This window comes from Phocoena phocoena, chromosome 3, assembly GCF_963924675.1.
Source record: "Phocoena phocoena chromosome 3, mPhoPho1.1, whole genome shotgun sequence".
In the NCBI taxonomy this organism is placed as follows: domain Eukaryota; kingdom Metazoa; phylum Chordata; class Mammalia; order Artiodactyla; family Phocoenidae; genus Phocoena; species Phocoena phocoena.
The window spans coordinates 157411867-157674767 of record NC_089221.1 but is presented as its reverse complement, the minus strand read 5'-3'; the positions used below and the strand labels follow the sequence as shown (position 1 = coordinate 157674767).

Sequence of the window (262901 nt, the reverse complement as noted above, 5' to 3'; positions counted from 1 at the left end):
AACTTAAAAGCTTTTGCACAGCAAAGGATACCATAAACAAAATGAAAAGACAACCCACAGAATGAGAGAACATATTTGCAAATGATGCGACCAGCAAGGGATTAATCTCCAAAATATACAAATAGCTCATGCAGCTCAATATCAAAAACCAAACAACCCAATCAAAAAATGGGCGGAAGACCTAAATAGACATTTCTACAAAGAAGACATACAGATGGCCAAAAGACACATGAAAAGATGCTCAACATCACTAATCATTAGAGAAATGCAAATCAAAACTACAGTGAGGTATCACCTCACACCTGTCAGAATGGCCTTTTGATATTTTTAACAAACACCCCCAAATCAAATTCTTAATGAAGTCTTTTTGACCTTGGACTAACTTTGAGATTTTCCCAGAGGGACCCTGAAATAACTCAAAAGACTTTTTCTCTCTCCTTATAAAAAAGAGAGATTAAACTAATTCAGTCTATTTGATATATTAAATTATATGGGAAGCATTGTCAAATAAGTGATGCTAAAACTTCTTTAGGTTATATTTGTATGGATGTATGTTATTAATATGTATTCCAGAAATTGTATGAATTCCTAGAAATCTGATGTGTCCTAGTATAGTGTTATATGTCATAATTGTGGTTATTATCCTAAAATGTATGTCACAGAAATAACCAAATTTCCTTATCAATTGCATTGTAATGAACTTTCATCAGATTTTTAACCATGGCCTTTTTAAAGTTCCTTTGTCATTTATTGACAGTTACTGTTTTATTCATATGCTTGCAAAAGTGCTTGTCTTCAAAGAGCTTCTTGGAAAGAACTTTGACAAGTTCTGATAACTTTCAGATATCACTGAACTGGGTAAGAATTTACAGAACTCTAATGGAGACACTGATGGATTTATAAAACTGGTAAGAGAAGATCAAGATCAATGAGAATTAATTAAATGTGACTGAATGAACTAATGAGAATGATCATAATTTTCCTGTCTTTTTCTTGAAAACATCACTGGTTCTTTAATTTTTTGTTTCTCCAAATTTACGGAAACTTTTTCTCTTAAGCAATTTTTTAACTTACGGTAATTTTGTAAATTATACCATTGTAAATGGAATTGAAACATTCATTTTTTTCCCTACCTGACCCCCCTAGAATTCAGAAACTCTTATTGAGTATTCTTATTTTCGTGGCAATGAAGTTATTTGCATAAGTTCAATAAGAATCTGTCCTCCTGCAACAGGACACAATGGAAAACACTGGTTATATTACCAAGGCATTGATTGGAATGTCATATTTGAGAATGCACATAAACTCAGATATGATCCAACAGCTTTAAGAAACTAAGGTTGACTTTATAGAGCCAATAAAGCCCCTTGGAAACTCCCTGGGGCCTTGCTTACAGGGTTCCTGGAAGCCATACCAGGTGAATAAAGAAGGTCACTTCCTGGCAGCCCTAGGAACCTTAGGATATTTGGGGGGTCTCAAGAAGAGAAGAATTCACCCAAATTTGTAGGTATTGCAAGAGAAGTCTGATGGTGAGCCTTGGCTTGGCTTCTTAGCCTCAAGAGACTTTTAAGAGTCCAATCTGAGATTGTTTATGAAAAGGTCCAGCAAAGCAGACTTTAAAAGAGCCTGTATAGTCATCACTATTCTTGCTGCACTTACGTAAATAATCCGGCCATGTTGGAAACTTTGCAAACAAATTTACAAACAAATTTGTCTTACTTTGGTTATCTATGGTGGAAATGGGGTGATTGTAGAGAAGAAAATCATGTTTCAGTAGAAAACTATAACACACTGCCATTGTTATCTGATTCTAGTCTTATTCATTGCCTTTGAGGTTTTGTTATCTACCTATCCACCTATAAACTGAACCGGATCCTGATTTCTAGTTCTCTCCAATATTTGACTACAACTCTCCAAACTTACATTTCCAATTTTCTTCCACCATTTTCACTTGGAATCACTTTAAAAACTGCCCTTTTCCTGAAGCCCTGCAAACTGAAGCTGGATGACTTGATATAAACTTCAGAGAAATCTCCATGGCAGAACACACGTAGACAACCTTGCCTGTTGCTGTGTGGCACACTCAGGATGTTCACTGGAACATCCAATGACATCATTGGATACATTCAAACTGCAAAACATGCTTTGAGTCCAACATCTAGAAATCTTCTCAATTAGCTATCCTCAGGACTCAGAAACTGGATTTATAATTTGCTCCAACCATTAATTTTGTGGGGGGGGGGGTTGTTTTGTTTCAATGGAAATACCTCTTATTAAATACTTGATTGCTTGCACTAGAGGCATAGCTTTGGGAGCTCACCAGCAATACCCCCTCCTGAAATGAGACACACCGTTTAACTGAACTGATCTATTCCCAAGACTAAGAAACCAGTTCCTTGAGGTGAAACAACCTGACAACTCAGCTCTGGACAGTGAAACTTCATTGGGGAAGTTTCAAATGTGGTGTCAACTACAAGTTGGCACTTGCCATTGGCACTTGCCATTTACCTCTACAAGGATTAAATCATGAGCTGCTGTAGCTGCTGACCTTCAACACCCCCTGAAAGGAATTCTGGGTGGAGGCCAGGAATGAAGCACTCTGTGCTCTAGGAAAAACTGGCAGAACAGGTCTTCAGATAATTTTCAGGAGAAGATTTAACGAGCCCAATTCTTGCATCTCCTCATATCTAGAAAACACTAAAATCCTTCATGGTGACGTCTGCTCCTTATGACCAGTAGCAACCTTCTGCAAAAATTGTGTGCTTGAGTGCATGTACTCTCCCTTCACCAAAATCACATATATACTGACCTTCCCCCACTACCTCTTCAGAGCAGTTTCTCAGAGCTATCAGAAATGCTGTCTCCAAGGCTATAATCTTCATTATGCCCCAAATAAAACTTAACTCACAACTCTCACGTTGTGCATTGTTTTCAGTCGACAGTGGAAATAAAGGGGAGCAGAATGGGCCACCCAAAATATGCCTCTTTGGCATAAGGATTATGCTGAACTGATAACTTTGTGAAACAGCTTACATAGATGTTCTGAAAACAAAATAGAAGTTACCCTTTTGTGAGGGACATTTACTTTAGAAAGGGTGCCTGTACCAGAAAGAGAGCTACTACCAGAGACAACTTTATACCTGAGAGTCTTAGCTGCATGGCAAGGCAACTTTGTTTGCTCTTCTCACCTTCTCATCAATTGCCTTCCCACCTAGAAGCCCCAGACCCTGTCCCTTTCTTTAGCTCAGGATGGTATATAGTCTCAAATCCTGGCTGCCTTTTGAATCTCATATTTTTGTGGGGCTCCCATACATACATACATATGTAATTAGTTTTTTTTTCTTCTGTTAATCTGTCTTTTATTACAGGGCGGTCTCAGCCAAGAACTAAGAAGGGTAGAGGAAAAATTATTTCCCTCTTCTATAATAAAATATATTTAAATTTATAATGTAGTAATGAAAGTTAACAGATAATCATGATTGCCTTTTTATTTAATATGATTACAGCTCTTGCTACATCAGAACTCTTTTTTTCTGGATATCTTTGATAACTGAGGTATCACAGTTTCTTCCAGCAGTCACATCTTTGTAGAGTTAATTACTAACTCATATTCATGGGAGACGGGAATAAATTTGAGATTCTATTTTAAAATTCAGTTTCATATTTTAAATGTTCTAAGTAAATAAGAACTTATACCAATATTCCTTCTATTATTTTGGGTAAATTTTTCTTGAATGATTAGAAAACAACCATTTGCAATACTTTGGAGCAAAACATGCTCCTTCGTTATCAATAATCCTCTAAAGACTGTTTAACTGCTCTTTCCACAAAATCTCAAAATTTAATTTGTTTGTTCAAACCATCACAAATCTTATGGCTAATAAGGAGGTAAACAAGAGCAGAAAGTGTTCACCATGAGGGTCTGACCCTGGCTCTAAGAACACTGTTATCTGAGGAGCTTGAGCAGTCTGACACCTTCTAATGGCTTCATAAAGGAGAGAGTTCATGTTTTTCTTTAAAACTTATCCCAGGCCAGCCCCGGGCCCCAAGGCTGTTAGCAAGGAGAATGCAGGAGACAAAGCATAATCATAAGTTACACATACCCTATTTGCCTGCAAATTGAGTACTTAAACAGCTGGTATGCAAAGAAAGTCATCTATGCTCTATCTCCTTTATTAGTGGTCAGGGAGAAATTACCCTAAAGCAAGCATTTTTAGGGTTCCCAATGATTGTGGCCATGGATGGTCACCAAGAACTGTGTTGTCTGCATAACAGTTTTGTCTGTTTCCCTTCAAGAGACCTAGATAAATCAATATCTTTAGATTATAAATATCCTGGTGAGAAAGCATCTTGCTTCCTGCTGTACCTTCTGCTCAACCCAGTCTCTGCATTTGTCCTAAATATCTCTCCTATTTCTCATTTTTACTCCCCACGGAACTTGAATATTTCACAGAGGCTCTTTTGCAGGACCTGAAGTCTAGTTGGCCAAGAATGTCACTTGGCCAGGGGAGACCTTCAAGATGGTGGAGGAGTAAGACATGAAGATCACCTTCCTCCCCACAAATATATCAGAAATACATCTACATGTGGGATAACTCCTACAGAACACCTACAGAACGCTGGCAGAAGACCTGAGACTTCCCAAAAGGCAAGAAACTCCCCACGTACCTGGGTAGGGCAAAAGAAAAAAGAATGAACAGAGACAAAAGAATAGGGATGGGACCTGCACCAGTGGGAGGGAGCTGTGAAGGAGGAAAGGTTTCCACAAACTAGGAAGCCCCTCCACTGGCAGAGATGGGGGGGGTGGAGGGGGGCGGTGGTGGAGGGGAAGCTTTGGAGCCATGGAGGAGAGCGCAGCAACTGGGGTGCAGAGGACAAAGCAGAGAGATTCCTGCACAGAGGATCGGTGCCAACCAGCACTCACCAGTCTGAGAGACTTGTCTGCTCACTCGCCAGGATAGGTAGGGGCTGGGAGCTGAGGCTCGGGCTTCAGAGGTCAGATCCCAAGGGAGAGGACTGGGGTTGGCTGCGTGAACACAGCCTGAAGGGAGCTACTGCGCCACAGCTAGCCAGGAGGGAGTCCAGGAAAATGCTTGGAACTGCCTAAGAGGCAAGACACCATTGTTTCAGGGTGCGCGAGAAGAGGGGATTCAGAGAACCGCCTAAACGAGCTCCAGAGACAGACACGAGCCGCGGCTATCAGCGTGGACAAGGAGATGGTCATGAAACGCTAAGGCTGCTGCTGCAGCCACCAAGAAGCTTGTGTGCAAGCACAGGTCACTATCCACACCTCCCCTCCCAGGATCCTGTGCAGCCCGCCACTGCCAGGGTCCCGTGATCCAGGGACAACTTCCCCAGGAGAACACACGGTGCACCTCAGGCTGTTGAAACGTCACACTGGCCTCTGCCGCCCCAGGCTCGCCCGGAATTCCGTACCCCACCCCCACCCCCCACCCCCCACCCCTGCGCCTGAGTGAGCCAGAGCCTCCTAATCAGCTGCTACTTTAACCCCATACTGTCTGGGCGGGAACAGACGCCCTCAGGTGACCTACACACAGAGGCGGGGCCAATCCAAAGCTGAACCCCAGGAGCTGTGTGAACAAAGAAGAGAAAGGGAAATCTCTCCCAGCAGCCTCAGGAGCAGCGGATTAAAGCTCCACAATCAACTTGATGAATGCTGCATCTGCGGAATACCTGAATAGACAATGAATCATCCCAAAATTGAGGCAGTGGACTTTGGGAACAACTGTAGACTTGGGGTTTGCTGTATGCAACTGACTGGTTTCTAGTTTTAGGTTTTTCTTAGTTTAGTATTTAGAGTTTATTATCATTGGTAGATTTGTTTATTGATTTGGTTGCTCTCTTCCTTTTTATATATATATAAATATATAGATTTGTTCCTTTTTCTCTTTTTGTAAGAGTGTATGTGTATGCTTCTTTGTGTGATTTTGTCTGTACATCTTTGCTTTTACCATTTGTCCAAGGGTTCTGTCTGTCCGTTTTTGTTTTTGGTTTTGTTTTTTAATATAATTTTTACCACTTCTGATCATTGGTGGATTTGATTTTTGGTTTGGTTGCTGTCTTCTTTCTTTCGTTCTTTTTTTAAATTACTTTTTAATTTTTAAATTTTCAATAATTTTTAAAATTTTCTATTTTAATAACTTTATTTCTTTTTATTTTCTTTCTTTTTTTCTTTCTTTTTTTCTCCCTTTTCTTCTGAGCTGTGTGGCTGACAGGGTCTTGGTGCTCTGGCCGGGTGTCAGGCCTGTGCCTCTGAGGTGGGAAAGATGAGTTCAGGACATTGGCTCACCAGAGACCTCTCAGCTCCATGTAATATCAAACGGTGAAAGCTCTCCCAGAGATATCCATCTCTATGCTAAGACCCAACTCCACTCAACAACCAGCAAGCTACAGTGCTGGACACCCTATGCCAAACAACTAGCAAGACAGGAACACAAACCCACCCATTAGCAGAGAGGCTGTCTAAAATAATAATACAGTTGCAGACACCCCAAAACACACCACCAGACGCAGCCCTGCCCAACAGAAAGACAAGATACAGCCCACCAACCAGAACACAGGCACCAGTTCCCTCCACCAGGAAGCCAACACAAACCACTGAACCAATCTCACCCACTGGGGACAGACACTGAAAACAATGAGAACTTCGATCCTGCAGTCTGTGAAAAGGAGACCCCAAACACAGTAAATTAAACAAAATGAGAAGACAGAGAAATATGCAGCAGATGAAGGAGCAAAGTAAAAACCCACCAGACGAAACAAATGAAGAGGAAATAGGCAGTCTACCTGAAAAAGAATTCAGAATAATGATAGTAAAGATGATCCAAAATCGTGGAAATAGAATGAAGAAAGTAAAAGAAATGATTAACAAGGACCTGGAAGAGCTAAAGAGTAAACAAACAATGATGAACAACACAATAAAAGAAATTTAAAATTCTCTAGAAGGAATCAATAGCAGAATAACTGAGGTAGAAGAACAGATAAGTGACCTGGAGGATAAAATAGTGGAAATAATGACCACAGAGCAGAATAAAGAAAAAAGAATGAAAAGAATTGAGTACAGTCTGAGAGACCTCTGGGACAACGTTAAATGCAACAACATTTGGATTATAGGGGGCCCAGAAGAAGAAGAGAAAAAGAAAGGGTCTGAGAAAATATTTGAAGAGATTATAGTTGAAAACTTCCCTAACATGAGAAAGGAAATAGTTATTCAAGTCCAGGAAGTGCAGAGTCCCATACAGGATAAATCCAAGGAGAAACACGCCAACACACATATTCATCAAATTATCAAAGATTAAATACAAAGAAAAAATATTAAAAGCAGCAAGGGAAAAGCAACACATAACATACAATGGAATCTCAATAAGGTTAACAGCTGATCTTTTTTTTCCTCTCTTTTTTTTTTTTTTTTTTTTGAGGTACATGGGCCTCTCACTGTTGTGGTCTCTCCCGTTGCAGAGCACAGGCTCCAGACATGCAGGCTCAGCGGCCATGGCTCACGGGCCTAGCCACTCCGTGGCATGTGGGATCTTCCCTGACTGGAGCATGAACCCATGTCCCCTGCATCGGCAGGTGGACTCTCAACCACTGCGCCACCAGGGAAGCCCAACAACCGATCTTTCAGCAGAAACTCTGCAAGCCAGAAGGGAGTGGCAGGACATATTTAAAGTGATGAAAGGGAAAAACCTACAACCAAGATTACTCTACCCAGCAAGGATCTCATTCAGATTCGATGGAGAAATTAAAACCTTTACAGACAAGCAAAAGCTGAGAGAATTCAGCACCACCAAACCAGCTTTACAACAAATGCTAATGGAAATTCTCTAGGCAGAGAACACAAGAGAAGGAAAAGACCTACAATAACAAACCTAAAACAATTAAGAAAATGGTAATGGGAACATACATATCAATAATTACCTTAAATGTAAATGGATTCAATGCTCCAACCAAAAGAAATAGACTGGCTGAATGGATACAGAAACAAGACCTGTACATGTGCTGTCTACAAAAGACCCAATTCAGACCTAGGGAGACATACAGACTGAAAGTGGGGGGATGGAAAAAGATATTCCATGCAAATGGAAATCAAAAGAAAGCTGGAGTAGCAATTCTCATATCAGACAAAATAGATTTTAAAATAAAGACTACTGCAAGATACAAAGAAGGACACTACATAATGATCAAGGGATCAATCCAAGAAGAAGATATAACTGTAAATATTTATGCACCCAACAGAGGAGCACCTCAATACATAAGGCAAATGCTAAGAGCCATAAAAGGGGAAATCAACAGTAACACAATAATAGTAGGGACTTTTAACACCCCACTTTCACCAATAGACAGATCATCCCAAATGAAAATAAATAAGGAAACACAAGCTTTAAATGACACATTAAACAAGATGGACTTCATTGATATTTATAGGACATTCCATACAAAACACAGAATACGCTTTCTTCTCAAGTGCTCATGGAACATTCTCCAGGATAGATCATATCTAGGGTCACAAATCAAGCCTTAGTAAATGTAAGAAAATTGAAATTGTATCAAGTATCTATTCTGACCACAATGCTATAAGACTAGATATCAATTACAGAAAAAAAAAACATAAAAAATACAAACACATGGAGCCTAAACAATATGCTACTAAATAACCAAGAGATCACTGAAGAAATCAAAGAGGAAATCAAAAAATACATAGAAACAAATGACAATCAAAACATGATGACCCAAAACCTATGGGATGCAGCAAAAGCAGTTCTGAGAGGGCAGTTTATAGCAATACAATCCTACCTCAAGAAGCATATCAAATAAACAACCTAAACTTACACCTAAAGCAATTAGAGAAAGAAGGACAAAAATAACCCAGAGTTAGCAGAAAGAAGGAAATCATAAAGATCAGGTCAGAAATAAATGAAAAAGAAATGAAGGCAACAGTTGCAAAGATCAATAAAACTAAAAGCTGGTTCTTTGAGAAGATAAACAAAATTGATAAACCATTAGCCAGACTCATCAAGAAAAAAAGGGAGAAGACTCAAATCAACAGAATTAGAAATGGAAAAGTAGAAGTAACAACTGACACTGCAGAAATACAAAGGACCATGAGAGATTACTACAAGCAACTATAAGCCAATAAAATGGACAACCTGGAAGAAATGGACAAATTCTTAGAAAAGCACAACCTTCCGAGACTGAACCAGGAAGAAATAGAAAATATAAACAGACCAATCACAAGCACTGAAAATGAAACTGTGATAAAAATTCTTCCAACAAACAAAGGTCCAGGGCCAGATGGCTTCACAGGCAAATACTATCAAACATTTAGAGAAGAACTAACACCTATCCTTCTCAAACTCTTCCAAAATATAACAGATGGAGGAATGCTCCCAAACTCATTCTACAAGGCCACCATCACCCTGATACCAAAACCAGACAAAGATGTCACAAAAAAAGAAAACTACAGGCCAATATCACTGATGAACATAAATGCCAAAATCCTCAACAAAATACTAGCAAACAGAATCCAACAGCACAGTAAAAGGATCATACACCATGATCAAGTGGGGTTTATCCCAGGAATTCAAGGATTCTTCAATATATGCAAATCAATCAATGTGATAAACCATATTAACAACTTGAAGGAGGAAAACCATATGATCATCTCAATGATGAAAAAAGCTTTTGACAAAATTCAATACCCATTTATGATAAAAACCATGCAGAAAGTAGGCATAGAGGGAACTCAACATAATAAAGGCCATATATGAAAAACCCACAGCCAACTTTGTTCTCAATGGTGAAAAACTGAAAGCATTTCCTCTAAGATCAGGGACAAGACAAGGTTGCCCATTCTCACCACTATTATTCAACATAGTTTTGGAAGTTTTAACCACAGCAATCAGAGAAGAAAAAGAAATAAAATGCATCCAAAATCGGAAAAGAAGTAAAACTGTCACTGTTTGCAGATGACATGATACTATACATAGAGAATCTTAAAGATGCTACCATAAAACTACTAAAGCTAATCAATGAATTTGGTAAAGTAGCAGGATAGAAAATTAATGCACAGAAATCTCTTGCATTCCTATACACTAATGATGAAAAATCTGAAAGAGAAATTAATGAAACCCTCCCATTTACCATTGCAACAAAAAGAATAAAATACCTAGGAATAAACCTACCTAAGGAGACAAAAGACCTGTATGCAGAAAACTATAAGACACTGATGAAATAAATTAAAGACTATACAAACAGATGGAGAGATATACCATATTCTTGGATTGGAATAATCAACGTTGTGAAAATGACTATACTACCCAAAGCAATCTACAGATTCAATGTAATCCCTATCAAACTACCAATGGCGTTTTTCACAGAACTAGAACAAAATTTTCACAAGAAGTTTTGTATGGAAACACAAAAGACCCTAAATAACCAAAGCAACCTTGAGAAAGAAAAACGGAGCTGGAGGAATCAGACTCCTGGACTTCAGACTGTACAACAAAGCTACAGTAATCAAGACAGTATGGTACTGGCACAAAAACAGAAATATAGATCAATGGAACAGGATAGAAAGCCCAGAGATAAAACCATACACATATGGTCACTTTATCTTTGATAAAGGAGGCAAGAATATACAATGGATAAAAGACAACCACTTCAATAATGGTGCTCAGAAAACTGGACAGCCTCATGTAAAAGAATGAAAATAAACACTCCCTCACACCATACACAAAAATAAACTCAAAATGTATTAAAGACCTAAATGTCAGGGCAGAGATTATAAAACTCTTAGAGGAAAACATAGGCAGAACACTCTATGACATAAATCAAAGCAAGATCCTTTTTGACCCACCTCAAAGAGAAATGGAAATAAAAACAAAAATAAACAAATGGGACCTAATGAAACTTAAAAGCTTTTGCACAGCAAAGGAAACCATAAACAAGAGGAAAACACAACCCTCAGAATGGGAGAAAATATTTGCAAATGAAGCAACTGACAAAAGATTAATCTCCGAAATATACAAGCAGCTCATGCAGCTCCATGTCCCAAAAACAAACAACCCAATCCAAAAATGGGCATAAGACCTAAATAGACATTTCTCCAAAGAAGATATACAGATTGCTAACAAACACATGAGAGGATGCTCAACATAGCTAATTGTTACAGAAATGCAAATCAAAACTACAACGAGGTATCACCTCACACGAGTCAGAATGACCATCATCAAAAAATCTACAAACAATAAGTGCTGGAGAGCGTGTGGAGAATAGGGAACCCTCTTGCACTGTTGGTGGGAATGTAAATTGGTACAGCCACTATGGAGAACAGTATGAGGTTCTTAATAAACTAAAAATAGAGCTAACATACGACCCAACAATCCCACTACTGGGCATGTACCCTGAGAAAACCATAATTCAAAAAGAGAAATGTACCAAAATGTTCATTGCAGTACTATTTACAATAGCCAGGACATGGAAGCAACCTAAGTGTCCATCGACAGATGAATGGATAAAGAAGCTGTGGCACGTATATACAATGGAATATTACTCAGCCATAAAAAGAAACGAAATTGAGTTATTTGTAGTGAGGTGGATGGACCTAGAATGTGTCATACACAGAGAAGTAAGTCAGAAAGAGAAAAACAAATACCGTATGCTAACACATATATATGGAATCTAAAAATAAAAAAGAAATGGTCTGACAAACCCAGGGGCAGGACAGGAATAAAGATGCAGACCTACTAGAGAATGGACTTGAGGACACGGGGAGGGGGAAGGCTAAGCTGGGACGAAGTGAGAGAGTGGCATTGACATATATACACTACCAAGTGTAAAATAGATAGCTAGTGGAAAGCAGCTGCATAGCACAGGGAGATCAGCTCGGTGCTTTGTGACCACCTAGGGGGTGGGATAGGGAAGGTGGGAGGGAGATGCAAGAGGGAGGATATATAGGGATATATGTGTACATATAGCTGATTTATTTTGTTATACAGCAGAAACTAACACAATATAAAGCAATTATACTCCAATAAATATGTTTAAAAAAAAGTGTACAGATAAGAAAAATTAAAACTGGCCCTCATCGCAAATGACTTGATTTTCTATGTAGACAATGTGAAGAAATCCATAAAAAGGACATTTTGTGGCATTTTCTTACCCTTGCCTCTTCCCCTTTCTGGCACAGGACAGCTCAATCAAATGGAACCTGCTCTATTCCCAGCTCCTCCCTTTGGATTAAAAAGAAAACACTGGAAATGGCTTGCAACATTCTCGCTTGTCTGGGGGTTGCCTGAGGGAGTGGTTTCTGTCTATAATGACTTGAAGTACTGAAGGAAACGGTGGCATAGTTGGATGCCTGGTTGGAGGCTGCTGAGAGAAGTAGTTGGCACTGTGGTGCCTTAGAGCTGCAAGAAGTCTATAGTTACATGTGTGCCTTGGGGCAAGAGAGTATAGGCAGAGGAACACAAGAGAAATGCTAGGATTCTGAGAAGATGCAGGGGAGAAAATATTAGGTAATCAAAGGCATTTAAAAGCAACTGTATTTACCAGGAACTGGAACAAAAGAAAACAGCAACCCCAGAAAAGGTTTAAAAGCACCTGGCCTCTATGCCAAGCTGATAAGTAAAGGTCTACCCTTTTATGAAGTCTGTCCATAAAGACTTGGAGAGGTGACTATTTTTACATGCCCAAATCTCAACAAAAGATCACAAAGCACACAAAGAAAAGGGAAACATAGCCCATTCAAGGAAACAAAATTAATCTCCAGAAACTGACTCTAAAGAAACATAGGTCTCTGAGTTACTAGATAAAGAATTTAAATCAACTGTCTTAAAGATGTTCAATGAGTTAAAAGAGAACACAGATAGTTGACTAAACAAAGTCAGGAAAATGATGCATGAACAAAATGAGAATACCAACAAAGAGACAGAAATTATAAAAAAGAATGTAACAGAAATTCTGGAGGTAAAGAACACAATAAATGATTTGAAAAAATTTACTAGAGGGGTTCAACTGCATACTTGAACAGGCAGAAGAGAGAATCAGTAAAGTTAAAGACAGATCATTTAAAATTATCTAATCAGGAGCAAAAAGGGAGGAAACAAGAACAAAGAACATGAACAGAGCCTAAGGAACTTGTAGGACACCATCAGGTGGACTAACATTCACACTACTGGAGTTCCAATAAAGAAGAGAGAGAGAAACGAGCAGACATTATTTGAAGAAATAGCAACTGAAGACAGCCAAAATTTGAGGAAAGAAATAGACATACAAATTCAAAAATTTCAACAAATTCAATCTAAGATAAATCCACAGAAACTCACACCAAGACATGTGTGAGTCAAATGTCAAAGACAAAAAGAGAGTCTTGATAGCAGTAAAAGAAAAGCTACCCATCATGTAAAGGGAGTCTTTATAAGATTATCGGCAGATTTCTCAGCAGAAATTTTGCAGTTCAGAAAACAGTAGTATGATATATTCAAAGTGTTGAAACACAAAATACAGTATCCAGAAAAACTGTCAGTCAAAAATGGAGAACTTTTGACATTTCCAGATAAACAAAGGCTGATGGCATTTATTACCACTAGATCTGCCCTACAAGAATGCTAAAGGAAGTCCTTCAAGTTAAAATGAAAGGACACTAGACAGTAACTTGAAGCCATACAAAAGTAATGAGTTATGTGGTAAAGGTAATACGGACAAATATTAAAATCTGTATTATCGTAATTCTAGTTCATAACTCCACTTTAAATTCTTTTATAGGATCTAAAAGATAAATGTAAAAATAATTGTACATTTATCTTAATGGGTACAATATAGAGAGATATAATTTGTGAAATCAATATCATAAAATGCGGGTGGAACTGTAAAGGTGTAGATTTCTTGTATGTTATTTAAATTAAGTTGTTATCAGCTTAAAATAGATGTTATAACTTTAAACTGTTTTATGTAATCCCAATCACACGTATAAATAAAATATTCTTAGAATATACAAAAAATAAATGAGAAGAGAATCACTTCTCATTTTTTCACAACAATTTTTATAGTGAATTTTTTTCACTATAAAAATTAATGAAACACAAAGAAAGGAAGAAAGAAAGGAAATGAGGGACAAAAAACTACAATACAAATAACAGAAATATTACAATACAATACCAGAAAACAAATAGCAAAATGTCAATAATAAGTCCTCTCTATCATTAATTACTTTAAATGAAAATGGATTACACTTCTCTATAAAAAGACATAGATCGACTGAATGGATACAACAACTGGATTTGACTCTTGCTGTCAACAGGAGAATCACTTTAGATCTACAAATGTACAGAAGTTAAAAGTTAAAAGATGGAAAAGGATGGTCCATCAAGTACTAACCAAAAGAGAGTAGAGGTGGCTATACTAATAACAGACAAAATAGAATTTAATTCAAAAACCTTCACAAGAGACAAAAAAGAACATCATATAATGAAGAAAAACTTAATTCACCAAGATGTAAGAATTGTAAATGTACATACACCAAACAGCAGAAATTCTAAGTATATGAAGCAAACACTGACATAATTGAAGGGAGAAATAGGCAAATCTACAACAGTAGTAGAAAACTTTAATACCGCAGTTTCAATAATGGATAGCTGGACAAAATCTCAATAAGGAAATAGTAAGCGTGAATGATACTGTAGACCAACTGCACATAACAGATATGTATATATAGAATACTCCACACAACAGGAGTAGAATACACTTATTTCTCATGTACACATGGAAAATTCTCCAGGATAGATCGCATGTTAGGCTATAAAACGAGTCTTAAATTTTTTTAAAGACTGAAATCATGCAAAGTATCTTTTCCAATCACAAAGGAATAAAATTAGAAATCAATAGTAGAAGAAAGAGAAAAACTAGAAAATCCACAAATATATGGAAATTGAACAAAACATTCTTAAACAACCAATGGGTCAAAAAAGGAATCAAAAGTGAAATGAGAAAATATCTTGAGACAAATGAAAATGTAAATGCAACATAACAAAACATATGGAATGCAGCAAAAGCAGTGCCAAGGGGGAGGTTTATAGGTGTAAACACTTACACTAAAAAAGAATGACACTCTCAAATCAACAACCTATATTTTCTCCTTAAAGTACTAGAAAATGAAGATCAAACTAAACCTCAAGCTAGAAGAAGGGAGGAAATAAGAGCAAAAATCAATGAGATAGAGAATATGAAAACAATAGAAAAAATGAAATAAAGACTTTTAAAAAAAAGATAAAATTGACAAACCCTAAGATAGACTAAGAAAATAAAGAGTGAAGACAAAAAATCAGAAATGAAGAGGGGACATTACAAATGATACCAAAGAAATTAAAAGGATTGTAAGATACTATGAACAATTGTACAAAACAAGCTGGATGATCTAGAAAAATAGATAAATTCCTAGAAACACACAACCTACTGAATCACAAAGAACTAGAAAATCTGATCAGACCTGTAACTAGTAAGGAGGTTGAATCAGTAATCAAAAACCTCTGAAGGAAGAAAAAAAACAAAAACAGAACCACAAGACTTCACTGGTGAATGCTAGCATACATTTAAAGAAGGATTAAGACAAATTCTCCATGAACATTCAAAAAATGAAGAGGAGAGAACACTCTCAAACTTATTCTATGAGGCCAGCATTAACTTGATATAAAAGGCAGACAAAAGCACCACAAGAGAGCTACAGACCAATATCCCTGATGAATACTGATGCAATAACCCTCAGCAAGATACTAGCAAACTGAATTCAACAGTACATTAAAAGGATTATACACTAGACCAAATGGGACTCATTCCTGGAATGAAAGGATGGTTTAACATTCATAAATTGATCCATCTCTAAATTAAAATAATGTAGGGAGGAAAAACATGTGATCATCTTAATGCAGAAAAACCATTTGACAAAATTCAACACCTTTTCATGATAAAAAAAAAAAAGGCCAACAACAACAAAGTAGGAAACTACCTCAACATAATAACAGTGATATATGAAAAACTCACAGTGAACATCATACTCAATGATGAAAGACTGAAAGTTTTTCCCTCTAAGATCAGGAACAAGACAAGGATTCCCACTTTCACCACTTCTATTCAACATGGTACTAGAAGCTCTAGCCAGAGCAATTAGGTAAGCAAAATAAATAAAATTAATCCAAATTGGAAAGAAAGAAATAAAATTATCTCTGTTTGAAAATGATAAGATCTTATATGTAAGGAACCCTAAAGATTCCACAAAAAGATCTGTTAGAGCTAATACATGAATTCAGCAAAGTAGCAGGATACAAAGTCAACACACAACAATCTGTTGCATTTCTATACAGTAACAATGAACAATCTGAAAAGAACATTATGGAAACATTCAGTTTACAGTGGCATCAAAAAGAATAAAATACTTAGGAATAAACTTTATCAAGCAGGTGAAAGACTGTACAATGAAAACTAAAAAAACCTTGTTGAAATAAAGAAGACATAAATAACTGGAAACATATCCAATGTTCATCGATTGAATGATCTAATATTTTTAAAATGTCAATAATGCCCAAAGCAACTGACAGATTCGATTCAATCCCTATCAGTATCCCAATGACATTTTTTTTTTGCAGAAAATAAGAAAACCTATCCTAAAATCCAATGGCAGTTAAGGGACCCCAATAGGTAATGCAATCTTGAAAAAGAACAGAGCTAGAGGATTCACACTTCCTGGTTTCAAAACTTACTGAAAATCTACAGTAATCAGAACAGTGTAGTACTGGCATAAAGACAGACACATACACCAATGGATTAAAATAGAGAGCCCAGAAATAGACTCTTGCATATATAGTCAAATCATTTTTGACAAGGGTGCCAAGACCATTCAATGGGGAAAGGACAGTCTTTCCAACAAATGATGCTGGGAAAACTGGATATCCTCATGCAAAAGAATGAAGTTGGACCCTTACTGAACACCATATACAAAAGTTAACTCAAAATGGACCTAAGACCTAAGTGTAAGACCTAAAACTATAAAACTCTTAGGAGAAAACATTTAGGGTGAAATCTTCTTGTCATTGAACTTGGTAATTATTTATTCACTATGGTACAAAAGTTGTAAGCAACAAAAGACAAAGTGGACTTTAGGTAAATCTTTAAAAATTTGTGTATCAAATGATAATATCAACAAAGTAAATTGGCAATCCACAGAATGGAAGAGAATATTTGCAAATCATACATCTAAAGAATTGATATCCAAAATATATAAAAAATTCCTAAAACTCAACAACAACACAAACCACGTGATTCAAATATGGGCAAAGGAGTTGAATAGATTATTTCTCCAAAGAAGATATACAAATGGCCAATAAATTCATGAAAAGGTGCTCAGTATCACTGATCACTAGGGAAATGTAAATCAAAACTATGATGAGATACTACCTCACGCCTATTAGGATGGCCTAGTATCAAAAAAAAAAAAACAACAACAGAAAACAGCAGATGTTGATGAGGATGTAGAGAAGCTGAAAACCTTCTGTGCTGTTGGAGGGAAAGTAAAATGATACAACCAATGTGGAAAACCCTAGGGAGTTCCCTCAAAAAATTAAAAATGTAATTACCATATTCCACTTCTGGGTATATAATCAGAAGGATTGAAAGCAGGGTCTAGAAGAGATAAATGTACACCATGTTCATAGCAGCAACATTCACACTAGCTAAAACATGGAAGCAACCCAAGTGTACATCAATGGGTAAGTGAAATGTGGTATATACATACAATGGAGTATTATTCAGCCTTCAAAAGGAAGGAAATTCCGCCATATGCTATAACATGGATGGATCTTGAGGACATTACGCTAAGTGAATAAGCCAGTCACAAAAGGACAAATATTGTATTATTCCACTTATATGAGATACCTAGAGTAGTCAAATTCATAGAGACAGAAAGTAGAATGGTGGGTGCCAGGGGCTGAGGAGAGGAGAGAATGGTGAGTTAGTGTTAAATGGATATAAAATTTCAGTTTTATGAGATGAAAAGAGTTCTGGTCATGAATGGTGGTGATGGTTGCAATCATTATGAATATATAACTACTGAACTGTATTCTTAAAACACTTAAGATGATAAATTTATTACTACAAAAATAAAATTGAAGAAAAAAATTATCTATCAAGCCATGAAACAACTGGAAGAGCCTTAAATTATTACTAAGTGAAAGAAGCCAATCTGAAAAGTCTATATACCGTATGATTCCAACCATATGACATTTTGGAATAGGCAAAACTATGGAGATAGTTAAAAAGAAAAGGAAAAACAAAAATCCTTTCAGTGGTTGCCAGGGGTTAAGAGAGAGGGAGGGATGAATAGGTAGAGCACAGAGGATAGGAGAGTGGTGTGGGGCTGTTAATGGAGCCACGTTAGTGGGGTGGGGTTTGGGAGGAATGCGGATGGGAAGAGCTAAGGGAGAAGCCTCTCTGCTAACAGCAGAACCCTACCAGCCCAAGAGAGCACAGAGCCTGCGCCCACCTTGGCTCCCTTCCCACCTCCATTCCTGCCTTGCCAGGTGAACCAATGAGGGGATGCAGTGGGGTCAGCTGCTGATGTGGCAATGTAAGGTCACAGTGCCCAGGACCCAGGCGGTTGGGCTTAAGGATTGGTTGAGTGGCCATGTTTACTGAGTCTGCAGAAGGTTAGTGTGTGTGTGTGTGTGTGTGTGTGTGTGTGTGTGTGTGTGCGTGTGTGTGCGTGTGTGTGTGAGCTGGACGGGGAGGCAGTTCACTTTTGGAGATGTTCGGTTTTTAGATGAAGTGTTTTGTGTTCAAGTAAGATCTAAGGGGTGGGTGTCCAGTGTGCGGACACCATTCTCTGGAGATGGGGAAAGCAAGGAGGGCTGGATTTACCAGCATGTCTCCGTCACCATGTCCGTGAGACTCGCTGAGAACTAAGAGGGTAGTGTCTGCTGTCCACGTGCTCCAGTTTGAGCTCCTCCCCCACCACAGGAATGGTGCTGTGGTGGAACAAGTCGGAATCCTTGATACGTGCCCACAATCAGGTTTTCCCGGCAAACTACCTGGGCTTGTGTCCATGTCTGATGCAGCACTGACACGGTTAGTAGAAACGCACACACCCGCAAGGTATGGAGTTGCCTCCACATTGAACTGGTTCAGAGGGCTCTAGTCTTAATGAAGTCTTTGCGGGCACACAGCCGGGACAGAGAAGGGCAGTTCTGTCCTCCCCCAAACACCAGGAAGGTGGCAGGGCCCTCACCCCCTCCCCCAAACAAAATAATGAAACAGAGAGCGCCTCATCCAGTTCTGCTTTTTATTGATGTGTGTATACATATGAAGGGAGTCCTGAAAGACTGAGAGGTGCGGTCCCGCAGGGCCAGGCGTTCAGCGCACCTGGGCCAGGTTGTGTTTTTTGTACAGCAGCGCCCGCCTCTTCTCGCGCTCTCTCACGAAGGCGCGCAGACTTGCGGTGGGGAAGGTCACGGCCGCAGGCTGGGAGCTGGCGGGGCCCTCCTCGGTCAGCCACGGGCACTGCAGGCAGCTGGATGCGGACGGGCGGCCCCTGGAGCGCGCGGGAGGGTGGCGTTAGCCGTGCTCCCGCCCACGACGGGCAGGTCAAGTCATAGGGGGATGGGCCAGGCAGGGTAGGTAGGGGTGCCTACCAGGGGTGCGCGCACAGCGTGCTTCGGAGGAAGGCCACAGCGCCCCCGGACAGCCCCGCGTAGCAGCGGCTCAGCTGGATGAGCCCCTTGCGCAGCCCTTTCTGCAGGTCTCGCATTCCCTCGCTGCTCACCGGGTACTCAGCGCTCAACCTGAGTGGGTGGGGGTCAAGTGACTGAGGTCACCCTCAATGGATGGGAGTCACAGGGACCTGGGGTCACCCTCAGAGTACCCCAGGCCTGCCCTTCCAGCCAGCCCTCCCAGTCCACAGGGCACGTGGAGACTTACATAATGAAGGCCGTGACACCTATGGCCCAGATGTCGGTCTGCGCGAGGGCACCCTGGCCCTCTAGGAGCTCCGGAGCTGGGGACAGCATGGGTGGGGGTCACAGGTGAGGGGCTGGGTGTTTGCAGTGGAGGAGGCAGGGAGACAGGGCTGGGAGAAGGGCTTGCTCCTGCCACACCCCTCCCCCAGATCAGGCTTGGTGTCTGTGCCCTGCGCACCCATGGTCTCCATGTAGTCCTTGAACCTCTCCGAGGGCAGGACCCTCTCCTGGGCGGAGCTCTGGGCATTTCCAAAGTCGATGACCTTGAGCAGGTTGTACTCTGTGACAATCACGTTCTCAGACCTCAGGTCTAGATGCAGGATACCCTGGGCGTGCAAGTACTGGGCAGCACTTAGCATCTGCCACAGATAGTCCTTCACCTCTGATTCCGAGTAGGAGGGCCTGGGGGCAGAGGGCCAGTTAGGGGGCATGTGGGGAGGGGCACCCAGGCTTTGTCCACAGCTGAGGGGCCACAGGGAAGCACCAGACTTTCCTGCTGGACTTAGGAGGGAAGGCCCAGCTCTGCTGAGCCACCCTGGTTGGCTGGCCGGTGCAGGCGGGGCCAGGAGGCGGGCCGGAGGTGGACCACAGTGCTGGCGGCCAGGTCCTGAGCCCCCAATCCAGGCCAGGCCCCGCCCTCTCACCTCTCGGCCAGACAAGGGAGCAGCTCAGGCCCAGAGCACAGCTCCAAGATGAGGACCAGGTGTCGGGGGCTGAGGTAGGCAGCCTGCAGCTGTGCCAGGTGGGGGTGGCGCAAGCCCTTGAGGGTCTCGTATTCCCGCAGCACGGCAGTCCTGTCCTCAGGGTGGCAGGGCATGATCTTGGCAGCCAGCACGCGTCCACTGGCCTTCTCCCGGCACTGCCGCACCACGCTGAAGCGGCCCCTAGGCGGGAAGCACGGGCCAGGCTGGTGAGGAGCCAGCCCGCCCGGTGGCCCAGGCCGGACCCCAATCTCAGAGAAGCAAGCCCAGGGGGAAGGTCCAGGAGGGGGTGGCAGATGCGCTGAGGCAAATGTAGGTGGAAGTGATCAGAGGGGAGAGAAGATGGGGCTGGGGTGGGAGCATGAAGAGCTAGTGGGGCCATGATGCTGCCACGCGCTCTCCCCGGAGGGCCCGTACCTTCGGATCTGTGTCTGGAAGGCGAAGGTCTGCTTGCTGGGGAGCAGCTGGGCTGGCCCTGAGGCACCGCTCTCCTCTTCAGAGGCTGTGGGAAGGGGAAGCCGATGACTGGTGGAGGGCACCCCTGCAGCCCCATCTCCCCCAGCCTTTTCTCCCATCACCCCTTCCCAGGCAACCAGACAGGGGGGCCCTCTTTGAACCCCCGAACGCTCTGACCTCTCATTCCTCAGGCCATTTGTGGGTGGGGGGCCTAGCAGGCAGAACCAACCATCCCAAGTGAGCGTGTGACTCACTGAAGTGGCAGGGCGCATTCCGTAGAGCCCTGCAGAGTGGCTCACCCAGGTGGCTGGGCCCTCCCAGGAGGACCTGCTCCGAGGGGCTGCTGTAGGGGCCCATGCCCGCCTTGCTGACACAGGCCGTCCGGAAGGTGTACACCCCGCCCCGAGAAAGCTTGCCAGTGAGGTAGCAGCAGTCAAAGATGTCCGAGGCCAGCGTGCTCCAGCTGCCGCCTGGGCCACACAGGAGCGGGTGAGAGGCAGCCCAAGGCCTCCCCACTCCATGTCAGGGTGGAGAGGCCCGCGCAGGCCCCCCAGGGGCGCAGAGCAGCCAGGCGCTTCCCCACGGTCCCCCCACAGTGACCCTGGGGCCCCCCAGGATGTGAGGATTCAGGAGTGGCCCCATACCTTCCAGGCTGTACTGTACAATATAGGTCACAGGGCCATATGACTCCACAGGCTTCCAGACCAGCAGCACCCCGTCCGCATACACCTCCCCGATGTCCGGGCGTGGGGAGGAAGAGGGGCGCTCTGCAGGGCCCACAGACAGCAATCTGAGGTGGGCTCCCAGGGGCTCTCTAATGAAGCTCTGAGCCCCAGCCAGCCCTGCCTCATCTTCCTGCAGCCTTCTGCCAGGCCCCTGAGCCCACCCTCACTTGGTCCAGTTCATTCAGAGGTCCCTTCCAGTGCTGACTAGTAGGAGGGGCTCAGCGCCTCTCCTCTGAGGGGCCTCAGGAGGTGTCTGCCCTACCCAACCCCGCCAGGCTCCCCTCCCACAGGTGCCCACCCAGGAACCCCATGGAATGGCCCTTGCTCACAGCCCGCCACCAATCCCAGCCTCTAGTCAGAGGGGCCTCTATTTTGCTGGGTTGCGGTGCAGGGCTTGTGGGGGTTCGCCCCCTCTGGGGACCAGGTCAGAGGTCTGAGAGCTAGGCCTGCAGCCTCTGTCTTGGCTCCCCCAGAAACACACCCCAGCGCTGTGTTTTGAGAGCCTGGTTTGACTATAATAGACATACAAAATGGGAAGCCGCCTCTTCCTGCATTTGCTGGAGACACAGGGAGGGAGGTACCGTGGGAAATGCAAGGAGAGGAGCACCCAAAGAGGTGTCAGGGAGAGGGCCTGGCCAGCTGTGTCACCCTGCATCCCCTCCCGGATGCCTCCTGCGTCCCCTCCCGGGAGTCCCGGTCTGCAGAGCCGGCTACTGCCTTCTGTGACCCCTCCAGGCCCTGGTAGTGCCCGGATGTGGATGCCTGGGTGGTGAGCATCACGTTCCTTGGGCCCTGCCCGGCCTACGCACCTGCCTTCCGGAGAATGGCCGTGGTGGCCGCCGTCCCCAGCACATTGCGCACACTGCACGTGTACATGCCCAGGTCCTCGGCAGTCACCACCAGGATGGTCAGAAGCTGGAAGTTCTTGAGCGTGGAGGAGATGAGGAGGCGGCTGCTGCTCTCAAGAAGAGCCCCGTCTGCAGCAGGATAGAGTGGACCTCGAGAGAAGCTCCCCACAGGTGGCCTGCCTCATGGTCACACCCGGGGCCCACACCCTCTCTGAGCCTCAGTTTCCCTCTGTACAATGAGAGTAATGCCCTAAAGGAGCACCCCCTGCCTCCCTGCCCCTCAGCCTCAGGAGAGCTCTTTACCTTTACTCCAGGTGGCCTGTACAACTGGCTGGGCCGACACCTGGCAGGCCAGAGTCACAGATTGGCCCAGGACCACCATCTCATCCGAGAGCTCCCTTAGGAACGATGGTGCTGTGGAAGGGAGGTGAGGTGAGCTTTCAGAGGTGACCCTAAGCCTGAGAGCAAGGCCTGGACTCCGCCGTGGGGATACAGATGAGCCCCACCCCCAACCGGCTCATCTCCAACACCAGAGCCTACTCCAGGAAGGCTTCCAGGACTGCAAGGCCGTGACTGCTGGGGCGCCAGAGTCCCCCTGTGTACTCAAGACCCCATGGGTGTGAGCTTCCCCCCGCCATGCACTGTCTTGGCAGGGTTCCCTTTCCCCACAGTAAGGTCCCTTGGGCTGCAGTGGGGGCCCAGCCCCTGGGTAGTATACCCACCTCGGTCCCTGCTCTTCAGGCCTGATAGGCGGAAGGAAGCTAGGCCTGCCTTCTTCCTGGGGGGGCCCTCCTTCTCCAGACCTGCAGTATGGAAGTGGCCATGAGAGGTCACACGTTAGGGGCCTGGCTCCTCTGGGAGCATGGGAGGAAGGCTCTGGGGCCCCTTGTAGCCAACTGTGGGATTCCCATGTGGCAGAAAAGCCCAGATCCCAGGGAGTCTTATTGAAAACGAGCTACACCTGCTGCAGAGGGCACCACCCTCCCTACCCCATCAGCATCAGCCCATCCCAGGCAGGGCCACCACGGGCAGGTAAGGGCAGCAGCTCAAGGGACCACAGGTGCCTGGGGAGGCGTGGCTGAGGGCCCAGGGCTCAAGGATCAGGGAGGGCTGGTCTGGTTCCTACTTCCGCAGGGGTGTAACTGCAGTTGAATTACAACTGGGCCTCACATGCACATGGGGAGGGATCGAAGCTGCAAAGGTGACCTCGAAAACAAGCCACTGTGTCCCGGGAGGTATGGGCAGCACCGGGACAGGGGAGGGCTTCCTGCATCACTCAGGTGAGCTCCTGAGCTGTCCTTTTGGACAAGGAGACCCAAGGTGCAGAGCGGGGAACATGGATGTGCCCAGTCCTGGGGCAGGGTGGGGGTAGTAACCTTCGGGCCTGCCCCTCAGGAGGCGGGAGATGTGGGCCACCGAGGCCCTCACTCTCTGGCGTAGCCCCAGCTCTGTGGACTCCTCCAGCAGTGATTGCCTCCCGGGGAAGTGGAAGAGCCTGCTGGAAGGGGGTGACCACTTGCGCTTCCTGCTACCAGCAGCCTCCCCGAGCAGGGCCTCCATGTCCTCTGGCTCCTCTGTGATCTCCAGGCTTGCTGGCGGGCCCAGAATGCCCGGCCATGCGGCCTCTGGGAGCTCAGCCAGCTCCTCCCCAGCCTCAGACTCAGGGGAGGGTGGCAGCTCTGGCTCCACAGGCTTGGGGACCTTCTTGAAGGTCATGAACTCAAATGGGAGGTATTTGATGTCGTACAGGTCAGACAAATTGAGGTAGGCAGGATCCACCTCCGAGATGTCCAGAGACACAGTGTCAGCCGCTTCCAGGTCCCTGGACAGGTCCCGGATCTGTACGAGCGACACCTGAGAGCCCCCACTTAAGTCTTCCCGTGAGCTCACCTCCTGGGAGGCCCTCGGGAGGGCCCTGCCACCCTCAGGTAGAGGCACTGTGCTGGCCTGGGGTGGTGGGCTCTCGGCCCCTGCCTCCTCCTCTTCCGAGGACTGACAGGCAGCCCAGGACATTCTGGCCCACAGGGGCCCCTGACCCAGCATGCCACCGGCATCCCCACCAAAGGCAAAGGTGCCGTAGCCCACCACCCCCGCGTAGCCCCCTTGGAATCCCAGGGAGAACTTCCGTGTGGTCGCCAGCTTCTGAGGCCACTGTGGGCTGGGCGAAGACTGGGACAGGCCCTCTGTCTCCTGGGACAGGCCCTCTGTCTCCTGGGACAGGCTTTCAGTGTCCAGGGAGGGGCCGGGCTCCATGCCCATATGGGAGGCTGGCTCTGGGGGTTTGGGTGGATCAGGCCTCCCGGCAAGAGGGGTGTCCTTCAGCCCTCTCTCAGAGTCTGACTGGGAGCTTGCTTGGGCTGGGGAGGGGGAGGCCTGTGACTCTCCTGAGAAGAAAGGGCTCGGGGATGTCAAGAGCGGCTCTGTGCAGTGCCCTGGAGGGAAGGAGCCGGGAGGTTGTGGTGCCAAAGCAGCAGGGGTGCCACAGTCCTGGGGGGCAGGACTCCTCTGGGGTTGAAAGAAAGGGTCAGCCTGCCCTCCACAGCTATCCTGCAATGACCCCTCTTGCTGAGCGGAGCACCCATCACCACCGGTGGACGGAAGTGGCCTCAGCCCCTGCAGCGGTCCCTCTGGATGTTCCTTCTCCCTGGCATGTGCATCCCCTCCCGGGATGCTCTCTCCGTGAGCCCCCTGAAGGCTCGAGGGGCCCAGAGCGGGACACTGCCCCTTGCTGCAGGCCTTGGCAGAGGGGCTGGCTGTGTTCTGCCCGTCAAGGTCCAGGGAGCGGCTGAAGCCAGAGGCCTCTTGGGTGCTTGCACTGGGCATCCGCAGGGAGGTCTCAAAGGAGGGTGCTTCGGCCATCAGGGTGGCATGCTCCTCCCTGGCAGCCTCCTCCTCCAGCGCACGGTGCTCCCACAGTGGCTCTCGAAGGCCGGGCAGGACGCCCGAGAAGTAGCCACCCTTGAGAAGGTGCCGCCGCCGGGCGGGGTGCCGTCTGCTGCCTGCGGACAGGCCCCCTAGCTCTGGGCCCTCGCCCACCTGCTGGTAGAACAGGCTTCGGATGACACTCTGCCGGGGCACACAGCCCAGGGCAGCTGGTGGCTGTGCACCCTGGGGTGACGCTGCGGCGGGTGGGCAGGCCTCGGCCTCCTCAGGCAGGCTGGCGGAAGGCCGCAGGAAGCCCCGGGGGTGCAGCAGCGGGGAGTGGGTCACCGGGGAGGGGGGCAGCGACTTGGCCCGGGCGAACGGTGCCAGCTCGTTGTCGGAGGAGGAAGAACTGCTGGAGGAGGCACTGACATCACCACGCAAGTGCCGGGCCACCCCGAGGGATGGGCTGTCGGGCGGGCCCTGGAGCAGCTCCGGGATGGAACGCATCACCAGGATGGACTTGTAGCTCATCAGGGAACGCTGGGGTTGTGGAGGACAGGGGTTCGTCAGCTGGCTGCCCGCTGCCTTCCCAGCTCTCGGTGGGCCCAGAGGGACGCTCAGGAAATGGTGGGCATTAAAAGACGTGGGCCCAGGGCTCTGCCAGTGTGTCCCCATCTTGGCAGGGATGTTGCATGTTGCCCCACATCACCCCGGTGTCTCAGGTAGCAAAGACCTGAAATGAAGGATGCCCAGCCCCACTTCCCTGCTCTCCCAGACCCAGAAGGGGCACACACAGCCAGCCAGCTCTCTGGGTCTCATTCCCCTCTCTGGCCTCCCACGCCCTCCACAGGGCAGCACAGCTCACCTGCCAGCGGCTGCGGGCCAGGAGGAACTTCAGCTGCTTGCTGTTGATGAAGTGGGCCTCCTCCGCAGGCACAGACTTCTGGGGGAGCCCAGGCGAGAGAGGCATGTTGCGGGGAGACCCTGGTGCACCCTGTGGCCCAGGCAGGCCCCCATTCCTCTTGGCCTCAGTTTCCCTCCCCGTGAGCCAGGCCAGCCCGTGTTTAGCCTACTCACCAGGAACCAAGGGTGGGCAAGGCACTTGGCGGCACTGGGCCGGGCCCTGTGGAGAGAGGAAGGATGGGATCAGTCCAAGTGGTCACTGGGGCAAGAATGAGGACCTCAGGCAGAGGGAAGGGCATGTGTACTCACTCCACGGCCTTCTGCAGAGCAGCCTTGATAAAGTCCTGGGCATCCTCACTGAGGTGGGTGGCCATGGGGCTACTCCAGGACACCCGCCCTTCCAGGACATTCAGAAGGGTTGCTCGGTCACTCTCGCCAGCAAATGGGGACGAGCAGGTCAGGCTGAAAGCAGAGACATGACTAGCCTTCAGTCGTGACCTGAATTTCTGGGTCCATGGGAGGCAGGGTGCCAGGACAGGGAGTGCTGGGTCTCATGGGGATGGTGGTGGCTGGGGGCTCCCAGCCCTGACTAGAGATGCCTCTGAACACCACTGTCATCCAGCCCTGAGAATTCCAGCATATGTCTCAGATTTGCCCAGAGACCCAGGCTCAGCTTGGAGCTGGGATCCAGGCTAAGCCTGGAGTGGGTATCTGGTCCCAGGCTGGGTGAGGCTCCAGGCTTGGTCTGGGATAGGGATCAAGGGTCAGCCTGGGGTAGGGATCCAGGCTCAGCCTGGGGCAGAGATCAAGGGTCAGTCTGGAGGGGGCACCTGGCCTTAGCCGGGGGTGGAGGGATCAGGGCTCCACCTGTAGAGGAAATCCAGGCTCAGTCTACACCACCAGCGTCCTCAGGGCAGCAGTAACTGTTATAAGGGGCTCTGGACAAATTACCTACACCCTTTAGGGGAATAGCTCAGTGCTCTGCCCCGTGACCCAGCAGAGCTCCTCTGTGACAGGGTGTGTGTGAAAAGCACTTGGCAGAAACCCCTTATCGGAGTTGGCTGACTGCACGTTCCCAAGATAGTTGCCCCTTAGGTCTCGGGTCTCTGATCTGAGGAGCAGCCAGCAGTTCAACAGCTTCCCGTGGGCCTGCTGAGGAGGGGTCTGGGCCGGCTTTGGAGGAGACAGCCGACAGGAGCCGGGGTCTGCTCACCTGAGGTAGGAGATGACCCCCATGGCCCTGCAGGAAAAAAACCACCACCGTGAGTCACCCCAGACCTGGCCTGGTGAGGGGGAGGAGGAGGCAGAGAGCGGGTGCCCCCCACTCACCAGATGTCAGAGGCCTCGCTCACAGGGGTCTGCTCGATGATCTCAGGGGCCACAAACTCAGGGGAGCCGTATTTGCTGTACTGTGGCTCTGCCGGGGTGATTTTTTGGGCAAAGCCAAAATCGCAGATTTTAATGTCTTCCCGAGCAGGATGCACCATCAGGATGTTGGGGGGCTGTCGGGCAGAGTTGGGAGTGGGTGAGGCCGTACCCTAAGGAAGTGACTTCCAGGGCTGCCGGGCCTGGGGAGGACACTCGAGGGTCTTTGAGGGGCTGCCCCACAATGATGGTGAGGCCAGCATGGGGTAGTGGGCAGCCCCGGGGACAGGTTTCAGTGCCATTTGGGGACAGCTTCTGCTCCATCGGACCTGCACCCCACCTGAAGGGGTCGTCATAACATAGTGAGCTCCCTGTCCCCAGAGGTGAGGAAATCCTGACAGGAAATTTGGATGTGTTGGGCCTGCACCCTCTCAGCCTATAGGCTCCAGGCTCCCACCTGCCCCTCACTGGGCTCTGGGGGCGCCAGGGAGCCACATACCTTTATGTCCAGGTGGAGGATGCCTTGGCCGTGCAGGTAGTGCAGCCCCTCCACCAGCTGCTGGATGTAGACCTTGACCTGCGGCAAAGGCTGGTGCTCAGGTGAGCCAGCCTCGAGAACCCCCTCTACTTACCTCCCTGCCTGCTCCCACCTACACTGCCTCCAATTCCCTCCAGACCTGAGCCTGGGACGGTGGTCCCGCAGGGCAGGTTACATGCAAAGCCTCACGGACCCCTGTAGCTGGGGGATTCCTCTGAGCCCCAAGGCGGGGCAGGTTTGGGTGTGTGGAGCAGCCTGTGCAAAGCAAGAAGCGACTGGGAGAGCAGGCGAGGCCTGGCCAGCTAGTTCAGTGCAGTCTGGGGTGGGGAAGAAGCGAGCCCCGGGCACGGGAGGGCTCTGAAAGCCCGACAGGAGCTGCGACACCCTGTGAGGCCCTGGAACACCCTAGAAGGTCTCTGAGGTGGGCAGTACTATGCTGGGGGGCTAGTCTGAGGGACAGGTGGTCTGGGCAGGGGAAGCAGGAGGCCTGGCCAGGCATGCAGGCTGCCCTGAAGCTGGGTGGGCAGCCCAGGCAGCACAGTCACCTCGGCCTCTGTCACCACACTCTTCTTGAACAGGCGGTCCAGCAGTTCCTCCGACGAGCACCTGGGACTGTCAAGGAAAGCTCTAGGGTCTGGAACCCTCATGGCCTCACACCACCTGGGGGGAGTCTTATCTCGGGGCGGGGGGCGGGGGGAGCTATTCTAGGGAGGCTGGTGCTTGCAGTTGAGGAGGATGTGAGGGACAAGATGCCCCAAGTAGAGGGGCTGAGGCCAGTGGGCAGCAGCAGACTGGGAGTGGAGGTATCCTCTCCCCTCTGCACAGAGCCCACGTGTGCCCCCTCCCCCCGCAGGGGACGCTGACTGGGGAGGTGGGGGTGTGGTGAGCACACACGACATTCAGAGACCCTCAGCTGGGCCACGATTGTGGCAGATGGATCAGGTAGGGTGTGTGCCCCTCCTTGGAGCATGGGTAGGCATCCGAAGCAGCGTCAGCGCTTGGGGCCTGCAGAAGCCAGGTAAGAAGTCCAAACTTCCTGCTGGAAAGGCAACGTGGACAGCGGGAGGAGCCCACAGGCGCACGTCTTGGACCTTCTGGATGCAGCCCTGCCCAAATTCCTGGCCCAAAGGCCTAGGAGCTATGAGGTCTGTGCAGTGTGTTCGGGGTCGGGGAGGGGGTTAGTCACAAAGCATCGAAACGCCAGCGTTACCGGCTGCCCCCATGAGGCAGGCAGGGCTGGGGTCACCAAAACCACAGACCCCACGCAGCCCTCCGGACCCCTGTGTATCTGGGGCACATCCCCCTCCCCCCACCACCTTGCACCCTTGGGGTGAGACGGGATACAGCTCCAGGATGAGGATCAGGGTCTTTCGGGTCTCAAACTGGTCCAGCAGTGCAGTGACCAGCGGGTGGCTCAGCCCTGCTAGGATGTCCCGCTCCCGATAAGCCTGGACACGTGTCCTGCTCCGCAGGGGAATGAACTTGGCGGCGCAGGACATCTGGTTGCCCTTGTGCTGCACCCTCTTCACGAAGCCGAACACACCCCTGGGAGGAGGGTACAGCGCGTTGGGGGTGGGGTTCCTGGGCGACGGGGTTTGGAAGGGGGCAAAGCTCCTGAGAAGGGAGGTTCCGGGACAGCAGGGGCTGGGGCAGTGGGTACTGGAGGGGGCGGAATTCCTGGCAGGTGTGGGGCAGCAGGTACTCTGCGGGCAGGGGCTCCGGAAAGAGGTAGGGTTCACAGGAGGCAGGGACTCCAGAAGGTGAGGGCTGGAGGAGGCAGGTACTCGGTGGAGGTGGGGTTCCGGGGGGCAGGGTGGGCTTCTGCTAGTGCTGAAGTGGGGATTGTAGGGGTGCAGTGGAGGGGAAGGCTGGGAGCTCCTGGATGGAAACTCTGGGGTAGGAACTCCGGGAGGCTGAGGATGAGGGTCTTAGGGGGTGGGGGTCCAGCGGGTGAGGCTCCTGGGGCTGGGATGGGGGGCGGGCAATACCTTCCAATTTCCTCCTTGACCTCGTAGAAGGAGTGCAGTTTCCTCCTAGAGCTTTGCTCACTGTCGCCTGTAGCCAGGGAGGGGGAAGCTGTAGGTGTGAGCAAAGATGACCACCCCGTCTCTCTGTCCCCCCAACTTTATAGTGCCCGAGCCTGTGGGAGCTCACAGGACCCCCATACCCACAGCCCCACACGCCTGCATGGAGCCAAGACAGGCCTGGGAAGGGGTCCCCCCACTCACCCCCATGGACCAGCAGCTCTGCCTTGCATAGCACCTGGCCGCCAGCGTTGTGGGCCAGGCATGTGTAGACACCAGCGTCATGCTGGGCCACATCCCTTAGTACCAGGGAGTATGTGGTCCCTTCCTGCTGCTGGCTGAGCCGGGGGCCATCCACCAGCTGCGCACCGTCCTGGAGACACAGGAGGGCAGGGAGGCCATCAGCCCACCATGGGTGACCCCAGCACCACGGCCCAGCATGACCTTCAGGGAGTGCTGTGTCCAGTCCAGTGGGGTTTCACACACTCCCCCTCCCGCCGGCAGGCCCCCAACCCTGTCCTGTCCCTACCTTATACCAGGTCACCGTGGGCTGCGGGTTGCCCTCAATGACAGCCTGGAATTGCGCCACGCTGCCCCTCTGGGCATGCACATCCTCAATGGTGACCTGCATGGATGGGGGCCCTGGGGGTAGGGGAGGGAGCCGTTGGGAAGGAGCCTGGCTCTGTCCCACCACAGCCTGTCCTGTGTTGAAATCTTTGATCCCTGGCCTACTTTCACAGAGACCCAGACCCAGGTGGGCTGGCAGTAACCCCAGGTGTGTCCTGGTACCCTAGGTGGGCAGAGAGGCCCCGAGATATACCCCAGGGTGAAAGAGCCCACCTGCCTCCCAAGTGAAGGTGACCCCATCCTGACTCCCCCCAGGCCCCTGATGGTCCGGAAGTGCTTCCTTCAGTCTAACCCCTGTCTCTCCTGCTTCAACCTCGGCTCTCTGAGGGCAGGCTGCACAGAATATGCTAACTCTGAGTGGGGAAAAGGTCACTGCTGCCTGCATCTCCCCTCCCAGTGATGCCTTCTGAGGGGACACAGGGAGAGGGGGAGCAGGGGCCCTGGCCACAGTAAGGCTGGGACATGCCAGGTGGCTTTGCAGGCCCCTCCATGCAAATGTCCCCCCTTGCCCAGGGCATGGTGGGCACACGTGTAAAGTGCCGGGCCCCCACCTACGTGTGGCATACATGTCGCTGGCCTGGTACACATATGTCCTGTGCTTGGTCTCTGTGAACACGTGGCTGTGGATGTCCCAGAGCTCCGTTGCACCTGCCCTGGGACAGGCAGCGCCCTCCATCCTGGGGCCATGGAGTGGAGTTAGCGGTCTGCCCCACCCTTCCACTTTTGGGGTATGGGAGGCAGACCTTCAAGATAAGATGGGGGCTGCAGCAGACTCTTTGGGAGGGGATGTACAGAAAGGGGCCCCAGCCCTGGGTGAGAAGGGAGCTCCCCCAACTTCCCTTGCTCCAGGGGTGGCCTCTCCTCCCTGCCCTACCCTTGGGCTTAGGGTGGGGCTGGTATAGAGAGTGCAGGGGTGCTGTGATTCCACCCCTTACTCTCCTGTCCCCGTGCCCGACCCTGCCCCCAGGATGTCCCCTCATCCCCCAGCCAGCTGGGGAAGTTACCGGATGGGCACCATGCGTTCCTGGACCTCAGCGTGTGCCCGAGAGTTCTGCTCCAGGCCCTCGTGGGAGAGACGTTGCGGTACCTTCTGGGGCTCTCCTGGTGGGAGGCAAGGGGCACAGTGAGACGGAGCCTGGGATAGGGCTGGAGACAATTCCTCATGACTTGCCTCTGCATCGACCTCCAGGGCCCAGAGGAGGGGAGAACAGCCAGAGTAGGGGCTCCAAGAGCACAGGATCCTTGACCGCAAACCTAGAGCTCCAGCCATGCAAGTGCACTTCAGCCCCCTGGGCTGGGGGGAGGGGCCCCATAGCACATTCCCAGGGGTCTGGTCTGCCTGGGGCACTGCTCACTTACTGTTCCTTCCTATTCCCCTCGTCTTCCTGGTCTCCCTCCTTCTCCTCTCCCCCCTCCCCTCCCCTCCCCCCTCCCCTTCTCTCCCCTTTCCCTCCTCTCCCCCCCTCCCCTCCTCTCCCTCCTTTCCCTCCTCTCCCCCTCCCCTCCTCTCCCCCCCTTTCCCTCCTCTCCCCCCTCCCCTCCTCTCCCCCTCCCCTCCTCTCCCCCCTCCCCTCCTCTCCCCCCTCCCCTCCTCTCCCCCTCCCCTCCTCTCCCCCTCCCCTTCTCTCCCCCTTTCCCTCCTCTCCCCCCTCCTCTCCTCTCCCCCCTCCCCTTCTCTACCTCTTTCCCTAATCTCTCCCCTCCTCCTCCTCTCACTCTCTGTTCCCTCTTCCTCCTCACCTTCCCAGGAGCACAGGGTACCCAAGCTGTCCCCTGAGGGCTGACCACAGGAGGCCTTTGGCTCCTGGGACAGACATGCTTAGGGTGGGAAGGACCTCCCAGAACCCATCCACCCCTCTAGCTTCACAGGCTGAGTGAGGGGTGGGCCTTGTCCAGGGTCCCCAACATGTGGAACCATCAGAATGTCGGGGGTCCCCAGGCTCTGCTAGTTCACCCCCATGGGATGGGCACCCAAATTAACCAAGGTTGGTGTCAGAACAGAGGGGAGGTTAGGGGTGGGGGGGTGGTCCTGGAAGCAGGTGGTACTTTGCCTTCAGCCTGCTGCCAGGCCTCACCGGATGCATCCCCAGCCTCCACTCCTGGGGGATTCTGGCCGGCCTCCTGGAGTTCAGGTGGCCCCCCAGGTCTGGGGCCGGGGCTGGTATGTTCCCCTGTGGTGGGTCCCGGAGCCTCAGGGCACATAAGTGTCCTCTGGATGGATATGGTCTCCTGGTCCACTTGCCCCAGAGCACCTGGGGGTGCGATGGCAGCATCTGTAGGAAAGGCAGGTCCACGCATAGGAGTAAGGGTTGGCCTGAGCCCGGGGAGTGGGATACTGCCCAGATGAGCCAACCCCAGCCAACCCTTCCCACCTTCCTGCTCCAGCCACACATTGGGTGCAGGAAGGGCCGAAGGTGGAGGCCCCTGAGAGAAGAAGGGATCCAGAGACTGTGCCAGGGGAGATGGCACTCCAGGCAGCAAGCTCAAGACTGGTCCACCCGCAGGGTGTTACACACATGCCCTCACAAGAATGTCAGTTCCTACAGGGGCAGCTGGGCCTGGACTCCCACCCATCACTCTGGGTGGCCCCTCAGTCTCAGCTAGTCTCATCCCTTCATCCTGGGGCTGGCCTTGCTCTGTAGCCCACTCTGGATCCTAGGGTACTGGGTCACCCAGGCTCAAGTGGACCCAGCCCCACAGTCTAGGGAAGCTAGGGACAGCCAGATGTCAGATCAGGAGCCATGAACTCCTCAGAGGGTAGGCTGCATTCCTGCCCTCCCAGGGCAGCCCCTGTCCTCCACCCAGCAGCTTTCTCCCCTCCACCTGCAGCCTGGCCTGACCCAGACCATTACACTCTCACCTGGTGCCAGCCCCGGGAACCTTCAGACCCTCCTGTGTCTCGGCTTCCTGCCCTCAGCCTTCAGTGCAGCTCCCTCCTCCACCTGGCTGCCATCCCCGTGTGGCCATTCAGAGATGCCCACCACTCCATTTCTAGAAGGTCCCCCTTTATGGAGCTCTCCCCTGCCCCAGAACCTCTCTCCTGTTGATCTTCTGTATCCTAGGGCCCACCAGGCTGAAGAGGCAACTGGGCAGGCTGCCATCTGTTTGCCCTCTATGGCGTTGGGGCAACCATCCTGTCTTTCCCCACTCCAAGGAGGTCATCAGGACCCCTGACACATCACACCCCCACGTCTGTCCTGACAAAGGACCCAGCTGCACAGGAGGCCCCCAGCAGGAGCAACCGCTATGCGCTGCCCCAGCCACACTGTGTGCACCTGTCACCAGCCCCTTAGCCCACATGTGAGCAAGCTGGCCAGGCGAACTATCACGTCTCCACCCGGGATCCCCAGGACTAGCCAGGACCCACAGGTCGATGCTGAGGGTCCACACAGGGCTGTCGATGGAAAGGGCCTGGGCTGTCCACTGGTTGGTCTCCAGGGCCAGGTCAGGAGGGCCCCTCCCTCCCGAGTCATCGGAGTCACCAGGTGGAGAAGCAAAAAAGAGCAGAGCAAAGACAGTGCAAGGAACCAGTTTATTAGCATCATCAGCGCCGACTGACGCAGGCTGCTTCCCACACAGAGACCCTGGTCCACCCTGTAGAAAAGGTCTAGGAGGGTCTGTAGAGCTGGGCCCCACACAGGCCTCCTGGAGGCCAAGAAAAAACGTTCACGGGTAAGATGTGGCTTGGGGGAAGCCCCCTATCGAGAGGGAGGCTGGAACCCCCAGCCTGGGTGAGAGGCAGGGCTGTGCCAGGCCTGGCCACTGGGACGGGGGCCTAAGCCGGGGCAGACAGGGCCCATGTGGCAACCACTGCCTCATGAACGGAGCAGGAAAGATGCCCAAGTGCCTTCCCTGTGTCTGGAGCCCCCGAACCCAGAGCTGCAGTCTGCGAGTCACTCTGGCCAGTGCTCTCAGAGCAGCTTTGGTACACTCTGAGATCACAGATGTGTGTAATGTCCTCAGCTGAAGACCGAGTCCTGTGAGGTAGGAAGCACCCAGGGAGGAAGGGGAGGGAGGTGTCCTGAGTTGTTGGAGAGCCAGGGCAGGGTCAGAGCACACGTGTCCGAGGGGTGCCAGCTCTGGGACTCTCTCCTGAGTTGAAAACCCAGGGCAGCTGTGAGGTGAGTTGATGCTGGTGCCAGGCAGGGTCCTCAGCCCCAAAGCCATTTGCCTCTTTCTGCTGCCCCCTGCAACCATGGCAGCTTAGTCAGGGGTGTCCCAGCCCCAAGAGTCTCTCATCTCAATCCTAGCCACCCAGCTCCTGATGGTCCTGGCCTCAGCCCTGGGAGGGGCTAGGGTCCACGTCCCCATCCGGGCAAATGTGCAGGGTGACAGTCTCCCCCACTGTCCCAAAGCTGACCGTCTGGGTGGAAACCTCCGTTTTGAAGCTGCTCTGGCCACTGTCCACAGAGCGCTGAACCTGAGTGCAGAAGGACGGCTTCCGGGACATGGTACCTCCAGCCCGGGCCTCCTGAAAGCAGAAGGAGATGCCCCTGGGGCCAAGGTCCTGCGGCCCTGATGGAAACACCTCCCGGGAGCTGGGCATGCGTGTGAAGAAGCCAGGGGAGGTTCGGGAACCTGGCGGGAGCCCCACGTTGAGCAGGACGGGCTGCCCCACGGTGGGCTCGCTGATCTCTCTCTGAAGCACTGAGATTTCGCAGGGTGGGTCATCGGAAGCACTGGGCATGGGGCCGCTGCAGCCAAAGGTCTCCCCTTCCTGGGGCACGTAATCCTCCAGGTCAGCCAGTGTGAGTGCACGGCCGTTGTGTGTGAGGATCTTGGGGTCCCGGCCCTGAAGACCATCGGCACTCAGGGGATCTTCTATCTGGTAGGTACCTCTTTCCTCCGTCTCCTCCAGGGGTGCCTCCTCTTCAGCAGCCCAGGGAGGGGAAAGCTCAGGGGTCTCTGGCCCCGTTTCCACATGGAAGACTAGGGGCTCGCCAACACTGGCCATGGCTGGGGGCTCCTGGGTCAACAGCTTGTTGTTGGAGTTATTTGTATTGGGGTCTCCTCCAGGCATCCTGCCAGGCAGTGTGGAGAGAAGCCCCTCCGAGCTGCCAGGCGTCTCTCTGGCCAGAGACGCGCCCGTCGAGCCAGTCTTCTTCACCCGAACTTCAATGGTCTCCTCGACCTCCACCCATTTGGGTTGGGGCCCAGCGTCCCCAGGCAGGGCTGACATGTGGGCCTCGGGCTCCGTCACGTACAGAGTGGGCACAGTGGGCCTCCAGCCTGGCTCTGCCTCGGGCCTGCAGGATTGGCTGGCTCCTGGCGAGGGCAGCAGCTCAGGGGCCAACAGGCCTGGCTTGGGCAGGCTGGCAGGGTGATAGGAGTGGGAGGGAGACTTGCTGGGGGACTGGCGTCGGCCACGGGGGCTCTTCACCACAGTGGTAATCGTCTCCTCTCTGTGGGGAGAGGGCCGAGAGGAGATAGGCACAGAGACCCACAGCCTCACCCAGCACCCTTGCCATCAGCACATTCGCGGGCCAGTGAGAGAGATCAGGTTAATGTACAAGCAAACAAGTGGCGAAATTGCATAAACTAACTCCTACACGTGGGCTTAAGCCGGATCTCCAGATCCCCATCCAGAGAACCAAAGAAACAAAGCACAGAGTCTCATCTGGCCAACTTCAGGCTCTAGTGTACAGATCTCAAAATGAGGGTTGAGGCATCAGGGGAGGCCCATGCTATATCACGCAGGTACCTCCAAACCCCAGACTGGTTTGTAACGTCATGTGTCAATCTCCCCTCCCTGTTTATGGCTGTCTCATTTTGGAGACACCAGCCCTCCTTACAGAGCTAATGAAGGGGTGCAAGCCACACAGCCCTCCTTGTTGATCCCATCAGTGCTTTGTGCTTTGTAACATGGCAGGAGGGTGGTGGGGGTTAGAGGGGCTCTCAGACGGCAGGCGCCTCAGTGATCCTCGGTTAGGGACAGGCTGGGCAGCTGATGCCGCAGGCGCAGGAGGAATGTCAGAGTCTTGACCTGTGGCCTGTGCTCATGGCCTGCAGGTCTGGGGATGTGAGGCCCGGCAAGGACACCTGGCTCTAGGCATGGCTTGGCCAGTCATGGGCTGTGTGACCTCAGACAAGTCCGCCTCCCTCTTGGGCTCCATTTCCCAAAACAGGAGGGGGATGGAAGGGGAAGAGGAGATAGAACTCAAGTCCATTTCCTCGTGAGTGTGCATGGGGTGCTGGCCAGGGACCTTGCAGCAATTCTGGGGGATGGGTCTGACCCCCTTTTACAGGTGCAGACAAGGATGAAGAGGGCTCGAAACTTGCCCAGAGCCAAGAGTCAGAAGCCCACCAGTCAGCCCAGGCCTTCCTATGCCAACCAGTACGCCTGACCTTGCCAGGTGCTGAGGGTGCAATGGGTAATAGGCAGGGAGCAGGAACACATTTAGTAACACACAGCTCTCCTGGGCCCCAGGACCTGCATTTCCTCTCGGGCTCAGGCAGAGGGACCTGGCATGCATATGGTGACAACTCAGTGCTGTCACCAGCTGCCTGCAATGACTAGGACTTTGTCTGTCTCTTGTTCAGCTTTGCTTTTGTCTAACTCACAGCTCCATACAGGAGCAGTTACTCCCAGGCATGGGCCCAGAGATGTGTGGCCACACCTTGGGGTACATAGCAAGTACAGATCCTGCCTCCTCCAACCCTCACCCGGTAGAGGGGAAACACCATGCCCCCTTGACTCATGGGGAAGCTGAGGCACGGAGACGTGGTCTACTCAGGGCCACAGGCCTGCCTTCCTGCTTCACGCAAGACTCAGTGGCACTAGGCTTGTCCCTGGGTCAGAGACTGCCCAAACCTGGGCAAGGCCCCATCTGCTGTCCTCACACTGCCTGATTTGCTGAGCCGAGACAGTGAGTCCAGTGGAACTGGACAGCTGGATCACTCCTCCTAAACGCACCCCCATGCTCCTCTCACTGCTGCCCCCACGAGGGCATGTAGGCACCCTGCTCTGAGGCCACTGGCACAGCACTTGAGGCTGCCAGGTGGCAGGGGTCTCTCTGGTACCCCTTGGCTCCCTAGAGCCCCTCACCGTGCCGCAGGCGCAAGTGCCCTTGCTGGGATGCTGCGCCAGGCAGTTGCCTCTCTCCATTCCTCAAGATGAAGGGGTACACGCTTCCTTGCAGGGTGAGGGTTGCTACCTCCCTAAGCCTGGAATAGACTGGACTTCAGGATGCCTCGGGAGTTACCTAGTCCAGCCTCCCATAAGCACGAGGACACCCTAATGCCTCCTCAGCGGGGCTGCCCGGCCCCATCTCTGCTCCTTCATTTTGTCTTCCGTAACATGTCAATAACAATGCTCCCCTCCTAGATGAAATGTAGAGGTGATCTGTGTAAAGCTCTGGCATGGTTGCATACCTCCAGGGATGGGACTTACTTCTGCCCCAGGCAGACCCATCTATTGTGAGGTGGCAATCTGCTTTGGGGTAGAAGGGAGAAAGTCACGGAAGGGTTAACCTAGGAGCTTATCAAGACGGGATTCTCCAGCAATATCACCACCTGCAGGCACCTATAGGAGGTCTCATGCCTATGGGGAATTAAGAGGTTCCCCATCCTGGAGCCTCCCAGTCCCCTGGCTTTAGGAAATCATAGTCTTTCTTCCTCCTGGATTTTACAAGCTCTTCCACCCATCTGCTTCACCCCTCTCCTACTGGAAGTCCTTCCAGATTATCCAGGTCAAAACCAATCCTGCCTTCTGTGGGTTCACCTAGCTCTGGACCTCTTGTATTATTTAATTATCAACAACATGTGTGGCTTTTCCTCAGCCTTGAAGGCACTGAAGGATGGAGAATGGGACAGTGGGTGTGGCACTGAGGAAATGAGTTCTCGGCCGGCTTCCAATTGTGAGCCACCCTCAGCAAGCCTCCTCTCTTCCCTGAACCTCAGTGTCCCCATCTTCCTAGTGTGAAGGCTGAGTCTGGAGACCTCTAAGGGCCCTAGAGCTGTGCTGTTCACTATGGTTATGCTATTTTAATTAAATTCAAAGTGTTGAAAATCGAATAAATTTAAAAATCTAGTTCTTCAGTCACACTAGACAAGTAGCCACATGCGGCTAGTAGCTGCTGTAGTGGGCTGTGTAAATATAGATTATTTCCATCATCACAGAAAGTTCCATTGGACAATGCCCTAGGGTATCCTAGGGTAGCATTCCGCCTCTAGTACACTGGGGGAAGCAGCTTTCAGTCCCTGCTCCCCCCTAACTGGCATGATTCTGGGTCCAAGCCCTGGGTGAGCCACTGTGACGTACACAGAGTTAAGTCTACCCTGCTGAGGCAACGGGGCCATGAAAAGGGTACTTAGACCCTGGAAGAGACAGCTTTGAAGTGTGAAGGTAGCCAAGGGCCCAGGGGGAGGTGAATGCCCTGGGAGTATCTGCAAGGTGCTGGCAGTCTGCGTGGTGAACAAAGGCCATGTGGGCAAGCAGTCAGACAAGCAAGGGGCCAAGCTCCACAGGCAAGGTCCAGGGAGGTTAGTGGGCATGCAGGGAGCACTGCAGTCAGAAGGAAGGTTAGGAACACGCCTGCACTTACATGATGACGGTTTTCTTGGGGACTTTAGTCTCCTGCTCAGTGACTACAAAGAAAACAGTCGGAATAGCGAGGGTTACAGATCAGCCGGTGTTTGGGGGCTGAGCTATCTGAGTGGCATGGCAGTGTTGTAACCTGCTCAGCTTAGGAAACCGGATCCAAACCCTGCCTGACTGTGTGGCCCTGGTCGGAATGTCCCAGCTTAGAGTCCCAGGTCCCTCATCTTTGAAATGGAGGTGATAATGCCTGCCTTGAGTGGCTGGGGAATGAGGAGTTGTGATAACAGTGTGTCCCACGTGAGGGAAGAATTCCTCTTGAGGGGTTCTTGCAGGAGCTTCAAGGAGAGTAAGGGCTCTGTCTAGGCTGCCCACACAGAAATCCAAGCTTTTCCTTCAGCCCATGTGCCCAGGGAGCCCTGTGAACTTGTCAGGCCTGAAGTTCCACTTTTCATAGAAACCGAGGCCTAGAGAGGGAAAATGAATGGCCTGTGGCTGATAGCCAAACTGGGACCGGGGTGGCTGGTGCCTATTTCACAAAAAAATCTAAAGACCGAAGGGCGTCTCTCCAGGGCAGAATGACTCCAGAGGCCTAGAGGTAGCACATCTGAGTCCTGTGGCATGAGACCACAGAAGTCCCTCTGGGAGTGACTTGAGGATCCCTGAGCAGGGTCCTGAGCTCTGAGTGAGCAGGGAAACCTAGGTCTTCCCATAGGAGCACCCCACAAATTCAACTGTCTCTTGACTTTCCTAGCTTTCCTCCTCGCTGGAGCCAGCAGGATATGGCCTGTGGTTCCCATTTTGCTGATAGGGGACCCACGTCCCAGGGACAGGGCGGGACCCATTGGGGACCTGGCAGCAACTACTCCCCACCATCTCGAGGCCTCTTTCTCTGTAGCTTTTGGACAGGGTGAGGCTTGGCACAGAGATGCCTCTCCCAGCCTTGCCCAGCTGGATAGCAGGCAGCCCACCAGCTACCAGCACCCATACATCTCAACAGTCCCTCTCGCCATCCTGTGGGGAAAATTGAGGGGAAGTCTCAAAAAAGTCAAGTGGCATGGCCTAGGGCACACAGCCTCCTAGTCCCTGGTCGATGGGATTTTCTGCTCTGTTGCAGTGCCACATAGAAAAAGAACTTCCCTTAGATGACTGTGGGTATCTTAACCTCGTCTCCAGTTAGATGAACGTGAAGTAAATGTACTAGCTGTGTCTGTATGGCACTTGGGAGCCACACTTACTGTGCGTGTTTGTGTGTGTCCATGCTAATATGTGTGTCTGCATGCACACGTGTGTGTGCCCATATGTGCTTGTGCAAGCTGCCTCCTGGAGAGAGGCGAGTCCACTGGAAGAGAGAATGGGATCCAGACAAAACATCCTGTGTGTTTAGACGTAGTCGGGCCCAGAGAGCACCAACTTGTTGTGGTCTGTAGGCCAAGCAGTGAGAGATCCAGGGCTCCTTGCCTCACCCTCCCTGACAGGGGCCTCATTCTGTTGCTTTTGGGGGTGGTGGCTAGGGCACCTGTGGGCTGCTACATTCCTGGCACCTTTGTTCCTGACCTAACCTGCCACCAGGTGGGCTCTGGGCTCCAGTGAGTGCCGGCTGAGGAAGGGGTGCAGCTGTGCAAAGTGCGGCTCCTGGCCCTGCGCAGCTTCACAAGCGAAAGGGCAGCGCCCCACCCCACAGGGCCAGCCAGGGCCCGTTCTGGCTGCAGAGCCGCCGGGTTAATGATGAAGCGGCAGGATAGGGTTAGGAAGCAGGAGGCAGCGGGCTCGGTTTCCAGGGTCTGTGAAGACTGGCCTCTCCTCATGAGGCACGAAGGCCACTTCCGGCACAGGTGGGCCGCCCGTCCTCCACACCCTGTGTCCACGGGACCTTGACAGAGACCCATCATGACAATGAAGTAAATAGCTCTGTAGGACGTGCTTGTCACCAGTCGAGAGGGTGCGCTGAGGTGCATGCTGAGCCCTGCTCTGTCCGACGTAAGATGCCACAGGGCAGGATAGAGGTGCCGGCAGATGCCATGGGGCCCTCCGATGGGAACCAGTTTGACCAGTGCCCTTTGGGGCTTGAGGAACAGGATCCCTGCCCACGAGGGAAGGAAGAGTCCCTAGAGGGCGTCAAAGGCCCCAAGGCTGAGCTCCTGGCGCCAGGTGGCTGGCTCTGTGAGGGTCCAGACAGACAGCAGCCCCTGCACGTTGGGCCCTGGGAGGGATTGATCCAGTGGCTCAAGGCATCAGAGAAGCCAACTTTCAGGACTTGGGAGGACACATATCTCCCAGCCCATCCTACTGTGAGAGCTGCAGCTCCACCAGCTTTTTTGGTGCAGCTTCTGCTTGCATGCCCCCGAGGATGGGAGGCTCAACATCTGTCCTGGCAGCCCCGTCCAGGTGAGGCAGTTCAGACTGGGAGAAACTCTCCCTGGGGCTGCTGCCTGCCCTGGGCCATCCCCGGGCTGGGCCCAGCTGGGACCCTGGAGCCAAGCGTGAGTGGAGGAGTGTGGCATCTTGCCACCCTTCACCTCCTGCCCAGGAGCACACGGCTCCCTAATGAGGCCCATTCTGCAGCCCAGACCCCTTGCAGCCTGGTCCAAGCCAGGCCAGGGAGGCCAAGCCACGGCATTCTCTCTTTTCCTCAGCCAGCCCCACCCAGTGTGGAAGGATCAGGCCCCTGACACCTGTTCCCTCTCCCAGGAGCCAAGTTGGTATCCAGCAGCCTGCTTCTGTGGAGCCATCCCTCTTACCATCCCTGCCACCCATCCTATAATACCCCTCCGACCACTGCCTGGCAGGCTGCTCAGGACCCAGGTCTGGGCTTTGTATGCACTTGTTATTCCCCCAGGGATGGTGAGCAGGGCTTAGGGCCCCACCCCCAGCCCCTCGGACTGCCCCTCCAGCCTTCCCCAGGCTCTGGGTTCACAGCCCACCCTCCTCCGGCCCACATACATGCTGCTCCAGTCAGGAACTGGCAACCAGTGCTTTCCCCTCAACCTCTGAATCCCCTCCTCTGTCCTTGCTTCCCCTCATCCAGGAAGTGTGCTCTGATTAGAGGCGCTGATGGTTTCACCCCACCTGGCACTGCCCAGGCATATGGCGGGTCCAGCCCAGGCCGAGACTGGCAGAGGAAGCACTCACCTTCCACGGCAGCGAGCTGTTCCACGTGGTGCTGTTCTCGGGCCTGCAGCGCCGGGCTCTGCATGAACAGCTCCGCGCCGCCCCGTTTGGAGCCCAGCCGGTTCACCAACTGCAGGGCAGACAGCAGAGGCTCACTTAGAGCCCGTGGCTCCCCAGGGGCCTGGGCAGTCTCTTGGAGGCCGTACAGGCCAGCTGTAGCATGGGGGGCCCACCACGGCTGTTCCTAGAGCTGCGGAGCCTGACCACAGGGAAAAGGGTATCGGGCGAGCCACTGTGTCCCCAGCACTGACCAGGAGCTTCCTGTGATGGTGGGGACACTATCTGCTCTGTCCAGTGTGGTGGCCACGTGGGCTCTGAGTACTTGAAATAGAAGTGAATCTTCACCTAGAGTTAACTTTAACTGACTTAAATTTAAATCACTGTGTGTGGACAACAGTGACCGAAATGGACAGCACAGGTCCAGAGCTGACATGGGTCCATTTTTTCCCTGAGAGTTGCCATGCGGAGCAGGCCCCACACTTCACCCGTGAAGGCTGCCGGCAGCAGCAGTAGCTAGCAGCCAGGAAGAACCACAGCCAGCACACACCTTCCCCAGACCATTGCCAGTTCCCCCCGGGCCACAAGGACTGAGGGGGCTCCACCCAGGGCCCGCCTCCTCCGTCCCTGTCTTCTCAACATGGACAGTGGGTGACAGTGGCCTGCTGTCCCCTCATCATGGACAGTGGGTGACAGTGGCCTGCTGTCCCCTCGTCATGGATGGTGGGTGACAGTGGTCTGCTGTCCCCTCTCTCATTGTGGTCAGGAATGGTGGTAACCAGGCAGGATCCCCAAGACAGGTCCCCTCAGCCCCCTCCCCCTGGGCCCACCCTCCTCACCTCACACTCATAGAGGCCCAGGTCCTCCTTGCCAGCTGCCCGGATCTCCAACACCAGCAGGCCGCTGCGGGGCTCACTCAGGGTCTGGTATTTGCCCCCAGGGGTCAGCAGGGCCCCATCCTTGTACCACCTAAAGCCAACCCCGGGAGTGGTCAGGTGGGGTCTCCCCAGGTCCCCCATGCTCAGGACCCTCCCCTCACCCACCCTGCAGATCCAGATGTCCTTACAGAGGACATCCCTTACATCCCTCTTGGATGCCACCCACCCAACATCCTCTGTCCTCCTCGCTGCAGCTAGAGCTGTGTTCAGAACGTGCTGCAGCCCCATCACGCCCACTTCTCATCGGAAAGGCTGAGGTTCTGTGTCCAGCCTACCCCAACCCAGCGAACGGGCTGCCCACCCTCATTTCTCAGGCAGGCAGGATGGCCCCAGGGCAGGCCCACCTGCCCACCTCCACCCTGGCCCCAAGCTGCCTGGCCCACCTGATCTGAGGGTGTGGGACACCTTCGATGGTGCAGGTGATCTGGGCATCTTCTCCTTCCACAAAGGGCACTGCCCGGACCTTGTTCACAAACCGAGGCGGGACTGCAGGGTCCAGGGAATGTGGGGAGAGGGGAGAGAGACAGAGATTGAGAGATGGAGAAAGAGACAGAGACACAGAGAGAAAGAGATAGACAGAGAGAGACACAGAAACAGAGAGATGCAGACAGAGGAACAGAGATACAGGGAGACAAAAAGACAGAGAGAGACAGAGACAGATAGAAGGAGAGAGACACAGAAATGGATACAGAAATACAGAGAAAGAAACAAAAAAGAGATGGAGGCAGAGAGATGGACAGATAGAGACATAGAGATACAGAGAGAGACAGAGACAGAGAAACACACCATGACGGAGCTGGACCCCACGCCCACCAGCAAGTCCCCCGACCTCAGTAAGATGTTCACACCCACCCCCTGCCAGCTCCATCCAGAGGCCCATGCCCCCCCATGAGGGCTGATACCCTTCCAATGCCCAGAGGGTGGGGCCTGGGCACTCACACTCTGGCCTTCCCCCCAGGGCTCACCTTGCACCAAGATCTTGCCCAGGGTGCTGGCATTGCCAGCAGCACTGGCTGCAAAGCACATGTACTGGCCAGAGTCGACACCAGTCAGGTTGTCCAGGATGAGGGCACACGAGCCATCAGGGTCTTCAATGAGGATGTGATGAGGGTCCACGTCCACTGGCTTCCCATCTGGAAAGGAGAGGAGGGCTGTCACGAGGGAACCCTATCAGGGACAAGTGACTGGGCCTGCCTGGGGGTCACAGTCGCAGGGTTTGATGGAGGAGGCTGCCCCTGCAACACAAGAGCCAGTGTGGGTTCCCTGCCAGGGGTCTAGCCAGCCAAGCTGACCTGGAGCCCTGGATGGAGATGTGGCGCACCGCCCCCCATCTACTTCCCCAGACCTCACTGGGCATGGTGTAGCCTCTTAAAGGCAGGCTCTTAGCTGGAGGCAGGGGCCGGGCTGGAGGACCCAAACCCAAGGAGAGGACATCTCCTTCTGATAACCAGACCCTCAATCACCTCACCAATGATTCTGCAACTATCCAGGGGCCTCCAAGGTACTGACCCCACCTAGTAGACATACTCGGACACCACCCATTTCTTTCTTTTTTTTTTTTTTTTTTGCGGTACGCGGGTCTCTCACTGCTGTGGCCTCTCCCGCTGTGGAGCACAGGCTCTGGACGCGCAGGCTCAGCGGCCATGGCTCACGGGCCCAGCGGCTCCGCGGCATGTGGGACCTTCCCGGACCAGGGCACGAACCCGTGTCCCCTGCATCGGCAGGCGGACTCTCAACCACTTGTGCCACCAGGGAAGCCCCCACCCATTTCTTTAATCACCCTCATCCAAATGCCCATCTAACATGTCCAGCTGTAACACATTTCTTATCTGGGAGAGGGATGGTGAGATGTGCATCTTTCACTAGAAAGAATTCTTTCCTCCATAAATATGTAAAATTTCATAGATGAACACTTTCCAATAACTCTGTACTTTCTGAACAAGGTTGTTTAAGTTATAACAGTTCATAAGCAGCACCTTGACTTCTGATTCACAGGGAACCTTAAGAAACAATTTAAAAATATATCCCCCCAAAAGCCTCCAGCTACCACCTCATTTCTCTGTGCCCCTGTATGATAATTCCAGGAAAGAGTTGTTCTCACTCTCTGTCTCCAGGTGCTTCCCTTTCCATCCTTTCCCAAACCCACACCTCTTGGCTTTCACCTCGCACACAAAACAGCCCTTGGCAAGGCTACCGGTGACACTGTCAATCTGTGGTCAAATCTCAGTCTTCATCTTGCTGTCAGAAGACAACTCTCCATGGACTTCTGGGATTCCTGCACAGTCAGATCCTCTGGGCAAAGACACCTACCACCAGCACTGACACCCCAGGAGCCATCCAGGGCAGCAGGAACAAGCCCTCACCTTCCTTCCCTATGAGACATTTGCTTGTCTTCCAGGGCCATAAGTCACTTCTTGCTCCGGAGGGAAGGATGGGAAGATGTGCCAGTAGCCCCAGAAAAGCTCAGCATGTCCTAAAACTTGGGGGTTCTCTCTTGTGGTACAACCCACTGCATGAAGCTGACATCTGGTCCCTGGATGTGGAGATCAAGGCATGGGCAGCCCATGCTGCTTTTGCTGTGAGAAACAGCCTTTGTCTCTGACCTGGGGTCTTGTGTCTTTTGTGTGTATCTGGCTGGTAGGCTGGCTTGCTGGCTTGCAAGCCAAGAAACATCTCACCGTTTCTGATCTGCAGTTTTGGCAGCGAGGAAGGGATACCTGTTAGAGACACAGCATCCCAAGAGAGGAAGAAAGTGGCCCATGGGCCAGTTAACAGAACATGAGGGAGGTCCACAGGAATCAGTGGTGAACATACTGACCACACTTCATGGTCAGCTGGGCAGGAAACAGCTGTTTGCTGTGAACGGAGAGAAACTGAACAGGTGGCTGCAATCTGAGCACGGAGAAGTGGGCTCAGAGACAGACACTTGAATAGTGCCTTGGTTGATGTACTCTTTCCTTGCAGCGGGGACACTGCTGGTTCAGCCTCAGGTCAGCCCCACTCCCCAACAAATATTAGAACCCATGCTGAGTCCCAGGAAGGTTCCATTCCCTTCTTACCCCAGTCACAGAAACACACACCTACACCGGGTGCAAAGAGAGAGCCATCACCAATCCTGATGGGCAGAATGCAGGTAGGAGCAGGGCTAGAACTCAGGGATGAGAGACACGGGCACCAAACATGTGCAGCATTCTTTTAGAGTTAACAGTAAAGGACCTCAGTGTTTGCTGTGAACCCTGGCTCGGGACAGCTCCCTGATATAGACAAACCTCTATGGGGAACCATCAATAGCTGGCACATGGGCTCGTGGCACCTGGATGGTGTCTAGAATGCTGGTGACACACTGGAGAAGGTGATCCAAAGAGATGTAAGTGCTTCCTGACAGGTTGCCCTGCCTCCTTGGAAAACTCACTCAGCCCTTATGGGAAGACCCAGAAAGAGGATGGGAGGTGTTACCATGGCTCTGGGCCAGTGGAAACCCCTGCTAAGTGGACCCCATCCAAAAGGTCACCACCATGCAAGTTAAACCCCAGCCAGGCAAGGGGCACAGAGCCCCTGAGAACAATGTGATGTGGTTTTTAAGTCAAGCAGTCCCTGAAGCTAAAAGAGATGGGATCAGTAGTGACAATCTTGCTGCCCCATTTAGGGCTTTGAGTGAGCCCAAAACACTGGATATTACTGAGCTATGGAAGTGTGTCTTGTTCCATCTCTGGCCCCTTCCTCGTCCTCCACCTTCACCTCTGTTTAAGAGAAAAATAATCAGAAGATGGGGCTTCCCTGGTGGTGCAGTGGTTGAGAGTCCGCCTGCCAATGCAGGGGACACAGGTTCGTGCCCCGGTCCGGGAGGATCCCACATGCCGCTGAGTGGCTGGGCCCGTGAGCCATGGCCGCTGAGCCTGCGCGTCCGGAGCCTGTGCTCCGCAACGGGAGAGGCCACAACAGTGAGAGGCCCGTGTACCGCAAAAAAAAAAAAAAAAAAATCAGAAGTGGGCCTTCGTCTCCCTGTGCCCAGAGGGACCAGAGGCCCTACATGCCCATCTGATATGCCAGGCACCTGAGGCAGGGGGAGAACTTAGATTTTGATGGCTCTGCTGGACACAGGCATCTGATTCCACTGATGGGATGTGAGCAAGGTTCCCAGAGAGCAGGAAAAGTAATGTCACCTTGGGGTCAAGTCAGGGTGCTATGACTGTGGCTTCTACCTCTGTTCAGAATTCCCTGCTCCACACAAGGGTGGGGACACCCTACACTTGGATAGGTGGCTATAGAGCATGTACCCAGGTCCAGCCCAGCAACGTGTCACGTCCCACGATTGCCAACAGGACCCCAGGAGGAGAAAGGAAGTTCCAGGCCTCCTGGGTGATGTGAAAGGAGCCAAGCTAACGAGAGAGGCCGAGTCCAAAATCAACAGCCAGAGAGAGTGGTGGCTGGCAGGAGATTGTCACCAGCCCAATCCAGTCACTGGTCCTGTGGCTCCAGCTGGCTTGGACAGGGTGGCTGTAATAGGGTCTGCTGTGCAGGCTAACAGCTCCTGGTGGGAGTCCTGGGCATTCCAGCCACCCGCTTTTCCTTCCTGCTGGCATGCAAGGACCAGGACCAGAGGTCCCTGCATTCGCGTGGGCATGATCTCTAATACACATCGCTGGTGCTCTCTGCTCCCTGCTGGCTGCCCCCTGGGGCGGGGAGCATGGATCAGGACTTGGCCCTCTCCCCCGACACTCAAGCTTCCGCCAAATGAATGACATGTTTGCTGGCTGGTGAGTCTGATTTCTCCTGCCAGATGCTACTTTTCCTGGCAAAGGTTATGTGCTCACTGACCTTGAGATGTTGTGAACGCCCTGGCTATGTGGTTTGACACTTAACAGGCTATAGACAGGTGGGTTGAAGACACCCTTCCTTGGGTCCATGAACCATGGAGGCAAAGTGAGGCCACTGATAGGGCTCCCACCAGGGTTCCTGTGTGGAGCCGTTGCACTGCACGTGGCACTGACTTCCAGTGCATGCCAGACAGGGGACTGCTGAGAGAGGCTCTGAGATGACGGGGGTGCACATCACTTGGGGTGGACCCCCCATCTGGCAGATGGGTGCCTCTCAGGGCCATCTGTGGTGTTTCCAACTGAGATGCTGCTTTGGGTCGTTGAACGGCCAGCTCTGGCCACACCACATGGCTGTGTACGCTGCCTGGACCACCTGAGGTTTGAGAACCTGTGTCGTCTCTCACAGAAGCTGCCCAGCATGAATTGACCGTCTGACTGTCCCTTGCTTCCTCTACTCACTGGACACAGCTGTCCTCAGAGGGGTGAAAGCCTGCAAGTTGCTCACAGGGTAATGGTCAAGATGAAAGGGACAGTGGATTGTCTGGATACAGCTGGGAACCTGGGATCCCACTCTGACTGTTCCTGGGCATGGTGCATCCCTCATTCCCCTCAGACGCAGCCCGGTGGGCACACTTTCCTGGGGGCAGCCCAGCTGAAAGGTGGCGGCTGAGAGGCTCATTCTTACTTCTAAATAACTTTTATGGGATGGCTTTGTCTCTCTGGACACATCGTCACAGGTGCAAGTTTGGGGTGTGAGAAGGGATGGCAGGGAAATGGAGCTGCACTACATATGGGCTCTGTGAGGCAGCTGGGAAGGGAGCTCCACAGACGCCAGGACCCCACAGACCCCAGAAGGACGATCCCCAGGCTGCTGCGGGGGACCAGCTGCTGCTCCACTGACTCTGGCCTGAAGCTCTGACAGTGGGACTGGGACGGCCTCTCTTTCATGTCCCAGCAAAGTGCCCCTGCATGTCTTCTCCAGCCCCATTCTTAGCCATTCGTGGGTGAACAAATGCCCCAGCTGGCTGTGAACAAGCAGGACAGGAGGACTGACTTCCCTGGGACAGCTCCTCCAAAACCAGGACTGGACTCGGCTACTGGGACTGAACTAAGGATTCAGGATTTACCTGCCAGCCCAGAGGAGACCTACCTGCCAGCCAGGTGAGGCCTAGTAAGAGTATCTTGGTTTACCTGGGAACCTGGACCACGCCAGATGGTCTATGCCACACTCTGATTTAGGCCATACTGCATCAGCTTGACCTCAGAGGGGCCAGAGATTGAGGTCAGCCATGCAGGTAGTCAGCCTACGTGAATGCCCCAACAGAAACCCTGGACAACAAGGCTCAACAAGTGAGCGTCCCTGGTTGGCCACACTCCGTGTGATGGCACACATCTGTACTGACAGAAACAGGCATGTCCACACAACACCACTGGAGGGACATCTGGACCATACCTGGACCCCCAACTGGACCCCACCCCATGTGCCTCTTCCCTTTTACTGCAGTAAACCAGAACCCTGAGTGGAACGGCTCTGCTGAGTTCTGTGAGTCCTAGTGAATCACTGAACCTGAAGGCGGTTATGGGACCCCCAACCTTGCAGTTCGTGTCCAGTGAGAATGGTCTTGGGCTCCTGACCTCGGTGTTCCTGGGGACCCCCAAACTTTGCAGCTCCCATCACACACAGAGTCAAATCTGAGACCCACACGGCAGCCCTCAAGGCCCAGCATTCCCCAGCCTCATTCCCCACTGCACCTGCCTCAGCACCTCCCCCTCCCCTGTCCTCCTGGAGCCTCACTGCCTATTTGGAGTTCCTCCAACATGTCTGCATGATGAATGCTCTCTGCCCTTCACTCTGCCTTATTTCTCTGGCTGGTCACAAATATTACACACTTGTCTATGTGCTTGTCATCTGTCTCCTCGCCTAGAAGGTCAGCCTCCTTGGACAAGGTTGATCTGCCTGTTCACTGCACCTTCCCTGCACCTGGAATGGTACCTGGGCACTCAGCACAAACATGTCAAATGAGAGAGCTCATGAGTGAGATTCGGTGGTGGGCAGAGTCACTGCGTCAGAAACACGATGCATACCTAAGCAGCCTCCGCCTCTGTCCCACCTCATCCACCTGTGCACACTGGCCAGCCTGTCTTTGATTCAGGAACAGGAGACTGGAACAGGAGGCCTGTCTCTTGTGTCCAGCCCCTCAGCCAGACCCCACCCTGGATCCCTGGTCCCCTGCCCAGCCTGATTCCCTCTGGGCAGCTCTTGCTTGTTGCAAGATCAGTATCCACTGGCCCCCAAATGCCTACCTTTGTACCAGCTCACGATGGGCTTGGGTGTGCCCGTCACATGGCAGGCTAGTTTGACTGTCTCGCCCAGCTCAGCCGTGCAGTCGGCCAGCTCCTCTTCAAATTCCGGGGGGCCTGGGGATACATACACAGGGCCTGGAGCACTCACCCGTCCCCTCAGGTGCACACCTGGCAGGGCCAGAGCCCCATGACCAAGGATGTGGCTGCAACAGATACCACCCCTTGTGAGCCTTTATCCATAGTACCACACTAGGGCCTGGATGGGCATTAGGGTGAGCGACACAGGTTGGCTGTATACTGGGGAGTGGTAGGGACTGTGGAAAAAGAGGGCATGTTGAAATGGGATCCTCTCTCCTGTTCTAAGCGAGGAACTTCTGGGCCCTTCACATTCCTAACACTGTCTGGGCACCTGCCTTGTGCTGGAAAGCCCCGAGTGAACCTCGAGGCTCCCCTCAATTCTGGTCAGGGCCAGCCCTACACTCTGACTAAGGGCTCCCGAGAGGCTGGGCTAACCAAGGGTAGAGAGAGCCACTTGCCCCAGAATCGAGCCCCTTCCCTTGTGCCTGCCCAGGTAGGGGCAGGGCGCCAGGGCTCAGGACCTGCCAACCTGGGCGCCTGCAAGCCAGACAGCCAGGCTGAAAGGTTCAGCCTCCCATCCAGCCTCGCTTCATGAGCCCAGGCACTCACGCCACACGGGCAGGGCCAGGCGCTGCTGGATGCCACAGATCTCCTTCACCCAGGAGTTCTTGGTGATGACCGTCCGCGCCTGCAGCAGGTACTTGCGTACTGAGTCCTCCCGCTCGTGCCAAACCTCGAAGGCACGGTCATCACCCTCCACCTTGTCGTTCAGGTCGATGCTGCTCAGCTGTGGGGGGAGGATGCAGGCTGAGCACCCGGATGCAGGCTGAGCCATGGTCACCCAGGACAGGGCTGCAGGACCGGCCAGCAGCCTCCACCTGCCCGCACATCCTGCATGGCCTCCCTCTGCCCACCCAGGCTCCGCTGGCACCCTGCAAACCTTCATCATGTTCCGGAAGACATAGCTGAAGGTGTCAGTGCGTGAGTCCCGCTTGGGCTTGCAGACCACCAGGTGATGGCGGAACAGGAAGACATGCCGGTGGTGGCCCTTCCACGGCATCCGCGCACCCGGTGTCCCCTCCCACACAATGAAGTGGCCCTGGGAGAGTGGTGAGCCTGTGGTCAGCCAGGCCCAGCCTGGAGTCCAGCCCTCCACAAGCCCTGGCCACCTGCCCAGGCCCTCCACTGCACCCCCAGCCCCAGACCTGGCGGATGGGCTCGCCTAGAGCCTCCAGGGTGCCCGGGTAGTTCTCCATGAGCGACACGTGCAGCTGGTTCTCGGCACGCTGCGGCAGGGCCGACACCACTGCATAGGCCTGCTCCAGCAGTGCACAGTTCTGTCCATTCCGCGCCTTGTTGCGGATCAGCTCCTGGGGGAGACGGCGGGTCAGGGCGAGACCTGGGGTGGCTGGGCATGGGGGTGGCCCCGCAGCCCCTGGCCAGCCGTGCCTACCTTGAGGAGGGCCTGGTACTGCTGGACCCGTTCCACCGGCTGCTCCAGGAAGTGCTGCAGGGACGGTGGGGGTGGCTGCGAAGGATCTGTGGCTGACAGCACCTCCTCAGTGTATTTCTGTGGAAATCGCAGGGCTGGGTTCAGGGCGAGGGGGCACAGCCTCCAGATGGCTTATGTCCCCAGAGCCCCAGAGCTGGTGGATCAGGGTCCCACACACAGACCCTCCTCCCCAGGTGGGCCCCACCAATGCCCCAGGTGATGGCAGGTGTCACTGTCTAACAGGTGAGCAGAGCTTGGGGTTGGGCGGCGGGGGGGGACCCTGCCCGCTTTTCTAAGCTAAGGGCCAGGGGGCCTGGGCAGGCTGAAGTGGGGCCTGAGCAGGGTCAGGGGAGATGATCTAAGAGCTAGAAGCCAGCATCAAGCCTGGCGAGTGGAGGCAGGGCTGACGGGCAGAGGAGCACCTTGTAGAACTCCTGCACGGCCGTGCTGACCATCACCGACTCAGCCTGCACTCGGCCCACCAGGAACTCCAGATACTTCTCAAAGGCTGCCTGGTTCTTGATGAAGCACATGGCCACGTCGTCATCCGTGTCACAGCTATGCAGCTCCTGTGAGAAGCTGCCATGGAGGGGAACAGTGGTCAGGCGAGGGCTGACATCAGGACCCTCACCCACGACCCACAACCCAGCCCCAAACCCTCAGGTTTGGGAAGAAACAGGCTCCTTCCCAGGGCCGGGTTCCTGTGGATGACAGTGAGTGTTCTGGGCTGTGAGGGCCACGCATATGTGGTGTTTCAGGGTGTGCACTTATGTGCAGGTGTGCAAGCACGTCAGGGAGTACGTGTCTGTGGGTGTACATGTATTCGTGTGCGTGCCATGTACACGTGTGTGCACATTTCTGGGGTACGTCTGTGTACTTGGGTTGCAGTGGGTAGGTGTGTCACAGGCACTTCCGGGGATAAGCCAGGTGCACGTGCCTGTGTTCCTGGGGACATGTGTGTACAGGAGTGTGGTGCACCAGTGGGTGAATCGAGTCATCAAGGGTTCTGTCTCTTCTCGACTCCTGCCCACTCTCCTGAGGTACAGCCCTGTCGGTACACACATGTGTGAGTGTGAGCATCCACGTGTGTATGCACATGTGTGGTGTGTGTCCACGTGTGTAGGCATGTGTCTTGTGCATGTATGACTTGTGTGTGCACACATGTATCTACACACATGTGAACAGTGTGTCCAAGTGTGTGTCTAAGCATGTGTGTGTATACATGCATGTACGCACAGACCGGGGAATAGCCTTGAGGCCCACCCTGCATGCCCACCTGCTATGGAAGTGACTGATGTCCTGCACATTTCGGAAGATGACTGCCTTCTGGCTGGCCACGGCCGTGGGCACGTGGGGGCAGTGGTCCAGGTACTGCATGTGGTGGTTCTGCAGGAACTGCAGCTTGCCCACAAAGGCCTGCTCCGAGCTCAGCAGCTCCTGGATGAGGGAGCTGGGTGGGGAGACAGCCATGAGGGGAAGATCCAGGAGCTTAGCTGCTGGACCGGGCACTTCCGAGTCACGTGCATCCTGCTGCCCACTTTCAGAATGGGCCTGGCAAGCTGGTAGAGGGAGGGCACCCTCACACACCAGGCAGGCCCACCACACGAAGTTTCCAGGCAAGGTCCCGCCAGCTAGAGGCAAGCCCCAGGGGACTTGGGTGTAATTAGCATCTTGGAGGCTCCCCACAGGAACCCAGCTTCCCACAGTTCCTGCCCGGTGGCCCCTCACCTCAGCCTCGTCTTGTACTCATCCTCCGACACAGCCTCCCCGGGGAACTCAGGGGCCTCAGCTGGCCCCCACTCAGGTGACAGCTGGTGAGAGACGGGAGAGGGTCATAGGCAGCCTGAGCGCTAGCCTGTCCTTCCAGGGCGAGGCTCCCACCTTCATGGGGAACGGGGGTACAACCCCAGGACCACCCTTCCAGCCATCCAGGTACCTTGAGCCGCTTGTCCAGGTAGGCAGGAGACACCCAGCCTTGCCGAGAGAGGCTGGACTTGGTGGGTTTGGTACGCACAAGCCAGCGCAGCGGGTGCGCCGAGTCCAGTACCTCCACATACTGGCCCTCCCGCAGCAAGATGGCATCCTGCTCAGCCCCCAGGGGCAGGTAGTCAGCCGTGACCACATAGATGTCAAAGATCTGGGGGGGAAGTCACTGAGTCAGACCTGGAGAGGGGCCAGTGGGCCTCCTAAGGCCCCAGGCTACAAGGCCTCTGGAATTAAGTGGAGAAGAAGCAGCCATCCTGAGATTCCATGAAGTTCTAGAACAGGCTCAACCCATCTCTACTGATGGAAATCCTACCAGGAGTGCCAGGCGGCCCACCCCAAAGGGACAAGGAGGAGCCTCTGGGGTGCTGGGCGTGTCCTGGGTCGCAGTGGTGATATTGGCCACTCAGGTGTGTGCCCACCTCCTCTGCCCCAGCTCCCCTGGCCCCCTACACCAACTCCACCTTCACCCTGTCCCTGACACTCTCATACCCCCTTGCCCCCCCTGCCCCACCCCTCGCCTGCCCATGAACCTCTCCCCGGTAGTCTCCATCCTCGGACTCTGAGGATGACTCCTGGACGCTGGAAGAGGGGCGTGACCGTCCATGCCGGGGGGATGCAGACGGCGTCTTGGACTCCTCATCGCTGTCACCTCCAGGTACCTGCAGCGTGGCTGGGGGACACAGGGCACATGGTGCCTTCAAAGGGCCTGCCCCCCATGCCGCCCTCCCATGGGTCTACAGGGCGTTCAGGTGAGGAGGGGCCCCAGTCCTGGGGGCTCAGTCACGGCCACCCCTGGACCTCGCTCCATCACCAGCTACCCTTACCCTGTGTGATCTTGGCTGACACCATCTCTGTGATCTGCGAAGTGAGCTTCTTCAGGAACTCCTCCGTGCCCACCTCGGCCAAGGACAGGTGGCCACAGGCCTCTGATGACGGAAGCTCTCCTGGGGGCCAGACCCTAGCTCAGCCAGCCGTGTGCTCCACAGATGTGCCCGAACACCCGCCTCCAGGCCCATCCTGGGCTTGGGGGTCAGAGTAGCCAAGGGACGCACAGACTTGGGCCAGAGCTGCCAGAAGCAGGGAAGGCTGACCACAACTAGGGGTCTCTTTGGCTCAAGGGCAACTGAGCCAAGGTGTGACTTAGGGGACCACAAACTCAGGCATGACAGTGGGGGCAGCAGGTGGCTGTGGGGAGAGCAGGCAGTCAGGGGACAGCAGGTAGCCAGCATGGTTGCAAGGCAGTAGGCAAGGGCAGCTGAGGGCAAAGCTGGGTAAATGGTCAGGCTGGGGTTGGAGCTTGGAGCTGTGGGGTCCCCAGTGGGGTTTGTGCCAAACCTCCATTCCTGTTGGCCACTTGGCCACTGGTCTGGGAAGGGGCTCAGAAGGGACGGAGATCACAAGGACCTCAGCCAGGCAGTATAATACGAGGGCAGGTCCTGGACACTGAAGGCAGGGGGCAGGACCCCAAATTGTGGCCCAAGGGCTGGGGGGCCAGACCCCTGGCAGCTGTGGTTTGATGGCTTCAGGTCGACCTTGATGGAAGTGTGATCCTTTGCAGGTGTAAGGGGCTGGGAGCAGTTGCTGGGGTTATGGGGGAATGAGGGCGGCTTGGGATGGGGGCAGCACAGGGAAGGGAGGGCTGGGTAAATTAACAAAGCAGGTCAGTGGAGAAGTGATCCCAAAGGTGGGCAATGGGTACATGGGGTGCATGGCTCCCTCCTCTCGACTTCTGTGCAGACTCAGTATCCTCCATAAAACAATGTTTTAAATATGCCAATGTGCTGGGGCCCTGTGCAGGTGGCCAGGAAGCAGCTGGACATGTCAGGGGGCAGGCACACTTAGAGGCTGGGAATAGGGGGACCCAGCGTGGGGGCAGGGGGAGAATCCCTGACAAAGTGGGGACCCTGTCGGCAGCATATCCAGCACCCGCCTCCCCGAACTGCCCCCCTGCCAGCCCTGACTCAGCAGCTGCCTGCTCCTAGGCATCCATACAGCCCCCTGGACGTGAGCTCTAAGCCAAGGGCTGGCCCAGCCCAGGGGCCCCCGCGAGCTTCCACATCCTCGAGGGTCAGAAATGGCCCGGAGACCAACCAAATCTCAGAATTAGGCCCATAAGAGGGCAGGGAGGCCCAGCCCAGAGCTAGGCAAGCAGGTGTTCCTAGGGCCACACGGTCCTGGGGCCTGCCAGCTGGGCAGCCTCCTCCACACCCCCTGTCCCCCACCCCGCACAGATGTGTGCCCACTCAGCCCGTACCTTTCCTCTGCCCAGCGAGGTCTGTGAAACCTGAAGGTTGCGACATCTGTTCAGAAACAACTTGGGTCCTAAAGGGGGAGGAGGTATCCTGAAGGGCCTGACAGAAAAGAGGGTCTGGGGGCAGTGGGCCTTGATGCCACAGTCGGGGCCCTGGGGAAGTCCTCTCTTTACAATGGGGACCCAAGCCACATGGCCCAAGAGGGCCAGAGCTGGGCTGGGATCTGTGATGGGGCTCCCTCCCAGCAGCAGCACTGCCCCCCACCGGGACCAGGACCCCACTCTCCCGGGACCTGCACTCCCAGGACCCACTCTCCCAGGACCTGCACTCCTGCACTCCCAGGACCCACACTCCCGGGACCTCACTCCTGGCCCCTCTGCCTCTTGAGCAGCCCCTCACTCACCCCTGCAGGAAGGTGGAGATGAGGGCCTCCTTCACCCCGGCCTGCTCCTCTGCTGCCCCAGCCTCCTTAGGTACTGTCAGGAGAACAGGGTGAGCGACCAGGATGACACCTCATACCCTCGAGCTCTGATTCTGATCGGGGCCCCTGCCAGGGATGCATGGACCACCCCCCAGGGGGCCTTGGCCCTGTCATCTGGAGCCCCGAGGAAGACTGTGCCCAGTGTTCCAGCTTGGCCCACAGTCATCCCACCACCGGTAGGGACGGGAATGGGGTCTGCACTTGACTCACCCACCCTGGGAAGAGCTGAGAGTGACCCAGGAAGAAACCACTCAGGGCGGCAGGGGGCTTCTAGGAGAGTCTCAGCTAGCTGAACGGAGCCCACAGTGTAGGGCGTGGGAGCTGGCCCATGAGCTCTGAGGCTGCACACTACCCACACTGCCCCTCTCCCACTCCTGGCTGGGTCGCCCATGCCCACTCACAGCCAGAGACGTGCAAGCTTGCGGAACAGAGGGCTTGGCCAGCAGTGTTTGTGGCGATGCAGGTGTAGGTGCCCTGGTGCTGACGGTCCACATCCAGAAGGACCAGGCTGTGCTGCTGGGCAGAGCTGGCCACTGTGTAGCCCGGCGTGTGGCAGCCGATCCACAGCACACCCTGCTCAGCCTCCTCCCGCAGCCAATGCACAGCTGGGAGCGGGTCTCCTGCAGGCAGGAGTATATGGTGGACAGTCTCCCCACACCAAGAGGGTGGCTCTGGGAAGCAGGGGTCACCTCTGAGCCTCCCTAGGAGGTCCTGAGTGGGTGCAGGCAGGGGACCTCCCTGGGGGCTCTCCTGAGTGGGACAGGGAGGCAGGACCTCTCACCTTCAACCTTCACTGAGAAGGTGATGCTGGAGCCCTTCTTCACCTTCTTGGAGGTGAACTTCTCCAGGAATCGGGGTGGCACCAGCTGTTGGTGTACATCTGGAGAGACATGGGGCAGTTGGTGGTAAACAATGTAGAGCCCCAATTCCACGTGGTCGTCCCCCTCACGCACCCTCACCGAACCTGTCCCCAGTGTCCACCCCACCCTCCTTCCCTCTGCCCCCTGGAGTCGGCTCACCGAATGCTGGCTTCTCTTCTGGTTCATTGGGGCCTGAAGAAAGCACAGAAGTCAGATCTACAGCACCAAGGTGCCCCCTCCCCTGAGTGGGCCTGCCTAGCATGGTGTGAGTCCCAAGGGTGGCCCCGCCCACTCCTACACACAGCACCTTTCCTAAATCTGGCCATGCAGAAATGGAATTCACTCAGTCCCCACGGACCAGATGGAGTGTTACCCATGCCCGCCCAGGAGTCTGGGGCGTTGCTCTGAAACTAACTTGGGGATGCTTGTGCTGAAAACGCCACAACTGAAGCAATGCCACAGGCAGTGTTGGGTCCCTAGACCAGGGCAGATTTGGGCAAGACTTGGAATCACCTTGCAGTGCTCAGAACTTTGGAAAATAAGGAAGTTAAGACCTCTACTCCCCCAATTACTACCTGCCTCTTCCTCCACAGTCTACGGAGGGCTCCATGCTTGCCTGAGCCTACTCCACCAGCTAGCTACCCTGCTTGCTGGTCAGTTTTCATGGGCCCCACACCCTCTAAGGGCCCATGCTCTCTGGGAGCCAGCTTCTGGCCACCTGTGACTTTTGCACACAGGGGCAGTGACCACTGGGCCCTAGCTCCCAGGCTTGCCACAGCATGGTTTATAGGTGGACATCAACCTGGGTGTGGACACCAAGCTCTGCTGCATCCCTGAGCACCCACCTCGGACCAGCAGCCGAGCAGACGAATAAGCAGCACCCACGGTGTTGCTGATGTAGGCTGAGTACTGGCCAGCATCCTCACTGGTGACTGAGACAATCTCCAGGGTGTGCAGTGTCTTCCTGTCCGTCATGCAGATGTGTGCAGATGCAGTCAGGGGCTGCCCATCTTTGAACCAGTACAGTCGAGGCGCGGGGTAGCCTGGGGCCGCAGGGGGAGTGGTTAGCACAGGGCCACAGCCCAGTGGGCACCATGCCCTCCACAGGCCCTCATAGACCCCTCGGTGATCTAACCCTAACCAACCCTAACCCTCCCTCTGGTGGGAGGCAGCTCCTTTCCCTTCATTTCTCTCCCCCTTACCTTTCACCTTGAGCTGGAACTTGGCCAGACGTGTGCCGGGGGCCACCTGGAGGTCTTTCAGGTCCTCCACAACCTGCGGCAGCTGCCCCTCCTCTGAGGTAGACTCCGTGCCCTCCTGCTCCCAGCTGGCAGGGAGAACCAAGAAGGGGCAGATGTGAGATGGACCAGTGAGGGGTCCAGGACAGGAGGGGACCAGGGTCAAGCGTGGATGGCTTCTGAGGTCTCCTCTTTCCTGGACAGAGACTGCCATGGCCTGGTTGAAGGCTCCAGGATTTGGATTCTGTCAGTCCAAGCCAGCATTGCCACCCCCCGCAAAGGGCCCAGGACCACCCCTGCATGACTCTCTACCTGGACAGGTAGCCTTGGGCGCTGAAATAGGACGAGGTTTCCGTGGCATCCACAGCAGTTTCGTAGTCGGTGCTGGTCACTGAGGATGAAGGGTGGAGCTGAAGCGAGGCCTGCACCCCATCTGCCTGGGGAACGGGCCCCACCCCAGAGGCTACCTGATTCTCACTGCGCAGCCATTCCTGGGAGCCACTCACGCTTCTGAGTCAGAAGGCATGGGGGACACAGCTACCCTATGGCCCCTCCTTGTCTCCAGGCTGTTACCAGCCCATGTTTCCAGGCCTATAACTAACTACAAGATCCAACAAATTATAAATACTGGGCTTCATAAATAGCAGACAGTGGCAACAACAGCATCTTCCAGTTCCAGCCAACTAAGGAACAAGGATAACACAGGCCTCAAAACCAACAGCTGGGACTTCAACTTCTAGCCACAATGGAGAAGAGGGGCTGGATTTACCCTCTGCTAAGGTCTGAATGTTGTGTCCCCCCAAAATTCATATGCTGAAATCCTAGCCCTCAACGTGACAGTGTTTGAAGATGGGATCTTTTTGAGGTGATCAGGCTTAGATGAGGTCATGAGGGTGGAGCCTAATGAATGGGATTAGTGCCCTTATAAGAAAAGACCCCTTCCCCCTTCCCCCTTCCCCCGTGTGAGAACACAGTGAGAGGATGGCCATCTGCAATTCAGAAGAGGGCTTTCACCAGCACCCAACCATGCTAGCACCCTGATTTCAGACTTCCAGTCTCCACAACTTTAAGCAATAAATTTCTGTTATTTAAGTTGCACAGTCTATGGTGCTTTGTTATAACAGCCTGAACTAAGACACTGGCCCCCTGAAACAACCAAAGGAAAACAAACACAATACACAAAACAATGGTCGTGATGTTGTGATTTATAATAAGAAATATGTGTTTGGTCTTCCTCCTGTTTCTGACTCAGAGCTCCTAAACCCTTGGAATTTCCTAAGTGAGGAGAGGCACAGAGGTGGGTTTTTTTATGTTAATGAAGTGATTTTCCAAAAGCCCCTAAGGATGGGGGCTGATTGCCAGGGTAACCAACCATGTGACTAGAAGGTTGGGACCCCCTGACATCCAGGGAGGGGAGAGGGGCTGGAGATTGAGTCCAATCCTAGGAATAAACCTACCTAAGGAGGCAAAAGACCTGTACAGCAAAAACTATAAGATGCTGATAAAGAAGTCAAAGATGACACAAACAGATGGAGAGATATACCATGTTCTTGGACGGGAAGAATCAATACTGTCCAAATAACTATACTACCCAAAGCAATCTACAGGTTCAAGGCAATCCTTATCAAATTATCAATGGCATTTTTCACAGCAGAACAAAAAATTTTACAACTTGTATGGAAACACAAAGGACCTTGAAGAGCAAAAGCAATCTTGAGAAAAGAAAAAAAACAGAGCTGGAGGAATCGGGCTCCCTGACTTCAGACTATACTACACGGCTACGGTAGTCAAGACAGTATGGTACTAGTGCAAACACAGAAATATAGATCAATGGTACAGGAGAGAAAGCCCAGAGATAAACCCATGCACCTATGGTCAACTAATCTATGACAAAGGAGGCCAGAATATACAATGGAGCAAAGACAGCCTCTTCAATAAATGGTGCTGGGAAAACTGGGCAGCTACACGTAAAAGAGTGAAATTAGAACACTCCCTAACACCATACACAAAAATAAATTTAAAATGAATTAAAGATCTAAATGTAAGGCCAGACACTATAAGACTCTTAGAGGAAAACATAGGCAGAACACTCTTTGACATAAATCACAGCAAGATCTTTTTTGACCCACCTCCTAGAGTAATTAAAATAAAAACAAAAATAAACAAATGGGACCTAATTAAACTTAAAAGCTTTTGCACAGCAAAGGAAACCATAAACAAGACGAAAAGACAACACTCAGAAAGGGAGAAAATATTTGCAAACGAAGCAACTGACAAAGGATTAATCCCCCAAATATACAAGCAGCTCATGCAGCTCAATGTCACAAAAACAAACAACCCAATCAAAAAATGGGCAGAAGACCTAAATAGACATTTCACCAAAGAAGACATACAGATGGCCAAGAGGCATGTGAAAAGATGCTCAACATCACTAATCATTGAGAAATGCAAATCAAAACTACAAAGAGGTAGTTCTCACCTCATACCTGTCAGAATGTCCTGCATCACAAAATCTACAAACAATAAATGCTGGAGAGGGTGTGGAGAAAAGGGAACCCTCCTACACTTTTGGTGGGAATGTAAATTGATACAGCCACTATGGAGAACAGTATGGAGGTTCCTTAAAAAACTAAAAAAATAGAACTATCACGTGACCCAGCAATCCCACTACTGGGCATATAACCTGAGGAAACCATAATTCAAAAAGACACAAGCACCCCAATGTTCATTGCAGCACTATTTACAATAGCCAGGACATGGAGACAACCTAAATGTCCATGAACAGAGGAGTGATAAAGAAGATGTGGTACATATATACAATGGAATATTACTCAGCCATAAACAGGAACAAAATTGAGTCATTTGTAGAGACGTGGATGGACCTAGAGACTGTCATACAGAGTGAAGTAAGCCAGAAAGAGAAAATGCATATATGTGGAATCTGAAAAAACTGTATAGATGGTCTTATTTACAAAGCCAAAATAGAGACACAGACGTAGAGAACAAACCTATGGATACCAAGGGGGAAAGGGAGGGTGGGATGAATTGGGAGATTGGGATTGACATATACACACTACTGATACTATATGTAAAATAGATAACTAAGGAGAACCTATTGCACAGCACAGGGAACTCTACTCAATGCTCTGTGGTGACCTAAATGGGAAGGAAACGCAAAAAAGAGGGGATATGTGTATATGTATAGCTGATTCACTTTGCTCTACAGTAGAAACTAACACAACACTGTAAAGCAACTATACTCCAATAAAATATTTTTTTTTAATCACCAGTGGTCAATGATTTAATCAGTTGTGCCTGTGTAATGAAGTCTCCATAAAACCCCAAAAGGATAGGGTTCAGAGAGCTTCCCGGCTGGTAAACACATGGACACTGGGGGAGAGTGGCATGCTTGGCCCTGCCCCTTCCCACGCGCCTTGCCTATACGTCTCTTCCACCTGGCTGCTCCTGAGTTATACCCTTTTATAATAAAGCACTGATCTACTAAGTGAAATGTTTCTCTGAGTTCTGTGAGCCACTTTAGCAAATTATTAAAACCCAAGGAAGGGGGTCATTGGAACCTCTAATTTATAGCATGTAGGCCAGAAGCACAGGTGACAACCTGGACTTGCAGTTGATATCTGAAGTGGTGGTGGAGGCAGCCTTGTGGGACTGAGCCCTTAACCTATGGGATCTGATGCTATTTCCAGGTGGATGGTGTCAGAATTGAGTTGAACTGTAGGACACTTGGCTGGTGTCTCAGAGAATTTCTTTTTGTGGGAAAGAAAGAAACCCACACATTGGAATTGGGTACAGAATCATCAGAATGGTTAAGATGAATGAAGGACAGTGATGTATTAGAGATAGGAAACAATGGTGAGTCCTATAATTGCCCCAGCTTCCTGACTTAAGTTTACGGGAAAAGGAAACTGAGGCAGAGCCAGGCAGACCCTGAGTTGAGGAGACAGAGCTGATGTCCTGAGAGACAAAGGCAGCCTGTGCCCATGGAACAGAAAAGCAGAGAAGAGAAAGCTGCACAGAGAGAGGGCCCCCTCCCTCGAGGATGCCACAGAGCACTGACTGGCACATGCACACAGGAAAGAGCCATCTGAAAGGACTAGAGGAAGTAGCACCAGAAGAGCACAAGGGCTGGAATAATGTCTGTTTGCAGTCAGATTAGAAACTTTCTTAATTCACAGGGCATCAGGTTGAGTACTCAGGAACACTCTCACTTCAGCAGACGATCAGCTTTGGACTGAGCACTGCCTTGGCCCCACATAACAAATCACACAAGCCAGACCCAAAAGGATCAAGCTGCTTCCAAGTAACACACTGTACTGCTCAAGAAGACCTGCAGAAACACAAAATATCCAGCTCCCAGCAGGGTTAAATTCACACTGTCAGGCATTCAGCCAAGACTGTCCGACATGCAAGGAGGCAGGAAACACACAACCTATAATGTGTAGAATAATCAATTGTCAAAACCAAGTCAGATTTGACACAGATGTTCGAACTGGGAGATAAGGACATTAGCACAGGTATTAGAATTGTATCCCATGTGTTTGAAAAGTTAAGATGAGATATAGAACATATAAAAAAGACTCAAGTAGAACTTCTAGAGATAAACAATACAATGGATGGGATTGATAGCAGATTAGATACTACAAAAGAACAGTGAACATAAAAGCATAGAAACTATGAAAAATGAAATGCATAGAGAAAGAAGAATTTTATTAATAAAAATGGAAAAGGATTATTAGTAGGCTATAGTACAACTTCAAGTGGCTCGATTATTTGTAACTTAAGTTCCCAAATGAAGGGGGAAAGAAAAAATATTTGAAGAAATAATGCCTCCCCCAAATTTCAAACTTAATGAAAACTATTAACCCAAAATTCCAAGAAGCTCAATTAACTGCACAAGGAACATAAATAAAGACAATTGCACCAAAGACTATGATCAAATTACTCAAAACCAATGACAAAAAAAAAAATCTTAAAAAGTATCCAGAGATCATGTTTGCAGAAATTGACAAGCTGATCCTAAAATTCATAAGAAAATGCAAGAGACTCAGGATGGTCAAAAAATCTTGAAGAAGAACCAAGTTGGCAGACTCACAGTTAAAATTTTCAAAACAGTATTATACACGGCTATAATATTCAAAACAGTGTGGTAATGGCATAATGACAGACATCTGGATGAATGGAATAGAATTGCGAGTCAGAAGTAAACCTATACATTTAATAGAAATTCGTTTCTGATAAGAGTTCCAAGACAATTTTATGAGGGAAAATAGTCTTTTCAACAAATAGTGGCGGGACAACTGGATTTCCACAGGAAAAAAATGAATTGGGGCCCTTACCTCATACCATATACAAATATGAACTCAAAATGTACCAAAGACCTAACTAAATATGAGAGAAGAAAGCATAAGTGTAAATCTTTATAACTTTGGATTAGACAGTGGCTTCTTAGACGTGACAAGTAAAGCACAAGAAACCAAAGAAAAAGTAGATAAACTATACTCCATCAAAATTTAAAACTTTTGTGCATCAAAGAACAATCAAGAAAGTGACAAGACAACCCACAGAATGGGAGAAAAGATTTGAAAATCATATACCTGAGACAACTAGGGCACGTGCTGGATGCTGGTGGGGGACCCCGATGCCCAAGGAGACAGGAAGAACCCCCAAGCAAACCGGCAGGACATGAGGGGACTGAGGGGGAGGAGAAGTGGAGGCTGGACAGGGCCAGTGCCCGTGAGGGGTGGCTGAGGGGGGGGAGGGGTTCCCATGCCTGGAGGGACCCGTGGGGGCTTGGATCAGAGGGGAGCGGGCCCAGTCTTTCCCCTGCCTAATCGGCTGGGGAAGTCTGCCCAGCTCTCGGGCTAGGTCCTACGCCCTCAGAGGTCCCCTCCAGGCCAGGTTGGTCCTGGGGATGTAGGAGGGAGGCCTAGGAGATCAGGAGAGGAAGGTGGGAGGGGCCCTCTGGGACTGGAGGAGCAGGAAAGGAGCAGAGGGCATTTGCCCCACCCACTCGAACCAAGGAAGCCTGCTGGGCTCCAAGGTGGGGTCCCCTACCCTCTGAGAACAGAGGTGGGAGACATGCCTGGGCCCCTTCTGTTCTGCTGAGCCTAAGCCCCACGCACCACAACCCCCAGGGCCTTTTCCAGCCTTCTGGGTCCTAGGCATAGGCCCCACCCACTGCCTAAACCTCGACCCTGCTTAGGCCCTGCCCTCCATAGCCAAGGCTTTTTTCTCCTCCTCTTTTTTACTACTGTGATTCTGTTTTACCTTCCAGTTATTGTTTCATCTATATGTTTATTTTTATATTTTTTCTAACATATCTGTTAGTTTCCTAATCTAATTTTATTTTTTACTTTATTATTGTTCTTTTTTTTTTTTTTTTTTTGCTGTCCTGTGTGGCTTGCAGGATCTTGGGTTCACAAGCTGGGGGTTGGGCTGAAGCTCCTGTGGTGGGAGGTCTGAGTCCGAACCACTGGACTAACAGAGGAACTCAGACCCCAGGGAATATGCATCAGAGTGAGGTCTCCTGGAGGTCCTCCTCTCAGCACCAAGACCCAGCTCTACCCAACAGCCTACAGACTTCAGTGTTGGAAGCCTGAGGCCAAAAAACCAGTAAGACAGGAACACAATCCCACTCATAAAAAAAAAAAGAGAGATAGCAAGAAAAATATGTCATGGATGAAGGGGCAAGGTAAAAACCTCCAAGACCAAATAAATGAAGAGGAAATAGGGAATCTACCTGAAAAAGAATTCAGAGTAATGATAGTAAAGATGATCCAGGATCTCGGAAATAGAATGGAGCCACGGATTGAGAACATACAAGAAATGTTTAACAAAGATCTACAAGAACTAAAGGACAAACAAACAGATGAACAACAAAATAACTGAAATGAAAAATACACTAGAAGGAATCAATAACAGAATAACTGAGGCAGAAGAACGAATAAGTGAGCTGGATGACAGAATGGTGGAAATAACTGCCAAGGAGCAGAATAAAGAAAAAAGAATGAAAAGAATTGAAGACAATCTCAGAGACTTCTGGGACAACACTAAATGCACCAACATTCGAATATAGGGGTCCCAGAAGAAGAAGAGAAAAAGAAGGGGTCTGAGAAAATATTTGAAGAGATTATAGTGGAAAACTACCCTAACATGGGAAAGGAAATAGTCACCCAAGTCCAGGAAGCACAGAGAGTCCCATACAGGATAAACTCTAGGAGAAACACACCAAGACATATATTAATCAAACTAACAATTAAATTCAAAGAAAAAATATTAAAAGGGAAAAACAAAAAATAACATACAAAGGAATCCCCATAAGGTTAACAGCAGATTTTTCAGCAGAAACCCTACAGGCCAGAAGGCAGTGGCAGGATATACTTAAAGTGATGAAAGAGAAAAACCTACAACCAAGATTACTCTACCCATCAAGGATCTCATTCAGATTCAACAGAGAAATCAAAAGCTTTTCAGACAAGCAAAAGCTAAAAGAATTCAGCTTTACAACAAAAGCTAAAAAAACAAACCCAAAACAATTAAGAAAATGGTAATAGGAACATACATATGGATAATAACCTTGAATGTAAATGGATTATATGGCCCAACCAAAAGACACAGACTGGCTGAACAGATACAAAAACAAGACCCATATATATGCTGTCTATAAGAGATCCACTTCAGACCTAGGGACACATACAGACTGAAAGTGAAGGGATCAAAATAGATATTCCATGCAAATGTAAATCAAAAGAAAGCTGGAGTAGCAATACTCATATCAGATAAAATAGACTTTAAAATAAAGACTGTTATAAGAGATAAGGAAGGACACTACATAATGATCAAGGGATCAATCCAAGAAGATGATATAACAGTTGTAAATGTTTATGCACCCAACATAGGAGCACCTCCATACATAAGGCAAATACTAACAACCATGGAAGGAGAAATCGACAGTAACACAGTTTTAGTAGGGGAGTTTAACACCTCACTTACACCAATGGACAGATCATCCAAACAGAAAATAAATAAGGAAACACAAGCTTTAACTGACACAGCAGACCAGATAGATTTAATTGATATTTATAGAACATTCCACCCAAAAGTAGCAGAATACATTTTCTTCTCAAGGGCACATGGAACATTCTCCAGGCTAGATCACATCTTGGGTCATAAATCAAGCCTTGGAAAATTTAAGAAAATTGAAATCATATCAAGCATCTTTTCTGACCACAATGTTATGAGATTGAAAATCAATTACAGGAAAAAATTGTAAAAACCACAAATACATGGAGGCTAAACAGTGCACTACTAAATAACCAAGAGATCACTGAAGAAATCAAAGAAGAAATTAAAAAACACACAGAAACAAATGGCAACAAAAATACAACCACCCAAAACTTATGGGACACAGCAAAAGCAGTTCTAAGAGGGAAGTTTATGGCAATTCAATCTCACCTCAAGAAACAAGAAAAATCTCGAATAAACAATCTAACCCTAACCTAAAGCAACTAGAGAAGGAAGAACAAAGAAAACCCAAAGTCAGTAGAAGGAAAGAAATCACAAAGATCAGAGCAGAAGTAAATGAAATAGAAATGAAGAAAACGATAGCAAAGATCAATAAAACTAAAAGCTGGTTCTTTGAGAAGATAAACAAAATTGATAAACCCTTAGCCAGACTCATCAAGAAGAAAAGGGAGAGAACACAAATCAATAAAATTAGAAATGAAAAAAGAGAAATCACAACTGACACCGCAGAAATACAAAGGATTATAGGAGACTATTACAAACAACTATATGCCAATAAAATGGACAACCAAGAAGAAATGGACAAATTCTTGGAAAGGTACAATTTTCCATGACTGAACCAGGAAGAATTAGAAAATATAAACAGACCTATCACAAGTAATGAAATTGAAACTGTGATTAAAAATCTTCTGACAAACAAAAGCCCAGGACCAGATGGCTTCACAGGCGAATTCTATCATACATTTAGAGAGGAGTTAACACTGATCTTTCTCAAACTCTTCCAAAAAATTGCAGAAGGAGGAACACTCCCAAATTCATTGTACAAAGCCACCATCACCCTGATACCAAAACCAGAAAAGGATATCACAAAAAAGAAAATTATAGACCAGTATCACTGATGAACATAGATGCAAAAATCCTGAACAAAATACTAGCAAACAGCATCCAACAACATATTAAAAGGATCATACACCATGATCAAGTGGGATATATCCCAGGGATGCAAGGATTCTTCAATATACGCAAATCAATGTGATACACCATATTAACAAATTAAGGAATAAATACCATATGATCATCTCAATAGATGCAGAAAAAGCTTTCAACAAAATCCCACACCTATTTATAATTAAAAACTCTCCAGAAAATGGGCATAGAGGGAACCTACCTCAATATAATAAAGGCCATATATGACAAACCCACAGCAAACATTATACTCAATGGTGAAAAACTGAAAGCATTTCCACTAAGATCAGGAAAAAGACAAGGATGTCCACTCTCGCCACTCGTATTCAACATAGTTTTGAAAGTCCTAGCCACAGCAATCAGAGAAGAAAAATAAATAAAAGGAATACAAATTGGAAAAGAAAAAGTAAAATTGTCACTGCAGATGGCATGATATTATACATAGAGAATCCTAAAGCTGCCACCAGAAAACTACTAGAACTAATCAATAAATTTGGTAAAGTAGCAGAATACAAAATTAATGCACAGAAATCTCTGGCATTCCTATACAATAACAACAAAAAATCAGAAAGAGAAATTAAGGAAACAATCCCACTTACCATCACAACAAAAAGAATAAAATGCCTAGGAATAAACCTACCTAAGGAGGAAAAAGACTTGTTCTCAGAAAACTATAAAACACTGATGAAAGAAATCAAAGATGACATAAACAGGTGGAGAAATATACCATGTTCTTGGATTGGAAGAATCAATATCGTCAAAATTTGTCACTATTGTCAAAATACTACCCAAAGCAATCTACAGATTCAATGCAATCCCTATCAAACTACCTACCAATAGCATTCTTCATAGAATAAGAACAAAAAATTTTACAATTCGTATGGAAACACAAAAGATCCCGAATAGCCAAAGCAATCTTGAGAAAGAAAAACAGAGCTGGAGGAATCAGGGTCCCTGACTTCAAACTATACCACAAAGCTACAGTAATTAAGGCAGTATCGTACTGGCACAAAAACCGAAATATAGATCAATGGTGCAGGAGAGAAAGCCCAGAGATAAACCCACACACATATGATCACCTAATTTACGATAAAGGAGGCAAGAACATACAATGAGAAAAGACAGCCTCTTCAATAAGTGGTGCTGGGAAAACTGGACAGCTACATGTAAAAGAATGAAATTAGAACACTCCCTAACACCATACACACAAAAAAAATTCAAAATGGATTAAAGACCTAAATGTAAGACCAGACACTATAAAACTCTTAGAGGAAAACATAGGGAAAACACTCTCTGACATAAACCACAGCAAGATCTTTTTTGACCCACCTAGAGTAATGGAAATAAAAACAAAAATAAACAAATGGGACCTAATTAAACTTAAAAGCTTTCGCACAGCAAAGGAAACCATAAACAAGATGAGAAGACAACCCTCAGAATGGGAGAAAGTATTTGCAAATGAAACAATGGACAAAGGATTAATCTCCAAAATATACAAACAGCTCATGGAGTTCAATATCAAAAAACCAAATAATTCAATTAAAAAATGGGTGGAAGACTTAAATAGACATTTCACCAAAGAAGACATACAGATGGCCAAGAGGCATGAAAAGATGCTCAACATCACTAATTATTAGAGAAATGCAAATCAAGAATACAATGAGGTATCACCTCACACCAGTCAGAATGGCCATTACCAAAAAGTCTAGAAACAATAAATGCTGGAAAGGGTGTGGTGAAAAAGGAACCCTCCTGCACTGTTGGTGGGAATGTAAATTGATACAACCACTATGGAGAACAGTAGGGAGGTTCCTTAAAAAACTAAAAATAGAGCTACTGTATGACCCAGGAATCCCACTACTGGGCATATACCCTGAGAAAACCATAATTCAAAAAGAGACATGTACCACAATGTTCACTGCAGCACTATTTACAGTAGCCAGGACATGGAAACAACCTAAATGTCCATCGACAGATGAATGGATAAAGAAGATGTGGCACATATATACAATGGAATAGTACTCAGCCATAAAAAGAAACGAAATTGAATTATTTGTAGTGAGGTGGATGGACCTAGAGTCTGTCTTACAGAGTGAAGTAAGTCAGAGAGAGAAAAACAAATACCGTATGCTAACACATATACGGAATCTAAAAAAGAAAATAATGGTACTGATGAACCTAGTGGCAGGACAGGAATAAAGATGTAGACATAGAGAATGGACATGAGGACATGGAGTGGGGCGGGGGAAGCTGGGGCAAAGTGAGAGTAGCATCGATATATGTACACTACCAAATGTAAAATAGATAGCTAGTGGGAAGCAGCAGCATAGCACAGGGAGATCAGCTCGGTGCTTTGCAATGACCTAGAGGGGTGGGATAGGGAGGGTGGGAGGGAGGCTCAAGAGGGAGGGGATATGGGGACATGTGTATGCATGTGGCTGATTCACTTTGTTGTACAACATAAACTAACACAGCATTGTGAAGCAATTATACTCCAATAAAGATCTGTTACAAAAAAAAAAGAAAAGAAAAAGAAAATCACATACCTGATAAGGATCTATCGATAGTACCCAGAATATACAAAAAACTCTTACAACTCAAAATTTAAAAAACAAAGAATCTAATTTTAAAATGGACAAAGGATTTCTCCCAAAAAAGATACACAAATGGCCAATAAGCACATGAAAAGATGCTCAATATCATTAGTCAGTAGGGAAATGCAAATCAAAACCACAATGAGACACCACTTCACATCCATTAGGACGGCTATAATTGAAAAGATGAACAAAAACGAGTGCTGGCAAAGATGTAGGGAAATTGGAACCTTTGTACACTGCCGGCAGAAATGTAAAATGGTGCAGCCGCTGTGTAAAAGAGTTTGTCAGTTCTTCTAAAAGTTAAACATAGAGTTTACCACCTGACCCAGCAATTCCACTCCTAGGTATAGATCCAAGAGAAACGAAAACATATGTCCACACAAAAACTTGCACATGAATGTTCATAGCAGCATTATTCATAGTAGCCATAAACCAATGGATAAACATCATCCAATGAATGGATAAATCATCCATATACAGTGAAATATTTTTCAGCCATAAAAAGGAATGGAGCACTGATATTTATTACATGGATAGACCTTGGAAACAAGCTCAGTAGGGCTTCCCTGGTGGCGCAGTGGTTGAGAGTCCGCCTGCCGATGCAGGGGACACGGGTTCGTGCCCTGGTCTGGGAAGATCCCACATGCCGTGGAGCGGCTAGGCCCGTGACCCACGGCCGCTGAGCCTGCACATCCGGAGCCTGTGCTCTGCAACGGGAGAGGCCGCAACAGTGAGAGGCCCGCGTATCGCAAAAAAAAACAAAAAAAAAGCAAGCTCAGTAATAGAAACGAGACATAAAAAGCCACATATTGTATAATTCCATTTACATGGAAAATTCAGAATAGGCAAACCCACACAGACATAAAACAGATTAGTGGTTGCCAGGGGCTGGGGGAGGGGGAATGGGGAGTGACAGTCAATAGGTATGGGGTTTCTTTCTGGGATGATGAAAATGTTCTGGGGTTAGATGGTAGCATAACCTTGTGAATATATTAAAAACCACTGAACTATATATTTTTAAATGGTGAATGTTATGGTGTGCAAATATCTAAAAACTTTTAAATCCCAGTAGAAAAGGTAAGTTATGTACAGAGAAACGAAGATAAGAACGACATCATATCTCTCATTGGAAAGAATGCAAGCTAATAGATGGTGGAGCAACATCTTTAAAGTATGGAAGGAAAAAACTGTCCTAGCAAAAATATCCTAAAGAAAAGCAAAATAAAGACATTTTTCAGATATACCCACACTACAAAAATTGCTAAAAGATGTCCTTCAGGCAGAAAGAAAGTGTTACGAGATAGAAATCTAGACCTACACAGCAAAATAAAGAGCTTGGAAATGGAACTACTTAGGTAAATATAGAAAATCTCGTCTTATTTAAGATACTAGACTTGTTATATTTAATAGTTTTATTTTCCTTTTTGTTGAGAGAATTATAGATTCTCATGCTGTTCTAAGAGATAATACAGAGATCCCATTTACTCTTCACCCAGTTTCCAGCGATGTTAACTTGTCTCAGAGCTATAAAAGGTGACATTGCTATGATCCCTCGATCTTGTTCAGATTTCACAAGTTTCACACGAACTCCACTGAGTATATGTGTGTTTGTTTAGCTTTATGCAATAAAATGAAATTTTATCATAATTGTTGCACATGTTAATAATTTGTTCCTTTTCCTTGCCAAGTAGTATTCCATAGAATAGCCATACCACAGTTTGACAGTTGGGTCATTACCAGTTTTTGGCTATTGGGCATAAAGTTGCTATGAGTATTTGGGCACCGGTTTTATTATGAATTTGAGTTTTTATTTCTCTGGGATAAACACCAAAAAAGGCAATTGTTAGATCATACAGTAGCTACATAGTTTTGTGAGCAACTGCAAACTGTTTTTCAGAGTGGCTGCACCACTTTACACTCTCACCAGCAATGCATGGGCGATCCCATCAGGGAAATGGAAATAAAAACAGGCACATCTTCCGTGTGCTTATTTGCCTTCTGTATGTCCTCTCCCTTGAAATGTATGGAAAGGTCTTTTGCTCCTATTCTAAGTGGATTTTTAAAAAAAATTTATTGTTTAATTTTGAGCTTTCCTTTACATAATTTTTAGTCCTTTATAAGATATGTGATTTGCAGGTATTTTCTCCCAGCCCATAGCTTTTCATCTTCAACACCTGGTCTTTCTCAGAGCAAAAGGTTTGAACTCTGAGGAGGTCCAGTTTACCAATTCTTCCTTTTATGGGTCAAGTCTAAGCAGTCTTTTCCTAGCCCTAGGTCCTGAGGATCTCCTCCTACTTTTTTCTAAAAGTTTTATAGCTTCATATTTTACATTTAAGTATTTAATCCATTTTGAGTTAATTCTCACATAAGGTCAAAGTTCATATTTTTGCCTACGAGTGTTCAAATTACTCCAGCATCATTTGAAATTCCATCCTTGAATCTGAGATTCTATCCTTACTCCATTTGCTTTTGCATTTTTGTCAGAAGTCAGATGGATATATTTGTACTGAAGCTGTCTAGGGCTCGCCAGGAATCAGGGACAAAGACCAAATATATATTTCTTATTGTGCCACCGTGCCGTTAACCACCCACTGCGCCCATGGGGTACCTCCAAACCTTTCCAGGTTCCTCCCCAGCCCAGCCACCTCTCAAGGGGGCTCCAAGAGAACACTCCATCCTCCACAGACATTCCAGCCCCACATCCTGCCTGGCCTGAGGCCAATGGTCTCCAGCACTGCCTCTCCCAGCCAGGATCCCACCCTGACCCATCAAACCCGAGCATGCACTCACGGTCCACGCGGAGCTCCGCTTTGGTAGAGGACACACCCACGCTGTTCTCAGCCAGGCAGCGGTAGACACCCATGTCTGCTGGCACCACAGCTGTGATGATGAGCTGGTGGCCGCCCTGCTGGTCCTCACTGATCATGTAGTGGTCATTCTCCTCCAGCACCCTTCCGTCCTTGAACCAGCGCACACTGGGCACGGGCTGGCCTGTCACCACACAGTCAAAGCTCACGGGGTACCCATCCAGCACCTCCTGATTCTGTAGCTCAGTCAGGAACACCGGGGCTGGGAGGGACGGGCAGGGCATAAGACACGTTAGCCTCAGGCTCCCCCAAGTTGCCCCAGCTGCCAGCAGTTCAATGTGCGTGATCTGCATGGCACCCATTCACATGAGCGCTCACAGGATGGGCGGCTAAACAGAATTCTGTCTCTGCCAACTGAGCTCTTCCCTCCTCCCCATGCTCTAGAAGAATCTTCTCTTCATTAGCCTGGTTCCCAAGCTACCATGTGGCCAGAGAGATAGCAGACAGGAAACGGGGAAGAAGGGGAAGTAAAGGGAAGACCAAGGTTGGTTGTCTGGGATTGGAAGCACGCTAGTAGCTCAGAATTAAAGAGGAGGAACGATGCTGTGGGTTATTAAGGATACTCCCTTTGTTGTTCCTAGGGAGATGCAAGTAAACAGTGAAATGACTTTTTAATGAACTTTAGTTGCTAGAGTGGGAAATGGGGTTCATGCTGGACTATGTGGAACCCCGCCTCTTGTACAGATTATATCTGAAACCCTCACGGGGGAAAAAGTAACCCTAAACTCTAGGGTGTCAGTATTCCCGAACCCATTTCACAGAACAGAACTCTGAGGCTCCGAGAGGCTAATCAGTGGCAGGCAGAGCGGGGATTTCAGTTGAGCTCTGTCTAACCCCAGAGTCAGGGCTCCTCCCAGCTCAGTGGGCTGCATGTGCGAACAGCCAGAAGCTAAAGCCCCTTGAGCTAAACCTCCTTGAGTTTTCAGCTGACCCTGGTCACTGCTGCTGCCTTCGCTCTTCCTCTCCCCTCACCCCTGACCCAGGCAGCTTGTAGACTCACCTGCCTCTGTGGCCAGTACTGGCTCCGGAGGCGCTGCAGGGGTGGGGGCCACCTTGCCAATGCGCATCTCCACCCCACGCAGCCCCTGCTCTGACAGGCTGATGTCCACTCTGTTGTCCAGCGTGCCAAACATGTCCCGGAAGCAGGTGGCTGCCCGGCGGGCCTCGGCAAGCGTCTCGAAGCGGATGCAGATGGACTGTTCATCTTCGCGGTATGTCTGCCAGTCCCCAGGCTCCTCGGGCTCTGCCTTGTCCTTGTCAGCGCTGAAGATCTCCTCGTCTGAAACCTCTGCCGGGCCCTTGGTGCGGAACAGGCGGTACAGCCGCCGGGCGGCCCGGCGGAAGGTGTCATCCAGCTCACTCCCGGAGGAACTCTCGGTCTCACTCTCCATCCCACTGACCACCACACAGGCACTGTGAGCCACACGGCCAAACTTGTTGCTCACCTGACAGGTATAGTGGCCAGCGTCGGCCCGGCCCAGGCTAGTGACCAGCAGGGAGCAGGTGCCATCCCCAAGCTGGTCAATGTGGTGGTGCCGGCCATCAGTCAGCTGCTCACCGTCCTTCAGCCAGTGGGCACGCACATCTGTCTTGCTGGACACTACACACTCCAGATGCAGGACATCTCCCACCTGTGCCACGGTGTCCCCAAACGTGTGGCAGAACACGGGCCCCTCCTGCTGCTGTATCTCCTTCCGGACCTTATAACCCTTGAAGGCAGCCTGGATCTTCACTGCTGCCTTGTCCACGGATAGGTCACCCAAGTCCCCAACGCTCAGGTCTCCTGGTGGTGGGGGTACTGAAGCTGGCTTCTCCTGCTGCTTTTGTGGCTTCCCAGAAGGGGCGGCTGGGGCCTCAACCTGTGTGCACAGATAAGGTGGGGCACCTGAGGCCCGGGACAGGGAAAGGATCGTGTAGGGACACACACAGGGCAGGGGGAAGCAGAGCCCAGGTCTCCTGCCCCAGCTCCACGCCTTGCTCCTGCATGCCTGCTGCCTGCTACCTGCTGTCAACTGCACTACCTTCACTGAGGCCAAATGCCTGATGGCTTCTGTTGCTTCTGAAAAGCAAGCCCACCCTCCCTAAAACTGCTTTCCCCAGAGCAGGACAGAGTTGTGAGAAATTCCAAGGAGAGATAGGTTCCAGCTCTTCAGAAAAGAAGTTTTAACAGCCAGGTGGATGGATGGGTAGGTGAATGGTCGCTGGATGAGTAGATGGATGACCAACAGATGGGCAGATGGTGGGTGGGTGGAAGAAAGGCTAAACGGATGGTGGATGGACCGACGGACAAGAGTGGAGAGATGATGTGTGGATGAATGACAGAGTGGCAAAGATCTAAGAGACCCAGGCCTCTCCTTGTAGGCCAAGCTGGAGACTCACCTTGCTGGTCAGTGGTGAGGCACTGGCCCTCCCAGCCTTCTTGAGGTAGGTAACCAGGGAAGGAGTGCCCGCACGGGACTCGTCGTCAGAGCTGGTGTGTGAGAGGTCAGCCTCGCCAGTGCGTGCCAGCTCGTCAGCCGTGGAAGAGTCCTCAGAGAGGTCGGGAGCCTCCTGCTCTACCTCCTGCCGCAGGCACTGCGGGCGTCCGTCCTCCTCAGGCAGCTCGCTGATGGAGTCCAGCGTAGGCTCTCGGCTCATGCGGCGCTTCCGGGCCAGGGCCTCCCACAGGAGATGCAGGTCGCCTTCCTGGGCTGCCTCAGGGGGCAGGCTGGGCTGTGTGGGGACCTCATCCCCAGATTCTGGGGTCAGCACCACTGAGGAGGGCAGGAAACGCGTCAGTCAGGCAGGGACAGAGCCATAACCCCAGGCCGGCCTTAGCTACTGACCACGGTTCCCCTTATAGGCCTCTGCTGCCTGCCTGGGCCCCCAAGAGTTCTGATGCACCCTGTATACAAGGTTTTCGAGGTTCTGAATGGCCCTCTCTAAGCCTCAGCATCCCCTGAGCAACCCAGACCTCAGTCTTCCTCCTGCACAGGAGGGGATGACCACAGGGAACACCAGGCCAGGGTCAGTGCAGGTGCAGGGGGTTCAGAGTGTAGGGGGTTCAGGGTGCAGGGGCCTCAGACTGTAGGGGGTTCAGAGTGCAGGGGGCTCAGAGTGCAGGGGGCTCAGAGTGTAGGGATCCAACGCTTTAAAGAACCAGCAGTGGGCACCAAGGGCTGCATTGGCCAGGATCCCACTCAGAGAGCGATGTGATCTCAGATGCCAATGATGTGGGTTCTGACAGGAGGCTGAGCCACAGGGATCTGTTCATCTCCCCACCCCGGGCCTCAGTCTTTCTTGGTGTGAGGCAGTGTCCTCAAGAGGACCTCCTGCAGTTCCCCGAGAGAACCAGTTAGCAAAAGCGCTGGCCTACTCCACATCCCAGGGCTCCTCCCTTCACTGGGCACGCTGGGCCCTGGGAGACATACCCTGGAAGGCAGCAGCCGCCACAGAGACAGGGTCCCGTGCAGGGGCACAGCGATACTCGCCCTGGTCCTCCGCTGAGAAGTCCCGAATCAACAGCGTCTGCCGCCGACCCCGGCAGAGAAGCTGGAAGCGCCCACTGGGCTGGATGCGCTCTGTTCCCTTCAGCCAGATGACCTCACCAGCCTCGGCCACCTCACACTCCAGACACAAGTCCTCCCCAGCTGCCACCTGCCGGCTCTCAGGGGCAGGGGGTGCAGGCGTGGGCTCCCGGGGCTCTGCTGGGAGAAGCAGTCAGGAACAGGAGGGACGCGTCAGTAAGGACGCGGGCAGGGACCCCCAGCTTAGAGAGGCCTTGAGGTGTCCAGGCTGGACCCCCACCCTCATAAACCAGGACCATGGCAGCAACTCACCAAGCCTCACTGTCTGGGGCAGGTACACAGGCTCCCCAGCGCCTGCTACGCCCACTGCGGCCACACGGAAGCGGTAGGTCTCCCCGGGGACCAGGCCATCCACCAGGCACTCGGGCCCGGGCACCAGCTCGTGGCACAGCTGCCACTCTCCTGTGGCCGCTGCCTTCACCTCTACCCGATAGCCACAGAGACCGCCTCCGCCGTCACTCGTGGGAGCCGCCCAAGACAGTGTCACGGCACTACCACTGCGCCCCACCACCTCGGCGTCCTCTGGGGGGTCGGGGAGGCCTGGGGGGCGGGCAGGAGGCACAAGGTCAGTGCAGCGGCTGGCAGTCAGCACCCGCAGCCCCGCCCACCCTGGGGTCTGCTGGTGGGGCACAGTACGGTCCACCCCTCAGAGTCCTGTGAGCAGCTGTGCCCTACAGCCCGGCCTTTCTGAAGGGGCGAGGATGATGCGTTTGAGTCACAGGAAGACTGTGTGCCCAGAGGCCACCGAGCGTGGGGGGCCACAGAGAGCCCCCAGCAGCCTCTGAAGCTGAAACCTCGTGCTCCCCGACCTGTCTCCCCGAGAGCCCTGGACCCGAGCTGCAGCAGGCAGACCCAGGCCACCCACCCAGCACAGTGAGCCTCGCAGAGGCCACGGCATCACGGGCGGCGAAGGTGACCTCGCCGGCGTGGTGCAGCCGGGCCCGGCGCAGCAGCAGGGTGTGGTGGCTGCCTTCGGCGGTGACTGTCCAGTCCGCGTCGTCAGGCTGTACCGAGGCCCCGTTTATGTACCAGGTCGCCTCACCCACTGGCACTGTCTCGCTGAGCGTGCAGCTGAAGCTGGCCCGCGCCCCGGCCAGCACGGCTGCGTCCCGGGGTGCCTCCAAGACCTCCAAGCGCCAGCCTGCGGGGCGGGGTGGCAGTGTGAGCTCAGGGGCCAAGGGGCGGCCTGGGGCGGGCCGGGGCTCGGAGACACCCATGCCACCCCCTCCCGTCACCCCCGAGAAGAGGAGGGCACCAGCCTCAGGTGGGAGTGGCCTCAGAGATCAACGTCCCCAAGGCTACCACCCCATGCTCCTGTGGGCAAGTCTCAGAAATCGATGCCCTTCCCAGAAGCCTCAGCTTCCCCCCCCCAACCCCGCACTCCACCCCGGACCAAGCAGCTGGGTACCCAGTGGGAGGAGTCTCCGAGACCCACACCCCCCTGCTGCCCCAGCCCTGGCCTACTACCCACGGCCAAATATCCAGTGAGAGGGGTCTCAGTAACCTATGCCCCCTCCTAGGACCCCACCCCCCTCGCACCCCACAGTGTGATATCTCGTGCTCGTGGGAGGGTTCCGAGAGGCTCATGCCTCCAGCATCCCTGGCCTCAGCCCCTCCCCCTGCACCCAAGCAGTAAGGTATCCGGTATCTGGTGGGAGAGGTTGAAGAGCCCCAAGTTCCCACACAGTGGCCCTGGTCCACCCACCCCCGCCCCCTGCAGCGTGTGGTATTTGGTAGGACGGGTCTGAGAGACTCACACACAGCCTGTGGTCCCAGCTCCACCCCCAGCATCCCTGCAGTGGGTGATCCCGTGGGAGGGGTCTCAGTGACTGACCGCCCCCCTACATCCCCACCCTCCCACACTCTTGCAGTGGGATATCAGTGGGAGGGATCGCAGAGAACCACCCTCCCCCCTTGGACCCAGCCCACCCTCCCGACCCCACAACTCTAACCCCGGACTGTGAGGAACGCAGATGTCACCACGTCCCCCGCCAGGAAGGTCACCCGGCAGCTGTCTCGAGGCCGCAGGTTTTTCAGCAGGAGCAGGTGCCGCAGGCCGTTCTCGAAGTAGACCACCTCGGCGTTCTCAGAGGTGCGCACCGGCTCATCATCCAGCAGCCAGGTGTGGGCGGCCACCTCCGGCTGGGACAAGAGGCACTCGAACAGCGCCTCACCGCCCTCAGGCGCCTCCACGTTTTCCAGGCCTCTCACCACAGTGTTCTTGGCTGCCGAAAGAAGGTGGCTCAGGGCATTCTCAGGGCTTCTCCAGCCCAGCACCCCCAAGAGTCACGTGGAAGAGCCTCCCTCAGGACAAAGGGCCTAAGAGAATGCAGCCAGGTGGGGCGGGGGGGGGGCGTCTGGGTGTCCACCGGAAGTAGCCACACAGGGACTTCCCGAGGCCCTGCCCATCCCCATGCCATCACCAGACCTGCGGCTGGGAAGGAGGGTCCTCCCCACCTCACACATAAGAAGCCTCACGAATGTTCACAGATTGAAAATTCACTGGCGGCCACAGCCGGGCTCAAACCCAGACGGAGGTTTATGCCTCTCAGCTTTGCTGCAGCATGGGGCTCTGGAGAAGTGTTCCATTCCTTTCCTCCCCAAGCCAGGCTGGCAGACCTGTTGGGCTCTCCCCTCACTCACTCAGACCAGACAGACCTCTGCCCTAATTTTCAGCCTGACCTAATTCTCTTGTACATACAGCCCAGGGGTCAGTAATAAGCAGCTATGCATTTTTCATGGAAGCCATGATGTCAGGCCTGGGCATGCCAAGCCCCAGATCCAGCTCAATGCCTGGTCCCCAAGGGCTTGCCACCTCCAAGAGTCAATTCCCATGACAGGCCACCTGCACCCAAGGTGATCCAGTGGGCTTCAAAGTCCACGGGGGCTTCCTGAATGAGGTGGATCTCTGAGGATGGGTAGGGGAGGTGTCCAGGCAAGGGAAGAAATAAGAGGGGACACCATGATGGGACTGAAAAGGGATTTGTGGCAGGGGGGCAGCAGGGAGCCAGGTCAGTGGGGTGAAGGATGTAAAACAAGGTGGGGGGCAATAGGCAGGGGTAAGGGCAGGCAGGAAAGGAGCACCACATCACCCAAGGCTGTACAGGATGCTGGGGAGGTCTGGCCTTGACCCACACGACAGCAAGGAGCCACTGCGGTCACCGAGGGGGTGGCAGCCTGGCCGAAGCTCCAGGTCCACAGCCCCAGCTGCTGTCTGGGATATGCACCCCGAATGGAACCAGCACAAAGCCCTGATGCTCCCTCCTAGCTCGTCCACAGAGTCCACACACCCCTCAGGCAGGGGTGCCCACTCTGGACAGGGGTCCCCGAGGAGTTAAGAGGGGAGGGCATCTCAGAGCAGAGGACCCACGGGGCCCATCCACATCCCTCTCCTTGCCACCCTCCTGGCCCTGGTCTGCTCACATCACAGACCAGACTCCCCCCCATAACCCTGGCTCCTTTCCTCCCTAGGTCAGAACTGACAGAACCAACGGGGACCTAGGAGTGCATCCCACATCTCCTCTGTGCTTGGACGGCTGCGACCAGCCCCATCAGGGCTGCAGCTGCTCTTGGCCGCGATGAGATGGGTCGGGGACAGGGAGAAGGCTGGGCCTGCAATCAGCACTGGAGTTCACCCTCCTTAGCTGCTATCCAAGGATCAAGGCTGCTTTATTTCTACAAAAGCCCAGATATTAAAGCAGCAGTGGTGAGCCCCTGAGGCCTCCCTCCTGCCACATCTCCTGCTTCTCTGCATTTTGTTCTCTACTCCCTGCCTGAGGCCTGAAGGCTCTGCCCCAGATGTCCACAAGCCCCCACCCCCCTGCCTCCTTCAGGCCCAGGTCCACACTGCAGCCCCTCCCCACAGCTCTTCTCACATTGTCCTTCAGCTCCCACAGGAATGTCACCCCCTGAAGGGAAAGAGTTTTGTCTGTTCACTGCTGTGCCCCCAGGGGGCAAAAAAAAAGTGTTTAAAAACTTAAGCTATTGAACTAGTGTGTGAATGGGGTGTGAGCGACCTCAGGCGGCCAGTGGCCCAGACCAGGTCCCACCTGCTCTTCCCAGCTTGGATGGCCCCCTGACAACTGCCTGACAGCTGCCAGCTCACTCAGCACTGGGAACGTTTCAGGTTTTCCCAAATAGAGAGTGGCTTCAGCCAAATGGCACCTCCACCCCTGCAGAGCTGCAGCCTATTGTCTCCCCTCCTTGGCCCCCCATAGGGTATCCTGGCTGTGTTGCCGATAGGGAAGTGGGGCTCAGGGCATCCTCTGAGTGACCAGCCCGGGAAGGGGCAGAGCTGGGGTCTGAGCTCAGTATTCGTGGAGCTCAGCCAGTGGCCCTCCTCTGCTCTAGGACACAGCCCCCGTCTATGGCCATACAGGCCCCAGGCCTGCCCACCCACCTGCTTGCCTGGAGGCTGCCTCCCTGCCTGCCTCTACCTCCACCCGTCCCCGACAGGCTGAGCTGGATACAGATTCTTCAAGCAGCCTCTGCCCTTGTGTTTTCTAGCTGTGCTGTCCTGTCAGGCTGCCTGGGGAGGAGAAGGGGTCTGGGTGGGTAGGCTCAGAGCCTAGGATCTGCTTACTGGGGTCCCATCTTTCCAGCACGCTGTCCCTGCCTGCCATTTCACCATTATGGCTCCACGTGAGCAGCACCATGGCTGTGCTGGGCCTGGGGCTGCCCGCCAGACGGCCTCACCTTGCACTTGCAGCAGGGCCACCACGCGGGTGCCCGCGGCCTCACAAGTATAGATGCCGCTGTCGCAGGGCAAGGCCGGCCTGAAGGACAGCCTGGCCACGGTCCAGTCCTGCTCTATGATGACACGGCGCCCATCAGCGCACACCTCCTGCTCGTCCTTCGTCCACGTGGCCTGCACGGGCCGTGAGTACTGGCAGAGGAGTTCAGCCGGGCCACCCTCCTCCACTGCCAGGTCCTGCATGGCACTGACCACTTCCACTGTGGGATCTGTCGGCCGACAGGCCAGGCACGCGTCAGCTGGAGCAGTGTGACTGCGGCCCACCCACCCTCTGCAGTCAGCATCAGCGACTCGGAGGCAAGCAAAAGCAGGGCTGTGGTAGAAGGGGGACTCACCCCGGTGACCCAGGGCCCTCCACGTGGGGCAAACCTTGCCCCCATACACCCCCGCCCACAGCAGACTGTTGGCTCAGTCTCCATCCACTGGGCCTCTCCTAACCACTGTTTCCCCCGAGCCCTCACTTCCTCTAGCCCAGGGCGTATGTTGCCCCAGTAGGACACAACAACCACTCCTGAAATCCCTTGGGCCCGTTCGGGCTCCACAGCTCCGATGGGCACTTGGCACCCCCAGCCCAACTTATCCCTTCTCCAGGGGCCTTGTCGCCCGCCCCCTCAGGGCTCCCACCCCATCTCCATCTGCTGAAATCCTATTAACAAACGGTTTGCCCCTCTGACCTGGGCAAATGTCCACATTTATTCTGCAAGAGCACGGAGGAGGCCAGTTGACAAATATGCCAGTCGAAGCCACACTGGGCTGCTGTGCCAGAGGTTCCCAGTGCCCCCACTGGGAGGGCGGCTGAGGGGGTTCCCTGGAAGCCCACTACCCTCCCCGAGGACTAGCTCTTTCCCAGTAAGGGCGCAAGACCCTGACCAAGCCAACAGCACAGGAAGCAGCTACAAGCAAGGACAGTGCAGGCCATGCCCAGGGCTGGGAAAGCTGCCTTCACCTCCAGGCTGCTCTCTGGGTATGTGACTGAGGGAGGGGCAACCGCAGAGTGGTGGCCAGGTGGGCAGCCGTGCCCAGGGCCCTATAAGCAGGTGGGAATGGGGTCGGCCTCCAGTTTCACTGCTGAGTCCGGCCTTCTTTCTCATCCCGCAGGTGGGACTGCAGCCTGCCCACAGTGCGCACTCACGGTACACACAGAGAGACGCCCAGTCTGCGTGCTGGAGGCCAGTCCCTGAACCTCCACCCTGGGAGCCCGCAGGAAGCGTGCAGGGGCAGCAGGGGCAGAAGCTTCAGCATAGGGCAGGGTTCCATCGTCTGGTACCTTTGACCAACAACTTGGCCCTGGAGACCAAGGGCCCTGCACGGAAGGTGATGGTGCCTGAGTCAGCGACCCCCAGGCCTGAGAGCGTGAGAGAATGGAAGGTCCCATCACGCACGGAGATGGCACTCTGGGGGCCGTCCTGCAGCAGGGTCCCATCCAGCCACCAGTGGGCCTCCGGCCCACCGGCACGGGACACCTCACAGGAGAACGTGGCCACCTCCCCCGCAAAGACGTCCACGTTCTGTAAGCCACGTACCAGGCACGGTGCTGCCTCTGTGCAAGAGGGCGAAAGGAGGGGAGCTGGGGGTGCCCTGGGTCTGTGGGGCCACCCTGAGGTCCACCATGCTGGAGGCAGCCTGGGGCCGGGGTCTCGAAGTCTACCCAGGCCAGCTGGCACCCCCTGCTCACAAAATGATACATGAAGACCACCCATAGCCTGTGGAAAGCCAGCTCAGCCCCCCTGCACCTCACAGCCCCCTTCAGAACATGTTCGGTTTCATCAAAGGAGACCAGTGACCTGCATCTCACCCTTTTCAGAAGGCAGAATTGACAAGCCCCAAGTCCCATGGCTGCCATCTTTATGGGGTTCAGTGTGGGATAGAGAAGAGAGGTCATGGGGTCCACCTCTCTGAGACGGAGGGGGTCTGCTCAGGAAGTGACCCTTCCTTCCTGGGAGTGTGGAAGCAGATGCTTCTCCCATCCCCAGAGGGCCATTTGTCCAGATGTCCCCTAAGGTCCCTTTGGCCCTAAGATTCTGGGGCCCTAATGCAAAATGGCAATTTCCCCCTGATCTGTCACACAGCAGGGCATGAGCCCAGGGGGTTTCCAAGATGCCTGCTCTGTGCCTGCACACCCGCCCCAGCCAGGCTCTCCCTCAGAAGCCCTCCACGTCCCTCCTAGGCATGCACAATCAACTCTCTAGTCCCAGGCCCACACCAGCCCCTCCATGTTCTCCCAAGAGTGCATATCTAACTGTATCCCCAACCTGCTCCACCAGCTCCCCATTCCCATCTTCAGCACAGTTCCCAAGCTTCCCTGTTTCCCACCAACCACCCATCTGCACAAGCTCATGCTCATGGCTCTCTGCCTGAAGCCATAGCTGCTGTCTGTACATGAGCCAGTTTGCCCCAACTGGGGACACCGGGGTGAGAGGGGCCAAGGCACTTCCCTCAGTGGGATCTGCAGGACCCAACCCAGCTCCATGCTGCCTCTCACAGACACCCACTCTGATGAATACATGAGGCCCCTCCTGGCCTGACTCTGCTCAGGACACACAGGATACTGCCCCTTCCCATCATTCAACTTGAGGGCACTGCACTCTGGAGACTTTCCCAGCCCCACAGGCCACGTGAAGACTCGGGGTGGGGACACCTGAGACTCAGGACACACTGTCTCCATGTACAACTCCCCCAGCAGATTGGGGACTCACTGAGGGGAGAGCTGCAAATGGCCCCTCTCGAGGTAGATAGTAAATATATGATGGACAGACAGTGGATGGATGAGTGGATGGATGGGTGAGTGGATGGATGGGTGAATGGATGGTGGATGGATGGACAGATAATGGATAAATGATGGCTGGCTGGATGGCTGAATGGTAGATGGATAAACGGATGGATAGGTGGATGAATGGGTAGATGGTGGACAGATGGATGAATGGATGGACATAGGGATGGATGGTAGTAGAATGATGGTTAGATGGATGGATGGTGGATGGATGGATGATTGATGGTGGATAGATGGTGGACAGATGGGTAGATGCTAGATGCATGGGGAGATGGTGGCTCGATGGATGGATAGATGGATGAATTAATGATGGATAGATGGTGGATGGATAAAAGTATTGATGGTAGATAATGGTGGGTGGATGGATGGATGGACGATGGATGGTGGATGAATGGATGGATGCTGAATAAGTGGATGGACGGATGGATCGAAGGATGGATGGAATAGAGGGGTGGCTGGATGCATGCCTGCATAGATGGATGGGTAAATGGTGGATGGGTTGATGGCCAGTGGATGGTAGATGGACAGGACCAGTATGAGAACCAGGAGTAGGACAGCAAGGGAGGGTCTCTCATGGCCAGGTATCCAGAGATGACTAACTCTGGGGACAAGGTATAACAAGTTGAAGGTCCTTAAATCCTATTTGCATGTCTGGGCTCAGGTACACTATGCCCCAAACCACTCACGTGTCACAGGTGTGCTATTGTATCAACATCTGGGAGCCTGTCAGGTATGCAAGTGTGTGTCAATGTGGACAAGAGCACACAAACCTGCATCACAAGGAGTAGCTATATGGAGGGTACAAGTCCAGAAGGCCCTGCCTCCATCTCAGGGCCCAGGTCCCCAGCAGCCAGACTCCCCATCTCCCCTCCTACACACAGCATTGATCCCACACAAGGACCCAACATACACCAGAATTTCTCAGGCTGATCTTCACTAGCCCACCTCCAGTGGCTTTAGTGGTCAAGAGTGGAAAACTGTCACCCCACAGCAAGATCACTGCTGGAAGGCTCAGGTTTCTGGCCTTACCACCTGCCAACAGTTCCTTGAGTAGGGAAACATGGACACCTACAAGCAGGAAGGCGGGGTGTAGGAGGGGGCTGCCCACCTGTGACCTTCAGCTGGGCCTCTGAGCGACATGAGCCCACTTGGAAACTGATGGTTCCGGCATCTTCAGGGGTCACCTGTGGAAGCAGAGATGGGGGCATCAGCCCAGCAGTGCCATTTCAACCACCTCTACTTTGCAAGTCCCCAGCCCATTTCCACTGGAGTTGAAACCTTCCCTCTCCCACCCCTGGCGGGTGGGAAGGCCCCTGGATGCATTGCAGGGTACAGGCAGGCCTGGGGAACACCACCTTGTGCAGGGTGAGCAAGTGGAGTGTGCCATGCTCCACCGTGATGTCGTTCATCTCGTTGGCCTGCAGGGGCACCCCTCCCAGGGCCCAGTGGGCGTCCTGGCCCAAGGTCCTTGACAGTCGGCACCGGAAGTGGGCGTCCTGGCCCTCGCTGAGCTGCACATCCTGCAGGGGCTCCAGGATGGTCACCTCAGGGGCTGCAGGGGTTGGGGGTGGGGTAGAGGCATGGCATCGGCCTCCGTGTCTGGGATGCCCCTCCCCCACCATCAGGAGCACCTCCCAGTCCCCAGGGTCTGCCCCCAGCACCCCTGCCCCAATCCCCGAAGACAAGCACACGGGGCACCACTCTACCCCAACATCTTGGGTCACCCCAGAATCACTCATTCACCACCAGTTCCCCACCCTCAAAGGCAGGAAAGCTTGTCATCTATCACTGTCCCTTGACAGGGCCTGGCCCAAGGAGGACCTGGGTGTTCTGGCCCCAAGCACAGTGAGCAGTGAGGCCCAGCTCCTGCTACCTGTGACCGTGAGTTCGGCAGAGGATGTGTGGAGGCCCACGCGGAAGGAGACAGTGCCCGCATCCTCGGGAGTCACGCTCTTCAGCCGCAGTGTATGGGTGCGGCCACCCCGCACGGCCACTTCTGTCACCTCACTGCTCTGCAGTGGCAGGCCCTGGAGGCGCCACTCCACATCCACGGACTCAGCCCGCGACACTTCACAGCTGAACTCTGCTTCCCCGTCGGCCTGCACCTCGGTGTCAACCAGGCCCCGCACAATGGTCACCTCAGGCTCTGGAGTGTGGGCAAAGGGGGCCTTTACCAGCCAGGTCAGAGCACCTGGGCCAAGCTCCCATGCCCCCCGCCCCAACTCACCTCCAGGAAGCCCTCCCAGGCACTCTCATGCTCTTCTCCTGCCACACAGCCTCTATCTGCCCCACGTGAGATTCATCACCCAGCTGGCTCACAACACAGCTCCCTACCATGACACTGAGCTACTGGGGACAGAGCTTGGGCTGGGGGCACCTCTGTCTGGAGGAAGTGGGCAAGGGATTGTGGGGTGGTGGGCTGCTTTTGTTCCTTCCCCCACCTGTGGCCAGCCCTGCCCTGGCTGGGACACCAGGGAGGCAGGAGCTCACAGAGGGTGGCCCAGGCCAGGCTGCCCCACCTGCTGGCAGGGGCGGGAGGCAGGGCAGTGTTTAGGGCTACGGTTTCCTCACCGTCGACGCTCTTTTCTAGGGGCACCAGCTCCAGAGTGGTGCAGAGAAAGCTTGCAAACCCAGGGGTCTTACAGCCGCCCCAGAACAGCACCCGGCAAGAGTGGGTACCGGGATGGGCCAGGTGTGCCCCCAGGGCAGCTATATGGGGAGTGGGTGTGGCAGGGAGGGCTCACCTTTGACTGTGAGGGAGGCCAAGGTTTTCTGGCTGCCCACCATGCAGGTGTACTCGCCCGTGTCCTTGGCCTCGAGTCCGTGGATCAGCAGCTCACACGTGGCCCCCTTGCGTCGCATCTCATACTTGGGACTCCCTTGCAGTTCCACACCCTCCTTGAGCCACAGCACGGGGGCCCCAGGCTCTGAGTCATTCAGCTGGCAGCACAGCCGGGCCACACCACCCGCCTCCTGCTCTGCACTCTGCAGCTCCGTCTTAAACGTGGGCCTAGGGGCTGGGGGGTCAGGGAGGGGCTCTTAGGACTGCTCCTCAAGGCGCCTGCCAGCTCCATGGGGGCTGAGGGGCCTGGGGAGGGCAGGGGCCCTGGGAGGCTCACCGCGGACAGAGAGGCTGGCAGTGCTCTGTGCGTGGCCTGTGTCGCAGGTGTAGGGGCCGGCATCCTCTTGCTCAGCACCGTGCACCAGCAGCTCAGCGGCTGTGCCCTCCAGCACCATCTGGTACTTGGCACAGGGGAAGAGCTGCAGGTAGCCCTTGCGCCACTCCACGCTGGCACCTGCCCGGCTCAGTTCACAGCGCAGGTGTGCCGTTGCACCCTCGTCGACCTCCTGGGCCTGCAGCTCCCGAAGGAACCTCACGGGTGCAACTACAGGGGTGAGGGAGAATATGAGGGCAGGTGCAGGAGCAGCTATGAGGGCAGCGGGGCCCAAAGGCGCGCAGCTAAGGCGGAGGGGTAGCGGGGGGGGAAGAGCTTCAGGCCAGGTCTGCCCCGCGTTGCACGCGCGAGCCCATGTCACCTCCAGGGTGGAGGTGCGGCCCTGACAATCTCCCACAGTACGTGGGGCCAGCCTCGGGGCCCACCTGTGACGGTGAGGGTGGCGCTGGTGGCCTGGGAGCCGCAGGTGCAGGTGTATTCTCCAGTGTCCTCCCGGCGCAAGTCCCGAAACACCAGCTCCGCCACGTGGCCCCGCTGCTGTGGCTCCCAGCGCTCGTCAGCCTGCAGCTCCAGGCCACCCTTACTCCAGACCACAGCGGCGCTAGGCTCAGACAGCTCACACCGCAGGCTGGCTGAGGTGCCCTCCTCAGCCTGCAGGCTCTGCAGTGGCTTCCTGAATACCACTTGTGGGGCTGTGGGGTGGGGGTCAGGGGTGGAGGGGAGAGAGAAGGTCAGCCCCAAGGCTGCTGCCCAGACACCCAGCCAGGAGACTGGTACCCCAAAACCCAGTCGGACCCACCCAGGGCCTAGGACAGTTGTGGCCTGTGGCTTCACCCCAGCTGCCCGACCTGCCCAAAGCACCCAATGCCACGGGCTCCTGAAGGCTGTGGGTAGAAGTGGAGTCATGGGCCTGGGTCCACTCTAAGGGGAAGGAGGGACTGAACTGGGGGCTATGAGAGGAGCTCTGGATCTGACCCAGACTATTCTCATGCTGATCTCCACCCAGGAAGCCCACAGACAGGCCTGTATCCCTCCAGGTCATCAAGGTGGGGGCAGGTGGATCTCCTTGGACCCCTAGGGCAGGGCCTTGACTGTCAGATCCTGACTAGAGGCTTTGGGGTATAAGGAGAAAGTTGACTGCATTATGACGGGTGGAGGGAGGGGAATAAGGTGGGAGTTCTTTCCCTACGGCAAGCGTAAGCCATGTGAGGTCATTTAGCTGGAGATCAGTACGCAGACACAAAGGACACTGAACAGAGCTCTAACGGGGGAGCACAAGGGTGACATAAAGAAACTGCACATGGCACAGAGGAGGCAAGCACTCATGGGGGGCCAGTGTGGGCACAAGAGACAAGGGCACAAGTACAGGCTCCCAAGTAAGTCCACAGGGCCATCTTTACCCCTAATGGTCAGCGTGGCAGAGGTCCTCTCCTGCCCGCACACACAAGCGTACTCCCCGGCATCCGCCATAACCAGGCCACGAATCTCCAGCTCACATACGGCCCCGTCCTGCCTCAGGCTCACTCTGTCCCCGGCTCTGAGGGTCTCGGGCCCCTTCCTCCACTCCACGGGGGCTGCCTTGCTCAGTTCACAGTGCAGTATGACCATGGCCCCTTCCGTGGCCTCTTCCTTCCTCAGACCCTTTGTGAACTTGGCAGGCAGGCCTGGAAATGGTCAGAAACAAACACTATCACGCTCTCTGAACACACAGAAGAATCAGGACGTGCACAGTACATAGAGGACAAAAAACCCAACTGGACACCGACCACCTGATGGGTGTGCCCAGCACACACTGTGGACTATGACTTTTAAAGGTCCAACCTGTACATGTGCCACACAACAGACAGGGACCATGACAGGGACAATAAAAGAATTATGGAAGGAAAAGGATAGTGAGACACAACAGTAGAAAAGGAAACTGAGAGCAGAGAGGTGGTGATGGGCAGCCACCAAATGCCAGTCCACGTGGTCACATGTGGTCTTTACCCCTGACGGTGAGCGTGGCTGATGTCCTCTCCTGCCCGCACACACACGAGTACTCCCCAGCATCCTCCACGGTCAGGCCACGGATCTCCAGCTCACACACAGCTCCATCCTGCCTCAGGCTCACTCTGTCTCCAGCTCTGAGGGTCTCAGGCCCCTTCCTCCACTCCACAGGGGCTGCCTTGCTCAGCTCGCAGCGCAGTGTGGCCGTGGCCCCTTCTGTGGCCTCCTCCTTCCTCAGACCGTTTGTGAACTTGGTGGGAAGGGCTGGGAAAGTCAGAAAGACACAAACACTATAACACTCTCTAAAGGCACAGATTAGACAGGACGTGGACATCACAGAGAAGACACAAAGCACAACTGGACATGGGCAATGTGCTGGGTGTGCCAAGCACACGCTGTGGACTGGGGCTTCCCTCGGCCCAGTCCGTTCAATGTGTGGCTGTGACACCTTCTGCAGACTCCTCAGGCAGCATGTTTGTACGAATCTGCTGGGCAGGGCTGGAGAGGGTAGGACGGTGTGGAGAACATCAGATTCTCCGGAGAATACTGGGGAACAGCACATGCCTGGATGGAGTAAAAGACACAGACACTAACAGGAAACAGGACAGAACGTGCAGTGACATGAGGGGTGGAAAGTAGCTCAGATGTTGGTTGCTCGTGGTTCACACAACAGCCCAGAAGGAGGAAGGAATTCTGTGGAGTTATGGGAAGAGGGTGGCACTGAAACGAGGAGGGTAAGGAGGATAAGTTCAGGGTGATGCCATGAAGTCAATAATTGGACAACAAAACACAGCTCTGCTTGGCCACATGGGTCTTTACCCCTGACAGTGAGTGTGGATGAGGTTTTCTCCTGACCACACACACATGAGTACTCCCCGGCATCTGCCACAACTAGGTCACGGATCTCCAGCTCACACACGGCCCCGTCCTGCCTCAGGCTCACTCTGCCCCTGGCTCTGAGGTTCTCAGGCCCCTTCATCCACTCCACGGGGGCTGCCTTGCTCAGCTCACAGCGCATCATGGCCGTGGCCCCTTCCATGGCCTCTTCCTTCCTCAGACCCTTTGTGAACTTGGCAGGCAGGCCTGGAGATGGTCAGAAACACACAAACACTATCACCCTCTCTGAACACACAGAAGAATCAGGACATGCACAGTACATACAGGACACAAAAACCAACTGGACACAGATCCCCTGATGGGTGTGCCCAGTACACACTGTGGACTGTGACATTTAAAGGTCCAACCTGTACTTGTGTCACACAACAGACAGGGAACGTGACAGGCACAATAAAAGAATTATGGAAAAATAGATAGCTAGTGGGAAGCAGCCGCATAGCACAGGGAGATCAGCTTGGTGCTTTGTGACCACCTAGAGGGGTGGGATAGGGAGGGTGGGAAGGAGGAAGACACAAGAGGGAAGAGATATTGGAACATATGTATATGTATAACTAATTCACTTTGTTATAAAGCAGAAACTAACACGCATTGCAAAGCAATTATAGTCCACTAAAGGTGTTAAAAAAAAAAAACCAAGGGGGACTTTGAAAAAAAAAAAGAATTATGGAAGGAAAAGGAACAGGATAGTGAGAGAGCAGGGTAGAAAAGGAAACTGAGAGCAGGGAGGTGATGGGCAGCCACCAAATGCCAGTCCACGTGGTCACATGTGGTCTTTACCCCTGACGGTGAGCGTGGCTGATGTCTTCTCCTGCCCGCACACACATGAGTACTCCCCAGCATCCTCCACGGTCAGGCCACGGATCTCCAGCTCACACACAGCTCCATCCTGCCTCAGGCTCACTCTGTCTCCAGCTCTGAGGGTCTCAGGCCCCTTCCTCCACTCCACAGGGGCTGCCTTGCTCAGCTCGCAGCGCAGTGTGGCCGTGGCCCCTTCTGTGGCCTCCTCCTTCCTCAGACCGTTTGTGAACTTGGTGGGAAGGGCTGGGAAAGTCAGAAAGACACAAACACTATAACACTCTCTAAAGGCACAGATTAGACAGGACGTGGACATCACAGAGAAGACACAAAGCACAACTGGACATGGGCAATGTGCTGGGTGTGCCAAGCACACGCTGTGGACTGGGGCTTCCCTCGGCCCAGTCCGTTCAATGTGTGGCTGTGACACCTTCTGCAGACTCCTCAGGCAGCATGTTTGTACGAATCTGCTGGGCAGGGCTAGAGAGGGTTGGACGGTGTGGGGAACAACAGATTCTCCGGAGATTACTGGGGAACAGCACATGCCTGGATGGAGTAAAAGACACAGACACTAACAGGAAACAGGACAGATCGTGCAGTGACATGAGGGGTGGAAAGTAGCTCAGATGCTGGTTGCTTGTGGTTCACACAACAGCCCAGAAGGAGGAAGTAATTCTGTGGAGTTATGGGAAGAGGGTAGCACTGAAACAAGGAAGGTAGGGAGGATAAGTGCAGGGTGATGCCATGAAATCAATAATTGGACAACAAAATACAGCTCTGCTTGGCCACATGGGTCTTTACCCCTGACAGTGAGCGTGGATGAGGTTTTCTCCTGACCACACACACACGAGTACTCCCCGGCATCTGCCACAACTAGGTCACGGATCTCCAGCTCACACACGGCCCCATCCTGCCTCAGGCTCACTCTGTCCCTGGCTCTGAGTGTCTCAGGACCCTTCCTCCACTCCACAGGGGCTGCTTTGTTCAGCTCACAGCGCAGCGTGGCTGTGGCCCCTTCCATGGCCTCTTCCTTCTTCATACCCTTTGTGAACTTGGCAGGCAGGCCTGGAGATGGTCAGAAACACACAAACACTATCACCCTCTTTGAACACGCAGATAAATCAGGACATGCACAGTACGTACAGGACACAAAACCCAACTGGACATTGACCACCTGATGGGTGTACCCAGTACACACGGTGGACTATGACTCTTAAAGGTCCAACCTGTACATGTGCCACACAACAGACAGGGACCATGACAAGGACAATAAAAGAATTATGGAAGGAAAAGGATAGTGAGACACAACAGTAGAAAAGGAAACTGAGAGCAGAGAGGTGATGGGCAGCCACCAAATGCCAGTCCACGTGGTCACATGTGGTCTTTACCCCTGACGGTGAGCATGGCTGATGTCTTCTCCTGCCCACACACACACGAGTACTCCCCAGCATCCTCCACAGTCAGGCCACGGATCTCCAGCTCACACAGGGCTCCATCCTGCCTCAGGCTCACTCTGTCTCCAGCCCTGAGGGTCTCAGGTCCCTTCTTCCACTCCACAGGGGCTGCCTTGCTCAGCTCACAGTGCAGCGTGGCCGTGGCCCCTTCCGTGGCCTCCTTGCTACTCAATCTTCTTATGAACTCAGTAGGTAGAGCTGAGGACGATCAGACAGACACAGACATCAGAGTCATGGGAGAACTTCAAAGGCAGCACATGACAGGACAGAGGAAAAGACACATACTCCTACAGGATAATAGGACAGAACCTGCAGTGACACAAGGGATGGAAAGTAGTTTAGATGCTGTTTTCTTGTGGTTCACACAACAGCCTGGGAGGGGGAAGGAGTTCCGTGGAGTTATGGGAAGAGAATGGCACTGAGGTGAGGAGGGTAGGTGGGATGAGTACAGGGGGATGCCATGAAGTCAATAATTGGACAACAAAACACAGCTCTGTTGGGCCACATGGGTCTTTACCCCTGACAGTGAGCGTGGCTGAGGTTTTTTCCTGACCACACACGCATGAGTACTCCCCGGCATCTGCCACAACCAGGCCATGGATCTCCAGCTCACACACGGCCCCGTCCTGCCTCAGGCTCACTCTGTCTCCAGCTCTGAGCATCTCGGGCCCCTTCCTCCACTCCACAGGGGCTGCCTTGCTCAGCTCACAGCGCAGCATGGCCGTGGCCCCTTCCGTGGCCTCTTCCTTCCTCAGACCCTTTGTGAACTTGGCAGGCAGGCCTGGAGATGGTCAGAGACACACAAACACTATCACGCTCTCTGAACACACAGAAGAAACAGGACGTGGATAGTTCATAGAAGATACAAAACCTAACTGGACATGGACCACCTGCTGGGTGTGCCCGGTACACACTGGACTGTGACATTTAAAGGTCCAACCTGTACATGTGCCACATAACAGACAGGGAACATGATGGGGACAACAAAAGAATTATGGAAGGACAGGAACAGGATAGTGAGAGAGCAGGGTAGAAAAGGAAACTGAGAGCAGAGAGGTGATGGGCAGCCACCAAATGCCAGTCCACGTGGTCACATGTGGTCTTTACCCCTGACGGTGAGCGTGGCTGAGGTCCTCTCCTGCCCGCACACACACGAGTACTCCCCAGCATCCTCCACGGTCAGGCCACGGATCTCCAGCTTACACACGGCCCCGTCCTGCCTCAGGCTCACTCTGTCCCCAGCTCTGAGGGTCTCGGGCCCCTTCCTCCACTCCACGGGGGCTGCCTTACTCAGTTCACAGTGCAGCATGACCATGGCCCCTTCCGTGACCTCTTCCTTCCTCAGACCCTTTGTGAACTTGGCAGGAAGGCCTGGAGATGGTCAGAAACAAACACTATCACGCTCTCTGAACACACAGAAGAATCAGGATGTGCACAGTACAGAGAGGACAAAAAACCCAACTGGACACCGACCACCTGATGGGTATGCCCAGTACACACTGTGGACTATGACTCTTACAGGTCTAACCTGTACATGTGCCACACAACAGACAGAGACCATGACAGGGACAATAAAAGAATTATGGAAGGAAAAGCATAGTGAGATAGCAGGGTAGAAAAGGAAACTGAGAGCAGAGAGGTGATGGGCAGCCACCAAATGCCAGTCCACGTGGTCACATGTGGTCTTTACCCCTGACAGTGAGCATGGCTGATGTCCTCTCCTGCCCGCACACACACGAGTACTCCCCAGCATCCTCCACGGTCAGGCCACGGATCTCCAGCTCACACACAGCTCCGTCCTGCCTCAGGCTCACTCTATCTCCAGCTCTGAGGGTCTCAGGTCCCTTCTTCCACTCCACAGGGGCTGCCTTGCTCAGCTCACAGTGCAGTGTGGCTGTGGTCCCTTCTGTGGCCTCCTTGCTTCTCAGTCTTCCTATGAACTCAGCAGGTAGGGCTGGGCAGGGTCAGATGAACACAGAACATCAGAGTCTCAGGAGAGCTTTGGAGACATGACAGAACAGAGGAAAAAACAGACTCCAACAGAACAACAGGACAGAACCTGCAGTGACACAAGGGGTAGGAAGTAGCTCAGAGCTGGTTTCTCATGGTTCACACAACAGCCCAGGAAGGAGGAAGGAATTCCATGGAGTTATAGGAAGAGGGTGACACTGAGACAAGGAGGGTGGATGGGATGAGTGCAGGGGGAAACCAGGAAGTCAATAATTGGACATCAAAAGACAGCTCTGCTTGGCCACACGGGTCTTTACCCCTGACGGTGAGCATGGCTGAGGTTTTCTCCTGCCCACACACGCATGAGTACTCCCCAGCATCTGCCACGACCAGGCCACAGATCTCCATTTCACACATGGCTCCGTCCTGCCTCAGCCTCACTCTGTCCCCAGCTCTGAGGGCCTTGGGCCCCTTCCTCCACTCCACCGGGGCTTCCTTGCTCAGCTCACAGTGCAGTACGGCAGTGGCCCCTTCTGTGGCCTCCTTGGTCTTCAGATTTTGGATGAACCGAGCAGGTAGGGCTGCAGAGGGTTAGATGGACAGAAACCATCAACCCCTCAAAAGGACTGGGCATATGACCAGAACATTCAGGATGAGAACAGAAGCAGCAATGTGGAGGACATGTGAAGAGACAGACCAACACATATATGACAGTGTGATCATCTTGCATCTTTCCCAGTGAGGTGCAGGGTGGCAGGGGACTGGTTCCATCCAGACCTCTTGTCTTCTCAGAGCGCATCTGTCCTACCTATACCCATTCATACTGTCTAAGCGCTGACCTTGTCTGCACCCAGAGTACGAACCAGGCTTCTCCAACTCATACATGCAACAATGCAATGTACATCTATCTCTCCTGGGAGAACCCCCAGAAGGCACCTTCCAGTCATGACATCAAGTGCCCCACTGACATCCCTCAGTTTTGCTCCCCACCCCAGGTAGAGTGTCAATCCAGCACTGCCCACATCTGGGCTCACTGCATGCCTTCCCTGCCCACACCAGGCCCCACCTCATCCACCTCGCACATTCCTTTCCTTACCTCACTGGACTTGCACTCTCCTAGCTCAGGTCTCCTAGACCCTAATGGATTCTAGCTGTGGCCTTCTAACCACGCCCCAAGCCCTCCAACCTGCAGTCTTCTCCTCCATCCCAACTCCAGAAAGAGTGTGAGCTTCACAAGTTATAGCTGACCAGAGCCCACCCTGGTTACAACCTGTTGTGGGTTGAATCGTGTCCCTCAGAAATCATATGTTGGAGCCCTAACCCCCAGGACCACAGAATGTAGATGTATTGGGGGATGTAGTCTTTAAAGAGGTGACTGAGGAAAAAGGAAGTCACTGAGGTGGAACCTAACCCAACGTGACTGGTGTTCTTGTAAGGAGAGGATATTAGGACACAGATACACACACAGAGGGATGACCATGTGAGGACATGGAGAAAAGATGGCCGTCTACAAGCCAAGGAGAGAGGTCTCGAGGGAAATCAGCCTTGCCCACACCTTGATCTCAGACTTCTAACTCCTAGGACTGGGAGGAAAAAATTTTCTGATGTTTAAAGCCACTGTTATGTTGTTAAGCCATTCAGATTTTGGTACCAGGAGTGGGTTGCTACTGTAACAAATACCTAAAATTATGGAAGTAGCCTTGGAACTGGGTGATGGGTCGCAACTGGAAGAGTTCTGAGGTGCATGTTAGATAAATCTAGATTGCCTTGAAGAGATTATGGGTAGAAATATTGATGCTAAAGGTGCTTCTGGTGAGGCCTCAGATGGAAATGAGAAATGTGTTATTGGAAACTGGAAGAAAGGCAATCCTTTAATAAGCAGCAAAGAATTTGGCTGAAACGTGTCCCAGAGTTTTGTGGAAGGTAGAACTTACAAGTGAACTTGGATATTTAGCTGAGGCGACTCGTAAGCCAAGCACTGAAGACACAGACTGATTGCTCCTTGTTGCTTATGGTAAAATGTGAGAGAAAACTGAGTTATGTCAAAGAAGGAAGTATTTAAGCAAACGGAAACCAAAAGTTGAGGATTTAGAAATTTTCCAGCCCATTGAAATTGCAAAAAAATGAGAATGCCTGTTCTAGAGAGAATACCAAGGGTGTGGCTAGAAAATCATTCAGTAAAGAGATTATGAGTGTGAGTCCTGGATCCAATCAGCCACCTCAGCAAAGTCAGGACTAGAGATGGAATTATCCAGGAAGGCTGTGTGGAAGGCTCTTGTCTGAAAGCTTGGACTCCTGTGAATTGTAAAGGAGACCAACAAGGCTTCTGAGAATTTTATATCAGCAGAAACCCTGCCAACCATGACTTAATCAGACATGGAAGGGACAAAATGATGGAAGCTGGGATTTCTATAGGATGGGTCAATACAGCTATCCGGCTGGGAACACGTGCTGTCCTTCAAAGTTGGGAAGAATAACCCCATGGCAATTCAGAGGTCAGCAGGGATGCCACTGCATCCATGGTCCCAGAGGGCCACGCCACCTCTGTCCAAGGCCAAGGGGGTGAGGTCACCACTCTGGTGGACCCAGAGACAGAGCATTGAGCCAGAGGATCATTCTCCAGCCTTAAAATCTAACAGAATCTGTCCTACTAGATGCTGGGTTTCTGTGAAACCAGTGGCCTCTTTCTTCTTTCCTATTCCTCTCTTTTGCAATGGGAATATCTATCCCATGCCTGTTCCACTGAAGTGTTTTGGAAACGTATAACTTGTCTGATTTCACAGGTTCACAGCTGGCGAGGAATTTTGCCTCAGGATGAATCGTAACTCTAGTCTCACACATACTTGATTTAGATGTGATTTAGATTAGATTTTTGACTTAGCTTGATACTGGAATGGGTTAAAACTTTTGGGTTTGGGGGATGAGGTAAATGTACTCTGCATGTGAAAAGAACATGCATTTTGGGGGACAAGATGACAGAGTATTATGGACTGAATCATGTCTCCCCTCAAATTCACATGTTGAAGCCTTAACCCCCAAGAACTCAGAATGTGAATTTATTTGGAAATAAGGTCTTTATAGAGGTAATTAAGGACAGAATGGGGTCACGGGCGGGGGAGGGGTACTAATTCAATCTGACTTATAAGTGTCCTTATAAGAAGAGGAGATTAGAACACAGGAACACACAGAGGATGCCCAGGTGAGGACAAAGGGAGAATACAGCTGTCTACAAGTCAAGAAGAGAAGCCTCAAAAGAAACCAACGCTGCAGACACCTTGGTCTTGGACTTCCAGCCTCCAGGACTGTGAAACAATAAATGTGTGCTGTTAAGTCACCTATATGTGGTATTTGTTATACAGCCCAAGCTTTCTGAGACAGAGCTCTTCAGAGCCTCCACACAATCTCCAAGATCAATCAAACGCTGTTACCACACACAGCCACACCTGTCTGGTGGCCACACCTGTCTGGCCACCTACTCCCTGAGCCCCTCAATGCTGCACCTCAGTCTTTCTGTGCACATCCGTCACTAACATGAATGACTCCACTCCACGCCTGAGGTCGAGACCCCATGCATACCCACAGCCCCAGCCACGTGCCAGTGGCCCAGAGCAGCTCTCCTGGACCATGATGCCTCCCTAGGGGTGTCCTCACACCACCTGCCCCTTGGGTCTGTACCCGCAGGGTCTAGACAGGGCTGGCCAGTGCGTTCTGTGAGATGGATCAGACAGACGGTGACTGTAACCCTAAGACGACAGTGACGTTGGGAGAGCACAGAACAGGTGGCAGAGAGAAGTCATTCAGGTGGCCACATGCAGTCTTTACCCCTGATGGCCAGTGTGGCAGAAGTCCTCTCCTGCCCGCACACACATGAGTACTCTCCGGAGTCCGCCACAACCAGGCCATGTATCTGCAGCTCACACTTGGTCCCAGCCTGCTTCAGGCTCACTCTGTCCCCAGGTTTGAGGGTCTCAGGCCCCTTCCTCCACTCCACAGGGGCCGCCTTGCTCAGCTCACAGCGCAGGGTGGCCGTGGCCCCTTCCATGGCTTCTTCATTCTTCAGACCCTTTGTGAACTTGGCAGGCAGGGCTGGTCAGAAAGACACACACACAATCACACTCTGTGAGCACACACAAAAGGCAGGATGCGAACAACACAGAGGAAACACAAGCACACATGGGCCATGTGCTGGCTGTGCCGAGGACACACTGTGGTTGGTGGCTTCCCTCAGCCCAGCCCCTTCTGTGGACTCCTCAGGCCTAATCCTTTGTATTAACCTTGGAGGCAGGGCTGAGAAGGGTCAGAATGACATGGAGACCATCGGATTCTCTGGAGAAGTTTGGGGGCAGAACGTGACAGGATGGAGGAAAAGACACAGACTCCAACAGGACAACAGAACAGTACCAGTGGTGACACGTGGGGTGGGAAGTGGCTTAATTGCTTGTTTCTTCTGGTTCATACAACAGCCCAGGAAGGTGGAAGGGATTCCACTGCCTTATGGGAAAAAGGTGGCACCGAGACAGGGAGAGAACGTGGAATGAATGCAGATGGATGCAATGAAGTCAATAACTGAACACCAAAATATGGCTCTGCTTGATCACACGTGGTCTTTACCCCTGACAGTGGGCATGGCCAAGGTCCTCTCCTGCCCACATACACACAAGTACTCCCCAGCATCCATCATAGCCAGGCCATGATCTCCAGCTCCCACACGGCCCCACCCTGCCTCAGGCTCCCTCTATTTCCATCTCAGAGGGTCTCGGGGCCCTTCCTCCAATCCACAAGGGCCATCTTGCTCAGCTCACGGCACAGTATGTCCATGGTCCCTTCTGTGGCCTCTTCATTCCTCAGACCCTTTGTGAACTTGGCAGGCAGGGCTGAGGAAAGCTAAGAAGTCACTGAGAACATCAGACTCTCTCAGGGGACTCTGTGTCCAGGACACCACAAAAACCACACAAACTGCAAAAGAGCACAGTATGAACAAGTGGGAAAATGCACAGATGGTGATGGAGGCAAATGCCCCAGAGGGAACAGAGAACACAAAGCACTGGACATGACATCTACTGGACAGGGAAACAGGAGCCATGAGACAGCTGGGGGAATCCAGTTGAAAAGATACAGAAAGGCACAGGATCCAACAGGGGAGGTGGTGACATGGAAACAAGTCCATTTGGCCTCACGTGGTCTTTACCCCTGACAGTGAGCGTGGCTGAGGTCCTCTCCTGCCCGCACACACACGAGTACTCCCCAGTGTCCGCCACAGCCAGGCCACGGATCTCCAGCTCACACACGGCCCCGTCCTGCTTCAGGCTCACTCTGTCCCCGGCTCTGAGGATCTCGGGCCCCTTCCTCCACTCCACGGGGGCCGCCTTGCTCAGCTCGCAGCGCAGTGTGGCCGTGGTCCCTTCTGTGGCCTCCTCCTTCCTCAGACCCTTTGTGAATTTGGTGGGCAGGGCTGGGCAGGGTCAGAGTGACACAGAAAACATCAGACTCTCTGGAGAATTTGGGGAGATCAGGATGTGGACACTTGACAATAAAACACTCACACTTCGGAGCAAATAAGGAATAAAAGCTTGGACCCACAGACACATGGGTAGGTGGCAGTGCATGGGGGCAGAGAACAGACTAGGCTGAGCCCATCTAGATACAAACCAGCAAGGAAATGGAATCCTCAGTGAGGACCTCATGACATGGACAGACACATAGAAATGGCCACAGTGCCCACAGGATGGATGGAAATGGACAGTAATCAGAAGGGATGTCCTCTCAGCATCTTCCATGGCCCATCCTGCCTCAGAGTGTATCTGATGCCAGATTCAAGGGCCCAGACCCCTTCCCCCACTCTACATGCCAGGCTGCCCAGCTTACACCACACCATGGCTGTGGCCCCCTCCAGGCCTCATTTCTTAGCAATTTTATGATCTTGAGGGATATATCTGGGGACGGAGACACAAAGAGGGCTACCTAAACTTTCTCACGAGTTTGCACCAGCACTCCCGCCTTGTCAACTCCTGCTGCTGCTGGGGCCAGAGCCCCGGCATGACTGGGCCTGAACAGGACTGACAGAGCTAGGAACACCACAGCTATAAGGGAAGCCGAAGCCACCCTCCTCCTGGCCTGTCGTCCTGGAGTAGGTGTCCTTGGGACCTGCATACTCTTAAAAGCAGCTCTCTTGGGCTGCTTGCAGCTGGTCAACTTGGGTCCTCTGCTCCTTGGCCACTGATGGTGCCTCGTGCAGTGCAAGTTGCTCTTGACTGTGAGATAGGCCTCCAGGCCCACATCCCCTGTGGTCTCCTGGTGGGTCTGAACAGTGTGAGTGCCCGGTGTCTCTGCGCTGGAGACGCTGCACTCCATTCATGAAGTTCAAGGTGGCATGGTGGCCTGGCATCTCCCCAAAGATCTGCGTATCTGTGCACATGACGGCCCTGCCCAGCCTCCAGAACCCTCTTCAGGGTCCACCTTGTCTTGTGAGCATGGCCCAACAGGGCCCAGGATGTGAGACCCCTGTGCACCTACAGAGCTGTCCTTCCTTCTGCGCTGAGATGCCCCCAGGCCCCTTCATCAATGTTGCTCACAGGACCCTCTCAGGACATGGTGGGTGGCCTCATCCTCTGTCCCATCTGCTACCCCCGCAGGAAGTGACTAGGCCCTCACTAGGGCAGGCCCCTGAGGACCTGGACCCCCAGCACAGGGAGCTGACCTATTGCCAGGCCATGAGCCACACCACAGCAAAGCCCCGTCCTGAGTCCTCATCTCTGAGGGTCTCAGGCCCCTTCCACCACTGCATGGGGCTGCCTTGCTCAGCTCACAGCACAGCACGAATGTGGACATGGCTCCTCCCATGGCCTGCTCACGCTTCATAACTTTTTTGAATTGGCTGGTCAGGCCTGGGGAAGGTCAGACGGACACATAGACTGATGGACTCTGGAGCTTGCAGACAAGGAATGGGCCACAGACACCATGCTGGCCACACAAGCACCCGTTGGAAGGGGGGCCCCGAGGGGACACCAGGCAAAATGCCCACAGTGGGCTACTCTGATGCAAGAGGACTCCCACTACCCCGCTTCAAGGATATCCACCCAGCTGGCCGTCTTCCACCCCACAAAGAAAGTGGCTCTACTGGCCCCTAAACACATGGGCCAGCCCTCCTGCTCTAGCTGACTGTGCCCCACCCTCAAACTGTGACCTCTCATCCCGTGTCCCAGCCACAGGTCACCATGCCACGCCTGATGGACCCCCTTCTGTGGCAGTTGCCTAGAGCCAGCTTACCTGCCACAGATGCCAGACAGGGAACCCAACGCCAGCACGGGTGTCCACCTGCCCTTCCTGACTCTGGCTCTGCGCCTCTGTGCAGCTCTTCCTGCCCCTCCTTCCTCTCCTTCCACAGTCAAGCACTGTCCACACCCACTTCACCTCCACCCTATCCCTATACCCAGCCTCACCTCTCCTAACCACCAGGAGCTGGACAACAGAACCTAGGACCTCCCATCATGGCTCTCCCATGGCCCAGCATGCATGCCCCAGCTTCCACCTCTTGACACCCCGTTTGACATCCCACCCTTGAGGGCCACACTTTGATCGACTTCCTAGCTTCTCTTGGCATGCCCCCTCAAGAGAACCATACTTCCACTCTTGTACTGTGTGGGTGCCCTCCTTCTCTCCCTCAGGCATGAGCCCCTGAGAGCAGGGAGGACCATATTCTCTGCTCTTTATCTGAGACGAGCCTCACAGAAGCAGGTGCTGGGAGACTCGTGCTGTAGGAATGCAGGAGATGCACACAGAAGCGAAAGACCGTACACAGACAGGGCAGGGCTCAAGGACGTGATCAAGCCCTCAGACACGAAGCCACTGCTCCACGCGGCCACACACAGTCTTTACCCCTGACAGTCAGCCTGGCCGCTGTTCTCTCCTGCCCGCACACGCACAAGTACTCCCCGGCATCTGCCACAACCAGGTCACGGATCTCCAGCTCACACACGGCCCCGTCCTGCCTCAGGCTCACTCTGTCTCCAGCTCTGAGCGTCTCGGGCCCCTTCCTCCACTCCACAGGGGCTGCCTTGCTCAGCTCACAGCGCAGCATGGCCGTGGCCCCTTCCGTGGCCTCTTCCTTCCTCAGACCCTTTGTGAACTTGGCAGGCAGGCCTGGAGATGGTCAGAGACACACAAACACTATCACGCTCTCTGAACACACAGAAGAAACAGGACGTGGATAGTTCATAGAAGATACAAAACCTAACTGGACATGGACCACCTGCTGGGTGTGCCCAGTACACACTGGACTGTGACATTTAAAGGTCCAACCTGTACATGTGCCACATAACAGACAGGGAACATGATGGGGACAACAAAAGAATTATGGAAGGAAAAGGATAGTGAGACAGCAGAGTAGAAAAGGAAACTGAGAGCAGAGAGGTGATGGGCAGCCACCAAATGCCAGTCCACGTGGTCACATGTGGTCTTTACCCCTGACGGTGAGCGTGGCTGATGTCTTCTCCTGCCCGCACACACACGAGTACTCCCCAGCATCCTCCACAGTCAGGCCATGGATCTCCAGCTCACACACAGCTCCATCCTGCCTCAGGCTCACTCTGTCTCCAGCTCTGAGGGTCTCAGTCCCCTTCCTCCACTCCACAGGGGCTGCCTTGCTCAGCTCACAGTGCAGCGTGGCCGTGGTCCCTTCCGTGGCCTCCTTGCTTCTCAGTCTTCCTATGAACTCAGCAGGTAGGGCTGCAACAAGGTCCGATGGACACAGACATCATCTTCATCCCCCCACAAAGGATGAAAGGGGCTGTATGGAACCACATGGGGTGACATGGGCAGAGTGAGTAAGTATACTTACCCTGTACGGTGAGCCTGGCCGATGTTATCTGGTCCCTGAAGCAGCAGGAGTACTGCCCGCTGTCCTGAGGCCTCAGGTCCCGGATGAGCAGTTCCAGCATGGTACCCTCCTGCCGCAGGCTGTACTTGCCTCCAGGCTTCACAACCTCATCTCCACGACGCCACTCCACGGGCATGGCCACCGATGACAGCATGCAGTGTAGTGTGGCAGCACCACCCTCCAGTACCTCCACGTCCTTCAGCCCCTCTTGGAACTGCACTGGCTGAGCTGTGGACAGGCATGAGCTCAGCTCAGCCCTCACCCTGCTGCCTCCTACAGGGGTCTCCCCTGTGGCCAAGCATGGCTGAGAGCAGCAGCTGCAGGGTGCAGGCGGGCCCACCTCACTGTCTACATTGGGGGCTAGTGACGGTGACCTCTAGACGTCTGCCTCTCCAGGAGGGTGAGCCAAACAGCAGGAAACAGAGAAGGGTGGAGTGTTATGGGCTACATTGTGTCCCCCAAATTCATCTGTTGGAGCCCTAACCCTCAGGACCCAGAATGGGGCTGTATTTGGAGATGGGGGTCTTTAAAGAGAAGACTGAGGTAAAATTACGTCACTGGGTGGGTCTTAATCCCACAGTATTGGTGTCCTCACAAGAAAAGGAGATTAGGACACAGACACACACAGAGGGATGACTGTGAAGATACAGGGAGAAGACAGCTATCTACACGCCAAGGAGAAAGGCCTCAGGAGAAGCCAGGCCTGCCAACACCTTGATCTCAGACTTCTAGTCTCCAGAACTGGGAGACAATAAACAGGGAGACACGTTTTTTTTTTTATGCTACTCAGTCTGTGGTATTTGTTACCCGGAACCTGAGCTGACTGAGACAGATGGAGATGAGCCAAGCCAGGAGAAGGGAGACACGGTGATGTCAGAACACAAAACAAAGTCGGGAATGAAGTAAAAAAGAGATTGCTGGTCAGAAGACCAAGAGAGGGTGAGGGATGCTATCAGGACCATCAGAGCCCCAGAGATGGGCAGTAGGGAGCAGAGCGAGATGGATGAACTGCTGGAAAGATACAGGTGGACAGAAGGAGCCTCAGAACAGCACCTCCCCCCCACACACACACACATAGAGGGCAGAGATAGACAGGGTCAGATAGAGTCCCGGAGTCCCTCTTGCCCTTAGCAAGACAAGAAACAGGGGTGCCCAGAGTGCGGCTGGAGGCTGCCCAGCACCCCCCTCCAGGGGCTCACCATGGACCCTGACAACGGAGCTGCTCCAGGCACCACCAGCCTCACACTTGTAGCGCCCACCGTCCTGAAGGGTGGTGTCAGTGATGACCAGTTGGGCTCGGCGGCCCTCATAGCTCAGACGGCACCGAGCCGACGGCCGCAGGGCCTTCCCGTCCTTGGTCCAGCACACAGGGTTGTCTAAAGCAGCAGTCTCACAGACCAGGGTCAGATCTTCCCCCTCCATGACTGCGGCATCTGTGAGCTCCTGGGAGAAAACACCTGGCTTCTCTGAAGACAGAGAGGGATGCATATGACACTTGTGGGCTTCTGCAGGAAAAGCCCCAGGTCTCACTGCAGACCAGGCAACACTCCTGGTCAGTGCCCACCTGTCCCCCTCAGTCTGGGCCGCAGACAGGGCTGCTGGGGGAACAGGACAGGCTCTGTGTGGCTCCACATACCAGAGGGGTGGGCCCAGCCTCTACACTGACCTTGAGCTCACCTCTGCATACCACGTGCAACAACGCATCTTGAAATAGTGCCACTCAGCCTCCCAAGCCCCGCTCCCTGGGATCCAAGGCCCCAGCCCATGGGAAGTCCATGGTGCCTTCTCTGTAAGCCCCAGGGCCTCACCCAGCGTGTGGCCAAGCCACTGTCTTGAGGTTGCATGCTAGTCACACAGACTGGCCCCCACCATGGCACTGGGCACATGCAGCCTACCTATGACCTGCAAGGCAGCTGAGGTCCGCTGGTCGCCTGCCTCAAAATGGATGGTGCCTGAGTCCTTGAGGGCCAGCTGCCGCAGGGTAAGCACATGGTAGCCACCTGGCTGGACCTTGATCTCACTGAGTTTGTTGGCAGACAGTGGGGTTTTGTCCAAGAACCAGTGGACGGGCTTGTAGTCGGCAGGGGTGATACGGCAGCAGAAGGTGGCCGAGGAGCCCTCCTGCACCTCCAAGTCCTTCAGGTCCTCCGTGATGAGCACTTTCTGGCCTGCAGGGACACAAAAACGGGCATGTCAGTGACCCTCTGGCCAGCTGCCAAGGGAAACAGGGTGCTCCCCAAGACCTGGGGTGGGCTCACGACAGAGATCGAGCAAATGACTCTAACGGGCTCCGAATGACAAAACATAAAACAGTAAGTGGGTCCGAGCTGAACCATCAGTGAGCCCCAATCCACCTCTGGCGTCCTTCTGCAGAGCACACAAGGTGACCCACTTTAGGCCCCTCCATCAGGCTGTGCTCCCTAACCTGTCTAGGCCAGTTATGCCTGTCACAGAAATCACTTGACGCAATTAAATTTTGTATTAACAGAGGAAACGAGTGTGACGAAAGATGCATGGCCATGATCACATTTAAATCGAATGCGTTGGAGGACTGACAACGTGAATCGCTAGAAAAACATTTTTTGCTGTTGTCTTAGGTGTGGTGAAACCTTAGGAAGAAGCTATAAATATAGAGATAGATTGGCCGCCAGATTCCTTCTGCATTTACAGGTGTCTTGAAGCTATTGCACATCAGAAAGCATAGATAGCACATCAGGAGGGTGATGTACACAAAAAGAGATACGGAATTCTGATTCGTGAAATGATACATAAAGAAAAGGCTCTGGCTGACACTATTAGACGGGTACAAGTCTGTGTGTTTTAAACGTTTTTAAAGACCATATGTTGTTATCATGGGACACTCTGACTTTTTTAAAGTATGAACAGCTACTGGGTTGGCCAAAAAGTTCATTCGGGTTTTTTGTAGCCTCTTACGGCAAAACCTGAACAAACTTTTTGGCCAACCCAATACTTTATTAGATAGCGGTGCTTCTACTGCACTAACAAAATGTTTTCACTGAGCTCAGTGGATTCACTGTATTTCACTGAAAAAGAGAAAAAAAATCAAGAGTGAGGCTTCTTTGTTATTCTTTTGGGTTTTTTTTTCTGTGGAGAGACACCCCAGGAAGGACCTCCACCTAACTTCACCCTGGACACTGGCCCTGGGATCTGGAGGGCTGGGCTCAAGCCTGCCCTGATGCCTACTTGTCCTACAACCCTGAACCAGCCAACAACCCCGAGTAAAGGCCCAGTCTCCCTATCTGTGAAGTGGGAGAGTGATAACCCTCACCCTGCCTGCCAGGTGAAAACTGCTGCTCAAACCTGAAAACTTCCCCGAGCAAGTCTCCTTCCACAGGAGCAGAGGCGGTACATCTGCATGTAAGTACATGCAGAGCTCATGCAGGGGCACACGCTGGAAGGGTTCCAGAAACATTCATCCAGCAAATGAAGGCACAAATAAATGAGGGCTGCTGACTCATTTACACAAGGCCCAGCTGGGAGGGCCAGAGACAAGACCACCCAGGACAACTCCCCTTGGAGATGGGGAAACCAAGGCTGGGTTTGTCTAGGGCCAGGCAGAGTTCTGATCTCTTCCCATCTCCAAGTCTACTTTAAACAAAGCTTACACCTGAGCACACCATGGGCCTTGAAATATAGTGTGCAAATGAGAGCAACAGCACGGTGACTGGGCCTAACCTTTCACCAGGAGCCGAGCCTGGGACTGGGCCTGGCCAATGTCACAGGTGTAAGTGTCACTGTCCGCCTTCTCCAGGGCGCTGATGGTGAGCCTCAAGGTCAGGCCCTCCTGGCTGGGAGCATGCTTCTCCGAGGTTTGCAGCTCTGTGAGGCCCTTGCGCCAGGTCACTGAGGCCGCAGGGCGCTCCGTCTTGCAGGCAAACACAGCTGTGCCCTTCTCCTCTAACTGTAGATCAGCCAGCTCCTCCGTGAACTGGTTTGGCTTTTCTGGGGGAGAATGGATGGGAGGGAGAGGCCTGTGCAGACCCCATGTAGGCCCTCAGGACAGGAAATCACTCCCATCACAGGTGGTTCTCCTGGCCCACCCACAGAACCTCAGGGACCTGAGCAAGCCCCTTCCCTGCTGGGCGCCCCTCCATTCCTGCCTGGAAAGAGAAGCCACAGGGGCTGTCCCAGGGTCTCTCATGGGGGTTACCTTCCACTCGGAGGCTGGCTGTGCTTTTGGAAGACTCCGTCTCACACGTGTACTCGCCAGAATCTTTGAGTGAGGCTGCATGGATGACCAGCATGGCTCGAGTGCCTTCGATGAGAAGCTCATACTTCCGACTCTTACGAATGGCTTTCCCATCCTTCAGCCAGCACACTGGGGTCCCCTCCCGTGCCAGCTCACACCTCAGCACCACATCCTCACCCAGCATGGCCCGCTGGTCTTCCAGTGGCTTCATAATGTCAACTGGCCTCTCTGAAAAGAACAGAGATGGTGGCCCAAGAAGCATGGCCGCAACTCTACCCACAGCCACAGCCCTAGCCATGCCTGGGGTGAGGGCAAGGCAGGCATTCAGGAACCTTCAGGCTCTGAAGGTTGAGACCACAGAATCTACAGCTCTAAAACTTCCAACTCTGGAACCTCAGACCCAGGGGCCTCAGAGCCCTGGAATACCAGGGAAGCACCCCGGGAGGGAGAAAGATTAGACCACAGAATCTTATGTTCTCAGCACTGTTCGGAGTCCTGTGACCCAAAGCATGGCCATGGGCCAGCGCTGACTATGGGCTGAGCTTCACCCACTGGCGTCAAGTACTCATGCTGGAAGTAGGAGCTCAGAAATGCCAATGGCAATTTCACTGGCTTCACGAGTCATGCACCCTGGGAGCTACCACAGCAGTCGAATCACGGACTGAAGACCAGAAACCCTGCTTCTGCCCAAAGGTTCCAGAACCTCATCCTAGAAAGTAAGCCCCCTGGATGACCAGAAGCCCCCAGTACTCTGACAGATGCCTCCAGGTGCCAACCAGGGGCTGGGGAGACAGTTCCCAGATGCACCCCCTTCCAGCTTCCAAGCCCAAGGCCCCTGCTCCAGGCTGCCTGGGGAGGGCCCAGGCTCAGCAGCTCCCAAACCAGCCCCTAGAGACAGACCCCCAACCTGCCCCAGCCAGTCAGTTCCCACTGCCACCATCACCCACCTCTGATGATGAGCGAGGCCTTGGAGGTGAGGCCCCGCACAGAGAACACCACCTCCCCAGCGTCACTTGGCAGAGCATCTCGGACGGCCAGCGTATACTTGCGGCCCTGGCGTGTGGCCCAGAAGCGGCCAGAGCTGCCCACCGTTTTCCCACCAACCATCCATACAGCAACATCGCTAGTGTTCTCATGGGACAGGACACACTCAAAGCTGCAGCTCTCGCCCTCCATCACCTCCACTGTCTTCAGCCTCTTGGTGATGCCCACGTGCAGGTCTGTGGGCCAGAGGAGACAGTCATCACGCCAGCCAGGCCCAAGGAAGCCTGCCCCTCGAGACAGGCACCGTCAAGCCTGTAGCAGCCCCAGTCCACACCCCAGGAGGGACAAGACCAGCCCACCGTCCCCAACCCCACTCTCAGAGGGCCTGCTGCCCCTCTCAGCAAATGTCCTCTTGGCCTCCAGCTGTCCACACCTTGGTGTTTGGATGGCTGATAGCTATGCGTTATGACCAGGGCGGCCGCCTTCACATTTGCTATGGAACAATGTGGAGAGAATAAGCGCCGCACACAGTTGTCACCAGCTTCTATGCTCCAGAAGAAGAACAGGCACCCAAAATGAACAGGCAATCCAGCTCTAGGACAAACTCACCACACCGCCCTCCCTTTCCTGTCCCTTTCCTGTCTCATCAAACACTGGCCAGACCATCAGGGACCAGCTACGGGATCACAGGGCAGCAGGCCTGCCATGCACACAAGAGAGAGCAGGACTACGGGGGTGGAGCCAGGACAGTGATGCACCCAGGACGTTAGGCATCCACCCTATAGTTGGGGAACCAGGCCCGGATTGGCAGGAGCATGTGAAAAGCCTGTGGCCTGCCCACGGCCACCTTCACCAGGCTGTGCCACGGCCTGGGAGCCCTACTGGGGCACCCCCTGCCTGACATCTCGGGCTCTCCCACTCGCCCACTCCAGGAGGCTCTCCTGACCGCCCCTCTGTGGCCCCTGTGCCTGCCCGTACACATCCCCTGGTGCAGAGTGAATGTTTCCAGCCTCTGTAGAATCCTTTACACCTTGGGACTCTATCAAGCAGAGCCAGTCTAGTCTCCCAAGCTTTGCTCTGTTGCCCATCATCCCTGGCCCACCTGCCTGCACCTGGGCCTCCTAGGAGCCTGCCCTGACCTCTCCAGGCTCAACAGAGCAGCCCCTGGTCTCGGAGAGTTGGGTGGGCCCCCCAGGCGGAGGCACCCCCTTGCCCAGAGCCACGCCCCCAGTGCCCTGGCCCCGCCATCCGGAGCCGCTGCAGCACGCACCGTGCACGCTGACATGGGCACTGGTCTCATCAGTGCCCACGTCGCAGGTGTACAGGCCAGCATCGTCCCTGCTCAGGTTGTGCACCACGAGTCCCCGAGTGCCCGCTGTGTACAGGAATTCATACTTGTCGCTGGGGCCCAACTCCATGCCATCCTTTCGCCACACCACACGAGCCTGGTGGTCAGAGACCTCGCACCGCAAGGCCAGCGTGCCCCACTCCTCCACGGACACGTCGTCCAACGTCTTCAGGAACACCACCGGCTTCCCTGCAGGGAAGGTGTGGGCGACTGAGGGGACGAGCTGCCACCTCTGGCCCTCGGGGTGCCAGGTGCACATCCCAGGGGTCCCCAGAGACCCCACAAGGACACCTCACCTTTGACCTCCAGGCGGGCCGAGGCCATAACTTTGGGCGAGGAGGCGCATACGGTGCCCGTGTCAGCCCGTTGGACCTGCTTCAGCACCAGTGTGTGGCGGTGGCCCTCATGGGTAATCTCGTGTAAGCTGTCGTTATACAGCGGCGTCCCATTGAGTGACCACTCCACCTCCTCGTCCTCGTGGGACAGCTCGCAGGAGAAGCAGGCACAGCCCTCCTCCGTGACCTCCAAGTCCTGCAGTGGCTGCGTCACCATCACCTCCCGCACTGCCAGGAGCACACCAGGCAGCTCAGCACGACCGCCATCACCGCCTCCCCTAGAGACCCTCTGGTGGCCCTGTGCCCCCTCGCTCTGTACCTTCCACAGTAACCTCAGCGCTGCTCTGGGCACTGCCGGCCTGGCACCGGTAGACACCAGCATCCGCGGGTCTGAGCCGCACGATGCACAGCTCTGCCATGTGGCCCTCCAGCCTCATCTTGAACTTGTCAGATGGCACCAGGGGTGTCTCCTCCTTGTACCACTGCACGGTCTTGGGGGCTGGCTTGAAGTCACAGGACAGGACTACCGACTGCAGCTCGCGCCCCACCTTGGGCTCTAGTGGCCGCGTGAGCACCATGGGAATGTCTGTGGCGGAAGGAAAGAGGGAAGCACTGCGTCAAGTGGGCCAGACCACAAGGCCATAACACCTGCCCCTGCCCTGCCCGCTCTCCATCTGCAGCCTACCCGCCAGGCGGCGCACTTTTACCTGAGACGACCAGGCAGGCGGTGGAGCGTGATTTGCCAATGGTGAAGTGCACCGGCCCGGTCATGGTGGAGCAGGTACGCCGCAGCGTCAGCCGGTGCACCGTGCCCTCCTGTTCCATTCCCACGTCAGCCCCTGCCCGCAGCACTGTCTTCCCCAGGAGCCACTTAGGCGGCCGCACCGAGGGGATAGAGGTCTCACACTCGAACCAGGCAGGGGCAGGCTCCATCACCGTCACATCCTGCAGGCCCCGCACGATATCGATGGATTTCTCTGTGGGCGAGCGGCCAGTCACTGCGGCAGTCCCGGGGGAGGATCACCAGCCACCCCTCCCGCAGGGTTGGTGTTACTTCCTGGGAACAAACCCTCTCAGGCATGCTCGCTTCCTCCCTGGGGTGACCCAACGCGCCCCATCAGGTCCTTCTCAGACCTGGCCACCTCTAAGTGCCACAGGCTGTAACACCTCCCCTGGCGGAAAAAAGGAACAGCTGCCCACCCAGCCCTGCCCGAACCTTCCACAAAGAACTGGGCACTGGTCTTAACATCGCCAGCATCACAGGTATAAGTGTCCTCGTCCTCAGGCTGGACGGCGTTGATGACTAGCTGGCGGTAGAGGCCGTCACTGACCATCTCATACTTGGCCCCAGGCTGCAGTTCCACGCTGCCCTTGAACCACCGCACCTGGGCACTGGCCCTCGACATCTGGCACTCGAGCACACCGCGGTGCTTCTCTATTGCGATCTTGTCCCGCAGCGGGCGTAGGATGGATACTGGCAGCTCTGTGGGTACACCCGGCAGGGTCAGGGCAGGTGCAAAGTGATCCCGAGCACCCAGGGCTGGGTGCTGTGGCTGTGCATCTTCCAACCAGCCGGACTGGGACATCGCGCTCAGGCTAAACAGCCTATGCCGGCCCGCCCGCCAGAGCCAGCAGAGAGCTGGGCTGAGTGCTGCCCTCGGGCCAGTCTGGGACTTGCTACTCACATCTGACCACAAGGACACCGGGCACACACCCAGTGGGCCCCATCATGCGCACGCCCGCCCCACTCCCCCACCCCGCCCGTCCTCTCGCCACACAGCCTCACCCTCATCCTGCACACCCCCGAATCCCTTGCACCCTGCCCTCACCTTAGGCATCCAAATGTCTCACACCCCTGCCCCCTACCTGTTTCTAGACCCTTTCTCCCTCATGCCCCGCAGCCACTTTGACTGTCGTCAAGGCCGCCAGGTAAAGCCTTGTGTGCTTACTTCCTGCCAGGGCCTCACACCTTTTCTCTCCAGCACTTGCTTCAGTCCCAGGAAGGAGAATTCATTGGTACCTCCGTTTTACACAAAGAAGGAGACCCCAAGGCTGCCTCCCCTAGACCACTTTCTTCCTGCCAAGGAGGGAATACCCCCTTTCCCTCCTCCTGGATCACTGCTGTCCTCATTCCAGGAGGGACCCCAGGACAGGGACAGCTGGCCTTTCAGCCCTGTGAGACTCAGTACCCATGCTTGCTCACACACACGCTGTCCAGCCCATGCCCTGCCCTGAGCCGCCATTACCTTTTACTCGGAGCTGGGCCCGTGATTCCGCATGTTGTGCTACAAATTTGATTTCCCCTGCATCTTCCGCCAGGACCCTCCGATAGATGAGAGTGTATGTCCTTCCTGGGAACAAAGGCCACTCAGCACTAAAGGGAGGGGTGGCCTGGGGGCGGGAAGGAGGAGGAGCCCTGCTGAAGCCCACCCACCGTCCTCATCTCACCTTCCTGGCGGATCCGCACATTGTCACTGGGCCGAAGCTTGCTGCCCTCCCGGAACCACTGGGCAGGCACCTCGTCGTGGGAGACCTCGCAGGAGAAGGTGGCACCTTCCCTCTCCATCACTTCCACATCCTCCAGAGGCCTCACGATCTGGACATTTCGGCCTGGGGCAAGAAGCAGGCCCTGCTACATCCTGACACGCAGAGCTATCTGACTGCTACCCCCCACGCCAGCTTGCTGAGGGAGTACAGGATGGGTGGGGCAAGAGCAGAGCCAGAGGGCCAAGCACTTGCTGGGTGACGCAGTGGGGGGCCAGAGGGTTCTTGCACCCACCCACCCAGCCCTCACCTTGCACCTTCAGGGAGGCCGAGCTCTGAGCATCGCGGGCATCACACACATACACGCCCTGGTCCCCAAGCTCACATCGGTAAATGATGAGACTCCTGCAGGCCCCTTGGGCCCCCATGCCCACCGTCTTGCTCCCCCGCAGCTCCACACCGTCCTGTGGGGGAATGAGGCCAGGTCAAGTGCTGGAACTGCCCAGCAGAGTGGTCCCATTCCCGCCCACCCATGGTGAGAGGTAAGAGGGGGCAGAGGAGTCCAAGTTCCCAGGCACCTTCAACCAGCGCACATCCACATTGGGGCGTGAGAGCTCACAGTCCAGGACCACCTTGTCCTTTTCAGTAGCCACCACGTCCTGCAGAGGGCGGCTGAACTTTACAGGCAGCTCTGGAAAGACAGGAGGGGAGTGGTGAGAAGCAGGGCCTCTGGGCAGGGACAGGGCCTGAGCTGGTTGGAATCATTCAGCTGGTTAAAGGAATGAGCCCCAGGCTTCCCTGGTGGCGCAGTGGTTGAGAGTCCGCCTGCCGATGCAGGGGACACGGGTTCGTGCCCCGGTCCTGGAAGACTCCACTTGCTGCGGAGCGGCTGGGTCCGTGAGCCATGGCCGCTGAGCCTGCGCGTCCGGAGCCTGTGCTCCGCAACGGGAGAGGCCGCAACAGTGAGAGGCCCGCGTACCGCAAAAAAAAAAAAAAAGAAAGGAATGAGCCCCCCGCTCCTTCAGGATTCCATATCCCTGCCCATAGCTGTTTCCCTGGGCCACCTTGGGGACAGGGGCAGGTGCTCTGGAGTGAGTCCCGCCCCACCTATGTCCACCTACCAGTGACCACCAGCCGTGCAGATGTGTGCACGCCCTCCGCCCTGAAGGAAACCAGGCCACTGTCCTGCCTCTGCAGCCCAGACAGCGTAAGGGTATGGGTGGGGCCGTGCACCACCAGCTGGCACGTGGGTCCCGGCTGGAGCCGAAGGCCATCTCGAGTCCAGCTGCCCTCCACATCAGCGTGGGACAGCTCTACTTCCATCGTGGCTGTGCCCTGCTCCTGCACCTCCACTGTCTGCAGGCCCCGCACAAGCCGGACCTGGCGCACTATGGGACAAACAAGGGGAAGGATGAGCCGCTGTAGCAAGACCCTGGCCCTCGGTCCAGCCCCCATCACTTCCCCAGGGAGCCTCAAGGTGCTCTGGCAGGGGAGGCCTGCCCCTTCAGGTGGATGCCTGCCCCCTCCTTCACTCCCTTCCCCACCTCCCTGGCCCCTGCAAGTGAAGGTCCACCCCTTCCTCCCTCTTTCCCTTTTCCCCCTTTTCCAGGGCCCTGCCCCCAGGGGGAGATTCCCTACCCTCCCCAACTCCTCGATGCCCAACCCCTAGGCCAAGCCCCTTAAGCTGCTCACTTTCCACAGTCAGCTTGGCTTGCGTCTTATCATCCGCTGTCTCGCAGCCATAGAAACCACGGTCAGCAAAACCCACACTGCGGAGAACCAAGCGGTGACTTGAGCCCTCGGCGTGTATCTCCACATTCTCGCCTGCCACCAGGGCCGCGGCGTTGCGTGTCCACTTGACCTCCGGCCATGGCCGCGTCAGCTCCACCTCCATGGTCACCGAGCTCCACTCTTCCACAGTCTGTGGCTCCAGCTTTTTTTTGAACAACACTGGGGCCTCTGGAGTCACAGGAGAGGGAGGTCATTACAGCCACTGCCACTCTCAGGAAAGCAAGGCAGAGGGACCCTGCCCCAACCCCCAGACAGCAGAGCTGCCCTCCACCACATTCTGACTCCAAGCTAGGCAAGGCCTTGGCCATACTCAGGGCCCAGCTGCACACACGCACAGGCACAATTTTGTGGAAGGAAACCACACTTCAGGGGGGCTTCTTTCTCCTTTCCCAGTCCCCCTCCCACCTCCTGCTCCCCTGCTCTGAACAACTCCTGCCATCCCCCATCAGGGCCTGGAACTCCTAAGTGTGGCCGGTGACCAGGAGCATTGGGACCCAGGAAGCCACTGAGACAGGCCGACTCTGAGCTCCCAGACCGGCTGCACCACAGTCTCTGCTTTAACTAGGCCCTGGATGCGTCACATTAAGGAAGAGAAACGCTAGAGTGAATCTCCCAGTCTCGGACTGTGCCATGATCTCCGCAGAAGTGCATCTGCCTGCATTACTCCCTTACTCAGGAACCTGAGATGGCTTGGCTCCCACTTACTCTCAGGTAACGTGCTGGCCCTCCCCCATGCAACCTGGCTTCAGCGAGCAAAGCGCACCCCCACCATCTGCATCTGCTTGCACTGGCTGCCAACTCCAGTCTCTCCCACCTTGCCATCCTTTGGGCTCAGCATGGATCGTCTCCTCTAGGACGACTCCCTGGAGTGTCTGAGCCTCCACCCACTCCCCGACCAGGTGTGCACTACGGGAGTTTACCATCTCCCCTTTAGAGCAGGTGCCTGGCCCCTTGGTCTGACCCTACTCTTCTCTCTGCAGCTGACAAACCGTGTGTCCTCTGAAGTCAGCCAGATGAGCTGGATACAGGCCAGCAGCAGGATGCTACCTGGGGACCAGCCCATTAGGAGACGCCTGCTGCGAGGAGCCGGTGCGCCCTTCCTGCTGCCCCACACACGCACCTCGGACCCGGAGGGCAGCCACGGTCTTGATGCCCTCAGCCTCCGCGGTGATCTGGCCGGCATCCTCCAGGGCCAGGCCCAAGATAGTCAGGCTGTGGCTGGCACCCTTCTGCGATATGAGAAACTTCTCGCAGGACTGTAGCTTGACGCCATCCCGGAACCATGTCACCGCCACGTCGCTGGGAGTCACCGTGCACTGGAAGGTGGCCTCGCAGCCCTCTTCCGCGACCACTGCGCTCAGCCCAGACGTGAACTTGACCACGCGGGGGACTGCGGACAAGAGCTCCACTTGAGAGGCAGTTAGGAGGGGCAGGGTCCCCCACCTAGCAGACGCCGCGGAAGGACACCTCTTCGGGAAGCAGCCCTGGAATGCTCCGCCAAGCCACCCACCCACCCACCTGGGCGGCCCAGCCCCTGCGCCCGGCATCCACATACCGCTCACGGTGAGCATGGCGCTGGTGTGGTCGTCGCGGCTCTCGCACACGTACTCCCCCGCATCTTCTGCCCGCAGGTCCGACACAGTGAGCGAGCGCTGAAGTCCCGCAGCTGCCATCTGGAAGCGTTTGCCGGCCCGGAGTTGCGTGCTCCCGCGGCGCCACACCACCTGGGCCTGTGCCGGGCTCAGCTCGCAGACCAGCTTCACTGTGCCGCCCAGCTCCCCGCTCACGGGCTCCAGGGGACGGCAGAACTTGGCAGCCACCTCTGGGGGAGGGGAAGGGAGGGGACGTCAGCCTGGTGGGGCTCGGGCCATAGGACCAGCTCTGAGCTGCCCGGTCGTGCGCCCTGAGCCTCACCCAGTCTCCACTCCAGGACACTGCAAACAAGGGGTTCCCAGAGGACCTCCCCGTGGCCCCACTCACCTTCCACTTGCACCGGGAAGTCCTGCTCCTCTGCGCCCAGGCGGCAGCAGTAGACGGCACTGTCCAGGATCTGTGCGCCACGCACAGTCAGGGTGTGGGTGTCCCCCAGGCTGGCCGTCTCGTACCGCTTGCTGCTGCGAATCTCCACACCATCCTTGAGCCAAGTCACCGCGGCCACAGAGGGTGCGGCCAGCGTGGCTGTCAGGACGATGTCCTCGTGTTCCCTGATCACCAGAGGTTCCCTGCGTCTGGGTCTCTCCAGGGTCGGGGGCTCAAGTTCCGGCTCTGGGGGGCGGGGGCGGGGGGTGACCAACAAGCATTAGAGGGGAGACCTTCGCATCTCTGGCCTGGGTCCCGTCCCCCCTCCAGGCCACATGGTGGGTGAAGACTGGAAATGAAACTGCCCGGGCTGTCCAGCTCTCCACTGCTGCCTCTCTGCTGAGCAAGCCAGACAGTGAATGCAACGGGGCCACACTCTGTGCCAGGCACCGTCCTGGCTCACAGGGGCAGCGCAGGGCAGCCAGGAGGGACCACCTGGGGCCACAAGCTCTGTCCCACCAAAAGCTGAGAGTCGAGGATCCCTGCCCCCATCCCCAAGGGAAGATGGGCCCCATGAGCAGCTAATGCACGGAAAGTAAGGCACACAGTGACCCTGACACAGCCTGGGGGCTGGGCCAAAATTCCAGAAGAGCAGTGGGGAGCAGGGCCAGGAAGGGAGGCAGAGGAGGACGGTCTCAGTAGAAGAACCCCCATGCGGAGTGGAGAGACCAGGCAAAGACTGAGAGGGATGAAACAGCCTGAGAGCCTCCAGCAGCCAAGCAAGGGGGCAAAGCCAAGGCAGAGAAGGGGGAAGGGGAAGGGGAAGGCCCTGGGAGGGGACCCAAGAGCGTCCCTGTGAGGGCTGACCCAGGGGAGCACCTGGAAGGACCACACTGGCTGCTGGATTGGGAGCAAGGGCCACAGCTGGGGACAGGGACAGTGTCAGCCACCTCAGGACACTGAAACCCAGTGATGTCATTGGCAGCCAGGAGGGATGGGAGCAGGCAACAAACCAGCTTGGCTCAGGCCCAGGACAGGATGGGCATCTGAGCAGAGGCCGACACAATGGGCTGACCTCAATGCAGCTGGACGGTCAGGGCCCCAAGACCAGAGACAGGGACTCCAGACCCAATGGGGGTAGGGGCATCCAAGGCCAGAAGCTCCTCAGAGCAGGACTGGGTTCCACAGCTGCCCACGAAGACTTAATATGGGAATAGTGCCCCTTGCCAACGACAGACAAAGAATGGCCATTTCAGCAGACTACAGGCCTTAGCAGCCTGCAGATGACTGAGAAAGCCTGTGGCAGGTTTCATGCTGTGAGAGGTGGGGATGTGATGGAGAGATGCAGGAACCTGGGGAAGCAGATGCCAAGAGTGTCCTGGACCAGGGGCTGTGGCAAGCATCCCGCAACTCAAGGACCTTCCCAGTGGACAGAGCCCTGGGGCTGACTGCATCAGAGGAGAACCCAGCACAGGCCCAATACACACATGTCCCCCACCCTGCTGGAGATGTGCTAATTTCCCCCAATTTGTCAGGTGCTCAGCCTTTACACCCAACCCTGGCACCCACCTGTGACATCCAGGTGGAAGGAGACCCTCTGGCCCCCGGCCTCGCAGCTGTACTCCCCGGCGTCTGCCTTGCCCGCCTGCTGCACCACCAGCCGCCGCCCTCGGCCCGTGGCCTCCACACGCACTTTCGAGCTCGAACTCAGCTTCTTTCCATCCTTGTACCACGTCACCTCCGTCTGGGCCTGGGCCACCTCGCAGCTCAGCGTGGCACTGGCCCCCGCCACGGCCTGCACTTCACTGCATGCCGGCTGCTCCTTGGCAAATACCACCTTGGGCTCTGGGGACAGGGAGGGATGCAGAGAGGCAAAAACACCATCTCAGTCAAGAAGGCAGCACTAGGGAAAAAAGGCCTGGACAGATGGGAAGGGGGGCTGGAAACTTCTCCAGGCTCTGTGCTGGCTGCACAACAAGTACCCACAATTTATCTATACATTCTACCACTGATCTGTGCATGTTGTTCCAAGTGGGGACTTTGTGAAAGATTTCTTCCATGGACATGTTCCTCTAGGAAAGGAACTGTGGGATCAGGAGGCATGTACACCTCAACCTTCCTAGAGGATGCAGAGTCTTTCCCACACGACTGAGCAGAGAACGTTCCCACCCACAGTGCAGGAGAGTTCCTGAGGCTCCATGCTGTTGTCAGCTGTTGGCAATCTGGTAGTTATACTTCCCGAGCTCTCTTTTGCACGGTCCTGATGATTTAGAGTGGAGCACCGTTACTGATCTTTTTGGCTTTTGGTGTTTGCCCTTCTGTAGTGTCATTGCAAGGCTTTTGCCCAGTTAGCAGTAGCATTGCCTGTCTTTTCGTTATTCATTTTCAGGAACTCTTTATATATTTATGTTAGAACTTTGAGAAGTATGGGTGTGTAAATAACTTCTCCATCTTTGTCACTTGTTTTGTCATCTTTTATGTGTCTTCTATTGATATAGTTCTTAGTTTTAATACAGGCAAGTATGTCAATTTGTCCCTTGTGATTAATGCATTTATATCCTATTTAAGAAATCTTTTATTACCCTCAGGTCATTAAATAATCTGTATTAGCTGCTAAGAGCTTGCTTTATCTTTCACATTGGAGTCTCTAACCCACCTGAAGTTGGTGTTTGTGTGTGCTGCGAGGGAGATGTCCATTTTTATTATAGAGGAATAGATATAAAAATAGAGATATATGTATACAGTTACATGGTATTAGCACAGTTTATGAAAAGACCATCCTTTCTCTATACCACACACTAGCACTACAGAGTTAAAAAACAGAAAAGGGATGGGGGAGTCTGGTTATGTGCGGGGCTGTTTCAGAGCTCACTATTCTGTTCCTTTGTTCTGTGTATTTATCCCTGCATTGAAACCCAGTTGTCTTCACTACTGTAGCTTTATAAGAAGTTTGGTATCTTGCAGATGAAATGCTCTCACTTTATGAGTGCTTCGGTTCCACTTGACTCTTGGAATCAACTAGTCAATTTTGACACACCCACAAAAGAATTTTTCTTTGGGTTTTGATTAGGAGTGGACATCTTTGTGTCTTCCATGCATATCCCACCATTCATTTAGCACTGTCTCCCTAAAGTATTTAATAATATCCTCCTCAGAAGCCTTAAACATATTTTATTAGACATGGAATTAGAAGCATGATACTTTTGATACTATTATAATTGTCTTAAAATATCCCTTTCTGACTCTTTGTCGCTAGGACCTCAACATAGAAGCGTTTTCTGTGTATTTTGTATGTGGCAGTCTTCCTTAACTTTCTTACTAACTCTAAAAATTCTTCCTTTTCTACCTTCTGCATTAATAATCTTATCATCGGTGAAGTCCACTTTTACTTTATCTAAGTTTTATTGCTTTATATTCCTCCTTATAGGCTGTACAATGTTGGACACAAGTTCTGATAGTGGAGCCACTTGAAATGCTCCAGTTAAAAAGAAAAGCTTTCAAGGTTTCCCTATAAGTGTGATGTTTGCTGTGGTTTTCTTTAGCACCCTGTATCAAATTAAGAAACTATCCTTTTATTACTAGTTTATTAAGAAGTTTATTAATATGAATATATGCTACAACATTTCATAAAACTCTTATTCTGAATATGATGTAAAAAATTTATCAAGCACTTTTATTCTGCATTCTTCTAGGTAAAAACATGCTTTTTCTCTTTTAGTTTCTTAACATTATAGATTGTATTGATTTTTCTTATGTTCTGATGTTGAACCACCCTTGCATTCCTGGATTAAGACCTGAGTGTATTGTGCTTTTCATGCATTGCTCCACTCACTTTGCCAATACTTTGTATAGGATTTTGATATTGACATCCATAAAAGATTGGCCTGTAATTTCAATTCTTTATACTTTCTTTGTCAGATTTTGGTATCGATGTTACATGCTAGCTACATAAAATGAGTTAAAGAACATATATATATATATATATATATATATATATATATATATATATACACACATATCCATATATATGTATATCTCCATATATACACATATATATGTATATCCCCTTCAAAGCTTTTGCACAGCAAAGGAAACCATAACCAAGACCAAAAGACAACACTCAGAATGGGAGAAAATATTTGCAAATGAAGCAACTGACAAAGGATTAATCTCCAAACTTTACAAGCAGCTCATGCAGCTCAATAACAAAAAAACAAAAACCCAATCCAAAAATGGGCAGAAAACCTAAATAGACATTTCTCCAAAGAAGATATACAGACTGCCAACAAACACATGAAAGAATGCTCAACATCATTAATCATTAGAGAAATGCAAATCAAAACTACAATGAGACATCATCTCACACCAGTCAGAATGGCCATCATCAAAAAATCTAGAAACAGTAAATGCTGGAGAGGTTGTGGAGAAAAGGGAACACTCTTGCACTGCTGGTGGGAATGTGAATTGGTACAGCCACTATGGAGAACAGTATGGAGGTTCCTTAAAAAACTACAAATAGAACTACCATATGACCCAGCAATCCCACTACTGGGCATATACCCTGAGAAAACCATAATTCAAAAAGAGTCATGTACCAAAATGTTCATTGCAGCTCTATTTACAATAGCCAGGACATGGAAACAACCTAAGTGTCCATCATCAGATGAATGGATAAGGAAGATGTGGCACATATATACAATGGAATATTACTCCGCCATAAAAAGAAATGAAATTGAGGTATTTGTAATGAGGTGGATGTACCTAGAGTCTGTCATACAGAGTGAAGTAAGTCAGAAAGAGAAAGACAATTACCATATGCCAACACATATATATGGAATTTAAGGGAAAAAAATGTCACGAAGAACCTAGGGGTAAGACAGGAATAAAGACACAGACCTACTAGAGAATGGACTTGAGGACACCGGAAGCAGGAAGGGTAAGCTGGGACGAAGTGAGAGAGTGGCATGGACATATATACACTACCAAACGTAAAATAAATAGCTAGTGGGAAGCAGCTGCATAGCCCAGGGAGATCAGCTCGGTGCTTTGTGACCACCTAGAGGGGTGGGATAGGGAGGGTGGGAGGGAGGGAGATGCAAGAGGGAAGAGATATGGGAACATATGTGTATGTATAACTGATTCACTTTGTTATAAAGCAGAAACTAACACACCATTGTAAAGCAATTATACTCCAATAAAGATGTAAAAAAATGCAAAAATATATGTATATCCCTTTTCCATTCTCTTAAAGAATCTCAATGAATATGGAATAATTTCTTTCCAGAATATTCTATATAAATTGCCAGTAGAGCCACTGAGCTTAATCTTGTTCTATGAGAAGATTCTTTTATTATGTTTCCATTTAGTTAAAAGGTTATTAGACTGTTCAAGTCGTTAATTTCTTCTTGCGTAAGTTTTGGTATAATTTTCTAAGAATTGGCCACTATTTCAAAACTTTTCAAATTTATTTGTGTGAAATAATATTGTGTTTTATTATAATAATGTCAAATGATTCATAGTGGGTTTCTTGGTATCTATATACACCTATGAATCATTATATACTAATATGATATCAAACTGTTATGTGGTGGCACTTAGGAGTCAATGCAGGACCACAGCCCATCTCTATTTGAGGTTAACCTCTCTTAACAAAAGGAGACTAAAGTTAGCTCACAGACATCTCTGTGAACCAGCCCAGAAGGTACAGACACACACAAGAGTCATTAGGAAATGATATGAAATAAGTACCACTTTACCAGTCAGTGGGTGCTACTACCATACCTCATCTTTAACAAAGCATGCTAGTGTAAGAAAAGCTCCTTACTACTCTCCATTTCTAAATTTATACATCATTTAGAAATACTGACACAGGAAAGGAAATACTGACACAGAATATACTAATTGAAAGACAAAAGGAAACCAAAATTTGCTTTCAGATGAATGTGCCATATCTCAGAGGTGCATATCAAAGACATATATCTACCAACCCTCTTCTCTTGGTTTACTTTGCACAGACATTGCAAGAGAACAGGAACCTATATTTTGCAACATTTGGGTACATACATAACTTCTACAACCATGTGCAAGGAAGGAAGAGTGTCCCAAGACAACTAAAACTTTGCTGATCCAAAATTCAGACTTGAGGTAATGCCAAGTATGATTATGTGCCTGAAACTTCCCCTTATCAGGTTCAAAGAAATACAAACGTCTCTGATTAGGGCAAATCCTCATATGGTGCTGGGTGAGGGAATCTGGATGCTGCTAGAACATCCAAAAGTACATTCACATATCCTGAGGTGAGAGACATCTGGTCTACTCGAGACCCCAAGGGCGAGATGGAGCCAGGGTCCTGGACACCAAAGATCACCTGGAACATTACAACATGGAAACACCACTCATGGTGCACAAGAGGGGACACTCTTCCTTCCATACACACCCTTCCCACCCAGTGTCCCTGGGATCAGGCACAAGCATGAAAGTGGGAGGTGGGAAGATGGGAGATGTAAAGAGATTAAATGTGATGGAAAGGCCACTGGGTCTGTCATGGCTATAAGCCAGTCACATCATCTCCATAAAGGGCTAATTTAGCATCCCTCCCAAATAACTGACCTGTGACATCCAGGTGGAAGGAGACCCTCTGGTCCCTGGCTTCACAGCTGTACTCTCCAGCATCCACCTTCCCTGTCTGCTGCATCACCAGCTGCCGGGTGCAGCCCTTGGCTTCCGCACGCACTTTCGAGCTCGAACTCAGCTTCTTTCCATCCTTGTACCACGTTACCTCCGTCGGGGCCTGGGCCACCTCGCAACTCAGCACGGCACTGGCCCCCGCTACGGCCTGCACTTCACTGCGTGCTGGCTGCTCTTTGGCAAACACCACCATGGGCTCTGGGGGATGGGAGGGATGCATAGGATCAAAGATACCATCTCAGTCAAGATGCAGCACTGTGGAAAGAACGACTAAACAGGGAGGCAGGAAGACAGGAAACCTCTCCAGGCTTTGCACCAGCTGTGTGACCTAGAGAAGCTCCACCACCTTCTCAGCAACAATGACACCCTCTGTTTCTACATTCTCCTGATCTATGTAGGCTGTTCCCGTGAGAAGCTGGGAAAGACTTCTCCCCTGCACAGATCCTCTAGGAGAGGAGCCGTAGGGGCATGCGTTCCTCAGCCTTCCTAGATGAGGCCAGAGCCTTTCCCATACAGTTGTGCAGGTCACGTTCTCATCTGCAGTGAAGGAGAGCTCCTGAGACTCCACCCTCTTGCCTACTCTCAGTATTGTCAACTGTCGGCAACCTGGTGGGAGTGAAGTTACACCACCTGGCTGTCTATTGCAGGGTCCTGATGATTCACAAAGGGAAGAATCTTTATGAATTTTTTGGTCATTCTGTGGTTTACTCTTCTGTGGTGTCACTGTTCAAGTTTTCCACAAGTTTCAAAATTAGCATTGTCTGTCTTTTCCATATTCATTTAGGAGCTCTTTATATAAATAAATGCTATAGAGTGTTGATGCTTATGTGTATTTATCTATCCTCCCCATTTTCGTGCTCTACCTTTTCATTCCTTTATGATGTTTCTGGTGAAGTTAAGTTATTTAATTAAGTCTGTTACAGGCAGATATATCAATTTGATATCAATTTGTCCTTTGTGGTTTCTACATTTATGTTCCATTTAAAAATCCTTCATTATCCTGAGGTCATTAAATAACCTCTATTATCTGATAAAAGCTTGTTTCACCTTTCACACAGAGGTCTCTAACCTGCCTGGAGTTGGTTCTTTGTGTTCTAGGAGGTAGATTCCAGTGTTATTTTATTTTTCCATATAGTTAATGGTCTTAGTACCATTAATGAAAAGACCCTCCTTTCTCTCCACCTCAGCGTGAACTCACCATTCCTGTCCCTTGGGCTATTTATCTGTCTCTGCACTGAAACCCACTTGTCCAAACTGCTGTAACTTAAAATAAAAGTCTTGATTTAGGTTAGAGCAAATGTCCTCATTCTGTTCTTTGACTGGCTTTTGCAATCAACTTGTCAATATTCTCACACCCAAAAGACCTATTATTGGGGGTTTAATGGGAATTGAACACTTCTAGGTCTTCCATAGATTCATATCCATTTATTTGTATCTTTTTGCCTGCCTCTCTACAATGTCTAATCATTTCTTCCACAAAGTGTCTCAAGATCCTTTCTTAGACTTGGAACTGGTAAAATGACCCATCTAATGTTATTGTAACTCTGAAAATTTCATTTTCCAGTTTCTTGTTTCGGGTATATAGATATAGAACTGTTTTCTGTATATTATTATTATTATTATTATTTTGGTATGCAGGCCTCTCACTGTTGCGGCCTCTCCCATTGCGGAGCACAGGCTCCGGACGCGAAGGCTCAGCGGCCATGGCTCACGGGCCCAGCCGCTCTGTGGTATGTGGGATCTTCCCGGACCGGGGCACGAACCCATGTCCCCTGCATCGGCAGGCAGACTCTCAACCACTGCGCCACCAGGGAAGCCCTCTATATTATTTTTGTATGCGGTAATGTTTCGCAACTCTCTTACTAAGTGTAGTAATTAATGTTTCTGGATTTTCTAAACTGATAATCATATCATCTGTGTGTTCCAATTTCCCTCCTTACTGTGCTATAAATGCAGCATTACAGTGGTGAAAATTGGTTTCCTTGTCTTGTTCCCTACTTCAAAGGCAATGCTTTCAAGGTTTCACTGTATGTGTGATGTTAGCTAGTTTTCTCTACATTACCAATTATTAAATGAAAGAAGAACCTTTTATTAATACTTTGGTAAGAATTTTATGGCAGGAATTGATGCTTTTATCAAGTATTTCTCCTAGATATATGATGTTATATTTCATTGAGTATTTTTAATCTCCATTTATTGGGGAAATAGTATCATTTTTCTTTTATTTTCTTGATGTCAATCTTTCTATACATTTTCTACTGTTCCTTGTGTTAGATAAACCTTGCACTCTTGCAATAGGACTGTTCTCAGAGTGTATTTTCCTCTTGATAACCTGTTGAATTCAGTTTGCTACTATTTTGTTGAAGATATTAGCCTTGATATCATCAATAGATTAAACTGTGTTACTTATTCATATTTACCTTATCAGATTTTGGTATCAATGATATGTTCTACACATAAAATGAATTAGCGAATGTATTCCATTTTTCAATACTACAGAAGAATCTGTATGAACATGGAATAATTGCATTCCAGAATACTCAGCACAATTTAACAGTAGAGTGAGTGGGCTTAGATTTCTGCTGTGAGATTATTTATTATGGTTCCATTTATTTAAAAGACTATCAGCTGGCAGAAAAAGCTTTTGACAAAATTCAACACCAATATATGATAAAAACCCTCCAGAAAGTAGGCATAGAGAGAACTTACCTCAACATAATAAAGGCCATATATGACAAACACACAGCCAACATCATTCTCAATGGTGAAAAACTGAAATCATTTCCTCTAAGATCAGGGACAAGACAAGGTTGTCCACTCTCACCACTATTATTCAACATAGTACTGGAAGTTTTAGCCACAGCAATCAGAGAAGAAAAAGAAATAAAAGGAATCCAAATCAGAAAAGAAGAAGTAAAGCTGTCACTGTTTGCAGATGATATTATACTATACATAGAGAATCCTAAAGATGCTACCAGAAAACTACTAGATCTAATCAATGACTTTGGTAAAGTAGCAGGATACAAAATTAATGCACAGAAATCCCTTGCATTCCTATACACTAATGATGAAAAATCTGAATGAGAAATTAAGGAAACACTTGCATTTACCATTGCAACAAAAAGAATGAAATACCTAGCAATAAACCTACCTAAGGAGACAAAAGAGCTGTATGCAGAAAACTATAAGACACTGAGGAAAGAAGTTAAAGATAATACAAACAGATGGAGAGATAGACCATGCTCCTGGACAGGAAGAATCAACATTGAGAAAATGACTATACTACCCAAAGCAATCTACAGATTCAATGCAATCCTTATCAAACTACCAATGGCATTTTTCACAGAAGTAGAACAAAAAATTTCACAATTTGTATACAAACATAAAAGACCCCGAATACCCAAAGCAATCTTGAGAAAGAAAAACAGAGTTGGAGGAATCAGGCTCCTGGACTTCAGACTATACTACAAAGCTACAGTAATCAAGACAGTATGGTACTGACATGAAAACAGGATAGAAAGCACAGAGATAAACCCGTGCACATATGGTCACCTCTTCAATAAGCCTCTTCAATAAGCGGTGCTGGGAAAGCTGGACAGGTACATGTAAAAGTATGAAATTAGAACACTCCCTAACACCATACACAAAAATAAACTCCGAATGGATTAAAGACCTAAATGTAAGGCCAGACACTATAAAACTCTTAGAGGAAAACAAAGGCAGAACACTCTATAACATAAATCACAACAAGATCCTTTTTGACCCACCTCCTAGAGAAATGGAAATAAAAACAAAAGAAAACAAATGGGACCTAATGAAACTTAGAAGCTTTTGCAGAGCAAAGGAAACCATAAACAAGACAAAAACACAACCCTCAGCATGGGAGAAAATATTTGCAAATGAAGCAACTGACAAAGGATTAATCTCCAAAATTTACAAGCAACTCATGCAGCTCAGTATCAAAAAAACAAACAACCCAATCCAAACATGGGCAGAAGACCTAAATAGACATTTCTCCAAAGAAGATATACAGATTGCCAACAAACACATGAAAGGATGTTCAACATCACTAATCATTAGAGAAATGCAAATCACAACTACAATGAGGTATCACCTCACACCAGTCAGAATGACCATCATCAAAAAATCTACAAACAATGAATGCTGGAGAGGGTGTGGAGAAAAGAGAACCCTCTTGCACTGTTGGTGGGAATGTAAATTGATACAGCCACTATGGAGAACAGTATGGAGGTCCCTTAAAAACTAAAAATAGAACTACCATATGACCCAGCAATCCCACTACCTGGTATATACCCTGAGCAAACCATAATTCAAAAACAGTCATGTAGGGCTTCCCTGGTGGCGCAGTGGTTGAGAGTCCGCCTGCTGATGCAGGGGATACGGGTTTGTGCCCCGGTCCAGGAAGATCCCACATGCCACAGAGCAGCTGGGCCCGTGAGCCATGTCTGCAGAGCCTGTGCATCCAAAGCCTGTGCCCCGCAATGGGAGAGGCCACAACAGTGAGAGGCCCGCGTACCCCCACCCAAAAAAAAGAGTCATGTACTACAATGTTCATTGCAGCTCTATTTACAATAGCCAGGACATGGAAACAACCTAAGTGTCCATCAACAGATGAATGGATAAAGAAGATGTGGCACATATATACAATGGAATATTACTCAGCCACAAAGAGAAACGAAATTGAGTTTTTTGTAGTGAGGTGGATGGACCTGGAGTCTGTCATACAGAGTGAAGTAGTCAGAAAGAGAAAAACAAATACCATACGCTAACACATATATATGGAATCTAAAAATAAAAAAGGTTCTGAAGAACCTTGGGCAGGACAGGAATAAAGACGCAGACATAGAGAATGGTCTTGAGGACGTGGGGAGGGGGAAGGGTAAGCTGGGATGAAGTGAGAGAGTGGCATGGTCATATAAACATTACCAGATGTAAAATAGATAGCTAGTGGGAAGCAGCCACATAGCACAGGGAGATCAGCTCGGTGCTTTGTGACCACCTAGAAGGGTGGGATAGGGAGGATGGGAGGGAGATGCAAGAGGGAGGAGATATTGGGATATATGTATATGTATGGCTGATTCACTTTGTTATAAAGCAGAAACTAACACACCATTGTAAAGCAATTATACTCGATTAGAGATGTTAAAAAAAATGATTATTGGCTGTACAACTTGTCTATTTTCCATTGTGTGAGTTTTGCCATAGTTCCTAGGAATTGATCAATTTGTAATCCTCTGTTCTTTGTGAATTTTGTACACACATTGCAACAAAATATGGCTGTATATTTTGCTACATCTGTGTTCAGAAAGCTTACTTATCAATGTGAAAATTGCTGTCCCAGGATACCTGAAACTTTATAACACACAATTCAGCCATGAAATAATTCCAAGTATTATTGTGTGACCAACATTTTCCCTTATTCTGCTTCAATGAATTGAAACATCTCTTACTAACAGGAACCTCAAGTGTTCTTGGTAAGGATCTAGATGATCTGCCACAAAAACCCCAGTGGACAGATAACTCGTCTATCTCAGCCCTATGCAACAGGTAGACCCAGAGTGACAGACACCAAAGACCACCAATGGAGTCTGAACAAGCTAGGAAAATGTGACTAAGGATTATTACATGGAAAACAACCCATGATATAAAAGAACTGCCTCTCTCCCTCCAGGATACACCCAGCAATCCATGTTTCTATGAACTTAGATTTAGAAATGTTTTCTGCATACTGACTTCTTTAAACACGAATCCTACTCAAGAATCGTACACAGTCAAAAAATAATTTTGGGGGTTCTCTGAATTGACAATCACATCATCAGCATATTCCAACTTTAGATTCACGAAAACTTTTGCCAGTGATTTTATGATCCTTCATACTTGACTCAGTGGTTAGTCAGTGTACTGTCACTCACATCAGGGTTTCCAGATACCCATTAACTGGGATGTTGCTGTTGCTGCTATTGTATATGTATTTTATAATATAAAAAAAAGAACACTTTTATACAATTTGCTAAGAATATTATGGAAGGAACTGATGCTCCATTTTATCAAATTATTGCCTCGATATAGGACATTTAAATTTAATCAGACATTTGATTCTGTGCTCATTGAGATGATCACATTTTTTGCATTCAATCTCTTAATGTCAAGCCTTATATCTATTAACGTTGCCAACATTCAACTCAAGGTGCAATCCTAGACTATGACTTTCATAACTGATCTCTGCCCCCTGCATACATGACTGAATTCCTTTTAATAACATTTAATTTATGATTTGGGCTTTGATAACCACAATAGATACGTCTGGAATTTCACTCATTCTTCCTGCCTTTCTTGTGCGGTTCTGGTATCTATGTCATATTCATTGCATAAAGAAAGTTATGGAGTGCATCTCCTTCTTCTGTCTCTAAGACCATCTCCACAAGCATGGAATAATAGTTTTTCAGGATATTTTGTAGAGTGTACCAGAGAACTACGAGGTAGTTCTTGAGAATATTTTTCACTATTCTTCCTACTGATTGAAAAGTCATACAACTCTTTGAGATTTCTATATCTTCTTGTGTCAGTTTTCATACACTGGCCAGGATTTAGTCAAATTGCACAACTTTTCAAAGCTTTTATTTAAAAACACTCTCTAATATTCCCCAAATGCCACATTTTACAGAAATGCCTGGTCGGATCTGGGATATCTATAGACATCCATAAATCATCCTATGGTCTCACGGTCTCCAACAGTTACGGGTTGGCACCTAGGAGTCAATGTGGATTGGCAGCCCACCCCTACACAGCATTAAGACTCTCTTCACACAAGATGAGTTACCTGATTTCTTAGACTTCCCATTCTTCCAGCCACGAGGCAGAGACACTCACTAACCTTTAGGAAAATGCAACGAAATAAAGACTACTTTGCCCATCAGAGACAGCAGCTGGTACACTCAATCCTCATTAGCAAAGCAGACTGATGGGGCAGAAGCGAATTTTTCCTTTCCATTCCTAAATTCATCAAAATAAGGCCACGGGGAATACTGACCCACATCATCCAAACAATTTGAAGACAAAGACAAAATCCTATTGCATTTAAGAAGATCACCCTAAATAGCACAGGTCACTCTATACCATTCCTCCTTTCTTCCTCCCTTTACAAGATCGTGACAACAAAACTTGGGCCTATCTTCCACTACCTAAAGGCAACCAGAGCTTCCCTATCCAGGAAAAGGAAGGAAGGCCATCCCAGAAACATGAATCTGATCATCAAAAGTTCACTCCTAAGGTAATTCCAAGCTGGATTGTGTACCAGGATCTCCACTAATCTGGGATCAAGGAAGTTGAAACCCCATCTGACAAACTAAGACCCGGCATGAGCTGCCGGATGAGGACATGTGGTCGGTGTTATGAAAGATATACGATGAGAGGAAAGTCACATATCCCCAGGCGGACCTCAGATGCCATGCATCAGGGAGAGCCAGGAACAAGAGGAAGGCTCTAGGCAGGTGCTAAGACACTGTGACTGGGCCTTAATGCATGGAAACAGGTGGACACAAAGGACCCTTCTTACCTCCACGCCCACCCTCTCCATCCAACCTCCCCCTGGTAAAATGGCTATAAACGTGGGACGTGGAAGACTGGGAGGCTACAGGCAAGTGAACACCCGTCTGTCAGGCCGCAAGACAGTCCCCTCTTCACCTCCAAATAGGTTAGCTCAGTATCCTCCTCCAGGACTGACCTGTGACATCCAGGTGGAAGGAGACCCTCTGGCCCCCGGCCTCGCAGCTGTACTCCCCGGCGTCTGCCTTGCCCGCCTGCTGCACCACCAGCCGCCGCCCTCGGCCCGTGGCCTCCACACGCACTTTCGAGCTCGAACTCAGCTTCTTTCCATCCTTGTACCGCGTCACCTCCATCTGGGCCTGGGCCACCTCGCAGCTCAGCGTGGCACTGGCCCCCGCCACGGCCTGCACTTCACTGCGTGCCGGCTGCTCCTTGGCAAACACCACCTTGGGCTCTGGGGACAGGGAGGGATACACGGGTCAAGGACACCATCTCAGTCAGGAAAGCAGCCCTGGACAAAGGAGACCTGGGTGGGGAGTCATGTGCCAGTCAGGTGCGAGGGGTGCGGAGATGGGGCAGGGGCCAAGCTGGAGACTTCTCCAGGCTCTGCACCAGCCGTGTGCCCTGCAGAAGTCCCCCTGCCTTTCTAAGCAACAAGTAAAACAAGTGATGCATTCTCCCCTGGGTCCGTGTGAGCTGGTCTGGGGGTTGGGGTGGTGCCGGGAGGGTGAATTGTTGGAAGAGACTTCTCCCCTGCTCATGGCATCTGCGGAGTCACACGCAAGTGTTCCCAAACCTTCCCAGATGGGGCCACAGTCTTCTTCATACGTCTAGGCAGGGAACTCTGCACCTGCAGTCCATGGATATCACTGAGGCTCAGTGCCCTGCCCTACACATAGTACGGTCAAGTTGTGGCAATCTGGTGGGAGTGCTGGCACCTCCCCATGGTTCTCTTTTCCATTGTCTGAGGAATAAAGAAGCTGCGCACATTTCCCCGTACACTGGGGTCCCCATTACTTTTTTCTTCTTCCTGGTGACACTATTCAAAGTTTTGCCCACTCACCAATAGTAGGCTCTCTCTTCTCTCCATTCATCTCTAGGCACCCTTGACGCATTGAAATACTAGAGAAGACAGAGTGCTATAGCTTTCAATGTTACTCCCAACTGTGGGACTCCCATTTTCACTATGTTATCGAGTCCTCTGATTAATCAAAGTTATTCCCTTCAATAGTGTTACCGATGTCCATTTCAGCCCTTTCAGTTTGGAGCATTTGTGTTCCATTTAAGAAACCTCCCTTACCTTCGGTCTTTAAAGAAACCACGGTATCACCGGACTGTTTTTTGGTTTGTACCTTTTAACACTAAGGTTTCTAACCCACCTCGAGTGTACTTTTGAGTGTGGTGTGAATTGTCAGTACAGTTTAATTTTTCCCTATGGGTAAGTGGTCCAAGCACTATTTATGAAGACAACATCCCTCCTCGACTTCTCAACACAGACAGCACAGCAACAGACGAAATTGTGGCGGCGCGGAGGGGGCTGCGAGACGGGCGGAGGGGGGATTTCTCCGTTGTGGTTCAGGAAACCACTGCTGCAAGGAGCTCTTGCTGACCTCACTACTACGTTCCTTTGATGCCATAAATATCGCCGCACTGGGATCCCCTTATCTTGAAAACTATATAGCCTCACGATCATTCTTGACGACGGCTCCCAGGAAGTGCTCCTACCGCTCTTCTGCAAGCAAATAGCACATTGGCTGTACCTTGTCTTTGGAATCTGCCTGCTATTCTACCATCCAACCACCCCAAACACAAATTTGCTTTTATTTTCATTGTTAATCAACATCTCTGATTTTTCTCCTCAGATTACTGTCCGTCGATGGAAACCTCTGACTCTCTCTCAAGAATGTGTACTAATTTCCCCACATAAGTCTCGTAGCATCTTCTATCAGACCTGGAATTAGAAACATGATACAAATGTGCCATTTTAACTCTTTCACATTAGTTTCACTTGCCAAGGGTTTCTCGCCAGGACTTAGCTGTGGAAATGTCTTCTGCATGTTCATTCTCTTACACCGTAATCTTGCTCAACAATCGTACACAGCCTAATAATGGATCCGTCAGATTGTCTGAGTTGATAATCACATCATCAGCAAATTCTGCCTTGAGTTTTTCTAAACCCTTTGCCAGTGATTTTATGCTCCTCCTGAATCTGCTCAGTGGCTACAGAGGCCCACGTGTGTTCTCCGTCACATCAAAGATTTCCAGGGACACGTTAAGTGGGATCCTGCTCTTGTTGTTGCTGTTGTTGTTGTTGGAGGAATTTTATTATAACGTTACAAAAACAACACTTTTGTACAGTATGCTAAGAATCATATGGCAAGAACTGGTGCTCAGTTTTCTCACACTTTTTGCTTGGATTTCGGACGATCATATTTCATCAACCATTTGATTCTCTACTTGTTCAGAGGACCACAAGCTTTTGCATTCAATCTCTTAATGCCAAGCTTTATATATATTAACTTTGCCAACATTCAGGCCAACGTGCAATCCTGGACTAGGACTCTCATCACTGATCTCCACCCTATGGATGCATGGCCGATTCCTTTTGCTAACATTTCATTTATGATTTTCACTGTGATATTCACAATATATACGTCTGGCATTTCATTCCTCCTTCATGCGTTTCTCCTGCGATTCTGGGAGGCATTGATGTTATGTTCTGCACTTAAACAGACTTATGGAGTGCATCTCCCTTTTCTATCGCTAAGACCATCTCCACAAGCATGGAATAACAGTTTTTCAGTATATTTTGTAGACTGTACCACAGAAGTACCAGGTAGTTCTTGGGAAGATTTTTCATTATTGGTCCTACTGATTGACAAGTCATACAACTCTTTGAGTTTTCTACATCTTCTTGTGTCAGTTTTCATACAGTTGCCCAGGATTTAGTCAAACTTCATAACTTATCAAAGCTTTTATCTTAGAACACTCTCTAATATTCTCAGAAAGCCACATTTTACAGAAATGCCTGGTGGGATCTGGGATATCTATACACACCCATAAATAAACCTATGGTTGCACGGTCTCAATCAGTTATGGGCTGGCACCTAGGAGTCAATGTGGAATGGCAGCCCACCCCTACTCAGCATGAAGGCTCTCTTCACAGAAGACGAGTAACCTGATTTCATAGACTGCCCTATATTTCAGCCACGAGGCAGAGACACTCACTAACCATTAGGAAAGTGCAACGAAATAAAGACTGCTTTGCCAGTCAGAGTCTGCTGCTAGTTCACTCACTCCTCATTAGCAAAGCAGACCGATGGGGCAGTAGTGACGTTTTCCTTTCTGTTCCTAAATTAATCAATATAACTCCACAGGGAAAACTGACCCACAGCATCCAAACTGTTTGAAGACAAAGGCAAAATCCTATTGCATTTAAGACGATCACCCTAAACAGCACAGGGGACTCTATTCCAATCCTCCTTTCTTCCTCCCCTTGCAAGACCGTGACAACAAATTTCGCCTACCTTCTGCTACCTACAGGCAACCGGAGCTTCCATATTCAGGAAAATGAAGGAAGGCCATCCCAGAAACCTCAACTCTGATCATGCAAAGTTCATCCTAAGATAATTCCAAGCGGGACTGGGTGGCCAACATCTCCACTAATCTGTGATCAATGAAATTGAAAGCCCATCTGGCAACCCGAGACCTGGCATGAGCCATGTGGTAGGTGTCAGGAAAGAAGTACCATGGAAGGAAACTCACATATCCCCAGGCCTACCTCAGATCCCACGCATCAGGGACAGCCAGGATCCCGATACCAGGAACAACAGGAAGGCTCTAGGCAGGTGCTAAAACACTGTGACTGGGCCTTACCGCATGGAAACAGGTGGACACAAATGGCCCCTCTTCCTGCCACGCCCACACTCTCCAACCATCCTCCCCTGGGCAAAATGGCTATAAATGTGGGAGGTGGAATACTGGGAGGCTACAGGAAAGCAAACACCCGTCTGTCGGCCGCAAGACAGTCCCCTCATCACCTCCAAACACGCTAGCTTAGTATCCTCCTCCAGGACTGACCTGTGACATCCAGGTGGAAGGAGACCCTCTGGCCCCCGGCCTCGCAGCTGTACTCCCCGGCGTCTGCCTCGCCCGCCTGCTGCACCACCAGCCGCCGCCCTCGTCCCGTGGCCTCCACACGCACTTTCGAGCTCGAACTCAGCTTCTTTCCATCCTTGTACCACGTCACCTCCGTCTGGGCCTGGGCCACCTCGCAGCTCAGCGTGGCACTGGCCCCCGCCACGGCCTGCACTTCACTGCGTGCCGGCTGCTCCTTGGCAAACACCTCCTTGGGCTCTGGGGACAGGGAGGGATACACGGGTCAAGGACACCATCTCAGTCAGGAAAGCAGCCCTGGGCAAAAGAGACCTGCGTGGGGAGCCGTGGGCCAGGCGGGTGCGAGGGGTGTGGAGGTGGGGCGGGGGCCGAGCTGGAGACTTCTCCAGGCTCTGCACCAGCCGTGTGCCCCGCAGAAGGCCCCCTGCCTTTCTCAGCGACAAGTAACACAAGTGATGTGTTCTCCCCCGGGTCCGTGTGAGCTGGTCTGGGGGGTGGGGTGGTGCCGGGAGGGTGCGCTTTTTGAATAGACTTCTCCCCTGCTCATGGCATCTGCGGGGTCACACGCAAGTGTTCTCAAACCTTCCCAGATGGGGCCACAGTCTTTTCCATATGCCTCAGCAGGGAACTTTGCACCTACAGTCCATGGATATCACTGAGGCTCAGTGCCCTGGCCTACACATAGTACGGTCAAGTTGTGGCAATCTGGTGGGAGTGCTGGCACCTCCCCATGGTTCTCTTTTCCATTCTCTGAGGAATAAAGAAGATGAGCACCGTTCCCCGTACACTGGGGTCCCCATTACTCTTTTCTTCTTCCTGGTGACACTATTCAAAGTTTTGCCCACACACCAATAGTAGGCTCTCTCTTCTCTCCATTCATCTCTAGGCACTCTTTATGCATTGAAATACTAGAGAAGGGCAGATTGCTAGCTTTCAATATTATTCCCCAACTGTGGGACTCGCATTTTCACCGTTTGATCGAGTCCTCCGATGAATCAAAGATTTTCCCTGCAGTAGTGTCACCGATGTCCATTTCAGCGCTTTGATTTTGTAGCATTTGTGTTCCATTTAAGAAATCTTCCCTTACCTTCGGTCTTTAAAGAAACCATGGTATCACTGGACCATGTTTTGGTTTGTACCTTTTAACACTGAGGTTTCTAACCCGCCACGAGTGTACTTTTGTGTGTGGTGTGAATTGTCAGTACAGTTTAATTTTTCCTTATGGGTAAGTGGTCCAAGCACTATTTATGAAGACAACATCCCTCCTCGACTTCTCAACACAGACAGCACAGCAACAGATGAAATTGTGGCGGCGGGGAGGGGGCTGAGAGACGGGCGGAGGGGAGATTTCTCCGTGGTGCTACAGGAAACCACTGCTGCAAGGAGCTCTTGCTGACCTCACTACTACGTTCCTCTGATGCCATAAATATCGCCACACTGGGATCCCCTTATCTTGAAAACTATATAGCCTCACGATCATTCTTGACAACGGCTCCCAAGAAGTGCTCCTACCGCTCTTCTGCAAGCAAATAGCACATTGGCTGTACCTTGTCTTTGGAATCTGCCTGCTATTCTACAATCTGACCACCCAAAACACAAATTTGCTTAGATTTTCATTGTTAATCAACATCTCTGATTTTTCTCCTCAGATTACTGTCCGTCGATGGAAACCTCTGACTCTCTCTCAAGAATGTGTACTAATTTCCCCACATAGTCTCGTAGCATCTTTTATCAGACCTGGAATTAGAAACATGATACAATTGTGCCATTTTAAGTCCTTCAACTTTTCTGTCCTTCACAAAAGTTTCACTTGCCAAGCGTTTCTCACCAGGACTTAGCTGTGGAAATGTCTTCTGCATGTTCATTCTCTTACACCCTAATCTTACTCAACAATCGTACACAGCCTAATAATGGATCCGTCAGATTGTCTGAGTTGATAATCACATCATCAGCAAATTCCACATTGAGTTTTTCTAAACCCTTTGCCAGTGATTTTATGCTCCTCCTGAATCCGCTCAGTGGCTACAGAGGCCCACGTGTGTTCTCCGTCACATCAAAGATTTCCAGGGACACGTTAAGTGGGATCCTGCTCTTGTTGTTGCTGTTGTTGTTGTTGGAGGAATTTTATTATAACGTTAAAAAAACAACACTTTTGTACAGTATGCTAAGAATCATATGGCAGGAACTGGTGCTCAGTTTTCTCACACTTTTTGCTTGGATTTCGGACGATCATATTTCATCAACCATTTGATTCTCTACTTGTTCAGAGGACCACAAGCTTCTGCATTCAATCTCTTAATGCCAAGCTTTATATATATTAACGTTGCCAACATTCAGGCCAACGTGCAATCCTGGACTAGGACTCTCATCACTGATCTCCACCCTATGGATGCATGGCCGATTCCTTTTGCTAACATTTCATTTATGATTTTCACTGTGATATTCACAATATATACGTATGGAATTTCATTCCTCCTTCCTGTTTTCTACTGTGATTCTGGGATGCATCGATGTTATGTTCTGCACTTAAACAGACTTATGGAGTGCCTCTCCTTTTTCTATCTCTAAGACCATCTCCACAAGCATGGAATAACAGTTTTTCAGTATATTTTGTAGACTGTACCAGAGAACTACAAGGTAGTTCTTGGGAAGATTTTTCATTATTGGTCCTACTGATTGACAAGTCATACAACTCTTGGAGTTTTCTACAACTTCTTGTGTCAATTTTCATACAGTTATCCAGGATGTAGTCAAACTTCACAACTTTTCAAAGCTTTTATCTTAAAACACACTCTAATACGCTCCGAATGCCACATTTTACAGAAACGCCTTCTCGGATCTGGGCTATCTATACACACCCATAAATAAACCGATGATCGCACGGTCTGAAAGACTTATGGGTTGGCACCTAGGAGTCAATGTGGAATGGCAGCCCACCCCTACTCAGCATTAAGGCTCTCTTCACAGAAGACAAGTCACCTGATTTCTTAGACTGCCCTATGTTCCAGCCACGAGGCAGAGACATTCACTAACCTTTAGGAAAGTGCAACAAAATAAAGATTGCTTTGCCAGTCAGAGTCTGCTGCTAGTTCACTCACTCCTCATTAGCAAAGCAGACTGATGGGGCAGTACCGACGTTTTCCTTTCCGTTCCTAAATTAATCAATATAACTCCACGGGGAAAACTGACCCACAGCATCCAAACTGTTTGAAGACAAAGGCAAAATCCTATTGCATTTAAGACGATCACCCTAAACAGCACAGGTGACTCTTTTCCAATTCTCCTTTCTTTCTCCCTTTGCAAGATCGAGACAAAAAACTTGGCCTATCTTCTGCTACCTACAGGCAACCGGAGCTTCCATATTCAGGAAAATGAAGGAAGGCCATCCCAGAAACCTCAAATCTGAGCATCCAAAGTTCATCCTAAGATAATTCCAAGCGGGACTGGGTGGCCAACATCTCCACTAATCTGCGATCGATGAAATTGAAACCCCATCTGGCAACCTGAGACCTGGCATGAGCCATGTGGTAGGTGTCAGGAAAGAAGTACCATGGAAGGAAACTCACATATCCCCAGGCCTACCTCAGACCCCACGCATCAGGGACAGCCAGGGTCCCGATACCAGGAACAACAGGAAGACTCTGGGCAGGTGCTAAGACACTGTGACTGGGCCTTATTGCATAGAAACCGGTGGACACAAATGGCCCCTCTTCCTGCCACGCCCACACTCTCCAACCATCCTCCCCTGGGCAAAATGGCTATAAATGTGGGACGTGGAATACTGGGAGGCTACAGGAAAGCGAACACCCGTCTGTCAGGCCGCAAGACAGTCCCCTCATCACCTCCAAACACGCTAGCTTAGTATCCTCCTCCAGGACTGACCTGTGACATCCAGGTGGAAGGAGACCCTCTGGCCCCCGGCCTCACAGCTGTACTCCCCGGCGTCTGCCTTGCCCGCCTGCTGCACCACCAGCCGTCGCCCTCGGCCCGTGGCCTCCACACGCACTTTTGAGCTCGAACTCAGCTTCTTTCCATCCTTGTACCACGTCACCTCCGTCTGGGCCTGGGCCACCTCGCAGCTCAGCGTGGCACTGGCCCCCGCCACGGCCTGCACTTCACTGCGTGCCGGCTGCTCCTTGGCAAACACCTCCTTGGGCTCTGGGGACAGGGAGGGATACACGGGTCAAGGACACCATCTCAGTCAGGAAAGCAGCCCTGGGCAAAAGAGACCTGCGTGGGGAGCCGTGGGCCAGGCGGGTGCGAGGGGTGCGGAGGTGGGGCCGGGGCCAAGCTGGAGACTTCTCCAGGCTCTGCACCAGCCGTGTGCCCCGCAGAAGGCCCCCTGCCTTTCTCAGCGACAAGTAACACAGTGATGCATTCTCCCCCAGGTCTGCGTGAGCTGGTCCAGGGGGTGGGGGGGTGGGGGGAGGGTGCGCTTTTTGAATAGACTTCTCCCCTGCTCATAGCATCTGCGGGGTCACACGCAAGTGTTCCCAAACCTTCCCAGATGGGGCCACAGTCTTTTCCATATGCCTCAGCAGGGAACTTTGCACCTGCAGTCCATGGAAATCACTGAGGCTCGGTGCCCTGGCCTACACATAGTACGGTCAAGTTGTGGCAATCTCTGGGGAGTGCTGGCACCTCCCCGTGGTTCTCTTTTCCATTGTCTGAGGAATAAAGAAGCTGAGCACCTTTCCCCGTACACTGGGGTCCCCATTACTCTTTTCTTCTTCCTGGTGACACTATTCAAAGTTTTGCCCACTCACCAATAGTAGGCTCTCTCTTCTCTCCATTCATCTCTAGGCACCCTTGACGCATTGAAATACTAGAGAAGACAGAGTGCTATAGCTTTCAATGTTATTCCCAACTGTGGGACTCGCATTTTCACCGTTTGATCGAGTCCTCCGATGAAACAAAGATTTTCCCTGCAGTAGTGTCACCGATGTCCATTTCAGCCCTTTGGTTTTGGAGCATTTGTGTTCCATTTAAGAAATCTTCCCTTACCTTCGGTCTTTAAAGAAACCATGGTATCACCGGACCATGTTTTGGTTTGTACCTTTTAACACTAAGATTTCTAACACACCATGAGTGTACTTTTGTGTGTGGTGTGAATTGTCAGTACAGTTTAATTTTTCCCTATGGGTAAGGGGTCCAAGCACAATTTATGAAGACAACATCCCTCCTCGACTTCTCAAACAAGCAGCACCATATCAGATGAAATTGTGGTGGCGGAGAGGGGGCTGGAAGACGGGCGGAGGGGGGATTTGTCCGTGGTAGTGCAGGAAACCACTGCTGCAAAGAGCTATTTCTGGCCTCACTACTAGGTTCCTCTGATGCGGTAAATATCGCCGCACTGGGATCCCCTTATCTTGAAAACTATATAGCCTCACAATCGTTCTTGACAATGGCTCCCAGGAAGGGCTCCCACCGCGCTTCTGCAAGCAAATAGCACATTGGCTGTACCTTGTCTTTGGAATCTGCCTGCTATTCTACCATCCGACCACCCAAAATACAAATTTGCTTAGATTTTCATTGTTAATCAACATCTCTGATTTTTCTCCTCAGATTACTGCCCATCGACGGAAACCTCTGACTCTCTCACAAGAATGTGTACTAATTTCCCCACATAGTCTCATAGCAACTTTTATCAGACCTGGAATTAGAAACGTGATACAGTTGTGCCATTTTAAGTCCTTCACAAAAGTTTCACTTGCCAAGCGTTTCTCGCCAGGACTTAGCTGTGGAAATGTCTTCTGCATGTTCATTCTCTTACACCGTAATCTTGCTCAACAATCGTACACAGCCTAATAATGGATCCGTCAGATTGTCTGAGTTGATAATCACATCATCAGCAAATTCTACCTTGAGTTTTTCTAAACCCTTTGCCAGTGATTTTATGCTCCTCCTGAATCCGCTCAGTGGCTACAGAGGCCCACGTGTGTTCTCCGTCACATCAAAGATTTCCAGGGACACGTTAAGTGGGATCCTGCTCTTGTTGTTGCTGTTGTTGTTGTTGGAGGAATTTTATTAAAACGTTACAAAAACAACACTTTTGTACAGTATGCTAAGAATCATATGGCAGGAACTGGTGCTCAGTTTTCTCACACTTTTTGCTTGGATTTCGGACGATCATATTTCATCAACCATTTGATTCTCTACTTGTTCAGAGGACCACATCCTTTTCATTCAATCTCTTAATGCCAAGCTTTATATATATTAACGTTGCCAACATTCAGGCCAACGTGCAATCCTGGACTAGGACTCTCATCACTGATCTCCACCCTATGGATGCATGGCCGATTCCTTTTGCTAACATTTCATTTATGATTTTCACTGTGATATTCACAATATATACGTATGGAATTTCATTCCTCCTTCATGCGTTTCTTCTGCGATTCTGGGAGGCATCGATTTATGTTCTGCACTTAAACAGACTTATGGAGTGCATCTCCCTTTTCTATCGCTAAGACCATCTCCACAAGCATAGAATAACAGTTTTTCAGTATGTTTTGTAGACTGTACCAGAGAACTACAAGGTAGTTCTTGGGAAGATTTTTCATTATTGGTCCTACTGATTGACAAGTCATACAACTCTTGGAGTTTTCTACAACTTCTTGTGTCACTTTTCATACAGTTATCCAGGATGTAGTCAAACTTCACAACTTTTCAAAGCTTTTATCTTAGAATACTCTCTAATTCGCTCCGAATGCCACATGTTACAGAAATGCCTTCTCGGATCTGGGATATCTATACACACCCATAAATAAACCTATGGTTGCACGGTCTCAAAGACTTATGGGTTGGCACCTAGGAGTCAATGTGGATTGGCAGCCCACCCCTACTCAGCATTAAGGCTCTCTTCACAGAAGACAAGTCACCTGATTTCTTAGACTGCCCTATGTTCCAGCCACGAGGCAGAGACACTCACTAACCTTTAGGAAAGTGCAACGAAATAAAGACTGCTTTGCCAGTCAGAGTCTGCTGCTAGTTCACTCACTCCTCATTAGCAAAGCAGACTGATGGGGCAGTAGCGACATTTTCCTTTCTGTTCCTAAAATAATCAATATAACACCACGGGGAAAACTGACCCACAGCATCCAAACTGTTTGAAGACAAAGGCAAAATCCTATTGCATTTAAGACGATCACCCTAAACAGCACAGAGGACTCTGTTCCAATCCTCCTTTCTTCCTCCCTTTGCAAGACCGTGACAACAAACTTGGCCTATCTTCTGCTACCTACAGGCAACCGGAGCTTCCATATTCAGGAAAATGAAGGAAGGCCATCCCAGAAACCTCAAATCTGAGCATCCAAAGTTCATCCTAAGATAATTCCAAGCGGGACTGGGTGGCCAACATCTCCACTAATCTGCGATCGATGAAATTGAAACCCCATCTGGCAACCTGAGACCTGGCATGAGCCATGTGGTAGGTGTCAGGAAAGAAGTACCATGGAAGGAAACTCACATATCCCCAGGCCTACCTCAGACCCCACGCATCAGGGACAGCCAGGGTCCCGATACCAGGAACAACAGGAAGACTCTGGGCAGGTGCTAAGACACTGTGACTGGGCCTTATTGCATAGAAACCGGTGGACACAAATGGCCCCTCTTCCTGCCACGCCCACACTCTCCAACCATCCTCCCCTGGGCAAAATGGCTATAAATGTGGGACGTGGAATACTGGGAGGCTACAGGAAAGCGAACACCCGTCTGTCAGGCCGCAAGACAGTCCCCTCATCACCTCCAAACACGCTAGCTTAGTATCCTCCTCCAGGACTGACCTGTGACATCCAGGTGGAAGGAGACCCTCTGGCCCCCGGCCTCGCAGCTGTACTCCCCGGCGTCTGCCTTGCCCGCCTGCTGCACCACCAGCCGTCGCCCTCGGCCCGTGGCCTCCACATGCACTTTCGAGCTCGAACTCAGCTTCTTTCCATCCTTGTACCACGTCACCTCCGTCTGGGCCTGGGCCACCTCGCAGCTCAGCGTGGCACTGGCCCCCGCCACGGCCTGCACTTCACTGCGTGCCGGCTGCTCCTTGGCAAACACCTCCTTGGGCTCTGGGGACAGGGAGGGATACACGGGTCAAGGACACCATCTCAGTCAGGAAAGCAGCCCTGGGCAAAAGAGACCTGCGTGGGGAGCCGTGGGCCAGGCGGGTGCGAGGGGTGTGGAGGTGGGGCGGGGGCCGAGCTGGAGACTTCTCCAGGCTCTGCACCAGCCGTGTGCCCCGCAGAAGGCCCCCTGCCTTTCTCAGCGACAAGTAACACAAGTGATGTGTTCTCCCCCGGGTCCGTGTGAGCTGGTCTGGGGGTTGGGGTGGTGCCGGGAGGGTGCATTTTTTGAAGAGACTTCTCCCCAGCTCATGGCATCTGCGGAATCACACGCAAGTGTTCCCAAACCTTCCCAGATGGGGCCACAGTCTTCTTCATACATCTAGGCAGGGAACTTTGCACCTATAGTCCATGGATATAACTGAGGCTCAGTGCCCTGGCCTACACATAGTACGGTCAAGTTGTGGCAATCTGGTGGGAGTGCTGGCACCTCCCCATGGTTCTCTTTTCCATTGTCTGAGGAATAAAGAAGATGAGCACCTTTCCCCGTACACTGGGGTCCCCATTACTCTTTTCTTCTTCCTGGTGACACTATTCAAAGTTTTGCCCACTCACCAATAGTAGGCTCTCTCTTCTCTCCATTCATCTCTAGGCACTCTTTATGCATTGAAATACTAGAGAAGGGCAGATTGCTAGCTTTCAGTATTATTCCCCAACTGTGGGACTCGCATTTTCACCGTTTGATCGAGTCCTCTGATGAATCAAAGATTTTCCCTGCAGTAGTGTCACCGATGTCCATTTCAGCGCTTTGATTTTGTAGCATTTGTGTTCCATTTAAGAAATCTTCCCTTACCTTCGGTCTTTAAAGAAACCATGGTATCACTGGACCATGTTTTGGTTTGTACCTTTTAACACTGAGGTTTCTAACCCGCCACGAGTGTACTTTTGTGTGTGGTGTGAATTGTCAGTACAGTTTAATTTTTCCTTATGGGTAAGTGGTCCAAGCACTATTTATGAAGACAACATCCCTCCTCGACTTCTCAACACAGACTGCACAGCAACAGATGAAATTGTGGTGGCGGGGAGGGGGCTGCGAGACGGGCGGAGGGGAGATTTCTCCGTGGTGCTACAGGAAACCACTGCTGCAAGGAGCTCTTGCTGACCTCACTACTACGTTCCTCTGATGCCATAAATATCGCCACACTGGGATCCCCTTATCTTGAAAACTATATAGCCTCACGATCATTCTTGACAACGGCTCCCAAGAAGTGCTCCTACCGCTCTTCTGCAAGCAAATAGCACATTGGCTGTACCTTGTCTTTGGAATCTGCCTGCTATTCTACAATCTGACCACCCAAAACACAAATTTGCTTTTATTTTCATTGTTAATCAACATCTCTGATTTTTCTCCTCAGATTACTGTCCGTCGATGGAAACCTCTGACTCTCTCTCAAGAATGTGTACTAATTTCCCCACATAGTCTCGTAGCATCTTTTATCAGACCTGGAATTAGAAACATGATACAATTGTGCCATTTTAAGTCCTTCAACTTTTGTGTCCTTCACAAAAGTTTCACTTGCCAAGCGTTTCTCACCAGGACTTAGCTGTGGAAATGTCTTCTGCATGTTCATTCTCTTACACCCTAATCTTACTCAACAATCGTACACAGCCTAATAATGGATCCGTCAGATTGTCTGAGTTGATAATCACATCATCAGCAAATTCTACCTTGAGTTTTTCTAAACCCTTTGCCAGTGATTTTATGCTCCTCCTGAATCCGCTCAGTGGCTACAGAGGCCCACGTGTGTTCTCCGTCACATCAAAGATTTCCAGGGACACGTTAAGTGGGATCCTGCTCTTGTTGTTGCTGTTGTTGTTGTTGGAGGAATTTTATTAAAACGTTACAAAAACAACACTTTTGTACAGTATGCTAAGAATCATATGGCAGGAACTGGTGCTCAGTTTTCTCACACTTTTTGCTTGGATTTCGGACGATCATATTTCATCAACCATTTGATTCTCTACTTGTTCAGAGGACCACAAGCTTTTGCATTCAATCTCTTAATGCCAAGCTTTATATATATTAACTTTGCCAACATTCAGGCCAACGTGCAATCCTGGACTAGGACTCTCATCACTGATCTCCACCCTATGGATGCATGGCCGAATTCCTTTTGCTAACATTTCATTTATGATTTTCACTGTGATATTCACAATATATACGTCTGGCATTTCATTCCTCCTTCATGCGTTTCTTCTGCGATTCTGGGAGGCATCGATGTTATGTTCTGCACTTAAACAGACTTATGGAGTGCATCTCCCTTTTCTATCGCTAAGACCATCTCCACAAGCATGGAATAACAGTTTTTCAGTATATTTTGTAGACTGTACCACAGAAGTACCAGGTAGTTCTTGGGAAGATTTTTCATTATTGGTCCCACTGATTGACAAGTCATACAACTCTTTGAGTTTTCTACATCTTCTTGTGTCAGTTTTCATACAGTTGCCCAGGATTTAGTCAAACTTCATAACTTATCAAAGCTTTTATCCTAGAACACTCTCTAATATTCTCAGAAAGCCACATTTTACAGAAATGCCTGGTGGGATCTGGGATATCTATACACACCCATAAATAAACCTATGGTTGCACAGTCTCAAACAGTTATGGGCTGGCACCTAGGAGTCAATGTGGAATGGCAGCCCACCCCTACTCAGCATGAAGGCTCTCTTCACAGAAGACGAGTAACCTGATTTCATAGACTGCCCTATATTCCACCCCGAGGCAGAGACACTCACTAACCATTAGGAAAGTGCAACGAAATAAAGACTGCTTTGCCAGTCAGAGTCTGCTGCTAGTTCACTCACTCCTCATTAGCAAAGCAGACCGATGGGGCAGTAGCGACGTTTTCCTTTCTGTTCCTAAATTAATCAATATAACTCCACGGGAAAAACTGACCCGCAGCATCCAAACTGTTTGGAGACAAAGGCAAAATCCTATTGCATTTAAGACGATCACCCTAAACAGCACAGGGGACTCTGTTCCAATCCTCCTTTCTTCCTCCCCTTGCAAGACCGTGACAACAAACTTCGCCTATCTTCTGCTACCTACAGGCAACCGGAGCTTCCATATTCAGGAAAATGAAGGAAGGCCATCCCAGAAACCTCAACTCTGAGCATCCAAAGTTCATCCTAAGATAATTCCAAGCGGGACTGGGTGGCCAACATCTCCACTAATCTGTGATCAATGAAATTGAAAGCCCATCTGGCAACCCGAGACCTGGCATGAGCCATGTGGTAGGTGTCAGGAAAGAAGTACCATGGAAGGAAACTCACATATCCCCAGGCCTACCTCAGACCCCACACATCAGGGACAGCCAGGATCCCGATACCAGGAACAACAGGAAGGCTCTAAGCAGGTGCTAAGACACTGTGACTGGGCCTTACCGCATGGAAACAGGTGGACACAAATGGCCCCTCTTCCTGCCACGCCCACACTCTCCAACCATCCTCCCCTGGGCAAAATGGCTATAAATGTGGGAGGTGGAATACTGGGAGGCTACAGGAAAGCAAACACCCGTCTGTCAGGCCGCAAGACAGTCCCCTCATCACCTCCAAACACGCTAGCTTAGTATCCTCCTCCAGGACTGACCTGTGACATCCAGGTGGAAGGAGACCCTCTGGCCCCCGGCCTCGCAGCTGTACTCCCCGGCGTCTGCCTTGCCCGCCTGCTGCACCACCAGCCGCCGCCCTCGGCCCGTGGCCTCCACACGCACTTTCGAGCTCGAACTCAGCTTCTTTCCATCCTTGTACCACGTCACCTCCGTCTGGGCCTGGGCCACCTCGCAGCTCAGCGTGGCACTGGCCCCCGCCACGGCCTGCACTTCACTGCGTGCCAGCTGCTCCTTGGCAAACACCTCCTTGGGCTCTGGGGACAGGGAGGGATACACGGGTCAAGGACACCATCTCAGTCAGGAAAGCAGCCCTGGGCAAAAGAGACCTGCGTGGGGAGCCGTGGGCCAGGCGGGTGCGAGGGGTGTGGAGGTGGGGCGGGGGCCGAGCTGGAGACTTCTCCAGGCTCTGCACCAGCCGTGTGCCCCGCAGAAGGCCCCCTGCCTTTCTCAGCGACAAGTAACACAAGTGATGTGTTCTCCCCCGGGTCCGTGTGAGCTGGTCTGGGGGTTGGGGTGGTGCCGGGAGGGTGCATTTTTTGAAGAGACTTCTCCCCAGCTCATGGCATCTGCGGAATCACACGCAAGTGTTCCCAAACCTTCCCAGATGGGGCCACAGTCTTCTTCATACATCTAGGCAGGGAACTTTGCACCTACAGTCCATGGATATCACTGAGGCTCAGTGCCCTGGCCTACACATAGTACGGTCAAGTTGTGGCAATCTGGTGGGAGTGCTGGCACCTCCCCGTGGTTCTCTTTTCCATTGTCTGAGGAATAAAGAAGATGAGCACCTTTCCCCGTACACTGGGGTCCCCATTACTCTTTTCTTCTTCCTGGTGACACTATTCAAAGTTTTGCCCACTCACCAATAGTAGGCTCTCTCTTCTCTCCATTCATCTCTAGGCACTCTTTATGCATTGAAATACTAGAGAAGGGCAGATTGCTAGCTTTCAATATTATTCCCCAACTGTGGGACTCTCATTTTCACTATGTTATCGAGTCCTCTGATGAATCAAAGATTTTCCCTGCAGTAGTGTCACCGATGTCCATTTCAGCGCTTTGATTTTGTAGCGTTTGTGTTCCATTTAAGAAATCTTCCCTTACCTTCGGTCTTTAAAGAAACCATGGTATCACTGGACCATGTTTTGGTTTGTACCTTTTAACACTGAGGTTTCTAACCTGCCACGAGTGTACTTTTGTGTGTGGTGTGAATTGTCAGTACAGTTTAATTTTTCCTTATGGGTAAGTGGTCCAAGCACTATTTATGAAGACAACATCCCTCCTCGACTTCTCAACACAGACAGCACAGCAACAGATGAAATTGTGGTGTCGGGGAGGGGGCTGCGAGACGGGCGGAGGGGAGATTTCTCCGTGGTGCTACAGGAAACCACTGCTGCAAGGAGCTCTTGCTGACCTCACTACTACGTTCCTCTGATGCCATAAATATCGCCACACTGGGATCCCCTTATCTTGAAAACTATATAGCCTCACGATCATTCTTGACAACGGCTCCCAAGAAGTGCTCCTACCGCTCTTCTGCAAGCAAATAGCACATTGGCTGTACCTTGTCTTTGGAATCTGCCTGCTATTCTACAATCTGACCACCCAAAACACAAATTTGCTTTTATTTTCATTGTTAATCAACATCTCTGATTTTTCTCCTCAGATTACTGTCCGTCGATGGAAACCTCTGACTCTCTCTCAAGAATGTGTACTAATTTCCCCACATAGTCTCGTAGCATCTTTTATCAGACCTGGAATTAGAAACATGATACAATTGTGCCATTTTAAGTCCTTCACAAAAGTTTCACTTGCCAAGTGTTTCTCGCCAGGACTTAGCTGTGGAAATGTCTTCTGCATGTTCATTCTCTTACACCGTAATCTTGCTCAACAATCGTACACAGCCTAATAATGGATCCGTCAGATTGTCTGAGTTGATAATCACATCATCAGCAAATTCTACCTTGATTTTTCTAAACCCTTTGCCAGTGATTTTATGCTCCTCCTGAATCCGCTCAGTGGCTACAGAGGCCCACGTGTGTTCTCCGTCACATCAAAGATTTCCAGGGACACGTTAAGTGGGATCCTGCTCTTGTTGTTGCTGTTGTTGTTGTTGGAGGAATTTTATTAAAACGTTACAAAAACAACACTTTTGTACAGTATGCTAAGAATCATATGGCAGGAACTGGTGCTCAGTTTTCTCACACTTTTTGCCTGGATTTCGGACGATCATATTTCATCAACCATTTGATTCTCTACTTGTTCAGAGGACCACATCCTTTTCATTCAATCTCTTAATGCCAAGCTTTATATATATTAACGTTGCCAACATTCAGGCCAACGTGCAATCCTGGACTAGGACTCTCATCACTGATCTCCACCCCGTGAATGCATGGCCGATTCCTTTTGCTAACATTTCATTTATGATATTCACTGTGATATTCACAATATATACGTCTGGCATTTCATCCCTCCTTCATGCGTTTCTTCTGCGATTCTGGGAGGCATCAATGTTATGTTCTGCACTTAAACAGACTTATGGAGTGCATCTCCCTTTTCTATCGCTAAGACCATCTCCACAAGCATAGAATAACAGTTTTTCAGTATGTTTTGTAGACTGTACCAGAGAACTACAAGGCAGTTCTTGGGAAGATTTTTCATTATTGGTCCTACTGATTGACAAGTCGAACAACTCTTGGAGTTTTCTACAACTTCTTGTGTCACTTTTCATACAGTTTTCCAGGATGTAGTCAAACTTCACAACTTTTCAAAGCTTTTATCTTAGAATACTCTCTAATTCGCTCCGAATGCCACATGTTACAGAAATGCCTTCTCGGATCTGGGATATCTATACACACCCATAAATAAACCTATGGTTGCACGGTCTCAAAGACTTATGGGTTGGCACCTAGGAGTCAATGTGGATTGGCAGCCCACCCCTACTCAGCATTAAGGCTCTCTTCACAGAAGACAAATCACCTGATTTCTTAGACTGCCCTATGTTCCAGCCACGAGGCAGAGACACTCACTAACCTTTAGGAAAGTGCAACGAAATAAAGACTGCTTTGCCAGTCAGAGTCTGCTGCTAGTTCACTCACTCCTCATTAGCAAAGCAGACTGATGGGGCAGTAGCGACGTTTTCCTTTCTGTTCCTAAATTAATCAATATAACTCCACGGGGAAAACTGACCCACAGCATCCAAACTGTTTGAAGACAAAGGCAAAATCCTATTGCATTTAAGACGATCACCCTAAACACCACAGAGGACTCTGTTCCAATCCTCCTTTCTTCCTCCCTTTGCAAGACCGTGACAACAAACTTCGCCTATCTTCTGCTACCTACAGGCAACCGGAGCTTCCATATTCAGGAAAATGAAGGAAGGCCATCCCAGAAACCTCAACTCTGAGCATCCAAAGTTCATCCTAAGATAATTCCAAGCGGGACTGGGTGGCCAACATCTCCACTAATCTGTGATCAATGAAATTGAAAGCCCATCTGGCAACCCGAGACCTGGCATGAGCCATGTGGTAGGTGTCAGGAAAGAAGTACCATGGAAGGAAACTCACATATCCCCAGGCCTACCTCAGACCCCACGCATCAGGGACAGCCAGGGTCCCGATACCAGGAACAACAGGAAGACTCTGGGCAGGTGCTAAGACACTGTGACTGGGCCTGATTGCATAGAAACCGGTGGACACAAATGGCCCCTCTTCCTGCCACGCCCACACTCTCCAACCATCCTCCCCTGGGCAAAATGGCTATAAATGTGGGACGTGGAATACTGGGAGGCTACAGGAAAGCGAACACCCGTCTGTCAGGCCGCAAGACAGTCCCCTCATCACCTCCAAACACGCTAGCTTAGTATCCTCCTCCAGGACTGACCTGTGACATCCAGGTGGAAGGAGACCCTCTGGCCCCCGGCCTCGCAGCTGTACTCCCCGGTGTCTGCCTTGCCCGCCTGCTGCACCACCAGCCGTCGCCCTCGGCCCGTGGCCTCTACACGCACTTTCGAGCTCGAACTCAGCTTCTTTCCATCCTTGTACCACGTCACCTCCGTCTGGGCCTGGGCCACCTCGCAGCTCAGCGTGGCACTGGCCCCCGCCACGGCCTGCACTTCACTGCGTGCCGGCTGCTCCTTGGCAAACACCTCCTTGGGCTCTGGGGACAGGGAGGGATACACGGGTCAAGGACACCATCTCAGTCAGGAAAGCAGCCCTGGGCAAAAGAGACCTGCGTGGGGAGCCGTGGGCCAGGCGGGTGCGAGGGGTGCGGAGGTGGGGCCGGGGCCAAGCTGGAGACTTCTCCAGGCTCTGCACCAGCCGTGTGCCCCGCAGAAGGCCCCCTGCCTTTCTCAGCGACAAGTAACACAAGTGATGCATTCTCCCCCAGGTCTGCGTGAGCTGGTCCAGGGGGTGGGGGGGTGGGGGGAAGGTGCGCTTTTTGAATAGACTTCTCCCCTGCTCATAGCATCTGCGGGGCCACACGCAAGTGTTCCCAAACCTTCCCAGATGGGGCCACAGTCTTTTCCATATGCCTCAGCAGGGAACTTTGCACCTGCAGTCCATGGAAATCACTGAGGCTCGGTGCCCTGGCCTACACATAGTATGGTCAAGTTGTGGCAATCTCTGGGGAGTGCTGGCACCTCCCCGTGGTTCTCTTTTCCATTGTCTGAGGAATAAAGAAGCTGAGCACCTTTCCCCGTACACTGGGGTCCCCATTACTCTTTTCTTCTTCCTGGTGACACTATTCAAAGTTTTGCCCACTCACCAATAGTAGGCTCTCTCTTCTCTCAATTCATCTCTAGGCACTCTTAAGGCATTGAAATACTAGAGAAGACAGATTGCTAGCTTTCAATGTTATTCCCAACTGTGGGACTCGCATTTTCACCGTTTGATCGAGTCCTCCGATGAAACAAAGATTTTCCCTGCAGTAGTGTCACCGATGTCCATTTCAGCCCTTTGGTTTTGGAGCATTTGTGTTCCATTTAAGAAATCTTCCCTTACCTTTGGTCTTTAAAGAAACCATAGTATCACCAGACCATGTTTTGGTTCGTACCTTTTAACACTGAGGTTTCTGACCCGCCACAAGTGTACTTTTGTGTGTGGTGTGAATTGTCAGTACAGTTTAATTTTTCCCTATGGGTAAGGGGTCCAAGCACTATTTATGAAGACAACATCGCTCCTCGACTTCTCAACACAGACAGCACAGCAACAGACGAAATTGTGGCAGCAGGGAGGGGGCTGTGAGACAGGCGGAGGGGGGATTTCTCCGTGGTGGTGCAGGAAACCTCTGCTGCAAGGAGCTCTTGCTGACCTCACTACTACGTTCCTCTGATGCGGTAAATATTGCTGCACTGGGATCGCCTTATCTTGAAAACTATATAGCCTTACGATCATTCTTGACAACGCTTCCCAGGAAGCGCTCCTACAGCTCTTCTGCAAGCAAATAGCACATTGGCTGTACCTTGTCTTTGGAATCTGCCTGCTATTCTACCATCCGACCACCCAAAACACAAATTTGCTTTTATTTTCATTGTTAATCAACATCTCTGATTTTTCTCCTCAGATTACTGTCCGTCAATGGAAACCTCTGACTCTCTCTCAAGAATGTGTACTAATTTCCCCACATAGTCTCGTAGCATCGTTTATCAGACCTGGAATTAGAAACATGATACAAATGTGCCTTTTTAACTCTTTCACATTAGTTTCACTTGCCAAGCATTTCTCGCCAGGACATGGCTGTGGAAATGTCTTCTGCATGTTCATTCTCTTACACCCTAATCTTACTCAACAATCGTACACAGCCTAATAATTTATCCATCGGATTGTCTAAGTTGATAATCACATCATCAGCAAATTCTACCTTGAGTTTTTCTAAACCCTTTGCCAGTGATTTTATGGTCCTCCTGAATCCGCTCAGTGGCTACAGAGGCCCACGTGTGTTCTCCATCACATCAAAGATTTCCAGGGACACGTTAAGTGGGATCCTGCTCTTGTTGTTGATGTTGTTGTTGTTGGAGGAATTTTATTATAAAGTTAAAAAAACAGCCCTTTTTTTTGCGGTACACAGGCCTCTCACTGTTGTGGCCTATCCCGGTGCAGATCACAGGATCCGGACGCTCAGGCTCAGCGGCCATGGCTCATGGGCCCAGCCGCTCCACGGCATGTGGGATCTTCCCGGACTGGAGCACAAACCCGTGTCCCCTGCATCGGCAGGTAGTCTCTCAAACACTGCGCTACCAGGACGGCCCAGAAACACTTTTGTACAGTATTTTAAGCATTATGTGGCAGGAACTGGTACTCACTTTTCTCACATTTTTTGCCTGGATTTGGGATGATCAAATTTCATCAACCATTTGATTCTCTACTTGTTCAGAGGACCACATCCTTTTGCATTCAATCTCTTAATGCCATGCTTTATATATTTTAACTTTGCCAACCTTCAACACAACATGCAATCCTGGACTAGGACTCTGATCACTGACTCCACCCCGTGGACGCATGGCTGAATTCCTTTTGCTAACAATTCATTTATGATTTTGGCTGTGATATTTGCAATACATACGTCTGGAATTTCATTCATCCTTCCTGCCTTTCTTCAGTGATTCTAGTATGCGTCGATGTTATGTTCTGAATTTAAAGAGACTTATGGAGTGCATCTCCTTTTTCTATCTCTAAGACCATCTCCACAAGCATGGAATAACAGCTTTCCAGGATAGTTTGTAGACTGTACCAGAGAACTACAAGGTAGTTCCTGGGAAGATTTTTCACTATTGGTCCTACTGATTGACAAGTCACACAACTCTTTGAGTTTTCTACATCTTCTTGTGTCAGTTTTCATACAGTTGTCCAGGATTTAGTCAAACTTCACAACTTTTCAAAGCTTTTATCTTAGAACACTCTCTAATACGCTCCGAATGCCACATTTTACAGAAATGCCTTCTCGGATCTGGGCTATCTATACACACCCATAAATAAAGCTATGGTCGCAAGGTCTCAAAGACTTATGGGTTGGCACCTAAGAGTCAATGTGGATTTACAGCCCACCCCTACTCAGCATTAAGGCTCTCTTCACAGAAGACAAATCACCTGATTTCTTAGACTGCCCTATGTTCCAGCCACGAGGCAGAGACACTCACTAACCTTTAGGAAAGTGCAACGAAATAAAGACTGCTTTGCCAGTCAGAGTCTGCTGCTAGTTCACTCACTCCTCATTAGCAAAGCAGACTGATGGGGCAGTAGCGACGTTTTCCTTTCCGTTCCTAAATTAATCAATATAACTCCACGGGGAATACTGACCCACAGCCTCCAAACTGTTTGAAGACAAAGGCAAAATCCTATTGCATTTAAGAAGATCACCCTACACAGCACAGAGGACTCTGTTCCAATCCTCCTTTCTTTCTTCCTTTGCAAGGTCATGACAACATACTTGGCCTATCTTCTGCTGCCTACAGGCAACCGGAGCTTCCCTATCCAGGAAATTGAAGGGAGGGTGGCCCAGCAACCTCAAATCTGATCATCCAAAGTTCATCCTAAGATAATTCCAAGCGGGACTGGGTGGCCAACATCTCCACTAATCTGCGATCAATGAAATTGAAACCCCATCTGGCAACCCAAGACCTTGCATGAGCCATGAGGTAGGTGTCAGGAAAGAAGTACCAGGGGAGGAAAGTCACATATCCCCAGGCCTACCACAGACCCCAAGCATTAGGGAGAGCCAGGGTCTCGATACCAGGAACAACGGGAAGTCTCTGGGCAGGTGCTAAGACACTCTGACTGGGCCTTACTGCATGGAAACAGGTGGACACAAATGGCCCCTCTTCCTGCCACGCCCACACTCTCCATCCATACTCCCCAGGGCAAAAATGGCTATAACTGTGGGACGTGGAAGACTGGGAGGCTACAGGCAAGTGAACACCCGTCTGTGGAGGCCGCAAGACCGTCCCCTCATCACCTCCAAATAGGTTAGCTTAGTATCCTCCTCCAGGACTGACCTGTGACATCCAGGTGGAAGGAGACCCTCTGGCCCCCGGCCTCGCAGCTGTACTCCCCCGCGTCTGCCTTGCCCGCCTGCTGCACCACCAGCCGTCGCCCTCGGCCCGTGGCCTCCACACGAACTTTCGAGCTCGAACTCAGCTTTTTTCCATCCTTGTACCACGTCACCTCCGTCTGGGCCTGGGCCACCTCGCAGCTCAGCGTGGCACTGGCCCCCGCCACGGCCTGCACTTCACTGTGTGTCGGCTGCTCCTTGGCAAATACCACCTTGGGCTCTGGGGACAGGGAGGGATACACGGGTCAAGGACACCATCTCAGTCAGGAAGCCAGCCCCGGACAAAGGAGAGGGAAGTGGGGAGCCATGGAACGGGTGAGTGCAAGGGGTGCGGAGGTGGGGCGGGGGCCAAGCTGGAGACTTCTCCAGGCTCTGCACCAGCCGTGTGCCCTGCAGAGGTCCCCCTGCCTTTCTCAGCGACAAGTAACACAAGTGATTCATTCTCCCCTAGGTCCGCGTGAGCTGGTCCAGGGGTTGGGGGGGTGGGGGGAGGGTGTGCTTTTGGAAGAGACTTTTCCCCTGCTCGTGGCATCTCTGGGGTCACACGCATGTGTTCCCAAACCTTCCCAGATAGGGCCACAGTCTTTTCCATATGCCTCAGCAGGGAACATTGTACCTGCAGTCCATGGAAATCACTGAGGCTCGGTGCCCTGGCCTACACCTAGTATGGTCAACTTGTGGCAATCTGGTGGGAGTGCTGGCACCTCCCCGTGGTTTTCTTTTCCATTGTCTGAGGAATAAAGAAGCTGAGCACCTTTCCCAGAATGACTGGCGTCCCCATTACTCTTTTGTTCTTCCTGGTGCCACTATTCAAATTTTTGCCCACTCACAAACAGTAGGCTCTCTCTTCTCTCCATCTCAGAGCACTCTTTATGCATTGAAATACTAGAGAAGGACAGATTGCTAGCTTTCAAGGTTATTCCCAGCTGTGGGACTCCCATTTTCACTATGTGATCGAATTCTCTGATGAATCAGTTTTTCCCTTCAATAGTGTCACCGATGTCCATTCACGCTTTCAGTTTGGAGCATTTGTGTTCCATTTAAGAAATCTTCCTTTACCTTCGGTCTTTAACAAAACCACGGTATCACCGGACTGTCTTTTGGTTTGTACCTTTTAACACTAAGGTTTCTAACCCAGCACGAGTGTACTTTTGTGTGTGCTGTGAATTGTCAGTACAGTTTAATTTTTCCCTATGGGTAAGGGGTCCAAGCACTATTTATGAAGACAACATCCCTCCTCGACTTCTCAACACAGACAGCACAGCAACAGACGAAATTGTGGCGGCAGGGAGGGGGCTGCAAGATGGGCGGAGGGGGGATTTCTCCGTGGTGGTACAGGAAACCACTGCTGCAAGGAGCTATTTCTGACCTCACTACTACGTTCCTCTGATGCAGTAAATATCGCCGCACTGGGATCCCCTTATGTTGAAAACTATATAGCCTCACAATCGTTCTTGACAACGGCTCCCAGGAAGGGCTCCCACCGCGATTCTGCAAGCAAATAGCACATTGGCTGTACCTTGCCTTTGGAATCTGCCTGCTATTCTACCACCCGACCACCCAAAATACAAATTTGCTTAGATTTTCATTGTTAATCAACATCTCTGATTTTTCTCCTCAGATTACTGTCCGTCGATGGAAACCTCTGACTCTCTCTCAAGAATGTGTACTAATTTCCCCACATAGTCTCGTAGCAACTTTTATCAGACCTGGAATTACAAACATGATACAATTGTGCCCATTTAACTCTTTCACTAATGCCACGGGGAATACTGACCCGCAGCATCCAAACTGTTTGAAGACAAAGGCAAAATCCTATTGAATTGAAGATCACCCTAAACAGCACAGAGGACTCTGTTCCAATCCTCCTTTCTTCCTCCCTTTGCAAGGTCATGACAACATACTTGGCCTATCTTCTGCTGTCTACAGGCAACCGGAGCTTCCCTATTCAGGAAATTGAAGGAAGGGTGTTGCAGAAACCTCAAATCTGATCATCAAAAATTCACTCCTAAGATAATTGCAAGCGGGGCCGGTGGGCCAACATCTCCACTAATCTGCGATCAATGAAATTGAAACCCCATCTGGCAACCCAAGACCTGGCATGAGCCATGTGGTAGGTGTCAGGAAAGAAGTACCAGGGGAGGAAAGTCACATATCCCCAGGCCTACCACAGACCCCAAGCATTAGGGAGAGCCAGGGTCCCGATACCAGAAACAACAGGAAGTCTCTGGGTAGGTGCTAAGACACTGTGACTGGGCCTTACCGCATGTAAACAGGTGGACACAAATGGCCCCTCTTCCTTCCACGCCCACATTCTCCATCCATTCTCCCCCGGGGAAAAATAGCTATAAATGTGGGACGTGGAAGACTGGGAGGCTACAGGCGAGTGAACACCCGTCTGTGGAGGCCGCAAGACCGTCCCCTCATCACCTCCAAATACGCTAGCTTAGTATCCTCCTCCAGGACTGACCTGTGACATCCAGGTGGAAGGAGACCCTCTGGCCCCCGGCCTCGCAGCTGTACTCCCCGGCGTCTGCCTTGCCCGCCTGCTGCACCACCAGCTGCCACCCTCGGCCCGTGGCTTCCACATGCACTTTCGAGCTCGAACTCAGCTTCTTTCCATCCTTGTACCATGTCACCTCCGTCTGGGCCTGGGCCACCTCGCAGCTCAGTGTGGCACTGGTCCCCGCCACGGCCTGCACTTCACTACGTGCCGGCTGCTCCTTGGCAAACACCTCCTTGGGCTCTGGGGACAGGGAGGGATACACGGGTCAAGGACACCATCTCAGTCAGGAAAGCAGCCCTGGGCAAAAGAGACCTGCGTGGGGAGCCGTGGGCCAGGCGGGTGCGAGGGGTGCGGAGGTGGGGCCGGGGCCAAGCTGGAGACTTCTCCAGGCTCTGCACCAGCCGTGTGCCCCGCAGAAGGCCCCCTGCCTTTCTCAGCGACAAGTAACACAAATGACGCATTCTCCCCTTGGTCTGCGTGAGTTGGTCCGGGGAGTGGGGAGGTGGGGGGAGGGTGTGCCTTTGGAAGAGAATTCTCCCCTGCTCATGGCATCTGTGGGATCACACGCAAGTGTTCCCAATCCTTCCCAGGTGGAGCCACAGTCTTCTCCATACACCTGAGCAAGGAACTTTGCATCTGCAGTCCATGGAAATCAGTGAGGTTTAGGGCCCTGGCCTACACTTAGTATGGTCAACTTGTGGCAATCTTGGGGGAGTGCTGGCACCTCCCCATGGCTTTCCTTTCCATTGTCTGAGGAATAAAGAAGCTGAGCTCCTTTCCCCAAATGACTGGGGTCTCCATTACTCTTTTTTCTTCCTGGTGACACTATTCAAATTTTTGCCCACTCACCAATAGTAGGCTCTCTGTTCTCTCCATCTCTAGGCACTCTTTATGCATTGAAATACTAGAGAAGGAAAGATTGCTAGCTTTCAAGGTTATTCCTAACTGTGGGACTCACATTTTCACTGTGTGATCAAGTCCTCTGATGAATCAAAATTTTTCCCTTCAATAGTTTCAGCGATGTCCATTTCAGCCCTTTCAGTTTAGAGCATTTGTGTTCTACTTACAAATGTTTCCTTACCTAAGTCTTTAAAGAAACCACAGTATCATCAGTGGGGTTTTTTGTTTTTACCTTTACACTGGGTTTCTACCCCACCACAAGTTCACTTTTCTGTGTTGTGGGAATTACTAGTACGATTTAAGTTTTTCGTATTGTTACTTGGTACAAGCATCTGATGGGGATACTCTGATAAACTTCCTCTTTGCACAATTCTTCTAGGACAGAAACTGTGGGGTCATTATGGGTGCATTCCTCATCCCTCCTAGATGAGGCCAGAGTCTTTTCCCACAGGAAAGTGCAGGGCATGTTCTCATCTGCAGTGAATGAGGTTTGCTGAAGTGCTACCCTCACCTACTCTCATTGTCAGCAGTCTGGTGGGAGTGAAATGTACCTCCTGTGGCACTCTTTTGCATTTTTTGTGATGATTCAAAATAAAGACCCATTTCTGATGTTTTTGGTCATCAGTGTTTGCTCTTCTGTGGTGTCACTGTTCAACGTTTTTGCCCTATTTTTAATAGCACTGTCTGCCATTTGTATGTTCACTTTAAGGACATTTTTATACATACGAATGCTAGGCACTGACAAGTGTTTGTGTTCTAAATGTCTTCCACATCTGTGTGGTTTGCCTTTTCAGTACTTCATGCTATCTTCTGATGAATCTATCAATACATATTTAGTTTTAAGGTAGTCAAATATGTCAAATTTTTTTCATTATGATTAGTGCACTTGTATTTTATGAAGTCATTCTTTGGGACTTCCTTGGTGGTATAGTGGTTAAGAATCCACCTGCCAATGCAGGGGACACAGGTTCAAGCCCTGGTCCAGGAAGACCCCACATGCCACAGAGCAACTAAGCCCGTGCACCACAACTGTTGAGCCTGCTCTCTAGAGCCCGTGAGCCACAACTACTGAGCCTGAGAGTCACAACTACTGAAGCCTGCACACCTAGAGCCCATGCTAAACAACAAGAGAAGCCACCGCAGTGAGAAGCCCGCACACCACAGTGAAGAGTAGCCCCAGCTCGCCGCAACTAGAGAAAGCCTGCATGGAGCAACGAAGACAAAAATAATAAATAAAATTTTTCTTAATCATTTATTTTAAAAAAGAGAGAAATCATTCTTTAGTCTGAGGTAATTAAAACCATCTATGTTATCATCTAAGGGTTTTATGATTTTCCCTTCTATTCTGTGGTGTTTAACCCAACATGAGTTGACCATGGGGGATATGAATTACTGGCCTAATCGTTTTCCTATATGGTTAAATGGTTTAAGTGTCATTTATTAAAACCATGTTGTCTCTACTCCTTGCATGATTCCACATTTTTTTTAAGAAAAAGGAACAGGGGAATGTGGGCATCCATTCATGTGCAGATTTGTGTCGGAGATCACTACTCTGGTCCTTTGGTCTGTGTATCTATCCTTGCAATGAGACACTATTGTATTCATTACTGTAGCTTTATAACAATCTTGATATTGGTATAGCAAATAACTCACTTTTTGCTCTTCTTCAATAGTGTATTGACTGTACATGGTCTTAGCAATTTACTTCTGAATTTCCACAACCCCCACTAAACAAACATTTGTTTGGATTTTAATTGGTATTGAACATTTTTTATTCTTCCCTGGATTTCTACCCAACTATTTAGAACTTCTTTACTGTCTCTCAAAACATTTTTAATAATTCCCCCACACACACAGAGCTTCTCACCACCCTTTATTAGACTTGGAATTAGAAAATGATTCTTTTGATGCTATTGTAACTCTTTTAAAAATTTCATTTTCCAGATGTTTGTTGCTACTATGTAGCCGTAGAAGTGTTTTCTTCATATTGATTTTTTTACATGGTAATCATTCTCAGCTATCTTATTAAGTCTCATAATTTATCCTTTGGATTAATCATATTATCCATGAATTCAACTTTTGTTTCTTCACACGTTTCTGTCTTTTACTTTCTTTTCCTCCTATCTCTGTTGTACAATGTTGGTTAAAAGCAGTAACAGTTGGCTTCCTTGTCTGGTTCGCTATCTCACAGACAAACTTTCACTTTTTTGTGTGCAGATTAGCTGGTTTGTCTGCAGCATCATTTATCAGATTACAAACTGTTTTATTTATAATTTGTTAAGAATTTTATGTCATGAATTGATGCCAACTTTATTAAACTTTTCTTCTGTATTTATAATGCCAAATCTTACCAAATACTTTATTCTGCATGTCATGAACAGATTGCTTTGCTAATGTTTCTAGTGTTTGAACAGCCTTGCATTTCTGGACTATGACTTTTATCACGGTGTATTACCAATTTTCCTCTTAATATATTGTTAAATTTATTTTGATAATATTTTGTTTCAGATATTGGCCTTGATATCCATAATAGGTGGTCTGTAATTTTAATTCTTACAATTTTTTTGTCAGATATTTGTATCAATGTTATGCTATCTACATGAAACAAATCAGAGACTGTTTATCTCCTTTTTCTATTTTCTAGAAGAATATCCATGAACATGGGTTTTCTTTCCAAAGTATTTCATATAATTTACCAGTGGAACTACTGGGCTTAGATCTTTCTCTATGAGAAGATTTATCATTATGGTTCCAATTATTTAAAAGATTATAGGACTGGGCTTCCCTGGTGGCGCAGTGGTTAAGAGTCTGCCTGCCGATACAGGGGACATGGGTTCGTGCCCCGGTCTGGGAAGATCCCACATGCCGCGGAGCAGCTAGGCCCGTGAGCCATGGCCGCTGAGCCTGCGCGTCTGGAGCCTGTGCTCCACAACGGGAGAGGCCACAACAGTGAGAGGCCCACGTACCGCAAAAAAAAAAAAGATTATAGGACTACTTGAGTTGTTGAATGTTTCTTGTGTCACTTTTTATATAGTTTTCTAAGAATCTGATCAATTTGTCAAAACTTTCACACTTATTGCCATGAAAAAATATTGTCATGTTCTTCTAAAATACCATTCTTAAAAGATATATACATGCTGGTATAGGAGAAGCTACTATTCCTCTCCAAGTCTAAATCTATAAATCAGACTCCATGGGGAATTCTGACATAGAATGTTCTAACAGAAAACAAAAGGAAATCAGTATCTGCTTTGAAAAGAGAATTCCAGACCTCACATGTGCATATCTCAGGCACATATCAACCAACCCTCTGGTCTCTGTTTACTCTGCACACATATTGCAAGAAAAATGGATCTAGATTTTGTTACATGTAGATGCACAGATAACTTCTATATCCATGTGCAAGGAAGAAAGAGTGTTCAGAACACCTAAAACTTTGATAATCCATAGTTCAGTCTTGAGATAAATCCAAGTATGACTGTGTGGCAGAAATTTCCCCTTGTCCTGGCTTAATGAAATTCAAACATCTCTCCCTAGTGTGAACCCACATGCGTTGCTAGGTGACGGCATCTAGGAGCTGTCAGGACATCCAGGAGGAGCAAATTCACATACCCACAGTTAAAAGACATCTGGCCTACCTCAGACCCCAAGTGCAAGACAGAACCAGAGTCCCAGACACCAAGGAATACCCAGAAGGTTCTGGGCAGATGCTGGGAACTGAAGACTGTGCATTACTGTGTAGAAACACCACTCAGGGTTTATAGGAACACCATTATCCCTTCTGTTCACAGCCTACCCATCCAGCCTCCCTTGGTCCAGCCATGGGTATGAAAATGGGAGGTGGGAGGACGGAAGGCTAAATGAGATGAAGTCTAGTGGGAAGATCATCGGGTCTTTTGGGGGATGCAAGCCAGTCCCATCACCTCCACACAAGGCTAAGTTACTACCTCCAAGGACTGACCTGTGACATCCAGGTGGAAGGAGACCTTCTGGCCCCCGGCCTCGCAGCTGTACTCCCCGGCGTCTGCCTTGCCCACCTGCTGCACCACCAGCCTCCGGGTGCAGCCCTTGGCCTCCACATGCACTTTTGAGCTCGAATTCAGCTTCTTCCTGTTCTTGTACCACATCACCTCCGTCTGGGCCTGGGCCACCTCGCAGCTCAGTGTGGTGCTGGCCCCCACCACGGCCTGCACCTCTTTATGTGCTGGCTGTCCCTTGATAAACACCGCAGAGGACTCTGGGCACAGAAAGGGATACACAGTGTCAGAGACACAAAGCTGATACCAGCCTGTGAGACCAAAACTTAAAAGAGTTCAGTAAATTTTCTCCTTGGAGCCAGTGATGCCATGTGCCCAGGAAGGTGTAGAGTTGTGTTTACAAACAAATATCTCAAGTGTACATTTTGGTGATGTTCTGACACAAGGTCAATTCCTAAGGCTAGAGGAAAGTGGCCAAAGTTATTCTAGCATCTGTCACAGCTAGTTCATTGTCTTTCCCATGTGACAGTCACCTCTGGCAGGCAGGTTGGGTTGTGTGCACTTGTATCCCCTATATCTATAAATACATATAGGATCTCAGAGAGTCCATGCTGTATATGCATTCATTCATTCATTCATTCAATCACTGATGCAACTAATGTCAGTGGAGGGCCCATTATCTGCAGGCACTATGGTGGTGCTGGGAATGTTATACCATAGCTGGAAACGTGAGTAATACAGTCTCTGTTCTTACAGATCTTACCTTCTACTGAGGAAAAACAAACAAACATGACAACGATTTAATGCTACGGTCAATGCTGTGATGAAATAAGAGTGATGTGCTAGAGAGAAGGGACTGACAGTGACTTAGATTTGGTGGTCAGAGAAAATCTTGGTAAGGAGTAATGTTTAGGTGAAGTGCTAAATGATAAAAGGGAGGCAGCTTTGATGAAAGCTGAGGGGAGTCATTCTAACGGAGATGAGAGCTAGGGCCAGGGCTCTCCTAGAAGGATAGATGTGAAGTGAGTGAGGAAGGTAAAAGGGAACTGCACTTTTGGAACCACACTGGGCATCTGATTTTCTCCTCTGGACACTGCTGTTCCTTAGTACAGCATGACACTAAAAGGCATAGGGCTGCTACTACGAAACAGGAAACCTGGTCAGGCTATGTATACCTTGTGTAAGCAGAAAGATAAAGTTAAAGATTGAGGAGCCAAGCCTCCAGGAAAAAGAGATCTTGTAGAATTGAGCCCCACACTCGGCCACATTCCCCTCAAGATGTTTGATGAGCTCCACAACTGCATGGTCCAGGAGACTATGAAGCCAAGCAGAAAACCTCTGAAAACTATAGCAGACTTTTTAGCACCTTGCATTACCAGAGAGACAAAGATTAGAGTTGAGTGTCTGCCTGAAAAGAGACCCCCCTCCATACCCCAAGTCTCTGTAGAAATCCTTGGAGGACTATGCCCAGGAATGGGGGCAAACCAGAGATAGATGACCCTGATCAAAACTGTAATGCAGCATTGAGTGAGTGCAGTCCTTGAATAGACTAAAGTTCTTAGTTGTTCTCTCCCTCCCTAGCAAAGGAAATACTGACCCTCTGTCTGAAGTAAGATAACATCATCCATATTCAAAAAGTTTTCTCAAACGATTTCTGACAGTCAACTGAAAATTCACTGGCATGCCAAGGACAAGAGTGAATAGAAATCCAAAAAAAGGCAATATCAGATGATCAGACCAGGATATAACCATGATAATACTTCTTTAATGTGAAAGAAAAGAAAATATATCAAATACAAAAATTTTACTACAGAGTCTAGAATCTATAGAATCTATAAGAAATTAAACAAATGGAAATTATGAAACTGGAAAATACAATAACTGAAAGTAAACACACTATAAATGGGTTTGACAACAGATTAGATATAGAAGAATAGAAAATTAGTGGATTGGAAGACAGATCTAAAGAAAATATCCAGACTAAAGCAGAGAGAGAAAAAAAATTAAGAGGTGGAGAGAAAGAGAGATACATATGAGACATGTGAGAAACCACACTCTATGGTTGAGGAAAGACAAAACTCCACAGACTCAAAATGCTCTGCAACCCTAACCAGGATGAATACAAAGAAAATCACACTTAGATTCATCAATGTAAACTGCTGAAAATCAAAATCAAACACAATACCTTAAAAACAACAGGAAAAGAAAAAAATGACCCTTGAGGGAACATAATATATATGACAGTAGATATTCCAAAAAAATACATGGAATCTGGAAGACAGTGGAATAGTCTCTTAAAAAAATTTTTTTTAAATATGGGCAGGGGATTGTTAAACTGTAATTTGATAACCAGAGAAAATAGCCCTCAGAATATTGGGCCTAAATCCTGGCTCTGTAATTCTCTGGCTATGTGAACTTTGGCAAGTTATGGAATTTCCTTGTGCCTTATCTTAAAATGGGAATAATCAGAATTCCTCTTCCCAAGGTGGTTGTGAAGTTTAGACAAGTAAAAAGACAAGAATCACTTCATAAAATCTGGCCCTTGGCATGTAATTAATACCCGCTAGCTGCTATGTGGTAAGTTTTGTGAGAAAACACACTTTTAGGTGGCATGACCACACACCCCTACTCCCTAATAATTAAGCTGAGGAACATAAGAAGGACCTCAAGGAACCCACCTGTGATGTTGAGGTGGAAGGAGATCTTTCAGCCCCTGGCCTCTCAGCTGTATTCACCCAGCATCTACCTTGCCTACCTGATGCGCCACCAGCCTCGGGGTGCAGCCCTTCCTTGGCCTCCACACACACTTTTGAGCTTGAACTCAGTTTCTTTCCCTCCTTGAACCATATCACCTCTGTCTGGGCCAGGGCTACCTCACAGCTTAGCATGGTGTTCACCCCCACCTCAGCCTGCACTTCCCTGCATGCTGGATGCTCCTTGGCAAATATCAGTGTGGCCTCTGGGGACAGGGAGGAAGACGAGACAATCAAATTTCTAGAATTGGATGAGGGCCCACCTTCTGGATCTCAAAACCATGATGCCTTGGCCACAAGCCAGTCCTATTCCTAGCTTTCTCAACACAGAGAACTTCACACTCAGAAGATGTACAAAGCAGGGAACAGGTTAGTTCTCAGAATCTGAAGGCTCCCAGTTCAATAATTTTCACACTGGTATATGTTACAGTTCAGGCTCTGGCATCTACTTAGCACCTATGATCTCATAATTACCCTAACAAAGAGAGGCATAATTTGTGGCTGGCGTATCACAGCATTGGTATTTTCAGGGAGAATTTCTTATACCATGTCACCAAGAACAGGCAATACCCCTGAGTCACAGGAACATTAATATGTTAATGCAGTCTACAACTTCTAGCAGGCCAGTCACCATTAGTGTAATCAAATCCTTGGCCTTGGGAATCAGATGCTGCTTTTTATTAACTTACTCTATTTGCTTGACATCACATTACTCTAGAACAGAGGTCCCCAATCCCCGGGTCACAAACCAATACCAGTCCACAGCCTGTTAGGAGCTGGGCCTCACAGCAGGAGGTGAGCAGTGGGTGAGCAAGCAAAGCATCATCTGCTGCTCCCCACTTCTTCCCATTGCTCCCCATCACTCACATTACCACCTGAACCATCCCCCCATTGCTTGCATTACCGCCTGAACCATCACTTGCATTACCACCTGAACCATCCCCCATAGCTCGCATTACTGCTTGAACCATCCCCCCTCCCTGGTCTGTGGAAAAATTATCTTCCACAGAACTGGTCCCTGGTGCAAAAAAGGTAGGGAACCACGCTCTAGAACCCATTCTACTACTCTAGACTTGATTTTCTTCTTTAAAAAGTATATTCATTGGTAATTCTTTCAGTGAGATTTTATGAATGATAAATTCTCTCCATTTACTCTCTGAAAATGTCTGTATTTCACTTAATTTTGAATGATAGTTTAGCTGGATACAGAATTCTAGATCAACAGTTATTTTCCCTCAGTGCTTTGGAGACTATACCATCTTTTCTGTGCTCTTCATTGCTGCTGAAAAATCTACAGGAAGAATAACTATCATCCCATTAATCTTTTTTCCCTTTGGAGGTTAAGATCTCCTCTTGGTTTTTGGCCTTCTGGAATTCACTAGATGTGACTTTTTTTTTTTTTTTACAATTCCCATTATTTCTTATGAATCTTGAAGTTTAGGATTCATGTCTTTTACCATTTCTTAAATTTCTCCGCATTATTTCTTTCATTATTTCATCTTCCTCATTATCTCTAGTCTCTCCTAGAAGTCCTTTTAGACATACGTGTGGCCTTCTACTTCTCTTCTCTATGTCTGTCATTATCTCTTATTTTTTACCTCTTTGTGATTCATCCTGAGTAATTTTCTCAGATCTATCTTCCAATTCAATAATTCTATCTTCAGCTATGTCTAATTTGCTGTTTATCCCTCCACTGAATTGTTATTACAAAAGTTGTGTTTCTTATTCAAGAAGTTTCATTTGATTCTTTAAATCTGCCTGTTCTTTTTCCTAGTATTTCACTTTTTCTTACATTTTCTAGTCTTCCATACATATCTTTAATCATTTTAAGTAAACTTATTTGACATACTCTTTCAGATTGTTTTTCTATCATCTGAAGTTCCTGAGTGGAACTTCTGATCTTCTAATATTGCTCTTGTTTGTAAGTTCCAACTCTCATTTATATTGGATCATTCTTCTGGTGCTTAGATAATTTCTTTTATTTCTTATATGACTTAAAATACAAATGCATAAACAATAATTATAAAACTATAAAGTTAACAGACACACTATGTATGAAGACATAACTTGTGACATTAACAACATTCAGCTTGGGGCACAACCTGTAAAGAAGCAGAGTTTTTCTATTGAAACTAAGATGATATAAGTTCAAACTTGATTATTACAAAGTTAGATGTTAATGACAATCCCCAGGGTAATCACTAAGAAAAAATGAATGTACATATACATAAAGAAATGAGAAAGTAACAAAAATGGCGCACTAGAAAAAATAAATTAATCATAAATGACAATAATGGAGAAAATAATGGCAAAAAGATATGACATATAAGAAACAAAGAGTAAAATAGCAGAAGGAAATACTTCCTTATAAGAATTAACTTAATACAAAATGAATTTTTAAAATGCTGTCTACAGGAGATTCACTTTAGATCCAAAGATACAAATAGGTTGAAAGTGAAAAGATACTCCATACAAATAGCAATCAATAGAGACCTGAGGTGGCTATACTGTCAAACAAAAGGAAAAAAACATTACAAGACATTATATTTAATATATACAGATATAGATTAAGGATGTTATATATTGATTAAAAGGGTCAATTCATCAAGAAGATATCACAACCACAAACATAAGCACAACTAACAGGAGAGCTCCAAAATATATGAAACGAAAACTAAAAATTAAAGGGAGAAATAGACAGTTCTCCAAGAATAGTCAGAGACTTCAGTACCCTACTTTCAATAATGGATAGAACAACCAGACAGATCAATAAGGAAATAGGACATGAATAACACTATACAAGAAACTAGACCTAACTGACTTACAGAGGACACTTCACCCAACACCAACAGAAGACACATTTTACTCAAGCACATATGGAACATCCTCTAACACAGACCACATGTTAGGCCATAAAACAAGTCTCAATAAATCTAAAAAGACTGAAAGCATACAAAGAATCTTTTTGACTATGATGGAATGAAACTAGACAGCAATACTAGAAAGAAAACTGGAAAATTCAAAAGTATGTCAAAATTAAACAACACACTCAAAGGAGAATTACAAGGAAAATTAGAAAATATTTTGAGATAAATGAAAATGAAAACACAGCATACCAAAACTTATGAGGTGCAGTGAAAGCAGTGCTCAGTTTCCTGCCATCCATAGCTATAAGTTATAAGCCTATTTTTAAAAGAAGATCACAAATCAATAACCTAACTTCATACCTTAAGAAACGAGAAAAAGATTAAGTTAAACCCAAACTTAGAACAATGAAGAAAATAAAGATTAGAGCATAGATAAGTGAAATGGAGAACACAAAAGCAATAGAAAGAATCAAGGAAACCAAAAGGTGGTTCTTTGAAAAGATCAACAAACTTGACAAAATATTAGCTAGACTGACCAAGAAAAAAGATAGAAGACTCAAATTATTAAAATCAGGAAAAAAAAAAACTGGGGACATCAATAAAGACCTTACCAAAAAAAAAAAAAGGATTAAAAGAGAATACTATGAACAACTGCACACCAACTAGATAACTAGATGAAATGGGGAAATTCCTAGAAACACATAAACTATCAAAACTAACACAAGAATAAATGGAAAAACATCTGAATAGACCTATAACAAGTAAAGAGATTTAATCAGTAATCAAAAACAAAATGAGAGGCATCCAGACTGGAAATGAAGTAAAACTACCTGCAGATGACATGATTTGTATATAGAAAATCCTAAGGCATCCACAAAAGAACTAATAGAGTGAATAAATGAATTCGGAGAAGCTGCAGGATATTAGACCAATATACAAAAATCAATTCTATTTCCATACATTAGTAATGAACAATTTTTAAAAGAAATTAACAAAATTCCATTTACAGTAGCATCAAAAAGAATAAAATACTTAGCAACAAACTTAACAAAATAAGCACAATTCCTGCACACTAAAAACTATAAAACATAATTGAAAGAAATTTAAAAGACCAAAATAAATAGAAAGTCATCTCATATTGTGGATTAGGAGACTAAGACTGTTAAGATGGCAAAGAGGACTTCCCTGGTGGTCCAGTCGTTAAGACTCTGCACTTCCACCACAGGGGGCACGGGTGTGATCCCTGCTCAGGGAACTAAGATCCCACATGCCACATGGTGCAGCCAAAAAAATAAAATTAAAAAAGAAATCTGGGGCTTCCCTGGTGGTGCAGTGGTTGAGAGTCCGCCTGCTGATGCAGGGGACGTGGGTTCGTGCCCCGGTCTGGGAGGATCCCACATGCCTCGGAGTGGCTGGGCCCGTGAGCCATGGCCGCTGAGCCTGCACCTCCGGAGCCTGTGCTCCGCAACGGGAGGGAGGGGCCACAACAGTGAGAGGCCCGCGTACTGAAAAAAAAAAAAAGAAATCGGATACCAGTCATTTGGGTACATCCCTGGTGGTGCAGTGGTTAAGAATCTGCCTGCCAGTGCAGGGGACATGGGTTCAATCCCTGGTCCGAGAAGATCCCACTTCAGCACCACAACTACTGAAGCCTGCATGCCTACAGCCCGTGCTCCGCAACAAGAGAAGCCACTGCAATGAGAAGCCTGCGCACCCCAACGAAGGGTAGCCCCTGTTCACCACAACTAGAGAATGCCCACGTGCAACAACAAAAACCCAATGCAGCCAAAAATAAATAAATAAATTTTTAAAATAAAATAAAAAGATGGCAATATTCCCCAAATTGACCTACACATTTTGATGCGATCCCAATCAAAATACCAGCTGCCTTTTTTGCAAAACTTAAAAAGATGATCCTAAAATTCATGTGGAAATGCAAGGGACCTCAAATAGCCAAATCAATGTTGAAAAAAAAGTTAAAGAATTCACATTCCCAATTTCAAAACATACCACAAAGCTACAATAATCAAGACTGTGGTAGACATATATATCAATGGAATAAAATTGAGAGTCCAGAAGTAAATACTTAATTAATGGTTAATTGACTTTCAACAAGGATGCCAAAAAAATTCAATGGGGAAAAATTCTTTTCAACAGATGGTGCTGGGACAACTGGATATCCAATGGAAAGGATGAAGTTGGACCCCTAACTCACACCATACACAAAAATTGTCACAAAATGGATCAAAGACCTAAATACAAGGGCTAAAACTGGAAAACTCTTAGAAGAAAACATAGGTGTCAATCTATTTGACCTTGGATTGGGCAACGATTTCTTAGATGTGACATCTAACACACAAGCAACCAAAGAAGATAAACTAGATTTCATCACAATTTTAAAACTTTTGTGCATCAAAGGGCACAATTAAGAAAGTGAATGGAAGAAACTATGTGCAAATCACATATCTGATAAGGCTATACTATACTATATATAGGATAAGGCTATACTATCCAGAATATATGAAGAACTCTTTCAACTGAGTAATAAAAAGATAAATAATTAAAAAACAAGCAAAGGATCTGAATAGACATTTCTCCAAAGAAGATACACAAATGGCCAAATACATATGAAAATATGCTCAACATCATTAGTCATCAGGGAAATACAAACCAAAACCACGATAAGATACTACCTCACATCCACCAGGATGGCTATAATCTGGTGGTTCCAGGCATCCCAGGGTTTGTGACTGAATCACCCCAATCTCTGCCTCCATTGCCATTGGCCATGTTCTCGTGTATCTGTATCGCGAATATCCCTCTTCTTTCTCTCAAAGGACACCTGTCATTGGAGTCAGGGCCCAGCCTAATCCAGGGTCATCTCATCTTGTGATCCTTTGCTTGATGTTGTCTGCAGAGACCCCATTTCCAGTTAAGGCCACCTTCTGAGTTTCCAGACAGACTTCAGGGGGACACAACACTGACGACTTGCCTAAGGTCACCTGTCTCTTAAGAGGCAGGAGTGAGGTCTGACCATGTTCACTCTGATCTCTCCACAGCCTGCCTCGAAGTCAGTGTCCAAAACCAGGGCACAGCCACCCTGATGTGGGCATGGGCCAGTGCCGCAGGACAGATCCCTCAGCAGAACCAGGCCAGCCACACCACCAGATGCCCACCTCTACCACCCTCAATGTTCCACTGCTGAAGCTGGAAGATTAAGACTCACTTTCCCAGGTGTCTGAGCAAGGAATGGCCATCGGACCCACACAGTACTAGGAGGCATAGGGAAAATCTGCTGTGGGCTCCTCAGAGAGCATCTGTTCTCTGAATAGAAGAAAGAGCAAGTGATACCCTGTGCTAGGTAGGACTGCCTCAAGATCCGTGCACCACCGTATGCACGCACCTTCTCCAAGCTATTCCACCAAACATTAATCCAGGTGCTGCTGTGAAGGGATTCTGCAGAAGGAATGTAGGTCTCAGATCAGTTGACTATGAGTTCATTAACAAGGAGATTATCCTGGTTGGGCCTGACCTAATCAGGTGAGACCTTAGACAGGAGGGGGTTCTTCCTGGCCAAAGAGATTTGGAGCATAAGAGTGAATGGACATGAGGGGCCATGTGGCAAAGGACCTAAGAGCAGCCCCTGGCTGCCAGCCAGCCAGGAAATAGCCTTAGACCCAGAACCACGAGGAAATGAATTCTGCCAGCAACTTGGATGAGCTTGGAAAAGGACCCTGAGAGAACTCAGCCAGATGGCATATGGATTCCAGCCCTTGAGACCCTGAAAAGAGAATCCAGAATCCACATCTTGAATTCTGATCTATAGAACTGTGAACTAACAGATGGGCATTATTTTAAGCCACTGAGTTTTGTGATAATTTACTGCACAGCAGTGAAAAGGAAAAAAACAAACACACACACAATCCTTACATGTTCTTCCCACCTTGAACATGATGGCTGGAGCTAGGGAAGCCATCTTGTGACCATGAGGCAATAAGCTTTAGAAAGATCTTTATCTTATGCTCAAGAAAGCAAAGATCTAGACAGATAGAGCCTGTGTCCTTGTGGTAGATTGTTAGAAATTGTCCCCAATTAACCAGGGGACTCCTCATCAACAGTGAGGTCTACTTCTCCAACTCCTTAGAACTAGGCTGGCCTTATGTCTGGCTTTGTGCAGTAAAACACACAGAATGTAATATTCTGGGACTGGTGAAAACAAATCTTAACAAACCCTGTAGCATCTCCTAATCCCTAAAGGGAACCCAGCCAGAATATGAAGGAGCTCAGGCTACCCACATGGAGAAAGAGGCCTTGAGAATGAGATGTCACAAGGAGAGCATAGCCCCAGAGGAGAGAACAGCATGGTCCCAGACAGGAATCGGCCCAGACAACATCACTAGAAGAGAGAGGCCTGTCATCACAGCCAGCCCCCTGACTGGGACATCAGACACACAAATGAGGCCAGACTGGATCCTCCTGTCCCAGTCAACACCAGGTGGAGCAGAGATGAGCCACCCACGCTGAGCACTGCCTGAATTCCTGCCCACAGACTGTTCCATTGGGCCACTAAGTTCTGGGGTTATTTGTATAACTGATATGGGCCTGATGAGTCAGCTGAGCACTGCCGTCACCCGCACTGAAAACAGGCCTGGTTCCTCCAGGCCTGTTCCTATGAAATGGTCAACTGACCTGTGACACCCCAGGCGGAAGGAGACCTTCTGCCCCTGGCCTCACAGCTGTACTCCCCAGCGTCCCTATTCCCCACCTGCTGCACCACCAGCTGCCAGGTGCAGCCCTTGGCCTCCACGCACACTTTTGAGCTCACACTCAGCTTCTTCCCATCTTTGTACCATGTCACCTCCGTCTGGGCCTGGGCCACCTCACAGCTCAGTGTGGCACTGGCCCCCACCTCGGCCTGTACCTCCCTGAGTGCTGGCTGCTCCTTGGCAAACATCGCCGAGGGCTCTGGCAACAGGGAGGGATACACAGCAGAGGCTCTGCCAAGGTGAGGTTTCCCAAGTCCTGGAGCCATGACAGAGCTTTGCTCTAGACCCCAGGCAGCCTCGGATCCCACCCCCCATGAGGATCCTTTGTGATGAGGTGCTGCACATGGAACCCTCCATGGGCACAGATGGTCCAGGTACCCCAACCCCTCCTGGGTGTGAAGGAAAGCAGCCTCAGAGCTCCATGATGGGCAGCCCAGCCCCAGTGCCTGTGCTCAGATGGAAGGAGGCATGGGCGGCATGGCAGAGACCCTTCTGAGGGCCAAGATGGGGCAGAACTGGACTTGGAGAATCTGCCAAGAGACCTCAATGGCTTCTAGAAAGAGCCAGGGCCTCACATTCACCAAGATCCAAATCTGACCTTCCAAGGACACTTCCAGCACTTTCTAGGTCTGCTCTGCCTCATTTCCTCATCTTTAAAAAGAGGACAAGGGCTTTAAATTTCCTTCTTATCTTTTATTTTCCAGGCCTGCATTCTTCACCTATATATATTAGTTTCATGGGTCGTTTCTTCACCCAAATTCAGAAGTAACTGCCCCTACCCCCAAGTATTCTCAGAAGAAATGAAGGGAGAGACAGCTTGGCCTTGCAAGTGCTGCACAGCTGGATGCAGCCAGACCTGCACCAAGCCTGGGAGGCAGTGCACTAACCACAGACATGCAACCAGAAGTCCACAGAGTCCTCGCCCACTTGGCACAAGTAGGTGCCCTCATCCTGCACGGTGACTGAGGTAGCCACCAGCCGGTGCTGTGTGCCCATGTCCTCCTGTGAGAAGTACTGGCAGGAGTGACCAAGCTCCACCCCATCCTTGTACCAGTGTACACACATGTGGGCCTCTGAGGTTTGGTATTCAAAGTGGGCTGAGCCCCCGGCCGTGGTGTCTACACAGCCACCAGCCATGTCCTTGTGCAAAAAAGGATGTAAGGCCTACAAGGGCACATGGGCAGGTCAGGGGGCCGACAGAGCCCTAACCACACACGTGCCCAGGCAGCTAGCAGAGGAAGGTGCTCAGGGCTTCAGGATCATGGGAGACACTGGCCCTCGCCCAAACCTCGGCCGCTTCAGAGACAGGGCCAGCCTCAGCTGCTGACTTTCAACCACCCAAGTGCCACCCACTCATAGGAAGCTCCTCCCCTACTGAGCAGAGTGTCTGACCCCTACCCTCCCAATGGGGTTGGTGGTGTCCCTGGTTCCCCACCCTACCCTCAGGGGGTCACCTGAGCCTGCCCAACCCCCTACCCTCGTCACAAGGTCAGCAGAGCTGCCCAGACTCCTGCCCTCCCCACATGGTCACCTGACTCCATCCCACCCCCCCACTGTCTCCATAGCATAGGCTGAGCACCCCACACACACCCCTGCCCTCCCCACAGGGTCACCTGAGCCTATCTGACTCCCCACCCTCCTCAGGGGGTTGGCAGAGCCCCTGATCCCCCACCATCCCCACGGGGACAGAGAACAGCGGCTCCTGCTACCCAGGTCCCCCAGAGCCTATCCAGAGCTGGGGGACAGAATGCGCGGCCCTGGCCACAGCGGCGGCCCAGGGAGGACATGAACACACACACACTGGTGTCACCTTGCACCAATAGTTGGTAGGTGATGCGGTCCCCGTGGCTGACACACTCATACAGGCCTGCATCTTCTCGCTTCACGTCCCGCACTAGCAGTGCCCGCTGCCCGGCTGACGCCTGCACCTCATACTTGGGGCCTGGAGACAGTGCATGTCCGTCCTTGAGCCACGTCACAGCTGCAGCCTGGTCTGATAACTCGGCCAGGAGCTGGGCCTCCTCGTGCAGCCGGGCCAGCACCTCCCGTGCTGCCACTGCTGCTGCCGGACCCTTGGTCATCGGCCCCAGGGCTGCTGGAAGTCACAGATAAGTGGGAAAAGGGGGTGTGGGTGAAGGGGGAAGTGGACAGGGGGGAGTGGAATGAGGCAGAGTGAGCAGAGGGGGAAGAGCCAGATATGGTGGAGGGGAGTCAGAGAGGCAAGAAAGGCAGAGACAGGACAAGAAGTGGCATAGAAGGAATCAACAAAGAGGGAGGAGGGGAGAAGGGGAAGGGAAGGGGGGCATACAGACAGAGAATTGAAGCTTGGCGCCATCGGGGACACTTTAGCCCCTCTTCCACTCACACCCGGTGACCTTGCACACCCCACCACCTAGCCCCACTTCATCCAGCAGCCCGCCTGCCCCAGGAGCAACGACAGATCTTCCGAGCCCTGAGACCCCAGGGACCCCATCCCGCCCCCACTCCTGGAGGAAATGGGGCTCAGAGGGGCCCCAGGGTCATGGGATGGGGTCCCCCTACCTCGGACCTCCATGCGGATGCTGCTCTCGATACCATTGGCCACGAACTTGAGCTCAGCCCCGTGCAGGCTGACAGGCACCAAGCGAATGGTGAGAGTGTGCCGGGTGCCATCACAGTGTATCGCATACACACTGCTGGCCTTCAGGGCCTGCCCGTCCAGGAACCACTCCCCTGCTGAGGCCGTAGTGAGGTCTACAGAGAAGGTCACCTCGCCGCCTTCCACGGCCTCTACCGCCTTCAGAGGTGTTTTCACAGCCAGCTGCGGGGCTGTGGGATGGGGGCTTCAGGAGGGAGCTGGGCCCCTGCCCTCCTCTCCTCCAATGCCCGGGCCCAAATAACCCCTGCTCTAGGAAGTCCACTGGACAAGCGCATGGAGACCACGAGCAAAAGTCAGATGCAGGGTGGAGTGAGGACAAGTTACAGCCACCCGAGATCCCCTTCAGATCCCACAAACCCAGTGTGGCAGGGCAGCTGTGTAGCCCAGTGCCCGGGGGCTGTTGGATACAGATAGGTTCCTGTGGGGCTTGAGTCCTGTCTTTGGGTCCCCTGGCCTTCCCACAAAAATGTCTTCAACAGCATCAGGACCCTGGGCCCACCCCACTACTGTAAAGAGGACCCATGAGTCACTCTGGCCTCTCCAAGGCTGGGCCACACTCTGGGTCTGGGTGATTCAGGGGCAGATGGCCCCACAGGTTGTTACCAGGGTGCCGGGGAGAACAGAACCTTCCACACTTACCCAGGTGTACAGTTCCCGGGAACTCGAGGTAGGGGCTGTGGCCAAAGCTGTTCACAGCTGACACCCTGAACTGGAACTCCCCCTCCTCGGCCACACCAGCCACAGTCAGCTGAGGCATAGCCACCCACTCGTCTTCATGGCACCGGCTCCAGGGGTAGGTGCCCACTCTCTTCTTCTCCACCAGGTAGCCATCGATAGCAACAGGGCGGTCCCCATGGGGTGGTGGTGACCAGCCAAGGGTCACGGAGCTCTCCGTCCTGGCCTTCACCACAGGGGCCTCAGGAGCACGCAGGAGCGGCCTTCTGGGGACTGAGCGGAGCACGGGCCCATGTCAACAACTGGGAACCCCCTCCCCAAGCCCTGGCTCCAAGGTCACAGTAGGATAAAGGGGTTGTCACAGAATTCCCAGCCCTCCCCAGGGGCACTGCCCTCGTGGTCTGAAATGGCCTCAGCCCAAGGGGACTGCCAGCCCAAGAGGACGTTGTGAGCCCATAACCCCAGTCTCAGCTCTGTGGCCATTTCTCTGTTTGCAGTGGAAAGAGTGCCCGGGCTTCAGGGGCCACCCTGAGCTGTCCACGTGGCCTGGAAAGGAACTCTTTCCAGTCCTCAGCCTTGACTCCATTGGGATCTTGGGCTGGATGATGGTTGAGGCAAGGCACAATGACCCTTCCAAGGGTGCTGAGACCCACGTGCAGGGTCCCTATCCCCAGCAAAGGGCTGACCCTGGGGGAGCCAATCTCAACACCAAAGCCACAGAAAGAGGACACACCCGCAATGTCACCCCCTACACGCCGTGCTTCTAGAACAACCTGCACTTTCCAATCTGGTTCACAGGGTGGGGGGCCACCAGGACTCCTACTTTGCAGATGCCTAGTGTGACCACAGTGGAGGAGGGTGTCAAACAAACCATGAGCCCCAGAGAACCACAGCTACAACCTAGGCATTCCCTGCCCCGCATGGCGCTCCCCGCAACAGGCGACAACTCAGAACAGGGCCCAGTGGACTGTGGGCAGTGTACCCTCTGTGTGACAGGTACTCCCTAGGCCCTTACCTGACACGCAGAACTGGGTGGACGTCCGGCAGCCCCCAGCCACAAAGGCCACCTCACCGGCATCGTCCAGGCTGCACTGGGAGACGGTCAGCGTGTGGCACGTGCCTTCGGCAGTAATGGCCACTCGGCCCCCGGCCACCACCTCCTTCTGGTTCCACAGCCAGTGGATGGGGCCCTCTGGCTTGGCCAGCTCCACACAGAACACGGCCGTGTCTCCCACTCGCCCAGCTGTCTTCCTCGGGAGCTTTCGAAGGAGGTTGCCTGGGGTGGGCAGAGGAGCAGTGGGGAATGGGAGGGGGAAGGGCTGCAGCTGGTCAGAGAGACCCCTGTAGGCCTGTCCCACCCTTACCTCCTTCCCGCCCCTGTCCCCCGAGTGCCCACCCCACTCCTCCCTGACACACCCCTCATGCCAGGGTCCTGCCCGCCCCACCCGCCCACTACCTACGCCGCTTGCCCAGCTCCTCTGAGACCCGGACCCTGCCCAGTCTCTGGGCCCCCTGCCCGCCCACCTTGCACCGCCAGCTCGGCCACCGTGCGACTGCCCTCTGCCGTCTCGCAGATGTACACAGCATCGTCATCGGAGGTGACGTTGAGCACGGTCAGCCGGCGCTCAGCGCCTGCCTCCTCGATGAGGTACTTGGCACCGGCCCACAGCCGCGTCTCCTCCTTATACCACGCAGTCTCCATGGGCGGCTGCGGCACCTCACACTGGAACGTGGCCGACGCTTTCTCTGGCACCTCCAGGTCCTGCAGCCGCTTTCTGAAGGGCACCTTGGGCTCTGCGGAAAAAGAGCTCAGGTGAGTGGGGCGCGGAGAGGGAAGAGGGGCAGGCAGGAGGGGTGACGGAGGGGGCGGTCAGGGGGCGAGGAGGAGGGTGAGCGGAAGGAGGGGGGCAGGGTAAAGGGACGTGTAAGGCTGGGGTGGGGTAGGGAGCCAGGACAGGGGGTGGAGGGGCTTTGGGGGCAGAGGGTGGTGGGTGGGAGGGCAGAGGAGCTGTAAGGAGGGGACAGAGGGAGGTAAGGGTATAGAAAAGGAGGGAGGACAGAGGAGAGGGAAGAGAACTTAAAGGAAAGAGCCCCCCGCCCAAAATATAAGGAGGAGTCTGGAAGAGAAAAGGAGAAATGAGGCAGGTGAAGCCACAGCAAGCAGCCCCACTGAGCAGGCCCCTAGGCTGGTCCTGGACAGGCAGGATGGGTTGGGTTCACACAGCAGTGAGGCCACTGGACAAGTACTGGCCTGCGGAATTGCTCAACTCCAGGAGCGCACTTTCGTGTGAAAAACGAGGAAACTGAGGCACACACACAAAGGTTGAAGCGCCCTGCTGGAGATCCTACAGCTGGTAAAAAGTGGAGATGGGACTCCAACCACTTCAAGAGGCTGGTCTTAGGAAACAAGAGTAAACAGCCCTCCAGCAAATTCTGATGGTGTTGCCTACAGCTGCCCCGGTGCCCTGGGGGAGCCCCCAGACCTGGACATGAGCCTGCAAACTGACCCAGAACCACCTTCAAGCTGCACCCTGGTGCAGCCCCAGCCTGAGGCCTCCGACAGCGCAAGGTTTGTCCTTGCTCCTGCCCTCCTTCCAGCTCTGCCAGGGAGACCCCCTTAGCATCCTGTAGGAGGGGTGGAGAGCCTGGTCACCCTCAGCCTGGAGAGAACAGGCTCAGCCACTGGGCACCCTGACCATCTCCCAGAGGGAGGGGGTGTTAGTGACAAAGCACTTTGTTGTATACTCGTGTTACTCTCACAAAGACAATGGAACAGAACAGCGAGAGCTGCCAAGACCTCCAACCACGGATTCCTCTGCCAGACAGGCACAGGGTGGGGAGATGGCACAGCAGCCAACGCTGGAAGGAAAAGACAGGAGGCCTGGGGAGGAGCCTCTGCCTGTGCTCACTGCGCACAGTGACCTTGTGCCCGGCGCCAGGAGCTCACCTCGCACGACGACTAGCACGGAGCTGTAGGTCTGGCCCACGAGGTTGGACGCCGTGCAAGTATAGAGGCCACAGTCTGACTGCTTGCAGAAGAGGATCTTGAGCACGAAGTTCTCCTGCGCGTCCTCATACACCACATGTCTCCGGCCCTCAGCCACCAGCTGCCCATCCTTCTTCCACACTATCTCAGGCTTGGGCTCACCCGTCACGAAGCAGCTGAGGCGCGCGTGCTTGCCCTCAGTCACCGTGCAGGTGCGCGTGCAGGCGCTGGGCGGCGAGGCCGGGGCGCCCTCGGTGCGCATGGCCTCGCGCCGCAGCTGCAGGTGCGCCAGGAGCATGGCTGTGGAGGCCCCAGGCGGGCAGTCTGTGTCTGTTTCCTTGTCCACTGAAAGTCCGGCGGCGGCACTAGCGGCGCCCAGCGGGTTCTCCGCGTGCACCGTGTAAGTGCCGCTGTCGCGCAGCCGCGCAGCCAGGATGCGCAGCGCGCTCGCCTCGCCGCTCGCCTCCACGCGCACTCGGGGAGCGTCCAGCGCGCCCAGGCGCCGCCCATCCTTGGCCCAGCTCACAGACATCGGCGGCGAACCGCGCACGCGGCAGCGGAAGGTGGCCTCGGCTCCCTCGCGCACGCGGATGGACGTGGGCCGCAGCAGAAAGTGGGGTGCCTGCTCGGCGCACGCTGCCTCGGCGTCCACCTGCAGGCCGACCGCCGCGAAGGCTTCACCGATGGCGTTGCGCGCACGGCATACATACTGCCCGCTGTCACCCAGCGCCAGGTCCAAGATGGTGAGGCGGTACAGGTCGCCGTCCTGGGCCAGGCGGAAGCGAGTGCCCGCCTCCACCTGCTGCAGGTCCTTCTCCCAGCTGACCTGCGGCGTGGGGTTGCCCACGATCTGGCAGCTCAGTGTGGCGTCTTTGCCCACCGACACCACGAAGGCCTTGGGCCGGGTTAGGAAGCGAGGTGCACCGCTGAACGAGGAGTGATCCATGGTGGTGGGGGTGGGGGGAGGCGGGGGAACCTGCGAGTGGGGTGAGGGGGAAGGACAGAGTGGGGATGAGACCCTGCTGTGCTTAGAGCCCCCCGCCTTTTCCCCACGTGGCCACTTCACCTGTCCTGGAAAATCCAGCTTAATCCAGGGTAAAGCCCTCCACATGGCCCCTCTTCCCCATCCGGGTGCCGTCTCCCCTGACGCATCCCATCCCTGCAGGTAGCATCACCAGATGGTATGGTGGTCCAGAAGTGTCGATTTGCTTCTTTCTGGACCCCCCCCCCCAAATGGGCTCTTTTTCATTGGCAGGAGCATCTCCTCCCTCTTGTCCCAGCGCCAGGCCTGCTGCCCCAACTCGAGGTCCAGCTGAGCACCTGTCCCAGAACACCACACCAGCACCAAGCTTGCCCTCCTCCCTGTGCGGCATGTGCCACGCTGTACCTCATCACAAAGACCTTCCTTCCCTGTCCCACCTGGGCCACTCCACCTGCCAGTAGGTGTCCTGTCCCTTCCCCACACACTGTTGCTTCCTAGAGTCTGAAACTCCAACCTACCTAGTCTCCCCCAGTCACAGAGAGGCCACTCTCTGCACTCTGACAGGGCCTGGCTGTGGAAGCTCACAGTAAGTGCCCACTACTGGCCTGTCCCCTCTCTCTAAGGCACACCAGAGGTCACAGCTTCTTCACCCCAGCAGACTCTCGTACGAGCCATCTGTTTGGCATGTCCGTTTTGTTCCCCATCCTCCCACCTCGGTGACTTCCCCCACCCAAGCGTTTGGGTTCCACTGCAGGCTGTGTGCACAGCTGCCTAGCCCTCCTCACTGGGCATTCCACAACAGAGAGCCCTCTACACGGGGCCTGTCCCGCCTGAAGCTGTCCTGGGCCGGGTCACATCTCACCTCTCCTGGGATCCCCCTCCTCCTCTGGACCCCTGAGGGGGTGTGCTCATCAATGAGCAAAAAATGGGAATCCTGCAGCTGGTGGGGGCTCCTCCAGCACACAGGGCTGCCCACCCCTCCTCACCCTGAGTGCCTGCTCCCTTCCCCCAGGAATTGGAATGGGGAGGGTCAGGGGCAGTCAGTCAATGGTGTGTCTGTGGAGAACAATCAGGGAATCCCCCAGAAAGAGGCAAGGAGTTCCAGGCTGAGAATGGGCAGGCCGGCTAGCCAGGCCCAACTGGGGTTCCTGCAGGTCACGTAGTCACGCTGCAGATCTTAGCTGAGGCTCCCCTGGCTGCGGCTCTGCCGACTGGACACCTTGCAGGGATGGGGCTGGCGCCATCAATGCCAAAGGCCCCAGGCTGACTCTGGCCTCTGCCCACTCCAGGTTGGGCACTGCTGGCCTCCAGCACAGGTGGGTGAGGTGAAACTGGGCCTTGCCTACACAGGGGCTTCTGTAAAGAGAGCCAACACAAATGGACCCCACTGGGCCCTGGGCTATCCCCAGGTGCCTTAACTCTCTTCACCCCAAGAGCCGAGCCATCAGCATGGGCTGCCCACCATGGGACAAATGGGGCAACGTCCCCAGGCCCTCCAGCTCCCCATCCTGTGATTTAGGACCTAATCCCCTTAATCCCCTTCAAGGAGGTGAGCTGGGACCATCCTGCTGACTCACTGTGCAGTCAGCACCTCTGCCCCGCCCCCAGCTCCCCCACGGCCTGGCTGGGCTCTTGGCCTGGGAAGGACCTGGGCAGGTGGCCACCCGCCTCCATGGACACCCTCGTGGGCCTCAGCGTCCCTCTGTGGAAAGATTACTTTGACACCAGTTCCCCAGGGCCCTGAGTTCTGGGCTCTTCCCAGCACACCACCGCCTCCTGAATTACACAGTTGCTCTGTGGGTTCCCCAAGGCAGGACGTGGCATCCTCCCCCTGCCACACCCAGAGCAGCTGTGGGAGACAACTGTTCTGAGCTCATAAGTGAGTATATGCAGGGGGCAGGGGGCCAGTTCCACAGCTGGCAGCCTCTGGGGGCCAGGAGGACAGGGATGGGGAGGGAGGTCTCATCTCTGCACATGCTCAGGGAGAGCCAGCTCTCAGCAGGTGCAGAAGGGTGGGCAGAGACCCCAAGAACCTCTAAAGCCACCGGGGATGCGTTCCCTGTCTAGGGCCTATATGCCCCACCCTCACTGCGGCAGACCCATGGAGGTCTAAGGGGGCTCACCCAGACAAGACACCCCTTGACACCCCATACCAGGCAGGCATCCCCACTGGGCAGCAGGGCCAAGGCACCCCAAGGTATGCCCCAGGACTCTGGAGCTGCCTTCATTCAAGCTGAGTGTGGGGCAGTGACCACCCAAGGCCCCTCTGGGCACAGGGTCACCTGCAGTGTCCTCCTCCTCCCCCTGCCATGTTGGGGGCTGGGGCTACTGGAGCTGCAGCCACAAGGGAAGAACAGGAGTTTCAGGAGGAGACACTGGGCCAGGACCTCAACCCCAGCTTCTCAAGGAAGCCTCTTCCTCTCACAGATGCCCACCTGGGAAGGCAGTTCCCTGTGGACCCCACTCAGGCTCCTTAGCCCCTTGGAGGCCCCAGCTTGGCACTGGCAGGATCTTCACCCTGAGGCCAAGACCCTCCCCCCTTGCAAGCCTGCCATGCCATACCCACAGCCCCTCCACCCTTGCTTTTCCAGAACTTGGGGTCCTTGTGGGTCTTGGGCCATTTTCCAGATGAGTCCAGAGTGGGAAGTGGCTCACAGCCTCATAGCAGAACCTTGGGCGGCCCCCTCCCAGAAGGCCTGTCCCCCCAGTTTACCCCCAACCCTGTGGCCCCCACACCCTTCCAGAAAAGACTTCAAAGGGAAGCTCCCGCAGCCTGTGCCTTTCCCTGAGACCCCTGGGCCTTCCAGCTTCCTGAACTCCAGGGGAAAATTCTTTCCTGGAGTCGTGTCACTGGCCCTCTGGCTGTCCCCTCCGCTGAGCCAACAGGCCCAAAATAGCCCCAGCTGTCAGCGGGCATCCATCTCAACAGAGCTGGGGGCAGGGCCAGCCAGACCCTCAGGGCACTGGGCAAAGGAGGAGGTGGGTGCTTCTGATGACCCCCTCCTCCCCCAGCTGCTCCCTCCCCACATGAGGGTCTGGCTCAGCTCACCAATGGGGCAGGGGCTAGAATCCATGGCCCCAACCCCAGGAGCAGCACCGCCTGGCTGAAACCCTACCCCGGGTCCCTCCATCCCCCAGAGCCATGACCTTCAGCAGAGCCGTCCTCAGGGGCACTGCATGGCCCCCCACCCTGCTTGCTCTCTGCCTCCTCACCTGTCTCTAGCAGGGGCACTGGGCAGCACCCAGGCGAGGTGCTCAGATGCTGGGGCAGGGGCTGCTGGGTCTCACCTCCCTCCGAGGGCCCAGGACCGACAAAGCTCCCACCCAGCAGCCCGCACTCCTGCCGGTCCTCAAACTGGACAGGGACAAAAGGACAGGCGGGTGCTATCAGCTGAAGGAGACTGGGCCCGCCCCCACCCCGCCCCCACCACCGCCAGCCCGCCCAGCCGAGCTCCAAAATAGCCTGGGTGTCACTGCCCCAGATTTGGTTTCACCCCTGGCCCAGGGAAGCAAAGGGCAGAGGCTCGGGGCGGCTGGGGGAGGAGGAGGCCTGTGTGTTCCAGTAATGTTGCAGGTGGGGCAGGGGCCCCAACTCGTGAGGACCCCTGCTCAGACCAGCATCCTGGAGTGCAGGGAGGGAAGGAGAATGGGGGATCCATTACCACCCCCAGGAGCACCCAGGACCATCCCCCAGAGGGGAACAGAACCACCCCAAGATGACCAGTCACCTGAGAGTCCTGCAGCCTCTTGGTAGAGGCAAGCAGCTAGGAGCCCAGCACAGGTGCCCAAGGGTCGGCGCCCCTCCACCCTAACCACACATGCGACTGGGGTGGGTTCTTTATCCCTGGTCACTCCAGGCAGCACCTGGCCTGGCTGGGTGTCCATGGCATCTTTACATGGGAGTGAGGGTCCCTGATACCCCATCCTGAGACCTTCACTTCCCAGGGACTAGGGACCCAGCCCCAAGGGGTGGGCAGGCAGGACAGGGGCAGGTGGTGTGGGTGGCTTCACGTCCCAGGAGGGCTGCCCCCCATCCCCATGACTCCAGTGCGGCGACAAGGGTGAACGGGATGCCGGCCCACCGAGGAGAGAAGGTGGGCTTCGCTTAGCAGGGGCCTAATGGGGAGCCAGAGAAGGCCGTCTGGTAAGAGTCCTGGGGCCTCTCTTGGGAAGAAGCTGACCCACCAGTGTTAGGCAGTGGGGGAGCTGCTCTCTGCCTACCATCACCCCCTGCTCCTGAGCCAGCACCAGGGCCTTATGTTCCTGCCCGGTACCCGCAGCCTGGCGGCTGAACCACGTCCTCAACCCATCTATGCCCTCTACACCCAGGCCTGTATCCAGTGGGAAAACCCAGGCTCTGAGCACAGAACAGTACCTGAGCTACCCAAAGTCTCAGTCAGCTCAGGCCACCAAAACAAAGACCACAGACTGGGGGACTTAAACATAGACACTTATTTTAGAGTTCTAGGGGCTGCAAGTTCGACATGAAGGTATTGGCAGGTTCCATGTTGGCTAACAGACTTTCTTTCTGGTAAACAGATGGCACATTCTCTGTGTCCCAACTTGGCAGAGAGAGTGAGCTCTGATGTCTCTTCCTCTTCTCATAAGGGCAATAATCCCACCATGGGGGCCAACCCCATAACTTCATGTAACTCCATTCATCATCCCCCTCCATCCCCCTCCCTGCCTGTGGTCCTCCACAGCTCACCCTCCTCCTCTTCTGTCCTCCCTCCCTGTCCTGTGATCTACCTCCATGCCTCAGCTGCTCTTAGGACCAGCCCGACTCCACTCTGCTTGCAGACAGATCCCTGGTCACCAGCTACAGCCAATGGACCTACACATCACTGTGCACTTGAAAGATGTCGGCTCTCCTGGGTGTTCTCCATCTCTGCAGAGAAGGTGCCTAGTGCCCAACCGATGTATTTTTCAACAATCCACATACTTGCTGCACCGCATGGAAACTGCATCGTCCACCCTCATCATCCTTGGCAGGGAGAGTGGATAACATCACCCACCAGGTCACCTTGGACTATGAGTCACCCACCTGTCAAGCTGGGGGGACCACAGGCTTCAAGGGTCCTGGGCCCTATCTATCTTCTCTACCTGGCCTGAGACTCTTGTGCTAACATTCCCATGAGTAGAGTAAATGCAAAACCAAGTGGGTCCCCCAGGGTGTCTCAAATGTTATCAGGTACAAGTCCTGTGTGATCATGTCAAAAGTCTGTGGTTCCAGTGCAATTGTGAAGATGAAGTTGTATATTCTAGGGAGAAAGAGGGTTTTATTTCCCTTCTGAATGTTTTAAATGCTTGACCAGCTTGTGAATAACACAGATGAAGGAGATGCAAACTCCCATATGGCAAACAAACACACAATAACACTTTGCAGTGTTTCATATCAAGAGTTTATTGGATCTTCCCCAAAATGGTGTTTTTGAAAATTTTACTGCAGAGAGACCTGAGGTTCAGAGAAGTTAGAATGATTTGCTTATGTTTATACAAATGACAGTGCTTAACCAAGTTTCTCCTGAGAATAAATGACAAACAGCCTGTAAGACCAGGGAGATGTAACAACTCAATGTATCACCACAGCCTGCATAACATCCTGGAACAAAAAGGGGACATTAGGGCTTCCCTGGTGGCGCAGTGGTTGAGAACCCGCCTGCCGATGCAGAGGACATGGGTTCGTGCCCCGGTCTGGGAAGATCCCACATGCCGCGGAGCGGCTGGGCCCGTGAGCCATGGCCACTGAGCCTGCGCGTCCGGAGCCTGTGCTCCGCAACGGGAGAGGCTGCATCAGTGAGAGGCCCGCGTACCGCAAAAAAAAGAAAAAAAAGGGGACATTAATGGGAAAGCTGGTGAAATCCAAATAAAATCTGGAGTTTGGTTTTGAAAAATTGTGTAAATGGTTAAAAATTCCTTGGTGGGGGTATGGGGGCAGGGTGAAAAAGCAAAAAGTTTGAAGAGAGCTGACCAGGTGAAAATTCTGCACATATGTAGGTAGATAAGGGTTTTTAAATCATACTATTGCTTTTAGTGGAGAAACTTTGGAAAGAATTTAATGCCCACCTATATTATAATGGATAAAGAAATGATTGTGTCATTGGGCAATGTGTGCTACACATCAGTTTGAAAAATGAACTGGAATTGTATCCACAGGGCTAACTCTAAAAAACATAATGTCAGTAAATAAATTAAGTAATCAAATGAAAAAAAAAAACAATCCAAAGTCAGGAGCTCACATTTCCCCCGAGCCTCTGTTGGTCCCTGGTGTGCCCACCACCTCCCCTTGGCCACAAGAGGCTAAACCTGCAGTTGGAAGCTGAGGGAGGGGGAGGACGGGCAGGTGGAGGGTCAGAGAGGAGCTGAGGCCAGAGCTAAGCAGGGGAGAAGAATGTGCCAGAAACACAAGGGAGGGAGGCCCTGCCAGGCAGGACAGCCTAGGTAAGGATCGCAGGACCTGCAGAGACCTCCCGGGGCCTTCGTCTGTCCACAGGACCTTTGGGACCCTGAGCTCAGAAGTGCAGACCCCGGAAACAGCCCCAGGATGTCCTCCCCGTGGCAGGACTAGAAAGGGGCCCGGGGTTGAGGGGCCAGGAGGAAGAGAGGAACCCAAGGGATATCCTGGGCTGACTGCTGACCACCAGCTATGCAGACCGGCAGCAGGAGAGGCTAGCGACCGGGCCTGGCTCTGCACAGGTGATGGCCTCGCTCATCAGGTGGAAGTGGGGGGGCACCAAGGAGAGGGAGCTGGCTCTGGGCATACTGGGCTGGACGGGCCTCTGGGAGAAGGCGTCCGTGGGCCCCCAGGGACAAGGAGAGCTGGCACTGTGAGAGACAAGGCCAGAGCTCCAGGGGCACTCACATCCAGAGGAGAGAGACCAAAGGGGTAAGGGGCTTATCAGCACCCCATTTGTCTTCCCATCCACATGGTGGACTGTCTCCTTTTGGATCTGAGTGCACACCCCATGCCAAGGCTGGAATTGTCCTGGTCCCCACCTGGGGACCTCGTTCCAGGATGTGTGCCAGTCACCTCCAGGCCTGAGCTTAGCGTCCCCGCCAGGACCACAGTGAGCCCCAAGATAGGGGACTGCTTTCTCCAGTCCAAGGACCCCAACTGCCCAGGGGCCAGGCCCACGGCAAGGCGGCTACAAAAGCCAAGAGACAAGACAAGTGCTACCGAGAGGAGGTTATCGCAAAATTGCACTGTGTGCAGGGCAAGAAATGGTGAGGCCCAAACTTGGTTTCAAGAAAATGCTACACAAGACACCACAGTTATTTGGAAGATGAAGCACCTGATTTCCTCAGCAACAGCCACAAAAGGTTGTCTCAGTGATTGACAGCTTTCCAAGATGTTAGGAGAACTGACAGCAGGGAAAACAATAAAATGGATCGTGCTTGACATCATGGTCGGTGTAGGTAAGACTGGCTTTTAGTGGAGAAGCCTCGAGAATCACCAGGGAGTAAATACATGCCCAGGGCAGGAACGGAGCCCACCATCACCCACGTTCCAAGGTCAGAAACCACAAAAGGACTGAGAAAAACATCCAGAAAACTCTTGGTAAATTGATAACTGTGGTTATCATTAGAAGTGGGGGAGTTTTAACTTGACGTACTTGTATATTATTTAAAATTTGAACACCAAGCATGTATTCCTTTGCAGGAAAAAGAAGTGAAAGACAGGACTTCCCTGGCAGTCTGGTGGTTAAGACTCTGCACTTCCACAGCAGGGGGCAGGGCTTGATCCCTGGTCGGGGAACTAAGACCCCCACCACATGCTGCAGTGTTGCAAAAAAAAAAATAAGTGAAAGACAAAAATGAGTGCCAAGAAACTGAGTGGCTGTGGGAGTTCCCTGGGGTGCAGGTCTCCTCACCCGCCCCTTACTGACAGCACCCCCACAAAGGTGACCCAAGAGCGGAGCAGAGTGGACACTCCACCAAGACCACGCAAGAGATAAAGTCCAGCTGTCCCAGGGGGTGGGAAATGCAGATTCTAAATAAAGCTTTCTGTAAAGTGATGCTGCAATGTTTTAATGGAAACACCAGTTTTCTTTTCAACTAGCTTTAATACAGATATCCCACTTCAAAGTAAACTTTCTCCAGTAACATTTCAGGATCAAAATAAAATCTATTTGGAGCAAATAAAGTAGATTCTGCCCTCAGTAAAGTACTGACAATAGACACCAGACACAATAGATTGATAGTAAAGTCTTGATAGACATATAGTAAAGTATCGACAATAGATACCTCAAAAACTAAAATCATTTCCCTTGTGTTAACAACCTAATTCAGTTTTTGAAAATAGAACCTTATTCACAATGTTATTAATGTGTGTTAAATTGCACCATAAAGATAAGAAGATCTCTGTCTTTTTCCGTATGTTGCCCTTGTCTGCTCCTCTCTGTAGTAATACACATCAGACTACTTCGTAACGTTCATACAACGACAATAAAATGTTACTATGGTGGAAAAGATCTCTGATTCCAATCCTCTCATTCTCCTAAACATGGTTCAAAACTGGGTTATCCTTTTTGTTTCCATTTCAAGACCGAAGTTTGGAGGCTTATTAATGCCAGAATTGAGAAATCTAAAGGAAATGTTACTTTCTCAAACAAAGTAAATTGTTTGGAAAATTACCAAATGAAATACAAGCTCACTTCTGTCACTGTAAGATTGAGTTGTAGGTGTTTGTAACAATGAAGGCTCCATGCCCATCAGGCAAAACAGAGGCCACATCATTCAAATGCTTACATCCGGTCTACATCTGGGTACTTCTGGCCGAGGTTTAGAAGAAAAATGACATAATGCAGGGGTTATTCTGTGTTCAGAATTCTGCTAAGCTTTTATATGAAAGGAAAGACAGGGACAGATGTGGAACAGACACTCGAAGGCAGAGGCGCTGGGGACCCTAATGCCCCAGGACAGACCCTCCTTAAGGAAGTGCACCTTGATTTTGTATCTGCTTCTCAGGTGCAGGCTATAAGCTCTTCTGCCCCACCAAGGCAATGCACACACATCTCTCAACACCGGTTATATACTGTCTTAGCTGAACGCATTGGCAAAGGCCTTTTAAAATCACGCATATTTTCTGAATGCAGTCTTATATGTTTATCTCTAGCATATCACAAGTGTGCTGGAAAAGTGTTGGCTTAATTTTAAAATCCTACCTGAGCCAAACCCAAAGAAAGCGAAGTCACAGCCTCAGCCTCCCTCCTAAGATAGTCTGGTGGCCTCATGAGTGCAGAAAGGGGCCTTCACTTGCAGGGGGGCCTGACCTTCAGTCTCACCCCGAAGGCTGTCCCTCCCATGGGGAGTCAGCTGTGCCCACTCCCATTCAAACAGGTGTGTGTTTGGGACGAGCAATTTGGTGCCTTTCTTCATTGCCAACCCAGGCAGGAACAAATTTAGAGATCCTTTTATTCCAGAAGGAATCTGAGAGAGCTCTGAGTCCACAGTGCAGACCTAATGGACTCTCAGAGGGGGCTGGTTTTAGACTAAATGTTGTTCCATCAATTAGGGGCAGCACAGCATGACACTGGGAGCTAAACCAGCTGCCACAGACTAAACGTTTGTGTCCCCCCAAAATTCATATGCTGAAATCTAACCCTCAGTGTGCTGATATTAGGAGGTGAGGCTTTTGGGAGGTGATTAGGTTATGAGGGTGGAGCCCTCAGGAATGTGATTAGTGTCCTTATGAAAGAGACCCCAGAGAGAGCTCCCTTGCCCCTTCCACCACAGGAGGACATAGTAAGAGGCTGGCCGCCTATAAACCAGGAAGCAAGCTCTCACGAGACACCAAAACTGCCCGGACTTAGATCTCAGACTTCCAGCCTCCAGAACTGTGAGAAATATATGTCTGTTGTTTATAAGCCACCCAGTCTATGGTATTTGGCTATAGCAACCCGAAATAAGACACCAACTACAGAAGCAGTTATTGGAAAGGCAACACCTGCATGCTCAAAATTGTAGTTTTCACATCCTCATGACGAAGAATTTCATAAAAAGATTTTTAATGGATTAAACAACTTTAATTTGGTAGACCCAGAGGCAATTGCTGAATCTTACTGAGAACCAAGTCTGCACATCACCAAGCCTCATCAGAGAGTTCATGGTCAGGTACTGGGCAGCTGGGTAGCTAAAACAGTTCAGGGTCTGTGGCATAATGAGAAATATATATCTGGTCTTTGTCCTTGGATCCTGACACTGAGCTCCTATATCCCTCAGAATTTCCCAGGTGATAGGACTGTCTTTTGTTCTAATGAGGTGACTCTTGGTGGGCTCCTGGATGGAGGCTGGTCACCAGAAAAATCAAGCCGTGATTAGAAGCTTGAAATCTTCAACCCCACTCTACCCCCATTCTCCAGAGAAGAAAGAGAGTCTGGAAATGGAGTTAATAATTGATCACACCTCCTTTGATCTCCTTTATTATATAATAAACCAGTAAAAATACATAAGTGTTTCCTGAGTTCTGTGAACCATTCTAGCAAATGACTGAACCTGAGAAGGGGGTCATGGGAACCCTGATGTATAGCCAGTAGGTCAGAAGTGTGGGTGGCTCTGGACTTGCGATTGGCATCTGAAATGGGGGTGGCCTTGTGGGACTGAGCCCTTAACCTGTGGGGTCTGACGCTATCTCCAGATAGTTAGTGTCAGAATTGAGTCAAATTGTTGGACACCCAGCTCATATCCACTGAGAATGGGAGAATGGGTTGTAGTTGTTGGAGAACACGCCTGGATCCATCTACTTCTAAAATCTCAAGGGGCATTGTAATAGTAACAAGAAAACTTTACTGAGGATACACTTATTTAACACATGTGAAAAAATAATACCATAAAGTTACAAGTATTGATCATGTTACTTGCATACCCACAGCCATCCTTTATATCCATTTAAAAATTCAAGTTAGTATTTCAAGCTTTGATTCTGTTAACATCTGATAAAAGGCTATCATACAATGGAATACTGTAAATGTTGAGCACTTGAAATAAATAGCTATTTTGCTTGCAAAATATTAGTCACCTGCGGAAATTACCTAGTGCGAAAAGGCTCTACCTCTCCCTGGGACCTCATGCCTCTGGAAGAATTCTTCTTGTGCCCTTTAAAAGATTTCGTAACCAAGACTAAAGAACCATCACATATTTTTGCAAATAATGCTGGGAGGTGCATCGGCATCCACGGCTATGTTGAACGTCCCTCCAATGTTGGAATGAGGCTGGTATTTCTCCAAAACAAGTCTACAAAGCCTTGCAGGGCTTCATAGAGAGAAGGCTCTTTGTCATCTCCCATTTCTTACCCCATGATATTCACGTCAATGCAAAACAGTCCAATCGTCAGGTGGCAGGGGTTTTAAGCCTCTTCCAACACCTTGAGGTTTGAGAACCACAGGCATCAGCCTTAGCTCAGAAACAAGGTTCAGAGGGTCCACTTCTGGGACAGCAGCATGACGAGCTCTGCAGACCCACTCCACAGCAAAACACGTGTAACTGGTGAACACTAATAATAATAATAAAAAGAAATTACAATCTCGGAAAATTGGCCTCAGCGCACGCAGCAAAAGCAGAGATGTTGACTCAAGAAAATCTACTAAAACTTGGTAAGAATGATAAGAGTCTGAGGTGATTTACCCAAACGACCCCCAGCTCTGTTTGACAGAACTCCACCTGGGGTGGGTATGGCCAAGAAGATGGGGGTCCCTCTCCTTTCAGCTCCTGATCAGGGGATATGGCATCTTACCAAGGGGGCAGGCCACCAGCATTTCTCATTCCCTCCAGCTCCAAAGCTGAAGCAGCGAAATTCCTGGTGAGTGTGGCTGAGAGTTTGGGGGCACCCTTCCCCTATGCAGTGCCTACTCACTGAATGGAAGCATGGTAGACTGAACATATGGGGGTCCTGATTATCCCGACCAAATCACTCATAGAGCAGAGGTTCCACACCGGGAGAAGCAAATCAAGAAGACCAGAGGCTGCCGCTGACAAGAGCATTAGCTCAGAGATTCTTCCCAGGGGAAAGGCAGTTCACAGAGGGCTCCAAAGCTTTCCACAAAGGAACTGACCTCATTTGAAACAGAGTGCAGGAATGTTCAAGCCTCAGGGTGCTCTTGAAAACAGTAGCTCCTCTTAATTAAGAGAAAAAAGCTAAACCAAGCCAGTTCACCAGAGAGAACCATAGAAAGAGACAGCTAAGGGGCTTCCCTGGTGGCGCTGTGGTTGGGAGTCCGCCTGCCGATGCAGGGAGTGCAGGTTCGTGCCCCGGTCTGGGAAGATCCCACGTGCCGCGGAGCGGCTGGGCCCGTGAACCACGGCCGCTGAGCCTGCGCGTCCGGAGCCTGTGCTCCGCAGCAGGAGAGGCCAGAGCAGTGAGAGGCCCGTGTACCGCAAAAAAAAAAAAAGAGACAGCTAAGAAGAACCTCCTGGGGTAAGAACAAACCTCAGAGACTGGCCTTAAAACTGAACACTAGCCAGAAGACTGCGCAGCAGTTTATGGGCATTGCTGAAAACAGCAGACCAGTCAGCCAATAGTTAGTGGAGCCCAACAGCTGGGTGTGATATCAACTGAAACAGCTTAATGGAGGGATCAGGAAAGAGATAGTCAGAGAGCCCTCTGAAAATCCCTGCATCCCAGGGTGACTTTGCTTATGCTTAAATTGCACCCTCTGAGGAGTGACACCAAAGGCTTTGCACTGGCGGGGAAACAGACTCACTAAAAGAGGCTAGCTGTATCACTAAGCAAATAAATAGGCGAACAACTGCAAAAACAAGCCCAGAGGAAAAAGTAGGGGAATCAGTATCCAGAGTTACCAAAATATATTACCTAAAATATCTGGCTTTCAACGAAAAAATTATGAGACATGCAAAGAACAGCAAAGTGACCCATATGCAGGAAAAAAAAAAAAACAGACAACAGAAACTGTGAGAGGGACCAGATGTTGTACTTAACAAAGTTTCACAGCAGCTATCATAACTGTTCAAAGAACTTAAGGAAGCCATGCTGGAAGAAGTAAAGGAAGGTTTCATGATGATGTCTCATTAAATAGAGAACAGCAGTAAAAAAAAATTATAAAATGAAACACACACTGGAGGGGTCCAATGGTAGATGTCAATGGCAAAAGAAAGAATCCATGAACTTGAAGATAGAGACTGATTGAGATTATGCAATCCAAAGAACAGGGAGAATAAAGAATGAAGAAAATAGACAATCTTAGAGAAATGTGGGACACCATTAAGTGCACTAATATAAACAGAAGAAAAACAACTCACCACACACAAGAGAAGCCCAATATGATTTACAGCTTATTCCTCATCAGAAACCATGACTGCTACAAGGCAGTGGAGATAGGTAGCAAAGAGCGGACTTCCTGGGTAAATCATTCTCTGCCACCAAAACAGCGCATCAAACAAAACAGGATCTTAAAAAACACCAAATCAGAACATTAAAGTAAATACAACATGCTTGAAATTATGTTACTATTATTCAAATTAGTAACTATCATTAAAATTGATTTCAAATCCTGGGCAACGCTTTAGGCCACCTACTGGGGGAATTGTAATGCTCTTGGTTAAATTCTAGAAATTCTCTCATCAGTCCTGGAAGTTTTTTCACAGTGTTCAAGAGGAATTCAGTTGTGATGACTAACTTGGGTGAAAGTCCAAAAATGATCCTCTAATTTGAGAGTTTCAGGAAGCAACACTGATATAAGAATTTAAACAATTTAGGGACTTCCCTGGTGGCGCAGTGGTTAACTCCACCTGCCAATGCAGGGGACAGGGGTTCAAGACTTAGTCCAGGAAGATCCCACATGCTGAGGAGCAACTAAGCCCACACACCACAACTACTAAGCCTGTGCTCTAGAGCCCACGAGCCACAACTACGGAAGCCCACATGCCTAAAGCCCATGCTCCACAACAAGAGAAGCCACCGCAATGAGAAGCCCGCGCACTGCAACGAAGGATAGCCCCCGCTCGCTGCAACTACAGAAAGCCCACGCACAGCAACAGAGACCCAACGCAGACAATAAATATAAATAAATAAATAAATTTATTTTTTTAAAAAAGAATTTAAACAATTTAAAGTAACACAAGGATTTTAATAATATATCCTGTATCCACTAAAATAAATGCCAGGGAATGTATATGAAAAACATTTTTTTTTGGCCCCAAAGTATTTACCAAATCTTTGAAAAGGCTTGTGGAAGATCTTTTTGACGTGTCCCAGGAAAATGAACTTCTGGGTGCCCTTGTACTGGTGTCAGCAGTACAGTTGTGAGCCCTCCCTCCCCCTCTCATGGTTTAAAATTAGAGCCCATGGGGCCTGGGAGTCACTATGGAACTGCCTCCTGCCCTCAACAGCTGCCTTCCCTCCCTGCAAATGCTAATATTAGGGCGGCACAAATTCCTAGAGTAGAAATTAAGGGCCACAATTAACTGGGTGACTTAACTTGGCAATCTTGCCCTTTTATCATGGTTAGAAACTGGACTTTTCACAGCCATGGCTTTGCTACAAAGTCACTCAGTTTCTTCAGCTCAACCCCCGTATCTTTGGCCTTTCCAAAGAGCTTCAAGACTCCAACTTATTTTCTCCTGGGCATTACATTCTGGGCATCAGTTCATACAACATCCTTGTCACTTCGGCCCAGGGCTGTGCTGGACATGCTCTGGACAAAGTTATTTCTAGGGCATACCACAAAGCTGTTCCAGGGCCTCCATGTGGTCACTGTTGGACCTTCAATGGCCAGAGCCAAGGTTAAGCACATATAAAAGGGTCACAAGAACAGAGAAAGCTGTCCAAGCAAGAAACAGACCCTATTTTTCTAACCACTGACTCTTGGATGTCAGAGCTCAATTAGGAAGCTGTAGTAATCAAGACAAGACAGTGGCTCAAGAATAGAATAGTAGAAAAGAGAAGAATAGAGAGCCTGGAAACTGGCCTGCACACATTCAGACACTGAGATGTCCCTACAGAGGACTGGGAAGAATTGTCTAGACAACCAGCTCTCTGAAAAAAATGAAAGCGAGATCACTACTTTGCACCTATCATGGGATGAATGGTATCCCCAGAAAAAGATATGTCGAAGTCCTTACCCCCAGAATCTGTGCTTGGGAGCTATTTAGAGGTAGAGTCTTTGCAGATGCAATCAAATCAAGAGGTCATTAGGATGGGTCCCAACCCAATAACTAGTATCCTTATAAGGGGAAATGTAGACACAGAGGCAAACATGCACTGAGGGAAGATGATGTAGGAACGCAAAGGAAGAAGCCCTTGTGAAGACAAAGGCAGAGATTGTAGTGATACAGTCACAAGTCCAGACCTCCTGGGGCACCAGGAGCTGAAAGAGGCAGAAAGGATCCTTCCTAGAGCCTCTGGAGGGAGCTTGACCCACTGACACTTTGAGTTTGTACTTCCGTAGGAGAATAAATTTCTGGTGTTTTAAAGCCACCCAATTTGTGGTAATTTATTACAGCAGCCCTAGGAAATGAATATAGTGTCATACACAAAATTCAAGCGGATTAAACATGGAATTACCATATGACCCTTTAATTCCATTCCTAGGTATGCACTCAAGAAAACTGAAGCATGTCCACACAAAAACTTTCACAGCAACTATTCACAATAGCCAAAAAGTGGAAAAAACTCAAATGTCCATTAACTGATTAACTGATGAATGGATAAACAAAATGTGCTCTATTCTTACAATTGAATATTATTCAGTCATGAAAAGGAATAAAATACTGAAACATGTACAATGTGGATTAATTTTGAAAACATGCTCAGTTAGAGAAGGCAGACACAAAAGGCCATAAACTATATGATTCCTTCATATGAAATGTTCAGAACAGGCAAATCCAGAGACAGAAAGTGGATTAGTTGTTACCAGGGTCTAGGAGAGGAGAATGGGGAGTGACTGCTTAATGGGTATAGAGTTTCCTTTTGAGGTGATGAAAATGTTTTGAATCTACATAAAGGTGATGGTTGTACAACATTGTGAATGTATTAAATGCCTCTAAATTGTATACTTTAAAATGGCTAACTTTATGTTATACGAATCTTACTTCAATTTAAAAAATCAAGCTGAAATGAATTTAAAAACCTGACTAAAATTCTCCACCCCAGCTCCACCATGTTGGGACTTGTGGGTCGTGTGCCGCTGCCTCAGCCTCTGAGGGCTTGCGGGGACTCAGCCCTTCAGCACTGCCACCCCAAGCCCAGCTCTTACTGCGGGCCGCTTCGGCAGCGCTCCACCAGCTCTCCAGCCTGCCAGAGACTATGCTGCTCAAACATATCCATCGCCAAAGGCAGACACCGCCACTGGGTGTGTCGTGGCGGTCATTGGTGCAGTGGTGGACGCCCAATTTGATGAGGGGCTGCCACCCATCCTAAATGTCCTGGAAGTGCAAGGCAGGGAAACCAGGCTGGTTTTGGAGGTGGCCCAGCATTTGGGTGAGAGCACGGTAAGGACCATTGCCATGGATGGTACAGAAGGTTTGGTTAGAGGCCAGAAAGTCCTGGATTCTGGTGCACCAGTCAAAATTCTTGTTGGCCCTAAGACCTTGCATAGAATCATGAACATCATTGGAGAACCTGTTGATGAGAGAGGTCCCATCGAAACCAAACAATTTGCTGCTGTTCATGCTGAGGCTCCTGAATCCATGGAGATGAGTGCTGAGCAGGAAATTCTTGCTACTGGTATCAAGGTTGGGGATCTGCTGCCTCGCTATGCCCAGGGTGGCAAAATTGGGCTCTTTGGTGGCTCTGGAGTTGGCAAGACAGTACTGATCGTGGAGTTAATCAACAATGTTGCAAAAGCCCATGGTGGTTACTCTGTGTTTGCTGGTGTTGGTAAGAGGACCCATGGGGGCAATGACTTATACCATGAAATGACTGAGTCTGGTGTTATCAACTTAAAAGATGCTACCTGCAAGGTCGCGCTGGCGTACGGTCAAATGAATGAACCGCCTAGTGCTCGGGCCCGGGTAGCTCTGACTGGACTGACTGTAGCTGAATACTTCAGACCAAGAAGGTCAAGATTTGCTGTTTATTGATAACATCTTTTGCTTCACCCAGGCTGGCTCAGAGGTGTCTGCTTTATTGGGCAGAATCCCTTCTGCAGTGGGTTATCAGCCTACCCTGGCCACTGATATGGGTACCATGCAGGAAAGAATCACCACCACCAAAAAGGGATCTATCCCCTCTGTACAGGCTATCTACGTGCCTGCTGATGACTTGACTGACCCTGTCCCTGACATTACCTTTGCCCATTTGGATGCTACCACAGCGCTGTCCCGTGCTATTGCTGAACTGGGCAGATATCTAGCTGTGGATCCTCTGGACTCCACCTCTCACATCATGGATCCCAACATTGTTGGCAATGAGCATTTTGATGTTGCCTGTGGGGTGCAACAGATCCTACAGGACTACAAATCCCTCCAGGACATCACTGCCATCCTGGGTATGGATGAACTTTCTGAGGAAGACAAGTTAACTGGGTCCCGTGCATGGAAAATACAGCATTTCTTGTCTCAGCCATTCCAGGTGGCTGAGGTCTTTATCAGTCATATGGGGAAGGTGGTACCCCTGAAGAAGGCCATCAAAGGATTCCAGCAGATTTTGGGAGGTGAATATGACCCTCTCCCAGAACAGGCCTTCTATATGGTGGGACCCATTGAAGGAGCTGTGGCAAAAGCTGATAAGCTGGCTGAGGAGCACTTGTGAGGAGGTCCTTTTGGCAAACTAAGCACTCATCCTCTGTGCTGTCCCTCTCCTTGCCCCTAATCCAAAAATCACAGTTTCCTCTGTAAGCCACATGAGAGCCTAGACTGAAGACATTGTGTTCTGTCTGAAGAGTATTTCAGGTTTACAATAAAATGTACATCCCTCAAAAAAAAAAAAAAAAAGAACCAACACATGAGAATTCCTTGGCAGTCTAGTGGTTAAGACTTGGCGCTTTCACTGCTGGGGCCTGGGTTTGATCCCTGGTCAGGGTGTTAAGATCCAGCAAGCCGTGTGGCACAGCCAAAAAAAACAACACAGTTTTTAGAAGAAAATTGAGAACATGTATATGCAAAAATTTCTTGAACAAAACATAAGACAACAGACATCCTAAAAGGAAAATAATTATTTTGACTACATTCAAATTAATGATGGGGAATTCCCTGGCAGTCTAGTGGTTAGGACTCCACACTTGCAGTGCAGTGGCCTGGGTTCAATCCCTGAGATCCTGCAAGCCGTGCAGCGTGGCCAAAATAATAACAATAAAATAAAATTCATGATGGCTGCCCAAAAGAAGATACCAAAAACAAACTTCAGAAAGGATGCCTACCACATGTGTGAGTTGCAGGAATTCTTACACATGTGTGCTACAGTACAGATACAAGGATGTTCAAGGTGGTACATGGCAGCAAAATATTGTCAGCAAACTCACTTGCCGGGGGGAGAATCAAATAAATTGCAGGACATACCTGGCGAACGCAGGATGCAGTCATAGAAAGAATACAAGAGGTCCTCGCCCACTGACATGGGAAGACACCAGTATCAGGGTTTTCTAGAGAGACAAAACCAACACGCACATATATATGCATCTGAGTTGGCAAACTGGAGAGCCAGGGGAGCCAATATTCCAGTCCAAGTCCAAGGACAGAAGACTGATGTCCAGCTCAAATAGTCAGACAAGAAGAGTTGCCTCTTCCTCCACCTGTTTGTTCTATTCAGGCCTTCCAATGATTGGATGAGGCCCACCCACACTGGGGAGGGCCACTTGCTTTATACAGTCCACCAATTCAAGGTTAACCTCATCCAGAAACACCCTCACAGACACTCCCAGAATCATGTTGGGCCAGATGTTTGGGCTCCCCGTGGCCTACTCAAGTTGACACATGAAATCAGCCTTCACAACACATGTACCCAGTACAGAAATGTGAACACAGAGGACACAATTCCATGTAAGCTTGGAAAAGTACAACACAAAACACTGTGTGTGGGCACAAACATACAAATAAATCTATGTCTGTAAGTGCACAGAACTGTCTGAAAGTGAGCACAGATGGCTAATTATGGTGACTTTCGGGAGGGTGGAAGGGAGGACACAGGCTTTTCACTCTATGTGCTTCTGTGCCATTAGGTTGTATTCAACAGGTACACATCCCATTTGCAGTTAAAAAAGAACAACAAGGTAAGTTTTAAAAGAGGAAAACAAAGCCAATGGGCTTTGCTCATGGAACTCCACAAGGGAGATCTTCCAGGAGATGCAGCCCTGGGCAGAGGGAGCCAAGCGCGACAAGGAGAGGGGGCCTGAACAGCAGAATCCTGGAGAACTCAGTCAGGAAGAGATGCTAGGAGGGCCAAAGCCGGGAGAAGACCCAGAGCTGCCTAAATTGGTGTTTTGTGTCCGAACTCAGCACTGTGGACAGCATGCAGCCTGGCTCATTAGAACAAAGAAAACCTGTAACAACAGGAGAAGCAGCAGCCCCCCAAGTGTGCTGTGCAGGAGGCCGAGCCTGAGCAGGGCTGGGGTGAGGGTTAGGGTAAGAGCCATGGCCAGGCCAAGGTGAGGGCCACAGTGAGGGTCATGGTAAGGGTCAAAGTAAGGGCCATAGTGAGGGCCACAATGAGGGCCAAGGTGAGGGCCACAGTGATGGCTAAGGTGAGGGCTAGGATGAAGATCAAGGTGAAAGCCAACTGATGGCTATGGTGAGGGTCACCAGGAAGGCCAAGGTGAAGGCCACAAGGCTGGGCTGATGGCAGAAGTAGCCTCATTGCAGTAGTGAGTGCCAGGCCTGGGGTTCAGGCATTCCCCCTCACCCTGCACTTTTCAACCTGCCTTCAGAGTTGTTTCTTTCAACGAAGTCTTAATCAGAGCTCAAATATAGAAAGCTGATCAGAGTAGAAATATTATAGTGCCGTGGTTCTTAAAGTGTGGTCCCACCAACTTGTGGGTCCCTGAAGCCCTTTCAAGACACCTAGCAGTACGGACAGTTTCCATGTTGCCTCTTTCACTCTTACTCTCTCACCAGTGTGGCATTGTCCCAAGGTTGCAGGACTCCAGAGCAGAGAATTCAGCTGTCCTGTATGAAGCTGGGTATTAGAGAGATTTGCACACTAATAAATGCCACTTTTGTCTCTACATTTTGTTCTTTGTTGGTTTTAGAAAAGACAGGGGTTTTTCCATTAAAAATACATTATTTATATTAACATATAATGGGCTTATTATTATTTTAAATGAATTAATAAACATTTAAAAATTTCTCAGTTTTGATATCAATAGATTTATCACACAGGAACTAAAGCTCTTTGAGGTCTGCGGGAAAGTTTTTAGGAGTTAAAATAATTCTGAGGCTGAAAAGCTCCCAGGGAATCCCTGATTGGTACAGGACATAAGTCTAAAGCAACAGCACTAAACAAGAAAGAACACAATGGTTTTGAGCAACAGAGTTCAAGACTCACAGTTCATAAACTAATGGCTGTGGTAGAAATAGACCCAGAGTTAATGTACATATGTGTGTGTATACATGCACACATGCATATACGTATTCTGGCCAAACAGAAAAGATTTGGGGATGAATAACAACAAGAAAAATCTAAATAATGCTTTTCATTAGAAACACACCTAAAACATAAGGATATTAAAAAGTTCAAAGAAAAAGAACAGAAAAATACAGAAAAGGCAAATATTACCCAAAAGAAAACTGATGCAGCTATATTACCAGCAAACAAAATTGGCTTTGTGGGAAAATAGTAACTAAAGTTCAGAGGTCATTTGAAAAGGTTCAATTCAGCAGGCAGCCATAAACTTCAAAGGAAAGGCATAACATAGTTGATGTCCTCTGACCAGAATGTTAAAATTCAGCAAAAACAAAACAAAGACAAGCTCCATTCATTTAGATATCACCTCTAAATAACTTAAGGGCTAAAAAAATTGCAATGGAAATTTTTAAATATTTAGAACTAAAATGTATCAAAAACATGGCCTGTCAAACTAATGGGATACTGTTGAGAAAGAAACAGCCTTAACAGCTTAGAGTAGAAGAAAAGAAAGGCCAAAATCTAAAAGTTAATCATCTAATTTCAGAAGCTAGGAAAAGAATCATCAAACCAAACACAGAGAACATATAAGGAATGAAAGAATAATGATAAGAACAGAAATTAATGAATAAAGAGTAAAGAGAAACCAGAGAGGATAAATAAAACTACATGTTGCTTCCTTGACAAACCTTTGTCAAGACTGACCAAGAAAAGGAGATGGCAAAAATAGCCCACATTAGGAATGAAGTGATGGCAGAATCACAAACACTGCACAGATTGAAAAGATAAGAAGATTCAAACTATATTACAAAGCTATAGTAATTGAAACAGCAATGGTACTGGCATTAAAAAAAAAGACATATAGACCATTGGAACAGAATCAAGAGCCCAGAAGTAAACTCTCACATCTGCAGTCAACTAATCTTTCACAAGAGCATCAAAAACACACAATAGAGAAAGGACAGTTTCTTCAACAAATGTGGTTGGGAAAACTGTACATCCACATGCAAAAGAATGAAAATGAACCACTATCTTGTATCATACACAGTAATTACCTCAAAATGGATTAAAGGCATAAATGTAAGACCTGAAACCATAAAACTCCTAGAAGAAAGCATAGGAAAATTTCTCCTTGGTCTTAGAAATGATTTTTTGAGTGACACCTAAAGCACAAACAACAAAAGCAAAAACAAACAAGTGGGACTATATCAAACTAGAAATTGCTGTATAGCAAATGAAGCAATCAATAAATTGAAAAGACAACCTACAGAATGGGAGAAAATATTTATAAACCATATATCTGATAAGGGGTTAACATCCAAAATATATAATGAATTCACAACTCAAGAGCAAAAAACCACAAACAATCTGATTAAAAACTGGCAAAGGACTTGAAGACATGTTTCCAAAGAAGACATACAGATGGCCAACAGACACATGAAAAGATGCTCAGCATCACTAATCATCACAAAAATATGAATCAAAACCACGAGATATCACCTCACATCTGTTAGAATGGCTACCATCCAACTACAAGAGATAACAAATGTTGGTGAGGATGTGGAGAAAAGGGAACCCCTGTGCACTGTTGATCAGAATGTAAATTGGTGCAGCACTGTAGAAAACAGTAGGGTGGACCCTCAAAAATTAAAAATAGAACTACCATATGATCCAGCACTTGACTATTGGGTATTTATCCAAAGGAAACAAAATCGATATCTCTGCACCTCCATGTTCATTGCAGCATTATTCACAATAGCCAGGACATGGAAATGACCCAAGAGTTTACCAACTGATGAATGGATAAATAAAGTTGGTATGCATATACAATGAAATACTATTCAGCCAAAAAGAAAGAAGGAAATCCCGCCATTTGTGACAAAATGAAAGGAGCTGGAGGGCATCATGATATGTGAAATAAGTCAGAAAGAGAAAGACAAATACTGTATGGTATCACTTATATGTGGAATCTTAAAAAAAATTTTTTTTAACCTGAGCTCATAATAACAGAGAATAGAATGATGGTTTGTAGGCGTTGTGGGGATGGAGGAAAAGGCGAGATATTGGTTAAAGTGTACAAATGTCCAGTTATAAGATTTTTTTAATGTACAGCATGATTTTTTTTAAAAATAGGATATTTTCCAAAACTCATTGGATTGTATACTTTAAATGGATGCAGTTTATTACATATCGACTATACCTTATTATAGATTATTTTTTAAAGCAGTATAATATTATGAACAATGTTATTACAACAATTTGATAACTTAGATGTTATAGACAAATTCCTAGAAAACACAATCATCATTTCAATTCATATCCCCCCCAAAATCAATAAACTTTAACAACCAGTCATGATTTTTTTAAAAACTTAGCAAACTAGGACTTCCAGTTATAAGAACTATCTTAGGGCTTCCCTGGTGGCACAGTGGTTGAGAGTCCGCCTGCCGATGCAGGGGACACGGGCTCGTGCCCCGGTCTGGGAAGATCCCACATGCCGTGGAGCAGCTGGGCCCGTGAGCCACGGCCGCTGGGCCTGCGCGTCCGGAGCAGCGGGAGAGGCCACAACAGTGAGAGGCCCACGTACCGCAAAAAAACAAAAGGAACTGTCTTAACCTGAAAAGGGATATCTACTAAAAAATCTCAGCAACAATCAGACCAAGTGGTAAAATTACAATGGCATCTCTCTTAAGATCAAAAATGGGGTGTGGTACCACATCTCTACCCAACTTAATCCATCATAGAAAGACATGGAAAAAGGTAGAGGTGTAGGGATTGCAAGAAATAAACAAAATTCTCGTTCACCTCAGGTTATATGATTGTCTACAGAAAAAGCCCCAAATCACTTACAGAAAAGACTCATTTGCAAATTTATTTCTATACATCTGTGAACAAAAATTTACATAAATGCAGTTTTACAAGGATACCATTTGCAACAGTATCAAAATTATTTTTAACAACACATGAATAAATTTAACAAAAGATATATAAGAACTTTAGGAAAATTATACAACTGTTGTGAAAGACATCAAAGTAGGCCTAAACAAATGGAGAGACACATGATGTTCATAGATTTGAAAATTCAATGACACTAAGATGGCAGTTTCCCCAACCTGACCTACAAATTTAATGCAGTGTTGAGCAAAATGCTATTTTGTGTGTGTGTGCACAAGTGTGTGTGAACAGATTGTAAACACTCTGACTCTAAAATTCACATAAATAATCAAAGCACCAAGAATAGCCAAGATGCTAGTAAAGTTGCAGGATGCAAAATCAACATACAGAAATTTGTTGCATTTCTATATACTAATAACAAACTATCTGAAAGAGAAATTAAGAACACAATTCCATGTACAATTGAACCAAAAAGAAAAAAATACCTAGAAATAAATTTAACCAACAAAGTGAAAGATCTGTACACTGAAAACAATAACACACTGATGAAAAAAAAATTGAAGAAGACACAAATAAATGGAAAGATAGTCCATGCTCATGGGTTGAAAAAATAATATTATTAAAATATCCATACCCAAAGCAAACTATAGATTCAATGCAACCCCTATTTTTTAAAAAATCCAATGGAGTTTTTCACAGAAACAGAACAAACAGTCCTAAAATTCGTATGGAACCCAAAAGACACCAAATAGCCAAAGCAATCTTTGAGAAAGAAGATCAAGGCTGGAGGCATCACACTCCCTGATTTCAAACTATAGTAAAAGCTATAGTAATCAAAACAGTAGGATAAAGGCATAAAAACAGGCACATAGATCAATGGAACTGTGTAGAGAGCCCAGGAATAATTAATTTATGACAAAGGAGCTGAGAATATACATGGGGAAAGGACAGTCTCTTTAGTAAATGGTGTTGGGAAAACTGGACTGCCACATGCAAAAGAATAAAACTGGACCACTGTCTTACACCATACACAGAAATTAACTCAAAATGGATTAAAGACATAAATATAAGACCTGAAACTCTTAGAATAAGACATAGACAGTAAGCTCCTTGACACTGGATTTAGCAATAATTTTTTGGATTTGACACCAAAAGCAAAGGCAACAAAAGCAAGAATAGACAAGTGGGACGACATTGAACTAAAAAGCTTCTGCACAGCAAAGGAAACCATCAACAAAATGAAAAGGCAATCTACTGATTGGGAGAAAATATTTGCAAATCATATATCTGATAAGGGGTTAATATCCAAAATATATAAAGAACTCATACAACTCAATAGCAAAAACAAACCATCCAATTTAAAAGTGGGCAGAGGATCTAAATAGACATTTTTCCAAAGAAGACAGACAGATGACCAAAAAAAACACATGAAAAGATGCTCAACACCACTAATCATTAGGGAAATACAAATCAAAACTACAGTGAGATATCACCTCTCACCTGTTAGAATGGCAATTATCAAAAAGACAAGAAATACCAAGTATTGGCAAAGATGTGGTGAAAAGAGAATCCTTTTGTGCTGTTGGTGAGAATGTAAATTTGTGCAATTGCTGTGGAAAACAGCATAGAGATTCCTCAAAAAAATTAAAAATAGAACTACCATATGATCCAGCAATTCAACTTCTGGGTATTTATCTAAAGAAAATGAAAACTCTAACTCAAATATATATATGCACCCTCATGTTCACTGCAGCATTATTCACAATAGCCAAGGTATGGAAACAACCTAAGTGTCCATCAAATGATGAATGGATAAAGAAGATGTGGTATTTATATACAATGGAATATTATTCAGCCATGAAAAATAAAGAAATTTTACTGTTTGCAACAACATGGATAGACCCTGAGAGCCTTATGCTAAGTGAGATAAGTCAGGCAGAGAAAGACAAATACTGCATGATCTCACTTATATGTGGAATCTAATTTAAAAAAACAACAACAAGCTCATAGATACAGAGAACAGATTGGGAGTTGCCAGAGGTGGGGGGGGCGGTGAAATAGGTGAAGGGAGTCAAAGGGTACAAACATCCAGTTATAAAATAAATAAGTCATGGGGCTATAATGTACACCATGTGATTATAGTTAATAATACTGTATTGCATATTTAAAAGCTGCTAAGGAGCGACTTCCCTGGTGGCACAGTGGTTAAGAATCTGCCTGCCAATGCAGGGCACATGGGTTTGAGCCCTGGTCTGGGAAGATTCTACATGTCACAGAACAACTAAGCCTGTGAGCCACAACTACTGAGCCCACATGCTTGGAGCCCATGCTCCGCAACAAGAGAAGCCACAGCAATGAGAAGCCCACGCACTGCAACAGAGAGTAGCCCCCACTCACTGCAACTAGAGAAAGCCCGCATGCAGCAAAGAAGACCCAATGCAGCCAAACATTAATTCATTAATTAATTAATTTTAAAAAATTTTAATAAATAAATAGAATTATCTGCTTAAAAAAAGTTGTTAAGGAGGTAGATCTTGAAAGTTCTCATTACAAGAAAATCTGTTAACTATATATGGTGATGGATGTTACCTAGATTGTTGTAGTAATAATCTCACAATATATAAAAATATTGAATCAGTATATTGTACACCCCAAACTAATATAATGTTGTATGTCAATTATACATTAATTTTTAAAAATAGCCAAGATTCTATCTCAAGGTCTTGGCTTGCTATAGAGACATATAAGTTCTAAGAATTAACCTCAAGATGCAGTAATTAAGACAACATGGTACTAGCACAGGGATGGACAGATAGAACACTAGAACATGTGGAGCAGAATGAAAAACCCAGAGACAGACCCACATAGGTAGACCTGTGGGGGTGACCAAGAACACTGTGGGTCAGTGGGAAAAGATGGATTGTTTGGTGAGCAGGGTTGGGACCACTGGTTACAAAAACAGGAAAATATTAAAGTTAACCTCACCTCACACCACACATCAACATCAGTGCCAGGTAGATTAAAACCTAAGTGTGAAAAGTACAACAGCAGAAGTTTTAGAATCTGGTATAGGACAGCAACTTCCTGACCTCAGAGTGGTGGGAATTTTTAAAGCAATGTACCTAAAGCATACACCCTAAAAAAATATTGAGAAAAGTTAACTGTGTTAAAATTTAAAGCTTCTATCCTAAAAAGACATTTAAAAAGTGAGAATGTTCTGTATATGTCTATTAGGTACATCTGCCTGGATGATCTATCCATTGTTGAAAGTATTGTTATTATTATTATTATTATTATACAATTATTGTAATGTTGTCCATTTCCCCCTTCAGATCTGTTAGGATTTGCTTAATATATTTAGGTGCTCTGATGTTGGGTGTGTATATATTTATGATTGTATATATTCTTGATGAATTGACCACATTATCATTATAAAATGACCATCTTTGTCTCATTACCATTTTAGTTTAAAGTCTATTTTATCTGATATAAGTATAGCTACCTGCTCTCATTTGGTTTCCACGGAGTATCTTTTCTGACCCCTTCACTTTCAGTCTGTGTGTGTGTGTGTGTGTCCTTACATCTAAAGTGAGTGCCTTATAGGCAGCATATAGTTGGGTCTCTTTTATATTCATTCAGCCACTCTATGCCTTTTGATTAGAGAATTTAATCTATTTACATTTAAAGTTTGTATTGATAGGTAAGGACTTACTGATGTCATCTTAATTGTTTTCTGGCTGTTTGTAGTTTCCTTGTTCCTTTCTTCCTATCTTACAATCTTCTTTTGTGAACTGATTTTCTATAGTAGTATGCTTAGATTCCTTTTTATTTATCTTTTGTGAAGCAACTGTAGGTTTTGCTTTGCGGTTACAACGAAGCTTATATAAAACATCTTTTAGCTATAAAGGTCTGTTTTAAGCTGATAACAACATAACTTCATCCACATACAAAAGCTCTACCCTTTACTCCCCACACCACATTTTTTCTCTTGGTGTCACAATTTACTTTTTTTAATATTGTGTATCCATTAACAAATTGTTATAGCTATATCTATTTTTTAACATTTCTGTCCTTTAACCTTTATTCTAGAGTTAAGTTGTTAACACAACACATTACAGCATTAGTGTATCCTAAATATGACTATATACTTACTTTCACCAATGTGTTTTACATTTTCATGTGTTCATTTTACAAATTAGAGGGAAAAAAGAAAAAGAAAAAAAGGTTAGAGACGAGTCCCAAATGGAGAGAAAATATCTGCAAGGCATACAACAACTGATGATGAACTAGTATTCGAAATTCACACATAACTCTTATAAAATCTAGGAGAAGATAAAGGCCACCAGAGACAATGAACAAAGGATTGAGACACTGTACAGAAAGGAAACGATGGTGGTTGACTAGCAGAGGATGATGCACAATACCATTTCCAATTGGAGTATTAAATCAAACTGAAGAAACACTGATTCTGATCCATCAGCCCCCAACCCAGAACTCCCTGTGGTAGGATGAACCTACCCTATGGACCCAAACTTTCCTGCATGCACTCCAGCACAGCACTTGTGATGGGCTGCAGGAACAAAAACATATATTGTCGGGACCTCCCTGGTGGTCCAGTGGTAAACAATCTGCCTTCCAATGCAGGGGACGGGGGTTCGATCCCTGGTCAGGGAACTAAGATCCCACATGCCATGGGGCAACTAAGCCCATGAGCCACAACTACTGAGCTTGCACACCTCAACTAGAGAGCCCACATGCCACAACTACAGAGCCCACGCACTCTGGAGCCCACACACCACAACTAGAGAGAGAAAAGAAACCTGCACGCCACAACTAGAGAGAAGCCTGCGCAATGCAACAAAGAGCCCATGCGCCCCAACAAAAGATACTGAGATCCTGCATACTGCAACTACAGCCCAATGCAGCCAAAATAAAAAATAAAAAAATAAACATATATTGTCTTTCTCTAAGTACAGTTTCTAAACACTCCCCCTAAACTCCCCACAGTGGTTAAGATCATAGACACAGTGCCTGGCTATGTGTCCCCCATTCTAGGCTGATCATTTCCACCTCTCCTATGGAGGTGATGAAGGTCACATGGCATGCTGTCTAGGATTGAGTTGAAACCTGAATTCCCATCTTTACACGCCTGTGGTCATAGTAGCATTATTCACAATAGCCAAAAGTTGGAAGCAACCCACATGCCCATCCATGGATGAATGGATAAACAAATTGCGGCCCATCTGTACAATGGAATGTTACTGAGCCTTGAAAAGGAAGGAAATTCTGACACGTGCTACAACATGGATGAACCACGAAGACATTATGCTAAGTCAAATAAGCCAGTTACAAAAGGACAAACACTGAATGATTCCACTTACATGAGTGACTTAGAGGAGTCAAATTCATAGAGACAGAAAGTAGAAGGGTAGGTACTACAGGCTTGGGGGAATAGAGAGTTATTGTTTAACATGGACAGGTTTCAGTTTGGGAAGATGAAAAAGTTCTGCAGATGGATGGTGAAGTTTACACAACAATGTAAATGTGGTTGACACTGGAATCTACACTTAAAAATGGTTTAAATGTTAATTGTTACATTATATATATTTTACCACAATTTTTAAGTAAAAGTTTTTTTAAAAAAACTGAATTGCCATTTTTCATTGATTCCTAGAACAACTTCTTCCTGCTTTTCCAGCCTCATTCTCCCACTGTCGTCCCCCTACCACCACTTCCCCATCCCCACCCTTGCCCACTCAGCCAGGTCAGCTGAGGATGTCTCCTGAAGAGATCCTACCTACTTGAGAGCTGACTCACAACTGGGTTCACTCTCCGACTGTTCCAGGGACTGGAAAACACCACTGAACCCTGCCCCTGCCCCTCCTCTCCTGTCCGCATCCCCCCCAACGCCCACCCCCCCAATCCCCTCCTATCCTAAGTGCCCTCTCCTGCCTCCAAAATCCCACCTCTGCCACCCCATGGCCCACCCCTTGCTCCCCAGGCAAGCCCCCATTCCCAAGTACCCGCCTGCACTGCCCCCACTCTCACCCCCATGGAGTAATGCAGTTCACTCTCTCCTGGTCCCTTACCCCACACCCAGGTTGCATCAGGGCAAAATAAACACCAGAAGCAACTGATGAAGAAACATGACTTCTGATTTAGAGGGGGATAGGGAACAGTGGAGTCCAAGCTGCTTGGACCCCTTGGTCATGTCCACCAGTTACTTTTTGGTGACCTCCAGTCTGTTGGTGCCTATGGGGCCTCCCCCTCCCAGGCAGTGCATTCCTAGCAGAGCCCCTACCCTCCTCCCAGGTAGTCTGTTCTATGACAACTGGTACACACCTGCTTGGGCTGCTCCCCAAGGGCCCCAAGGTCAGGGGGGACCCTCAGAGGGGCAGCTGACAGCCTAAGCACCAAGAAGAGACCAAAGCTCCACCCACTGCCTGAGCAAGCACCCTCAGGGCCCGTGAGGGTGGGCACAGTGGAGCTGTGTGTTCCACACCAACTTGGCAAGCAGGGCCATGGGGGCAAGACCTTGCCAACGGCATGTGATCAGGATGCAGGGACATCCCAGGAACTGTGGACCACACCTGACCACGGCTACTGCCAGGCTGGCCCATGTGGTGTCATCTTCTTATTGAAAGTCAGTAAAACTGTGACCAGAGGGCATTGCTGGCAAAGATTCCCTGATGAGACCTTTAAAGCACTTTATTAGCACTTTAAGGACAGGAGCTTCTGAGAACAGAAGATCCACCGTGCGGTGGGTGGACAGGCCCACCATGGCCACACAGAACTTTTGGGGTCAAGACTATCACCCTGCTTCACAGAACAGGTTAGTTCTCCCCAGAATGCTCTGTAAGTCTAATGCAATTCCTATCAGAACCCCAGCAAAATAGAGATCAGCCAAAATCTTAAATTAACTAAAGCTAACTTTAGAAACTATAAAGGTTTGCAGAACAGCTGCAGATCTGCAGATTTGTTCCCTGAAGGCAAATGCAGCCTGACGCTGATCTGCTGGCTGTCTGAATTCTCTGGTATCTTAGCCCTGCTTTGCTTTTGTGCCCCTTCCTACAACACACACACACACACTCACTTTCCAGAATGCTGTGACCTGCAGTCTGCTTAGTTCAACTATGCTTGCGCGTTCTTTCTCTCCCTCCCTCCTTCTCTCCCTCCCTCTCTCTCTCTCTCTCTCTCTCTCTCTCTCTCTCTCTCTCTCTCTCTCAGAACTCGGCATTTGCATCTGACTTGATTCTCCCCATAATGATTATATTTCAATGATGGCACTAGATCTGAATTTGCATCACTTGATGTCTGCCATTGGACAGAGCCTGGATGAATTACAAGGTTTGATGCTTGCTGTATTTGTACCCTTACCTACATTTTAAAAATCTACAAGTATTGGGAATTCCCTGGTGGTCCAGTGGTTAGGGCTCCATGCTTCCACTGCAGGGGGCACGGTTTCGATCCTTCGTCAGGGAACTAAGATCCCACAAGCCACGTGGTGTGGCCAAAAATATAAAAACTAAATTTAAAAAAAAAAGGGACTTTCCTGGTGGTGCAGTGGTTAAGAATCTGCCTGCCAGTGCAGGGGACGTGGGTTCAATCCCTGGCCCAGGAAGATCTCACATGCCCCAGAGCAACTAAGCCTGGGCACCACAACTACTGAGCCTGCACTCTAGAGCCTGTGTGCTGCAACTGCTGAGCCCATGCGCTATAACTACCGTAGCCTGCGTGCTCTAGAGCCCACAAGTCACAACTAGTGAGCCCGTGTGCTGCAACTACTGAGGCCCACATGCCTAGAGCCCATGCTCTGCAACAAGAGAAGCCACCGCAATGAGAAGCCTGTGCACTGCAACAAAGAGTAGACCCCACTCACCACAACTAGAGAAAGCCCAAGCGCAGCAAGGAAGACCCAATGGAGCCAAAAAAAAAAGCAAAACCAGCTGGGCTTACTTTCAGGAGACCCAGAGGGCTGTGGGAAATAGAGACTCCACTCTTAAAGGAAGAACATAAAATCTCATATGTGGACTTACCTGGTGGCACAGTGGTTTAGAATCCGCCTGTCAATGCAGGGGACGTGGGTTCGAGCCCTGGTCTGGGAAGATCCCACATGCCGCGGAGCAACTAAGCCTGTGTGCCACAACTACTGAGCCTGCACTCTAGAGCCCACAAGCCGCAACTACTGAGCCCACATGCTACAACTACTGAGGCCCATGTACCTCCGCAACAAGAGAAGCCACTGCAATGAGAAGCCCACGCACTGCAATGAAGAGTAGACCCCACTCTCTGCAATTAGAGAAAGCCTGCATGCAGCAATGAAGACCCAACACAGCCAAAAAAAACCAAACAAACAAAACAAAACAAAATAAACAGGGAATTCCCTGGAGGCCCAGGGGTTAGGACTCCACACTTTCACTGCCAAGGGCACAGGTTCGATCCCTGGTCTGGGAACTAAGATCCTGCAAGCCATGTGGTGCAGCAAAAAACCAAAAACAAACAACAAAAAAAATCTCAAATGCTCCAGGACCCAAGGCAGAAGTAGTAATTTGAAAGGAGCCTGGGTTACCTCACCTGCTGATCTTGGAAAGTCTCCTGGAGAGGCAGAAGGCAACTGGAGCTCACCTGGGGACACAGATAATGGAGGCACCCATTTTGGGGAGCTCCTTCTACCACAAGGACACTGGTGCTGGCAAGTGCCATCTTGGAGTCCTCACTCTAACTCATTAGCACCAGGATCCAGCCCCATCCACCAGGGGGTCAGCACCAATACTGGGATGCCTCAGGCTAAGCAACTAGCTGGGCTGGAATATAGCACCATCCACTAGCAAGCAGGTGGTCTTACGACCCCCTGAACCCACAGCTACCCTGGGACACAACCCTGCCCACCATAGGGTCCACTACCCAATCCCACACACCACTGTAAAGGCAATAGCCCCGGGACTCCCAGGGTCCCCAAGTCAGAGACCACAGGACCCAGCTCCACTGAAGAGTGGGCAGACGCCAGCCCCAGGACCCCTTGGGCCGGAGTCCTGCCCACTAACTCCAGGACCCCTAAGGCCCTGCAGCCAGAAACCCTGGGACCTATCTCCACCCACCAGTGAGCTGGCACTAGTCCCAGAACACCTGGGCTCCAGCTTCACCCACCAGAGGGATGGCACTAGCCCAAGGACCAGCCTCACACATCAGTGCGCAGACACCAGCCCCACAGCCTGCCAAGGCAGGGCCCAGCCTACCCACCAACAGGCTGTAACTAGCCCCAGGAGTCCATGGGCTCTGCTCTCACCCACCAGCAGGCCAATACCAGCTCTAGTACACACTGGATCCATCAGCAAGCTGCCCAAGGATTTGGTTCCACCCACAAGCAGGCCAACTTAAGCTTCAGGACACCCTGGACTCCAGAGCCAGCTGTGTCAGGAACCAGTCCAGCCCACTAGCAGGACAACACAAGCTCCAGAACCACCAGGTCCCTGCAGCCAGAGACCCCAGGACCCAGCTCTGCCCTCCAGCGGGTTGGCACTAGCATCAGGACCCAGCTTTCCCCACCAGTGGGCGGGCACCAACCCCAGGAACTCCCAAGCCCCAGCTGCACCCACCAGCAGGCAAAGACCAGCTCTAAGATACCCTGGACTCCTAAGCCACCCAGGATCCAACTGCACGTACCAACAGGTCAGCACCAGCTTTAGGACATTCTAGAGCCTGCAGCCAGCCAAGTCAAGAAACAGCCCCACACACTGGCAGGCCAACACTAGATCCAAGAAACCTGACCCCAAAACCACTCACCCCAGAACCCAGCTGTACCCACCAGTGAGCCAGCACTAGTCTCAGAACCCTCTGGGGTTCCTCATCCAGCTGCCTGGAGACCAGGCTCTGCCAACCAGCAGCCAGCAGCCTCCTCACAGGCAGAGCCTGGCAACCAACCAGACTGGGGGCCAGCCACACCTACCAGACCACCCACACACAAGGGCCTGCCACAACAGAAGGACCCATGTAGGGGCACCCCTAGAGAATATAGCTCTGGTGACCAGAGGGGAGTGCACTGCTGGGTTGCATAGGATGTCTCCTACAAAGGGCCATTTATCCAAGGTCAGGAAACATAACCAACCTACCAGATACATCAAAATAAAAACAGCAAATTAGGCAAAACGAGGCAACAAAGGAACATGTTCCAAATGAAGGACCAAGACAAAATCTCAGAATAAGAACAAAGTGAAGTGGAGATAGGCAATCTACCCAAAAAAGAGTTCAAGGTAATGATCACAAAAATGATCAAAGAACTCGGGAGAAGAATGGATGAAAAGAGTGAGAAGTTAGAAGTTTTTAACAAAGAGTTACAAAATATAAAGGACCAAACAGAGATGAAGAAAACAATAACTGAAATGAAAAATATACTAGAAGGAATCAACAGTAGATTAAATGATACAGAGGAACAGATAAGAGAGCTGGAAGATGAGTGGTGGAAATCACTAAAGCTGAAGAGAAGAAAGAATAAAAAGAAATGAGGACAGTTTGAAAGACCTCTGAGACAACATCAAGCATACTAAACATTTGCCTTATAGGGGTCACAGAAGAAGAGAGAGAAAAGAGCAGAGAACATATTTGAAGACAATAGCTGAAAACCTCCCTAACCTGGAAAAGGAAACAGACATCCAGGTCCAGGAAGCACAAACAGTCCCAAACAGTATCAACCCAAAGAGAAGTACACCAAGACACACTGTAATTAAAATGGCAAAAGTTAAAGGTAAAGAGAGACTATTAAAAGCAGCATGGGGAAAGCAACAAGTTATGTATAAGGAAACTTCCTTAAGGCTATTAGTTGACTTTTCAGCAGAAACTCTGCAGGCCAGAAGGGAGTAGCCCAATATATTTAAAGTGATGAAAGGGGAAAACCTACAACCAAGAATACTCTACCAGGCAAGGTTTTCATTCACATTTGATACAGAGATCAGAAGTTTTACAGATGAGCAAAAGCTAAAAGAGTTCAGCACCAGCAAACCAGCTTTGCAAAAAATGCTAAAGGGACTTCTCTAAACAAAAAAGAAAAGGCCACAACTAGAAACATGAGAAGTGTGAAAGGAAAAACTCACTGGTAAAAGCAAATATAAAGTAACAAAATCAACCACGTATATTGGAATTCCCTGGTGGTCCAGTGGTTAGGACTCTGTGCTCTCACTGCCAAGGGCCCAGGTTCAATCCCTGGTCAGGGAACTAAGATCCTACAAGCCGTGCAGCATGGAAAAAAATGTATAAAACTAGTATGAAGGTTAAAAGACAAAAGTAGTAAAATCATCTATACCCACAATAAGTAGTTATGGGACACACAAAACAAAGAGGTGTAAAATATGATGTCAAAAACAGTAATTGTGGGAGAGGGCAATAAAAATGCAGGGTCTTTAGATTGCTGTATATAAACCTCATGGTAACCACAAACCAAAAATCGATAATAGGGCTTCCCTGGTGGCACAGTGGTTGAGAGTCTGCCTGCTGATGCAGGGGACACGGGTTCGTGTCCCGGTCCAGGAAGATTCCACATGCCGTGGAGCGGCTGGGCCTGTGAGCCATGGCCACTGAGCCTGCACGTCTGGAGCCTGTGCTCCACAATGGTAGAGGCCAAAACAGTGAGAGGCCCGTGTACCGAAAAAAAAAAAAATTCATAATAGATACACACACAAAAGAGAAAGGAATCCAAATATAACACTAAAGATAGTTATCAAATCACAAGGGAAGGGAACAAAAGAAGGAAGGAACAAAAAGAACTACAAAAACAACCTTCCCAAAAAATTAACAAAATGGTAATAAGTACACACCTAATTACTTTAAATGTAAATGGACTAAATCTTCAATCAAAAGTCACAGGGTGGCTGATTGGATAGAAAAATAAGACTCGTATATATGCTGCTTATAAGAAACTCACTTCACAGCTAAAGACACACACAGAATGAAAGTGAGGGAATGGAAAAAGGTATTCCATGCAAATCAAAATCAAAAGAAAGCCAGGATAGTAATACTTATATCAGACAAAATAGACTTTAAAACAAAGACTGTAACAGGAGACAAAGAAGGACATTACAGAATGATCAAGGGATCAATCAAAGAAAATATAATAATTATAAATATATATGCACCCAACATAGGAGCAACTAGACATAAAGCAAATATTAACAAACATAAAGGGAGCAACTGACAGTAACACAAAAATATTAAGGGACTATAACACCCAACTTACATAAATGGACAGATTATCCAGACAGAAAATCAATAAGAAAACATTAGCTTTAAGTGACACTTTAGACCAGATGAACTCAATAGATATATCTAGAACATTCCATGCAAAGGCAGCAGAATATACCTTCTCTTCAAGTGCAAAAGGAACATTCTCCAGGATAGATCACACGCTAGGCCACAAGAAAAGTCTCAGTAAACTTAAGATCACTGAAATCATATCAAGCATCTTTTCTGACCACAGTGCTATGAGACTAAAAATCAGCTATTAGAAAAACTGCAAAACAAACAAACAAAAAAATGTGGAGGCTAAACAATATGCTACTGAACAACCAATGGATCACTGACTAAATCAAAGATGAAATTTAAAAAATACCTGGAGACAAATGAAAACGAAAACACAGGGAGGGACCTTCAAGATGGCAGAAGAGTAAGATGTGGAGATCACCTCCCTCCCCACAAATATATCAAAAATACATCTACATGTGGGACAACTCCTACAGAACACCTACTGAACACTGTCAGAAAACCTCAGACTTCCCAAAAGGCATGAAAATCCCCAGGTACCTGGGGAGGGCAAAAGAAAAATGAAAAAACAGAGACAAAAGAATAGGGATGGGACCTGCACATCTGGGAGAGAGCTATGAAGGAGGAAATGTTTCCACACACTAGGACACCCCTTCACTGGCAGAGACGGGGGAATGGGCGCAGGGGAAGCTTCAGAGCCACGGAGGAGAGTGAAGCAACAGGGGTGCAGAAGGCAAGGCAGAGAGAGTCCCACACAGAGGATTGGTGCCGACCAGCACTCACCAGCCTGAGAGGCTTGTCTGCTCACCTGCTGGGGTGGGTGGGGGCTGGGAGCTGAGGCTCTCGCTTCGGAGGTCAGATCCCAGGGAGAGGACTGGAGTTGGCTGCGTGAACACAGCCTGAAGGAGGCTAGTGCACCACAGCTAGCCAGAAGGGAGTCCAGGATAAAGGCTGGACCTGCCTAAGAGGCAAGAGACCATTGTTTCAGAGTGTGCAAGGAGAAGGGATTCCTTCCCCTTCTGCCCACAGAAGGCAGAGCACTGCCTAAATGAGCTCCAGAGATGGGTGTGAGCTGTGGACTGCAGAGACATGTGTGAGCCGTAGACCCCAGAGACAGGCATGAAACACTAATGCTGCTTGGACCCCAGAGACAGGCATGAAACGTTAATGCTGCTGCTGCAGCCACCAATAATCCTGTGTGCAAGCACAGGTCACTATCCACACACACACACACACACACGTGCGCGCGCACACACACACACACACACACACACACACCAGGAGCCTGTGAAGCCCACCAATGCCAAGGTCAACTTCCCCGGGAGAACACACAGCACGCCTCAGGCTGCTGCAATGCCACACCAGCCTCTGCCACCACAGGCTCACCCCACATTCCAATTATAACTACTATACCCCTCCCTCCTCCAGGCCTGAATGTGCAAGAGCACCCTAATCAGCCGCTGCTTTAACCGCCTCCTGTCTGGGTGGGGAACAGATGCCTGAGGGAGAACTACACGCAGAGGTGGGGCCAAAACCAAAGTTGAACCCCACGAGCTGGGCGAACAAAGAAGAGAAAGGGAAATTTTTCCATGCAGCCTGAGGAGCAGCAGAATCAACTTGCTGTACCATGCCTCTGTGGAATACCTGAATAAACAATGAATCATCCCAAAATTGAGGTGGTGGATTTTGGGAGCAACTGTAGACTTGGGGTTTGCTGTCTGCAACTGATTTGTTTCTGATTTTTATGTTTATCTTAGTTCAGTTTTTAGCACTTGTTATCATTAGTGGATTTGTTTATTGGTTTGGTTGCTCTCTTTTTTAAATTATTTTTTTATTTTAATAATTTTATTTATTTTTTCTTTCTTTTTTTCCCTTTTCTTCTGAGCCGTGTGGCTCATAGGGTCTTGGTGCTCCAGCTTGGGAGTCAGGCCAGAGCCTCTGAGGTGGGAGAGTTGAGTTCAGGACATTGGACCATCAGAGACCTCCTGGCCCCACATAATATCAATCAGTGAGAGCTCTCCCAGAGATCTCCATCTCAACAATAAGACCCAGCTCCCCACAACGGCCAGCAAACTCCAGGGCTGGACGTCCCATGTCAAACAACTGGCAAGAGAGGGACACAACTCCACCCATTAGCAGAGAGGCTGCCTAAAATCATACTAAGTTCACAGACACCCCAAAACACACCACTGGATACAGCCCTGCCCAACAGAAAGACAAGATCCAGCCCCACCTACCAGAACACAGGCACCAGTCCCCTCCACCAGGAAGCCTACACAAGCCACTGAAACAATCTTACCCACTGAGAGCAGATACCAAAAACAACAGGAACTATGAACCTGCAGCCTGCGAAACAGAGACCCCTAACACAGCAAGGTAAGCAAAATGAGAAGACAGAGAAACACAGCAGATGAAGGGGCAAGATAAAACCCCACCAGACCAAACAAATGAAGAGAAAATAGGCAGTCTACCTGAAAAAGAATTCAGAATAATGATAGTAATGATGATTCAAAATCTTGGAAATACAATGGAGAAAATACAAAAAACGCCTAACAAGGACCTACAAGAACTAAAAAGCAAACAAACAATGATGAACAACAAAAAAATGAAATTAAAAATTCTCTAGAAGGAATCAATAGCAGAATAACTGAAGCAGAATAACGGATAAGTGACCTGAAGATAAAATACTGGAAATAACTATTGCAGAGCAGCATAAAGAAAAAAGAATTAAAAGAATTGAGGACACTCTCAGAGACCTCTGAGACAATATTAAACGTACCAACATTCGAATTGTAGGGGTCCCAGAAAAAGAAGAGAAAAAGAAAAGGTTAGAGAAAATATTTGAAGAGATTATAGTTGAAAACTTCCCTAATATGGGAAATGAAATAGTCAATCAGGTCCAGGAAGTACAAAGAGTCCCATACAGGATAAACTGAAGGAGAAACACGCCAAGACACATATTAATCAAAAATTAAATACAAAGAAAAAATATTAAAAGCAGCAAGGGAAAAGCAACAAATAACATACAAGGGAATCTCCATAAGCTTAACAGCTGATCTTTCAGCAGAAACTCTGCAAGCCAGAAGGGAGTGGCAGGACATATTTAAAGCGATAAAAGGGAAAAACCTACAACCAAGATTACTCTACCCAGCGAGGATCTCATTCAGATTTGATAGAGAAGTTAAAAACTTTACAGACAAGTAAAAGTTAAAAGAATTCAGCAACACCAATCCAGCTTTACAACAAATGCTAAAGGAACTTCTCTAGGCAGGAAACACAAGAGAAGGAAAAGACCTACAAAAACAAACCCAAAACAATTAAGAAAATGGTAACAGGAACATACATAAAATCAATAATTACCTTAAATGTAAATGGATTCAATGCTCTAATCAAAAGACACAGACTGGCTGAATGGATACAAAAACAAGACCTGTATATATGCTGTCTACAAGAGACCCACTTCAGACCTAAAGACACATACAGACTGAAAGTGAGGGGATGGGAAAAGATATTCGATGCAAATGGAAATCAAAAGAAAGCTGCAGTAGCAATTCTCATATCAGACAAAATAGACTCTAAAATAAAGACTATTGCAAGAGACAAAGAAGGACACTACATAATGATCAAGGGATCAATCCGAGAAGAGGATATAACAATTGTAAATATTTATGCACTCAACATAGGAGCACCTCAATACATAAGGCAAAGGCTAACAGCCATAAAAGGGGAAATCGACAGTAACACAATCATAGCATGGGACTTTAACACCCCACTTTCACCAATGGAAAGATCATCCAAACTGAAAATAAATAAGGAACCACAAGCTTTACATGACACATTAAACAAGATGGACTTAATTGATATTTATAGGACATTCCATCCCAAAACAACAGAATACACTTTCTTCTCAAGTGCTCATGGAACATTCTCCAGGATAGATCATATCTTGGGTCACAAATCAAGCCTTGGTAAGTTTAAGAAAATGGAACTCGTATCAAGTATCTTTTCCAACCACAACACTATGAGACTAGATATCAATTACAGGGGGAAAAAAACTGTAAAAAATACAAACACATGGAGGCTAAACAATAAGCTACTAAATAACCAAGAGATCACTGAAGAAATCAAAGAGGAAATCAAAAAATACATAGAAACAAATGACAAAAACACGACGGGGCTTCCCTGGTGGTGCAGCGGTTAAGAATCCGCCTACCAATGCAGGGGACACGGGTTTGAGCCCTGGTTCGGGAAGATCCCGCATGCTGCAGAGCAGCTAGGCCTGGGCGCTACAACTACTGAGCCTGCGCTCTAGGGCCCACAAGCCACAGCTACTGAGCCCATGCACCACAACTACTGAAGCCTGCATGCCTGGAGCTCCTGCTCCACAACAAGAGAAGCCACTGCAATGAGAAGCCCATCGACACAACTAAAGAAAGTCCACATGCATCAATGAAGACCCAACGCAGCCAAAAAATAAACAAATAAAATTAACAAAATAAAACATGACGACCCAAAACCTATGGGATGCAGCAAAAGCAGTTCTAAGAGGGAAGTTTATAGCAATAAAATCCTACCTCAAGAATCAAGAAACATCTCAAATAAACAACCTAACCTTACACCTAAAGCAATTACAGAAAGGAGAGCAAAAAAACCCCAACATTGGCAGGAGGAAAGAAATCACAAAGATCAGATCAGAAATAAATGAAAAAGAAATGAAGGAAATGATAGCAAAGATCAATAAAACTAAAAGCTGGTTCCTTGAGAAGATAAACAAAATTGATAAACCATTAGCCAGACTCGTCAAGAAAAAAAGGGAGAAGACTCAAATCAATAGAATTAGAAATGAAAAAGGATAAGTAACAACTGACACTGCAAAATTACAAAGGATCATGAGAGATTACTACAAGCAACTATATGCCAATAAAATGGACAACCTGGAAGAAATGGACAAATTCTTAGAAAAGCACAACCTTCTGAGACTGAACCAGGAAGGAATAGAAAATATGAACAGACCAATCACAAGCACTGAAATTGAGACTCTGATTAAAAATCTTCCAACAAATAAAAGCTCAAGACCAGATGGCTTCACAGCGAATTCTATCAAACATTTAGAGAAGAGCTAACACCAATCCTTCTCAAACTCTTCCAAAATATAGCAGAGGGAGGAACACTCCCAAACTCATTCTACGAGGCCACCATCACCCTGATACCAAAACCAGACAAAGATGTCACAAAGGGAAAAAACTACAAGCCAATATCACTGATGAACATAGATGCAAAAATCCTCAACAAAATACTAGCAAACAGAATCCAACAGCACATTAAAAGGATCATACACCATGATCAACTGGGCTTTATCCCAGGAATGCAAGGATTCTTCAATAAATGCAAATCAATCAGTGTGATACACCATATTAACAACCTGAAGAATAAAAACCATATGATCATATTAATAGATGCAGAAAAAGCTTTTGACAAAATTCAACACCGATTTATGATAAAAACCTTCCATAAAGTAGGCATAGAGGGAACTTACCTCAACATAATAAAGGCCATATATGACAAACCCACAGTCAACACCATTCTCAATGGTGAAAAACTGAAACCACTTCCACTAATATCAGGAACAAGACAAGGTTGCCCACTCTCACCACTATTATTCAACATAGTTTTGGAAGTTTTAGCCACAGCAATCAGAGAAGAAAAATAAATAAAAGGAATCCAAATTGGAAAAGAAGAAGTAAAGATGTCATTGTTTGCAGATGACATGATACTCTACATAGAGAATCCTAAAGATGCTACCAGAAAAATACTAAAGCTAATCAATGACTTTGCTGAAGTAGCAGGATACAAAACTGATGCACAGAAATCCCTTGCATTCATATACACTAATGATGAAAGAGAGGGCTTCCCTGGTGGCGCCGTGGTTGAGAGTCCACCTGCCAATGCAGGGGACACGGGTTCATGCCCCAGTCCGGGAAGATCCAACATGCCGTGGAGCAGCTGGGCCCGTGAGCCATGGCTGCTGAGCCTGCGCGTCCAGAGCCTGTGCTCCGCAGCGGGAGAGGCCACAACAGTGAGAGCCCCGCGTACCACAAAAAAAAAAAAAAAAAAAAGATCTGAAAGAGAAATTAAGGAAACAGTCCCATTTACCATTGCAACAAAAAGAATAAAATACCTAGGAATAAACCTACCTAAGGAGACAAAAGACCTGTATGCAGAAAACTATAAGACACTGATGAAAGAAATTAAAGATGATATAAACAGATGGAGAGATATACCATGTTCTTGGATTGGAAGAATCAACAATGTGAAAATGACTCTACTACCCAAAGCAATCTACAGATTCAATGCAATCCCTATCAAACTACCAATGGCATTTTTCACAGAACTAGAACAAAAAATTTCACAATTTGTATGGAAACACAAAAGACACCGAATAGCCAAAGCAATCTTGAGAAAGAAAAACGGAGCTGGAGGAATCCAGCTCCCTGACTTCAGACTATACTATAAAACTACAAAGTGATCAAGACAGTATGGTACTGGCACAAAAAGTGAAATATAGATTAATGGAACAGGATAGAAAGCCCAGAGATAAACCCAAGCACATATGGTCACCTTATTGTTGATAAAGGAGTCAAGAATATACAATGGAGAAAAGGCAGCCTCTTCAATAAGTGGTGCTGGGAAAACTGAACAGGTACATGTAAAAGGATGAAATTAGAACACTCCCTAACACCGTACACAATAATAAACTCCAAATGGATTAAAGACCTAAATGCAAGGCCAGACACTATAAAATTCTTAGAGGAAAACATAGGCAGAACACTCTATGACATAAATCACAGCAAGATCCTTTTTGATTCACCTCCTAGAGAAAGGAAAATAAAAACATAAATAAACAAATGGGAGCTAATGAAACTTAAACGCTTTTGCACAGCAAAGGAAACCATAAACAAGACAAAAAGGCAACCTCAGAATGGAAGAAAGTATTTGCAAATGAGGCAACTGACAAAGGATTAATCTCCAAAATATACAAGCAGCTCATGCAGCTCAATATCAGAAAAACAAACAACCCAATCCAAAAATGGGCAGAAGACCTAAATAGGCATTTCTCCAAAGAAGATATACAGACTGCCAACAAACACATGAAAGGATGCTCAACATCACTAATCATTAGAGAAATGCAAATCAAAACTACAATGAGGTATCACGTCACACTGGTCAGAATGGCCATCATCGAATATCTACAAACAATAAGTGCTGGAGAGGGTGTGGAGAAAAGGGAACCCTCTTGTCCTGTTGGTGGGAATGTAAATTGATATAGTCACTATGGAGAACAGTATGGAGGTTCCTTAAAAAACTACAAATAGAACTACCATATGACCCAGCAATCCCACTACTGGGCATATACCCTGAGAAAACCATAATTCAAAAAGAGTCATGTACCACAATGTTCATTGCAGCACTATTTACTATAGCCAGGACATGGAATCAACCTAAGTGTCCATCGACAGATAAATGAATAAAGAAGATGTGGCACATATATACAATGGAATATTACTCAGCCATAAAAAGAAACAAAATTGAGTTATTTGTAGTGACGTGGATGGACTTAGAGTCTGTCATACAGAGCGAACTAAGTCAGAAAGAGGAAAACAAATATATCTTAAGACATATATATGGAATCTACAAAAAACGCTTTTGATGATCCTAGGAACAGGACAGGCATAAAGATGCAGACATAGAGAATGCACTTGAGGACACACGGAGGGGGAAGGGTAAGCTGGGACGAAGTGAGAGAGTGGCATGGATATATATACCAAATGTAAAATAGATAGCTAGTGGGAAGCAGCTGCATAGCACAGGGAGATCAGCTTGGTGCTTTGTGACGACCTAGATGGGTGGGATAGGGAGGGTGGGAGGGAGACACAAGAGGGAGGGGATGTGGGGATAAATGTATACATATAGCTGATTCACTTTGTTATACAACAGAAACTAACACAACATTGTAAAGCAATTATACTCCAATAAAGACGTTAAAAATATAAAAGTAAAAAATAACCCCCCCAAAAAAACACAATGATCCAAAATCTATGGGATGCAGCAAAAACAGTTATAAGTTGGAAGTTTATAGCGATATTAGCCTGCCTCAGGATACAAGAAAAATCTCAAATAAACAACCTAACTTTACACGTAAAGGAACTAGAAAGACAGAGAAAACCCAGAGTTAGTAGAATGAAAAAAATTATAAATATCAGAGCAGAAATAAATGAAATAGAGACTAAAAAGCAATAGAAATTTCAATGAAACTAAGAACTAGTTCTTTGAAAAGATAAACAAAATTGATAAACCTTCAGCAAGACTTAGCAAGGAAAAAGAGAGAGGACCCAAATTGATAAAATCAGGTATGAAAAAGGAGAAGTTACCAACTGATACAACAGAAATACAAAAGGCTCATAAGAGATTACTATAAACAACAATACACCAATAAAATGGACAACCTAGAAGAAAGGGAAAAATCTTTGAAATGTATACTCTCCCAAGATTGCACTAGGAAGAAATACAAAATATGAACAGACCAATCTCCAGTAATGAAATTGAATCAATAATTTTAAAAAAAAAACCTCTGAAAAAACAAAAGTCTAGGACCAGATGGCATCACAGGTGAATTCTATCAAACATTTAGAGATGAGTTAACACCTATCCTTCTGAAACTATTACAAAAAATTGAAGAGGGAGGAATGTTTCCAAACTCCTTCTATGAGACCAGTATCACTCTGATTCCAGAATCAGACAAAGATATCACACACACAAAAAATTACAGGTCAACATCACTGATGAACACAGATTCAAAATCCTCAACAAAATAATAGCAAACCAAATTCAACAATACATTAAAAGGATCATACACCATGATCAAGTGGGATTTACCCCAGGGATGCAAGGAAGTTTCGATACCTGCAAATCAATCAATGTCATACATCACATTAAAAAATTGAAGAATAAAAATCATACAATCATCTCAGTATATGCTGAAAAAGCTTCTGACAAAATTCAACATCCATTTATGATAAACACCCCACAAAATAGGTATAGAGGGAACACACTTCATCATAATAAAGCCCATACATGATAAGCCAACAGGTAACATCATACTCAATGGTGAAAAGCTAAAAGCATCTCCTGTAAGATCAGGAACAATACAAGGATGCCCTCTCTCACTGCTTTTATTCAACATAGTATTGGAAGTCCTAGCCAAGGCTAGAAAAAAGAAAGACAAGAAAAAAGAACTAAAAGGAATCCAAATTGGAAAGGAAGAAGTAAAACTGTTCCTGTTTGCAAATGACATGATATTATACATAGAATATCCTAAAGATGCCACCAAAATAATACTAGAACTCATCAATGAATTTGGTAAAGTTGCAGGATACAAAATTAATATACAGAAATCATTTGGGGACTTCCCTGGTGGTCCAGTGGTTAGGATTCTGTGCTTCCACTGCAGGGGACATAGGTTTGATCCCTGGTCGGGGAACTAAGATCCCACATGCCACATGGCATGTCCAAAAAATAGAAAAATAAGAAAGAAATTGGGTTGCATTTCTGTACATAACAATGAACTATATGAAAGAGAAATTAAGGAAACAATCCCATTTTCCATTGAATCAAAAAGAATGAAATATCTAGGAATCAACCTACCTAAGGAGGTAAAAGACCCACACTGAGACAACTATGAGATAGTGACCAAAGAAACTGAAGATGACACAAACCCATGTTCTTGGATTGGAAGAATTAATATTGTTAAAATGACCATACTACCCAAGATAGATTCAATGCAATCCCTATCAAAACACCAATGGCATTTTTCACAGAACTAGAACAACTAATTTTAAAATTTGTATGGAAACACAAAAGACCTTGAATAGCCAAAACAAGAAAGAAGAACAGCTAGAGGTGTCACGCTCCCTGACTTCAGACTAATCATAAAGTTATAATAATCAATGCAGCATGGTACTCGCACAAAAACAGTCACTCAGATGAATGGGACACAACAGAGAGCCCCGAAATAAACCCATGCACTTACGGTCAATTAATCTATGACAGAGAAGGCAAGAATATACAATGGGGAAAAGACAGTCTCTTCAATAAGTGGTGCTGGGAAAAATGGACAGCCACATGTAAAAGAATAAAACTACAACATTTTCTCACACCTTATACAAAAATAAACCCAAAGAAGAACAGACACATGTTGGACTCCCCTGGTGGTACAGTGGTTAAGAATCCTCCTGCCAATGCAGGGCACATGGGTTCAATCCCTCCTGCCAATGCACGGCACACGGGTCCGGGAAGATCCCACATGCCATGGAGCAACTAAGTCCATGAGCCACAACTACTGAGCCTGGGTGCCACAACTACTGAAGCCTGTGAGCCTAGAGCTCTGCAACAAGAGAAGCCACTGCAATGAGAAGCCCACACATCACAACAAAGAGTAGCCCCACTCACAACAACTAGAGAAAGCCCATGCACAGCAATGAAGACCCAAGACTGCCAAAAATTAATTAATTAATTAATTCAAAAAGAATAGACACATGAATATGTATAACTGAATCACTTTGCTGTACACCTGAAACTAACTCAACATTGTTAATCAACTATACTCCAATATATAATATTGGGTTGGCCCAAAAGTTCGTTCGGGTTTTTTCCATAATATCTTTCAAAAAAACGCAATGAACTTTTTGGCCAACCCAATAAAAAGTTAAAAAAATGTTAGGTAATAAAGAAGGTTTGATGAAAATAAAATAAAGTCTCAATATTAAGATTTAAAAAAACAAAATGGACTAAAAACCTAAATGTAAGACCAGAAACCATAAATTCCTAGAAGAAAGCATAGGCAGAACACTCTTTGTCACAAATCATAGAAACTTTTTTGTGTGATTTGTCTCCTAAGGCAAAGGAAACGAAAGCAAAAATAAACAAATGGGACCTAATTAAACTTGAAAGCTTTTGCACAGCAAAGGAAACAATGACAAAACAAAAAGACAACCTACTGAATGGGAGAAAATATTTGCAAATGATATGACCCATATGGGCTTAATACCCAAAACATATAAAGAGCTCATACAACTCAATATCAAAAGAAAAACGGCTTCCCTTGTGGCGCAGTGGTTGAGAGTCCGCCTGCCGATGCAGGGGACGCGGATTCGTGCCCCAGTCTAGGAGGATCCCACATGCCGCGGAGCAGCTGGGCCCATGAGCCACGGCCGCTGAGCCTGTGCGTCCGGGGCCTGTGCTCCGCAACGGGAGAGGCCACAACAGTGAGAGGCCCGTGTACCGCAAAAAAAAAAAAAAACAACCAATTGTAAAATGGGCAGAAGACCTGAATACACATTTTTCCAAAGAAGGTAATACAGATGGCCAACAGGTATATGAAGAGATACTCAACATCACTAATCATCAGAGAAATGCTAATCAAAACCACAATATCACCTCACACCTGTCAGAATGGCTATCATCAAAAAGATCACAAATAAATAACAGATGTTGGTGAGTATGTGGAGAAAAGGGAACCACTGCACACTGTTGGTGGGAAGGTAAATTGGTGGAATCACTGTGAAAAACAGTATGGAGGTTCCTCAAAAAACTAAAAAGAGAACTACCATATGATCCAGCAATTCCACTCCTGGGTATATCCAAAGAAAATCAAAATCCTAATCTGAAAAGATGCATGCACCCCAATGTTCATAGCAGCATTATTTACAATAGCCAAGATAAGGCAGCAACCTAAATGTCCATCAAAAGATGAATGGATAAAGAAGATTTCATACATATATACAATGGAATATTACTCAGCCATAAAAAGAATAAATTTTTGCCATTTGCAACAACATGGATAGACCTGGAGGGTATTATGCTTAGTGAAATAAGTCAGAGAGAGAAAGACAAATACTGTGTACTATCACTTATATGTGAAATCAAAAAAATAAAGCGAATGAATATAACAAAAGAGAAACAGGTGCACAGATATGGAGAACAAACTAGTGGTTACCAGTGGGGAGAAGAAAGAGGGAGGGCAGAATAGCAGTAGGGGGACTTCCCTGGTGGCACAGTGTTTAAGAATCTGCCTGCCACAGGGCTTCCCTGGTGGCGCAGTGGTTGGGAGTCCGCCTGCCGATGCAGGGGACACGGGTTTGAGCCCTGGTCCAGGAAGATCTCACATACCACAGAGCAACTGAGCCCGCGCACCATAACTACCGAGCCTGCACTCTACAGCCCGTGAGCCACAACTACTGAGCCTGCACGCCACAACTACTGAAGCCTGTGCACCCTAGAGCCCGTGCACTGGTAGAGCCTGGTACTGCTCCATGGCCTGTTAGAAATCAGGACACACAGCAGGAGGTGAGTGTCAGGTGAGCGAGCAAACCTTCATCTGTATTTACAGCCACTCCCCATCGCTCGCATTACCGCCTGAGCTCCGCCTCCTGGCAGATCAGCAGGATCCTAGATTCCTAGATCCTAGATTCCTAGATTCTCATAGGAATGCAAGCCGTACTGAGAACTGCACATGCAAGGGATCTAGGTTGCATACTCCTTATGAGAATCTAATGCCTGATGATCTGAAGTGGAGCTGAGGCGGTGATGCTAGTGCTGGGGAGCAGCTGCAAATACAGATTATCGTTAGCAGAGAGGTTTGACTGCACAGAGACTATAATAAATCAATTGCTTGCAGACTCATATCAAAACCCTATCAGTGGGACTTCCCTGGTGGCACAGTAGTTAAGAATCCGCCTGCCAATGCAGGGGACACAGGTTCAATCCTTGGTCCAGGAAGATCCCACATGGAGCAACTAGGCCCGTGCACCACAACTACTGAGCCTGCATGCCACAACTACTGAAGCTCGTGCGCCATAGAGCCCACGTGTTGAAACTACCAAGCCCACGTGCCGCAACTACTGAAGCCTGTGCACTCTAGGGCCTGCGTGCCGCAACTACTGAGACCACGTGCTGCAACTACTGAAGCTCGCACGCCTACAGCCCATGCTCTGCAACAAGAGAAGCCACTGCAATGAGAAGCCTGCGCACTGCAATGAAGAGTAGCCCCCACTCACCGCAACTAGAGAAAGCCTGCACGCAGCAACAAAGACAAAACACAGCCAAAAATAAATTAAAAATTTTTTTATTTTCATCAAAAAAAAGAAAACCCTATCAGTGAGTGGCAAGTGAAAACAAGCTCAGGGCTCCCACTGATTCTGCATTATGGTGAGTTGTATAATTATTTCATTACATATTACAATGTAATAATAATAGAAATAAAGTGCACAATAAATGTAATGCACTTGAATCTTCCCCAAACCATCCCCCCCACCCCAGTCCGTGGAAAAACTGTCTTCCGCGAAACCAGTCTCTGGTGCCAAAAATGTTGGGGACCGCTGTTGTACAGCACAGGGAATACAGCCAATATTTTATAATAACTTTAAATGGAGTGTAACCTACAGAAATTTTGAATCACTATGTTGTACACCTGAAACTAATATAATATTGTAAATTAACTATACCTCAGTGAAAAAAATTTTAATAAAGTATACAGGAGGATGTGCATAGGTTATACACAAATACCACACCATTTCATATAAGGAACTTGAGCATCCTTGGATTTTGGTATTCAAGGAGGTCCTGGAATCAAGCCCCCCAGGACCAAGGGACAACTGTATTTCAAACCACATTCAATCCTCATTACCCTTGGTGTCTCTATTTTCAAATTCGCCTACTCCCTAAGTTTATTTGTGACCCCAAAATCAATACTCGAGGTGCTTTCGCAGTCCTTGCAGACATGCCCAGAGCAGTGAAAACTCAACTCTCCCAATGCTCACGTTCCCAGCTGAGGTGGAACAAGGCATACTCTGTCTTTGTGTCCCAGCTCTCAGACTGTAAACAAATGTCCTTTTCATAGTTGATTTATTACACATTTTTTGAATTTTTGTACTTTTTGTGGATTTCACTGTTTAAAATGGCCCCCAAGCATAGAGCTGAAGTGTTATCTAGTGTTCCTGAGCACAAGAAGGCTGTGACATACCTTATGGAGGCAATACATTAGGTGGGCTTCATTCAGGTATAAGTTATAGTGCTGGTGGCCGTGAGTTTAATGTTAATGAACCAGCAATATATAGGTGACTTTAAACAGAAACACATATCAAATAAAGGTATCTGTTGATCAGTTGATAAAAATGTAACCAGAGACTGGAGGGAACCTAACTCCATTCTTTCCACAGGAGCAGTGGTTCAATATTCACTAATTCAGTGTTTGCAGGGAAGTTATGGAATATAACTACAGCAAATAATGAGAATCCACCACATCCGACAAAGGACTGGTATCGAAATATATACTCAACAGTAAAAATCAAACAACCCAATTAGAAAAGGGGCAAAATTCATGAAAAGTCATGTCACCAAAGAGGATTACATAGATGGCAAATAAGCACATGAAAGGAGGTTCAACACCATTAGCCATCAAGGAGACTCAAAGTAAAACTACCGTGAGATACCTCTGCATGCCTATCAGAAAATTAGAAACAGTGAAAATGCCAACAAGGATGCAGAGAAACTGCATCTCTGGTACACTGCTGGTAGGAGTGTAAAGTGATATAGCCACTCTGGAAAAGTTGGCAGTTCCTTATAAAACTAAACATGAAACTAACATATGACCCAGCCATTGTTCTCCTGGGCATTTATCCCAGAGAAATAAAACTTGAGTTTACATGAAACCGGTATATGAATGTTTATAGCAGCTTTATTTGTAATCACTCCAAACTGGAGACAACGCAAATGTCCCTGAACAGGTGGATGGTTGAACAGACTGTGGTAGTTCATACCATGGAGTTGGACTGAGCCACAAAAAGGAATCAACTATTGACACAGCAGCAACCTGGACAGATCTCCAGGGAGTTATGCTGAGTGGAAAAAGTCAACACATAGAGGTTACTATAGGATTTCATTTACATAACATTTTTGAAATGACAGAATTTTAGAAATGAAGGACAGATTGGTGGTGGCCAGGGGTTAGGGACAGGTTAACATGGGATAGAGGTGTTCTGTACCTTGACTCTAGTTGAGACAGAAGTCAACACATGTACACAAATGAGCACAAAGAAAACGGTGAGATCTGAATAAGGCCAGTGAATGGTATCAGAGTCAATATCCTGGTGTGATATTGTAGCACATTTTTGCTAAAAGTTACCATGGGGAGGAACTGGGTAAAGGGTACTGGTACCTCTCTGTATTATGTCTTACAATGGCAATGATCTCTGTAAAAATACCCATTAAACAAAACAGCCCAACACAAGGTGATGGGGTATCTGGAGCAGGTCAGGAGAGGCCGCACAAACTCAATCAAGGCCCTGGGCCAGGTGTGCCTGCGAGCAGCCCTGTCCCCTGATGCTCTTCTGCGTCGGTCTGCACCCTCTCGGCGATACCCACTCTGTGCCCACGACCTCCAGGCCACCCCACACCCACCTCTACTGAACCCTACCCCCATGAGGACAGCCACCACAGCACCCCACAATTCCTACAAGCCCCATGTGCTTTAAGATAAACTCAGTTCTGCCCACTCTGCTGGCACCCCCTCACCCATCACCCAGGGGCAGGGGCTCTCCTTCAACCCCCACTCTGCCCCAGGATAGTGCCAGGCCCTGTGCAAACCCCTCGTGGGCTCTGCCTGATGTGGCGTCCTGTAATCCTGCCCCAAGATGCATTGGCCTCAACTATTTGAAGGATATTCCAGACATGCAGTAGTCTCAAGGCCTTTCCTTGCTGTGTCCTCTGTCTGAACACACTCAGTACATATGCTCCCCAACCTCTATCCCTCATGTGCCCAGTCCCCCCATGTGCTCCATCCCCCCATGCACCCCAACCCTGTCCCATCCCCCCAGTGCACCCAGTCTCCGCATGCACCCCGACTTCATACATGCCCCATTCCTCCAATGCACCCTGACCTTGCCCTATCCCCCAAATGCACCTAGTCTCCACATGCACGCCAACCCCACCCTCTCCTTGTCCCCCCAATGCTCCCTGATACCACACACACTCCATCTCCCAATGTGCACCATTCCCACACTTACTCTGTCCCCCCAACATATCCCGACTCTGCACCCACCCTGTCCCTTAATTGCCCCAACCCTGCTCCATCTCCACCTGCACCCCAACCCCAAACAAGCCCAGTCCCCCCAATGCACTCCATACCTGCTCATGCCCCATCCCTCCAACGGCCTGGTCCCCACCACATAACCCATCCCCACCAACAGACAGCCTATCCCCCCAATTCACCCCATCTCCACACACACCCCATCCCATTCTCTGCTTTATTCTTGACCGCAGAGCTACGGCAATCCAGTATATTTTGTATTTTACTTTTACGGTTTGTAGGCACTCAATAATTTGTTGAATGAATAGAGGAATGAATGAGTGAAATGTAGATCAGAACTCAGCAATCTCCAGATTCTTCATCAACAGGGGTCCCTGCTGTCATTCATTTCCCTGACGAACTTCTTGAGAGATTTCTGAATAAAATTTATTCAGAAGTAATTCCTTTTTCCCACAAACATTAATGTGGCCAAACTGAATCAACATCGTTTGAAAAGAAACTGAAGACAAGGACAGAGTTGGCTAAGTGCCCAGATCACAGAGAGTGCAAGGGGGCTCCCCCCAGGGTTGAAGAGTGGAATGCTCCCCCAGCTTCCCCTCAGCACAGCCAGGCATCTGCCCAAGATGTTTGAAATGTAAACACCAAATCTCCAGATGGAATTAGAAAGACTGACAGCACCAAATGTTGGCATGGACTAGCTGCTGGTGGGAGTGTAAAACGGACTGGTCACTGTGGGAGAATGCAGGCAGCTTCGTCCTATGTGTGGCCCACAGGCCCACCCCAAGGCGCTGACTTGGCGAGTTGAAAGCCTGTGTCCACAAAGGGCTTGTTCGAGTGTGGGAATGAATGGAGATGGCCGGAGCAGAGAACGGGCAGAGGCTATCTGCTCAGAGCTCGCTGCAGCAAGGGAGTGAGGGGCAGTCAGGGGTGGCAGAGCTTCCCTGTGGGAAAAGGGAAGGCCCTGGTGTGCCAACAGAGGCTGTGGGCCTGCGGAGCTGGAACGGCTGACGAGCAGTGGGGTGTCCCGTGGGACGGGTTAGGGAGCATATTTGGCTTGCTCTAGTTGGTTCCAAGTTGGAAGCAGGACAAAAGATAGGGAAGCATCAGTTATTGATCAAGTCCTGTGGTTTGGGGCTGATGGCTAATTGCAGGGGTTGTTGTTTGGCTGCCTGGACTGTTGCTAGAGATAGCAGGCTGACATCCTGCAAGTCTGACTATAACAGGCTGGCTACTGGAGATGGTGGGTTGGTTTCTTGGGCAGGTGGCCAAAGGTTGTAGGTCAGATTTCTATTTTTACAGATGGTCTGTTTATGGTTTGTATGCTCACTGCTGCTTTCCCCATAACAGCCCAAACTGCAAATATCCCAGGGGTCCCTCGATAGGAGATGGATAAGCTAACTGTGGTCCGTCCACTCAACCAGCACTACTCAGCAATAAAAGGACTGCACCAGGGACACATGCGTCATGGGGGAGGCTCAAAAATGTGCCAAGAACAAAACCTCCCTTGGAAGTGCAGCATCATGTGATTCCACTGACATGAAGCTTTAGAGCAGGTTCAGCACATCTGTGATGGTTGGGGCATACAGCCTGACTAGGAAGGGGCAGGAGAGAGCTACCACAATTGTATGTATTTTTGAGAATTCATCAAACAGCAGGATTTGTGCATTTCACCACATGCTAATTTCACCTCCAAGAGGAAAAAAAAGAACCGTAAATGATGTTGATGAAGGCGCTAGGGATGGGTGTGGCTGAGGTCTGCCACTTGCTTGGAAATGCATCAAAAATTAAGAAAGGCCAAGGGGTAGGGGGTGGCTAGAGGATTAGGGTGGGAGATTGATACCCAAAGGAAAAAGCACAGCAGAAGCTCATTGCAAATTGGGCATGTCCAAGGAGTGTTTACTGCAAAACTCTCAGTTTCCTGGTGCTGGGAAAACTGTACAGCTACATGTAAAAGAATGAAATTAGAACACTCCCTAATACCATACACAAAAATAAACTCAAAATGGATTAAAGACCTAAATGTAAGGCCAGACACTGTAAAACTCTTAGAGGAAAACACAGGCAGAACACTCTATGACAGACATCGCAGCAAGATCCTTTTTGACCCACCTCCTAGAGAAATGGAAATAAAAACAAAAATAAACAAATGGGACCGAATGAATCTTAAAAGCTTTTGCACAGCAAAGGAAACCATAAACAAGATGAAAAGACAACTCTCAGAATGGGAGAAAATATTTGCAAATGAAGCAACTGACAATGGATTAATCTCCAAAATATACAAGTAGTTCATGCAGCTCAATATCAAAAAAACAACCGAATCCAAAACTGGGCAGAAGACCTAAATAGACACTTCTCCAAAGAAGATATACAGACTGCCAACAAACACATGAAAGGATGCTCAACATCACTAATCATTAGAGAAATGGAAATCAAAACTACAATGGTCAGAATGGCCATCATCGAATATCTACAAACAATAAATGTTAGAGAGGGTGTGGAGAAAAGGGAACCCTCTTGCACTGCTGGTGGGAATGTAAATTGATACAGCCACTATGGAGAACAGTATGGAGGTTCCTTAAAAAACTAAAAATAGAACTACCATACAACCCAACAATCCCACTACTGGGCATGTACCTTGAGAAAACCATAATTCAAAAAGAGTCATGTACCACAATGTTCACTGCAGCACTATTTACAATAGTCAGGACATGGAAGCAACCTAAGTGTCCATTGACAGATAAATGGATAAAGAAGATGTTGCACATATATACAACGGAATATTACTCAGCCATAAAAAGAAACAAAACTGAGTTATCTGTAGTGAGGTGGATGTACCTAGAGTCTGTCATACAGAGTGAAGCAAGTCAGAAAGAGAAAAACAAATATCATATCCTAACACATATATATGGAATCTAAAAAAATAAAGGTTCTGAAGAACCTAGGGTCAGGACAGGAATAAAGATGCAGATGTAGAGAATGGACTTAAGGACACGGGGAGGAGGAAGAGTAAGCTAGGACGAAGTGAGAGAGTGGCATGGACATATATACACTACCAAACATAAAATAGATAGCTAGTGGGAAGCAGCCGCATAGCACAGGGAGATCAGCTCGGTGCTTTGTGACCACCTAGAGGGGTCAGATAGGGAGGTTGGGAGGGAGACCCAAGAGGGAGGGGATATGGTGTTATGTGTATACGTATAGCTGATTCACTTTGTGATACAGCAGAAACTAACACACCATTGTAAAGCAATTATACTCCAATAAATATGTTTTAAAAAACCCTCACTTTCTGTGTTAGATATTTTCAAAATAAAATGTTGGAGAAAGCATGTCTAAACATAAAAGGGGAGGAGGGATCAGCATCCGCCAGCCTCCACTCAGATATGCTGGGGGCTTCAGGTACAAGCTCTTGGTACCGGCCTCTTACAATGGGGTCTCCATCCAACTCAGTCTCAGATTTCCAACTTGATAATTTTTCTCAAATCTATTTATAAATACTCCTGGAACCAGTGCCAAGAAAAGAACGCAGCACAACTGGCTGAGTGCCACCCACTAGGGGGTTAGCATCCTGCCCATGCCCATAGTGAACCATGAAATCTGAAATACAAAGAGTCAAGAGGAAATCATCCCACAAGACTTATCTGCAAGATGTGTATCAAAATATTATCATCTAAAAAAGAGAGAGAAAGCACAAAGAAAACATATCGAATGTCCATCTGTGGCCTAGTTGAGTGAACCAAGTGATATCCAAATACTGGAAGCCACAAAAAACATCCATGGTGATGACAGAGGGATAAGTGCTTATGAAATGTGGGGAAAAAAAATACAGACGCAAAACTGACATATTAAACATAGAAAGACCTCAACTACACAGAAGCAACACAGAGATAAACCCGGAAGAAAATGGGACAAAGTAAATATATATTTTTAAAGAGAGCTTCTGGAAGATCAAGTTACCGCAACACCAGGTGGAAAGAAATGAAAATGGGAAGAAGAAGAAATGGGACAAAGTAAATATATATTTTAAAAATATATATTTTTAAAGAGAGCTTCTGGAAGATCAAGTTACGTGCAACACCAGGTGGAAAGGGGAACATGGCAAGGAAACACAGCAGTCCGGTGGGAAGAGAGGGGTTTTTTCCAGAAAAGGCTGGGCAAAAGGAGAGTGCAGACCTGGCCCCCCTGCCTCCCATGCAGCCCCCAGGATTCTCTTCCCACTCCTATTGCCCTGTTAACTAAAAATACTTGGTTTTGTTGCTCCTCTGCTTTTCAGTTTTTTACTTCTTTAATTTCTGTTTATTATTTACTTTCTTTGAGTCTATTATGTCGTTACTTTGCTAACTTCTTAAGTCAGAGGCACAACTGTTTAAACTTTTGGTCTTTTTAAATAATATGACTAAAGCTATAAAGTTAACCCTAATATAAACCCACAACCAAATTTTGTTGTGTTTTCATTGTCATTTCATTTCTAAGTAGCTGATAATTTGTGATGACTTTTTTCTTTGACCCATGAGGTATTTAGATGTGACTTTCTTAACTTTCAAGTGATGAAGGATTTTTAGTTATCTTTTTATTGGTATCTTTTTAGGTAAAATTTGGTCAAAGGATATGGTCTCTATGAAACCAATTCTTTGAAAGTTGTGGAAACTTTAGGGTTGAGAACAAGGACATGTTCCATGTGTTTTTGATAGGAATGTGTACTCTTCAATCACTGAGTGCAATGGTTGATAGATGCTTTAGATCAAGCTTATTGATTCTGTTATTATCATCTTGTCTTTACTGACTTTTGTTGATTTGCCGATTAATGAGAGAGGTTTCTGTGTTTTTTTTCTCTGACATCAAATATGTGGTGCCTTTTCCAACAACCAACTCTCCAATTCTCTGACTCCAACCAGGTGTCCAACAGTTCAACCCAATTCTGAGACTAAGTTCCTGAGTTAGTGGTCAGACCCCACAGGTTCAAGGACTCAGCCCACAAGACGGCCCCCACTTCAAATGCCAATTGCCATGAGGCGCCCAGGCCATCAACACTTCTGTCCAACCTGGCTACAAATTCAGGGGTTCCCATGACCCCCTCCTCAGATTCGATTAATTTGCTAGAGTGACTCAGAACTCAGGAAACACTTTACTTAGGTTTACTGGTTTATGACCTGCGTTCCAGATATAACTCAGAAACAGCCGAATGGAAGAGATATGTAGGGCAGGGTATGGGGGTTCAATGCATGGAGCGCACATGATCTCTCCAGGCACCACCCTTCCAGCACCTCCGAGTGTTCACTGGCCTGGAAGTTCATCAAATCTTGTTCCAGAGTTTTTATGGAGCTCAATCTCCAGACCCCCTCCCTCCCTGGAGGTTGGGGTGTGACTGAAAGTTCCCACCCTCTTATCACTTGGTCTTCATGGTGACTGGTCCCATTCTAAGGCCATCTATGGGCCCACCCTGTGCCACCTCATTAGCACAAACTCACTCCCAAATTAGGCATTATAAATATCAACTTTCAGATTCAGCATTTTAGATTTATCCACATATTTACCTTCCCCCCCCCCCCACGCACATTCATTCTAATCTTGCATTTCATATTTTCCCTTATGGGATTTCTTCTATGGGACTTTCCTTCTGCCTTATTCTTTTTTTTTTTTTTTTAATTAATTTATTTTTGGCTGCGTTGGGTCTTCGTTTCTGTGCGAGGGCTTTCTCTAGTTGCGGCAAGCGGGGGCCACTCTTCATCGCGGTGCGCGGGCCTCTATCGCGGCCTCTCTATCTATTGCGGAGCACACGCTCCAGACGCGCAGGCTCAGTAGTTGTGGCTCACAGGCCTAGTCGCTCCGCGGCATGTGGGATCTTCCCAGACCAGGGCTCGAACCCGCGTCCCCTGCATTAGCAGGCAGACTCCCAACCACTGCGCCACCAGGGAAGCCCTGCCTTATTCTTGAGAATATTTAAATTCTAAACTTTTTGTTTGTTTGTACAATTCTGCACCTAATTCCGATGTGTAGGTTCTCTCCCCACACCAGGCAAGTCTCCAATACCACTTGGGTATCCCACAATTCAACCCAATTCTGACACTATCTACCTGGAGATAGCATCAGAGCCCACAGGTTAAGGGCTCAGTCCCCCAGGACTGCCCCCTCACCACTTCAGACAGCAATCACAAGTCTAAGTTATCACCTGTGCTTCTGACCAACTGGCTATAGATAGGTTTTTACAACCCTCCTTGGGTTCAATTAATTTGCTAGAGTGGCCCAGAGAATACAGAGAAACATTTTACTTAGTAGATTACTGGTTTACTATTAAAAGATATAACTCAGGAACAGCCAAATGGAAGAGATGCAAAGGGCAAGGTATGTGTGCCCTCTCTGGGCATGCCACTCTCCCCAAACCTCCATGTATTCACTGACCTGGACACTCTCCAAACCCCATCTTTTTGGGGTTTTATGGAGGCTTCATTGTAAAGGTATGATTGATTAAATCATTGGCCTTTGGTGACTGATTCAAGCTCCAGCCCCTCTCCCCTTCCCAGAGGTCAGCGAGTGGGATTGAAAGTTCTAACCCTCGAATCACATGGTTGAGTCCTCTAGCAACCAGGCCCCATCCTTCAAGGCTTTCTAAAAGTCACCTCCTTAACATAAAGTCTGGTGTGGTTGACAGGAGCTTGTTATAAATATTAACACACCTCTATCACTCTAATTACTTAGGAAATTCCAAGAATATTAGGAGCTCTGTGCCAGGATTAAGGACAAGACCAAATATATATTTCTTACTGAAAACCACAGTTATCTCAGATGAAAATGTCTTATTTCACCTCATTCGTGAATGACAGTTTTGGGTGTACAATTCCAGGCTGATAGTTATTTTTCTCTCAGTACATTGAAGGCATTACTCACTTCCCTTCTGGCTTCCACTGATGCTTTTGATAAACCAATTTTCTTTTTTTAAGATTTTTCTCTCTACCTACTTTCAAGATCTTCCCTGTGTCTTTGGGATTATGGACTTTCATTAAGATGTGACGAGGTAGAGCTACAGACCCACTGGGCTTCCTGAGCCTAAGAAGTGACAACTTCCATCAATTCTGGAAAATTCTCAGCCATTATTTCTTTCCTCTGCCCCATGTTCTTTTCTCTCCTTCTGTAATTCCACTTAGATAACTATGTTATTATACTAAATCTTCTCTCCCTTCTCCCATCTCTTACTTTGTATCGTATTTCCCAATTCTTCAGAAAATACACCCATGGACTTTTTTTAAAGAATATATTTTTATTTCTACAAGTTCTCTTTGATCTGTTTACGACCTGCTTAATCGTCTTTATAGTCTCTTGCTTCTTACTAATATTTCAATGCCTTACTTTATTCCTTTAAATATACTAAATACACTTATTTTTTATGCCTGGTTACTCCAATATCTGAAAGTTTGTAGGTTTGATTCTATGATTTTTCTGCTGACTCATGTTTCTTTTTGGGTTAAATTAGTGTTTCTGGGATTTTTGGGTTTTTAACAACAAAGGTATATCCCTTAGAACTTATTCTCTGTAAAACCTGAGTTGGATAAGGGCTTGTAAAGAAAGGTTTACACTTGCATTTGCCCGGTTTCTAGAAATACTACCACCCAGTGCTATCTTTTTTTTTTTTTTAACTATGACATACTTTCTACAAAACAAACTAAAGCAAATAGGAAAATCAGCAAAAACCTTCCCTAGTATCTGCACCAGTTCTCACAGTGATCAGTGTTTATGAAATTGGAAGCAAATGTAAAGATTAAACACTGACTGATCCCCCTCTGGGTAATGTGCACAAGAAGGCTGGCTTTAGAGCTCCTGAAAGTCAGAGCTTCCTGCAAGCTCCAGCGTTTCTGTGAAAACTGACTTGGTTGTCCAAGAAAAGTAGTACTTCTGTCATATGGCAGTCTCCTTTTAAAAGCACTGAGGTAAAACACGGAATGTGCATTTCTTTGGATCTGAACCAAATATTTTAAGGTCACAGTTACCTGGAGAACCCTGAAGACATTTACAGGACACATGATCTCCAAGCAGCATTTCAGTCGGAAGCTGCCTACGCTTAAAACACCATTGGCCACCTCCTTTCTCATTTACTTTATGGCTCCCACATAAGGTCACATGTCAGCACAGTGGCTCATGCTCAGGCCAAGGGACTGATGTCCCATAAATACCACTACCCAGAGAAGACACTTGGCTCCCAACTCTGGGCATCCACAGACAGTGAGAAGCCCTGAACAGTTTTTTAATATACTATATTCTTTTAAAGATTTTTTTTTTTTTTTTTGCTTCACCGGGTCTCAGTTGCAGCACGTGGGATCTTCATTGCGGCATGCAAACTCTTAGTTGTGGCATGCATGCAGGATCTAGTTCCCCGAACACGGATTGAACCCGGGCCTCCTGCATTGGGAGTGTGGAGTCCTATCCACTGGACCACCAGGGAAGTCCCACCCTGAGCGTTTTTTAATTCACAGCACAGATACTGGCAGCACCCTGGGCCAGTACATGGGCCCCTGTGTCCTTTATTTATATGTCATGAAGACCTACTCCATTCTGGTCCAGTGGATGCCCTGCCTTTTTAATTTTGTTCACTCCAGGAGACTGAACCTCAGAACGGTGCTGCTCATCCAGCCTGACCACCTGCTCTCAGTTTGGGGGAACGGGAAGGGGTCAGAACTGCCTGGCTGTTTCCTTCCCTGAGGGGAGCCTCACCTCACTGGGCTGGCCAAGCCCTCAGAGCCCCCCATGTCTCAGTCACCTTCAATTTCCCAGTCCTTCTCTGTGCCCCATCTTCCCCTCAGGCTCCCAGCATCTCCCCACCCCCCAGCTCCACTGTCCCCACCTCCTCCTGGAGTGACTCCTGGCTGCATCTGGCTGCAGGTTCTTGGAGGGGATACTGCTGCTGCCCCAACACCAGGATGGCTCCTTTGTCACTCAGTCATCCCATCCCAGCTCTGTGGGAACTGCTCACATGCCTCACAGGGACAGGCCTGTCTGCCTTTTGCCCTGGGTCTGCAGACCACAGCTCAGAGTCACCAGGGCCCAATCTCCTCTGGACTCGGAGCTCCATCACAGGTCCAGGCCTCTGAGGCCTCTTCCCTTCTTGTCAGTCCAGCAAACTGAGAAACTCTGCTAAAGTCTTTTATCTGGTGTGCACAGGGAAAGCATCTCAATGTATCTAGTTTACCCAAAACCAAGTCCCAGCACCTTCCACTCAAAATAAAAACACAGTGATCCAAAACCTATGGGATGCAGCAAAAGCAGTCCTAAGAGGGAAGTTTATAGGAATACAATCTTACCTCAGGAAACAAGAAAATAAAAAACCTAACCTTACACCTAAAGCAACTAGAGAAAGAAGAACAAACAAAACCCAGAGTTAGTAGAAGGAAAAAAATCATAAAGATCAGAGCAGAAATAAATGAAACAGAGACAAAGAAAACAATAGCAAAGATCAATGAAACTAAAAGCTGGTTCTTTGAGAAGATAAACAAAATAGATAAACCTTTAGCCAGAGTCAACAAGAAAAAAAGGGAGAGGACTCAAATCGATAGCGTTACAAATGAAAATGGAGACGTTACAATGGACACCGCAGAAGTACAAAGGATCCAAAGAGACTTGCAACTGTATGCCAATAAAATAGAAAACCTGGAAGAAGTGGACAAATTCTCAGAAAGGTACAATCTCCCAAAAGTGAAGAAATATGAAAAGACCAATCACAAGTACTAAATTGAAAATGTGATTTAAAAACGCCCAACAAACAAAAGTCCAGGACCTGATGGCTTCACAGGTGAATTCTATCAAACATTTAGAGGAGAGTTAACACCTATCCTTCTGAAACTCTTCCAAAAAATTGCAGAGAAAGGAACACTCCCAAGCTCATTCTACAAGGCCACCATCATCCTGATACCAAAACCAGACAAAGATACCACAATAAAAGAAAATTACAGGCCGATATCACTGATAAACATAGACGTAAAAATCCTCAACAAAATACTTGCAAACCAAATCCAACAACACGTTAAAAGGATCATACACCATGATCAAGTGGGATTTATCACAGGGTTGCAAGGATTCTTCAATCATATGCAAATCAATCAATGTGATACACCACATCAACAAACTGAAGAATAAAAACCACATAATCATCTCAATAGATGCAGAAAAAAAGCTTTTGACAAAATTCAACCCCCATTTATGACAAAAACTCTCCAGATGGGACTTCCCTGGTGGTCCGGTGGGTAAGAATCTGCACTCCCAATGCAGGGGGCCCAGGTTTGATCCCTGGTCAGGGAACTAGGTCCCGCATGCATGACAAAACTAAGAGTCTGAATGTCGCAACTAAAAAGCCTGCGTGCTGCAACTAAGACCCAGCACAACCAAAATAAATAAATATTAAAAAAAAACCTCTCGAGAAAGTGGGCATGGAGGGAACCTACCTCAACATAATAAAGGCCATATATGACAAACCCACAGCAAACATCATTCTCAATGGTGAAAAGCTGAAAGCATTTCCTCTAAGATCAGGAACAAGACAAGGATGTCCACTCTTGCCACTTTTATTCAACATAATTTTGGAAGTCCTAGCCATGGAAATCAGAGAAGGAAAAGAAATAAAAGGAATCCTAATTGGAAAAAAAGAAGTAAAACTGTCACTCTTTGCACATCACATGGTACTATACATAGAAAATCCTAAAGACCCTACCAGAAAACTACTAGAGCTCATCAATGAATTTGGTAAAGTTGCAGGATACAAAATTAATACACAGAAATCACTTGCATTCCTATACACTAACAATGAAAGATCAGAAAAAGAAATTAAGGAAACAATCCCATTTACCATCACATCAAAAAGAATAAAATACCTAGGAATAAACCTATCTAAGGAGGCAAAAGATCTGTACTCAGAAAACTACAAGATACTAATGAAAGAAGTCAACGATAACATAAACAGATGGAGAGATATACCATGTTCTTGGATTGGAAGAATCGATATTGTCAAAATGAATACACTACCCAAAGCAATCTACAGATTCAATGCAATCCCTATCAAACTACCAATGGCATTTTTCACAGAATTATAACCAAAACGTTTACAATTTGTATGGAAACACAAAAGACCCCAAATAGCCAAAGCAATCTTGAGAAAGAAAAACAGCTGGAGGAATCAGGCTCCCTGACATCAGACTATACACAAAGCTACAGTAATCAAAACAGTATGGTACTGGGAATTCCCTGGCAGTCCAGCAGTTAGGACTCTGCGCTTCCATTGCAGGGGGCACTGGTTCAATCCCTGGTTGGGAAACTAAGATCCCACATGCCAGTGGTACAGCCAAAAACAAACATAAAACAAAAAACAAACAAAAAGTAGAGTACTGGCACAAAAACAGAAGTATAGATCAATGGAACAGGATAGAAAGTCCAGAGATAAACCCACACACCTACGGTCACCTAATCTATGGCAAAGGAGGCAAGAATATACAATGGAGAAAAGGAAGTCTCTTTTGTTCGTGGTGCTGGGAAAACTGGACAGCTACATGTAAGAGAATGAAATCAGAACACTCCCTAACATCACACACAAAAATAAACTCAAAATGGATTAGAGACCTAAATGTAAGGTCAGATACTGTAAAAGTCTTAGAGGAAAACATAGGCAGAACACTCTCTGACATAAATAGCAGCAAGATCTTCTTTGATCCACCTCTTAGAGTAATGAAAATGAAAACAAAAATAAACAATTAAACTTAAATACTAATTAAACTTAAAAGCTTTTGCACAGCAAAGGAAACCATAAACAAAACGAAAAGACATCCCTCAGAATGGGAGAAAATATTTGCAAAGAAAGTGACTGACCAGGGATTAATCTCCAAAATATACAAACAGCCCAGGTAGCACAATATGAAATAAACAAACAACCCAATCAAAAAATGGGTGGAAGATCTAAATAGACATTTCTCCAAGAATGACATACAGATGGCCAAAAAGCACATGAAAAGATGCTCAACATCGCTAGTTATTAAAGAAATGCAAATCAAAACTACAATGAGATATCACCTCACACCAGTCAGAATGGCCATCATCAAAAAATCTACGAACAGTAAGTGCTGGAGAGGGTGTACAGAGAAGGGAAATCTCCTACACTGTTGGTGGGAATGTAATGTAAATTGGTACAGGCACTATGGCGAACACTATGGAAGTTCCTTAAAAAACTAAAAATAGAACTACCATATGACCCAGTAATCCCACTCCTGGGCATATATCCAGAGAAAAACATAATCTGAAATCAAACATGCACCCCAATGTTCACTGCAGCACTATTTACCATAGCCAGGACATGGAAGCAACCTAAATGTCCATCGACAGAGGAATGGATAAAGATGTTGTACGGCAAACTCCTGGGGCTGCCGTGAGGATGTCGTGACCGCCCCTCAGCCCCAAGATGCCGCCAGGGCACAGCCCACAGCTCCCCTGACTGAGGTGTACACAGGCAGGATCCGGCCTCTCCCCTCCCCTCCCAGATTTTATGTGGGCAACCTGCTGCAACTGGTTCTGCCTGGATGGACAGCCTGAGGCAGCCTCACCACCCCATGAAGCCAGGTCGCAGGCTTATTCTATCCCTGGGTACAGCTCCTTCCCTTCCCCCACAGTCTCGGAACCAAGCTGCAAGGCCTGTGGGGCGCACTTCACAAGCGTGGCCAGGAAGGCCAATGGCCATGTGTCTCAGGACCAAGAGGAACCCATCTACCTGGAGAGCACAGCCAGAGCACCTACTGAGGGTGGACGCAGACCATCAACTCAGAGGATAGCTGAGGCTGGAGGGCCTCTCTGTCTGACCTGACCAACCGGAGGACGTTGAAGGTCTAACTGTGTGGCATCTCAAAGAGATCCTGGCTCACAACTTCATCAACTACAAGCGCTGCTGTGAGAAGTGGGAGCTGATGGAGGGTGACGTGGCTGTACAAGGGTCAGAAGGGACTCCAGCAGCTCGTGTGTGGTGTTGAAGACCAAAACAGGGGAGCAGGGGAGCAGTGCCATCCAGCCTGGAGGAGAACCTGTGTCGGATCTGCATGGACTCGCCCATAGACTGTGTTCTGCTGGAGTGCAGCCACATGGTCACCTGTACCAAGTGTGGCAAGTGCATGAACCAGTGTCCCATCTGCCGGCAGTACGTGATCTGAGCCGTGCATGTCTTCTGATCCTGAGGGCTTCTACTGGCTTCTTCAGTGCTTTACAGGGACATAGCTCGAGATGTCTGGGCCCACAGTTAGCCAGCTTATAAAGGGGCAGGCTAACAAGAAAATCTGCAGTGTTCCTAAGACCAGGGCAAGCAAAGATGCTGTGTGACCTCTGGGCATGCCTGTCTTGCTTCAGAGGCGCACCTTGTGTCTGGCAGAGGCCAAGGCCAGTGGGAACTGGTACAGATCACACAGGCAAGTCCCTGTTTCAATGATCTTGGGGTGATGATGGTAACTGATGAAGCGAGGACTTTCTGGAATTTGGACCATATCTTCCTCCCTTCCTCTGAGAACCTAAACAGTTTCACCCTTCTTCCTGTAGCCCGCCCATCCCCCTGAGCTGCGTGCCTCTGTTTCACCCACCAGAAGTCCTGGTAGAAATGGCTCTCTTCTTCCCCAGCACATCTGGATTCATTTCTGGTCCCTCCAGCTTTCTGTGCTTTAAGCAACCTTTGCTAAAGTCTGTTGCTGCATTACCTAAAATCCATGTGCTTCTTCAGACCAAAAAGGCGTTAGCTTACGAGACCAGTAGTGATCCTCCTTAGGATAGAATTTGGACCAGTAAACTCATTTCTGGTGAGAAATGAAACACAAATGCTACTGAAAAAAACTTGAAGTCGTTAAGAGTTGCTTCCTTAAGTGCTGGGATTGGAAGCTATCAGTCTCCTGACCTGCCCTTGGCAGTCAACAAAGCATCTGGCTTTCAAACTGCTGGGAAATTCCAGCCTCTGTGCAAGAGATGGTGCATGGATCATCTCTTTTTCTTCTCTTGGGGCCTGACTTGGTGCCATCCTTAATTTTAGCTTATGAGAAAAAGGAAAGCGTTGGGTGGAAGTAATGGCTTTCTGCTTGGCTTGACTTCTCCAACAAACAGCCTTAAACCACTTTCCCCTGAGCATGAGGTCCCTCCTTCCCATAGAGGTTTTAAACATGGTCTCACTGAAGGCACAGAGACTTAGGCAGAGAGAGCCTCACTCTTCTCTAGCCAGATTTCTTATGAAGTTCCTGGACACTGAGTATGTAAAACACAGCACCTAACAGGTATCAGAAGGTACTGAATGAGGCTGGATTCAGCCCTTGAGCAGACAGCTAGAAGTCTTAGTTCCCCAGGTTGGTGGGGACTCCCTACTCCCATTTCCTTTCTCAGCCTACCGATTTAGGGTCAGGAAGAAGCCTTCTCTAAGCCCTTTAGGAAGGGCCATACAATGAGTAGGTGATGTTTCTGAGCCCTCCTAGGGTCTTTTCACCACCTAGTAGTCTTTACTACTAGTCTTTTCACCACTAGAAGAGCTTAAGTTTGCTGGAGAAGCTTAGCCAAGCACAAACATACATACTATGTACTATCAGAAAAGCTGTATGTGCCCCTATTACCACTGGATGAACTATGCAAACCCTTAAACACCTGAGAGCCTTGGCAGTCATCCCCACCCCTTGCAGCCAAGATCTCTCAGACCAGAAGAACCAATCATGACTTTGGAAAGCAGTGGGAAACCTCTAAGGGAACCTGTTTATTGGTACAGACATGCTTAATGCTTTCTCTCCATCAACCACTAATCCCCCTTTGGGGGAGTGAAATAATTTTATAAAGTAGTTGTCAGCTGAACACTGGATCATCTACCTTGACATTATACCAAGTCCTGGATGATTTGATTCTTGGCTACAGCCTTTGTAGAAACTGGGGGAATCAAGAGATTTCCCTGTAAAGACATCATCTTTCACCTTTCTGCTGGACAGTAAATACTACAGTTTACAGTGCCTACCAGATTAACAAAGGATTCAGCTACTCAATTCCTCTGTGAAACAGGTCTACATATATGCAGCTCAGTTACAACCTAGCGATAACTTCAGGGCAGAAGCTGGCTGTCTCCCTACTTAAAACTTGCTTTCTCTGCTGAGGCCTTACCTCTCCCTACCTCCCAATTTCCCTCTTAGACATGAGTTAATAATATTCTGATGGTCGGTTTGTAACCTCAGTAAGAATTAGAACTGATGTCATTTACTCATTTTGGAGAAAGAACTTGCCTTGAAGTCTTCTAACCTCTTTTGGTGAAGGTTTCCATTTAGGAAAAAAAGGTGCCCCTGCCTTTTTTGTATCTCATTACTATACCAAATAAAAGTTGGGAATTCTAAGATCCCAGTTCAGTAACTGTCTAACCTAGGTAGAAAACTTGATTTTTATCCTTGAATGCTCTCTCCTGCCCATCATGGAGCCTTGGTCTTAATTATGATGGAAACATCTAATTCTTCCATTATTCCATGGCTTTTGCTGTGATTGTTCTGAGATTTCAGTTGAGACTTGTTTTAAAAGACATGGACAGCTCACTGGTTCATAATACATTGGAATAGCTGGATCCCAACTAGTAAGAATAAGCTGTGCAGGAATTAGTGCTCAATATATATTGTAAAAATTTGTTGAAATCTTTAAAAAAAATGTACATATACACAATGGAATATTACTCAGCCATAAAAAAGAATGAAATAATATCATTTGCAGCAACATGGATGGACCTAGAGATTGTCATGCTGAGTGAAATAAGTCAGACAGAGAAAGACAAATATCATATGATATCGCTTACATGCGGAATCTTAAAAAAAATGGTACAAATGAACTTATTTACAAAACAGAAATAGAGTCACAGATGTAGAAAACAAACTTATGGTTACCAGGGTGGGAAGTGGGGAGGGGTGGGGGAGAGATAAATTGGGAGATTGGGATTGACATATACACACTACTATATATAAAATAGATAATAAGGACCTACTGTATAGCACAGGGAGCTCTCCTCAATACTATGTAATGACCTATATGGAAAAAGAATCTCAAAAAGGGTGGATGTATGTATAACTGATTGCTGTACAGCAGAAACTAACACAACACTGCAAATCAACTATACTACAATAAACATTTTAAATAAATAAATAAATAAAGTTAAGGGGGGAAAAAAAAAACCCAGAGTTCCACATGGGGCAGTTGTGCGTCACACTTTAATAGCCACTCTGAGGCATCAGGTAGGACACCCAGTAACCACGAGATTCACACTGCAGTGGGAAAATGGAGGTCAGTGGTTTAAAGTGGGGAAGTAAGTCATCCCCTTACTGCAGAGACATGACTACATCAGAAAAACAGCAGCAAGTAAGCCAAGCAGAAACTCCTCTCTGCACCCTGGGCACTGCCGTCCCAGGGCAGCCACTCCTCCCCTGAGCTCATGAGGGCTATGGTGGGGAGAGGGGGCTGCCAATGCCATTGTGGGGCCGAAGCTGTGGAGATGTGCTACCCTGGCATAAAATGGTATTGGGGCTCCCCCAGCTGGCACCCCTGAGCAGAGAGATATACCTTGGAGGGCTCAGGTGGATGTCAGCAGTGCATGTGCCTCCACTCACAGACACCGCCACTCCACCTGGCCCCAAGAGATTCCCACCCTGAGACATGCCCCCAAGTCAACATGGTAAGACCATTCCCAGAGCCCACTTGCCCCTTCAGCCACCCCAGACACTGAGAAGCCTCCTTTCCAGGCCTGACCAGGCAGGCTTAGAGGGGTGTGGACAGCCCAGAGGCATCCTGGAGCATCCTGCCCTTGGCTGATGGATGAACTACCTCTAGATCTATACGGTTCGGAATCTCATCCAGGGCCTGGTGGAAGCTGGGCCTCTGCTCAGCACAGAGGCAGGCGCAGGACTCACTTCTACCCACCCTCAGTCCTCAGGAGGGCTCCTGATGCTCCAGCCACAAAGCCACCACGAGAGGACAGCCAGCCTCAGCACAGGACCCTCCACAGGAAGCATGATAGGCTGGGAACACCGGGGCTGCAGCAGCATGCCCCACCATGCCCGCAGCTCTGGGAGGCCCACGTATACTTGGGGACCCTCCAAGGGGGTATTCTCTCAACTGGGCCACCCTAGGAAGTGGGGGCTGGCCTACAGGGTGCAGCAGATAAACAGAGGCCTTGTACAGGACTGCAGGGACATCCAGGGCTACTTAGTGGATGTGGGCCACCAGTCTGGCACAGATGCAGTTAGGGCCACAAGGCCACTCTCAGAGGTTCTGATGTGGAGAGGACCCTTGATTTTCTCGGACCGCAACAGAGCCAGACCCACGTCCCCCAGGCCTGCCCTGTACTTGCCGGCTGCCTGCCCCGACTTGGTGAGCACAGAGGTGCCAGGGGCAATGCTGCCCACGGGGAGGGGGCCTGAGAGCTGTACTGGGAAGAGGCGCTTTCGGATGACACCCATGTGGTGGGTGCGAGCCGTCAGCTCCTGGCCAATGTAGCAGCCTTTGGTGAAGCTGACGCCATTCATGAAGGCCAGGTTAGACTCCAGCGGTAGGGCTACTCCTGGGGGCAGGTCATGGACCCCCTCGGGAACGCCTGTAGAGGTAGGGAGAGGCTTGGTGAGACTAAGGTGTCCTCCAGAGCTGGGGACTCAATCAAGAGTGGCCGGGGGTACTGGCCTGTAGGAGTCCCACCACCTGACCCACCACAATCCTCTGGGTCCTTCCTAGAACCCCTTCTTGTCCCTCCCCATCCTCCAGGTCCCTACTCTAGCCCCTGGCTCTGGTCCCTGGGTGAGCACCTTGGTCTGGCCCTCAATACTACCCACTAAAGAAGTCGACCCTACCCCTGACCCCGGATCTCTGCTCTCTACCCTGGCTCCTCCCAGTGCCTGGGCTCACCACACAGTTTCCCCAGGGCTCTGTGTCACACCCCTCCGGTCCCTTCCCATCCCACCCTGTCCTTCCTCTGCCCCCATCCAGCACCACTCCTCTACCCCCGACCCTTCCCCAGGTCCAACCCCATGTCCATACCTTGCTGGTACCGGTGTCGGTGATAATCCTGGAGGTCCCCAAGACGGCCCCCGAGCACCAGGGCTGAGCCCTCATCCTGGGAGAGGAGCCGCCAGCCCATGCGAGCAGTCCGGGGATCACGGGTGAGGATGGTGGTGCACTCGGCCTTCTCCTGAAGCAGCACAGCCCTGCCGGCCTCCTTAGGGGCACAGGGCAGCACGGCCCACACCCGCAGCTCGGGGCATGGCTCCACGGTGACCCTCCGCCGGATCTTGTGCAGCACCAGGTGCCTCTGCAGCGCATCCAGCACTGCGCTGTCACACTCCAGGAGGAAAGTGGGCTGCTCGTGGGAGCCCTCAGGGAGCCTGCGGGGAGAGGAAGGGGTGCATGGGGGCGGGCACGGCACACCGTGGAAAGTGCATGGAGTCAGGCCGCGGCCATACGTGGCTGTGCCTCCCAAGTGCACCTCGGACCACCTAGTAAAGCTGCACAGCACAGCCATGTGCTGGAGACCTCATGGCACCACCCCTCCCCGCCCAGGGAGGAAACCCCAGGAAACAGTCTGGCAGGTGGAGGAGAGGGCTTGGCCCAACAGGTGGGAAGCAGGGCCCTGGGACCACGGCGGTGTCTGGTGCGCAAGGTGAGGCGGAAAGGCACAGACGGCCACACTGAAGTCCAGGATTTGTCTCCTCCAGCCCTGAGAAGCCACTGAGAAGCCAAGGGTCCTAAGGCAGGGCACACAATGGATTTCAGGAGGGAGGTGGGCAGGCAGGAAGAGCTGGGAGGACAGCAGACAGCTGACGCAGGTGAGGTGCATGGTGAAGCCACACCCTACCCCTGCCCACCTCCCACCTCCCCTAGGGAGGCTCCGCAACCTGATCAGGGCTCCAGAACCATCCTAACCCTCACTTCAGGCAGCCCACATCCACGGAATGACCCCAGATCCTGTTGTCATTGACGGATGGATGATGGGGCCCTTACAGACAGATGAGCACAGAGGAGAGACCAGTGCACCATCAGACATGGTGGAGGGGCCCTAAGTGGAGACATCCAGGACCCAGAGTACATGGCTGGGGTCCTGGTTATAGATGTGGCTTGAGCAAGGACCCGCAGCTGGGTGGGAGCTGAGACACAGAAGCGGGTAAGACCTTCCAGGAGCACATATAAGACAGAAAGGTCATCAGCTGGTACCCCAGACCCCTCCTCCAGAACCCATCAGCTGTGCCCCCAACCCCCTCCCCAGGCAGGAAAGGGTTAACTGCTGCCCTGGAGCAGCCAGTCACCCCCCGAGGAAAGAGCTACAGAGGCTTGCTTGGTGGGTTCACCTTACAGCACAAACCCTGTCATGTCCATGCATATAACTATCAGCCACGGGTCCAATAAGGACAGGGACAACCAGGTGGAACACAGCAGGCTGTAGCAGCAAGTCAGGTTAGCACCTCACCTTCCAAACAGTCCTCAAAGAAGGTAAAAAATGAGATCAGCTGAGGGGTGGAAAAAGGATCATTTACGGATGGAATTAAAATGCCAGAAAAAAACAGAAGAGTTCAAAGGCGCTGCCTCAGATAACCACATGGAATGAAGTTCAAAGTCACTTATCATGAAACAAAGGCAAATTAAAACCACGATGAGATACCACGGCACAACTACCAGAAATAAGAACATCCAAGGCAGTGACGATGCAGAGGAGCTGGATCATTCAGCCTTGCTGGTGGGAACGTAAATGGAACAGACATTCTGGAAAATGGTTTGCAGTCCTTTATAAAACTAAACATGCAGCTGCCACACAACCCAGCCATTGTACTCCTGGGTATTTATCCCAGAAAACACCCCAGGTGTTCACATAAAACCTGTGCATGAATGTTAGAGGCATTTTTATTCTTAACAGCCAAGAAATGAAACCAAAATATCCTTCAGTTGGTGAATGGTTAAACACACTGTGGTCCATTCCCTCAATGGAATATTACTCAGCAGGGAAAAGGAACAGACTACTGATGAAGCCAAAGGGCATCAAGGTGAGTGAAACCCAATCTCAGAAGACTCTGTTTGTACGATATTCCTGAAATGACACGATCGTAAAGATGGAGAGCGAGCAGGGCTGAGGGGATGGGAAGGGCAGTATGCCCACAGAGGGCAGAAGGGAGCCTGATGGTAATGGAGCAGCTCTGCCTTGATCGAGGTTACACAGGTCTACATGTGTGATCAAATCAGAGCTGCACGCATGAGAGCACGTGGAAATCTGGGAGAACCTGAAGGTGCCCTGTGGCTGGCCCATGTCCGTCCCAATTGTGACCCTGGACTATAGGAGGCAAGATGAAGCCACTGCAGGGACTGGGTGAAGGGTATATGGGACATCCCTGTTCATTTTTTTGTGGCTTACTGTAAATCTATAATTATTTCGAAATAAAAAGTTAAAAAGAAAGAAGAAAAAGGAGCTGCCTCTGGAGAAAATTGGTCCATGCCGGTGAGAAGGAAGACAGCAGTCGGTCAATTTTCATCAAAAGCCTTTTAATGTTATTAGGTTTTTTAACCATGTGCAGGTACATTTTTATTTTTTATTTATTTTTTATATCTTTATTGGGGTATCATTGCTTTACAATGGTGTGTTCGTTTCTGCTTTATAACAAAGTGAATCAGTTATACATGTACATATGTTCCCATATCTCCTCCCTCTTGCGTCTCCCTCCCTCCCACCCTCCCTATCCCACCCCTCCAGGCGGTCAAAAGCACCGAGCTGATCTCCCTGTGCTATGCGGCTGCTTCCCACTAGCTATCTACCTTATGTGTGGTAGTGTATATACGTCCATGCCACTCTCTCACTCTGTCACAGCTAACCCTTCCCCCTCCCCATATCCTCAAGTCCATTCTCTAGTAGGTCTGTGTCTTTATTCCTGTCTTACCCCTAGGTTCTTCATGACATTTTTTTTTCTTAAATTCCATATATATGTGTTAGCATACGGTATTTGTCTTTCTCTTTCTGACTTACTTCACTCTGTATGACAGACTCTAGGTCTATCCACCTCATTACAAATAGCTCAATTTCATTTCTTTTTACAGCTGAGTAATATTCCGTTGTATAACTGTGCCACATCTTCTTTATCCATTCATCCGATGATGGACACTTAGGTTGTTTCCATCTCCTGGCTATTGTAAATAGAGCTGCAATGAACATTTTGGTACATGACTCTTTTTGAATTATGGTTTTCTCAGGGTATATGCCCAGTAGTGGGATTGCTGGGTCATATGGTAGTTCTATTTGTAGTTTTTTTAAGGAATCTCCATACTGTTCTCCACAGTGGCTGTATCAATTTACATACATTTTTATTTTTTTAATCTCCGATAAAGGAAGCAGACAGAAACAGTATGAAATACTGGCAAGGGGAGGAATTGGGCATGGGTGGACAGAATGTGAGGTTGTAGGGGAGAGTAAACCTTGGAGGGAAGAGGGAGAAATGAGGGTAAAGCCATACCCAAGGAGGGAGGAGGCCCAGCATGGGGAGGGCCCTGAGAAGGACTGGTGAAGGGACCACCAGAATGCCGGGGTAGACAGGCCCCAGGCTGATGCCCCCATCTCACTCACGGGGTGGATGTTCCACGGGGTTCAAGACAAATTGGGTGGGGCAGGGCCAGGCTCTGGGCTCAGACACTTTCTGAGCTACCTGTGCAGATGGCCATATGCCATTCAGCCCCTCAGGACCAACAAAGCTTTAATGCACCCCTGCTCCCCACCACCCCACATCAGACTGTCTGCTGCCCCTGCTGCAGTTGAGTAACAGGGGACAGGTCAGAAGAAGAAGGGGTGAAGTAGGGTGAGCCTGTGCTCAGGGCAGCTTTCTTGGCTGGCATGGCCAATGTGTGGGCTGGAGCACTCTCTGTGGGGCCATCCTGGGCACTGCTGAGCACTGAGAGCACCCTGGGCCCAGGCCACTAGAGGCAAGGAGCATCCACGCCTGAATGACAACCACACATATCCCCAGACATCACCAAGTGCCCCTGAGTAGAGCTGCCAGATAAAACATAGGATGTCCAGTCAAATTTCAATTTCAGAAAACAGTGTAATGTCTTTAGTAAATGCATTTCCCAAACACTGCGTAGGTCACCTCCTAAAAAGTCACCCGTGCCTGTTTGAAATTTAGCTGGGCAACCCACAATTTTATTTGCTAAGCCTGGAAGCCCCTCCTAGGGGTACAACCGCAGCAGCAGGAAAAGGAAGGTCGAGGGGCACCTGCAGCCTCCCCAGCCGGCCTGGCGGGCAGGACCTGGATATAGCATGTGGTGGCAGTGCAATCCCAGGTGTCCATCCTCGCCCACCCTCCTGCCCAGGACGCAGGCTGTGAAAACCCAAAAAGGGAGGGTCAAGCCCACCTAACTCCTCATCCAGAACTCCCAGAGTGCCCTCCTCCAGCAGCCCAATGCCCTGCACAGTACCTGACACCCTGGTACCCACCACCCCCGTAAACACAGGGACCTCACTCCTCGAGTGCAGACCTGGATCCAGCTCTGCCCAGGGTCAGGGTCTTCACACATAAACAGACCCCCTCAGGGGCACTGCAGGTACCAGGTCATGAGGCATGGGGCACAAGGGGGCTAGCAGGTAAGGGACACACAGGTGCACAGAGACCAGACCCAAATGCCTGTCAAGGAGTGGTGGCACTCACCAGGGGCCTTGGACTGCTGCAGGACTGTACATGGAGGACCCTGTCAGGCTGGCATACTCCAAGTCACCTAGGGGAACAGCCTACAGTGTGCCCATGGGGGACTGAGTATATGGAGCCCTATACGCTCCCCACAAGGCAGGAAGAGGACAATCCAGGGGCCCACAGATCATGGCCACAGCAGGAGGGCAGAAGAGACGTGGGTTAAATGGAGGCTCAGTGGGGTTGCCATAGGAACCATGAGGTCCTGGGCAGAGATGCACTAGCCCCACTGCCCACCTTCCCTCTGCTGGGTACACACATACCAGGAACCTGCTGAGACCAGACTCAGCATGGAGCCAGCTGAGATGAGCACCAGGGGAACCAGGCATGGAGAGAAACAAGTGAGCAGTGGACCATCCGAACCCTCTCCAGGCAACCCTGGCTGGATGGCCCCCAGAGACACCCCCCAGAAACCCATAGACAGAGACTTCAGTGTGTCCCACAAAAGCCAGAGCAGCCCAGGACCAAAACCTGGAGTATCTCCTCTGCAGCCAGCACTTAAGGCCTCCATCATGAAGACAGAGGCCCAGGAAGCAAACACATGGTCAGAATGAGGAAGGACTTTCAAAACACAAAGCCTCGGGCTTCCCTGGTGGCGCAGTGGTTGAGAGTCCGCCTGCCGATGCAGGGGACACGGGTTCATGCCCTGGTCGGGAAGATCCCACATGCTGCGGAGCGGCTGCGCCCGTGAGCCATGGCCGCTGAGCCTGCGCATCCGGAACCTGTGCTCCGCAACGGGAGAGGCCACAACAGTGAGAGGCCTGCATATCGCAAAAAAAAAAACCACAAAGCCTCAGCTGAGGGGGTGAGGAGTCAAGCCACAGACTGGGAGAAAAGGTTTGAAAAGTCACATCTGACAAAGGACTGTCACTCAAAATATACAAAACCACTTACAACTCAAATAAGGAAACAAACAACCTGATTAAAAATGGGCCAAAGACCTCAACAAACACCTCCCCAAAGATAGGTGGCAAACAGCGTACGAAACGATGCTCCACGTCATATGTCATCAGGGAAAAGCAAATTAAAAAAACAACAAGCTACCATTACACACCTATTAGAATGATCAAAATCCAGAACACTGACACCACCAAATGCTGGTGAGGTTATGGAGCAACGGAAAGTCTTCATTCATTGCTGGTGGGAATGTAAAATAGTACAGCTACTTTGGAAGATATTTTGGTGGTTTCCTACAAAACTACACATATTCTTCCCTTACAATCCAGCAATCACACTCCCTGGTATTTACCTAAAAGGAGATGAAAACTAACCGCCACACAGAAACCTGTACACAGATGCTTATAGCACCTTTATTCATAATTGCAACAATATGGAAGCAACTGCTGAAGTCCTTCAGTAGATGGATACATAAACTAGTACATCCAAACAATGGACTATTATTCAACACTAAAATGAGCTATCAAGCCCTGAAAAGACATGGAGGACACGTAAATGTATATTACTAAGTGAAGGAAGTCAATCTGAAAAGGCTGCATACTCCGTGATTCCAACTACGTGACATTCTGGAAAATGTGAAACTATGGAGACAGTTCCAGATCCAAAAAGATCCTTTCAGTGGTTGTGAGGAGTTAGGAGGAAGGGAGGGTTGAATAGGTAGAGCACAGAGGATATTTAGGGGTAGTGAAACTACCATATATATTATAATAGTACATACACATTATTATACATTTGTCCAATTTGTCCAGCACCAGCAGTGAAACCTAATGTGAATTAAGGACTCTGAGTAATTTTGGTGTTAATGCAGGCTCGTCGACTGTAAATAACATACTACTTTGGAGGAAGAGGTTGATAACGGGGGAGACTATGCATGCGTGGGGGCAGAGAGTATATAAGAAGTCTCTGTACATTCCCCTAAATTTTGCTATGAACCTAAAATTGGTCTAAAAAGTCTACTTTTTCTTTTTTCTTTATTTTTTTGGCCACGCCACATGGCTTGCAGGATCTCAGTTCCCTGACTAGAGATTGAACCCAGGTCATGTCAGTGAAAGCTTGGAATCCTAACCACTAGGCCAACAGGGAACTCCCTATAAAGTCTACTCTAAAAACAAAAAGCTTGTTGGTAGGAATGTAAATTGATACAACTGCTATGGAGAACGGTTGGAGGTTCTGTAAAAAACTAAAAACAGAACTACCGTTTGACTCAGCAATCCCACTACTGGGCATATACCCTGAGAAAACCATAATTCAAAAAGAGACATATACCACAATGTTCATTGCAGCACCACTTACAATAGCCAGGACATGGAAGCAACCTAAATGTTCACTGACAGATGAATGGATAAAGAAGATGTAGCCCATATATACAATGGAATATTGCTCAGCCATAAAAAGAAATGAAATTGAGTTATCTGTAGTGAGGTGGATGGACCTTGAGTCTGTCATACAGAGTGAAGTAAGTCAGAAAAACAAATAATGTATGCTAACACATATATATGGAATCTAAAAAAAAAAAAAAAAAAGGTCATGAAGAACCTAGGGGCAGGACAGGACGCAGACCTACTAGAGAATGGACTTGAGGACACGGGGAGGGGGAAGGGCAAGCTGGGACAAAGTGAGAGAGTGGCATGGACATATATACACTACCAAATGTAAAACAGATAGCTAGTAGGAAGCAGCCGTATAGAACAGGGAGATGAGCTCAGTGCTTTGTGACCACCTAGAGGGGTGGGAGGGAGGGAGGCGCAACAGGAAGAGATATGGGGATATATGTATTTATACATTTATATATGTATAAAGCTGATTCACTTTGTTATAAAGCAGAAACTAACACACCGTTGTAAAGCAATTATACTCCAATAAAGGTGTTTAAAAATAAAAATAAATAAAATTGATTAGTTTGAAAAAAGAAACAAAATTGAGTTATTTGTAGTGAGGTGGATGGACCTAGAGTCTGTCATACAGAGTGAAGTCAGAAAGAGAAAAATACCATATGCTAACATATATATGGAATCCAAAAAAATGGTACTGATGAACCTAGTGGCAGGGCAGGAATAAAGACATAGAGAATGGACTTGAGAACATGGAGCGGGGAGGGGAAGCTGGGGGCGAAGTAGAGTAGCATCGACATATGTACACTACCGAATGTAAAATAGTTAGCTAGAGGGAAGCAGCAGCATAGCACAGGGGAGATCAGCTCGGTGCTTTGCAATGACCTAGAGGGGTGGGATAGGGAGGGTGGGAGGGAGGCTCAAGAGGGAGGGGATATGGGAACATGTGTATGCATGTGGCTGATTCACTTTGTTGTACGACATAAACTAACACAGCATTGTGAAGCAACTGTACTCCAATAAAGATCTATTACAAAAAAAACAAAAAGCTAAAGCTTTATCTGAGAGATGCTCCTACATCCGGACCAGGGCGCACTGAGGAAGGAACAACTCAAGGATGGGAAACTAGAAGCGTGACAGTTTTAATGAAAAATTCCAGGAAGTTCCCTGGTGGTCTAGTGGTTAGGATTCCAGGCTTTCACTGCCCTGGCCTGAGTTCAATCCCCAGTCCGGGAACTGAAGTCCTGCAAGCTGCGCAGCTGGCCAAAAAAAAAAGAAAAAGAAAAATTCCAGAGAGAAGATGCAGAGAAAACACCAGGCAGAGAGCAAGCACGAAGAAAACAGGAAAGTCCCAGGCTCCCAGGCGGGACAGCCAGTTGCCAGTGTGTCCCTCTCCCCAGAGAGCAGACCTCGGTGAGATCAGATGTAGGTAAAGGGCCAAGAGCAACCAGGAGGGGAAGGATCACATCCCATGAACTACCAGCAGGCATCAGACCAGAACAAAGGCATAGCGATGGGGTGGAAGGCCAGCAGGACTGGCACCCCATGCCCCAGATTAGAACTGGGAGAGAGAAATCTGGACATTGTTTACCAAGCCCCCAGGCCCAAGAGCAGCCATCTGAGGGAGTCTTCTCATGTCTTCTCTCCTCTAACTGCTCAGGAGAAGTGGGACCACTAACTCAGGCTGTCTCTTTCTGATGGAATGAAGACCCCACCCCACCCCTCGGGGCAGCACTCCCCACAAAGGACTTTGAGTTGGAATCTCAGAAGAGCACCTGGGGTCAGGGGGCGTCATCACAGTGCACCCCAATTCCTTTAGCACACAGACAGCAAGTGGCACTGTGATACCCCATTCTCAGGAATTAACAAGAGAGAGAAAAACAAACTCCTCTGTAGGACAAATCAGGGCATCCACAATGTGTGGAAAGAGCCACCACACACATGCTTGGTGACAAGAACTGCTGGCCCAGCAGCTAAGCAAAAACGCTTCAGACCTGAGGAAAAGTATGAAGAGAAAAAAACCCCTAGAAACAAAAAAATTTTACACTGTAGAGTGACTTACGAGGATATAAAATTCATTATAACAAGAATGCAAAGGCATAAAGATGTAAAGGCAGACTGGAGACTCAAGGAAGAAAATTTGGGGACCAAAACAACATCATTACAACAGATAGATTAACTGAAAATTACTGACACAGAGGGTTTAAGATAATCAAAGAACACAGTTTCTAAAAGAGATTAAAGCAACTACTGGGAAGGTAATAATTACATAAAACAGATAATGACAACAAACCTTTTCTGTAAAGAACCAGACTGTAAATAATTTAGGTTTGCAGCCACACTGTCTCTACCACATTATTATATTACTAATTATACTTTTGCCATTGGAAAATGAAAGTAGCCATACAGTATACAAACAAATGGGCATGCAGCATTCCAATCAAACCTTGGTCAAAGTATGACCAAGGGTCATACTTTACTGAGTCCTGTTCCAGAGTCATACAGCCCACCAAGTGCCCAGCAACATGACGTGAAAGAAGACCCAAAATACAACACATTGTCATAACACTTCAAGGCATCAGGATGAAAAAGAGCCCTGAAGAGTGTCCAAAGAAAAAGCAGTCACACACAAAGGCTCAAAAATAAAAAGGCACCAGGCTTCTTGACAGCAATGCCAGTTGTGGCTTCAATGTTTTCAGGGACGATTTTCAGCCTAGAATTTTATGCCCAGCCAAGCTCAGGTAAAACCATTTGAAGGAGTCAAAGGTCCACCTGAAGTATCCTACCTCTCAACAAGGCACTAAAGAACATACTCCTCCAGCAGGCAGGCACTGAGGAAGATGCAGACAAGAACCCACAATAGAAGAGGGACATTGGAGTTTCCAGGGCAGTTTCAGGCAGAGCAACGACCTGCAACTGCATGAGAGGTTCTAGAAGAACCTCTGAGAAAGTCTGAGAAAGCTAAGCAAGTGAAAACCGAAAGCTCTATAGCTCTAAAGGCCACTGACTTGGCTTGTCCTGGTGACCATCACAGAAAGTCATGATAAAATCAGCACTGACTGATGTAAAACACCAAACGCTAATAATCACTGAATACGGAGAGCTAATAATCACTGAATCACTGAATTGGACAGAAATGTGTGTACACTGGAGAACTCAGGAAGTAGTGGCACAAGCCAGTAGCGCAGAGACTGCTCCCTGCAGTGTGGCTCCAGGTGCCAAGACCCCTTCTCCGTGCGGTGGGTCTGAGCAGGATCAGAGGCCAGGAGCAGGGACGCCCAGGCCCTCCCATTGGTGAGTGTCACTGGCCCATCCCTGGGTGCAGGCTCCAGCTCACCTATGGCTGCCCTGCCCCGGTGCCCTCCCCCAGGTGCCCATCCCCAGCCCACCCTGTGTGCGGGTCCCCAAGTTCCCTACCCTGGGCGCGCCTCCCATCCTCAGGCGCCCTCCCTTGGAGGCCCACCTCGGCAAACCCTATGCACAGGTTCCCAGGTGTCCCTTCCCCTGGATGCCCTGTCCTGCATGTCCTCTCCTGGATGTCTGTCCTGGGCCATTGGTAGCCCTCCCCTAGGTGCCCTGCCTCTGGGTGTCCTTAGTTCCGCCCCCTGTCCGCCCCTCCCCGGTGCCTACCCCTCCCGTGAGAGCTCTCCATGGGAGCCCATCCTCCAAGCCTTCTCATGCCCGCTCCTGGGTGCCCTTCCCCTGGGTGATACCCCCTCCCCTACCCCGGTCCCCCGGAGCCTGCGCCCCAACCCGCTCTCACCCGTAGAGAATGACGTCATAGAGGGTGCGTCCCTGGACGTTGAGAAAGTGGGCGTAGCCCGAACGCGCCGAAGTTGAAGCCTCGCCGGCCGCAGGACCTGGAAGCGGCAGCTCATTGGTCAGCAGACCCAGGAGAAAGGGCGCAGAGTCCGGCCCACGCACGCGTACCAGGGCGCGCTCGTCCAGTAGGAAGCAGGCCCACGCCGCGCTGCCCGCGGACTCACCATGCTGACTGCAGGAGTTGTGGCCCAGGCGACGCCTCGGGGCAGCGCGCAGCCGCCAGCTCCAGGCCCGGCCGCCGCGCCCTGGAGCTGCACCCCGAAGCAGCGCTGCGGCCGCCATCTTGGGGACGAGTGAGGCGGCGGGAAGGGGCGGCCCGGGCGGCGGCGCGAGCGGGCGGGCGCGCGCCACAACACCTTGGAGGCGGGCGAGTGGAGCGTGCGCGGGGCGGAGGTGGGGGGGGGGGGGAGGCGGTGCAGGCGGGCCCCAAAACAGCCCCTGACGGCGGGCGGGCGAAGCGTGCGCGGGGGCGGAGTGTGTGTGAGCATGCGCGGGCTAGTACCACAGCAATCCCTGGAGGCGGGCGAGCGGTGCTCGCTCGAGTAGCCAGGGTGAGGGTGGGCGGACCTTGCGCGGGGGCGACGCCTCGGGCTGTCACTCCCCCGCCCACCTATCCTGAGCTGGCTTCTGCTCCTGCAGTTGACCTCCTCCTCGAGCCTCAGAGAAGTTTCTGCTTGCTTTATAGTGGTGAGCCGCTCATAACCTAAACTTTACCACCTTAACCATTTTTGGGTGCACATTTCAGGGGCATTAAGCGCGTTCACACTCTGTTGCAGCCATCCCCATCATCCAGAACTTTCTCACCTTCCCATACGGAAACTCCACCCCCATCAAACGCAGATCCCTATCTACCTCCCCAGTCCCTGGGAACCCCATTCCACTCTGTCTCTATGAACCTGACTCCTCTGGGAGACTCATAGAAGTGGAGTCATGCAGTATTTGTCCTTTTGTGCCTGGCTTGTGTCTACCAGGTTCCACCATGATGTAGCATATGTCAACCTTTTTAAGGGCTGAATGATGTTCAATTGTATGTGTATACCATATTTGAATTATCCATTCACCCATTGGTGGACATTTGTGTTGTTTCCACCCATTGGCTGTTTTGAATAATGCTGCTATGAAGATGGGTGTACAACTTTGCTTTCAGTTCCTTTGTAAAACAGACACTCCTGTGTATCCTATACTCTCACACTACCCTTCACTTCTTATCACTAAATGTGTGTGGGGGGGAGGGTCCCCCACAGCACACAATTCTCTGACACCAGCTAGGTGTCTTAAAATTTAACTCAATTTTTAATCCATCTACCTGGAGATAGCATGAGATCCCATAAGACTGCCACACACACTGTCTCATACACTCACACTCTCCCCCTCCCCACTTCAGATGCAAGTCGAAGTCCAGGTTGTCACCTGTGCTTCTGACCAACCAGCTATAGATCAGAGGTTCCAACAGCCCTCTCCTTGGGTTCAATTAGTTTATTAGAGTGGCTCATAGAACTCAGAGAAACATTTTACCTACCAGATTACTGATTTGTTATAAAAGGATATAAATCAGGAACAGCCAGATGGAAGAGAGCAAAGAGCAAGGTATGTGGGAAGGGGTACGGAGCATCCATGCCGTCTGAGCACACCGCACTCTCCCCAGATCTCCACGTGTTCCCCAACCCAGAAGCTCTCCAAACCCAGTCCTTTTGGGATTTTACAGAGGCTTCATTACCTAGATGTGATTGATTAAATTATTGGCCATTGGCTGTTGATTCAACCTCTAGCCCATCACTCCTCCCGAGAGGTCAAGGGGTCGG

The 262901-nt window shown here is 49.3% G+C and overlaps 3 protein-coding genes, 1 non-coding gene and 2 pseudogenes across 4 annotated transcripts; 3 read left to right on the top strand and 3 right to left on the bottom strand.

Moving 5' to 3' along the window:
• Positions 1-19334: 19334 nt before the first annotated feature.
• Positions 19335-33644, bottom strand: LOC136120345 (obscurin-like). The gene is made up of 29 exons (XM_065873763.1): positions 33615-33644; positions 33443-33494; positions 33146-33343; positions 32075-32171; positions 31626-31747; positions 30973-31085; positions 30648-30816; positions 30408-30474; positions 29764-29964; positions 28965-29025; positions 28381-28458; positions 27846-28018; positions 27730-27756; positions 26826-26978; positions 26691-26736; positions 26479-26556; positions 25461-26153; positions 24125-25421; positions 23471-23551; positions 23052-23162; positions 22710-22877; positions 21820-21942; positions 21475-21645; positions 21137-21221; positions 20663-20902; positions 20197-20420; positions 19981-20056; positions 19695-19844; positions 19335-19594 (listed from the first exon to the last, which is right to left on the bottom strand). Exons 1-29 carry the CDS (start codon positions 33642-33644, stop codon positions 19417-19419), a joined length of 5262 nt encoding a protein of 1753 aa, XP_065729835.1. The 3' UTR covers positions 19335-19416.
• Positions 33645-34585: 941 nt separating this feature from the next.
• Positions 34586-180459, bottom strand: OBSCN (obscurin, cytoskeletal calmodulin and titin-interacting RhoGEF). Its single transcript, XM_065873477.1, has 81 exons — positions 179475-180459; positions 178052-178321; positions 177543-177803; positions 176492-176800; positions 175756-176022; positions 175014-175309; positions 174102-174378; positions 173250-173413; positions 162813-162924; positions 157916-158191; positions 155390-155665; positions 151279-151554; positions 147378-147653; positions 143459-143734; positions 139560-139835; positions 135642-135917; positions 118878-119153; positions 117270-117554; positions 116845-117111; positions 116410-116679; positions 115191-115457; positions 114620-114886; positions 114077-114189; positions 113809-113962; positions 113261-113365; positions 112231-112497; positions 111722-111991; positions 111334-111600; positions 110976-111242; positions 110602-110868; positions 109295-109567; positions 108309-108575; positions 107834-108100; positions 106033-106305; positions 105337-105603; positions 104099-104365; positions 103723-103986; positions 95003-95266; positions 93830-94093; positions 93247-93510; positions 91841-92104; positions 90167-90430; positions 89581-89844; positions 88606-88872; positions 88124-88390; positions 87749-88021; positions 86878-87150; positions 86360-86556; positions 86113-86188; positions 79434-79706; positions 78347-78622; positions 77734-78021; positions 77326-77601; positions 76295-76668; positions 74916-75774; positions 73839-74117; positions 59533-59611; positions 59185-59309; positions 58828-59025; positions 58142-58174; positions 57904-58002; positions 57524-57742; positions 57045-57117; positions 56644-56711; positions 55214-55330; positions 54920-55059; positions 54340-54540; positions 54132-54214; positions 53680-53853; positions 52826-52982; positions 52365-52481; positions 52117-52281; positions 51852-52010; positions 51521-51698; positions 50834-50947; positions 44678-44845; positions 44096-44198; positions 43614-43743; positions 42739-42847; positions 39614-39656; positions 34586-36472 (listed from the first exon to the last, which is right to left on the bottom strand). Exons 1-81 carry the CDS (start codon positions 180457-180459, stop codon positions 35347-35349), a joined length of 19833 nt encoding a protein of 6610 aa, XP_065729549.1. The 3' UTR covers positions 34586-35346.
• A 16148-nt stretch (positions 180460-196607) lies between these two features.
• Positions 196608-198199, top strand: LOC136120344 (ATP synthase subunit beta, mitochondrial pseudogene; annotated as a pseudogene).
• A 16835-nt stretch (positions 198200-215034) lies between these two features.
• TRNAE-CUC (transfer RNA glutamic acid (anticodon CUC)) lies at positions 215035-215107 on the top strand. The gene has a single exon. It is a non-coding gene; the product is annotated as a tRNA-Glu (tRNA).
• A 29693-nt stretch (positions 215108-244800) lies between these two features.
• On the top strand, positions 244801-245473 carry LOC136120343 (E3 ubiquitin-protein ligase rififylin pseudogene; annotated as a pseudogene).
• A 4011-nt stretch (positions 245474-249484) lies between these two features.
• Positions 249485-261381, bottom strand: IBA57 (iron-sulfur cluster assembly factor IBA57). Its single transcript, XM_065875393.1, has 3 exons — positions 261041-261381; positions 250314-250657; positions 249485-249876 (listed from the first exon to the last, which is right to left on the bottom strand). The coding sequence occupies exons 1-3, from the start codon at positions 261379-261381 to the stop codon at positions 249485-249487; spliced, it is 1077 nt and encodes a 358-aa protein (XP_065731465.1).
• Positions 261382-262901: the final 1520 nt, after the last annotated feature.

What these genes read in the sequence shown, in the direction of transcription:
- LOC136120345 (XM_065873763.1), bottom strand. Translation starts at nt 33,644, where the DNA reads ATGGGTGGGAGTCCAGGCCCAGCTGCCCCT. An exon ending in GGCCATTCTCCGGAAGGCAG is followed by an intron (nt 21,943 to 22,709) that starts GTGCGTAGGCCG and finishes TGGGCCCTGCAG; the next exon opens with AGCGCCCCTCTTCCTCCCCA. An exon ending in TGTACAGTACAGCCTGGAAG is followed by an intron (nt 21,646 to 21,819) that starts GTATGGGGCCAC and finishes TGTGTGGCCCAG; the next exon opens with GCGGCAGCTGGAGCACGCTG.
- OBSCN (XM_065873477.1), bottom strand. Translation starts at nt 180,459, where the DNA reads ATGGATCACTCCTCGTTCAGCGGTGCACCTCGCTTCCTAACCCGGCCC. An exon ending in CTTCCACCTGGATGTCACAG is followed by an intron (nt 117,555 to 118,877) that starts GTGGGTGCCAGG and finishes CCCGCCCCCCAG; the next exon opens with AGCCGGAACTTGAGCCCCCG. An exon ending in GAGTACAAGACGAGGCTGAG is followed by an intron (nt 53,854 to 54,131) that starts GTGAGGGGCCAC and finishes CTCCCCACCCAG; the next exon opens with CTCCCTCATCCAGGAGCTGC.
- IBA57 (XM_065875393.1), bottom strand. Translation starts at nt 261,381, where the DNA reads ATGGCGGCCGCAGCGCTGCTTCGGGGTGCAGCTCCAGGGCGCGGCGGC. An exon ending in TATGACGTCATTCTCTACGG is followed by an intron (nt 250,658 to 261,040) that starts GTGAGAGCGGGT and finishes CTCTCCCCGCAG; the next exon opens with GCTCCCTGAGGGCTCCCACG. An exon ending in CCGACACCGGTACCAGCAAG is followed by an intron (nt 249,877 to 250,313) that starts GTATGGACATGG and finishes CTACCTCTACAG; the next exon opens with GCGTTCCCGAGGGGGTCCAT.